General features: G+C 46.3%; 1 protein-coding gene across 3 annotated transcripts; it reads right to left on the bottom strand.

Moving 5' to 3' along the window:
• Positions 1-77,476: 77,476 nt before the first annotated feature.
• On the bottom strand, positions 77,477-229,921 carry impg2a (interphotoreceptor matrix proteoglycan 2a). 3 transcript variants are annotated; one of them, XM_086006950.1, is made up of 21 exons: positions 229,108-229,921; positions 228,848-228,945; positions 225,521-225,742; positions 202,063-202,229; positions 185,442-185,473; positions 185,299-185,322; positions 184,929-184,987; positions 183,727-183,785; positions 157,976-158,125; positions 147,147-147,205; positions 146,753-146,773; positions 144,324-144,577; positions 144,154-144,213; positions 126,264-128,344; positions 118,668-118,887; positions 101,028-101,238; positions 92,749-92,937; positions 91,408-91,609; positions 89,858-89,937; positions 84,448-84,518; positions 77,477-79,819 (listed from the first exon to the last, which is right to left on the bottom strand). In XM_086006950.1, exons 2-20 carry the CDS (start codon positions 228,924-228,926, stop codon positions 84,482-84,484), a joined length of 4,206 nt encoding a protein of 1,401 aa, XP_085863076.1. In that variant the 5' UTR covers positions 228,927-228,945; positions 229,108-229,921; the 3' UTR covers positions 77,477-79,819; positions 84,448-84,481. The 3 variants fall into 3 exon arrangements, with proteins under 3 accessions (XP_085863076.1, XP_085863075.1, XP_085863077.1); XM_086006949.1 differs by having other exon boundaries at positions 144,324-144,580; positions 229,108-229,919; XM_086006951.1 differs by lacking the exon at positions 185,299-185,322 and having other exon boundaries at positions 144,324-144,580.
• Positions 229,922-243,060: the final 13,139 nt, after the last annotated feature.

The following is a 243,060-nucleotide window of genomic DNA, read 5'->3' as shown; positions in this document are numbered from 1 at the left end:
CCCACCAGTCGCTCTCTCTCTTCCCCCACCAGTCGTCTCTCTCTCTCCCACCAGTCGCTCTCTCTCTTCCCCCACCAGTCGCTCTCTCTCTTCCCCCACCAGTCGCTCTCTCTCTTCCCCACCAGTCGCTCTCTCTCTTCCCCCACCAGTCGCTCTCTCTCTTCCCCCACCAGTCGCTCTCTCTCTTCCCCCACCAGTCGCTCTCTCTCTTCCCCACCAGTCGCTCTCTCTCTTCCCCCACCAGTCGCTCTCTCTCTTCCCCCACCAGTCGCTCTCTCTCTTCCCCCACCAGTCGCTCTCTCTCTTCCCCCACCAGTCGCTCTCTCTCTTCCCCCACCAGTCGCTCTCTCTCTTCCCCCACCAGTCGCTCTCTCTCTTCCCCCACCAGTCGCTCTCTCTCTTCCCCCACCAGTCGCTCTCTCTCTTCCCCCACCAGTCGCTCTCTCTCTTCCCCCACCAGTCGCTCTCTCTCTTCCCCACCAGTCGCTCTCTCTCTTCCCCCACCAGTCGCTCTCTCTCTTCCCCCACCAGTCGCTCTCTCTCTTCCCCACCAGTCGCTCTCTCTCTTCCCCCACCAGTCGCTCTCTCTCTTCCCCCACCAGTCGCTCTCTCTCTTCCCCCACCAGTCGCTCTCTCTCTTCCCCCACCAGTCGCTCTCTCTCTTCCCCCACCAGTCGCTCTCTCTCTTCCCCCACCAGTCGCTCTCTCTCTTCCCCCACCAGTCGCTCTCTCTCTTCCCCCACCAGTCGCTCTCTCTCTTCCCCCACCAGTCGCTCTCTCTCTTCCCCCACCAGTCGCTCTCTCTCTTCCCCACCAGTCGCTCTCTCTCTTCCCCCACCAGTCGCTCTCTCTCTTCCCCACCAGTCGCTCTCTCTCTTCCCCCACCAGTCGCTCTCTCTCTTCCCCCACCAGTCGCTCTCTCTCTTCCCCCACCAGTCGCTCTCTCTCTTCCCCACCAGTCGCTCTCTCTCTTCCCCCACCAGTCGCTCTCTCTCTTCCCCCACCAGTCGCTCTCTCTCTTCCCCCACCAGTCGCTCTCTCTCTTCCCCCACCAGTCGCTCTCTCTCTTCCCCCACCAGTCGCTCTCTCTCTTCCCCCACCAGTCGCTCTCTCTCTTCCCCACCAGTCGCTCTCTCTCTTCCCCCACCAGTCGCTCTCTCTCTTCCCCCACCAGTCGCTCTCTCTCTTCCCCCACCAGTCGCTCTCTCTCTTCCCCCACCAGTCGCTCTCTCTCTTCCCCCACCAGTCGCTCTCTCTCTTCCCCCACCAGTCGCTCTCTCTCTTCCCCCACCAGTCGCTCTCTCTCTTCCCCCACCAGTCGCTCTCTCTCTTCCCCCACCAGTCGCTCTCTCTCTTCCCCCACCAGTCGCTCTCTCTCTTCCCCCCACCAGTCGCTCTCTCTCTTCCCCCACCAGTCGCTCTCTCTCTTCCCCCACCAGTCGCTCTCTCTCTTCCCCCACCAGTCGCTCTCTCACTTCCCCCACCAGTCGCTCTCTCTCTTCCCCCACCAGTCGCTCTCTCTCTTCCCCCACCAGTCGCTCTCTCTCTTCCCCCACCAGTCGCTCTCTCTCTTCCCCCACCAGTCGCTCTCTCTCTTCCCCCACCAGTCGCTCTCTCTCTTCCCCCACCAGTCGCTCTCTCTCTTCCCCCACCAGTCGCTCTCTCTCTTCCCCCACCAGTCGCTCTCTCTCTTCCCCCACCAGTCGCTCTCTCTCTTCCCCCACCAGTCGCTCTCTCTCTTCCCCCACCAGTCGCTCTCTCTCTTCCCCCACCAGTCGCTCTCTCTCTTCCCCCACCAGTCGCTCTCTCTCTTCCCCCACCAGTCGCTCTCTCTCTTCCCCCACCAGTCGCTCTCTCACTTCCCCCACCAGTCGCTCTCTCTCTTCCCCCACCAGTCGCTCTCTCTCTTCCCCCACCAGTCGCTCTCTCTCTTCCCCCCACCAGTCGCTCTCTCTCTTCCCCCACCAGTCGCTCTCTCTCTTCCCCCACCAGTCGCTCTCTCTTCCCCCACCAGTCGCTCTCTCTCTTCCCCCACCAGTCGCTCTCTCTCTTCCCCCACCAGTCGCTCTCTCTCTTCCCCCACCAGTCGCTCTCTCTCTTCCCCCACCAGTCGCTCTCTCTCTTCCCCCACCAGTCGCTCTCTCTCTTCCCCCACCAGTCGCGCTCTCTCTTCCCCCACCAGTCGCGCTCTCTCTTCCCCCACCAGTCATTCTCTCTCTTCCCCCCAGTCGCTCTCTCTCTTCCCCCCTCCCCAGTCGCTCTCTCTCTTCACCCCCCCACTCGCTCGCTCTCTCCTCCCCCCCCAACTCGCTCGCTCTCTCCTCCCCCCCGCAACTCGCTCGCTCTCTTCCCCCCAACAACAACATGCCCTCGAAAAAGTCTCGGCATCGCCGGGCACTCCAGCTAGCATATATACAGACTAGCTGGAGTGCCCGGCGGTGCCGAGGCTTTTTCGAGGGCATGTTGTTGTTGGAAGAGAGCGAGCGACCGGGGGTGGGGAAGAGAGCGAGCGACGGGGGGGAAGAGAGCGAGCGACTGGGGGGAGAAGAGAGCGAGCGACTGGGGGGGGGGAAGAGAGCGAGCGACTGGGGGGGGGGGGAAGAGAGCGAGCGACTGGGGGGGGAAGAGAGCGAGCGACTGGGGGGGGGAAGAGAGCGAGCGACTGGGGGGGGAAGAGAGCGAGCGACTGGGGGGGGGGAAGAGAGCGAGCGACTGGGGGGGGAAGAGAGCGAGCGACTGGGGGGGGAAGAGAGCGAGCGACTGGGGGGGGAAGAGAGCGAGCGACTGGGGGGGGAAGAGAGCGAGCGACTGGGGGGGGAAGAGAGCGAGCGACTGGGGGGGGAAGAGAGCGAGCGACTGGGGGGGGAAGAGAGCGAGCGACTGGGGGGGGAAGAGAGCGAGCGACTGGGGGGGGAAGAGAGCGAGCGACTGGGGGGGGAAGAGAGCGAGCGACTGGGGGGGGAAGAGAGCGAGCGACTGGGGGGGAAGAGAGCGAGCGACTGGGGGGGGAAGTGAGCGAGCGACTGGGGGGGGAAGAGAGCGAGCGACTGGGGGGGAAGAGAGCGAGCGACTCGGGGGGAAGAGAGCGAGCGACTGGGGGGGGAAGAGAGCGAGCGACTGGGGGGGAAGAGAGCGAGCGACTGGGGGGGAAGAGAGCGAGCGACTGGGGGGGGAAGAGAGCGAGCGACTGGGGGGGAAGAGAGCGAGCGACTGGGGGGGGGAAGAGAGCGAGCGACTGGGGGGGAAGAGAGCGAGCGACTGGGGGGGAAGAGAGCGAGCGACTGGGGGGGAAGAGAGCGAGCGACTGGGGGGGAAGAGAGCGAGCGACTGGGGGGGAAGAGAGCGAGCGACTGGGGGGGAAGAGAGCGAGCGACTGGGGGGGAAGAGAGCGAGCGACTGGGGGGGAAGAGAGCGAGCGACTGGGGGGGAAGAGAGCGAGCGACTGGGGGGGAAGAGAGCGAGCGACTGGGGGGGAAGAGAGCGAGCGACTGGGGGGGGAAGAGAGCGAGCGACTGGGGGGGAAGAGAGCGAGCGACTGGGGGGGAAGAGAGCGAGCGACTGGGGGGGAAGAGAGCGAGCGACTGGGGGGGAAGAGAGCGAGCGACTGGGGGGGAAGAGAGCGAGCGACTGGGGGGGAAGAGAGCGAGCGACTGGGGGGGAAGAGAGCGAGCGACTGGGGGGGAAGAGAGCGAGCGACTGGGGGGGAAGAGAGCGAGCGACTGGGGGGGAAGAGAGCGAGCGACTGGGGGGGAAGAGAGCGAGCGACTGGGGGGGAAGAGAGCGAGCGACTGGGGGGGAAGAGAGCGAGCGACTGGGGGGGAAGAGAGCGAGCGACTGGGGGGGAAGAGAGCGAGCGACTGGGGGGGAAGAGAGCGAGCGACTGGGGGGGAAGAGAGCGAGCGACTGGGGGGGAAGAGAGCGAGCGACTGGGGGGGAAGAGAGCGAGCGACTGGGGGGGAAGAGAGCGAGCGACTGGGGGGAAGAGAGCGAGCGACTGGGGGGGAAAGAGAGCGAGCGACTGGGGGGGAAGAGAGCGAGCGACTGGGGGGGAAGAGAGCGAGCGACTGGGGGGGAAGAGAGCGAGCGACTGGGGGGGAAGAGAGGGAGCGACTGGGGGGGAAGAGAGGGAGCGACTGGAGGGGAAGAGAGGGAGCGACTGGGGGGGAAGAGAGGGAGCGACTGGGGGGGAAGAGAGGGAGCGACTGGGGGGGAAGAGAGGGAGCGACTGGGGGGGAAGAGAGGGAGCGACTGGGGGGGAAGAGAGGGAGCGACTGGGGGGGAAGAGAGGGAGCGACTGGGGGGGAAGAGAGGGAGCGACTGGGGGGGAAGAGAGGGAGCGACTGGGGGGGGAAGAGAGGGAGCGACTGGGGGGGGAAGAGAGGGAGCGACTGGGGGGGAAGAGAGCGAGCGACTGGGGGGGAAGAGAGCGAGCGACTGGGGGGGAAGAGAGCGAGCGACTGGGGGGGAAGAGAGCGAGCGACTGGGGGGGAAGAGAGCGAGCGACTGGGGGGGAAGAGAGCGAGCGACTGGGGGGGAAGAGAGCGAGCGACTGGGGGGGAAGAGAGCGAGAGACTGGGGGGGAAGAGAGCGAGAGACTGGGGGGGAAGAGAGCGAGCGACTGGGGGGAAGAGAGCGAGCGACTGGGGGGGAAGAGAGCGAGCGACTGGGGGGGAAGAGAGCGAGTGACTGGGGGGGAAGAGAGCGAGCGACTGGGGGGGGGAAGAGAGCGAGCGACTGGGGGGGGAAGAGAGCAAGCGACTGGGGGGAAGGGGGGGTGGGGAGGGCGGGAAGGGGGAGAGAAGGGGTGGGGAAGGGGGTGGGGGGAGGGGAAGGAGGGGTGTGGGGGGGGTGGAGGGTGGAAAGGGAGGGGGGGGGAGATAAACTTAAAATACAGGAAACTTTGTGCTATCCGGCGCCCACCGGACCGAGCTGCTGCCTTGCCTCAAAACTGCCGTACTCTCCAGAGTTAATGTTGAGAGATACGGAGATTCTTATCTCCGTATTTGACAACAAACACTGTTGCTTAGCAACAGCTTCTAAACACTCAGGTGTGGCCTGCAAGATCTGTAGCTAAAGCTGTTGCTATAGCTACAGACCTTGCACAGCTTGACTGTTCAAACAAAGCAACAAAAAAAAACCAAGAAGAATAAGAAACGGCTGCTGATTTTTGCCGGTGGCTCCAGATTGTCGGATAGCTCACCTCCGGATAGCACAAAGTTTCCTGTACTTATAAAACATTTTTGGTAAATCTTTCTATAACATACACTTTACAACCTCACCAATCTTTTTATTAAAAAAGGGGTCCTCACCTCTGTGTGTTGTATCACAAACAATGGCCGCCGCTTGCTTTTCAGTTGGAAAGATTAGGCCCCGCCCACACAGTCGATTGTCTGTCTCGGTCACCAGGACCCGATTTGGAGCACAGAAGCCCCACCCACTCTATGTTCCTGTACTAAGATGGCCGCGCATGCACTCTGTTACACACTGAATCAAAATGGCGTCGCACTGAAACTTTTCGCCCTCCTTGACAAAGATGGCTGCTGTTAACCTGGGGCTGTCAGCAGAAGAAATTTCCTCAGCTGCAAACACAGGATCTTCAGATTATTATTCGGGGCTTGCGACCTACCCCAGTTGCTTATGAAGCCTCCCCACCTATTGACCCCGGGAATGGAGCTGAGGCAGCACACCCTCTCCCCTCTGCCAGTGTTTGTCTCTGTCTAGGCCGGGAGCCTGGGTCTAGAGTTGCACTGCTGGCAGTTGGAGAAGCCTAGGCCCCGGGCCTGGAAAAACGGTGAAAGGTAGGAGAATTATAGAGGTTAGAGAAAATATTTACAAATTAATTAACTTTTTTTAAAAACAATTTGTGTTTTAAAAGCAACTTTTTTTTTGCTGGAAATGTAGATTTGAAAAGAAACACGCAGAAAGCGGGAAAAAGAAATGAAAAGTTTGGAATCAAGATGGCGGCGACTCACCTCGGTTCAGAACGATAAGGCCTGCCCACACACGCACCGATTGGTCGACCGTCAGGTCACTGAAGCGTAGGATTAGTCAATCGTCCCGTCACTCGACTGCAGGAGGGCCCGCCCGCATGCGCCAGGAACCCGGCGTACTATTGGTCGACCTCGAGGTCACTCTATTGCTAATGAGCGGATAATGAGATGCTAATGAGCGGAATTTTGAAAGTTTTTTGGATACCGCGGGTGCAATTTTGTCCGGCCGAAACGTAAATACGCTTACGACCGTTTTGGAATGGTAAGCTTTCTTTTAATGTAACGCATGTGTAGGTACGCTCTATAACTTTCGAGTGTACAGCCGGACAGACGCACACCGAAGGACAGACAGACAGATGTATCCATTTATATATATAGATTTAGCTGTTTAAGTTACACAGTACCAAGTACCAATGAATTGTCAGGGTTTGTCTGCAAACTGGACATTTCCATTCCACTCAGCAGAGGATGTTTAGTTTCCCATCATTTTCGATGAAATGAAAGGTGCAGTCCCTTGCCATCTTTCACTTAGTTATTTATACTTTTTAGATTTTCTTCAAGTTATGACAAGTTTACGGCATCTTAGAGCTGCAGCATCCCTTTATCTTCTGGGGATTCCTCAGCTTCCTAATTTTCAAACAAGCCAGGGAGCTCCCTTCCCAGGCCAAAAGCAAATCAAGGGCCATTAAACCCATCACAGCAATGACATTTAAAAGCACAGGACCAGCAGATTGCTGGAGAGGTGTTGGTTGGGAGTGTAGTGTATGTACCTTTAAGAGAGAACTACTTTTACAGCTCCTGTATACTGTCGTACCGGCAGTGACCACACCTGTATATAAGCCTTGAGCATGCCTCTGTACCCCAGTCTTGAGACTACCCTACTCCAGTAAATACCTGTTAATTGTTAAGTTACAGCATCCGTGTGGTTATTGAAAAACATCATACTCTCAGAATCACGGATCGAACAATGGCGACGAGTGTCGATTCGAATCTACCTGCAACTCTGCATTTCCCTTCGAGGATTCGCTCTGGGAGGGCGGTGGAAGAAAGTCGAGGCCAAAAGCACGGGCGTCGACCACGAGCAACCGCCCAGTCGTCCGGCAGAGAGTGAACATCGCAGGGGAGGCTGTAGAGAGCCAGGCTTGGTTCCCCAGCCACGACGATCAGCAATAGACTGACGACAGGTACAGCGCAGACCCTTCCCAGACAGTGGCGGCTGGAGCCGACCGACGGCGGAGAGAAAGCCGAGCAGCGTCGACGGGGTAAGACAGAGGGTGAAGCGCACAGGGCTCAGCCGGGGGTTGAAAACTGAGCGGCGTCGAGGAAAAACAAAACGGAGAGAGAGGGTAAAGCAGCAGCCGGGCTCAGGAACCGAGCGGCGGAAACGGGAAAGGCGCACAAACAAAAAAAGAACGCGCAGAGCACACCCAGGGCTCAAGGGCTGAACAGTGTCCACGGGGAGAAGGGAGAGCGCGGGAGACGCCATTGAGCCGCGGAGAAGAAGGAAGCGTGCGGGAGACGCCATTTTTAGAAGCCGCAGCGGAGAAGAAGGGCGAGCGCGGGAAGGAAGGAAAGCGCGGGAGACGCTATTTTGTGCCAGCGGAGAAGGGGAAGCGCGGGAGACGCCATTTTTGACAGTTAAATCACACCCAGGGATGCCGAAGAGTGGCAGTATCTCTACGTTCGACAATGAAGTCGAAGATTGGGCGACATATGTGGAATGTATTGAGGTGTACTGCAGGGCGAATAAAGTGCCAGATGCTAGGAAAGCACTGGTTTTGTTAAATTCCATGGGTGCAAAAACTTATGGGTTACTGCGAAACCGAATAACCCCAGAGACGCCTGTGAACAAGAATTTCGAAAGCATAGTAGAAATCCTACAGGACCACTTAAACCCCACACCGCTGCTGATAGCAGAACGATTTAAGTTCCATAAAAGGAACCAACACAAAGACGAAAGCAATGCTGAGTACCTAACGGAACTGCGCAAGCTATCGAAACACTGCCAGTTTGGAGCGGGACTAGCAGATACGTTAAGGGACAAGTTTGTGTGTGGGCTGCAAAGTGAAGGAACCCAGAAACGGCTTCTATCAGAAAAGGATCTTACGCTGGACATGGCTTTCAGTATGGCAGTATCACACGAAGCAGCCGCAAGGGGCGCTGCAGAGATACAACGGAGACCGCAAGAATATGGCAGCAATGAAATGTCCTATGGGACAGGGAAGTGCTATCGCTGCGGCAGAACAACACATGACCAGAAGGATTGTTGGTTCAAGGACCAAGTGTGCAGACAGTTTGGAAAAGCAAAACTTTATTATGGTTATGTTATGTTAATATACTACAAGCCAAATGTATGTTGAATGGTTAAATGTCTTAATCCAAATGTACACTCTCGGGAGCCGCAAGCCTACATTTCATTGTACTGCACTTGTGCACTAACAATGACAATAAAAGTTGATTTGATTTGATTGATTTGATTTGATTTGATTTGACATAGCAAGAGTCTGCAGGTCTGGGAAGAAAACCAACAGTAAGAAATCTCCACAGGAGAAGTACAAAAAGGTACACAAGGTGATGGACAGTAGTTCAGACGAACAGAAAAGTGACACAGACTCCGGAAGCAAGGAGCTGGGTTGTCTGAAACTACATAAGGTAACCAAAATGGAGGATCACCAGACTATCTGGGTTACACTCAAGATAGACGGAGTCCAAGTGAAAATGGAATTGGACACAGGATCAGCCCTAACAGTCATAAACCAAAGGGACTACAAGCGGCTATTTTCACATATACCCTTGAAAGCTACAGAGATTGTCTTGAAGACGTACACGGGGCAAAAAGTCTACCCCAAAGGAAAAATAAGGGTGAAAGTGATATATAAAGGCCAGGAAATACCTAAAATGGACATATATGTATTGCTAGATGGAGGACCACCACTACTAGGACGTGAATGGATCCGGAAGATACAATTAGATTGGCATTCCATACAGGCACTGAAGGTTGAGGCCAAAAAGGATGACGACATCACACCTGGACGACTGTCAAAAATGCTAACTGACGCAAAAGAAGTGTTCCAGGAGGGAGTCGGAACACTAAAAGGCATAACAGCAACGATTAAAATAGAGGAAAATGCAAGTCCAAAGTTTCTGAAGGCCAGACCAGTGCCTTATGTGATCAGACCAGCTGTCAAAGCAGAGCTGGAAGGGTTGGAACGTTCAGGAGTACTGTCCAAAGTAGACTGGAGCGAGTGGGCTACACCCATCATTCCTGTAATGAAGAGGTCGTTGAGTAATACGCCTGGGGAACCAAAGAAGGTCCGCATCTGTGGGGATTTTAAGGTGACAGTGAACCCAATCCTTCACACGGTACAATATCCGCTTCCACGAATTGAGGATATTTTCGCCTCGCTATCTGGAGGTAAACGCTTCACCAAAATTGATCTAGCCCAGGCGTACTTGCAAATGGAGGTAGAAGAAGCCTCGAAACAATACCTTATGATTAACACTCATAAAGGTCTCTATCAATACAACGGGCTGGTGTTCGGGGTAGCATCGGCTCCGGCTATTTGGCAAAGGGCGATGGATCAAGTCCTGCAAGGGATTCCAGGGACCCAGTGTTATTTGGACGACATCCTGGTCACAGGCGAAAATGACAGTGATCACCTCGCCAACTTGGAGAAGGTGCTCACCAGATTAAAGGAATATGGGCTACAAGCTAATCGCCACAAGTGCGAGTTTTTCCAGAAGCAGATCTCGTATTGTGGCCACGTCATCGATGAAGAGGGGTTACACAAGTCCCCTGAAAAGATTGAGGCAGTAGTCAAGGCTCCAGCACCGGAAAATGTGTCACAACTGAGGTCGTTCCTCGGGCTGGTAAACTACTACCATAAGTTCTTACCAAATTTGTCCACGGTATTACACCCACTGAACACCCTACTGCAAACAGGGGTACCATGGAAGTGGAATGACGAACGTAGACGAGCTTTCCAGAAGTGTAAAGAATTGATCACATCTAAAGAGGTGTTGGCCCATTTCAACCCAGCACTACCAATTCGTTTGGCATGTGATGCATCACCCTATGGTATTGGAGCGGTGCTGTCGCACAAATTCCCAGACGGGTTGGAGAGGCCAGTAGCCTTTGCGTCTCGGTCACTAGCCTCAGCCGAGCGCAACTACACCCAGATTGACAGGGAGGCCCTCAGCCTAGTATGGGGAGTAAAAAAATTCAACCACTATCTGCATGGGCAGAAGTTCACCTTGCTGACTGACCACCAACCACTTGTCTCCATCTTTAATCCTAAGAAGGGCGTTCCAGTGATGACTGCACAACGGTTACAAAGATGGTCCCTGTTTCTAGGGGCGAATCAATATGAAATAGAATATAAAGGCACGAAACAGCATGGAAACACTGATGGGCTATCGCGCCTGCCACTGCCTACGGTGGAGGAAACACCAGCAGTGGACCCTATCGAGATATTTTATTCGTCAATAATTGAACGATTGCCAGTAACGAACGCGGATATAGAGAAGGAGACCAGCAATGATCCTACGCTGTCTCGGGTATATGATTTGACGGTGAGGGGATGGCCAACACATGGCGACTCACTGTTGCCAGCATTCTCATCCAGAAGAGAACAGCTGTCAGTATGCCAGGGGACAGTGATGTGTGGATCCAGAGTGGTGATTCCACCCAAGTTAAGGGAGAGAGTGCTCAATGAGCTACATGAAGGTCATCTGGGGGGAGTGAAAATGAAAAGCCTTGCTAGGGCTTATGTGTGGTGGCCGGGGATCGATCAACAAATCGAAGACCTAACCAAGAGCTGCTCAGGATGCCAGAAGGTCCAAAATGCACCACCACATGCCCCTCTACACCCATGGGAGTGGCCCTCCTCTCCATGGCAACGGGTGCATATTGATTTCGCTGGTCCATTCATGGACTCAATGTTCTTAATAGCAGTGGATGCTCATTCGAAGTGGCCTGAGGTGATAAAAATGTCCTCCACCACTACAGAGAAAACGATTGCAGTCCTACGGACCATATTTGCCAGGAACGGCTTGCCAGAGCAGATTTGCTCTGATAATGGACCACAGTTTGTGTCCGAAGAGTTTCGAAAATTTATGAGAAGGAATGGGGTAAGGCATTACACATCTGCCCCGTATCATCCAGCCACAAATGGATTGGCTGAGAGGTTCGTACAAACCTTTAAGAAGGCGATAAAGGCCATGTGCGACGATGAAATTCCACTACAGCATAAGGTGGACAATTTCTTATTAGCCTACCGAAACGCGACACATGCAGTTACTAACCAGACTCCGGCCATGATGTTCTTTAACCGAAGGTTGAGATCTCGTCTGGACTTGCTCAGACCAAATGTGCGAAGAAATGTTGAGGATAAACAATTCCAGCACATCAATGAGAAGCCGACAAGTAGCTTCAACGTAGGACAACCAGTCTTGGCCCGTGACTACCGAACAGAGAAATGGCAACCCGGAACGATATGCACAAGGCAGGGGCCATTAATGTACACAGTGGATGTCGGGGAGAACATTGTGAGACGCCACGTTGATCAGATCTTAGCGTCACAGGAACGAGTCAACCCCATGTCTTGTGTACCTGGGGATGAACCCGACATACCGGTAGCATCTACCTCCGAACCAGTAGCAGTGGAACCCGATGAACTAACCGATGAAAAGGGGCCAGAATCGCCTCCGCACCAAGAACAAGAACCTAAGGAAAGGCGCTATCCCGAAAGGATCAGGAAGCCGCCCCAAAGACTGAATCTATAAATGGACTATTGTTGTTTAATGTACATGTTAAAGTGTTAATTGTTATTTGAATATTATGGGTACTACTAATCTAAAAGGGGAGGAATTGTAGTGTATGTACCTTTAAGAGAGAACTACTTTTACAGCTCCTGTGTACTGTAGTACCGGCAGTGACCACACCGGTATATAAGCCTTGAGCATGCCTCTGTACCCCAGTCTTGAGACTACCCTACTCCAGTAAATACCTGTTAATTGTTAAGTTACAGCATCCGTGTGGTTATTGAAAAACATCATACTCTCAGAATCACGGATCTAACAGGGAGGACCCTGGATTTCCCCAAACTGCAGCCCAACAGTGCATCCCACTAAGGCAGCAGTCCCCATTCATCAACATGGGTTGAGATGCTGTGACAAGTAACCCAGTCTGAAAATAGTCATCAGACTGGTGGCAGCAGGAGATATTCTCCACAATGCGATTCCCATTCTAGACCTAACGCCAATGGCTAGGTGGCACGCCAACAACATTCCCTCGTTCGCCCCGGGCACCATGTACAAACCCATATTCAATGTAAATAACCGCGCATGCGCAAAAAATTGAATGGGCCACGCAGTTAATTAAAGGGCCCACGCAACAACAAAAATTACAGGGAACATTGCTGCTCATTGGAACCAGCATCCAATGCTGCCCATAAGCTGTTACATAAGGCTCACTCCCTGCCAGATTACCATTTACACCATATACGATGAAAACAATGTATGACATGTTGTAACTGAAGAAGGTTGCAGTAAATGTGAAAATTTAAAAGCCACAGGCTGCAAAACTATCAATTTTACAAATAATATGTTTTAGGAGCACTCAGCTTTGGCATCCCTTGAATAAAATAACAATCCTGAAGGCACCAAAATTAACATTTGCACTCAAAAAACACTCGTCCATACAACACTGCTCCCTATCAAGTGTCCAGTAAGTAATTGACTGAAAAATTAAGAACAATTTGTGCTAAAAAGTTTGTCATTTCCAAAATTCCTGGAATTCAGTATTCCTGCCTTAAACTATTTGCAGAGGTTGTTAATGCTGTGGTCAGAATTAACATAAACATTCCCAGTCAAAACATTTCACGTCCTTGAGACTACTTGCAAAATATTTTTACAACTGATATTTTCACAGTTTTACAATATTTTACCAGACTGGTGGAAAGTTAAATCACTTGATGTTTTTGTACTTATTCTCCTTATTTTTCATCGTTTGTTGTCCTATGATCGAGCACTCCACTTGAGCTGTGCGGTGGTGGGACAGTGCACGCCATGGTCAATGCCACTCTGTCGTAGGTATGATTCAAACAGGGTGAGTTTTTCCCTTCCATGCGGTAACACTCCATGTACACCCCTGCTGAGATCTAAAAAAAATATACCCAAGTATTACATAGAATTTACAGCGCAGAACCAGGCCATTTGGCCCAACTGCTCCATGCCGATGTTTATGCTCCACATGAGTCTCCTCCCAACCTGTTTCAGCTAACCCTGTCAGCATATACTTTTCGATTAATTGAATTCAGTTGCAGTTTCAGTGATCCGCAGTTCTGGGACTCAAACCTATAACTTGTTTCTATGTCAAAAACATAATTCATTCACCTGCCAGGTCTCTGGTATCGTTTAATTCTTTTTCTAATGTTTTTCCAATAGCTGTAATATGAGAGAGTTAAACAAGCCAATTACAAATCAAAGCTTGAATCCTGATGGGCAATGCTGCTCTAGCGCAAAAACTAACATACGACACACAGGCCAAATCAGGCCTACTCAATCATCTCATCTGGCCCTTGATGCTCTTTCCAATTATTGAGGAAAGCCAGCCCCGAGGCCAAGATACAGAAGTAAAGTTCTACCAGATGCGACCCACAGCAAACTGACGTGGCAAGTGCTCACTATCAGAAAACTGCTCAGGGTACCATGTTTAGGAAGTTACTATTTAGGGCTATTATGAGAAGCACCCCACCCAGCACCCTGAGGTATTGCTGCTTTAGAGGGTGAGTTTCACAGTATTTTATTGGGTAATTTAGTAATGACAGAAAATTTGACCAGGCTGAGGAAATGCACTGCTTAGCTACAGATTCTGGTTGGTCCACCAAGCAAAGACATCAACAGTTTTTGTGAGCTGGATCATCCCAGCTTCCAGGAGAAGAATGAAGAGCAAATGCAGAAAATGAGGAAAAATCTGGATATCGCCTCCTAAATTTTATTACCTCGCTTTATTTAATTCCTACATTTTTTCCCCTCACTGCCTTTCCTATGAACATTTTCCACAGTGTTTTAACATCCAAACAATATGCAAAATAAATACATGAAAACGAAATAAAGAAATAACAACTTGCATTTATATAGTTTCTTTAACACAGTAAAACATCCCAAGGTGCTTAGCAGGAACGTAATCAGACAAAAATTAACAGAGCCAAAGAAGGAGAGATTAGGACAGACGATCAAAAGCTTGGTCAAAGAGGGAGGTTTTAAGGAGCGTCTTAAAGGAGGAGAGAGAGGTGTGCCGAGGCGGAGCGATTCAGGGAGGGAATTCCAGAGCTTAAGGGCTAGATGGCTGCAGGCACACCCGCCAAAGGAGGGTTGAAGGAAGTGAGGGATGGACAAGAGGCTAGAATTGAAGGAACGAAGAGTTCTTGGAGGGTTGTGGGCAACATCCCCCGTAAGCCGCACTGCCTCCTGCGTGGCCTGCCTCCCCCACTGCGCGGCCCAGTCAAATTTTTGCGCATACGCGGTATCTGCAATGTGAAAGATGGCGAGCGGCCTGTGCGGGACCTTGCAGATGACTGCGCGGTCACGCGGCTTAACGGGAATATTGGTTGTGGGGCTGGTAGAGGTTACAGAGATAGGGAAGAGCGAGGCCATGGAGGGATTTGAGCATGAGGATAAGAATTTTAAAATTGAGGCATTGGTCAACTGGGAGCTAACGTAAGTGAGGCAGCACAGGCGTGATTGGCGAACAGGACGGTGCGAGTTAGGATACCGGCAGCAGAGTTTGGATGAGCTTAAGTTTACGGAGGGTGGAAGATGGGAGACCGGCCAGGAGAGTATTGGATTAATCAAGTCTGGAGGTAACAAAAGCCTGAATGAGGGTTTCAGCAGCAGATGGGCTGATGCGGGGCGGAGATGAGTGATATTACAGAGGTGGACATACGTGGTGTTGGTAATGGAGTGGATAGAAACATAGAAACATAGAAGATAGGAGCAGGAGTAGGCCATTCGGCCCTTCGAGCCTGCTCCGCCATTCAACGAGATCATGGCTGATCATCCAAACCCTAGCACCCGGTCCCTACACCGACAGCCATCCCACCCAAGCCCTATCCCCGTAACCCCACGTATTTAATCCCCCCTAACACTAAGGGCCAATTTTTTTATCATAGCCAATCAACCTACCCCGCACATCTTTGGATTGTGGGAGGAAACCGGAGCACCCGGAGGAAACCCACGCAAACACGGGGATATGGGATCAGAAGCTCAGTTCAGGGTCAAATAGGAAGCAGAGGATGCGAACAGTCTTTGAGGAGAGGGATGGAATTGGTGACAAGGAATAGAGTTTGTGGCGGGGGCCGAAGACAATGGTCTTCCCAATGTTTAATTGGAGGAAATTTCAGGTCATCCAGGACTTGATGTCGATCAAGCAGTCTGACAACACAGAGACAGTGGAGGGGTCAAGAGAGGTGGTGGTGAGGTAGAGCTGGGTATCGTCAGCGCACATGTGGAACCTGACATTGTGTCAGCCGGGGCTCAGTTAGTAGCACTCCCGCCTGAGTCAGAAGATTATGGGTTCAAGTCCCACTCCAGGGAGCGCAAAAATCTAGGCTGACACTCCAGTGCAGTACTGAGCGAGTCCTGCACTGTCGGAGGTGCCGTCTTTCGGATGAGACGTTAAAACGAGGTCCCATCTGCCGTAAAAGATCCCATGCCACTATTTCGAAGAAGAGCAGGGGAGTTCTCCCCGGTGTCCTGGCCAATATTTATCCCTCAATCAACATCACAAAAACAGATTATCTGGTCATTATCACATTGCTGTTTGTGGGAGCTTGCTGTGCGGAAATTGGCTACCGCATTACCTGCATTACAACAGTGACTACACTTCGAAAAGTACTCCATTGGCTGTAAAGTGCTTTGGGACATCCTGAGGTCATGAAAGGCAATATATAAATGCAAGTCTTTCTTTCTTTCAGATGATGTCGAGGAGCAGCATGTAAATGAGGAATAGGAGGGGGCCAAGGATTGATCCTTGGGGGTCTCCATAGATAACAGTATGGGGGTGGGAAGAGAAGGCATGGCAGGAGATTTTCTGCCTACAACTGGATAAGAGTGGAACCAGGCGAGTGTAGCCTCACTCAGCTGGACAATGAAGGAAAGTCTTTGGAGGAGGATGGTGCCGTCACCATGTTAAAAACTGCAGACAGGTCGAGAAGGATGAGGAGGGATAGTGAACCACAGTCACAGTGGATATCATATGTGACTTTAATTGGGGCCGTTTCAGTGATGGTGGCAGGTGTGGAGACCTGTGGAGAGATTCAAACATGGAGTTGCGGGAAAGATGGGCACAGATTTGGGAGATGACAACATGTTTAAGGACTTTGGAGAGAAAAGGGAGGTTGGAGATGGGGTGGTAGTTTGCAAGGACAGAGGGATAAAGGGTGTGTTTTTTGAGGAGAGGGGTGTAACGATGGCAGATTTGAAAGGGAGGGGGACCTGAGGAGAAGGAACTATTTACAATATCAGCTAGCATGGGGGACAGGAAGGGAAGTTGGGTGGTCAGCAGTTTAGTGGGAATAGGATCGAGAGACTAGGAGGTGGGTCTCAGGGAGGGCATGAGGTGAGGTAAGAGAGAAACTAGAGAAAGATGCAAGTTCAGGGCTAGGGCAGAAGGGAACCTTAGGGAAAGTTTGGCCTGGTGTGCTAGGGGATGGGAGGGTTGCTGCAGAGGCAGCTGAACGGATGGTCTCAATCTTAGTGACAAAGAAGTCAAGGAGCTTCTCGCACTTGCTGTCGGAGGTGAGGGTGGAGGTGGCAGGGTAGAGGAGTTTAAGCAAATGGTTTGTAGTGGAGAAAATAAGCCTGGGGTTAGCTTTGCATTCCAGGATGATCCTGGAGTAGTGAGCAGTCTTGGCAAAGGAGAGCAGGGCCCGATAGTGCTTGATGTGGTTCAGCCAGATCTGGGAACGAATGACTAAACCAGTTGTGCACCATAAATGTTCAAATCTGCATCCCTTGGACCTAAGGAAGTGAAGACGGGGGTCGTACCAAAGGGAGCAACCAGGGTGGGAGAGAGTAATTGTTTTACTGGGGAATTGTGCACACTAAACAACTTGTAATCCATGGAATCTAATCAACTAATTTCTCTCTCACCTTTTTGCTAATTATGACCATTCATTCTGAATTGGATTTACATTTTTAGCTTGTCTGCATAGCAGTTTTTAAAAATAATATCTCAGTTAACAACTGTTAATAGCCTAGAAAATACAGATCAACATAGCTACAACATGACTAACCGCACACTTAAAAACTATTGGCTGCTCAAGGATAGAGTTCAGGGATTAAGAGAAAATATGAGACATAACAATCAGTGGCGCATCTAAATTTGGGTTAATCCCATTTAAGAACACTGAACCGGTGCTATTATCTATTGCTCAGTCTATAGCCACTTTCAACAGATTCAACACAATACAACAGAACAGCAAAGCCCATCAGAATTAAAGACTATTAACCTTGTCCCTCTTCGAATGTCTCCATTATGTTACAATAGTCCCTTCAAATTTATCCCTATAGCTACAATAGCTAGATTAGGCATGAAGATTGTGGCAAAATCTCAAACATTGGGTCTGCAACTATCCAACCAAGCGAATAGTCTAATAATCGAGTAAAACTACATCGGCTCCAGTTTAAGAACACAATGGGCCAGAATCCAGTGCACATCAAATTATATTAAAAACATGTGATTGTGTAACACAGTAGGTTCGAATGGGTTTGGTGCGTGAAATAGCCTTTTCTCGTTCCCCTGCTTATTGTGTTCTCAAGTCCATTCACTCTTGGATCCGATGTTTCAATCCTTTCCCTAATAGCAATCAACAGTTCTAAAAGAAATGAGTTTGGACAAATCCAATTCAGAGTTGATTAAATTCAAGTCCATGATACAAAATGATCCATAATTCAGCATGAGTTGAAATGTTTCATTCAGTGAGCCCAACAAGTGCACGGAGCAGGTAGAGAGAGATTGCACTGGAGAAGCAGGAAGATATTTTCTGCAGCAAGGGTCAAGGCACATTTTTAAAGCATTTTAGAGAAGCTAGCCATTACAAGCACAACAAAGAACAACTTGATTCTGATTTTGAATTAGAGAGGGAGAAAAAATACTGTATTGCACGTTGTTCACATCCCTTAGGTTCAGGGGTACAGAAATTCACCAAAATAGTTTAAGCGGGAATGAAGGAAAAAGAGAGAACAGGTTTTAATTTAAAAGAATTTATTCTTTACTACCGGGTCTTTTGACGTCTGTTGTTAATTAGAGGTGACTGTTTTATTATTTAGAGCATTAGTAGATCAACAAGATGATTGACAGCCTGGCTTTTAGTCATTTATGTCTGAGGGACATCTGCCAATCATTTAAGACCACTTGCTACTGAAACAGATGAGCCTTTTATCACTTCTGAGCCTCCAGATGGAGTACCCAACTATGGTGGTATTGTAGGAATGGTCAAATTCCTATCTAGAGATTGAGTTCGACGCAGGCAATCAATCAAAAAGGTTTTTAATGTCAAACTAACGAGTTTAAACAGATGGATGCAAGAGAACTATGAATACAGGTCTTAACAGGTCGGAGGCTCCACGAGGACTGCCAGGGCGGTCCCGTGGATGGCGTCATGATGTCATCACGTTTTTTCCGCGTTTGGGTGATCACGTGATTAGCAGCATGACGTCATCGCATTTGCCCGCGCTCTGTACATGCAAACAGTATATACAATGGTACAGATTTAGTCTGCAGCTAACACCTCGTTAAAGGGAATCATGTACAGTTGTTCAGAGTCCCTCAGTGGCTCTGCCACATGCGCCCCCCCAGAATTGTCTTTAACGGAAAAAGTCAAACGGTGAGGGGGGTCTGACAAGCCTGTCAGAACGACTCCTGTATTCCCGAAGCGGAAGCTGTTGGACGGCGGGTGGCCTGACAGGTGGTTGCACTTGTTCTGGCGTGACGACGGTGGGTGGCCGACCTCGTCTCAGTGGCTGTGCGGTCTCGACGGGACGGTCAAGGTCCAGGTGTGCCGGCTTCAAACGGTCGACCGAAATGTGGTCCGGTTTACCACCGACATCCACCTTGAAGGTTTTGTCTCCTGCCTCTAACACGTGGAAAGGACCAGTGTATGGGGCCTTGAGCGGATCCCGGTGAGCATCATGGCGGATAAACACGTAGTCAGCTTGTTTCAGCTCTGCCGGAACATGAGAGCCCTGAAACACGTGATGCGATGTGGGAACCGGCGCGAAACATCTGGCTGCTTCCTGGTGGCTGCTAAGCTGGCATGAGGTGGACCATGGCTCCGTTGGTGTTGGCAGGAAATCCCCTGGCACTCGCAGCGGCTGACCATAAACGAGCTCTGCCGCGGAAGAGTGAAGATCTTCCTTGGGGGCCGTGTGAAGGCCCAACATGACCCACGGCAGCTTGTCTGCCCATCCAGCGTCTTGGAGGCTGGCCCTCAGTGCAGCCTTAAGCGATCTGTGAAAACGTTCATACAGACCGTTCGCTTGTGGGTGGTAGGCTGTGATGCGGTGTAATTTGACACCGAGTCCTTGAGCCACCGCATTCCAGAGCTCGGAGGAAAACTGCGGTCCCCGGTCCGAAGAGATGTCAGCAGGCACTCCAAAACGGGTGACCCATGAAGAGATGAACGCCCTGGCCACATCCGCCGAAGTAGTAGATGACAGGGGAACCGCCTCTGGCCATCTGGTGGTGCGATCTACTATGGACAGGATGTGCGTAAAACCATGGGAAGGTGGAAGTGGTCCTACCAGGTCCACATTAACGTGGTCAGACCGATGCTCAGGAACTGCAAAGGTGGCCAATGGAGCCTTGATGTGGCGCTGTACCTTGGCCTTTTGGCAGACCACGCAGTCGCGGACATCTTTATGCATGCTCCACCAAACGAACTTAGATGACATTAGCTTCTGAGAAGCCTTCATTCCTGGGTGTGACAACCCATGTATGGCGTCAAACGCCTTGCGGCGCCAGGCGACCGGCACAATAGGGCGAGGGTCCCGAACGGAGACGTCACACAGCAACGTGGTACCAGCGGAATCGAACCTGACGTCGGCCAACTGGAGGCTAGTGGTGTTGGTGCGGTAAGTCTGCACTTCTGGGTCTGAGACTTGGTCTGCTGCCATGAAGGCGTAGTCGATGCCCAGCTGGACCGCATGCACGGTCGCGCGGGAGAGGCAATCTGCCACCAGGTTGTCTTTACCGGCCACATGCTGAATATCTGTGGTAAATTCGGAGATGTATGTCAGCTGACGTTGTTGTCGAGATGACCACGGTTTGGCGGTCTTGGCCATGGCAAAGGTCAGTGGCTTATGGTCGACGAAGGCGGTGAAAGGACGTCCTTCCAACAAGAACCGGAAATGGCAGATAGCCAGAAAAAGTGCTAGTAACTCCCTGTCGAAAGTACTATACGCCCGCTCGTTATGCCGCAGTTGACGGTTGAAGAATGCCAACGGCTGCCATGTCCCGTTTACCCACTGCTCTTGAACGGCACCGATTGCGTAATCTGACGTGTCGGTGGTGAGGGCGATGGTGGCTCCTGGTAGCGGGTGCGTCAGCATGGTCGCGTTGGCTAAGGCGCTCGGTGTCGGTGAATGCCTGGTCCATGTCAACCGTCCAGCCTACCGGATCTTTGCCAGACTTCCTTGAGGGCCTTGTACAGGGGCTGCATGAGCAGTGCTGCCTTAGGCACGAAACGGTGGTAAAAATTTACCATGCCAAGGAACTCCTGCAGGGCCTTTATGTTCTGCGGGCGTGGAAAGGCTGTCACCGCCTCTACCTTCGCTTGCAAAGGAACCGCTCCCTCCGAGGTAATGCGATGTCCCAGGAAATCAATTTGGTGCAGACCAAATTGACACTTGGCTGGGTTGATAATCAGGCCGTATTGGCTGAGGCGTCGAAAGAGGGTGCGTAGGTGAGAGATGTGTTCCTCCTTATTAGGACTGGCGATGAGGATATCGTCTAAGTAGACGAAAAGGAACTTGAGGTCCCGCAGCACGGAGACCATGAGGCGCTGGAAAGCCTGGGCGGCGTTCTTCAACCCAAACGGCATCCTTAAAAATTTGAAGAGACCGAAAGGGGTGATGACTGCGGTCTTCGGGACGTCTTGCGGGTGCACCGGGACCTGGTGGTAGCCTCGGACAAGGTCAACCTTGGAAAAAACGGTGTTTCCTGCCAAATGGGCAGAGAAATCCTGGATGTGGGGGATCGGGTATCGGTCAGGAGTGGTGGCGTCGTTTAGGCGCCGCTAGTCGCCGCAGGGCCGCCATCCGCCGCCAGGTTTCGGTACGATGTGAAGAGGCGAAGACCAGGGACTATTTGACCTGCGAATAATCCCTAAGCGTTCCATTGTTGCGAACTCCGCCTTCGCGACCGCTAGCTTGCCAGGTTCGAGGCGCCGGGCCCGTGCATGGACCGGGGGGCCGGTGGTGGTGATGTGGTGTTCCACACCATGTTTCGTGGCCATGGAGGAGAACGTGGGCCTGGTCAGGTCTGGAAATTCGCCTAGCAGGTGAGCAAACTCATTCGGAGTTGGGAAAGCGCAGGAGACAGTGCGAGACATGGTGTTACTATGGTGGCAAGGGATAGAGTGAAACGTGGCCGTGTTGATCAGCTGCCGGTTCCTTACATCGACCAGGAGGCCGTTGGCGCACAGGAAATCTGCACCAAGAATGGCTTGCGAAACCTTGGCCTTAACGAATTCCCAGAAAAACCGCTGGCCGCCGAAGCACACCTGGACCTGCCGTCTGCCGAAGGTCCGAAAAGCTCCACCATTAGCTGCTTTGAGGGGGAGGCCGTGCCTCCCAGCCTGTACATCAAGAGCTGACGCGGGTAGAATGCTGCACTGCGCTCCGGTGTCACACAGGAACAGATGACTAGGGAGGGTATCTGTGATGAAGAGCAACTTGCCTGCATTGCCGATTGCCATCGCGGCCGTGGGGCACCCGTTAGACCTGTTCTTCATTGGACGGAGTTGTTGTTTTTAATTTTTTTTGAGAGAAGCTGCAGGGAGGGCGGCAACATCTCGCCTTCGCGCCAAACCGCGCGTGGTAGAAGCACAGCCCCGCGGGCTGAGGAGCTGGGGCGGCGTCTGTGGGGGATGGGCGCCTCGTGACAGCGCAGTACTGTTGCGTAACTGCGAATATTTTGTCTGCCTCGGCAGCGAGCGCTGCGCAGTCTTCGACCTCGGATCTCGCCAAGGCCGCTTGCACTTGCTCCGGTAATTGGCTGAGGAATAACTCTCTGAAGAGAAAGCATTCCGGTTCGGAGCCGAGGAGTGTGAGCATTTGGCTCATCAGCTCGGAAGGTTTGGAGTCCCCGATCCCGGGCATAGTGAGCAGCCGACGGGCGCGCTCCGATTTCATGAGCCCGAAAACCTGTAGCGACCGCGACTTGAGAGTCTCATACTTGCGGTCCGATGGGGGGTTCTCGAGAAGACTGACGATCTGCGAGGCAGTAGAGCCGTCGAGTGCGGAGACCACGTATAAATATCGGGTCTGATCCTCAACGATGCCTCTCAGGGCGAACTGGGCTTCAACTTGGATGAACCACGAGGTCGCTTGTTGCTCCCAGAACTGCGGCAGCTTCAACGAAATGGCGTTTGCTTCCATGCTGTGTTCCTTTTGCGAAATCCGTTCACAAAAGTCGGGGTCACCAATGTAGGAATGGTCAAATTCCTATCTAGAGATTGAGTTCGACGCAGGCAATCAATCAAAAAGGTTTTTAATGTCAAACTAATGAGTTTAAACAGATGGATGCAAAAGAACTATGAATACAGGTCTTAACAGGTCGGAGGCTCCACGAGGACTGCCAGGGCGGTCCCGTGGATGGCGTCATGATGTCATCACGTTTTTCCCGCGTTTGGGTGATCACGTGATTAGCAGCATGACGTCATCGCATTTGCCCGCGCTCTTAAAGGGACCGCGCACTGTACATGCAAACAGTATATACAATGGTACAGATTTAGTCTGCAGCTAACACCTCGTTAAAGGGAATTATGTACAGTTGTTCAGAGTCCCCCAGTGGCTCTGCCACAGTATTTTACATAATAATCTTTCACCTCCTGTGACTGATCTGCACTGATTGGAATTGACAGCAGTTGAACTTTATGACCTGACGCAACATCTTAGCTTCCCGGAAACAGGTTTTGTGTTGGTGAATACCTGCTGCCAGGAAATAATGTGTTACACAAAAAAAGAAATTGTTTTCTTTTCAGCAAGGACAATTCAGAATGCCAAATTAAAACAACTAAGAGAACCTTTTATTCCATTCTTATTTGATCCTATTAAAATAAAGATTGCCCCATTTTTGAGGGTGTCTCTGCACTGACAAAGATCCACAAGTCCTATATTCAGCTGTCACACCACTTCTACCTGGAGAGAAGACCTAACACAAAAGAAATTCCTTTTGTTTTCACTGCAAAAATATTTCCCCATCCTTTAAACCAGAGAGCACAGTAGGCAGACTCTTGTATAAAAACATTCGTTCTAGTAATTTCCCAGCACCAAACTGCCACCCATGATGAGGAACAAATTCGAACAAACACTATAAATCCACCTTTACAACAGTGACTGCACTTCAAAAGTACTTCATTAGCTGTAAAGCGCTTTGGGATGTCCTGAGGTCGTGAAAGGCGCTATATAAATGCAAGTCTTTCTTCTCTCAATCTCTTGTCCGTTTTAAAGTTCCTTCTCAAGCTATGTTCTGTCAGTAAGCTTCTAGTTGCGATATTTTCTTTGTACTGTAGCTCGACAACACTATGCACTTACACACTAAGTGATAGCTGTGGGTACCTTCGATACAGTAATGATTGGTTTCATTTAGCAGTGGACTATTCGCACTGTAAAGGGTAAATTATACACCAAGTCAAAATTGCTTTGACTTCAATTTAGTTGTCCCCCAGTTGGTATTAGGTTAATGACACTGAGCTTTCTTATTCTCGCAGTTACTATATAAAGTCAGATGTAAGTAGACAAGTTCTGAATCCAAAATCCCTTATTACCAATACATTTATGTTGTAAAAATGTTATGCACATTGTACAAAAAAATGAATCATTAATTTTGAAACTGCACCACCTATTTTTCTCATGTAATTTTCCTCACTATATTAAAACAATAACTAAAGAAAGAAAAAAGTACGTTCAATTTGCAAATTGATTTTATATATGAGTTTAAAATATAAAATTCTTATTATACTGCATGATATCCAAAACATCCCAATAATAAATTAACTCAACTTTATCTTTCAGTAAGTCAGAATAAAAGACACTTTAAATATTATTTTCTTTGATTTTCTTCTGCTCCTGGTGAACACTGATCATCATTAACTTTCACCCCCCACCAGTGGCAAAGCCTTTACTGTTCAGACACAATCTGTGAATAATTCATCGCGGACTGTTTTACAACCTACCCTGCGTGAAAACAGTTCTGATTTTATAACAGTCCTTGAGTCACCCACTAGAGATTTACTGGAAAGTCTGGACGGAATAAGTCAGTGGAAACATTTTGGGAACGAGTCAGACACTATTATTTTGTGTGTGATTTTACTATGATTAAAACCCTAGCCATGTAAGCAAGCATTATCTGTATTGCAAATTGCTTTTAATTATGGTTTGTTAAAGCACATACTAAAGAGTATTTTGCTTCTTTATGATGCCGTCTGATGTCGGAGATGACACTGTTGGCAAAATTTTGAATGTGCTCTTGGCAGTAACATCAATGGAAATGCATAGTGACAGCTAGAATACTGTCTATACTATATTCAACTATATTTGACAGTGGTTAACACAGGCAAATAAATATTTACGGGGAAAAATTCATTTGGTTAGCGCCTCCCTTTAGAAACTTAGCGCCCGAGCGCGGTGATTTTAGCGCCGCTCGCAAAATTGAACAGTCGTTTTGCGGCGGCGCTAAACACTACCGCCACGATCTCCTGCGCCTGCAGATCGTGACATCAGTCAAGCGTGCAACGCCCCGGTAGCGCCCCATACCGGGTATTGAGTCGCACCCCCTGCCTTAGCACCTGCCGCTAGGAACGACAGGTAGAGGGGAACGTCTTCAAGTCAGGAAAGGGCTGGGGGAGTGCTATTTAAAGGTGGGCGCTTCCTGCCATTTCTTGTCGGCAAAATTTTTGGTTTTAACGCTGTCCTAAGGAGTTTTGGCCCTCAGCACCACTTTTGAGGTTCCTAAGCGCCGAGCTCTTTCCCTGGGCCTATCCATTAGTGCTTCCAACACAATTGCTTTAGAGGTCTCTCCAGACTGAGATTCAAGGCTGCAATGAGCAGGGAGTGGCAGGCCAGCAAGATGGCCCCTCCCTTTTAAGAACTAGATGGCACCAGTCTGTCTGGCTTCTGAGGTAGTGCCTCGCTCCTCGACGTTTGCGCCTTAAGCGAGGTGTGTAGCGCCTGATTTAGCGCTCAAATCACCTCCAGGGGTGATAGAGGTGAATTATGCAGTCGGAGACAATAATTAGCGCCGGGCTCTAAACTTTGCACCCGGACGATATTAGCGCCCCAAAATGGGCAATACCGAATTTTTCCCCCTTATAGTCTCATTCCAATATCTTCTTTAATGTGCTTTTGGAGTGCACCTAATACTGCAGATGGGGCTGTCTTTTCTCCGTATGTTAGTTGGCTTGACAACTATGTGCACAATTTTCATACAGGCAAATGTCTCATGAATTTGAGTCTGGTGATTGCTGGAAGCACAGAATGAACTGGAGAAGTGGCCAACAGATTTCACATTCTCCTGATGTATGCTCCAGAAACCCTGATTCAGCAAGTGGCAGCGAATGCTGCATGTAACCAGCCACAAACTAAACCTTTTCCAATGATCAAAGTGGCTGCCCTCACCCCACCCCCACCAGCTGCATCATACAGAACAAAGGTAATTGTAAATTACTTTTGAAGTATAGTCACTGTTGTTATCCAGGCAAAGGTGGCTGCTAATTTGCTCACAGCAAGATTTCACAAACAGAAAATTAGGTGAATGATCACTTAATCCATTTTTGGTACTATTGGTTGAGGGAGGACTGTTGGCCAGGAGACCAGAAAGAAATCTAGCCTCTTCTCCGAAGAGTCATGGGATCTTTTATAGCTAACGGAACAGACAGACAGGGCTTGGTTTAACATCTCACCTGAAAGGTGCCACCTCCAACAATGCAGCAATCCCTCAGATCTGGTGCTCCCCGCAATTGAATAGTCTACCAAGGCACACGGTTTGAACTCACACATGAATGGCCTACTCCTGCTCCTATTTCTTATGAGGAATGGCCATTTGGATGATGTATCAGAGGACTGTGGCACTCAGCATAAATCAGTGGCTCCAGGAGAGGAGAGATAAGGGGATAGAATTGGCGTGAAAAATCTATAGTTCTGCAATTGCTTTTTAACAGACCATGTCAAATCTACACTATTTTGCTCATCCCTTCAAAACAACCAATATCCTTCAGGAAAGTAGGAAGAGCACTTTTCCTTGGTAATCTGTATAGGTATGACTTTGTTACTGTAATACTGTAAATGTTAAATATGACACCAACTGTTGTTAAGGAGATAAAGCTAAAGGAGGTGCATGAAAGAACCCTGCTGAAACATGCAGAGTCAGTGGGTGCGAGTACAGATGTAGTTGGAAGTATGAGGTGCGTGCAGTGGGGTGTCAGGCATTTGCAGCAGCATGGATGGAAAGATTCTTAAAGTAGTTGGAAGCAAAACCTGGTATTGTGATCGAGACTGGTGCAGAGAGTGTGTCAGCATGGATTGCTACCGATCACTTGAGAAAGAGTTGAAGACTAGTGAGAAAGAAAGATTTTAAGAGAAGGGAGCACCATCCGTGGCTAACTAAGGAAGTAAAGGATGGTATCAAATTGAAAACAAAGGCATACAATGTTGCCAAGATTGGTGGGAGGCCAGAGGATTGGGAAATTTTTAAGAACCAGCAAAGGATGACTAAAAAATTGATAGAGAGAGATGAATTATGAGAGTAAACTGGCAAGAAACATTAAAACAGATAGTAAGAGCTTCTACAGGTATATAAAAAGGAAGAGAGTAGCTAAAGTAAATGTTGGTCCCTTAGAGGATGAGACTGGGGAATTAATAATGGGGAACAGGGAAATGGCAGAGACGCTCAACAAATATTTTGTATCTGTCTTCACAGTAGAAGACACTAACAACATCCCAATAATGGATAATCGAGAGGCCACAGGGAGGGGGGGAACTAAAGACAATCACTATCACTAAGAAAAAAGTACTTGGTAAAATAATGGGACTAAAAGACGACAAGTCTCCTGGACCAGATGGCCTGCATCCCAGGGTCTTAAAAGAAGTGGCTGCAGAGATAGTGGATGCATTGGTTGCAATATACCAAAATTCCCTGGACTCTGGAGAGGTCCCAGCGGACTGGAAAACCACAAATGTAACACCCCCTATTTAAGAAAGGAGGGAGACAGAAAGCAGGAAACTATAGATCAGTTAGCCTAACATCTGTCATTGGGAAAATGCTGGAGTCCTTCATTAAGGAAGCAGTAACAGGGCATTTGGAAAATCATAATGCAGTCAAGCATGGTTTTATGAAAGGGAAATCATGTTTGACAAATTTGCTGGAGTTCTTTGAGAATGTAACGAGCAGGGTGGACAAAGGTGAGCCAGTGGATGTGGTGTATTTGGATTTCCAGAAGGCATTCGATAAGGTGCCACATAAAAGGTTACTGCATAAGATAAGAGCTCACAGATTTGGGGGTAATATATTAACATGGATAGAGAATTGGCTAACTAACAGAAAGCAAAGAGTCGGGATAAATGGGTAATTTTCCAGTTGGCAAATGGTAACTAGTGGGGTGCCACAGGGATCGGTGCTGGGGCCTCAACTATTTACAATCTACATTAATGACTCAGATGCAGGGACCAAGTGTAATTTAACCAAGTTTGCAGATGATACAAAGATGGGTGGGAAAGCAAGTTGTGCAGAGGACTCAAAGAATCTGCAAAGGGATGTAGACAGGCTAACATTTGGCAGATGGTGTATAATGTGGGAAAGTGCGAGGGCAAACATTTGGCAGATGGTGTATAATGTGGGAAAGTGCGAGGTTATCCACTTTGGCAGGAAAAATAAAAAAGCAAATTATTATTTAAATAGAGAGAGATTACAAAATGCTACAGTTCAGAGGGACCTGGGCGTCCTTGTGCATGAAACACAAAAGGTTAGCATGCAGGTACAGCAAGTAATCAAAAAGGCAAATGGATTATTGGCCTTTATTGCAAGGTGGTTGGAGTATAAAAGCAGGGAAGTCCTGCTACAACTGTACAGGGTATTGGTGAGACCACACCTCGAGTACTGGGTACAGTTTTGGTCTCCTTATTTAAGGAAGGATATACTTGCATTGGAGGCAGTTCAGAGACGATTCACTAGGTTAATTCCAGAGATGAGGGTGTTGACTTATGAGGAAAGGTTGAGCAGGTTGGGCCTACACATTGGAATTTAGAAGAATGAGAGGTGATCTTATTGAAACATATAAGATACTGAGGGGGCTCGACAAGGTAGATGCAGAGAGGATGTTTCCCCTCATGGGGGAATCTAGAGCTCAGGGGCATAGTTTCAGAATAAAGGGCCGCCCTTTTAGAACTGAGATGAGGAGGAATTTCTTCTCTCAGAGGGTCGTAAAACTGTGGAATTCTCTTCCTGAGAGAGCTTTGGAGGCTGTGTCATTAATTACATTTAAGGTGGAGATAGATAGATTTTTGCAAGATAAGGGAGTGAAGGGTTATGGGGAGCTGGCAGGGAAGTGGCTTTGAGTCCAAGATCAGCCATGATCTTATTGAAAGACGGAGCAGGCTCGAGGGGCCAAGTGGCCTATTCCTGCTCCTATTTCTTATGTTTTTATGTTCTTATGACTGTGTAGGGGCTAGTGGGATGGATGCTGACTACCACAACTTCCCTAGTAATGTGTAATATGTAACTGAAGTACTACCGCAAGTAAATAATTCCATTTTAACCTATGACTTGTGAACCCACCGACAATTCAGATCCATATCCTCTACTGATAAGGAACTAGGGGGCTAAATTCGGTTGATTGGCGCTAACGGGGCGCATATCAACTAGCGCCTGGGCGCGGCTAACACCTCCCGCGAAAATCAGCGGGAGGTTAGCGGCGGCGCTAACCATTAGCGCCGCTGGTGATGACGTCATCACCGTGCGCAGCACTCCGCTCGCACCCCGGCTGTAATATTGGGTGCCGCCCCCCGACTTGCCGTTGTACGCTACGTCCGCCGGGGTCAGGGGGGACTACCTGCGGCCGGGGCAGTGCTAGTTAAAGGGGAGGTGGCAGGCGACCATTTTTGTTGCTGGCCGCCTGCCAGCACCTGCCCCCCATTGCTGGTGCTGGCTGCTCTCCATGAGCCCAGCACTCCTCTCGAGTGCCGGGCTCGTATGCCGACACTCCCGATCCCTGGTGGCCCAGCTGGGTGCCGGGACGCGCTACGCCAGGCCCCTCCCCTTTAATAAGGGGAGGAAGGCCTGCAGTACCGCGGCACATAGCGCCGCAATGTTCTCTCACAGCGCCCCTCCTCCCTCTCAGGGCGCTACCTGGGAAAATCAGCCGCCGGGGTGCTAACTTTTTCGGGGCGCTACCCAATTTTTACCCCCCAGAGATTTATTTTCTCCTTTTTGAGTCGTTAGGATTTATTTACTCATATTCTCTTGGATTACCTGTGTACACTTCTATTATCTCTCAGCAACTACTGTTGGATCATCTGGTGTGCATTCTTGTCACCGTTCCCTTGCTATTGACTGTGGTATGTTACTGCTGCCAGTAAAGTGCCACTACCGCTCATAATTTAAAAAAAAATCAGCCAACAGATCATAAAAGAGCAGCATGTGCTAGGACACCATGGAAACCGAAAGTTATGCAACTGGAGGGGGAATCATCATTTACGGTTCTCAATTTTATTCTTTTAATATGAAATAGAACTGCCAAAATACATTGAAGGTATGGTTGCCAGCAGAAGGCATGAAAATATATTTTACAAATCTTCAAATAAAAGGGAAAATAATTACTTCTTAAATGAAATTTCTTTGGTTTTTTTTTGTCTAGTCTGTCTGTTGTGACTTTCGAGCCTAGGTTGTGACTGTCAACTCTGTATCTCAATTTGTTTTTTCTCATTAGTCAAGTGTTTAACAGTGTCATCTTGGCTCAGCTGGTAGCCCCCTCACGTCTGAGTTAAACAGTAACGTGTTCAAGCCCCACTCCAGGACTTGACTGCACAAGTGATCTCAATTGAACTACCATCAGGATTGTGCTCTCGTGGGGCTTTCTGCAGCAAGGGTGGCAGCTACTTCAATGAAGGCAGCTAATGAAAATAATTGGAATAAACTCTCTGGCCTAGAAATTGAGTTTTGGCGCAGCCAGGGCTTTAGCGCCGGAAGTTAGTGCCGGAGCTAAGTCGCGCTGGTCGGGCCCAAAATTCAATAGTTCTGCGCCCAAACGGCTGCCAGCGCTGCTGAGAGGTGTTTGCGCCTGAAAACTGGCGCTACGTGCTGAATATCGGCGCTATTCCGGCGCTGCGGTGCCCGCTGCGGTGCGGCAGGTTCGGGAAGTGCAGGCCTCCTCCTTCCCTTAAGGAGGAGCTGCCTGCACCCGGCCGCGGCCCGCGAAAATCGTTCTAAAAATGAGCCCGGCACCTCGGACAAGTGCCGGGCTTGCTTCTGTTCCGGGGGGGGGGGGGGGGGGGGGGGGGAAGTCCGGGGAGGGAGCTGCGGCCAGCGGGAAAGCGGCCGGCCGCCGCGGGGCCTTTAATGCGCCGGCGCAAAGTCAGGTAAGACTCTGTTGCCAGAGTCTTAGTTGCGGCTGCCACGGGTGAGGCGGCCGCAACTGAATTTCGGCGCTGGGGCCCGTCGCCATGGCAACCGGGACGCTGCGCACACCGATGACGTCATCGGTGCCGGCGCAGCGCTACCGGTCTAGCGCGGCGGAAGGGCCCCAGGCAATTTCGGCGCCGGCGCCAATTGCAGCGCTGGGCCCTCTAGCGCCGCAAAAGCGGCGCTAAGGCAACTCAATTTCTAGGCCTCTGTGTTTCTGAAAAATTATATGATTGGTGGGGGAACAAGATACCTGGAGAACACTTAAAGGGCTGATCCTCCAACTTCACGCAAGCCTGATTTTTGACTGCTGCAAGGCCAGCAAATGGAAAGTGGGCAAGGAAACGTGGGCAGAACTGTTCCCTTTAGTAATACAGGCTGAAGAGGTACAGCGGAAGAGGGTAGCCATTTTGGGGGCTCTCCTATGCCCCAACGTGCAGCAGTGCAGCAAACATGGCAGGAGGTGGCAGATTGAGTCAACGGTGTCTCCCACATCCATAGGTAGTAGGAGCAGATGACAAAAAGTTCTCTGAACTGAGGACAAGTTGAAAGGTAAGGTTAGCCAGAATTTCCATCTCTAATTAAGTATATGGCCACAACAATGATGCCCCAAACACTGTACTCCTAACTGGTAAAGAGTCAGTAAAGGAACATGATAAGCACTGGCCCAAACATTCACTTCTTTCACACCTGCACTGTCAGTGTCCATCTTGATGCAGCGTTAACTTTGTGGCTGGCACTCAAGAAAGCTTCTAAATGTCTCATTAACTTTAGCACGTTGTGGCCAGACAAAGTAATTAAGGAAGGAAATACCCAACCCGTGAACTGAGATAGCTGATAGCTCTTGCCACTGATGGAGTGAAGCAAGGGTAGATGCATATTTATACACTCAGGGATATACCTGTTTATACACTGTATGAATAGAACTGCGTTTATGTGCTAAACCATAAATGTATTTTGATGCTTTGGCAACATAAGATGTAACTTATCATGCCAATAAAGCGATTTGAATTGTGAATTGTGAATTGCATAATTGGCCAGAGTTAGAAAGGCAGACGTATTGGGCTGGAATGTAGGGTTTTTGTATGGCTGAGCACATTTTGGGCCTTCAGTGAAACCAATGTTCTGAAGAAGGGTTTCGACCCGAAACGTTAACTCTATTTCTCTCTCCACGGATGTTGCCTGGCCTGCTGAGTTTTTCCAGCGTTTTCTGTTGTTATTTGAGATGAAGACTTATAGATAGAAATACATAGGGGGAAAAATTCAGTATCGCCCCTTTTGGGGCGCCATTATCGGCCGGGCGCAAAGTTTAGCGCCTGGCGCTAATTATCGCCTCCGACGGCAAATTTGGCTTTTATCGCCCCCGGAGGTGATTGGAGTGCTAAATCAGGCGCTTCACACCTGTCTTAAGGCGCAAAGGCCGAGGAGCGAGGCGCTACCTTAGAGCGCTGGCAAAGCAAGGAAGGGCAAATCAAAATGAACCTGCAAAGTGCTGCTCAGTACCCAAAACTCCCTCACACAGCGTTGAATCTCTCCAGAAGTCTCTCTCTCTCTCTCTCTCTCAGAATGCGTGGTGCAAAGATGTCACCAACAAAAAAAGGCAGGAAGCGGTCACCTTTAAATAGCGCTCCCCCAGTCCCTTTCTGACTGAAAAACGCTCCCCTCAACCTGCCGTTGCTAGCGGCAGGTGGCGCCACTCAATATCCGGTCCGGGGTGCTACCGGGGCGTTGCGCACTCAACTGACGTCACAATCTGCTGGCGCAGGAGATCGTGGTGGTAGTGTTTAGCGCCGCCGCAAAATGTCTAGTTAATTTTGCGAGCACCCTCTTAAGGCGTAACGGGAGGCGCAAACAACTGAATTTTTCCCCCATAGAATGTACAGGACAGAAACAGACCAGTCGGCCCAACTGGTCCATGCCAGTGTTTATGATCCACACAAGCCTCCTCCCACCCCTCTTCATCTAACCCTAACATAATAACCTTCTATTCCTTTCTCCCTCATGTGCTTAGATAGCTTTCCTTTACCTAGTGCCATCCTCTAAATAGGGTAACTGAAATAAGACTTCATTGAGTCAGAAAATACTCCAGATTCTCTAATCCAGAGATTGTGATGCTTTCCCCGTGCCTTCAGCTGTGAACACTTCAAAACCACAGTATAATTTACAAAGGGATTGCAGTTTGAGTCTGACTATGCTGTAGCAACACTCAACTGTAAAAGAGAATAAAAGAAAGACTTGCATTTATATAGTGTCTTTCACAATCTCAGGATGTCCCAAAGCACATTACAGCCAATGAAATACGTTAGATGTGTAGTCACTGTTGTAATGTAGGAAACTAATGAACCTTTTAAAAGTTTAATTAGATCGTAGTTGTAATGTCCATGTGTAATTGAGACACAGACTGCAGAAGTTGGTTATAACAGGTGTTTACTGAACGGAGACAAAACTGGAACTACTATGCAAGGTTACTACACAGGCTTATATACAGGGGTGGTCACTACTGGTACTGCAGTATACAGGGGCTGCAGAATATAGTTCCTTCTTCAGGTTACATACACTACAATTCCTCCCCTTTTAGCTAAACAGTACATAACATTCAATTAATAATTAAATAACATATTTACAATTACAGTTGCTATATACATTAGCTGAAGTTAATCAATTATAAATTCAGTCTTTGAGGAGGCTTCCTGATTCTGTCCGGATAACGCCTCTTTGGGGTATCAGGTTCTTCTGGCAAAGTTGATTCGGGATCAACATCGTTGTTTGGTTCGTCTGCTTCCAATATCACCGATTCTGAGGTAGATGCAATTGGTACTTCGGTTTCATCACCAGGTGTATAGGATCGCAGTGTAGATTTGACGTTTTCCAGTGACTCTAGAATCTGGTCAGCATGGCGTCTTACAATGCTCTCTCCAACGTCCACGTTATACATTAGAGGTCCTTGCCGTGTGCAGATCGTTCCTGGCTGCCATTTCTCTGTGCGGTAGTCCCGGGCCAAAACTGGTTGACCTATCTTGAAACTCCTGGTTGGCCTTTCATTCATATTCTGAAACAGTCTGTTCTCCACATCTCTTCTGATGTTTGGCTTAACCAAATCCAATCGGCATCTTAGTCTTCGATTGAAGAGCATCATGGCTGGAGTTTGGTTGGTAACCGCATGTGTCGCATTCCGGTAGGCAAACAAGAAGTTATCCACCTTGTGTTGTAGGGGTATGTCTTCATTACACATTGCCTTGATAGCCTTCTTGAATGTTTGAACGAACCTCTCAGCCAATCCATTGGTGGCTGGATGATATGGGGCGGATGTGTAATGCTTAACACCATTGTTCTTTAAAAACCTCCGGAACTCTTCAGACACAAACTGTGGCCCATTGTCAGAGCAAATCTGTTCAGGCAGCCCATTTCTGGCGAATATGGTTCGTAAGACTGTGATAGTTTTTTCTGTCATGGTTGAGGACATTTTTATTACCTCTGGCCACTTTGAATGTGCATCCATCGCAATTAAAAACATCGAGTCCATAAATGGACCAGCAAAATCAATGTGCACCCTTTGCCATGGAGATGAGTGCCACTCCCATGGGTGTAGAGGGGCTTGTGGTGGGGCGTTTTGGACCTTCTGGCATCCTGTACAGCTCTTGGTCATCTCTTCGATTTCTCTATCGATTCCCGGCCACCACACAAATGCTCTGGCTAAGTTCTTCATTTTTACCCCGCCCAGATGACCCTCATGAAGCTCATTGAGCACTCTATCCTTCAATTTGGGTGGAATTACTACTCTGGATCCACACATCAAGGTTCCTCGGCACACTGACAGCTGTTCTCTTCTCGCCGAGAATGCTGGCAACAGTGGTTCGCCATGTGCTGGCCATCCCTTCATCGTTAAATCATAGACCCTGGAGAGTGTCGGGTCATTTCGTGTTTCCTTTTCTATGTTTGCATTTGTCACAGGTAGACATTCGACTATGATCGAGTGGAATATCTCCACAGGATCCACTGCAGGTGCTTCTTCTACCGTCGGCAACGGTAGGCGCGACAATCCATCAGCATTCCCACGCTGTTTAGTTCCTTTGTACTCGGTGTCATATTGGTGTGCCCCTAGGAAAAGGGACCACCTCTGTAGCCGTTGTGCCGTCATTATCGGTACGCCCTTCTGAGGGTTGAAAATGGAGACAAGAAGTTGATGATCAGTTAGTAGAGTGATGGGCCTTCAATAACCACAAAACTAGAAGTTATTGACTTAAACAAGTTGGCTTTTAATCACTAAGATCAGAGCTAACATCTCAACATGCCGACTGGTTCACAGGAATGAGTCATACAGATCCTGGGATCTTTATGTAAGAGAAGTCAGGGGCGGAGCCAGAGCCAAGACCTGGAACCTCCCAGGTTAGTCGGGAAAGAGGAAGTGAAACTATACACAGTGGGGGAGGGTAATATACATGAGTGCAAAACGAATACAGGATCAAGACAAACCGATTTCATTACATTCACCCCTTCTATAGATTTAGTCCATCGGGGTGATGTTTCTTAAAAGTTGGTATAAGTGAGTCTGTCAGGAGGTTTTGCAGTTCTCAGTGATCGGCGCAAAGCCGGTTGGGGTGCCTCTAGGGGAGTGGATTCTGGTTCCTCCGCTGTCCGGGCCTCCGCAGTGTCTTCCAGGTTATCTGCAGTGTCCTCCAGGTTAAAGTTGGGTATTGATACCTCTGGGCGTCCTGTCTCTTTGTAGTGTAGGTCTTCATCGGGTAGTCTCCCATCGTTCTCTCCGCTCCCCGAGGGAGCGACGTCTTTTATGGAAACAGTGTCCTCTCGCCCGTCAGAGTATTCGATATAGGCGTACTGATGGTTTGCATGGAGGAGCTGTATCTTTTCCACAAGGGGGTCCGTTTTATGGCCTCTCACATGCTTCCGCAATAGTACTGTCCCCGGAGACGTCAGCCACGCGGGTAGAGATATGCCCGAGGTGGATTTCCGGGGGGAAACGAACATCTTTTCATGAGGGGTAGCGTTAGTGGCAGTACATAACAGAGACCTTATGGAGTGGAGCACGTCTGGGAGGACTTCCTGCCAGCGGGAGGTCAGAAGGCATTTTGACTTTAAGGCTAACGTGACAGCCTTCCAAACAGTAGTATTCTCCCTTTCCACTTGCCCATTACCCCGGGGGTTGTAGCTAGTGGTTCTGCTAGTGGCTATCCCCTTCCAGAGCAAGAACTGCCGCAGCTCGTCACTCATGAATGACGTCCCCCTATCGCTGTGTATGTAGTTTGGCATGCCAAACATGCAGAATAGATTACAGAGACACTTGATGACCGTGGCACTGGTCAAGTCTGGGCAGGGAATGGCGAAGGGGAAGCGGGAATATTCATCAATGATATTGAGGAAGTATACGTTACGGTCGGCAGAGGGAAGGGGTCCCTTGAAGTCCAGACTTAGGCGCTCGAATGGCCGTGTGGCTTTGATAAGGTGTGCACGGTCAGGCCTGTAGAAACGAGGCTTGCATTCCGCACAGATGCGGCAGGCTCTGGTCATTGCCCTGACCTCCTCGATGGAGTGGGGCAAATTGCGGGGCTTTATAAAATGGTATAGTCGGGTGACCCCTGGGTGACAGAGGTCGTTGTGGAGACCCTGTAATTTGTCCGTATGAATGCTGGCACACATTCCCCGCGATAGGGCATCTGGGGGTTCATTAAGGGCTCCCGGCCTGTACATAATATCATAGTCAAACGTGGATAGTTCGATCCTCCACCTGAGTATTTTGTCATTCTTGATTTTCCCCCTTTGTTTGTTATTACACATGAAAGCCACCGACCGCTGGTCGGTGAGCAGGGTGAAACGTTTGCCGGCTAGGTAGTGTCTCCAGTGCCGCACTGCCTCCACTATAGCCTGTGCCTCCTTCTCGACAGAAGAGTGCCTGATTTCAGGTCCCTGAAGGGTTCGGGAGAAGAAGGCCACAGGTCTCCCAGCCTGATTGAGGGTCGCAGCTAAGGCAAAGTCTGACGCATCGCTTTCGACTTGAAAGGGAATGCATTCATCCACTGCACACACTGCAGCCCTTTCAATGTCCTGTTTAATACTGGTGAAAGCCTCCCGAGCTTCAGCTGATAGTGGGAAGGTCGTCGATTTAATGAGGGGTCGGGCCTTATCAGAGTAATTGGGCACCCATTGGGCATAATACGAAAAAAATCCCAGGCACCTTTTTAAAGCTTTGGGATTGTGTGGCAGGGGCAGTTCCTTTAGGGGGCGTAATCGGTCAGGGTCCGGTCCAATTACCCCATCTTCCACCACACAGCCGAGGATACAGAGACGGGTTGTGTTGAAGACACATTTGTCTTCGTTGTAGGTTAGATTCAGCTTTAGGGCAGTTTTTAAAAATCTCGCAAGATTTAGATCGTGGTCTTGCTGGTTGTGCCCGCAGATAGTGACATTGTCCAGATAGGGGTAGGTAGCTTGTAGTTTATTCTAGTCAACCATGCGGTCCATCTCACGTTGGAAGACCGAGACCCCATTTGTTACCCCGAAGGGCACTCTGAGAAAATGGTAGAGGCGTCCGTTCGCCTCAAAGGCGGTGTATGGGCGGTCCTCCATTCTAATGGGGAGCTGGTGATACGCGGATTTGAGGTCGATAGTCGAGAAGACTCGGTATTGCGCAATCTGGTTGACCATTTCTGATATGCGGGGTAAAGGGTAGGCGTCCAACTGGGTATAAATATTAACAGGCTGGCTGTAGTCAATTACCATCCGTTTCTTTTCGCTATTTTTAACTATGACTACTTGGGCACGCCACGGGTTGGTACTGCATTCAATAATGCCTTCCCACAGGAGTCTGTCCACTTCCGCCTTGATAAAGTGTCTGTCTTCCAGACTGTACCATCTACTTTTGGTCGCTATGGGCCTACAGTTCGGAGCGAGATTAGCGAATAAAGAGGGCGGGCTGATTTTTAAGGTTGATAGGCCACAGACTGTGAGTGGCGGCTGGGACCCGCCATATGCTAGCGTGACACTTTCGTGGTGGCACTGGAAGTCCAGGCCCAAGATTACATTAACACAGAGTTCTGGCATCACGAGGAGTTTAAAATCCTTGTAGTCCGATGCCTTTTACAGTCAGTGTTACCACACAGTAGCCCAAAATGTCCGAAGTGTGGGGCTTAGCAGCCATAGCAAATCTGCTCCGTGTAGGGGTTACCGTTAATGAGTGCCGCCGTACCAGGCTAGGGTGGATAAAACTCTCGGTACTCCCACAGTCAATTAAACATTTCGTTAAATTCCCGTTTACCTGTACGTCCATCATGGATTTTGTCAACGGGTGTGGCCTGGATTGATCCACCGTGATCGAAGCCACTGTTGAGCCCTGGGCGGCCGTTGAGTGGGGAAAAGATGACCGATCCCAAGATGGCGGCCCGCACGGCACGCACGAGGCGGTGACGGAGTTGGAAATCGGATTCCCCCTGCAGACTTTGCTAAAATGCCCCTTTTTCTTACATTTGAAGCATGTAGCGTCCTTCGCTGGGCATCGTTGTCTGGGGTGCTTGGCCTGGCCGCAGAAGTAGCATTTCGGGCCTCGAGACATTGCCGCTGTAGTAGGACTCCTGGGTGAACTTCTGTGTGGGGACTCCGGCGGCGTAGAGCTGGTCTGAGACCTGGATGGGGAAGATGGCTGATTCCAAGATGGCTGCCCCCTCAGCACGCACAAGGCGGTGAGGGCCACATGGCCGGAAGAATAAGAGTCAGAGTTTTTCTGGGCCATGTCCAGCGATCGCGCAGTGGCCACTGCCTTTTTTAAGTCCAGGACCTTCTTCTCCAGCAGTCTCTGCCAGATATAATTCGATTTGAGGCCCGTGATGAAGGAATCGCGGACCAATTCATCAGAGTACGCGTTGGCCGTCACTGCCTTGCAGTTACAGTCCCGGACCAGGTCCTTTAGGCCCTGTAAGAAATCGTCCATTGATTCCTCTGGTCGCTGCCTGCGTGTAGCCAGCAGATGTCTGACGTACACTTCATTTACCGGCCTCTGATATTGGGCCTTCAGGATAGTGATGGCCTCCGTGTAAGAGGTGGCATCCCGGATGAACGAATAAATCCGATGACTTACGCGAGTAGTCAGTAGACTCAGTTTATCTACCTCGCTAGCGGATGAGGCCCCCGCGAAGAGTTCGAAGCATTTGAGCCAGTGTCCAAATTGATTTGATGCTTCAGCAGAATGTGGATCCAAGTCCAGACGCTCTGGTTTTAGGAGTCGATCCATCCTAGTATTCTTTAGTGATTAAAATTGATGGGCCTTCAATAACCACAAAACTAGAAGTTATAGACTTAAACAAGTTGGCTTTTAATCACTAAGATCAGTGCTAACATCTCAACACGCCGACTGGTTCACAGGAATGAGTCATACAGATCCAGGGATCTTTATGTAAGAGAAGTCAGGGGCGGAGCCAAGAGCAAAGACCTGGAACCTCCCAGGTTAGTCGGGAAAGAGGAAGTGAAACTATACACAGTGGGGGAGGGTAATATACATGAGTGCAATACGAATACAGGATCAAGACAAACAGATTTCATTACATAGAGTAAATTTCTGTCCGTGCAGGTAGTGATTGAACTTCTTCACCCCCCACACCAGGCTGAGGGCCTCTGTCAATCTGGGCGTAGTTACGCTCGGCTGAAGTTAACGAGCGTGACGCAAAAGCTATCGGCCTCTCTGAACCATCAAGGAATTTATGTGACAGTACTGCTCCAATGCCGTAGGGAGGCGCATCACACGCCAGTCTTATCGGCAGTGATGGGTTGTAGTGAGCCAATACTTCTCTTGAAGTGATCAGGTCTTTACACTTCTGAAAGGCCCGCTTACATTCATCGCTCCATTTCCATGCTACTCCAGTTTGTAGTAGGGCGTTCAGTGGGTGCAGAATTGTGGACAAATTCGGCAAAAACTTATGGTAGTAATTCACCAATCCGAGGAATGACCTCAGGTGCGACACATTTTCAGGCGCTGGAGCCTTAACTACCGCTTCAATTTTGTCAGGGGACTTATGTAACCCCTCTTCATCAATCACGTGGCCACAATACAATATCTGTTTCTTAAAAAACTCGCACTTGGGGTGATTGGCTCGTAGCCCAAGTTCTCTTAGTCTAGTGAGCACCTGCTCTAGGTTGGCAAGGTGTTCACTGTCATTTTCACCTGTCACTAGGATGTCGTCCAAGTAACACTGAGTCCACGGAATCCCTTGCAGGACTTGTTCCATCGCCATATCGCCGGAGCTGATGCTACTCCGAATACCAGTCGATTATACTGGTAAAGACCTTTGTGAGTGTTTATCGTGAGATATTTCCTAGAGGATTCTTCAACCTCCATCTGTAAATATGCTTGTGCTAGGTCAATTTTTGTAAAACGCTTCCCTCCAGATAGTGAGGCGAAAATATCTCCTATCCTCGGAAGAGGATACTGTACTGTGTGAAGGACTGGGTTCACAGTCACCTTGAAGTCCCCACAGATGCGAACCTTCCTTGGCTCCTCAGACTTATTGTTTAACGTTTTCTTCATGATGGGAACGATGGGTGTCGCCCACTCGCTCCAGTCTACCTTAGATAACACGCCTGCATTCTCCAGATTCTCCAGCTCTGCCTCGACGGCTGGGCGAATTGCATACGGTACCGGTCTTGCTTTGAAAAACTTGGGAATTGCATTCTCTTCTATTTTTATCGAGGCGGTTACGCCTTTAAAAGTTCCCAGTCCTTGTTGAAATACCTCTTTAGTGTTAGCTAAGATTTTTGACAATCGTCCAGGTGTGACGTCGTCATCCTTTTTACCAGCCACAGTCAGTGCCTGAAAGGAGTGCCAGTCTAAACTTATCTTTCTGATCCATTCACGTCCCAATAACGGTGGTCCATCATTTTGCAGTATGTACAGATACAATTTCTGTATTTCCTTGCCGTTGTATTCGACAGGCACTCTTATTTTCCCTCTGGGGTATACTTTCTGCCCCGTATACATCTTCAAGACAATGGATGTGTCTTTCAAGGGTATGTGTGAGAATAGCCGCTCGTAGTCTCGTCGATTCATGATGGTCAGGGCTGATCCTGTATCCAATTCCATTTTGACTTGGGACCCTGCTATTGTGAGGGTGACCCAAATGGTTCGGTGATCCTCTTTTGCGATTACGTTGTGTAGTTTGAGACAACTTAGTCTCTTGTTCCCGGATTCACTATCGCTCTTCTGGTCTTCGGAACTACTGTCCATCATCTTTTGTACTTTCCTGTACTGTTCCTTAGTAGCCTTTTTGTTGTCATTAGTCTTCTTCCCAGACCTGCAAACTCGTGCAATGTGTCCCATCTTTCTGCATTGCCTGCATGTTTTGTCCTTGGACCAGCAGTCCTTCTGGTCATGGGTTGTTCTGCCGCAGCGATAACATTTTTCAAATCCCGTGTCATTTCATGGGTGCCGTATTCCTGTGGCTTTTGCTGTATTTCCGCAGCTCCCCTTGCTGCTGCTTTGTACGATACTGCCACGCTGAAAGCCTTATCTAGCGTCAGCTCTTTCTCGAAGAGTAACCTCTTCTGGGTTCCATCACTCAGGAGTCCACAGACAAATTTGTCCCGTAGGGTATCTGCCAGTCCTGCTCTGAGCTGGCAGTGCTTCGATAGCCCGCGTAGTTCCGTAAGGTAATCAGCATTGCTCTCATCTTTATGCTGATTTCTCTTGTGGAATTTAAATCTTTCTGCTATCAGCAGCGGTGTAGGATTTAGGTGTTCCTGTAGTGTTGTATCCGTGTGTTAATGGAGACACAGAATGCAGGAGTTGGTTTCACAGGTGTTTACTGAACAAAGTCTGGAGGTGAACTAACAGATACAAGACACTATACAGGCTTATATAGCCCGAGTGGCCATCACCGGCATTACAGTACACAGGGGGCTCTTAAAGGCACATACACCACAATTCCTCCCCTTTTAGAGAACCAGTACATAACATTTTAAGTAATCATTAATTAACATGTTACAAGAACAATAATCTACACATTTGCTGCAGTTAATCAATTATAAGTCAGTCTCTCTGGAGGCTTCCTGACTCGGTCCGGATAACGCCTCGGTGGTGTAGTAGTTTTTGGTGGTGTAGTAGGTTCTTTTGGCAAGGTCGATTCGACTTGAATGCCAGTGTCGGGTTCATCTGGTTCCAGTATCACCGGATCGGAGGTAGATACTATGGGTATCTCTGCTTCCTCATTAGGCGTATAGAGTTGTGGTGTAGGTTGTCCCTTTTTGGATGACTCTATGATCTGGTCAGCATGGCGCCTTATTATGCTTTCTCCAATGTCCACGGTATACATCAGCGGTCCTAGTCGTGTGCAAATAGTTCCAGGCTGCCATTTCTCGGTACGGTAGTCCCGGGCCAAAACTTGTTGACCTATCTGGAAGGTTCTAGTTGGCCTTTCATTCATGCCTTGAAATTGCCGGTTCTCCACGTCCCTTCTGATGTTTGGCTTGATCAAATCCAGCCGGCATCTTAGGCTTCTATTGAAGAAAATCATGGCGGGAGTTTTGTTTGTAACCACGTGTTGCATTCCTGTATGTAAACAAGTAGTTATCTACCTTATGCTGTAGATTTATGTCTTCATTACCCATGGCCTTTATGGCCTTCTTGAAGGTCTGGACAAACCTTTCAGCCAATCCATTGGTGGCAGGATGGTATGGGGCGGACGTGTAGTGCTTAACCCCATTGTTTTTTTAAGAACTTCCTGAATTCTTCGGACACAAATTGCGGTCCATTATCAGAACAGATCTGTTCAGGCAGCCCATTCCTGGCAAATATGGTCCTTAATACTGTGATGGTTTTTTCCGTGGTGGTGGAGGACATCTTTATTACCTCCGGCCACTTGGAGTGTGCATCAACCGCGATTAAGAACATTGAGTCCATAAATGAACCAGCAAAGTCGATGTGTACCCTTTGCCATGGAGATGAGGGCCACTCCCATGGATATAGAGGGGCTTGTGGTGGGGCGTTTTGGACCTTCTGGCATCCTAGGCAGCTCTTGGTCATTTCTTCTATGTCTCCATCGATACCTGGCCACCACACAAATGCTCTGGCTAGGTTCTTCATTTTCACTCCACCCAGATGCCCCTCGTGAAGCTCCTTTAGCACTTTATCCTGGAGTTTGGGTGGAATCACCACTCTGGATCCACACATCAAGGTTCCTCGGCACACTGACAGCTGTTCTCTTCTTTGCGAGAATGCTGGCAACAGTGGTTCGCCATGTGCTGGCCATCCCTTCACTGTTAAATCGTAGACTCGTGAGCGAGTCGAGTCATTTCTCGTTTCCTTTTCAATGGCAGAATTTGTTACTGGTAGATATTCCACTATGGTTGAGTGGAACATCTCCACTGGGTCCACTGTAGGTGCCTCTTCTACCGTTGGCAACGGTAGGCGCGATAAACCGTCAGCATTCCCATGCTGTTTTGATCCTTTGTATTCTATGTCATATTGGTGTGCCCCTAGGAAAAGGGACCACCTCTGTAGCCTTTGCGCTGTCATAATGGGAACGCCCTTTTTAGGGTTGAATATGGAGATGAGGGGTTGATGGTCAGTCAACAAGGTAAATTTTTGTCCGTGTAGGTAATGGTTGAATTTCTTCACTCCCCATACCAGGCTGAGTGCTTCCCTGTCGATTTGGGCATAGTTACGCTCAGCTGAGTTCAATGAGCGTGACGCAAAAGCTATCGGCCGCTCCGAGCCATCAGGGAATCTATGCGATAATACCGCTCCTACGCCGTAAGGGGATGCATCGCATGCCAGTCTGATTGGCAGTGATGGGTTGTAATGAGCCAAAACTTCCTTGGACGTGATCAAGCCTTTGCATTTATGGAAGGCACGTTTACAGTCTTCGCTCCATTTCCAAATTACTCCCGTTTGTAGCAGTTCATTAAGAGGGTGCAGAAGAGTTGACAAGTTCGGTAAAAATTTATGTTAGTAATTTATCAATCCCAGGAATGACCTTAATTGTGAGACATTTGCAGGTGCTGGGGCTTTTATGACCGCTTCAATTTTTTCAGGTGACTTATGCAACCCTTCCTCGTTAATTATGTGGCCACAATATATTTGTTTCTGGAAAAATTCGCACTTGGGGCGATTTGCTCGTAGGCCCCATTCTCTCAGCCTAGTGAGCACCTGCTCCAAATTGGCAAGGTGCTCGTTGTCATTTTCTCCTGTTACAAGGATGTTGTCTAGGTAGCATTGAGTCCCCGGAATCCCTTGGAGGACTTGCTCCATAGCTCTTTGCCAGATAGCTGGAGCTGATGCTACTCCGAAAACCAGTCGATTGTACTGGTACAGGCCTTTGTGTGTGTTTATCGTGAGATACTTTTTAGAGGCCTCTTCAACCTCCATCTGTAGATATGCCTGTGCCAAGTCAATTTTGGTGAAACGTTTCCCTCCGGATAGTGAGGCAAAAATATCTTCTATCCTCGGAAGAGGATACTGTACCGTGTGAAGGACCGGGTTTACAGTCACCTTGAAGTCCCCACAGATGCGAATTTTTCTCTGTTCTTCAGGTTTATCATTATTCAACGTTTTCTTCATGACCAGGATGATGGGTGTTGCCCACTCGCTCCAATCTATCTTGGATAATACGCCTGCCTTTTCCAAATTCTCCAGCTCTGCCTCGACTGCTGGACGAATTGCGTATGGCACCGGCCTTGCCTTAAAAAACTTGGGAATTGCCGCATCTTCCACTTTTATTGAGGTGGTGACGCCTTTCAAGGTTCCTAGTTCCTGTTGAAACACTTCCTTGGCGTTGGCCAAGATGTCTTTTAATCGTTCAGGTATGACGTCATCATCATTTTTTTCCTTACTGGTCACCGTCAGTGTCTGAATGGAGTGCCAGTCTAAATGTATCTTCCTGATCCATTCACGCCCCAACAGCGGTGGACCACCATCTTGCAGAACGTATAAATACAACTTCTGTATTTCCTTGCCGTTGTATACAACAGGCACCCTTATTTTCCCTTTGGGGTATACTTTCTGCCCCGTATATGTCTTCAAGATAATGGATGTGTCTTTCAAAGGTATATGCGGAAATAGCCGCTCGTAATCCTGTCGACTTATGACGGTCAGAGCTGATCCTGTATCTAGCTCCATTTTAACTGGGGACCCCGCTATCGTGAGGGTAACCCAAATGGTCTGGTAATCTTCTTTGGCAATTACATTATGTAATTTGAGACAGCTTAGTCTCTTGTTTCCGGAGTCGCTGTCGCTCTTCTGGTCTTCGGAGCTACTGTCCGTCATCATTTGTACCTTTCTGTGCTTTTCCTTATTGATTTTTTCCTGTCCGTGGATTTTTTGTTTCCAGATCGGCATACATGTGCAATGTGTCCAATCTTTCCGCATTGCCTGCATGCTTTGTCCTTGAACCAGCAGTCCCTCTGGTCATGGGTGGATCTGCCGCAGCGATAACATCTCTCGAAACCCTGTGTCATTTCATGGGTGCCGAAGTCCTGTGGCTTTTGCTGTATCTCTGCAGCTCCTCTTGCGGCTGCTTCATATGATACAGCCACATTGAAAGCCTTGTCCAGTGTCAAATCTTTCTCAGAAAGTAGCCTTTTCTGTGTTCCTTCACTTAGGAGACCGCAGACGAATTTGTCTCGAAGAGAATATGCCAGTCCTGCCCCGAATTGGCAGTGCTTTGACAGCTTCCTTAATTCGGTGAGGTAATCAGTGTTACTTTCATTCTTGTGCTGATTCCTCCTGAAGAATTTCAATCGTTCCGCTATCAGCAGCGGTGTTGGGTTTAAGTGCTCCTCTAGGGTAACAACAATCTCCTTAAAATTCTTGTCCTTCGGTTTGGCTGGATTGATTAAGTTTTGTAACAGCCCGTATGTCATTGTGCCCATTAGATTTAGAAGTACTGATGCCTTATCATCCTCTATTTCATTTGCTGTGCAATATACCTCCATTCTTTCCACATATGTGGTCCAATCCTCTATATCGCTATCGAAAGCAGTAATATTGCCAGTCTTAGGCATCTTGAAAAGAAATGGCGCCTCCCGCGCTTTCCTTTCTTCCCCGCAGAAAAAAAAATGGCGCCTCCCGCGCTTTCCCGCCGCTGCTGTTCTCCGCGGTTTTTATTTACATAGATATTTTTAATAGGTGGAGACTCGTTCCCGCCGGACTCTCTGGGACTTTTCCCTCCCTCTGCTTGGTCCGAACGCCGACCTGCTTTGCAGCGCCGGCCGTCTCCCGAGTGCTCCACCCTCTGTCTCTGTTTGCCTCCGCCTTCGCTGCTCGGCCCCGCTGCAGAGCCAGCCGATGGAGCCCCAGCCCGCCGCCCAGGAAGGATTATTGCAGTACCTGCCACCAGCTCGGCTAGCTGGTGAAACCACAGTTTTTTTTTTTCTTTCTTGTTTTTCTTTGACTTTCGTCTGAGGAATCGATCTCCTTGAGGTGCTGCCGAATTGCAGGTAAGTCCGTTTCCAATTCGTCTCCACTATTGTATTCATGTGTTAATGGAGACACAGAATGCAGGAGTTGGTTTCACAGGTGTTTACTGAACAAAGTCTGGAGGTGAACTAATAGATACAAGACACTATACAGGCTTATATAGCCCGAGTGGCCATCACCGGCATTACAGTACACAGGGGGCTCTTAAAGGCACATACACCACATGTAGGATATCAACAATTTCGTTAAAACTCTTCTCCATCGGTTTGACTGGAGTGATCAGGTTCCGCAATAGGCCGTACGTTCTTGCGCCCATTAAGTTTAGTAGTACCGATGCCTTTTTCTCATCGGCTACTTCATTTGCCTCGCAATATACTTCGACTCTTTCCACATACGTGGTCCAGTCTTCTATTGCATTATCGAAGGCAGTGATATTGCCAGTCTTCGGCATCTTGGAGATTTAAGATGGCGCCTCCCGCACTTTGCCTTCTTCCCCGATTGAACAAAATGCGCCTCCCACGCTTTGCCTTCCCGCTGCTGCTCGCGCTGTTGCTGGCGTTTTTATGCCTTGATGGCGACGCCCTATGGTCTTCGCGCGCTTCCCCCCGCGCTGCTGCCAACGCCGCTCTCCGCGGTCCCCGTGGCAAACTGCAGCTCCTCGCAGCTTTCTGCGCTTCAAATTTCTATTTTAATTACTGTTCCCGTCGTCAGAGCAGACCCTATGGGACACTTCCCTCCCTCTTCTCGGGTCTGTACGCTGCCCGGCTTCGTAGCACCGGCCGCGCCCTGTGTGCTCCACCCTCTCTCTCTCTCTCTCTCTCTCTCCTCTTCCCGACAACGCTGCTCGGCCCCGTTGAAAAGCCACCCGATCGAGCTCTAGCCCGCTGCAGCCCAGAAAGGATCAGTGTACTACCTGCCACCAGCCCGGTTAGCTGGAACACCATAGACTGGATAACCAAGCCCCGCTCTCGACAGCCTCTCCTGCAAATCTTCTAATTCGATGAATCAGAGGGCGGTTGTCCACGGTCGATGCCCGTTTCTGCTGTTTGTTTTTTTTTCTTTTTGGATTTCTTCCTTCTGGCCTCGACCTCCAATAACTTCGCTTCAGGGGTGGATCCCCGTGAGGTGGTGCAGAACTGTAGGTAAGTTCGGATCTGTTCGTCGCCAATGTAATGTCCGTGTGTAATTGAGACACGGACTGCAGAAGTTGGTTATAACAGGTGTTTACTGAACGGAGACAAAACTGGAACTACTATGCAAGGTTACTGCACAGGCTTATATACAGGGGTGGTCACTACTGGTACTGCAGTATACAAGGGCTGCAGAATATAGTTCCTTCTTCAGGTTACATACACTACAGTAGTGACATGAAAATTAGCATGGTGCTTAGTTAATGTGTTATTGTTAAACTGCCAGTAGACTCAGAGTATACATTATATTTAAATATTCTATCTAATGCTGGTATTACTAATGATGCACTGCAGCAACTCGCCAAGGCTTCTTCAGCAGCACCTCCCAAACCCGCGACCTCTTCCACCTAGAAGGACAAGGGCAGCAGGCGCATGGGAACACCACCACCTCCAGGTTCACCTCCAAGTCACACACCATCCTGACTTAGAAGTATATCGCCTATCCTTCATCGTCGCTGGGTCAAAATCCTGGAACTCCCTCCCTAACAGCACTGTGGGAGTAACTTCACCACACGGACTGCAGCAGTTCAAGGCGGCAGCTCACCACCACCTTCTCAAGGGCAACTAGGGATGGGCAATAAATGCTGGCATTGCCAGTGATGCCCACATCGCATAAAAATGTATTTTAAAAAATGGCTTTTCCTGCTATAAGTTACAATGAGAGTGGGAATCATAAGGAGATTTTCTACTGAAATTTCCCAATAAAATTTTAGCAGCTGGGGCTGAAGATGCAGTGGGAAGCTGCTCTGTCATCTCCCAGTGGTCCACTGCCACTTAGGCCATTCCTTACTGGAAGTGATAGCAGTTTAATATGTCTGTCCTAAAATGGGTGAGCGCATTCAAATGCCACGTTAATGACTGGAACACATCATTCAACATATTTCCCATCACCAATCACTGAATTATTCTGTTTCTCTCTCCACAGAAGCTGCCTGACCTGCTGAGTATTTCCAGCATTTTCTCTTCTTATTTATGATCGATTATCTCTCTCTCTGCCTGGGAAATTTAAAAATGTTAATATAGATTTTTCTTCCATTGCCCCAGAGGCACATTCCACTGCTGCAGGCTCCTTAGGTTTGCAGCAGCAAATGTTCTATTTGCTCAGAGGTGGGCTCCCTGATGCAAAACTAAACTTACCATCCTGTAAATTCTTTAAAAATAACAAACCTGTGGGAAAAAAAATTCTACATTGTACTAAAAGCCCACTTACCTGAAAAACTAAATACTTACGTCTTGTTTTTCCACGCGTAAAGACTGGAGGCCTTTACACGCGCGCAACTTTGAAAAAAAAAGGAATTTTACTGCGCATGCGCTGCCTGTGCAGTCGCGCGCGTTCTGCCTCTGAACCCCTTCGTTCAGAGGACAGGAAATGCCGGTTTTCCCCACATGCGCTGTGCATGCTGAAAACCGGCATTTCCTCCGGCCAGACACGTGAGTACCCCGACCGTACTCACGCGTTGGGACAGGAATTACTGGCCCAATAAGACGTAGGAGTAGGAGTAGGTCATTTGGCCCCCCGAGCCTGCTCCACCATTCAATAAGATCATGGCTGATCTGATCTTGGCCTCAACTCCACTTCCCTGCCCGCTCCTCATAACCCTTGACTCCCTTACCGTTCAAAAATCTGTCTATCTCCACCTTAAATATATTCAATGACCCAGCCTCCACAACTCTCTGGGGAAGAGAATTCCAAAGGTACACGACCCTCTGAGAAAAGAAATTCCTCCTCCTTTCTGTTTTAAACTGCTGCCCCCTTATTCTGAAATTATGCCCCCTAGTTCTAGATTTCACCATGAGGGGAAACATCCTCTCTGCATCTACTCTGTCAAGCCCCTTCAGAATCTTATGGGGGAAAAATTCGGTATCGCCCCATTTGGGGCGCCATTATTGGCGGTACACAAAGTTTAGCGCCTGGCGCTAATTATCGCCTCCGACAGCAAACTTAGCTTTTATCGCCCCTGGAGGTGATTGGAGCGCTAAATCAAGCGCTTCACACCTGTCTTAAGGCGTAAAGGGCGAGGAGCGAGGTGCTACCTCAGAGCGCTGGCGAAGAAAGGAAGGGCAAATCAAAATGAACCTGCAAAGTGCTGCTCAGTACTCAAAACTCCTTCACACAGCGTTGAATCTCTCCAGAAGTCTCTCTCTCTCTCTCTCAGAATGCGTGGTGCAAAAATGTCACCGACAAAAAAAGGCAGGAAGCGGCCGCCTTTAGATAGCGCTCCCCTAATCCCTTTCTGACAGCATAACGCTCCCCTCAACCTGTCGTTGCTAGCGGCAGGCGGTAAGGCAGGGGGCGCCACTCAATATCCGGTCCGGGGCGCTAACGGGGCGTTGCGCACTCGACAGACGTCACAATCTGCCGGCGCAGGAGATCATGGCGGTAGTGTTTAGTGCCGCCACAAAATGTCTAGTTAATTTTGCGAGCGGCACAAACATCGCCGTGCCCGGCCTCTAGTTGCTTTGCGCCCCAATTGGTGCCCTCTTAAAGCGCTAACGTTGGGCGCAAACAATTGAATTTTATGTTTCAATAAGGTCCCCTCTCATTCTTCTAAACTCCAATGAGTATGGACCCAACCTGCTCAACCTTTCTTCATAAGACAACCCCTTCATCTCCGGAATCAACATCGTGAACCTTCTCTGAATTGCCTCCAATGCAAGTATATCCTTCAAGTGAGAAGACAATAGAGACTGCCTCACTGACTTTACATCCAGTTTCAGCTAAAGGGAAAATCCTGGCTTCAGAATTCATTTAAATAAGTAAATATCAGTACACCAGATTCTAACAGTAAGAAGGTAGAAACTTCACACTAAAGGGAATGTCATTCAATTTAGTTACACGGTTAAGTAAATTGGGATGTCGGAATTTGTTTTATTTTGAAAGGACTTTCTCTGTGTCTAAATTCAAAATAAGCCTGCACCGTTGGATTTTTTGATTATGATTGACTCACTAGCAATATATTGTTTAGCACAATTATTAAAATTCAGACTGTGCGCTCATTATATGGCTGGGCTTTCTTTTGTGCAAGCAGTAGAATAAGGAATGATGCTGGACTGGATCCCACTGCTGCCTGTCACTTTATCTATTTCCACTCGATGAGCACTATGTCAGTTCTTGGCCAAGCCATTTAACGGAGCTTGGCACAGAATCAAGGTGCTTCACCTAGGGTGGAGAAGAGGGGAAAAAAAAGATAGCTAACCCTATCCAGCATGTGACATAATTTCCCATCTGGAATATTTACCTTCCGTTGTGCCTACTCCAAGCAATCTACTGGCGAATTTAATTGAAGTTATAGCCTAGACGTTGCTCTTGGCGCTATTCGTGGATGAACGTACAGTGCTATATGACATTCCTCTGTCTGCTCTTTTAATGGAGGAGGTAGGCCACTTAAAATAAATGGATAGAGGAATTCCATCTGAACATGCTCAGTGTTTGTCTGCTAATTTTGCCATCGGCAATTTCTAGGCTTATTTTTATTTAATTACTGAATAAATAGGTTAATAGGTACACAAGTTGGAACAGGTATTTTCCATTGGCTAATATATTATAGTGGGCTTTTGGTGTATTTTGAACAACTGGAGTGAAAATATTCTTATCCCACTTGAACTGAACCTTTTAACGGATCATTAAAGAGCAGCGTTAATTACAGATGTGGGGAGGTCACCGGCCTCGCCCTCCCACTTACCACGCTGGAGAAGGATGCATGGGGTGAGCAGCATGTACAGAGACAAAAGGGAAAAGAAAAAGCAATTGCTTTCATCAGCCTATTAAATTTATAATGTTCCAACACATCCTCAAATTGGTTGGAAGATTATCAAAGATTTTCACTTTTATAGGAACTGGGTGCTATCTCACACTGAGCTATTTGCAGACATTCCTTCCTGTCCTGCTTTGGTGACATCATCTGGATCACATATATTTATCACTTGTAAATCTGCCAATCTTTTAAACTGGCTTGGCCTTGGAAAGAGGAACTCTGTCAAAGCTTAACACTACAGTAATCAGGTTTCTTTGTTCTTGTTCTAAATCAACCTCTATTTGAAAATGGGTGTCCTTTCTGTTATTCATATGAGATCATTTTAGCCATTACATGTCTCTTTGGCAGATTTGCAGAAGCTATTTTCTTATTGAGATAGATGCATATGGTTCCTCCTTGGGCTGGATTTTAAGGAGGAGGGGGGGGGGGGTCGGAAAACCCGGGAGGCCAGGTTTCCTGCAGGCCCTGCCAACTTTAAAGGCAGGGCCTGATTTGCATACGAGGCCTCGGTTTCCTGTCTGCAGCCAGTCAGATTGAGAAGCTGGCTGGCTACAGGCGGGTAGGCCTGTGGCACTAGGCCGCACAGAGGGGGGAGGGGTCAGGCCGGGCCGTTAACAGGATCGGGGGGGGGGGGGGAAAAGAGAGTCGAGCCAGGGATTGGACTGTGCCATTAAAATGATTGGGGGGGGGTGGGAGTCGAGCAAGATGATCAGGGTTGGGAGGGGGGAATCGGGGCAAGATGATCGGGGTGGCGAAGGGAAGATCGTGGCTGGCAACCGGAGGATCGTGGCCGGCCTCAGCATCATGGGGGGGGGGGGGTTATCGGAGGCCTCGTGAGGGGGGTCTCCGATCGCGGGGGGGGGGGGGGCTGGGTAAGGCCAGGACCCTGCATCCAGGAGGTAGGTATAAAGGCACTCAATACAATACTCAATACAATACAATACAATACAATACAAATCGCTTTATTGGCATGATAAGGTACATCTTATGTTGCCAAAGCATCAAAATACATTTATGGTTGAACACATAAACGCGGTTCCATTCATACAGTGTATAAACAGGTATATCCCTGAGTTTATAAATATATTTTCGCCTTGTTTATATATACTCTTGTCTTAGTTTACCCTCCTGGATCCAGCAGTCCCCATCTTGCTGTAACTGCCGGGTTTTACGAATTGTGCAAAACCCGTCCACATGCAGTTAAAAACAAAATGGAGGTTAAAAAAGAGGCTTCCAGCCTCATTATAATATTTAAATTGGCATCCCGCCTCCTGGGAATGGGTTGACTGCCCACCTCCGTTAAAATCGGATGTGGAGGCGTGTTCAGGTCGGGAATCCCAGATCCAATTTAACTACCCCAATGCACCCGTTTTTTTAGGTTAAAATTCCCCCCAAGATTTAGATTGTTGTAACTATACCCAAATTGGCACATTTCAAACTGATTCCAAGCTATCTGATTTAGAGTTCATCCTTACTAACTAAGATCCTTAAGTCCATTGTTATGACAGGATGATGACTGAAACAAGCAATGACTCAGTGGTAGCAGGTAGAATATATATATATATATATATATATACAGTAATATATATTTCAAATTGACAGCCAGCATGAGATACAAATTATGATAAGTGACATAAGAGGGTACGCCATGAATGTGTAGGTATAAGATGCATTATGACTTGGATTGCCCCATTAAGAAGCAAACTATCACTCTGCTATTTTAGCAGAGTGTTTATTTTGAACTCGTTAACACCTTTGCTAAAAATAGCTGAGAGCAGACAGATGCTAGTATTGAACAGTATAATTTCAAGGTCAATGTGTTTGAAATGTTACATTCTTATTTAAAATGTTTAAGTATTTTAATCATAAGTGATTAATAGTAATAAACCTGCTCCTGATATCTGAGTTGGTAGTTTAGTATGATATTAATCTTTCAGCAAGTAACTCAAAACAGCCAATTACTGGATACAAGATTACAGTCCATTAATGGTCATTGAAGTGAACGTAAGTTAACTACCAGTTTATGTAAGTCTCCCTTGAAGGGCAATGTGAAATCCCACTGCTAATCTACTTTACTTAATCACCTGTCTGCAGTTCTTACACATCCAGTCCAATATTGTACTGCTGCTGAAATTTCATAGATAAAAGAATTATTTAATTTATAATCTGCTGGAATAAAATGTACCATATTTTATGGAAACAATCCACATTTGAATGTAACCTGCACCATAACTACTCATTTATTGAGCTTTATTATTTAAGATCTACAGCATAATTTCTACTTTGAATCAGTCCCAATGTAAACAGTACCACCCTCAGGGACTAGTTTTAGATGCATGCCAGTGTTCGCCAAAATGTCTCTGGGCTGAATCATCCTCATTACTCCTCTTGACGTCTCCTCGCTGTGCCCAATGCCAACCATCCTCATATTGCAAACCACCTCTTGCTCATTGCACCTGCCTTTACCTACTGCCCTGATTATTTAAGGGGAAAAAAAGTTTACCTCTATGGATAGTACAATTGGGATTATAGTACTAGGTCACCATACAAGCATAGCTTTAGCTCAGAGTGTACCCTCTCTCTGTACCACTGCTATCACCTCTAGCTATGGAGAATCAAAGAGACTTACATCAGGCTGGTATAAATAGCTTAATACAAATCTCCTGTCATTTCCCACTGCAAAGAAAAGACAAGTGCATGCGTCAAAGGCCAATAGTTTAATACCACTGAGCACATTAACTAAATTGAAGTGAAGCCTAACATAAACACACAGCAAAAGCACATTTAGTGCCAATCTTTCTGGTCAGAATCCTGAACTAAATATAATCTGATAACGTAAACAAGGCTCAAGAGCCTGAGGTTTGGCTGCTTCACCAAAAGCCAGGCCCAAGCAGACAGCTATCTCCCGTTCATTATAATTGGGAAAGGTTTCTAAGCGCGGAAATTTTTGTATTCGCACTAATCCGTGGTTTTGGAGTGAATGATCACCTGCCAATTAACTGCTGATATTACTGTTCTTTCCATCATGAGTAAACTGTGCGAACTCCAGCACACAGTGGGATGGACAGTGCAAATTCTGTATCTGCAGCGCAGCAACTTTTAAATGGGTTGGCCAGCCAATTAAATCATTGCATTTAAATGAGGCGGGCAAGCATTCCAAAATTCTTGGAAAATGAAGGCAACTGAAGCACGAACCATTTGCTTCGACAACGCAGCACTAAAACTCCTGACACGGAAGTGTCAGAAAGGAGGGCTGTAGGATTCGCAAAATTGGACTTTGTATTAATAAGGGTCAAATGGCAGAAGAGGCCATGATTTTAAAGACTGTTTTTAAAAAGCCCAGAAAAAGGGGCATACAAAATGGCCACCATACCATGTGACTGGCTTATTGGGACACTTTAAAATGGTTCCTGTGAATCCTCAGACAGCTTTGTGGATTCAACCCACAGCAAGTTCTGGAAGCCGTTTCTGAGAGAACGAAACCAGACCCACACATATACATATGGATTAGATGCAGATCCAGTCAAGATCGGCCTGGAGACAGAGGCCATCTAAATGTTGACCCAGACAAAAGGGGACAATTTCATATTCACGAGAACAGCACCAAGGACTAGATAATGAGATCAGCAGGACATTAAAAACAATGAAGGTCATTCCAGACCAGAGATGGGCCTTTACCGGCCGTTTAAAATATTTTAAAATATAATAACTACCCCGCTGTGCTGCCAGCCCACCAAAAGTTAAACAAAGACTAACCTGATTTTGGGCGGGAAGTGGAAGCTTCTGGGGGAAAAGTATAACTGGAGGAGTTGGAGTTGTACAGACACTCAGGCAGACACTGGGGAAACTCTGAAGGAGCCACCGGAGTTGTAGTTGGAGACAGCAGTGGGTGAAGAGGAGTCGCTTCGGGAGAAGATCAGCAAACTCCTCTCCACCACCGGAGGAGAAGAATTAAGCCAACACCAAGAAGGCCATTCGAGGCCGGCGTCCCGCCCCGGGGAAACACATCGGGAGATCATCGACCATCCCGGCCCATTGCCGAAAGGAGAGGCCATCGACCCAACTTGGGAGAAGAAACAAAAAAATTAAAAACCCCAAGAGAAGAAACCTTCTAGCCACTCCGGCTCGAAAAGAGACATTAACGAACTAAGGAAATCTATGGGAGCCAGCCCAAGGCTCCTCTGACCAGGGTCGAGCCGACGATCCTCGACCCCGCCGACATCCAGGCCCGCCGATGTCCAGCCGCCCCAACCCCCACCTCAGGAGAGAGGTGTGGCGCAGCTCGCAGGGGTTCCACGATCCATGAGGAGACGGAGCGCCCGAAGGGATCAAAACACAGACTTGATTTCAAAACCTTGCACTTCCTAGTGGGATTGGTGAGCATGTTTCTGGCCCTTCACAATCAGATCTAGATAGGTTTAATAAGGGGGTGGATTTAAGGGTACAATTAACATGAGTTGTTGTCCCTCGATGTTCCGTGCGTTTCCTTATTTCATGATGATCTTTGTAGAGTATAAGATGCCTGTATTTGCCTTAGTTAGTACTGTGTCGTTATGATTTGTTTGTGTTTTTCCCTCCCATGTACTCTCTTGTCTGCTTGCATTTGATTTGATATTTTTCCTTATGCAATAAAATTTCATTTTGTTTCATCAAACTTGGTCTACAAGAGTTTTCTCTACATTGTAGTTCCTGCCCCAAACTCCAGAGTATAGAATCTAAGGGGCGAGTGGGTCGAACCACTCAAGGTTTTACTGTGCAAGAGAGGCCTCGAGAGAGAGAAACCTCAGGGACATCTCTCAAGGAAAACCCCTTACAGAAAATGGTGACCGCGGCAGGACTCTGGCAGCAGGATTGCAATGTAGTAGATCCAAGTTTGAATGGTCGAAATGCAATGGATGAGAGGATAGCGGATTATGTCTTTGGCAAGGTAAATCTCACTAAACAGTGGATTTCCGATCTCTTGCTGGATGGGCGTCCGGTGGACGCAGCCATCAGGTAGACAGAGAGCAAAGAGCATAAGAAGTCAGTCGAGAAGGCAGTGTGGCTGATGTGTTACAAGAAGCAGGTCCAGATCTTGGACCGAGTCGTTGCAGCACAGGCAGCCAGGATCACAACCCATGCAGCAGAGAGAGAGGAAAAGGCCATGGGTGGGGAATAACTCATCACAGCGCTTCACGCGCTGAATCAGGAATGCCAAGTGATAGCTAGTCAACATCAGGCTAGGATAGAGTACCTGGAGTGCCAGGTTACTGAGGCAAAGATTAATGAAACGAGGATACGGGAGAAAAACGCCCGCCTCGCACAACAGCTAAGAGCGCAGGAGGAGAGAGTAGTGGAGGTTAAGGCAGCTTACAAGCTGGCCCTCGAGCACGGGTTTGAGAGCACAGACCACGGCCCCTGCCAGAAGACCATAGAGGACCTAAGAACGGCCCTGGTAAAGGCAAAAGGCATGGTGTGTCTCGTCAGCCCGAAAGCCAGTCACATGGACTTTTTAAAGGAATCAAAACAGCCGATTCCAGCTGAGGTAATTGTGGTACCAGCCACCGAGCCCTCAGCACCGCCGAGCTATAGTGAGACTTGGCCGGAAAAGGAGGGGGTAGTGAAAGTGGAGGTAGCCGAGGTGGAGTGTGAGGAAGAACCACTGGTCGCAAAGCCAGGACCGGCACCAATGTATTTCGATCCATTGCATTTCGACCATTCAAACTTGGATCTACTACATTGCAATCCTGCTGCCAGAGTCCTGCCGCGGTCACCATTTTCTGTAAGGGGTTTTCCTTGAGCGATGTCCCTGAGGTTTCTCTCTCTAGAGGCCTCTCTCTTGCACAGTAAAACCTTGAGTGGTTCGACCCACTCGGCGCCAGAGGTTCGGTCCCAACGCTGCCGATGGCAGTATCGGACCCCACCAGAACCAGCTCATGGTGTCCTACGCTGGCCCACAATTAAGGTCCATGGTGAGCCACCTCGCACGACTCACAGTAAAGGGAGATCCCTCGCTTCATTTCAGGGAGATAGAGGAAACAGCAGCCATTAATGACTGTGATGATCAGGAACAGGTGAAACTGTTGCTTTTCTCCCTGGATTGCACAATCCTTCAGTGCCTCTCAGAGGATAGTAAGAGGGGACGGAAAGGGTATGCGGATCTCAGGGAGGAAGTTTTAGAAGTAATGGGAGTGGACGACGGTAGTCCGTTCGACCGCGTGGAAGGGACCGTGCAGCTATCTGGAGAACCCCCACGGGTTTTCGCAGAAAGACTGTGGCCAGTGTATCGACGCAGCTGTCCGGGCATGCCTGAACGGGCTGTAATGAGCGACGAACAGCGGGTTCATTGGCTCCGTTGCTTGGTTACCAACAGCTTGCCAGAGATACGGGCCCTAGCCAGATCTTGGTTTGATCCCCAAGGTCCCGGTGTCATGGAGGAGATGGTGCTCCGTCAGCTCAATGTGGCGTACAAGAATTATAATGGTCAGGAAACACCTCCCCAGAAGGGAAAGGTGCATGAGGCAAAACCCACAGCCCCAAGCAAGAAGGAGTGGCGTCAAGAGGGGAATCGCCCTGTCCAAGCCAAGCTCAATTGCTACGGGTGTGGGAAGGATGGACATTGGCGCAAGGACTGTAGAAATCCGTGGAAGGATAATAAAGGGAAATTTCCCGCAGCCCAAGCCCAGACCGCCGCCCCAGCACCAGCCCAAACTTAAGCCGTAGCTCCTGCCCCAGCACAAGGAGCTGGTGCAGTTATGGATCCTGCTGCGATTGAATCGATCATAGAGACAATGCGGTCTCTGATGATTTCACAGGGGAAGATAGCTGTCACCACCGGTCTTGTCGCTCCCGAAACCCCGACCGCTGTGCCCAAATGACTAGAGCCGGCGCAGCCCGTTTACTTGTGTGCGCTGCGATATGATATATGGAGGCAACCCCTTGTGGAGATGGAAGTGCAGGAGGTAAAAGGGACCTATTTGTTGGATACGGGAGGCATCGTGCACTGTGATCCACACAGATAACCCCACCGCCTTGCCTCTGTCCCCCGGGGTTCCATATATTCTGTCGGGCTTCACAGGCAAGGAACAGGCTGGCACACATTCCATTCCCCTCTCTATTCATTTAGGACCACTCCGCACCAAGTGGAGGTGTATACTGATGAAGTGGGAGGTGGAGAATGGGAAAGGGATCCTCGGGTCCGATTTCTTGGTCAAACACGGGATCCTCGTGGACCTAAGAAACCATTGTCTTTGGGGAGCGGGTAAGGGTGAGCCGGGCAAGGTAGTCATCATCCCAGGGGAAGGAGAAAGAGGGACCCTGTGTACCGTGAAGCCAAAAGAGGGCTATGACCTCGAGCTCATGGTCGCGGGCGTCCCACAAGATTTGCAGGCATTCGTGTGCGACCACCTGATGATGTTTGCCACTCACAAGCACGATTGCGGGAGGGTCACCGGGTTCGAGGTCAGCATAGACGGGGACCCCATGGCCTGACCCCAAAAACAGTACAACTTCCCCCAGGAAGCGGAGCCCGACATGGAGACAACAATATCTTCACTGGTGCAGCAGGGCGTGTTGAGACCGATAGTCACCCATGTGAACTCTCCGTTATGGCCGGTGAGGAAGCCGGACGATTCCTGGAGAGCCACGGTGGACTAGAGTCCTCAATAGCAACATCCCAGCCTGCGCGCCGACAGTAGCAGCAGTTGCCGACCTGATAGGAAGTATTCCAGCCTTCGCGACCACGTTCACGGTGCTGCATATTTCTAATGGGTTTTGGTGCATCCCTTTAAGAAGGGAGGATCAGTACGAGTTTGCCTTTACATTTAAAGGTCAACAGTACACCTGGAACTGCTTGCCCCAGGGTTTCCACAACAGTCCCAGCATTTTCCATCAATGCATGGCAGGGAGTTTAAAAGAGTTCAGCCAGCCCAATCAGCTGGTGCAGTATGTGGACGACCTGCTCCTGTTCACAGACGAGAGAGAGGAGCATGGCCCATTATTGGCCGAGTTATTGGAGCTGTTAGGTAGGAAGGGTTTCAAAGTAAACCCAAAGAAGGCACGGATCGGTCAGCAGGAAGTGAAATTCCTGGGTCTGACCATCCGCGCCGGTGAGAGAGCCATAGATAAGGCCAGACGGGAATCGGTACAAGATCTATCGATCCCCACCACCGGAGCCCAGGAGTGGGAAGTAGGAGATAAGGTCATGGTAGGAGACTCTGCCCGAGTGGGGAGTTCAGAACCACTGTACAGGGGACCCTACAAGATTGTAGGCAAGGCCAGCCCCATGGTATATGCAGTGAAGTTGCCCCGGCGCACTAAATGGTTTCACATCAATCAGTGCAAACTGTTTAAACTGGGTGCAAGAGCATCAGCAACCGAAGCCAGGTCTGAGGGTAAAGATCCTCAGCCTGAGGCGCGCGATGAGTCACAGACCACACAAGCTGGCGTTGTAGCCTGCTTGGAAGGAGAAGAGGTCCCGCCCACCTGGGGGGAGCTTTCCCCGATGGCCAGGGACTCGGACGAGGAGGGGCCCGAACAACAAGGTCCCGCCCTCGACACGATTCTGGAGGAGGTGGAGTCGGAGGACGGAGATCCCGCCCTCGACTCGAGCGTGGGGGAGGTAGAAATTGGGGGCAGAGATTCTCCAATTGTAGGGACAGGTGAGGAGGAGCCGTCTGCCACAGGCCTAAATCCCGAAGGGGCGGAGCCTGAGGGGAGGGAGCCGAAGCCCACAGTCGTGGAAGAGCCACGGGCTGTGAGAGCTAAAGTCCCACCCGAAGGTCCACTCGCCAAGGGAGCCTGCCCGAATCCCAAAGGGACGGAGCCTGAGGGAAGGGAGCCGAAGCCCACAGTTGTGGAAGAGCCACGGGCTGTGAGATCTAAGGTCCCACCCGAAGGTCCACTCGCTAAGGGAGCCACGCCCGAAGTACCTTTTCGCAGGTCGACTCGTACGCCTCAGCCAGTAAAACCTTAACCCGAGTCCCCCGTTCTCAGTAAACGCCGACTTCAGAAATCCATGAAAAAACACAGTCCCCGATTAACAGCAAAAGGCTGCGGGGAACCCGAGCCACAGGTCACTGCAGCCCCGCCACAGGGAGCGGCGAGCTGCAGTCCAATCAGGGATTAGGCAAGCTGCCCGGGGATGGGCAGCGCTGTACATAAGTTAGGTTTAAGTTTAAGCTCTGTAAATATTATGGGGATTAGAATTTAAGTAGTTTTAAATCTGCCCAGTATGTGTGTGTTTTTGGATCGAGGTCGAAAGACCCAATCATGCCGTCACCTAAGCCAGAATCTCTCGGGAGCCTGGCTATATTATGTGATTTGTTGCAGGAACCAGGAGAAAGATGAGAGGGATCCTCGTCGCGTTCGTGACGATCGGGTGGAGCTGGGCCTATCGGGGCCGCACTAAGGACTCTACCATCTACGGGTGCTCTGGTAACAGAGGCCCCATCACGACTGATGGAACTGGCTCACGGGACGCTGAAGAGACTGCTGCCTACTTCCATGAAGGAAGATGGCCAGGCTGGCTGGGGTCGAACTCTACTGAATACTCCAGCCAGACGGGGTTTGCGTACAGAGAAACGTCTCTGATGTGCCCCAGGGTGCGGATCATTGCACCCAGGATCAGCGTCACCGTGGGCAAGAAGATTTGCTTGAACTGTCTGGGACATGTACCTTTGGACCGTTGGTGGAGGCTGCGCAAGTTGAGCAGCACCATGAAGAACTCCACTGTGGAGTGGGAGAGACTGGGTAATAACACCCATCGAACAATTACGGGAACTCACGGGGGGGTTGAGTGTCTGTTGGGACAAATGGTGGGAACCAGATGAGGGGATCTACATCTGTATGTGGGGTTCCGAACGCACTTGCCCCACAGGCGTCTCCATCTTTTTCCAAAGACAGTGGCAGGATGCTGGACAAGGAATGAGGTGGGACGTCAGCACATGGGCGTGCGGAGTCCCACACTCTCAGATCCCAGTAAATGCCACTGAGCTCATCACCCGACCCCGCAAGCCCCTGCCCACAATTCCAGTAGCTAAAGCCCTCAAGGAAGGGTGCCCCACCACGACAAAGGGACCCGGGAACGGATTGGTATTGGTACCCACAGGTCAGGTACTGTACCAAGGGGTCCACTACGCGGTGGCTTCGGTGATTTTAAACTCACCGAGGTAAGATTGCCAGCGTGGTGCCCCAAGGAAACGGAGCAATTATACCAGGTCCTGTTAGCAAACATGTTTAAACAGTTTTACGAATTCGACTTTGCCGATGTCGACAGAGCCGAATTGTACACCACACCACACGAGGTCTTGGACAGAATAGGGAGGCAAAGAAGGGGTGCAGTAAATGATATTTTCACAGCTTTTAATACAGGAACTTCCGTCATCAACACACTGGATGATATGGAACTGCAAACCCAGATCAATGGTTTAAAAACACAGTTAAGAAAGATACTGACTGATGAGAATAAGGTAGTGGGTTCTGAGTTACACGAGGACCAGGCCATGACACTACACTTAAAAGAAATTATAGCTGAGCTGGAGAAACACGCCAGAACAGTAAATGCTCTCATCAGGGAGGATCGGAATGCGTCCGATCAGGCTGCGCAGAACGAAGCTTGTGTGCTATACGGGGCGTGGTTACTGGGCGAGGGCCGCAGTAATCTGGAGGATTTAAAGCAAGGTTTAGTCCCCTCCTGGATCAGCAACAAGCACCTCGCAGCCCTCCACCCTTTTGAGAATACATTGAGTCTGTGCCAGCTCAGACTAGCTTCAGAGGCCTACCCAGTCCCAGTGGACTGTGGACGGTCTAATCATACCATTATGGGTGTAGTGGTAAGAATGCCGGTGATGGGAAAGACAGCAAAACCCGCCCCGGTATACAGGGTGGAGAACATTGGAGTCATTCAGGGGGGTACGCACATTCGCTACACAGGGGTCCCACCTTACGTCATTCGATGGGCGCATGCAATGATGGGTACCAACCTCTCGGGGTGCCGGAGCTGGGGAGCACTTGAATGCCCATTCAAAACCATAGTGCGGGTTCAGAACTGCTGGCGCGAAGCCTATCAATTGCACCATGGAGGCAATGGCACAAGGCCATGTACCCAGGTGGCATATATAGGTGGGACATACTGTGTCACCACTGCAGCGCCCCACTACCAGCATGGACAGCACGGTTGGTGTCCGGTTAGTGACAGCAGCTTCTGTTTCAAGCCCAAGGCAGAAGTTCAAGTGGCCCAAGAGCAAATTGTCCCCATTCCTGAACCTTCCACTGTTCACATCACTGTGAAAGAGAATTTCACCGATCTGTAGCAATTCGTTACACATTTTGGATATATCATTCCCCCTCTCCCTGAACACCTCACCAAGATATTAAAAGCCGTTGTTGTTTCACAGAAACACTTCTACACACTGGAGCAGAAGACTTTAGAGATAGGGGCAGACATATTGGATATAGTGACCCCACCGTGGTGGGACCTGTTCACTAATATAGAAGTCCCTTCCTGGATTAGGATAGCCTCCCACATTCTTGTAGTGTGCCAGGTTATCATTGTAGTTTATTTACTGTTTGTACACTGTAAAAAGGTCAAACATTCACAAAAGTACGAGAATCGAGGGGAATGGAGGGAGCATTATGTGCGGGTAGAAGAAGACACCTGTTTAGATTTTGCTGCTTTGTATAAAGTTAAAGTTTTCCCTCCTCTATTATTTTTGATATGTATTCATGTGCATTGTGATTTTCGTGTGTATTTTATCTTATCATTGAAGTTTTATTAGATGTGATGTTATTATTAAAAGGGTAATGTGTATGCACTAGGTGATGTAGGGGTATAAGGCCCCCTCCACGCCTGGAAGTAAGTTGTCAGATTTTAACTCCAAGGTATTGCCATCTATAGATGCTTAATGTACACTAGATTTTTCTGAAATGGGAAATGCATGTGTCGTGGGGTCATAGATAGGTAAATACTGGGGATGGTTTGATTGTGGAAAGTCAGAACATTTTGCTCACCCAGAATTATGATACTTCAAGCAAGTTACAGTATCATCAGGGGGGAAGTGTAGGATTCGCAAAATTGGACTTTGTATTAATAAGGTTCAAATGGCAGAAGAGGCCATGATTTTAAAGACTGTTTTTAAAAAAAGCCCAGAAAAAGGGGCATACAAAATGGCCACCATACCATGTGACCGGCTTATTGGGACACTTTAAAATGGTTCCTGCGAATCCTCAGACAGCTTTGTGGATTCAACCTACAGCAAGTTCTGGAAGCTGTTTCTGAGAGAACGAAACCAGACCCACACATATACATATGGATTAGATGCAGATCCAGTCAAGATCGGCCTGGAGACAGAGGCCATCTAAATGTTGACCCAGACAAAAGGGGACAATTTCATATTCATGAGAACAACACCAAGGACTAGATAACGAGATCAGCAGGACATTAAAAACAATGAAGGTCATTCCAGACCAGAGATGGGCCTTTACCAGCCATTTAAAATATTTTAAAATATAATAACTACCCTGCTGTGCTGCCAGCCCGCCAAAAGTTAAACAAAGACTAACCTGATTTTGGGCGGGAAGTGGAAGCTTCTGGGGGAAAAGTATAACTGGAGGAATTGGAGTTGTACAGACACTCATGCAGACACTGGGGAAACTCTGAAGGAGACACCGGAGTTGTAGTTGGAGACAGCAGTGGGTGAAGAGGAGTCGCTTCGGGAGAAGATCAGCAAACTCCTCTCCACCACCGGAGGAGGAAGAAGAATTAAGCCAACACCAAGAAGGCCGTTCGAGGCTGGCGTCCCGCCCCGGGGAAACACATCGGGAGTTGATCGACCATCCCCGGGCCGTTGCCGAAAGGAGAGGCCATCGACCCAACTTGGGAGAGGAAACAAAAAAACAAAAAACCCCAAGAGAAGAAACCTTCCAGCCACTCCGGCTCGAAAAGAGACATTAACGAACTAAGGAAATCTATGGGAGCCAGCCCAAGGCTCCTCTGACTAGGGTCGAGCCGACAATCCTCAACCCCGCCGACATCCAGGCCCGCCGATGTCCAGCCACCCCGACCCCCACCTCAGGAGAGAGGTGTGGCGCAGCTCGCAGGGGTTCCACGATCCATGAGGAGACGGAGCGCCCGAAGGGATCAAAACACAGACTTGATTTCAAAACCTTGCACTTCCTAGTGGGATTGGTGAGCATGTTTCTGGCCCTTCACAATCAGATCTAGATAGGTTTAATAAGGGGGTGGATTTAAGGGTACAATTAACGAGTTGTTGTCCCTCGATGTTCCGTGCGTTTCCTTATTTCATGATGATCTTTGTAGAGTATAAGATGCCTGTATTTGCCTTAGTACTGTGTCGTTATGATTTGTTTTGTGTTTTTCCCTCCCATGTACTCTCTTATCTGCTTGCATTTGATTTGATATTTTTCCTTATGCAATAAAATTTCATTTTGTTTCATCAAACTTGGTCTACAAGAGTTTTCTCTACATTGTAGTTCCTGCCCCAAAGTCCAGAGTATAGAATCTAAGGGGCGAGTGGGTCGAACCACTCAAGGTTTTACTGTGCAAGAGAGGCCTCGAGAGAGAGAAACCTCAGGGACATCTCTCAAGGAAAGCCCCTTACAGGGCATTAGCCTCAAAAGCAGTTGCTATAGCGATTGGTAGGAGGCAGCTGACAAAGACAATGCTATCTTTAAGACCCGGCGGACCTGGATACGGGGTAGAGGGAAGATGGCTGACCTGAAGAAAATGGCTACAAGGAGTATAGGACAGCTTATTATGCCAAGTACCTATCCTAAGTATGCATGCCACAAAGTGCTTCTTCATAATCTGTAACTCATTTTTGCTTCTACATCCTAGGTATTTAGACAAGCCTAATCTTGTGCTATCCCGGCAGGAGAGAGTCAGCCCACTGAATGCTTACTATGATGCATGGCCATACTGCAGCATGGCACAAAAAATAAGCTGGAGCTTAGAAACTATGGCCCAGATTTTCCATAGCCTATGACTGCATGTGCAGTGCATACACGGCCATAAGTGCCTCGCAGGTGCCGGGTTTACGCATGGGCTGCGTATGCGCGAAAACCCGGAACTTGCGATCCGTCAAGGATCTTCTTGACAATCTGCATCCCCAGGAAATGGACACCCGCTGGCGGATTGTTGGGTTATTTGCCCAGCGAATGCCCATGAAACTCTTGCGTCTGGTAAAAGCAGGCGCAAGGCCTTCTTTTACCAATGTAAGGGTGAAAATAAATATTAAAATAAACATTTTTAAATCATTTTAACATTCAAAAATAAGTCTGTTATTTTTGGCTCCTTAAAAAATGTTTACGTTTATTTTTCAAAAAATAAAATTTTTGTTTTAAATGTTTAATGAAATTGTATTTTAATTAATTTTAAACATGTAATGATTTTTTTTATTTCAAGATTGTGTACATGTGTTTTTTGGGTAATTCCTATTAAGCTTAATGGGGATTCCGTACATAAATGGAATTCCCATAAGCATAATAGGAATCCCCTTTCTGAAGGTTAGTCTGGCCCACGTGATCCCAGGGAGGCTTGCGAACCTCGTGTGCCCTGGAATACGTGGGCCTTTACGCAGGTGTACGCCTGCAGGCCCAGAACCTCAAGAGTCGCCGTGGATCCAGGACCATCAGGTAGGTTCGTAGATTTATTGCGGTTCAGAGGCACCGCCCACGGGATGCTTCCGACTGCAAATTCAGGCCCATTGTCAAAGTGCAAAGTGTTTCAAAGCGGTTTGAAAATTACTGACAACCAACCTAGCTGCATATTCAATTTGCACAATTCACACAAGAAGGGCTGTAGGATGGGCACATGTAAATAACTGTACATGTTCCATAAACATGCACTGTTCGGAGCTACAAAAACAGCGGGAGCCCAGGAGAGTGAGAGTTCGGAGTTACAAAAACAGCGGGAGCCCAGGAGAGCGAGAGTTCGGAGTTACAAAAACAGCGGGAGCCCAGGAGAGCGAGAGTTCGGAGTTACAAAAACAGCGGGAGCCCAGGAGAGCGAGAGTTCAGAGCTACAAAAACAGCGGGAGCCCAGGAGAGCGAGAGTTCGGAGCTACAAAAACAGCGGGAGCCCAGGAGAGCGAGAGTTCGGAGCTACAAAAACAGCGGAGCCCAGGAGAGCGCGAGTTCGGAGCTACAAAAACAGCGGGAGCCCAGGAGAGCGAGAGTTCGGAGCTACAAAAACAGCGGGAGCCCAGGAGAGCGAGAGTTCGGAGCTACAAAAACAGCGGGAGCCCAGGAGAGCGAGAGTTCGGAGTTACAAAAACAGCAGGAGCCCAGGAGAGTGAGAGTTCAGAGCTACTAAATCAGCGGGAGCCCAAGAGAGCGAGAGTTCGGAGCTACTAAAACAGCAAGAGCTACAACAGACTGGTGAGTGTAAAAAAGTAAAAAGTTATCGAAGTGTGACATCACCAGAAAGCAGGTAAGTGATTGGTTGGTGAGTATTTCTATATTTCTCGCCTTTTTTTCCCAAACTTGGGCATCTAAATTTAAGTGCCTTGGTGTAAATTAAAAGATATACGTGTTCCAAATTTTAAAACGAATTAATTAATTAATTGAGATGGGAGACCAGGCAATGTGTTGTTGTTGTTGCATGTGGGAGCTGGTGGACACCATTGAGGTCCAAGGCGACCATATCTGCAGCAAATGTTGGCTGCTCGAGGAACTTCGGGTCAGAGTTGATGAGCTGGAGTCCGAGATTCAGACACTGCGACACATCAGGGAGGGGGAGCGGTACCTGGACACTAAGTTCCAGGAGGCAGTCACACCCACTAAAGTAATTACTTCCAATTTGGCCCATGGTCAGGGACAGGAGGGTGTGACTACAAGCGAGGCAGGTATTGGGATCCAGGAGGTAGTGCTGGAGGAGCCTCAGCCCTTGGCCTTGTCAAACAGGTACGAGATTCTTGCTACCTGTGTGGATGAGGGCAGGGACTGCAGGGAGGATGAGCAATCTGATCACAGCACCGTGGTACAGAGAGCCATTCAAGTGGGGGGAGTAAAAAGAAATGGTGATAGGGGATAGTATAGTTAGGGGGATAGACACTGTTCTCTGCAGCCGAGAGCATGAGTCCCGAAGGCTGTGTTGCCTGCCCGGTGCCAGGGTTAAGGACATCTCCTCTGGGCTGGAGAGAAACTTGGAGTGGGAGGGGGAGGATCCAGTTGTCATGGTCCACGTAGGCCCCAATGACATAGGTAGGACAAAGAAAGAGGTTCTGCTAAGAGAGTATGAGCAGCTAGGGGCTAAATTAAAAAGCAGAACCACAAAGGTAATAATCTCTGGATTACTACCTGAGCCATGAGCGAATTTGCATAGGGTAAATAAGATCACAGAAATGAACGAGTGGCTCAAAGACTGGTGTGGGAGAAATGGGTTTCGATTTGTGGGGCACCGGCACCAGTACTGGGATAAGAGGGAGCTGTTCCGTTTGGATGGGCTTCACTTGAACCATGCTGGGGCTAGAGTCCTGGCAAATCGAATAACTGGGGCTGTAGAGAGGGCTTTAAACTAAATAGTAGGGGGGAGGATCCAGGTGAGCGGGAATTCAAAAAGTCAATGAGAAATGAGAAAGCAATAGAGCAGGATAGAGATGGGGGAAATAATAACCAGAGTGTGACAGGAAGGGACAGAAGGTTTAAAAATAAGAGTGCAACAGAAAATGGGGCCAAAACAAGGAGAAATGGTAAAAAGACAAAGTTAAAAGCTCTATATCTGAATGCACGCAGCATTCGTAACAAGATAGATGAGTTGACGGCACAAATAGATACAAATGGGTATGATCTGATCGCCATTACAGAGACGTGGTTGCAAGGTGATCAGGGCTGGGAACTGAATATTCCAGGGTATTTGACAATTCAGAAGGATAGATAGAAAGGCAAGGGAGGTGGGGTGGCTTTGTTGGTAAGGTTCGGATCAGAGCACTGGTGAGAAGTGATATTGGCTCAGAAGGTCAAGATGCAGAATCGGTTTGGGTGGAGATAAAAAAATAATAAAGGGAAAAAGTCTCTGTTGGGCGTAGTCTAAAGGCCTCCGAATAGTAGCAATACTGTTGGACAGAGTATAAATCAACAAATAATGGAGGCCTGTAAAAAAGGTACAGTAATAATCATGGGTGATTTTTATCTCCATATTGATTGGACAAATCAAATTGGCCATGGTAGACTTGAGGAGGAGTTCATCCGGGATGGTTTCCTAGAACAGTATGTAATAGAACCAACCAGGGAGCAGGCTATCTTGGATCTGGTACTATGTAATGAGACAGAATTAATAAATGACCTCATAGTAAAGGATCCTCTAGGAAAGAGTGATCATAGCATGGTTGAATTTCAAATTCAGTTGGAGGGTGAGAAAGTTGTATCTCAAACCAGTGTCCTGATCTTAAACAAAGGCAATTAGAGTGGCATGAGGGCAGAACTGGCTAAAGTGGACTGGAAAAATAAATTAAAGGGTAAGACGGTTGAAATGCAGTGGCAGACATTTAAGGAGATATTTCATAACTCTCAACAAAAATATATTCCAGTGAGAAAGAAAGATTTTAAGAGAAGGGAGCACCATCCGTGGCTAACTAAGGAAGTAAAGGATGGTAACAAATTAAAAACAAAGACATATAATGTTGCCAAGATTGGTGGGAGACCAGAGGATTGGGAAACTTTTAAAAACCAGCAAAGGATTGTAAAGTCTGTAGGTATTATGGCGAATTAATACACAGACTCCTAGAGTAACTTTAACAGGACTTTACTATTCGAAGGTCAGGGCGAATCTGCCCAATAAATCCTGACACAGCACTTATATACCGGTGTGGTCACCGTCGGTATTACAGTATACAGCAGCCAAGATAAAGTAGTGCCACACCTAAAATAGTTCTCTTAAAGGTGGACGGTTACATACAATAGTTCTCTTAAAGGTAGAACAGTTACATACACTACAAGGATGACTAAAAAAATGAGAGAGATGAATTATGAGAGTAAACTGGCAAGAAACATTAAAACAGATAGTAAGAGCTTCTACAGGTATATAAAAAGGAAGAGGGTAGCTAAAGTAAACGTTGGTCCCTTATAGGATGAGACTGGGGAATTAATAATGTGGAACGGGGAAATGGCAGAGACTCTGAACAAATATTTTTTATTGGTCTTCATGGTAGAAGACACTAACAACATCCCAATAATGGATAATCAAGGGGCCACAGGGAGGGGGAACTAAAGACAATCACTATCACTAAGGAAATATTACTTGGTAAAATAATGGGACTAAAAGATGACAAGCCCCTGGACCAGATGGCCTGCAGCCCAGGGTCTTAAAAGAAGTGGCTGCAGAGATAGTGGATGCATTGGTTGCAATATACCAAAATTCCCTGGACTCTGGAGAGGTCCCAGCAGATTGGAAAACTGCAAATGTAACACCCCTATTTAAGAAAGGAGGGAGACAGAAAGCAGGAAACTATAGACCAGTTAGCCGAACATCTGTCGTTGGGAAAATGCAGGAGTCCTTCATTAAGGAAGCAGTAACAGGGCATTTGGAAAATCATAATGCAGTCAAGCAGAGTCAGCATGGTTTTATGAAAGGGAAATCATGTTTAACAAACTTGCTGGAGTTCTTTGAGGAGGTAACGGGCAGGGTGGACAAGGGTGAACCAGTGGATGTGGTGTATTTGGATTTCCAGAAAGCATTCGATAAGGTGCCACATAAAAGGTTACTGCATAAGATAAGAGCTCACGGAATTGGGGGTAATATATTAGCATGGATAGAGAATTGGCTAACTAACAGAAAGCAGAGAGTCGGGATAAATGGGTCATTTTCCGGTTGGCAAACGGTAACTAGTGGGGTGCCACAGGGATCGGTGCTGGGGCCTCAACTATTTACAATCTACATTAATGACTTGAATGAAGGGACCGAGTGTAATGTAGCCAAGTTTGCAGATGATACAAAGATGGGTGGGAAAACAAGTTGTGCAGAGGACTCAAAGAACCTGCAAAGGGATATAGACAGGCTAAGTGAGTGGGCAAACATTTGGCAGATGGAGTATAATGTGGGAAAGTGTGAGGTTATACACATTGGCAGGAAAAATAACAAAGCAAATTATTATTTAAATGGAGAGACATTACAAAATGCTACAGTTCAGAGGGACCTGGGTGTCCTTGTGCATGAAACACAAAAAGTTAGCATGCAGCTACAGAAAGTAATCAAAAAAGGCAAATGGAATGCTGGCCTTTATTTCAAAGGGGTTGGAGTATAAAAGCAGGGAAGTTCTGCTACAACTGTACAGGGTATTGATGAGACCACGCCTTGAGTACTGCATACAGTTTTTGTCTCCTTATTTAAGGATATACTTGCATTGGAGGCAGTTCAGAGACGATTCACTAGGTTAGTTCCAGAGATGAGGGGGTTGACTGATGAGGAAAGGTTGAGCAGGCTGGGCCTATACTCCTTGGAATTTAGAAGAATGTGAGGTGATCTTATTGGAAAATATGAGATACTGAGGGGGCCGACAAAGTAGATGCAGAGAGGGTGTTTCCCCTCATGGAGAAATCTAGAACGCGGGGGCACAGTTTTAGGATAAAAGGTCGCCCTTTTAGAACTGAGATGAGGAGGAAGTTCTTCTCTCAGAGGGTCGTAAATCTGTGGAATTCTCTGCCCCAGCGAGCCGTGGAGGCTGGGTCATTAAATACATTTAAGGTGGAGATAGATACATTTTTGCAAGATAAGGGAGTGAAGGGTTATGGGGAGCGGGTGGGAAGTGGCTTTGAGCCCAAGATCAGCCATGATCTTATTGAATGGCAGAGCAGGCTCGAGGGGCCAAGTGGGCTATTCCTGCTCCTATTTTTTATGTTTAAAATCTAAAGACTACTGCTTGCAGGACACGATGGCTCATATAGAGGAAGCCTGAGGAAATAGAAACCTTCGACTGCATTTGACATCATTAGGAATCCACAAAGTAGGGGAGGATAAGGTAGAGGCCTCCCCCAAGGTCAAAACCAGTACCGTCATAATCTGGTTTTGGTTAGTCCACCTGCTCACTCACACTCAATGACACGTAATATATTGCAATGCAAGCACTCTTTAAAGATGCTTCTGGGAGTCAACATTGACAAATGTTCCTCTTCTGTTTTGTAGGTCCAGAAGAACAGAGCACTGCCAGTATCCCTAAGCTATCCAGAACCTCACAGCATGCAGCATCACTCCCACAAACACTGGCAAGCACCGCACAGCTGCACACACCCCGAAGGATATAGATGATGAGCTTGAGGAGAAACATCGGGTGAGTCACAGTGCACGGGCCAGGAAGAGCAAGTGGTATTGGCAGATGAGGAGCAAACAGATGATGCCTGAAGGTTCCTTCCTTAGTTGCAAGGCCTAGTGATTCTGACCTTATAGAATTTGCTTATAAAAGGTGATTCCTGTCTGAGCAGGATTATCTGCAGGAGTCACTTGAGTCCATGTAAAATACCTTGCAAAGTCGGATTTGGAGAGTGAACAAGTCTGCTAGCAACATCTGTGCATTAGAGGATGAATGGTTGTCTGCACTGCATGCTCTACTATGGAGCACGTTTGGAATGCCAGGGAAATCTGTAGCACAGTGCCCCGTGGCACAGGTCCTGAGCCCAGTTGGAGTATCTCTTATGAATGCCCAGACTGTTGCTATAGAGGCCTTGGGCTCCAATAAAAAAAAAGAGGCTTGCTTGTCCAGCTCCAGCATACTGGGGATCAGATTGAGGTAGGAATTCAGAGAGCTTATTTCTACTTCCATGCAGATCAGTGGACATTCTTGCAGAGTGACCAGCAGCAGGATTATGGCTGGAGTAGGCACAGAAGAGTTTGTGGATTCTGATGCCCATTCAGGATTCCTGTTCTAGTGGCAGTGTCAGTGTCAGAAAGTGGTAAAGACCAGCCAATCCCACAGCAGCAGGGAATGTGGCTGAATCAGTTGCAGGGACATATCTGGAACCAGATAGAGGGCCACCTAAATCCCAACCAGCTCCCTGCAGCCAGCCAGCACACTTACTCAAGAGGAATCATTTAGAAGAATTCACCATTTAGGGATTAAATAATGTGTAAAACACAGCACGAAGGAGAAGCACCTTGGTAAAACTCAATGGTAAGACTCGCAGATAACTCAAAGTAAGGTAATAATTTGGGTGCACCGTACTTGAGCTTAGTCCAGAGAGTTTGTTTCTGATTATGTACAGTGAGATAGCAACACAGCAAACAATGGCCATTGATGGTAGTGCAGGGAATAGAATTGCAAAAGGTGCTTTCAGCCACTTTCTTGAATCCTTGGACAGTAGAGTTCTTTAAAGGAGAAACTCAAACATTTAGCTGAATGGATCTTGGATAAGCATCTGATTCCAGACTACCCTGTTGTTTCTACAACTACACGCACTTGGTCAGTGTTCTGCCCTAGGCTTGATTCTAAATTGGCCTCCTCCTCCATGTTTAGGGTCTTTTTGTACAGCAAAATTCTAGTGCATGCAACAGGCAATGATCTTGGAGACCCTGGGGCACCATAACATAATGCAGGTATATCCATGTTAAAGCCATCGGGCCACATGCAGCCCATGAACCCTGTAAATCCGGCCCTCGAAACCCAGACAACTCAACTGTATTTGCGTTTACAGTTTTTTTATTTTAAGACTGTGGGCCTGGCGGTCTGGAAAGGAATGTATTTAGCATTATTGTTCCCTCAGCTTGTAGATACATTGGGTAGCATATCGGCAGGTGTGGCCCTCTGGTGACATCCCAGGCAATCCTTCCCTGCCTCTACTAAATCAAGTGACAATGGAGCACTGAAAGCAATCCTCAAAGCTGCCTGTCTGCCTGTAAAAACTGACTAGCATTTCTGCACTTAGTTTCTGACTGTTGACTTGCCAAAGCCGGTCTGAATTCGAACACATATTTGATATGTGCAAAATTAGCACATTAAACGTGCGATGCATGAAGACGGCAATTTTGTGGGCACCCTATAATTCCCCAATTTGCCTGTCAGGTAATGCTAAATGAACTGCTTGCTTAAAAGCACTGCAATAATTTTATGACAGATGACCAGTGGGCAGAAAGTGAGTGAACGTCAGAAGCCCTGGAATTGTTAGCCGGTATCTTAGCTTGCCATCGGCGTAATGCTTTATACTGGCAGAAATTTCTAGGTTCTGATCTCTAAATCTTGGTGTATACGTAATTACCAATGAAATAATAATCAAATCTCAGCTACCAAGAAGAATTACACATGTTAGAATAATCTGTTCCATGCTGAAAGGAAAATGAACCGACCCCATTTAGGTTACTGACTTCCAGTAGACATTTCAGTCTAGACTTTCCAGCCAGTGTTATTGTCACCCCAGGATTACCGCCAGTATTAAAGTAACACTAATCGGAACATCCGGCTTTACCTGCTGCAAATAAACTGCACTGTGCATGCAGGAGGTCATGCAGGGGTCTGGACTTGATCACATGAAGTCTGGTTATGTTTATCACATAGGAGTTTGCATCAGTTCAATTAGTTCATACCTGTAACTTACTTGGCTCCAATTTGTGCTGTTACTCAACCTTGAAAGAGTTCTTCCTACTGTAGTAATGCAATTTTCTCATGTCCCACAGCAGCTGTCCAATGTCCCATTAAAGTCAGTACTCCCACCCACTGGGTAACATGTGAAACCTGCCCAGTTCATTTCATGCAAGACCCTTACAGCAGCAGAAAAAGGGAATTTTGATCTTACACAATCGAGTCTGGAATCCAACCCAAAGGGGGTCACTTGAACCTAATCCGCTCGGTGGGAAATTGACAGGATCAGATCAGCTGCCCGCTTTACGCTGAAGTCAATAGGAAGTAAAATTGGGCAGAATATAAAACGGGTGGCCATTTTGATCCCATGAATCTCTCACTGGGCGAGTTAGATTAGAATTACCCAAGCCTTAGAAATGAAAGAACAGTGTATTAACTCACCCTATCATTAACTTCTAGATCAACAATAAAAGATAAAACCTAAAGTTACTTCCTCCAGGAAGATAGACAGTTATATAACCTTAAAAGCAGATGCTGGAAATATGAAATAAAAACAGAAAATGCTGGAAATACTCAGCAGGTAAGGCAGCATCTGTGGAGAGAGAAACAGAGTTAAGGGGCTGGACTTTACCAATCTCGGCAGGTCCGCGGGGGGTGACATCGGTGGCGGGTCCCGGCCTTGCTGCTGGCTCCAGCCCGCTGTGTAGAATGATTTTTCCCTGATTGGACTTGTAAAGCCCGCTCAGCACGTTTCCCGGCCAACTGAAGGAAGCAGGTCTGGTGAGTTGCAGTTAATGGTGAGACATAACGGTACCCCCCGCAATGCTGGTGAGTGTGAAAGGAGGGGCTTGGGCATTGTAGGGATGCTTTACGGTGTTGGTGTGGGGTGATGCCAACCTGTAGCATCATGTGACAGCCAGGGTGTGCAGTGTCAAGTGAAGTTAATCTGGACATGGTGAGTCCATCCCTGGCGTCCCAGGCAGCAATGTGGTTGGGTGTTGATTCCCTCTGTCCTGTGTAGCATCAGTTGATTGCGGAGAAGGTTGGTGTTGTTGTTGGTGCTGCTGGTGTACCTGATACTGCTGGTGTTGGGGCTGATCGTGGTGGGATTCTGAGGACCAAGGTGTGATAGTTTTCAGGGCACTGATGCTGATGGAATAGATGGCAGGTGAAGTAGAGATGACAGAAGCGATCTGTCAATGGTGGGAGAGGTAATGAGGTCAGACTGGATGGAGACTTGTGTAAAGACTTGCAGCATTATTAATCTGTAGTGGGAATGCAGTTTAGAGAAACCAGTGCCTAAGGGAACATGTTGCAATCAGCTGGGACCTTTGACTTGACATTTGAAGCTGTCAACTCATCAGCTGAAACAATGGCAGATGACCTCCTGCCTCAGCTTCATAGACGAGGTCTAGGCACAGTGGGAAACCGGTGGGTGACCTGTCAAAATAAAAAAGCTGGGAAAAAAGCATTGTTAAGTGGCTGTAAACTAGTCACTAATGATTTCAATTGCCTCCCCCGCCGCTGCGTGTCGGGTCTACGCAGCACTAGCAGGCCCAACATTTGGGAAAGGCACGTGGCAGCGGGTTCCAGACCCGCTGTCAAAAAAAAACATTTACCCACTCGACCCGCCACCAATCGCGCCCGCTGACCCCTCGAAAAATTCTGCCCAATGTGTCAGATCGATGATCTTTTGGCAGGACTGGAAAAAGTTAGAGATGTAATAGATTTTAAGCATGTACAGAGGCAGGTAAATGGGAAGGGAGGAAAGAACAAAAGGGAACGCCTGTGATAGGGTGGAAGGTCGGAGAGATTAAATGACAAAAGTAATATAATCTTGTCTATAGAGATATTCTGAGCCACATAGATGTACAGAAGACCTTAAGCAAGCTGCCTTGCAGATAAATTGTAAAAGAATCACTGGTGTTGTAAATCCACATATTTAGAACCCACCCAAAGCATTAACCTATCTTTTCTCTTTACAGATGCTGACTGACCTGCTATGTATTTGTCACATTTTCTATTTTTATCTGTAAACTTGGCTCATAACCCACAAATAATAGTCATGAATCTTACCATTCATGTAGAAATGACTCATGAGGTAACACTGGGCAGCCAGCTGGTGGCGCCGTCCAAGGAAAGTATAAATGCTCGGGCGTGGACCCAGCTTGCTCAGGACGTTTTTGTAACCAGGAACTAGTGATGTAACTAGAACTCATGGTTGTGAAACAGTTGATTAAAGCCTTGTTTTATACTCAAACCATGTGCTTAGTAGTTTTCTTACATCAAATACCAAGATCCTTCATAACTCCGTTTTTTAACTAAAGTGCCCTTGGTCACAATTATCAATGACATAAGACCCTATATCCTAGAAATTAATATTAATCCCAGCAGTAATTGGAAGAAAAGCAGCTGCAAATCTCAGGAGTGCAGTTTAGTGCATATTTCCTGATTGCTAACTGCTACGATTCACCTTGTTAGTAATAATGGGGGTCAGATTCTATGCACTAAAGCGGAGGGGTCCAATTAAGAGCCAGTTAAATCACTGCATATGGGCCGCGATTTTACAAATGGGCGCGGGTTGGGAGTGGGTCAGGTGGTTTCCAGCTTCCAGTCCCGCCCCCAACTGCATCCGGCCCACGGATGCGAGTTTACGTTGATTGACCTTGTTAAACCCACCCTGCGGGCTTGCCGGCCAGTTAAAAGGAAGCCAGTCAGATGACGTCATTTGATGACGCATCATCTGCCAGTTTTCTTAAAGGGACCACGCACAATTGTCAATCAATGAGCCAGCAGCACTAAAAGCAGCCCTTTCCAAGACACCATGACATGCAATTCAAATAGGACAAATCAGCAAGTAATAAATATAAGCAGAAATAGAAATAAAGTTTGGAATAGCTTACCAACAGAGGTTGAAGAAGTAACTTGCATAGATCTGCTCAAGGTCAAATTCTACAAGTATCTTCAAGAGAAAAACATTATTGGTTATAACTGGTAGGACAGCAGGAAGGTAGACTAGATGGACCTACCAGCCTGGATTTTCCACCTTTCCTCTGCCAAATATTTTCAGAACTGGGTCGGGAAACGTGTTGTGGACCCATTTTGTCAGGTCTTCGCTGTTTTTACAGTTATGAAATTTCCCAGCAGAAGTGGCAGGTAACATACAATATATTCACCCATATTCGGGCAGGCATGTTGTAATAGTATGCAAGTAAGGGAAATACATCATCCAATTACTTTTCTGTCATTTGTACCATAACAACGCTGAGTGCAAGAAACACTGGTGGCCAGCATTACTTTAGGAGGCAGAGGGGCTTTTTAAAATTGCGTATGTTTAAGAGTTGGTTTAACAATTTTCATATTTTTTTTCGATCTTCACTTGTCCACACAGAGGCATATTGCAGCCAACCTCTGCGGTGCCCGCCTAAACATTCATAGGACCTGTGGAAAACTGGTCAGGGTTGAGGCAAATCCTTGCAGCAAGTGGAAGTCCTGCCACAAAGGATGCGGCAGCAGAAAATCCAGGCCATGGTTTCTTCTAGCCTTGAGATTTTCTATGGGAGCTTCTATGATTTGCCTGCTCTTTGTGGGCTTAATTGCCAGGGCTCACAGCCTGTACGGGGCTCCTGAATCATGGTTTGAATGATGCAGATAATGTTTGTAGGAAAACCAGAATAGATTTAATTATCCATAACTGAAAATACCAAAGTGTTACGTTGATGAGACAAGAAGCAGGTATTAAGAAGATTTTATTTTAACAAAAATAGATGGCGTGCACCAAATGCACAGTTAAGTAATTCAGTTAAGGACAACAACATATTTCAGTAGAACTGGACCTTATTTGGCTACAGAAATGATTTGTTCAGCATTAATCAGGTCAGACCCATCACATTTTTGCTCTATTTTCAGTTCTAATATATTGCATCACTTTATTTACGTATGTATGGAACACAGTACTGCAATGATCACATTCTGCAAATTATACTGTTGCAGTTTTATTTTACACCCTCTTTTTCTACCTCACAAAGTACTAAAACATGTTTGTGAAAATAATATAATCATTTTACTGTCTCTACAAACAAAAATGTAAAGCCCTCAAAAAGTTTTATTTTGTTTCCTTTCGTGGGGTAGCAAAATCTGATGCAGAAGTTACAATTCTTACAGTAGGTTTTTTTTAAAAGCCCTCTAAGTGTGTAGGTACCTGAGAGTGACCGCTAGGCTATTGCATATAAAGTATATGAACAGAGGGGGTTGACCTATATACAGATGTGAGGTAGAAGCTGTATTTTACAAAGCATTTATTATATTTTGTGGAACAAAAAAAGTTACACTTGAAAAGAAAAAATTTGCATTTATATAGTGCCTTATCAAGTCATCAAAACATCTCAAAGCATTTCACACAATTAATTACTTTTAGAGTGCAGTGACTGATGTCCTGGAGGTGAATGATTGTAATAGATTTATTAGATGCCGAAGTAAAAATTAAAAGTCAATAAATTTTTCTTGGAAAGATATATTACATCTAAATCTTTCCTACTTTTAATCCAATTAACTAAACTTATGACATTCAATATTTTTATTTACAATTCCTAAATTATCCATTGAATTACCAAAATAGGTTTTACCATAAAGCTAGCGCTAATTTATCATTGATACAGAATAATCCTAGTATATTAATGCTTAACTACATTAAACCCATTATTATTTTTCCATCATTTCAGTTTTCTGCTACTTTTCTTTTGTATGCATATTCATTAATATTCTTAATACTCTGAGCAGTTATGTGTATAATTTAAGCACATAAGCAAGTGGTGACAGTTTTAGGCATTGTCAGTTCTCATGGAGGGGAGGAATTATTTGTAAATGCAAGAGGTTACAGTTTAGCTCAAGAGATTCACCCCCTGCTAATATTGTCCATACTGCTTCTCATCTTTATTTAAAATAAGCGAGGCAATAAACTGCATTAATTAGGTATAAGTATTTCAAATATAACTTGTCCATGATGAAGTTTTTTTTTTAGAAAGCAATAAGCCTATTGCATATTCTAGACGTGTGTATGGAATGGATTATAAATGTGGCACAATGCAAGCACTTCATAAACCCCCTATAATAACCATACATATTAAGATGCATTATTAAAATGTATAAAGCATCCTACAGAGGTGTAGTTTAATAAAAATCAGAGCAGTATTTAAACTATAGCAGTGGAAGAAAATTGTATTGCATACTGCATTTTTCTGAAATGATTGGTTGTGCAATATATATTTTTAATTATATATGCATTTTCTAGCTTTCAGATATGGGAAACCATTAGCTTTGTAATTTTGTGAAGTATAAAATCAGTCACCTTGCTTTTGAATACAATCGTAAAAAGGTATCACTAATAGTATAATCACAGTTCATGGCAGGATCTTATATTTAATTATCCCTATAAACCTTAGCTTTAACAGCCGTCAAGCCCAGAAGATCCTAGGTTTGATCTCAATCTAAATTGAGTTGGCTGGTCTCTGACGGGGCAAGATAGCACTACTAAAATTAGCCTCAGCACCTCTGGGTTCGGGAGGGGAAAATCGGCCATGGTTTCCATTTCTGATCACTATCCAACTGAGTAAAACTACAGCTATCATTTTACAGTGCTGCTTAACCATTCAGAATCTTTCTTTAGGCCTACCCAATACCTAACTTAATGTTCTGCAACCTCACCTCGCAACCCCCGCCCCCACCCCCCGCATCCCCAAGAAATTCACAACTCGAATGTCTAAGCCACCATGCACAGAATCTTATTGCCTCTAAATATCTGTAAGAAATTTTCCTTAGACTCAGCCTCCATTTCCCACAAAGCCAATGAAAATATAATACATTCATGCTGCAACTGTCATTGCACCACTTGATCGATGTTAGATTCATTTAGAAAGTTGATAAAATGATACAACTACAGAACAATTTTATTCAAAATTACAGATTTGTTCCTGTTACCACAGTAACAATGATCATGTGAGCACCTGAACTCTCATGTTTCTTCTCTGCCTCTTCTGTCACTGGTAGAAGGTATGATTGATAGAAGATTTGAGCAATCTGTACAAAGACAAGGCGTTCATTTTTCAGCGATGCAGTGCAATTTAATCTTTACTATTCCACACTGTGCAGATAACCAATGCTGTGAACAAATTATTATACCAGTTCTTTTTTGAACAGATCAGATGAAAACTGAATAATTGATACTTTCAAAAATTAAAATGTTATAGTTCGGATTTAGATACCAAAGTGCTGAATTGGCAAAAAATTATAGATTGGAATTTTCCTGGGGGTCAGTGGGCGTGATCGATGGCAGCTCGGGTGGGAAAGTGTTTTTTTTTTCCCACAGCGGGTCAGGACCCCGTTGTGAACCCGCCGCCATGTGCCTTTCCTGATGGCGGGTCTGTCAGCGCTGAACAGACCCAACACACAGTAGCGGGGAACCAAATGCAGGTAATTAGTCATTTGTTTAGAGCCACTTAAAAATGATTTTCAGCTTACTCTTTGCATTTGACAGCTCGCCCACGGGGTCCACGCTGGTTGTGGACCACATCTGTCAAGCTGAGGCGGGAGTTCAGTGGCCATTGAATCAGCTGTTGAGCTGACAGCTTCAAATGTACAGTAAAAGCTCCCACCTTACAGAGATATCTTCCCTCAGCCACAAGCTCTTGCTCACTGCATTTCCACAATAGATTCACCATGCTGCAAGTCTTTACACAAGTCTCCATCCAGTCTGACCTTATTACCACTCTCACCGTTGATAGATCGCTTGTCAGCTCTACTTCACCTGCCATCTATTACATCAGCATGGGTGCCCTTTATACTCTCTCACCTTGGTCCTCAGAATCCCACCACAATCAGCTCCAACATTATCATCAGGCACACCAAAAGCACCAACACCACCACCAACCTTCTCTGCAATCAACTGATGCTGCGCAGGACACAGAGCATCAGCACCCGAGCACATTGCTGCCTGGGAGGCCAGGGATGGCCTCACCATGGCCAGATTTACTTCACTTGATGCTGTACACCCTGGCTACCACATGATACACCAGGTTGGTACCACCCCACACCAACGCCATAAAGCATCCCTACAATGGCCAAGCCATTCCTTTCACACTCATCACCATTGCGGGCAGTACCGTTATGTCTCACCATTCACTGCAACTCACTGAGCCACTTCCAAAGGTGCATACAAATCTGTCCAAGAAAGCAAAGTGTTGAAAATAAAGGTTTCAATGCTTGACACCACATTAACAGAAACTTTACATGAACATTGCTTCAAAAACCCAAGTGCCTACCCTTGTGTGTTGTTAGTTGGCATGATTGCACTAGGATGAGGGTGAGTGTGAGGGGTGGCTAGTGAGATAGGTATGTGATAATATAGATAGAGAGGGATGGGTGGAGGTGCAAGGTAAGTTGGTGTGAGTAAGGATGTGCAGGAGTAGGGTAGGGAAGGCAGAGTGATGGGGATGTGATGAGAGGCGCAGCAGGATGAGGCTGAGTGTGGCTTTGTACTAACGTTTCGTGATCTACTGAGATCATTTAAATGTTTGCGGCACTGCACCCAGGTCCTCCTGACCACATCCCTGCTTGTGTCCTCTTCTGCAATGAGCAACCAGGCTGTGTTGATCTCCTGGGGAGGTCTCTTCCGCCCATGGGAAGGGAAGAGAACCTTCCTGCGTGCTGTGACTCCCTCCATAAGCATACGGAGGGAGTCATGGGAGAGCCTGGGTGTCTATGTGCAGTGCTGGTCAGTGTCTGCAGCACCTCAATGCTGTAGAACACTGACAGCACAAATGTCAAAATAAATTTGGCCATGGTCCCTTTAAGGAAACCGGCTAATGACACGTCATCAAATGACATCACCACACCCGCTTCCTCTAATTGGCCGGGAGACGTGCTAGGCGGGCTTAACAAGCCCTATCAGGGGAATTTCATTTTACAGAGCAGGATGGAGGCAGCCGTGGGGTCGGGACCCGCCACTGACATCGCCTGTCATGGATCCACCGAGGTTAGTAAAATCCCGGCCATAGCTTTTGTGGAACAGGCTAAGAGGTTTCTTTTAATTCTATGCCATTGGTGGCCTATAGGAAAGCACTTCAGACAGGGCCACCATTTTACAGTTTGATTGTGGGGAGCTAAGTCAGGTGGAGTAAGTCTAAAAGAAAGAAAAACTTGCATTTATCTAGCATCTTTCACAACCTCAGGACATCCCAAAGTGCTTTACAGCCATTTAAGTACTTTTGAAGCATAGTCACTATTGCAAAGTACAAAAAATAGTTTACCAACAGTTTTGGTTCCACTCTTACCTATCCAATCGTAGCCAGAGCATCTGTACCAGTGGCTTTGCTGCTCATCCCTATCCATCCTTGGCCTCCTCCTCTTCCTTATCTGCATCCCCTTGGCAACATTTTCCGCAGACATGGACTCTGCTTCCACATGTACACTGACCACACCAGCTCCAGCTCTCCACCACCTGTCTTGACCCCTCTGCTGTCTCTGTGCTGTCAGATTGCATGTCTGACATCCAGTCTTGGATGAGCCGCAATTTACTGCAGTTAAATACTAAGAAGACCAAAGCCATCATTTTCAGCCTCCACCACAAATTTGTACCATTGCAACCAACTCCATCCTCCTCCCTGGTCACTGTCTCAGGCTGGTCAAAACTGTTCGCAACCTCACAGTTCTATTCAAATCCAAGCCGAGCTTCCAAACCGTATCCTCTCCACCGTGAATACCACCTACTTTCACCTTCATAACACTGCCCACCTCCATCTCTACTTCAGCCCATCTGCTGCTGAGACTCACATCCATGCCTTTGTCACCTCCAGGCGCAACTATTTGAATGCCTTCCTGGCCGACATCCCATCCTCTACCCGGCATAAACTATAACTCATCCAAAACTCTGGTATCCATATCCTAAACCACAACACCTTCCGTTGGCTCATGGTCCGCCTATGGTCCTATATTGGCTCCTGGTCCTCAGATTTAAAATCTTATCCTACTTTTAAATTCCTCTGTAGGCTTGCCCCTCCCTCTCTCTGTAACCTCCTTCAGCACTACAGCCCAACCCACAATGTTTCTGTTTCACTGACTGCAGCCTCTTGTGCATCCTCCATCCTTCACCACAACCATTGGTGCCTTCAGCCATCTAGGCCCCATGCTCTGGAATCCCTTCCTAAACTGCTTCACCTCTTCACATCCTTATTCAAGTCATTATTTCCTGCTGCAAAGCAGAGTAAAAAAGGGCAGAGGCAGAAGCTGGGTCTCTACCCCATTTAAATTGCACCAGTATTTCTAGGGGTTCCTCTGAGGGGAAAGCAGAATACTGGTGTGTACAACAGGCTTAAATATTGAAATTAAGCAGGAAAGCAGGAATGAAGTCAAGACACCTCACATTTCATTTTCCTAGGTCACTCTTTGGCCGAAACCCCAACTGAGGTTCACCCACAGAAAGTAGGCATTAAGGTTTTTTCCCAGCCCACTCAGATTGGAGGATGAGAATGGCAGGCAGAAAGCAGATGGAGGCCAAAATTTTGTTTATTTTGTCCTGCACATGTAGCAGAGAGCCTTCTGGCTGGTGTTTCTGGACAACGGCCAAAAAGTCCCAAAGATGGATGTCATTATCTATTAGGCCTACAGCAGCGGTTGACTTTCCTCCCCCGCACCCAGGTGGAAGGGGCTGGCAAGGGACAATTTGGGTATGTTGCGCCTGCTTGCTTCAGATGCGGGGGCAGGGGCAGGAGTGGGAGGAAAGAAAATTAGCCGAATAAATTTTGATGAAGAGTTCCATGTGATATCATAAGCTATAATCTGTTTCAGATGCTGCATAATTTCCAGCATTTTCTGACTTTAAAACTTGAAATAACATAAAAAGAGATACCTTTATACAGTATTATATAGTACTTACAGCACAGAAACAGGCCATTCGGCAAAACTGGTCCATGCTTGTGTTTATGCTCCACACAAACCTTCTCCCACCCTTCTTCATCTTACCCTATCAACACATCCTTCTATTCCTTTCTCCCTCATGTGTTTATCTAGCTTAAATGCCTCTATGCTATTCACTTCAACTACTCCTTGTGGTAGCGAGTTCCACCTTCTAACCACTCTCTGGGTAAAGATGTTTCATCTAAATTCCCCATTGGATTTATTAGTGACTTCCTTATATTTATGGCCCCTAGTTCTGGTCTCGCCCGCAAGTGGAAACATCTTCTCTACCTCGACCCTATCAAACCCTTTCATAATCTTAAAGACCTCTATCAGGTCAGCCCTCTGACTTCTCTTTTCTAGAGAAAAGAGCCCCAGTTTGTTCAATCTTTCCTGATAGTTATAGTTCTGGTAAATCTTCTTTGCACCTTCTCCAGTGCCCCTATACCCTTTTTTATAATATGGAGACCAGAACTGTTCACAGTACTCCAAGTGTGGTATAACCAAGGTTCTATACAAGTTTAACATAATTTCTCTGCTTTTCAATTCTATCCCTCTAGAAATGAACCCCAGTGCTTTGTTTGCTTTTTTTTTATGGCTTTATCAACCAGCGTCACTACTTTTAGTGATTTGTGTATCTGTACCCCCAGATCCCTCTGTTCCCCTATTGCTTTTAAACACTTATTTTCCACGGAGAACATGAGCATAAATATGTTAATAAAATATTCACAAAATATAAAAGCTGGAATTATTACCCCTTCATGGTTTTCTTCTACTTCTTCTGAGAGACTAGCTTGTAGGATTTGTTTTGGTATTATCCATGGCCCTAGTGGAGAAAGAATTTATGCAAAAGTGTCAATAAAACAAGTAACAGCAATGTGGCACTATTGTTTAGCCATGCTGACTATTCATGCAAAAGCTCCACAATAAACCTGAGCTTGTTCTACAGTATTAGTTGTATCTGGACCTATTTGAAAATGAATCTTCTAAGGCGTTTGCTTTAACAACTCAATTATTTTTCTTTAAATTAACATTGGCCCGTAATTTGCGGTCAGCAGCAAAGCAAAGGCGCTCGCCGCTGACCCTGCAGAAAGCTGCCCACAGAGATCTCGCAATCTCTGTGGCGAGAAGTTAGTCTTTTTCGACATTCAATTGATTGCAGCACTCTGTAGTGGGGATTCCTAGTGCGATGCTGCTGTGACCTCAACAAGCTGTCTAAGCAGCCAATCACATTGCAGAATTCTCACAGATAGGAAACCAGGAAGTGAGAAGTTGCTTTTATACAGACATTTAAAAAATGTTACAGAGAGCAAAATAAAGAGGAAAAATTGGGTTGCTTTGCGCCTCCCGTTAGCTCCCCCGGCGATGACGTTATCGACATGTGCATCGCCCTGCTTGCGCCCCCGGCCGCAACATTGGGCTGCTCCCCCTAACCTATTGCTAGACATTGGGCCTGATTTTCTGGATCGTGCGGGAAATGTGCAGGTTCCCCGAATGTGGGGTTCCGACCCAAAAAAAAATGGGTCAGCCAGCTGCACGCAATTTTCCCTCAAGTGGCCAATTAAGTTCCAACGTGTGGGCAGCCTTGCTAATTGTCCATTTCCAGTCAGAAAGCCCCACAGTATGATGTCATCATTCGTGGTGCTTTCAAGGTCCACAGCAAGCATTGCTTCTTCTGTTGGCTTCCAAACGAACCATACAGATGGCAGAGGAGCCTGCAGCAGCTGTGGCCAGTGCCAGACCCCGAGCTGCCTCCAAATTCAACGAGACGTCACTGCAGACCTTGGTGGATGGGGTTAGGGCCCACGGGGAGGTCCTCTACCCTCGCTCAGGGAGGAAGAGGCCTCCCAAAGAGTCCAGGGCTGCCTGGATGGAGGTGGCAGCAGAGGTAAACTCTCTGGGAGTCACCCATCTCACCTGGATGCAGTGCAGGAAGCGCTTCCATGGCCTTCACCGCACAGGGAAAGCAAGTACGAAGTTTCCATCACCCTCAACCTGATCCCCATTGCCTTTCCCCAACAGCACTTGGCTTCAGCAATCTCTCCCTCCACATCCCACTTCACAGTCACATCCATGCACCCTTACCCATTCCGTTTCTCTCTATGCTCACATTCACATAACTATTCCACCATCCAGTCTTGTAAATAGTTTTAATGCCATCATTTTCCTGTACATAAAAAATCTGGTGGCAGCTGCTGCAGTTATGGCGTCTGTCATTTGGCGAATGGGGATATCACATAGAGGCCTTAGGATAACTTGCAGATGTCAGCAAGCTGGTCAAATAGGTAAGAAAGTGTAGGCATGAGCCACTGTCCATGGTCAGTTAAGAAGCAGTGAGGCTGCAGTGTTTGATGTATCAGGCTACGCATATCTGCCCAGGATGAGTGCGTTCCTTGCATTCCGCCCAGCAATGTTCTCGCGCACTGGTGTCACTGGTTGGCGAGCCTCTGCAGGATGCTCGTTTCCGTCCTCCTCCTCCTCAGCATCATCCTCATCCGAGGCGGCTCTGTGAGGAGCCTCTTGGTTCTGCGGAATTGGCAAGCCACGACGCTGTGCCATGTTGTGAAGCACACAGCATACCACGACGATTTTGGAGACCCTGGCTGATGAGTACTGTAGGGCTCCACCTGATCTATCGAGGCATCTGAAGCGCATCTTCAGCAATCCGATGGTTTGCTCGAAAATGCATCTGGTGGTAATGTGGCTGGAGTTGTAGCGCTCCTCAGCTTCGCTGGCTGGTCTCCTCAACGGCGTCATTAGCCAAGAGCGCAGGGGATATCCCTTGTCTCCAAGTAGCCATCCTTGAAGTTCGCTTGGCGGACTGAATAGCGGAGACACAGTAGACTGGCGCAGTATGAAGGAGTCATGGCAGCTGCCAGGGAACCTGGCACAGACATGCAAAATCACCTCCTTGTGGTCACACACCAGCTGAATGTTAAGGGAGTGGAAGCCCTTGCGGTTGACAAAAACTCCTGGATTGCGGTGGGGTGCCCTAAGGGCCACATGTGTGCAGTCAATGACGCCCTGCACCCTTGGAAAGTCTGCCAGCTGACCTAATCCAAGCGCTCGCGCCGTCACACTTGCGCGATCCCTGGTGAAATGGATGTGATTGTGCGCGAGGGCAAAGAGGGCATCTGTTACCTGCGTGATGCAAGTGTGTGCGGCCGCCTGGGAGATGCCGCTGATGTCTGCTGCTGATCCCTGGAAGGAGCCTGAGGCATAAAAGTTGAGTGTGGTGGTGACTTTGATGGCCACTGGTAAGTAGTGTGGACCTGGTGCTCTGGGCTCCAGGTCTTGCTGCAGCATTGCGCAGATGTCAGTCACAACCTCTCGTGAAAGTCGGAGCCGCTTCTGGCACTGCTGCTCAGTCATGTTGAGGTAGCTGACTCTGTGTCTGTAGACCCTGTTTGGGGGGTATCTCCTGTGCCAACGGCCTTCCATGCGCTGGCCCCTTCTGGCCTGTGCTGCCCCAGGTCGCTGAGCCGCAGCCTGCCGCTCCTGCTGGTGCTGCTGTTGCTGGTGATGCTGTTGCTGGAGTTGCTCCAGTCTCCTCTGCTGTTGGAGATCCTCTAATGCCAGGAAGGGAAGGAACAAAAGGCCTCCCATGCTTCTGGCAGATGCCTCCGTTGAGGAGGCGCTGAGTTAGGGTGGTGAGAGGGGCTTCCCAGGAGCTCACACTGGAGAAGTGTGTGAGGCTCCAACCTTCCACAGCTGTGCCTAAGCCTTCAAAAAGTTGCCCCAAGCCTTCAGCAACAAGGTCCTGCAGCCTGCAAATGCTGCCTGTTTAAATCTCTTCAGTCCTGATTGACCTGCAGCTGAAAGCAAGCAAGCCAACTTTGTTCACGCCAGGTTTCATCAGCGGTGTTCCCGCCAGGCGTGTTTTACGTGGAGAAAGCCAGAAAATTGCAAGGGCCCTTGAAAATAGGATTAAACATGCTAATAATTGATCATTAGGCTCCCGCCGATCATTCCTGCCTGCGGCGGACGGGACTGATTCGGGTCCCGCTGAAACATGGGGGCGAAAGTCGGGCGGGGCGGGGAATCGGGCGGGGGGGTCACGACCCCCTATTTCTGCGATTTTCGGCCCCCGCCCGCCTGAAAACCCGCCCGACGGCTGGGAGAAAATTGGGGCCAATATGTCCGACAGGGTCAGGGTGGTGTTTTTGCAGCCGCGGCGGCACTACTTAAAGGACAGTTGTCGGGCGGCCATTTTTTTTTGGCCGACTGCCAGCATCTGCCCCCTTCCCCTTTTTTTGGGGGTGCCGGCTGCGATTGCTCAGGCTGGCACTCCTCTTGAATGCCGAGCTGTTTTCCCGGCACCCCACTCCCCGGTGGTCCAGCAGGGCCCCAGTGCACACAGCACTAGGCCCCTCCCCTTTAATCAGGGGAGGGAGGTCTGCAGTTACGTGGCGCTATGTGCCGACACGCGTGGCGCTGTTGCACATAGCGCCCCAAAGTGGGCGCCACCAAATTTCTCCCCCTGGGACTCTCACATGGGGATAAGGTGGAAGCTGAAATATCAGGAACAAACCTCAAAAAAAGATTTTTTTTTTTTTTTTTAAATTGTAATTTTTATCATAATTGAGAAATTTGACACTCCACAAATATAAAAATTAGTTTTTCAGGGCCTGAACATTTGTTTACCAGTCAATACACTGTTAAAGCCTCAGTCACACCTATTGCAACAAGGCTTAACATTTAATCGGGTATTTAACAGAGATATTACCGCAGAAAAGCCCAAGTTTTTGGCAGTTTCACTGATTATATTGATTGCCGGCTATGGGGGGGGGGGGGGGGGCGGGGGGGGGTCCACAGCGCAGCCAGTGTCAGAACAGTGAATGACTGACCGCAACTTCAGGATTTCCGTGTTTATATGTGCATGCGCTACATCTTGAAGTTGCGGTCAGTTTCACAGGGGTAATGATGGCAAATGCTGCCAGTTCTCCGTCATTACCCACTGCAAATTTCGGGCCACTGTATACGATTTGGTTGTTTTTACTGGCAATCTCAGGACTTTGCTTATCACATAAGATGATACAAATTCAGTAGAAAATTATGATTAGTTGGAAAAACCACTGGGGAATCCAATATCAGGGAGATCCTGGTCACAGAAGTTGTTCTGGATGAGGGGAGATGCTTGGTCTGAAGAAAATGGCTTTGCTATGAAACTGTAATATAAGGGAGGACTGGTATAGAAAGCAATTGGGGAAGTAATGCTTACTGAAGCATTTTGCAAGTTATCTGGATACAAAAGATATGAGGAGAAATTTAATCTAGAAATTCATGGGGAAGATGGCAATCTGATATCTATAATCAGAGGTTGAGTTGACTCTATTGGACTGGAGGGGCTCCTCAAGATCTATAGTGTTGGTCAGGTATGTTGGATTAAGGTTAGGTGCATAGAGTTTAGAATATATATAAGCACTGGAGATTATTCAAATTTAGGTTGTTTTTATTCTAACAGTGTCTCATCTGTTTTGCTCATCACCGGTCCACAACTTACAGTGACCAACCAGTTTGCTTATAGTTGATCTGCTGGTGATATATGGAGGGCATCAGCGCTGCCTATAGCTAGGATTGTGGCAGCTACATCAGTAAATAGGTTGTGGTCTGTGCTGCATAGTCTTTTTGAGGCTTACAGTATCCTAACAAGTAAAATGCCACTAATGGCACTTTGTGAGCAGTTTTTACTTCACTAAAAAACTAGATCCTAGCTAAAGCATTGCTAATAAAAAAAATTCATAGGAATGCAGGAAACAGGAGTAGGCCATTCAGCCCCTCCAGCCTGCTCCACCATTCAATTAGATCTTGGCTGATCTGTACCTCAAATCTATTTACCCGCCTTTGCTCCATATCCCTTGATGCCCTTACCTAACAAAAATCTATCAATCTCAATCTTGAAAGCTTCAATTGTGCCAGCATCCACAGCCTTTTGAGGGAGTGAATTTTAGATTTCTACAACACTTTGTTGTGAAAAAATGCTTTGAGATTTCCCTCCTAAATGGCCTAGCTTTAATTTTAAGATTATGTCTGCTAATTCTTGATTCCTCCACCAGTGTAGAGTTTGGTAAAGTTCAGCCAGGGATCCCTTAACCCTGAGACACATCGAATTTGTAGCATTTGATTGTAAAACTTTTGAAGATGAACACAGTCTACGTGACTTACACGTGATGTTGTCGCACAAACTCTGCAAACTGCCGATCCTTAGTGCATAGATCTATTATCCGTAGTCTGTCTTGAATTTCCTAAAATACCAACAGCAAAGACACAGAGAGGGACTTAATCAATGAGTTGATCTCAGTTCCCAATACATTGCTACAAATGGGCACAAATATGGGAGGAATTTTATGATTGTTGAGCTATATTTATGACTATATGCTCCTGCTGTATTTTAACTTTAATGGTTAAAACTAATTCTGTCAGACTACTTGATTGCAAGGGTACCAAGCATTAAAGTTTAGAGAACGCTCACCTGATAGCCCAACAAGTTTATCCTGTGAATAATTGACCAAGAAAAATATCTGGAGTAAAGTCCCCAAAAATGTAACTCCATTGCAGAAAAATAAAGCTTGACCAGATTTATCTGGCACTCTTTTGTTGTTTTTAGTGAAGAACTTAATTATAGAGAATCATACCTGAATTTTATAACTTGCACTGAGCTTACAATTGTAGAATGACAGCTCCCACAATGGCTGTACTTTGATTTGTAATATAGATTAAAGATTACATTTAAATGATGTATGCTTACAAACAAAAACATGGGATGGGGTGGGATGGGAAGGGAAGAGGAAGGAAGGAAGGAAGGCAGACTTGCATTTATATAGCACCTTTCATGACCACTAGACGTCCCAAAGCGTTTTACAGCCAATGAAGTACTTTTTGAAGTCACTGTTGTAATGTAGGGAATGTGGCAACCAATTTGCGCACAGACCAGATAATCTGTTTTGTTTAGTGATGTTGATTGAGGGATAAATATTGGTCAGGACACCAGGGATAACTCCCCTGCTCTTCTTCGAAATAGTGCCATGGGATCTTTTACGTCCACCTGAGTAAGCACCTCGGTTTAACGTCTCATTCGAAAGACGGCACCTCCGACAGTGCAGCACTCCCTCAGTAATGCACTGGAGTGTCAGCCTAAATTTTTGTACCCCATTGCATGCCTCAGGGTATAACAACAACAACAACTTGTATTTATATAGTGCCTTTCACAGAGTAAAATGTCCCAAGGTGCTTCACAGGAGCGTTATCAACAAAATGTGACACCGAGACACGTAAGGAGATATTAGGGCAGATGCCGAAAAGCTTAGTCAAAGAGGTAGGTTTTAAGGAGCATCTTAAAGAAGGAAAGAGAGGTAGAGAGATTTAGGGAGGGAATTCCAGAGCTTAGGGCCTTGGCAGCTGAAGGCACGGCCACCAATGGTTGAGCGATTAAAATCAGGGATGCTCAAGAGGCCAGAATTGGAGGAGCGCAGATATCTCTCGGAGGGTTATAGGGATGGAGGAGATTACAGAGATGGGGAGGGGCGAGGCCATGGAGGGATTTGGAAACAAGGACGAGAATTTTTAAATCGAGGCGTTGCTTAACCGGGAGCCTATGTAGCAGCTCAAATAAAATGAAGCCCTGGGACTAAAGTCTGCAGTGATTGCAATGTGAAATAAGTAGCTATTACACAACAGACTTTTCTCATTTTTCTACATCCTACTTCAATTCCTACCTTCTTGCTAAGTTCACTATGCTCATAGAGGTGTCGGATTTCATCGCTGCTGAAGTTGGCAGATACCTCTGTACTGCCTGAGCTGTGTGAGGATTTATGCGGGTAACGTCTGTTGTAGTGACTATATCCAGTTGTGGCATCGCTTTCGTACATAGGATTATATGTTGTCCCATTCTCCACTGATTGCAGGCTATCACCATGTCTAGGGGAGGAGTGGGACATGTTTTTGTCAATATTTTAGCACACTAGACTGTAATGACAAACAATGCAAATAATACTTAAGGCTACAAATACATTTTTCTAAAGTGTTTGTGGACCAACTGAATAAGAAGGGCAGCATTAGAGAGTTATATTGTCAATCAAGGGCAAAATGTGAGCATATTATTGAAAGATGATTTGTCTCGTACAGTTAAATCTATTTGTTAGGAAACAAATGAGGACCAAGAGATAATCTTAGGCCATTATTGGAGAAAATACAACAAAATGTTATTTGGAATCTGAATGATAATTGCAGAGATTAAATATTAGCATGTTAGATTTAAAATATAAAGAAATCAGAGCGGTCAAATCCTATCAGGAAAGATTGGACTTGCTGGGGCTCTTTTCTCTAGAAAAGAGGACTGAGGGCTGACCTGATCGAGGTCTTTAAGATTATGAAAGGGTTTGATAGGGTAGACATGGAGAAGATGTTTCCACTTGTGGGCGAGACCAGAACTAAGGGGCATAAATATAAGATAGTCACTAATAAATCCAATAGGGAAATCAGGATAAACTGCTTTACCCAAGAGTGATTAGATGTGGAACTTGCTACCACAAGGAGTAGTTGAGCCGAATAGCATAAATGCATTTAAAGGGAAGTTGGATAAACGTATGAGGGAGAAAAGAATAGAAGGATGTGTTGATTGGATGGTTGGAGAAGGCTTGTGTGGAGCATGGACCAGTTGGCCGAATGGTTTGTTTCTGTGTTGTACATTCTATGTCATTTCAATTGATGTTTACTGTCAGTCTTTCCCCTAGAGGATAAATTAACCAGTCTTAATTGGGTCTTCTGGGGTAAGGAATGAAAACTGCTCAAGGAAACAATGCGGGTGGATTTTAAACTTCCACCCAAATTGGGTCCTCAACAGGTGCTCCACTGGCAGCTCGCCGGTTGTGAGGAATCGTCTGGACCCTGTGCTGAGCCGGCAGGTTGGGCCGGGTGGAGGGGAGGGGGGGGGATGAGGGGGAGCTGATCCTAAAGGGGTCCAGCATGGGTCAACAGTGGGCCGCAGTATTTTTGTGGAGTCAGGAGGAGCATTCCTGCTGCTTATTTTTAATACATTTGTTTATTCTCGTGCTCACTCTGTAGATTGTTGAGTGCCGGTTTTGGCGTAGTGAGCTCGGAGAGTTCTGGCTACAAAGAAAATCACAGCAGAAGCTACCAAAAGGAAACCGGCCACTGAGGCGATGGCAATGCCCACAACAAGAGCTTCAGAGACATACTCCTCGCAGTGCTCTCCTCTGTACCACCAGTTCTCACCCACACGACACCTGCCAGGAGGAAGAATACATAAATATCAACAATTTATTGTTCAGGCAAAGTCTACAGTACATAAGACATTCTGGTGACATAGTCCAAAATTTAGAGCCCCGATCTCAAGACGGGACAGGAGCTGGGAAGGCGGTGGCTGAGGCGGGTGGTGAACCGTCCTGACTTTGGCACCGTGAGGTCCAGGAGATTTAAACTGCTGGCCACATTTCCATGGCCCCAGTCGAAAGCCAGCAGGAAGTGGGAGCAGGTCGCTGGGCGGGAGCGCATTGTGGGAAAGTAGGAGGCCACTGCCGGGAACCGAAGGAATGGTCCCCAACATTCAAGTAAATTGTGAGGAAGGAGTTTCCAGAGGGCCTCTGACCAGGAAGGGGTGAGAGGGGTGTGGCAGTGTGAACCCAGGACTGTAAAGCCTAAACTTTCTTTGTCGGGCTCAGAGGAACACTGCTGCTCCTCCCGACTCCGCAAGGAAAGTAGAAAAATAATACTTTATTGGGCATCTCCTGGCCTTGACTCCTCGTCCTGCTAAATTGACTTGGCAGAAAAGCCACAACGGTTTCCCCGCATGGACCGTAGGTTAAAATAGCAATCGGGCCCCAATGACATTGTCGCTGCTGAGCTTAAAGATGGACTCAGCCGGGGTTCCGTTTGGCCTGCTCAGAAGAGCAGGTTAAAATCATAGCCTGCGGGATGTCAGCGAGTTAATCCCATGGAGCGATTTTAACTGCCCGCCTGCCCGGTTTCGGCCTAGCGGGCCAAGTTAAAATTGCCCTTTATGTGTTTAAAACTGCAGTTCAATATTGGAGAAAATGTACATTTCAGTACCATTTCTATATCTCCTATGTCCGGATAATATTACAGCGATGCCATACAGTATGAAAGTGATACTCTGATGTGAAAGTGATTGCTGTTTGGCTGGGTGTGGCCGACGGTCAGACCACCACTTTTCAGAAGGATAAAAAGATTAAAATCTTTAAATGCTGGAAATTAGAAATAAAAATAGAAACTGCAGAAATACACAGCAGCTCATTCAGCATCTGCAAGGAGAAAAGATAAATTGGTGTTTTGGCATAGGCCCTTTGTCAAAGATGATGAAATCACTGGGTGATTGGCTTCCAAGGTCACCTCCCTGACAATACGAGAGAGCTGACTTAACACAGTTGAATCTAAATCGCCCTGATTTAATGAATTACATTTCTACTGATATTAATTCACTTCTCTCAAATTATCAGACCCAGTAATTAACAATTACAACTTGCATTTATATAGCGCCCTTAATGTAGTAAAACATCCCAAGGTGCTTCACAGGAGAGTGATCAGACAAACTTTGACACCGAGCCACATAAGGAGATATTGGGACAAGTGACCAAAAGCTTGGTCAAAGAAGTAGGTTTTAAGGAGCATCTTAAAAGGAGGAAAGAGAGGCAGAGAGGTTTAGGGAGGGAATTCCACAGCTTAGAGCCTTGGCAACAGAAGGCCCGACCACCAACAAATTTAATCCAGTTGCCCTGATGATGTCATTTGCAGTCAGTGTTTGAACAAAACTCTATATAATTAAATGTCATTCATAATGTCATACTTCAACAGCATGAGGCATCTAGGGCAAAAATCATGATTGACTCAAATAACCACCTCAAGTAAACTTAACAATACAGAATTAGCTCAAATACGTGATTGACTAAATGCAAACCAGTCAAAAATCCGTTTCATTCCCTAGTTAGAACAAGCTACCGATCAATCACCAACAGCCATAAGTAAACCTTTCATCAGCCATTCTGTTTCCACACACACCCTTGTACCTACAAAAATTAAATTTATAGCATAATACATTAAAAATTATGTAATTCTGAATAAACTTATCCATAAAGCTAGCATGCAAGAAATACTTCCAAGAAGTTTTCGTTGCATAGTCCTGCCCCACTCTCTGAGGACTGGGACTTGATATCTGCTCTGTTCTCACAGTTTGATTCTTCAACAAGTCTGAAAGATATAACCCCTGTTGGCAGATTCTTTGTGTAGGAGATAGACGCATTACGGGAGTTGTAGCTTTCATCCTTTTCCTGTGAAACTACAATACTCAGAGCCCACCACTATAACTCATCACATGATAGCCAGGCAGAAAAGGATCCTTCAACTGGCCTGGGGAGTTCCAGGTCCTGCTGACAAATTCCGTGCGTGACACAGAGATGCAGCAGGGAGCACTCTTCTCCTGTGGTACCCAGCATGCACCATAACAGGCCGTATCACATGACAGTCAAGATCACATGACAATCAAGCATTAACTTGATAAATAATCATTGACAAGTTTACAAAAAAAATGTAAATGCCATTATTTTTAAACATTTTATACAGTTTAAAGCAATTAAATAACATTTCAAAGCTAAAGATGTTGATTGGGATGTGTTTTTTTTAAAGACCTTGATATGTATGGTATGGTCAACTGGTCAAATGGCAGTGGCATTTAGCAATACTATGAAGCATTGATCGGGCTGTTATACAGAGAGTTCAGCTGTGGGCATGGGCAGCTAAGATTTTGACTCAGGTACTCCATGAAATTGAAACAAGGGGCTGGATTTTCCTAAGCCCCTGGAGTCGGGTTGGAGGTGTGCGGGCGATAAAAATCGGAGATCCGGGGGTCCCGACCCCATCCCGCCTCCATGTCAATTTCATAGGAGTCGGGTTGCCGACAAGTGCTGGAACCCGACTCCCAGAGGTGGGAAGGGATTAAAGGCAATTAAACTGCCTGTTAACAGGTAGTTAACAGGTAGTTTTTTGCCTATTCACGATTTTTATTGCTGGTTTGTGGGCTTCCCGACAGCTCCAAACCACGAAAAGTTTTCGAGGCGGGACGTGGGTCTGAGCTCTTGGAGGGGTCGAGATGCCCAGTGTTCAGGTGAGTGAGGGGTGCAGGAGTGCAAAGGTAAGTGTTTTGCAAGTGTTTAAATAAGTTTAACTTACCTTTACAGGAGTCCTGCATTCCGGTGTCGGGAGTCGGCTGCAAGAACCACAGAAGCTCCGATTTAAAAAAAAAAATCAGCTTCTTGGTTTCTGCAGCAAAATGATTTTAAAGTTATCCTGAGAAAGGACTGAGGCTGAATTAGCAGTTTTTCAGTGCTTGACAGCTTCAAACAGCTGTTAAACACTGATATTTCATCTGCCAAAAGCTTTTGACAGATGAAATGTCAATCTCTGACGTCACCTGTTGCCGGGTGGCCCTTAATTGGCCTGCTGAGCCCACAGGGCGGGCTCAACAAGGTCAATCAGAGGAAAATCCAGTGGGTTGGCCACATCTCCATGGAGGCGGGACAACAAGCCCGAATGTGGGTTTCCCACCTCCAACCCGCCCCCGTAGCAAAATCCAGCCCAATGACACTAAGACTGAAGCACATTTATGGGCAAGTTTTTTTTTATTGATAAGTCTAAATGAAAAACCAAGATCCATTGTGCAGAACATTACCAAGGTTGAGAAGAGAAGAGAAATCAAGAGGTAGCGGTTAGCTGAAGCCAAACTGAGTTTTAAAAACCTGTGGATTGCAAGAGAAGACTAAGGGCGATAAGTAATTCCACGGTGTTGAGCTGCTGAGAAAGAATGAGTTTAAGTCTGGCACAGACACAATGGGCCGAATGGGCTCCTTCTGTGCTGTAAATTTTTATGATTCTATAATGCAATGAGTCCAGATTTCAACACAGTGAGGATTGAGATAGTAAGAATACACATTGAGGGTTATACAAAACATTGTCATATAACTCATTCGAAATAAACTGCAAAACCAAACAGAAGGTCGTGGGGGCATGATGGAAGAAAAAAGGAGCAAGGCCAGGGTTATAAGTAACTTCTACAAAATCGTCACGAGCCTAACTGTCACGGGTTTGGCTAGTTAGGAAACTAAAACTGTCCTTAACTCAGTTAGTTAAAGCTTGACATCGCATATATTCAGAAAAATTTCACACCTTCAATCTCGACAAGCTACTGAGTGGAAGAGCAATGTAGTAGCTTCATTACTGGACTAGAAAACCAAAGACAATGGCCGGAATTTTAATCTGGAGTGAATTGTTGGCTGTCAGGCGGGTAGGCCTGTGACACTAGGCCAGAGAGAAGGGATGGAAGGATCAGGGGCGGTTGGTTGGGGGCTGAAGGAGGATCAGGGCCGGAGGAGGATGCGGGGGTGGTCGGGGGGACCGGAGGAAGATCAGGGCTGGAGGAGCATTGGGGGGGGTAGTCTGGACTGGAGGAGGATTGGGGCCGGAGGGGGGGAGGCCGGAAAAGCGATTGGGAGCCAGAGGGGGGAGGCCGGGAAGGCGATCGGAGGCCAGAATGGGGAGGTCAGACAGGTGATCGGAGGCCTCGGGAGTGAGGTCAGGGGGTGATTGGAGGCCTCGGGGTGAGATCGCAGACCTCGAGGTGAGATCGCAGACCTCGAGGTGGGAGGTTGGGGGGAGATCGGAAGGGTTGGGAGGGGTGTCTGATCGCACAGGGTGAGTGAGGCAGGGCGCTGGATCCAGCAAGTAAGTGGAAAGGTACTTACCTCCTGGATCCAGCAGTCCTAGCGGGTGGGATCCACTCAGCAAGCCACTCAGTCGTATGAAACCGTCAAGAAGGAGGCGCACCACCATCTTCTCAGCGCAACCATGGATGGGCAATAAATGCCGACCTTGCCCACAATGCGACAATAATTTTTTTTTTTTAATTCTATGCATTTCCAAATAGGCAGTGTCTGCACAGTGTAGATTGTGCCTGCACAATGTGTTTGTTATTGGTAACCAGCTTGTAGCATTTCACTGATTAACATTCTGTACTTGGAAGTGACTTTGAAGTGTCATTCAATGATCTCATGTATTGATTGTTTTTGAGCAACAGAGTAGCTGCAGAGGAAGTGACAAATAGGCAGTGCTAAGAAAATTTTACAGAGATCATCTCCAATTCTAGGTATTATCACAAATATTTATAGCACAGCTAACGTTTCCATTATTTAAAATTCTACTACAGGAAACTTTGTGATATCCGGCACAGACGGGACCGGCATGTTGCCGAGCTATCAAAACTGCCGGACATACAAAGTTAATGTTGAAGCATACGAAGGTTTTCATCTCCGTATCGGACAACAAACACTGTTGCTTAGCAACAGCTTCTAAAGAGTTGGCTGCAGCTGCAAGCGTCTCTAGCTGAAGCTGTTGCTATAGCTACAGACCTTGCAGTGCCTGACAGGGGAAAAAAAAGAACGAGAACTAAAAAAACGGCTCCTGATTTTTGCCGTTAGATCGAGTATTCCGGACATACAACCTCCGGATAAACCAAAGTTTCCTGTATCTGTCTTTGGGGGAAGGAGGTGGATGGAGACAAATATGAGGCAAATGTTACGAGAATCATTTCATCCAGATGTAACCAATCCTGTCAATATTTAATTACTCATCTGTCCTGTTAGTGGCACGCAAATTTCCTCTGAATACATTCAAAAGAGGACAGAATTCTCTTTGCCAGAATGCCACTCGCAGAGCTTGGTCAGGGTAGGTATCATAATACCAAGATGTTTCATTTATCGTACTGTTGTAAATGTGAAACAAACATTCGCTGAAGAAATGAATTTTATCATAATACAAATCTCACGCAGTTAAATCCTACACTTTCTAAGCCTGTTAAAAAATAATGGAGAATGAGTTAGTTATACCAATTTTAGGTCAAATGGCTACCTCCGACCATCGTTTTTTGTTTTTCAGCTGAGAAGACGACATACAGAATACTGGGTTCTTTTCCATGGGCTGCTGCTATTTTTTCTTCATAATCAGTCAAAAGGAGCTCATTTCTGAAAGGAGGAACTGCTCCCAACAGGTTTTTATCATTATACCCCACTCGCCCAACCCCCACCTACAGCACAGGAGGAGGCCATTCAGCCCGTCCCGGCTCTCTGCACTAGCACTTCAGCTAGTCCCACGCCCCCGCCCTTTCCCCGGAGCCCTGCAAGTCTTTTTCCTTCAGCTACTTATCCAATTCCCTTTTGAAAGCCACGATCAAATCTGCCTCCACCACGCTATCAGGCAGTGCGTTCCAGATCTTAACCACTCGCTGCATAAAAAAGCTTTTCCTCATGTCATCTTTGGTTCTTCTGCCAATCACCTTAAATCTGTGTCCTCTGGTTCTCGACCCTTCTGCCAATGGGAACAGTTTCTCTCTATCTACTCTGTCTAGACCCCTCATGATTTTGAGCATCTCTATCAAATCTCCTCTCAACCTTCTCTGCTCGAAGAAGAACACCCCAGATTCTCCAGTCTATCCACGTAACTGAAGTCCCTCATCCCTGGAACCATTCTCGTAAATCTTTTCTGCACCCTCTCTAAGGCCATCATATCCTTCCTAAAGTGCGGTGCCCAGAATTGGACACAAGACTCCAGTTGTGGCCAAACCAGTGTTTTATAAAGGTTCATTGTAACGTCCTTGCTTTTGTACTCTATGGGCAGGATTTTCATTGGGCCGTGGAGTCGGGATTGGAGGCGTGTGGGGGGTTAAAATCCTGAAATCAGGGGTCCCAACCCCATCCCGCACCCAAACCCGCCTCCATGCCAGTTTCAAAGGAGGCGGGCACCCGCCCCGCACTGGGACCCGCCTACCCGAGGCGGGAAGGGATTAGTGCCAATTAACTGCCTGTTGAACCACCCGTGGTGTGCCATGGACTTGGCCCTGGCTGTACTCCCCAGAGGAACCATCGCCCTCACCAGTGTTTAGAACTGAATATCAGTTAGAGAGTGAGAGGCACTTGGGATTCCTGCATTACCTGCAGGTCCACAAAGGGGCAGTCAACCCTCTGCACTGTACTACTAGTGGCAGTGATGGTTTCCAATGCCCCCAGCTTTTATGTCTCAGGGACCTTCCAGTACACGCAGGGACATCTCAGGAAGCAGTCTCTGTTTGGCTTTTGTACAACTGATACGCTATATTCTGTGCAATGAACGAATTTTGAATAACCTGCATGATACGGTAGAAGTAAAACAGCGTTCTAAGTTGTGCAGCACCCTGGTGTATGTGTTTGATGCGTTATGTTGCCATCGATGCCCCTTTTGTGTCATGAACTTACCTGTGTTGATGGTGGAAGTGCTGTGCTACTAAATGCTTCCCTAGTTGCGGGGTAGCCCTGGTGGATGGCTGCATTAATAACTGGCAAGTTGTACAGATACGAAAGGCCTGTATCTGCAACTAACCATGATAGACCCTGTTGCTGTAATTACTGGGCACTCAGGGCTTTCAGAATTAGTGCCCGCTGCCACTTGTGCAGGGCCATATGGTGGCACACTGTCAACCGAAAGCTGCTGCATGGAGGCCACTGATCTGTCTGAATGCAGAACAGTGGGCTTCTATGGGACTTCAGAATCCCTCCATTATGATGGGCTTTTGAAGCCAGCCGAAGCAACAGTGGAAGTATTCAGGCAAAATGCCCCTATTGTGCCTGGGGCCTGCATGGGTGAAGACCCATTTGATGATCCGTGACACAACTCATATGGGAGGTGGATGCACATACAGCTGTTAAAACTCTTTTCACACTACCTAAACTACCATACAATATCATGTGCAACAAGGCAGTGCTCAATGTTGCTGCACTGAGCTCTGTATTCCCATAAACATGCTTTACTCCCATTTCTGATAAAAAGTGGAATGTTGGGCCCTAAATCTTTACCCAATACATTTACTGGGCTGCTAGGAATAATGCAAATTATTTATCTGAGCTCATCTTAACTTAACAGGAGATTAGCAAAAAAAAATACAGATGCAGGAACTCGATAAACTTTTGATTAGATAAACTTTTCTGAAAAAAGCGATTTGCTCAGTAGACATGGCTAGCAAGTCAATGACAATGGTACTTACCAATTTATTCAGACAATTGAAAACTTGAATAATTGAAAACAGGGAATGACCCATGGTAACTTTTTTGGAAGCCATAAAGAGAGAATAGCTGTCGGGCAGTGTGTCCGGGAGATCTTGGATCACAGGACATAAGCTACTTTAATTGTACAGGAGCAGTTAAATATTGTGCTGGCTCAGGTTACCCAAATATGAGATAATAATTGGTAGTTTGCTGTACTGAGTAAATCAACCATAATATACCTGCAGATTGCTCCTTGGCCTGGAATTATATCACATTTGCCATCATTAAGGCAGAACTCTGTGTCTATATCACAAATACTTTGACAGGGCAGGTCATCCACGCTCAGATACCCAGTATTACAGACACATTCGGACTCTCCTGTCAAGTGGTTCACTAGGCATTCAGAATAGTTATTGCAGGCTTGAAACTTGCATGGGTCAGCCCCGTCACCTGAAATCACAAGGCACATGTATGCATTAGCCACTGCCCATGTTAAAAATAGACAGCTCACACTAAACAATGAGATCAACTGAATGCACAATGGGGAACAGTACAAGATACCGCATGTATAATGGGTAACAGTGGGAGAAAGTCACACATGGGTCTTAACAAGGAGAATAAACTCAATGCCCTACACTGTCTTGTGTTGTACATTCTGCTTACACCACAGTTTTGAGTTAATTCCAATTACACTTATTCTAAAGACCATTAAATTGACTTCTGATATCATGATGAAACTGTTATGGAATCATGACATAAACAAAATGTTATTCGGGCGACCAGCGGTTGAATATCTGGCGAGGACCTTGTGCACCCATTTGCCCTCCTGAATCAATTATCAGGCAGGCTGTTAAATTGGCAACCAAAACAGACAGGAGGCTGTTTAAATATGTAAATAGGGGTCCTACACCTGTTGTAGAACCCTGACTGCAACTTTCAAAGAAAAATGGGTGAAGAATGCCAGTCCCACTTTCTCCAGACACTGAGAGGCCTAATCGCTGATAAAGGGACCACTCGAGGCCTCTCCCAAAAGGTAAGTCTTTTGATTTATGTTAAAGATTTTTGGGGGGCCAGAAGGAGCAGGAGTTGCCCACCCCTTCCCCCCTCCTCCCCCACCATGGGCAGGTGATTCCACTCCAACAGGTCTTTCAGCGTTACCTGTCAGCCAGCTGCACACAGTCAGACGATATTACTCCTCACCAGACCCACGACCTGCAGAGGGACACCATTTGGCGCTTGCAACTTACTGAGAAATGCTAATGGGGCCTGCACTTGAAAGTGGTTCAGGCCTCCCGACTGCCATGTTGAACAAGCATGAGCGCGCCACCAATTGCCAATTACCTGAAATCTGTGTCCTCTGGTTACTGACCCTTTCTGCCACTGGAAACAGTTTCTCCTTATTTACTCTATCAAAACCCTTCATGACTTTGCACACCTCTAACAAATCTCACCTTAACCTTCTCTGCTCTATGTAGAACAAACCCTGCTTCTCTAGTCGTTCCACATAACTGAAGTCCCTCATCCACGGTACCATTCTAGTCAATCTCTTCTGCACCCTCTCTAAGGCCTTGACATCCTTCCTAAAGTGTGGTGCTCAGAATTGAACACAATACTCCAGCTGAGACCTAACCAGTGTTTTATAAAGATTTAGCATAACTTCCTTGCTTTTGCACACTATTCCTCTATTAATAAAGCCAAGTGTAATGTATGTACCTTTAAGGGGGGAACTACTTTCTACAGCTCATGCATACTGTAGTACCGGCAGTGACCACACCTGTATATAACGCTGAGCAGTAATCTGTTGTTTCAGTTGCAATTTGAACCACGTTGAGTAAACACCTGTTGTACCGTTCTCTGCAGGCCTTTTCTTATTATTACACGGACGTAACAGTGGCGATGAGCAAGTTCGAACCTACCTGCAACTCTGCATCACCTCCCAGGGATTCGCTCCTGGAGAACAGTGGAAGAAGTTCGAGTCCAGAAGCACGGGCGTCGACCACGGGCAACCGCCCAGTCATCCAGCGGAGATTTGAGCATCGCAGGGGAGACTGTCGAGAGCCAGGCTTGGCTTTCCAGTCACGGTGGTCCAGCGAAACGGGCTGGCAACAGGTACTGCGCAGACCCTTCCCGGACAGCGACGGGCTAGAGCCCGACCGAGCGGCACAGAAAAAGGCCGAGCAGTGTCGACGGGGGAGAGAGAGAGAGAGAGAGGGCAGAGCGCACAGGGCGCAGCCGGTGTTCAGGACCGAGCGGCGTCAACGGGGGAGAGAGCGCAGAGCGCAGCCGGTCAAGGGCCGAGCAGCGTCAATGGGGGAGAGAGGCACGCAGGAAAACGCGAGGCGCTGCCATTGCCACGAGGACCGCAGAGAGCAGCGTTGGCAGCAGCGCAGGAGCAGCACACGAAACCCACAGGGCGTCGCCATTTGCCACGAGGACCGCCGAGAGCGGCGTTGGCAGCAGCGCAGGAGACGCCATTTTAAGCCGCAGCGGGGAAGAAAGGAAAGCGCGGGAGACGCCATTTTAAGCCAGTCTAACCACACCCAAAAATGCCGAAGAGTGACAGTATCACAGCGTTCGACAATGAAGTCGAAGATTGGACGACATATGTCGAACGCATAGAAGTATACTGCAAGGCGAATGAAGTGCCAGATGACAAGAAAGCGCTGGTATTGTTGAATTCAATGGGTGCAAAAACGTATGGCTTACTACGAAACCTAGTAACCCCAGAGAAGCCAGTAGAAAAGGATTTTGAAAACATAGTGGCCTAGAAATTCAGTGCCCTTAGCACCGATTTTGCGGCGCTAGAGGGCCTAGCACTGCAATTGGCGCCGGTTCCTAAATTGCCTGGGGCCCTTCCGCGGCGGTAGACCGGTAGCGCTGCGCCGGCACCGATGACGTCATCGGTGTGCGCAGCGTCCCGGTTGCCGTGGTAACCCGGCCCCAAGCCGAAATTCAGTTGCGCCCGCCTCGCCCGTGGCAGGCGCAACTAAGACTCTGGCAACAGAGTCTTCCCCCAGTGTGCGCCGGCGCATAAAGGTGGAGCGGCGGCCGGCCGCGTTCCCGGCGGCCGCCTGCCCGCACCTCCCTTCCCGGACTCCTGCATTCCCCCCCCGCGGCCCTGATCAGTGTCTCATGCGAGCCCGGCACTTCCCCGAGGTGCCGGGCTCAGATGTCGGGTCAATCCGCCGGACAGTTGTCGGCTGCAGGCAGCTTCTCCTTAACAGGAGGAGGAGGCCTGCAGTTCCCCCGCCTGCCGCACCGCATCGGGTGCCGCAGCGGGGGATTAGCGCCGGGAAACCCAAGTTGACGCCCGTTTTGAGGCGCTAAAGGAGGGTTTTAGCGCCTGCCGCCGTCTGGGCCCGGCGCACCCGAATTTTCGTCGGGCGCTGCCGCATTACCGCTGGCGCAAACTTTCTGGCGCTACAGCCCTGGCAAGACCAGAACCCAATTTCTAGGCCAGTGTCAATCCTACAGGACCACTTAAACCCCACACCGTTGCTGATAGCAGAAAGATTTAAGTTTCACAAAAGGAACCAGCATAAAGATGAAAGTAATGCTGAGTATTTAACGGAACTGCGCAAGCTTTCGAAACACTGCCAGTTTGGAACGGGACTAGCAGATACTTTAAATGACAAGTTTGTGTGTGGGCTTCAAAGTGAAGGAACCCAGAAACGGCTTCTATCAGAAAAGGATCTTACGCTGGACAAGGCTTTCAGCATTGCAGTATCACACAAAGCAGCAGCACGGGGCGCTGCAGAGATACAACGAAGGCCGCAAGAATATGGCACAAATGAAATGTCATACCGAACAGTGAAGTGCTATCGCTGCGGCAGAACAACACACGACCATAATGATTGCTGGTTCAAGGACAAAGTGTGCAGACAGTGTGGAAAAGTAGGACACATAGCAAGAGTCTGCAGGTCGGGAAAGAAAACCAGCAGCAAGAAATCTCCACAGGAGAAGTACAAGAAGGTACATAAGGTGACGGAGAGTAGTGCAGACGAACAGAAGAGTGATACAGACTCTGGAAGCAAGGAGCTGGGTTGTCTGAAACTACATAATGTGATCAAAACGGAGGATCACCAAACTATCTGGGTCACGCTCAAGATAGCAGGAGTCCAAGTGAAAATGGAATTGGACACAGGATCAGCCCTAACAGTCATAAACCGAAGGGACTACAAGCAGCTATTCTCACATATACCCTTGAGAGATACAAAGATTGTCTTGAAGACGTACACGGGGCAAAAAGTCTACCCCAAAGGAAAAATAAGGGTGAACGTTATATATAACGGCAAGGAAACACCAAAAATGGACCTATATGTATTGCCAGATGGAGGACCACCACTACTAGGATGTGAATGGATCCGGAAGATACAGCTAGATTGGCATTCCATACAAGCACTGACTGTAGATGCCAAAACGGATGACGACGTCACAGCTGGACGACTGTCAAAAATGCTAACTGACGCACAAGAAGTGTTCCAGCAGGGACTCGGAACACTAAAAGGCATAACAGTGACGATCAAAATAGAGGAAAATGCAAGCCCAAAGTTTTTTAAGGCCAGACCAGTACCTTATGTGATCCGCCCAGCCATCGAAGCAGAGCTGGAAGGTTTGGAACGTTCAGGAGTACTGTCCAAAGTGAACTGGAGCAAGTGGGTTACACCCATCGTTCCTGTAATGAAGAGGTCGTTGAGTAATACGCCTGGGGAACCAAAGAAGGTTCGCATCTGTGGGGACTTTAAGGTGGCAGTGAACCTGTTGTGTATGTACCTTTAAGAGAAGAACTGATTCTATACTGCAGTACCGGCAGTGACCACCCCTGTATATAAAGCCATAGCAGGCTTCTGTATTTCAGTCTTGAATTACTCTCTGTCCAGTAAATACCTGTTTTATTGTTCTCCTGCAGTCTGAGTATTATTGATCCTCAGACATTACACTGGCGACGGGCAGGTTTGAACTCACCTGCAGTACTGCATCACCTCACGGGGATCTTTTCCCTGAAGAGAAGCTTCTTGGAGGTCGAAGTCAGAACGGCGGGCGTCCACCGCAAGCAACCGCCCAGGGATCCATCGGAGAGTTGCAGGGAGGCTGTGAAGAGCTGGGCCTGGCTCCCCAGTCGAGGTGTTCCAGCAAGTCGTGCTGGTAGCAGGTAGTGCACTGACCCATCCGGACTGCGGCGGGCTCGGGCTCGATCGAGCAGCTCTACAAAGGGGCCATGCAGCGTCGTCGGGAGGAAGAGAGAGAGAGAGAGAGGGTGGAGCGCACAGGGCGCGGTCGGTGCTCAAGAACAGGGCAGTGTTGAGAGGATAGAACACGGGGAAGGAAAAGTGAGACGCGCCGAAGCCGCGGGTCGCCGCCATTACCCTGTAGAACGCTAGGAGCAGCATGGCAGCAAGGGGAAGAAGGAAAAGCGCGGGAGGCGCCATTTTATTCCATTGCGGAAGAAGGAAAAGCGCGGGAGGCGCCATTTTATTACATTGGGGAAGAAGAAAAAGTGCGGGAGGCGCCATTTAAAATCACCCAAGATGCCAAAGAGTGGCAGTATCACTGCTTTCGACAACGAGGTAGAAGACTGGACCACGTATGTGGAAAGAATTGAAGTGTACTGCAATGCCAATGAGGTGGTCAATGGAAAGAAGGCGTCAGTATTATTAAGTTTGATGGGCGCGAGAACGTACGGCCTATTGCGGAATTTAATTACCCCAGCTAAACCAACGGAGAAGAGTTTTGAGGAGATTGTTAATATCTTACAGGAACACCTAAACCCTACACCGCTGCTGATAGCTGAATGATTCAAGTTCCATAAAAGAAACCAGCACAAAGATGAGAGCAATGCTGACTATCTTACGGAACTACGCAAGTTATCGAAGCACTGCCAGTTTGGAGCAGGACTGGCAGACACCTTGCGGGATAAGTTTGTCTGCGGGCTCCAGAGTGAAGGAACCCAGAAACGACTACTTTCGGAAAAGGACCTGACGCGAGAACAGGCTATCAGCGTGGCAGTATCCTACGAAGCAGCAGCACGGGGAGCTGCGGAAATACAACAGAAACCACAAGAATACCGTGCTAACGAAATGGCGTATGGAGCAGAAAAGTGCTATCGCTGCGGCAGAACAACCCATGATCAGAAGGACTGCTGGGTTAAGGACAAAGTATGCAGGCAATGTGGGAAAATGGGACACATAGCAAAAGTCTGCAGGTCGGGAAAGAAAACCAACACTACAAGAACTACTAAGGAAAAGTACAAGAAAGTAAAGAAATTGACAGACAGTAGTTCGGAAGATCAGGAGAGTGATAAGGACTCCGGGAGCAGGAGACTAAGTTGTCTAAAGTTACACAACGTGATCGCAAAGGAGGATCACCGAACCATTTGGGTCACCCTCATGATAGCAGGGTCCCCAGTAAAGATGGAATTGGACACAGGATCAGCCCTAACTGTCATGAATCGACGAGACTATGAGCGGCTATTCTCACACATACCCTTGAAGGACACGTCCATTGTATTGAAGACATACACGGGGCAAAAAGTCTACCCCAGAGGAAAAGTAAGGGTGCCAGTTGAATACAACGGCAAGGAAACACAGAAACTGTATCTATATATACTACCGGATGGAGGACCACCACTATTGGGACGTGAATGGATCCGAAAAATACAATTGGATTGGCATTCCATTCAGGCGCTAACTGTGACTGATAAAAAGGATGATGACGTCACACCTGGACGACTGTCAAAAATTCTAACTGACGCGAAAGAGGTGTTCCAACAAGGACTTGGGACTCTAAAAGGAGTAACGGCAACGATAAAAATCGAAGATAACGCAAACCCAAAATTTTTTAAGGCCAGATCGGTACCTTACGCGATCCGCCCAGCCGTTGAAGCAGAGCTGGAGAGTCTGGAGCGTTCGGGTGTGCTGTCCAAGGTGGACTGGAGCGAGTGGGCCACACCCATCGTTCCTGTAATGAAGAAATCATTGAGCAGCACGCCTGGGGAACCGAAGAAGGTTTGCATCTGTGGGGACTTCAAGGTAACTGTGAACCCAGTCCTGCACACAGTACAATATCCACTTCCAAGGATAGAAGATATTTTCGCCTCACTATCTGGAGGGAAACGCTTTACAAAGATTGATCTGGCCCAAGCGTATCTACAAATGGAGGTGGAAGAAGCATCTAGGAAATACCTCACGATAAACACTCACAAAGGCCTTTACCAGTACAATTGAATGGTATTCGGGGTAGCATCAGCCCCGGCTATTTGGCAGAGGGCGATGGAACAAGTCCTGCAAGGGATCCCGGGGACCCAGTGTTATTTGGACGACATCCTGGTTACGGGCGAAAATGACAGTGAACACCTTGCCAACCTGGAGCAGGTGCTCACGAGATTACAGGAATATGGGCTACGAGCCAACCGCCCCAAATGAGAATTCTTCAGGAGACAAATCTCGTATTGTGGCCACATGATTGATGAGGAAGGGTTGCATAAGTCGCCGGACAAGATTGAGGCTGTAGTCAAGGCTCCAGCACCGGAAAATGTGTCGCAACTCAGGTCGTTCCTCAGGTTGGTGAACTACTAACATAAGTTTTTGCCGAATTTAGCTACAATTCTGCACCCACTGAACGCCATACTGCAAACTGGGGTAATATGGAAATGGGGTGATGAGTGTAAGCATGCCTTTCAGAAATTTAAATGCCTAATCACTTCAAAAGAAGTATTGGCCCACTACAATCCAACACTACCGATTCAGGTAGCATGTGATGCGTCTCCCTACGGCATCGGAGCGGTGCTGTCACACAAATTCCCTGATGGTTCAGAGAGGCCAATAGCCTTTGCATCGCGCTCGTTAACCTCAGCCGAGCGTAACTACACCCAGATTGACAGGGAGGCCCCTCAGCCTTGTGTGGGGGGTGAAGAAGTTCAATCACTATCTGCACGGGCAGAAATTCACCCTACTGACTGATCATCAGCCCCTGGTCTCCATTTTTAACCCAAAGAAGGGCGTTCCGGTGATGACGGCGCAACGGCTGCAAAGATGGTCACTTTTTCTAGGGGCACATCAGTACGACATACAGGACAAGGGTACGAAACAGCATGGAAACGCTGATGAGCTGTTGCGCCTACCGTTGCCTACGGTAGAGGAAGCACCTGCAGTGGACCCTGTTGAGATATTCCATGCGACCATAGTCGAATGTCTACCTTTTACAAACTCAAGTATAGAGAAGGAAACCCGAAATGACCTGACACTCTCTCGCGTCTATGATTTGACGGTGAAGGGATGGCCAGCACATGGCGACTCACTGTTGCCAGCATTCTCGCCAAGGAGAGAACAGCTGTCAGTGTGCCGGGGGACCTTGATGTGTGGATCCCGAGTGGTAATTCCACCCAAGTTGAGAGATAGAGTGCTCAATGAGCTTCACGAAGGTCATCTGGGAGGGGTAAAAATGAAGAGCCTAGCCAGGGTGTTTGTGTGGTGGCCGGGAATCGATAAACAAATCGAGGATATGACCAAGAGATGCACAGGATGCCAGAAGGTCCAAAACACCCCACCACAGGCCCCACTACATCCATGGGAGTGGCCCTCATCTCCATGGCAACGGGTACACATTGATTTTGCTGGTCCATTTATGGACTCAATGTTCCTAATCGCTGTGGACGCCCATTCGAAATGGCCAGAGGTCATCAAAATGTCCTCCACCACCACAGAGAAAACTATTGCAGTCCTACGGACCATCTTCACCAGGAATGGCTTGCCAGAACAGATTTGCTCCGACAATGGGCCACAGTTTGTGTCAGAGGATTTCCGGAGGTTTCTGAGGAATAATGGGGTGAAGCATTACACATCTGCCCCATATCATCCAGCCACAAATGGATTGGCTGAGAGGTTTGTTCAGACCTTAAAAAAAGGCCATAAAGGCAATGCATAATGACGACATACCACTACAACACAAGGTGGATAATTTCTTGTTTGCTTACCGGACTGCGACACATGCAGTCACCAACCAAGCTCCAGCCATAATGTTCTTCAACCGAAGGCTGAGATGTCGCCTGGATTTGCTCAAACCAAACATAAGACGAGATGTTGAGGATAAGCAATTCCAGCACATAAATGAGAAGCCAACCAGGAGCTTCAAGATAGGGCAACCAGTCTTGGCCCGCGACTACCGAACAGAAAAATGGCAGCCAGGAACGATATGCACACAGCAGGGACCACTAATGTACACAGTGGACGTTGGAGAGAGCATCGTGAGACACCATGCTGACCAGATTCTAGAGTCACAGGAACAAGCCAAACCCATACCACGAGCAGGTGCACCTGGTAATCAACCCGAAGTACACATTGCGTCTACCTCAGAAGCAGTGGTATTGGAAGCGGACGAACCAACCAATGACAATGAGCCAGAATCAACTCCGCCGCAAGAACAGGATACTCGAGAAAGGCGCTATCCAGTCAGGATCAGGAAGCCTCCTCAAAGACTGAACTTATAAATGATTATTTCAGTTGATGTGTATAGTACAGAGAAAATTGTAATTGTAATTAGTTATTATTTAGTTGTTAAATGAATGTTATGTACTGTTTATCTAAAAGGGGAGGAATTGTTGTGTATGTACCTTTAAGAGAAGAACTGATTCTATACTGCAGTGCTGGCAGTGACCACCCCTGTATATAAAGCCATAGCAGGCTTCTGTATTTTAGTCTTGAATTACTCTCTGTCCAGTAAATACCTGTTTTATTGTTCTCCTGCAGTCTGAGTATTATTGATCCTCGGACACTACAGAACCCAGTCCTTCACACTGTACAATATCCGCTTCCACGGATTGAAGATATTTTCGCCTCGCTATCTGGAGGGAAACGCTTCACTAAGATTGATCTGGCCCAGGCGTACCTGCAAATGGAGGTAGAAGAAGCCTCGAAACAGTACCTCACGATCAACACCCATAAAGGTCTCTACCAATACAACCGGTTGGTGTTCGGGGTAGCATCAGCTCCGGCTATTTGGCAGAGGGCAATGGAACAAGTCCTGCAAGGGATTCCAGGGACCCAGTGTTATTTGGACGACATCCTGGTCACGGGCGAAAATGACAGTGATCACCTCGCCAACCTGGAGCAGGTGCTCACTAGATTGAAGGAATATGGGCTCCGAGCTAATCGCCACAAATGCGAGTTTTTCCAGAAGCAGATCTCGTATTGTGGCCACATTATTGATAAAGAGGGGATACATAAGTCCCCTGAAAAGATTGAGGCAGTAGTCAAGGCTCCAGCACTGGAAAATGTGTCACAACTGAGGTCGTTCCTCGGGCTGGTGAACTACTACCATAATTTCTTGCCGAATTTGTCTACCGTACGACACCCACTGAACACCCGACTGCAAACGGGGGTACCATGGAAGTGGAGTGACGAATGTAAACGAGCTTTCCAGAAGAGCAAAGCATTGATCACATCAAAAGAGGTGTTGGCTCATTTCAACCCAGCACTACCAATTCGGTTGGCGTGTGATGCATCACCCTATGGCATTGGAGCGGTGCTGTCGCACAAATTCCCGGACGGCTCGGAGAGGCCAGTAGCCTTCGCGTCTCGGTCACTAACCTCAGCCGAGCGTAACTACGCCCAGATTGACAGGGAGGCCCTCAGCCTAGTGTGGGGAGTGAAAAAGTTCAATCACTATCTGCACGGGCAGAAGTTCACCTTGCTGACTGACCACCAACCACTTGTCTCCATCTTTAATCCAAAGAAGGGCGTTCCGGTGATGACTGCGCAACGGCTACAAAGATGGTCCCTTTTTCTAGGGGCGCACCAATATGAAATCGCGTATAAGGGCATGAAACAGCATGGAAACGCTGATGGGCTATCACGCCTGCCACTGCCTACTGCGGAGGAAGCACCAGCAGTGGATCCTGTCAAAATATTTCATTCGACTATAATTGAACGCTTGCCAGTAACTAACGCTGGTATAGAGAAGGAGACCCGAAATGACCCGACACTGTCTCGGGTATATGATTTGACGGTGAAGGGATGGCCAGCCAGCATTCTCATCCAGAAGAGAACAGCTGTCAGTATGCCAGGGGACCTTGATGTGTGGATCCCGAGTGGTAATTCCACCCAAGTTAAGGGAGTGAGTGCTCAATGAGCTTCACGAAGGTCATCTGGGAGGGGTGAAAATGAAAAGCCTTGCTAGGGCTTATGTGTGGTGGCCAGGGATCGATCAGCAAATCGAGGACCTGACAAAGAGCTACTCAGGATGCCAGAAGGTCCAAAATGCACCACCACATGCCCCTCTACACCCATGGGAGTGGCCCTCATCTCCATGGCAACGGGTGCATATTGATTTTGCTGGTCCATTCATGGACTCAATGTTTTTAATAGCCGTGGATGCGCACTCAATGGCCTGAGGTGATCAAAATGTCCTCCACCACCATGGAGAAAACTATTGCAGTCCTACGGACCATTTTTGCCAGGAACAAATTTGCCAGCAGATTTGCTCTGATAATGGACCACAGTTTGTGTCCGAAGAGTTTCGAAGATTTATGAAAAGGAATGGGGTAAGGCATTACACATCCGCCCCGTATCATCCAGCCACAAATGGATTGGCTGAGAGGTTCATACAAACCTTTAAAAAAGCAGTAAAGGCCATGTGTGATGACGACATTCCACTGCAGCATAAGGTGGACAATTTCCTGTTGGCCGACAGAAATGCAACACATGCAGTCACCAACCAGGCCCCGGCCATGATGTTCTTTAACCAAAGGTTGAGATCTCATCTGGATTTGCTCAGACCAAATGTACGAAGAGATGTTGAGAGTAAGCAATTCCAGCACATCAATGAGAAGCCGACAAGGAGCTTCAATGTAGGGCAACCAGTCTTGGCCCGCGACTACCGAACAGAGAAATGGCAACCAGGAACGATATGCACACGGCAGGGGCCACTAATGTACACAGTGGACGTTGGGGAGAGCATCGTGAGACGCCATGCTGACCAGATCCTAGAGTTACAGGAACGAGTCAACCCCATGCCTCGCCCATACGTACCTGGTGATGAACCCGACGTACAGGTAGCATCTACCCCAGAAACAGTAGCATCGGAAGCTGATGAACCAACCGACGACAGGGGGCCAGAATCGCCTCCGCACCAAGAGCAAGACACTCGGGAAAGGCGCTATCCAGAAAGGATCAGGAAGCCTCCCCAAAGACTGAATTTATAAATAGACTATTTTCAGCTAATGTTGCATGTTAAAAGTGTTAATTGTAATTAGTTTGATATTTAATTGTTAAATGAGTGTTATGGTACTGTTAATCTAAAAGGGGAGGAATTGTAATGTATGTACCTTTAAGGGGGGAACTACTTTCTACAGCTCGTGTATACTGTAGTACCGGCAGTGACCACACCTGTATATAACGCTGAGTAGTAATCTGTTGTTTCAGTTGCAGTTTGAACCACGTTGAGTAAACACCTGTAGTACTGTTCTCTGCAGTCCTTTTCTTATTGTTACACGGACGTAACACCAAGGATTCCATATACTTTTTTAAACAGCCTTCTCAACTTGTCCTGCCACCTTCAAAGATTTGTGTACATACAACCAAGGTCTCTCTGTTCCTGCACCCCCTTTAACATTATACCATTTAGTTCATATTGACTCTCCTCATTCTTCCTATCACTTCACACTTCTCTGTGCTAAATTTCATCTGCCATGTATCTGCCCATTTCACCAGTTTGTCTATGTCCTCCTGAAATCTGTTACTATCCTCCGCATTGTTTACTACGTTTCTGAGTTTTATATCATCTGTAAAATTATGCCCTGTATACCCAAGTCCAGGTCATTAATATACATCAAAAAGAGCAGTGGTCCTAACACCAACCCCTGGGGAACACCACTGCCGACGTCCCTCAAGTCTGAAAAACATTCACCACTGCTCTCTGCTTTCTGTCCCTTAGCCAATTTAGTATCTATGCTGCCACTGTCCCTTTAATCCCATGGGCTTTAATTTTGCTAGCAAGTCTATTATGTGGAACTTTGTGGAGCTTTTTGAAAGTCGATATACACATCAACCCGCTTCATTACTTCATCAAAGAACTCAATCAAGTTAGTCAAACACGATTTGCCTTTAATAAATCGGTGCTGACTTTCATTTATTAGCCCATACTTTTCCAAATGCTTATTAATTTTGTCCTGGATTATTGTCTCTAAAAGTTTCCCCACCACCGACGTTAGGCTGGCTGGCCTGTAGTTGCCGAGTTTATCCCTCTCCCCTTTTTTTTTTTTTTTTATAAAACAGGGGTGTAACATTTGCAATCCTCCAGTCCTCTGGCACCACCCCCATATGCAAGGTTGTGGCCAGAGCCTCCGCAATTTTCACCCTTACTTCCCTCAGTAACCTAGGATACATCCCATCTGGACCGGGTGACTTTCCTACTTTGAGGACTGCCAACCTTTTAAGTACCTCACCTTTATCTATTTTTATCCTATCCAATATCACTACTACCTCCTCCTTCACTGCTGCATTAGCATCATCCTCTTCTCTAGTGAAGACAGATGCAAAGTGCTCATTCAGTACCTCAGTCATGCCCTCTGCCTTCACAGGAAGATCTCCTTTTTGGTCCCTAATCAACCCCATCCTTCCTTTGACTACCCTTTTACTATTGGATAATAAATGAGATTTCCTGTTTTAGAGCTGCCCTTCTATATTTCTGGAAAATCAAGCTGCAACCTCTTGAAAAGGTGATTGGAAGAAATATTAAAAGTAATGATTTTAGAAATCTCCTACATAGAATGAAAGTGACTAAATGGATGGAAGGAGCTGGGAGGCTGGGAGATGCAACATCAGCTTTGGGGTCCTGACCAACGCAGTCAGAGTAGCTGATTCTTTACAATAATTGTTCGTAAGTTTGCAGGAACAAACACCGTCTGCTCTTCCTGCATTCCGGCTGGAGTTGTGGTGGGAGGGCACGGAAAAGGCAGAAAATTAGGCTGGTGCCCAAATATGCCCTGACCTTGCTTGGGCAATACCACATGGCCTTAGAAGAGGACTCCCAACATCAAGCGTTCCTGCACCCCCAGCCCTCCGAGGGTCCCAGTGTAGGATTGGTGACAGTACACCTGGTGTCCTCAATCTTTGAAGTAGAGGGCAGATTTTTTGCCAAGATTTTACCCCCCTTACAAAGGAAGGGACCCCCCTCCCAAAATCCAGCACCGCAGTTTTCCTCCTCCAGCGACACGCAAGTGCCCTTGATGTACCCCGTGCTGATTAAAGGACCTCCGTCTGACCTGCAAACTTTGGAAGGGTCGCTGGTGGATGAATAAGTATTTACAGAAGTGTTCACTTTTATAAATGAGCACAAATCATTCACATGCTTTTCATTTGCAACACCTTTTCAAGATATAACAAGGTAGACGCCACCTATGAAGGTGGCATATCAATTCAACCAGTTATATCCCTCTGAATGATTGGTGCATCTGTTATTTGTTCCCACTCCTTTCTTTCCAATCCTAATAAAGGACCTGCTTATCTTTCAGTTCTCAGTTCTGATGAAGGTTATATCTGAAATGTTAGCGTCTTTCTCGTTGCAAACCTATGAAGGTTTCTGTCCCAAGCCATTTGCTTAGCCTACGCATACACCTGGCGCAGGCTAGCCCCTGATAGGGCCTTGCACTGAAATCAGGGGAAGGAGGGGCAGAATCTGGAGTAGGCATTTAGGCCTTCTAGCCACTGCTGCGTGAGGGTCCTGGCACAAGCCCCATTGCCTGGTTTCTTCAGGCTCCCTTCCGCTTGGCGCCCAAGACTGATGAGAAAAGTGAGGTGGGAGGCAGGAAATACACTCTCCCACCTCATTTGAATGCTTACTCCGGACCTGTATCCACTCCTAATACTGCCCATCTGGGACAGAGACCGCATGTAAAGGGTTTCCACCCCACTTCATCTTCACTGTACTTGAGAGTTGTGCATTCCCCGGGTGCAACAAATAGGAAACCTCCCCTAATGACTTTATACAGATATTTTTTTTAATATGGCCATTTTTTATTTACACTCCAAGTCCTGGTGCGCTGTCTCTAAATGCTGTATTTTCATGCTTAGTAAGTTCACAAAAAATAAGTCATAAGAGAACTGTAAACATATTTAGCCAATTCTAAAACCTCTCTTCAATTCTATCTCTGTATAATCCCTGTGAACTCCATAGCATTCTGTTTAATCACCCTACTGTTACGTAACTATTACAAGCACTGATGCCAGGGATGAGCATTCAGAAGAATTTGGATTATTTAAATCCTATTAATGATATAGCAGAGTAGCCAGACACACATGTCCAAAATATCAGCCCCTTAAACAGTTTACATTAAAGCTGCTGTACTCTAAAAGGTTGATGGACCTTGGGATCTAGCTCCTACAGTATTTAGCCCAAACATGGTCCTTCTCTTCAAATTCTAGACAGCCTGTGGCACAAACACACAGTACCAGAGGAGAGAGTGTTTTGCTATTATTGAAAACATTTTTACATCTCAAAATCCCCACTAAATTATCAAACAGAATTGAAAAGCAGTTTACCGGTGACCTTCATGTGGCCACAGAAAGACCAGCATGACCCCTTGCGGCATTTGTTCTTATTGAATGCATAGAAGGGGAAAGAGAAAATATGGCCGCGATTTCGCCAACCGTGGCAACTCCGGTGCAGCGGGAGTAGGTGGTAACCTCAAACCCCGCTCCCATCTTCATCCTGCTTCCTCCAAGTGATTTAGCCCTCATTGGGCTTGTAAAGCCTGCCCTGCAAGGTTCCCGGCCAATTAAAAGGAAGTGGGTCTGATGACATCTTCTGATGACGTGTCATCAGTCAGTTTCCTTAAAGGGGCCATGTCCACATTCATTTTGACAGTTGTTTTGTCAGTGTTCTACAACATTGAGGTGCTGCAAACACTGACCAGCACTGCACAGAGGTGCACAGCTGCACCCAGGCTCTCCCATAACTCCCTCCATATGCTTATGGAGGGAGTCACAGCACGCAGGGAGGTTCTCTTCCCTTCCAATGGGCGGAAGAGACCTCCCCACGACACCAATGCAGCCTGGTTGCACATTGCACAGGAGGGCACAAGCAGGAATGTTGTCAGGAGTACCTGGTTGCAGTGGCGCAAACCTTTCAATGCTCTCAGTGGATCACAAAACATTACTGCAAAGCCACACTCAACTTCATCCTGCTGTGCCATTCATCACATCCCCATCACTCTGCCTTCCCTACCCTACTCCTGCACATCCTTACTCTCACCAACTTACCTTGCACCTCCACCGATCCCTCTCTATCTACTTGTGTGCTTTAGCCAATGTTCATGTAAAGTGTCTGTTAATGTGTTGTAAAGCATTGAAACCTTTATTTTCAACACTTTGCCTTCTTGGACAGAATTGTGCGCATCTTTGGAAGTGTCTTAGTGAGTTCCAGTGAATGGTGAGACATAACTCCCTCCCCTCCCACTCCCCCCCACCCCGAATGGTGATGAGTGTGAAAGAAATGGCTTGGACATTGTAGGGATGCTTTATGGTGCTGGTGTGGGGTAGTGCCAACCTGGCACATCATGCAGCAGCCAGGGTATACAGTGTTAAGTGAAGTCAATCTGGCTATGGTGAGGCCATCCCTGGCATCCCAGGCAGCAATGTGGTCAGGTGCTGATGCCCTGTGTCCAGTGCAGCATCAGGTGATTGCGCAGATGGTTGCTGTTGTTGTTGGTGATGTTGGTGTTAGGACTGATTGTGGAGGGATTCAGAGGACCAAGGTGAGATTTTCTCAAGGGCAATGATGCTGCTGGAATATATGGCAGCTGAAGTTGAGTTGACAGAAGCGATCTGTCAATGGTGAGGGGGGTGCTCCAAGGAGGTGACAATGGATAGACAGTTTACTCCAAACACTACCAAACTGCATACAGCTCAAAAGAGTCTTCCAAATCCTGAAGGCTCCAGCTTCTGACATTGGAAAGTGAATAGCTGTGAAATGGTAGCTTTTAAACCACTTTTGCAGCTGTCACCTATTCACAGCAATGGAGAGTCATAGAGAACCCAACACACTTACCTGACGTGATCCCGAGCGACAGGAACCTCGTGGAAAAGTTGGAAAAATGACTAAAAGGTGGTAAAATGCTGTTCAACTACCTTTAGAGACCCTCTTAACTCTCTCAATTGGCTGACTCACCGCTTAGTGCTGGGTTTGCAAAGTGCAGGCAGACCCCGCACTTGGGAAACTGACGTGGATGCGGGTTAAGAGCGGGATCCCGACCCGCTGTCAATCTTTCAGATTTTGACAGCGGATCCGCCTCTGAACCCGCCCTCTGAGCGCCAGCAAAATTCCAGCCTATGAATCTAAAATCATTCAAGGTGATTATCAAACTGAAGTGTTAAATTTGGATGAATTTTCATTCCCATTTTCAAGTTTGTTGCTTATTCCTAAATCAGTATATATTCGTCTGTATGTCTATTGAAGGATGCTATGCTGATCACATAACTTTCACATGTAATATTACAGACATAGTTATATATCATATGATGATATATGTTATGTCATTATTTGTTTTCCTTATCCAATTTTCAACAATGACAAAATAAAATGGGTGCATTACTTGACTTCTAATAGAATGGACCCCCAATAGTTCATGTCCCATCACTTGAACACGTCACTTGACTGGGTGAGTTACATAAAACTTAGCCAAGCAACTCAACAATGCATTGCACTGGAGCAAGATGGATGAAAACATTGACATTATCACCCAGGTCCATACCTTCTGCTTACTGGTCATACCTTAGAATTGGTCATGGTCACAAAGAAATCATGGTCCAGACCATTCCCATGTATCCAAATGGAGACACAAAAATAAACATTAAGGGAACAAACCTAAAACAGTCGAAACAGTTTACCTGACTCGACATCCAGAGAAAATCTATCAATGGCAAGGTTCATAGTTTGGTATGCTGTGTTGCAGAAATCATCCAGGATTAGGTAAACTGCGTTGGTAACATCCTGTGGAACGGGCTTTGCAAACTTCATGCGGCTGTTCACTATGATGCTACCGTTTCTGAAGTTCAGGATTTCAAGGTGCTTAAAATCAGTCAGGTTAGACTGTAGATAGGGAACAAGCTAGAAAAGAAGCAAGCAAAACTCACTTTAAAACATTTAATTGTATTACGCACTAGATTTCCATTTATTATGCTTCTTGCTTACTGCCACGTTTCTTTCCCCAAAGTCCCACATTTTTCCAAAAGGGACAATTCAACCTGATTGAATCCTTTGCGACGGTAATGGACATGGTAGATGAGGGACATGCAGTGAATGCAATGTACATGGGAGATTATTAAGGGAGATGGAAGGGGGAAGAGAGCAAACTGGATTAAAAATTGGTTAAAGAGAATAAAAAGAAATTAAGAATTATGGGCAGAATTCAGTGATTGGAGGAAGGTAGTGGCACCCCCAAATGATTTGGATATAAGTTTAGAGTGGGTGCTGTCAAAATTTTCAAATGATACCAAAATCGGCAGTATACTTTATTCCTTATGGGACCAAATGCAACTGCAAAGGGATATTGATAAAATGGGGGAATGGGCAAAAAAGTGGCAGATGGAATGGGATGTCAGTAAGTGTGAGGTGATGCATGTTGGTAAAAAACAGAAGTAATTATATGCTGAATGGAAGTAGGCTTGGTGCTTTGGAGAGCAAAGGAATTTTGATAGTTCTTTTCTGTTGGTATTATGATTCTGGTCTAATTGGAATAAATAGAGAAATCCCAATCTTTATTTTATTTGATTTAAGATGATTGATGTAAATTCAATTTTTTTTAATGGATTCAGCCTGTTGCATATCTGGGACAGCTGTGTGAGGAATTCATTGCTCTGTGGTACAGTTGGTATGTCGAGAACATGACAGATAACTGCCTGCATGCAATCAGATGCAGTCATTGTATTCAGTGAGAAACAACTGTCCTAAATTGTCTTCATTGTTTCAAGACATGTTGATCTACACAAAATACTGAAGCCATTAGGGGAGCCATTATAAGGGTAAAACTCTGTCTAGGAATGATATACCAAAAATAGCTATTTTAATACATTGCCACCTCACCTCACAAAATGCAAAATCTGTTAAACTATCAGTCAGTTTGTTTACTTGAAAGGAAACAGCTCAAAAATAAAAGAAGTCGCTTGTCATAAATCACATCTCTTGTTGCCAGGTTTCAGTTCTGGCAGAGCTTAGATTCATGCGATGAACTGGAAATTTTCTTGTCCACATACAATATCTAATTCTGAAGGCCTACCTAGAGACAAACCTAACTATTTAATCCAATAGATCTGTTGCTAGTCCAATTCTGTAAAGATCCCCAGTCTAAAGATGGAATATTAACCTCGTGTGGACTGCTTCTAATTTTGTAGTTTTTTTTTAATGTAACGTCTGTGCATTATTTAACCCGCAAAAAAAACTGACCAAACAGTATTAGCTTATACTCATTAGTGTGTTTTCCATCATTGTAAGGGACTGGAGATACGTGGGCACACCTCATATTCTCCAGTGAGCAATTAGAAACTAGAAGGAGGATCGACTTAATCCCCATTGTTAATTCGAGTATAAGCAGAGGGAGAGGGGGATGGGAGTGTGTTACATTGTTATAGTATCACATCGTTAAATGGAACTACTTTGGTATGGAACTACTTTGGTATGGTGTAGTTATATTGCTATGTGGCACACTGTGCACGGGCAGTGCACAGTGCAGCGTCGGACATCTTGTATCACTCCGCACCATGCGGCAGCACTGAAACAAAGCAAATACAGCTAAGTAAAAAGCACTAACTAAAAATGAACTAAAAGTGTCTGTAATATATATAGTATAAGAACACAAGGAGACACAACATGGTGGCAGCGGTATAAGTGAGTACAAAATTGTGCTATACGAACTACGAATAAGACGAAAAGTGATTTTATGAGCTGATTGAGAGTGAATCGTACGGGAAACTAAAATGACGACTGTGCAAATGCAACCCCTCATGAACTGGGAAGCCAACAATATAGTAGAAGCATTCCGCAAGTTCAAACAGAAATGTGAGCTTACATTCAAAAGCTTCCTGAAGGGTACTACCAACGAGGAAAAGGTTAGTTACATTTTGTTGTGGGCAGGAAAAAAAGGTCTAGATTTGTATAATAGCTGGAGTTTGACTGAAGAGGAAAAGGAAAACCCTGCGACAATTTTTGATAAATTCAGCAACCATCTAGAGCCTAAATCCAATCACCGTATACACAGATACAAATTCCAGAGTCTAAGACAGGAACCCGGTGAAACAGCTGACAATTTCCTGACAAGGCTGAGAAATGAAGCCAGCAAGTGTAAATTTAAGGAAATGGAGGAAAGGCTTGTGGACCAGCTAATATGGGGGTCAGCGCATGTAGAGGTACAAAAAGTCCTGATAGGAAAAGAAAAGCTCGGAATAACAGAGGCTATAGATACTGCGAGAGCTCATGAAGCAGCAAATGAAAACGTTGATTTCTCAAACGGCTGACATGCGGACGGCTTCTGAGACGGACAACAGGGTGGATGCAGTGAGAGAAAAGTACAACACACAAAGACATGTACATGACAACGGGGGAAACATGTGCAGAAATTGTGGAAGACCGCACGATTACACAGACAAGAGGAAATGTCCAGCATATGGAACAAGCTGCAATGCATGTGGCAAACTAAACCACTGGGAAAAGAGGTGTAGAACGAAGAAAGACGGAACATACATCAAAAACAAAGGCGGACAGCAGAACCAGAGAAAGAAACACAATATCCATGCCATGGATGAGCAAGATGATGATGATGATCACAACAATGCACGAAACATCGAAACCATAAAGATACAGCTTCACGAGATGTTCAGAGCGGAAAATACTCCGAGGAGAGAATTGCACACCATCATCCAAATCAAAAAAAAGGTCAAAGGTCGGCCCACAACCATCAACTTAAAGTTGAAGCTGGACACAGGGGCTCAGAGCAACATTCTCCCATTGAGACTGTACCAGCAGATCTTTCCCGAAAACCTGAGAGAAGATGGCTACCCGAAAAATGGTTGTTTAAAGGCAAGTAATGTCACGCTGACAGCATACGGGTGGGGGGGGGTGGGGGGGGGGGGGGGGAGTGAGATTAAACAACTCGGAATAACCTTTATCAAAGGGACACATAAAAGAAAGAACATCAACTACATGTTCTATGTCACCAACACTGAGGGGCCAGAGATCCTGGGATTAAACAACTGCGAGAAGTTGAGATTGATCTCAGTGCATCACGAGCTGACGGAAACGCCACTGAAGATAGACAGCAACACCCCACTGGAGAACCGCCCACAAATCAAGAGTAAAAAAGACTTGATAGACATGTATCCGGAATGTTTTGATGATACAGTGTGATGTTTCGGAGATTTCCAATACCACATCACCATCGATCCAGAGGTAAAGCCCATTATCCATGCTCCACGAAAAGTACCCATCGAGCTGAAGACAAAGCTTGAAAGAGAGCTAAAGGAGATGGAAGAAAAGGGAGTGATCGTAAAGGTCACTGAACCCACAGGCTGGGTAAACTCAATTGTGGTACGAGAAAAGCCAAACGGGCGTCTCAGACTATGTTTGGACCCCAAAGATCTAAACCAGGCGATAAAGAGGGACCACTATCCCACCCCAATGCTAGAGGAGATTACGCCATCACTGGCAGGAGCCAAGGTTTTCTCAAAACTAGATGCCAGAAATGGATATTGGAACGTGAAGTTGGATGAGGAATCAACAACACTGACAACATTCAACACACCATTTGGGCATTACAAATTCCTGCGGCTTCCATTCGGGTTAAAGGTCAGTCAAGATATCTTTCAACAGAAAATAGACGAGACATACAGAGGCTGTGAAGGAGCTATAGGAATAGCTGATGATATTCAGATCTATGGAGCAGATGAAAGAGACCACAACATGCACCTACATGAGGCCATGGAGAGTACCAGGAAGGCTGGCATCAAGTTAAATGCAGATAAGTGCATAGTTAAAGTCAAGGAATGCCAATTCTTCGGTATGATTTATACACCAGAGGGAGTCAAGCCAAATTCAGAGAAGATTGCGGCGATTGCTGAAATGAAACCACCCAAAAACAAGAAAGAGCTGAGGAGTTACCTTGGCTTGGTCCAATACATGAGTTCTTTCATCCCACACATGTCGGAACATACAACAAATCTCAGAGAGCTATTGAAAGAAGACGCCGAATACCAGTGGTCTGAATCACACAAAAGGAATTTCAAACAACTTAAAGAACTGTTGTGCAAAGAAGCAAGTCTGTCATATTATGACAGAAGAAAACCAGTCACTCTGCAAGTAGACGCTTCTACCAGAGGACTAGGGGCAGCTCTGGTGCAGGAAGAAGAGCCGATAGCTTTCGCATCAAAGGCCTTGACGTCAGCCAAGACGAGATACGCCAACATAGAAAGAGAACTATTAGCAGTAGTGTACGGATGCGAGAAATTCCATACATACCTATATGGCAGGCGATTTACAATAGTGACCATCGTCCACTAGAACAGATCTATAAGAAGAATCTGTGCAAAGCGCCTGCAAGACTGCAAAGACTACTTCTAAGGATCCAAAGCTATGACTTCACGCTTAAATATAAGCCAGGAAAGGAAATGGTGCTAGCAGATGCGTTGTCTCGATTGTCACCATATGAGAAACACGAGGTGGAGGGCCTAACAGTAAAAATCCACCACCTAGTGAATGTTACCCCTACAAAGCTTAGTCAAATCAGAGATGAGACTGGCAAAGATGAGGAGTTGCAACTACTCACACAACAAGTAATACAGGGGTGGCCGGAGAGAATCCAGCAGGTACAGGCGACAATTCGTCAATACTGGACGATTAAAGACGATATTGCAGTAGAAGATGGTATTCTCCTTGCTGGATCGAGGATCATCGTGCCAAAGACGATGCAGACACAACTTCTCCATCTCATACATGAAGGCCACATAGGAATGGAGAAATGCAAGCTGAGAGCCAGATCAGCTGTATACTGGATAGGCATGTACAAAAATATCGAACAGATGGTCTCTGCATGTGGTATATGCCAGAAATACAGAAATGCACAACAGAAAGAGGAGATGATACCTAGTGAAATACCGTCAAGACCATGGCACACTGTTGGGGCAGATCTTTTCATGTGCAATCAAGAATGGTATCTCATAGTGGCAGATTACTATTCCAAGTTTCCTTTTATGAGAAGGATGAAAGACTTGAGAGCCACAACTACCACCAGAATTGCAAAGAGCTTGTTTGCTGAATAAGGAATCCCGGAAAAGGTAATCTGTGACAATGGAACCCAGTTCACATCAAGTGAATTCAGAGCTCTGGCAGAAAAGTATGGGTTCAAAATAGTAACCTCATCCCCACGTTTCCCAAGGGGACACAGGTTCATCGAAAGACAGCTCCAGACTGTCAAGAGAACTCTCATCAAAAGTAGTGAGACGGGGGAAGACCAAGACCTTGCCCTCCTATCACTCAGATCAACACCACTGAAAGCAGACATGAAATCACCTGCGGAATTGCTGAATGGGAGGAAGTTTATGACTACACTACCAGCAAAAATACATCCTCCCCAGGACTAGGAGGACTTCAGACAAAAGTTGGCAGAAGCACAAATCGTAGGAAGCAAACATTACGATAAACATGCAAAGACGCTACCAGAATTGCTGACTGGACAATCAGTGCATGTGCAAGACCCGGTGTTGAAAACCTGGAATCCAGCCAAGGTCATTGGAAAAGCTGATACTCCAAGATCCTACTTCGTAGAGACTGAACCTGGTAACCAATACAGACGGAACAGACTCCACATCAGACCTTCACCTGAGCGGGATAAGCAGCAGACAACACCAGCAACATTGACAACACCAGCTACCACAAGCAGTACAACACCAGAAACAAGCGCTACAAATCAAACAACCACGAGCATGCACACTCCAACTCCAAGTGCAACAGCAACAACAACGAGAGTGGAACACACCAAAACACCACAGAGAGGAATGGTCACCACCAAATCCACAAGATGGAGGGACAACATTCAACCACCTGAGCGATATCGTGAATAAAAAGAAAACTCACGATTCTTTGTAGTTGATAATAATAGTTTAGATATAATATTTGTTAATTTAAATTGTTAAATTTCATGTTTTAGTTTTTTGAGAAAAAGGGATGTTACATTGTTATAGTATCACATCGTTAAATGGAACTACTTTGGTATGGAGCTACTTTGGTATGGTGTAGTTATATTGCTATGTGGCACACTGTGCACGGGCAGTGTCGGACATCTTGTATCACTCCGCACCATGCGGCAGCACTGAAACAAAGCAAATACAGCTAAGTAAAAAGCACTAACTAAAAATGAACTAAAAGTGTCTGTAATATATATAGTATAAGAACACAAGGAGACACAACAGAGTGCTTTGTGGGAAGGAAGTGTTGTGGCAAGGTGTGATGCAGAGAAGGAGGCATCACAGGAAGTAATTCTAACCTTGGCCAAAATGGTCAGATCACTAAACTTTCTACGGTGATGCAACCATGTCCTATGAGTGAGGCTCACTGCATTTACTTGCTCAGAGGCTGCTGCAATGTTTGACTCAGGACTCTAGTCCTATTGGATGCCCCCCCGCCACCCTCACATGCTCCATCAAGATCGCCGCAGCAGCGTTTGAAAATCTTGATGCCCTTGTCTGTGCCATGGCAGGCCTTCAGCTTCACCTCCCAATGTGCAAAACAAACCGCAGCATTCTCACTTTAAGAGGTTGCACCTCACTTTAAAAGAAGCACCCTCTCTTTATACTGAGGCTGGGCCCACCTGAAATCCTGCTTTCTTTTGGCAAGTTGCCCGCTTACACTGGAAAACTTGCCTGTCATTGTCTAATAAAACCCAACCATCAAAATGGGTTTAAGCCCCTCACACATTTCACTGGGTGATCGGTCTAATTGCCCCATCGATTCAGCATCTGAAGTGAAAATCCACCCGAATTGGTGTTAGCTAAAGTGCAATGACTGTTGCATACCAAACAGACTGTTTAAAGTTTCAATTTAAATAAATTATCAGAAGGGAATAGTAGTTATTATAAGTACAAGATCAGAAAGATGTAAAGCACTAGAATTGGCTTTTCAGTAATGACACGAAGCAGAAGTGCGTAGTCTGGCCTAAGAGGAGAGAATGTAACAGTAACCAAATTTTATCTTGGGAAAAAAACTTAATTCTGTTCCAAAAAATCAAAACAAATCAATGGTAGGATCACAACAATAATTATGGAGAGTCAAAAGTGCCTTATATGGCTTATCCATTAATAAGGAGAAATTTGCATTTATATAGCACCCCCAAAGCACTCTACATACATTAGATTACTTTTTAAGTGCAGTCACTGCTGTTAATTATAATCAGTAAACTATAATTAACAGATTTAAAGTCATTTTTGAAATGGTGAACTTACTAGTTCCAGGAATCGCTGTTCGAGAGCTTTGTACTCATGTGAGCTTTTGTTGAACAGGTCGTCAGAAAAAATCATATTTGTCACACGCAGGCTGAAAAAGACTATCAGTGCCTGCCGAGACATATGACTATCACTTGATATTGCTCCATTTGTTGGACTAGCAACTGCAAATTCTGTATAGCCACTAGCCATTTCTTCATCATTATCTGATTCTTCATGATGATTGATTATGTCTGAATGATCCAACTCAGTTGCGATATCTTGAACCTCAGACCATATTTCATTATCCTGGGATGGATGTTGAGGAGATTTCATTTCATCGTGCTCTACAATAGTAGAATCATGATGGCCAACGGGAAAATACTCTGCCATCATATCCACTGCAGAAGATGGTTTACTGGCGGGTTGTACTGCTGGAGATATTGTCATGGGATGTGTTGCCCAGATGGCTTCATCAACAGAATAAACACCATCAGCAGATTCACTGATTGCTTGAAGAGTAGTCGAAGATTTGCTAACATTGTGCTCTGAAATAGACATATCAGTAAAGCCCTGCACTGCTATATTTGATTGAGTTGCAGGTTCTATCACAGTGGAAGTACCAGTGTTATGTAGGATGGGGTTGTTCAATTCAGTAACAATAACATTGGATAATAGTGTGTCTGGTGGAGCTAATACTTTGGTAAAAGGTTGCACATCATTCGATAATTCTGTGTTTGGTTGGATCATACTTGAAGACTCCGATATTGATTGGCCTATGGAGAATGTATCTATGATGGGTTGCATCACTATGGTCGATTCCGTGACTGCCCATGGTAAGGTAGAGAAACCTGTAATGGTGGATGATTCCGTGATCAGTTGTTCCATGTTGGTAGATGCTGTGGTCAATTGTTTTATGGAGGCTGACTCTGGGATCAGCTGACCCACGGTGGATGACTCTATTACCACATCTTCTGTGGGGAGAGATTTTATCAATGCACGCTCCATGGTGGCTGATTGTAATATTTCCTGCTCTGCGGTGGCCAATTCAGTTAATATGTGCCCCTGGGCAAATGATCCTGTGGGGAACTGTTCCATAATGAAAGAATTAGTAGCTGGATTTCTTCTGGTAGTTGACTCTGTTCCTAAATGCTCCATGACAAAGGGTTCTGTTATTGCTTGACCTTTGGTGGATAATTCAGTGACTGGCAGCACTGCAATGAAGTACTTTTCAGTTGGCTCAACTGTTGTTGAATGCTCTGTGAAGGGTTGAGCCCTTAAGGTTGAGTCACTGGAATAGTAATTAAAGACTTCTGTTGGTTCAGATGTTTGCATTGTTAATTCTAATAAGTTATCTGGCGTCCATTCAACAGGGGCTTTTTCACTTATCACCTCTGCAACATGAGTTATGATGATTCCAATGCCAATACCGCTGTCTGAAGCTGTTTCAGTTAATGAAGGTACATCTACTTCACTTGAGATAACTGTACCTACATCTGTTTCAGTAGGATCATCAATCAAATCCCCTGCATTTACACTTGACAGATTTGTCAGATAATCTATAGTAACTTCAGCACGAATTTCCACATCTGTGAATTGAACCGAATTGCTGTCCTGTGGCTCGTTTTGTAGCTTGTTGTAAGAATCTGGTTGAAGCGCTGCTGTAGTCCAGGACAACAAAAAGTCTTGCTCAATCCCCGATCCAGAGTCGTAGTCAAAAATAGTAACTTTGTCAAAACTAAGCTGCTTTGTTGTACCATCAGGTGCATTTGATGTAAAGACCTGTGTGGTGGATGAATCAGAGGTCCCTTTTATTTTTTCACCAACATCAATCACTGTGGTCAGATCTGTACTGGATGGTACAAGTATTGCAAATACGGTGCTAGTTGACATTAGTACCTTCTCTTCAGAAACATTTTGCTGTTCCAAAGGTGTGGTATGATCACTTAATGTAACAGGGGTGCTAGATGCTTCTGACATTCTTTCCTCAGTTGTTTGATCAGATAGCAAATCAATAACTGTTGAATGTGACTGTAATGGTACTTCTTTACCCAACAGGGGTAAAGAAGCTTCATCTGCTTCATCCTCTTTGTTTGCAAGACCTAAAAACCAAAAGCATATATTATTTTACTTGTAAATCCATTAGAGACAAAACGTATGCATCAGTTGTCATGGCAGTACTATTAGTGCCTCGCTATTCTGTACCTCAGTGATAGGATATGGGCCATATGTGATCTGCAAGAGGGTGCTGGTGGCTTCATTGAAGTTTGCTGATTACACCAAAATAGCAAGAGTAGTTAAGACAATGGAAGAGGGGAACAAGCTATAGGGGGTCAGACTGTTTCGGGAGGTGGGGGTGACAATTGCCAGATGCAGTTTAATGTAGATAATTATAAAGTCCTGCATTTAGGGATACAAAATAAGCAGATGGTTTATAGGATTAATGGGATGACGAAAGGTCATCGACCTGAACCGTTAACTCTGTTTCTCTCTCCACAGAAGCTGCCTGACCTGCTGAGCATTTCCAGCATTTTCTGTTTTTACTGCATTATCCCACATGATGACCAATGGGCGCGAAGCAGACTCAGCACCTGATAAAACAGAGCACCACCACCTGATTCTTTCACTAACTCTTTATAATGCAGATTCAGCTTTCTCAAGCCTAAAATCACATTCCATCAACTCATCACTTTCCCCCAAATATGTACAGAACTCAACTGGACAACTTCAGTTAAGTAGGTCAGAACTGAGCCACTTCAGAGTTTCTCCTGGTTGTACATTATATTACTATGACTCTGAGTTGATAATTTACCAGAAACAACAGGGGGGGGGGGGGGGTGGGTCAGCTGGCACGTTCGCTGGTGCGTCGGGTGGGAATTTTTTTTATTTGACAGCGGGTCGGGACCCCACTAACGTTTCGTGATCTACTGAGATCATTAGCGTCACTGCACCCAGGTACTCCTGACAACATCCCTGCTTGTGCCCTCCTGTGCAATGTGCAACCAGGCTGCATTGGTGTCGTGGGGAGGTCTATTCCACCCATTGGAAGGGAAGACAACCTCCCTGCGTGCTGTGACTCCCTCCATAAGCATATGGAGGGAGGCTGGGGAGAGCCTGGGTGCAGCCGTGCACCTCTGCGCAGTGCTCGTCAGTGTTTGCAGCACCTCAATGCTATGGAACACTGACAGCACAACTGTCAAAATCAATTTGCGCATGGTCCCTTTAAGGAAACCGGCTGATGACGTGTCATTAAATGACGTCATCAGACCCGCTTCCTTCAATTGGCCAGCAAACACGCTGGGCGGGCTTAACAAGCCCAATCAGGGGAAAATCATTTTGGATAGCGGGCTGGAGACAGCAATGGGATCGGGACTCGCCACTGACATCGCCCGCCCCGGACCCACCGAGGTAGGGGAAATCGCGGCCAACATTTGTGACTGGGCTGTAATGCAACGCTAGCTAGTAAAATGCTGGTGGATTTAGTACTGTTGTTCATTAATTTTCTAGTTAAAAGACAACATCAATAGGTTCAAACACACATTTGGTGATATCCTAATATTAAGATTTCATTGTGGTGTTGCAGTATTTATAACCATTATTTTTTTTTAATCTTCTGTGTAGAAATAAAATAAATTTTCACATCCCTTTATGAACAATAAAAGTGCCCATATATTTATTTATTTATTTCAAATCTTAGAATTCACACTACTGTAAACAAAAATGTACAAAGCTAGTACAAATTTCCACATTAAATGGGAGCAAAGATTCACTTTGGTTTTTTTTTGTTCATTCCTCACACAGTGAGCCTCTTGGATGGTTAGTACATTGCATTGTAAAAAAAAAAATTCTATTGCTACTAATGACCTCCAGGTTAAACTTGCTAATCAAGTATTGTTTACCTACATAACAACAGTCATTACATTTCAAAATGTAAGTTATTGTGAGAAGCACTTTAAGGTATTTCAAAGTGATATGGGGCTATAAAAATACAAGCCTTTCTATTGTGTGCATTGCGGTGAAAAGAGTTAATTGCATTCCGAATGTAATCTTAGCCTTAATGCAGCTTCTTCAACAGGAGAATTATCGGCACATAAAGCTACAGCTTAATTTATTGCATCAAGTATAGGTTTCAGTTATATTTTACTTTTGTCATATTTATTATTTACAAAAATTGTTTGGTTTTTCTTCTATTTTTCTCCTTTTATTATATTGTTATTAAAATTATTATGATCACAGCATAAAATGGGTGTACTGTGTGTGCAGTAGAAAAGTTAGGTTTTCTAGGTTGAGTTATTTTATTAAACCCAATAAAAATGTTACATTAACCATGTTTTCCCTCAGTATTTATTCTTTGATTGTACGCCATGCAGATAATTGCCACGCCCACCGCTGCCGGATGGCTCAGTGATTTATCCAGTGAGTAGCTAAGTCATACAGACCAAGACAGCCCCAAGTTCGATCTCCAGTCTGTACTGAGTTAGCTGATCAGCCAAGGTTCCTGTTCCTGATCTCTATTCAGCAATCTCTGCTGGAAGTATATGTGCGAAGACTGAATCAAGCTTGGCTATCATGCCACCACTCTGCACCCTAAACAGTCTAATGATACTCACCATTAAGGCTCATATATGAATAATGGCCACATGGGCAAGCTACTTGAGAGTGACTGGTACCCGTGGAACTATAAGCCAATAACATATGAACATAACATAAGAACGTAAGAAATAGGAGCAGGAGTAGGCCATTTGGCCCTTCGAGCCTGCTCCGCCATTCAATAAGATCCTGGCTGATCTTCTACCTCAACTCCACTTTCCTGCACTATCCCCAAATCCCTTGATTCCCTTAATATTCAAAAATCTATCGATTTCTGTTTTGAATATACTCAACGACTGAGCCTCCACAGCCCTCTGGGGTAGAGAATTCCAAAGATTCACCACCTTCTGAGTGAAGAAATTTCTCCTCATCTCAGTCCTAAATGGTCGGCCCCTTATTCTGAGACTGAGCGTCCTGGTTCTAGACTCTCCAGTCAGGAGAAACATCCTCTCTGCATCTTCCCTGTCAAGCCTGTAAGAAATTTGTATGTTTCAATGAGATCACCTCTCATTCTTCTAAACTCTAGAGAATATAGGCCTAGTCTACTCAATCTCTCTGTGGCCATCCCCCTCTCAAACAGGTATACCAATTTGGATACTGTTGAGGGGGATGACTTACCAGAGGAAGGCAGCAGCAGCCAACTTCCTGGCACCAGGGGTGCTTCTGCTGCTCAGGAAGGGAGGAAAAAGAGTGGGAGAGCAATAGTGGTAGGGGATTCTATCGTAAGGGGAACAGATAGGTGTTTCTGTGGCCATAGACGTGACTCCAGGATGGTTTGTTGCCTCCCTGGTGCCAGGGTCAAGGACGTCACTGAACGGCTGCAGGGCATTCTGAAGGGGGAGGGTGAACAGTCAGAGGTCGTGGTTCACATTGGGACCAATGACATGGATAGGAAGAGGGATGAGGTCCTGCAGCAAGAATTTAGGGAGCTAGGTAGCAGATTAAAGAGCAGGACCTCAAAGGTAGTAATCTCTGGATTACTCCCAGTGCCACGTGCTAGTGAGTATAGGAATAGGAAGATAGAGCAGATGAATACGTGGCAAAAGAGTTGGTGCAGGAGGGAGGGCTTTAGTTTCCTGGATCACTGGGCCTGCTTCTGGGGAAGGTGGGACTTGTACAAGTCGGATGGGTTGCACCTGAACCAGGGCGGGACAAATATCCTTGCGGGGAGGTTTGCTAGCACTGTTCGGGGGGGTTTAAACTAAAATGGCAGGGGGTTGGGAACCTGAGCAGGGAGACAGAGGAAAGGGAAACAGGGATAAAAGCAAAAGATAGGAAGGAGAAAAACAAAAGTGGCAGTCAGAGAAATCAACGGTTTAAATCAAACGTGGCCACAGTAAATAATAATTCTAATAGGTCTAAGAGCGTTAAAAAAACAAGCCTGAAGGCTTTGTGTCTTAATGCGAGGAGCATTTGTAATAAGGTGAACGAATTGGCTGCGCAAATAGAGGTAAACGAATATGATTTGGTTAGGATTACGGAAACGTGGCTCAAGGATGGCCAAGACTGGGAACTCAACATCCAGAGGTATTCGATATTCAGGAAAGATAGGCAAAAAGGAGAGGTGGGGTAGCATTACTAGTCAAAGAAAGGATTAATACAATTGTAATGAAGGATATTAGCTCTGATGATGTGGAATCTGTATGGGTAGAATTGAGAAATACTAAAGGGGAAAAAAACATTAGTGGAAGTGGTATATAGACCTCCAAACAGTAAGGCGGAGGTTGGGGATGGCATTAAAAGGGAAATTAAAGAAGCGTGCAATAAGGGCACAGCAGTCATCATGGGTGACTTTAATCTACATATAGATTGGGCCAACCAAATTGGTAACAATACTGTGGAGGAGGAATTCCTAGAGTGTTTACGGGATGGTTTCCTGGACCAATATGTCGAGGAACCAACCAGAGATCAGGCCATCTTAGACTGGGTATTATGTAACGAGAAAGGATTAATTAGCAATCTTGTTGTACGAGGCCCCTTGGGTCGGAGCGATCATAATATGATCGAATTCTTCATTAAGATGGAGAATGAAGTAGTTGACTCAGAGACTAGGGTCCTCAATTTAAATAAAGGAAACTACAATGGTCTGAGGAGCGAGTTGGGTAGGATTGATTGGGGAATGGCACTCAAAGGGCTGACGGTGGATAGGCAATGGCAAACATTCGAAGACCGAATGGATGAGCTACAGAATTTGTTCATCCTAGTTTGGCATAAAAGTAAAACAAAAAAGGTGACTCAACCGTGGCTAACAAGGGAAATTAGGGAAAGCATAAGATCCAAGGACAGGACATATAAATTGGCCAGAAAAAGCAATAATCCTGAGGATTGGGAGCAGTTTAGGATTCAACAAAGGAGGACAAAGGGATTAATTAAGAAAGGGAAAATAGAATGAGAGTAAGCTAGCAGGGAACATAAAAACTGACTGTAAAAGCTTTTATAGATATGTGAAGAGAAAAAGATTGGTGAAGTCAAGCGTAGGTCCCTTGCAGTCAGAATCAGGGGAATTTATAATGGGAAACAAAGAAATGGCAGACCAACTAAATACATACTTTGGTTCTGTCTTCACAAAAGAGGACACAAATAACCTCCCAGAGATGCCGGGGAACATAGGGTCTGATGAAAGGGTGGAACTGAAAGAAATCAGTATCTGTAGGGAAATGGTGTTAGGAAAATTGATGGGACTTGTTGTGTATGTACCTTTAAGGGAATAACTGGTCTCAGACTGCAGTACCAGCAGTGACCACCCCTGTATAAAAGGCCCTAGCAGGCTTCTGTAGTTTCCGTTTCCAGGTTGTCTCCATTCAGTAAAGGCTTGTTATAATCAACTCCTGCAGTCCGTGTCTCAATTATACATGGACATAATACTGGCGACGAGTAAGAAACGAACTTACCTGCAACTTGGCAGCACCTCAGACGACGTTATTGAAGGTCGGAGCCAGAAGAAAAAAAAATAATCCAAAGAAACTCGAGAAATGGGCGTCGATCGTGGGCAACCGCCCTCCAAATCATCGAATTGAAAAATTGTAGGAGAGACTGTCGAGAGCCAGGCTTGGTTCTCCAGTCTGTGGTTTCCCAGCTAATCGGGCTGGTGGCAGGTAGTGCACTGATCCTTCCTGGGCTGCGGCGGGCTAGAGCTCGATCGGGTGGCTCTGCAACGGGGCCGGGCAGCGAGTCGGGAAGCAAAGAGAGAGAGAGAGAGAGAGAGAGAGAGGGTGGAGCACACAGGGCGCGGCTGGTGCTTCGAAGCCGGGCAGCGTTCGGACCCAAGAAGAGGGAGGGAAGTGTCCCAGAGGGTCCGCTCCATGACGGGAACGGTTCTTCAATTAACGGAGCAAATATTGAAGCGCGATAGAAAAATAAAAATACCGCGGAGAGCGGCGTTGGTAGCAGCGATCAGGGAGGCGCGAAGACCATAGGGCGTCGCCATTACAGGATAGTAAAATAAATATAATCACCAGCAACAGCGTTGGCAACAGCGGGAAAGCGCAGGAGGCGCCATCTTAACTCGGCGGGGAAGATGGAAAAGCACGGGAGGCGCCATCTTAGATTTTCAAGATGCCAAAGACTGGCGATATCACTGCCTTCGATAATGCAATAGAAGACTGGACCACATATGTGGAGAGAGTCGAGGTATATTGCGAGGCAAATGAAATAGCCGATGAGAAAAAGGCATCGGTATTGCTAAATTTAATGGGCGCAAGAACGAACGGCCTATTGCGGGACCTGATTACTCCAGCCAAACCAAAGGCGAAGAGTTTTAACGAAATTGTTGCTATCCTACAGGAACACCTAAATCCTACACCGCTGCTGATAGCAGAAAGATTTAAATTCCACAGAAGAAATCAGCATAAAAATGAGAGCAATGCTGATTATCTTACGGAACTACGCAAGCTATCAAAGCACAGTCAGTTTGGAGCAGGACTGGCAGATACCTTACGGGACAAATTTGTCTGTGGACTCCTGAGTGAAGGAACCCAGAAGAGGTTACTCTCAGAGAAAGAGCTGACGCTAGATAAGGCTTTCAGCGTGGCAGTATCGTACGAAGCAGCAGCAAGAGGAGCTGCGGAAATACAACAAAAGCCACAAGAATACGGCACCCACGAAATGACACGGGGATTTGCAAAATGTTATCGCTGCGGCAGAACAAACCATGACCAGAAGGACTGCTGGTCCAAGGACAAAATATGCAGGCAATGCGGAAAGATGGGACACATTGCACGAGTTTGCAGGTCTGGGAAGAAGACCAACGACAACAAAAAGGCTACGAAGGAACCGTACAGGAAAGTACAAAAGATGACGGACAGTAGTTCCGAAGACCAGATGAGCGATAGTGAATCCGGGAACAAGAGACTAAGCTGTCTCAAACTTCACAACGTAATCGCAAAAGAGGATCACCGAACCATTTGGGTCACCCTCATGATAGCAGGGTCCCAAGTCAAAATGGAATTGGATACTGGATCAGCTCTAACCGTCATGAATTGACGAGACTACGAGCGGCTATTCTCACACATACCCTTGAGAGAGACATCCATTGTCTTGAGGACGTATACGGGGCAAAAAGTATACCCCAGAGGAAAAATAAGGGTGCCTGTCGAATACAACGGCAAGAAAATACGGAAATTGTATCTCTACATTCTGCAAGATGGTGGACCACCGTTATTGGGACGTGAATCGATCAGAAAGATAAGTTTAGACTGGCACTCCATTCAGGCACTGACGGTGGCTGGCAAAAAGGATGACGTCGTCACTCCTGGACGATTGTCAACAATCTTAGCTAACGCTAAAGAGGTATTTCAACAAGGACTGGGAACTTTTAAAGGCGTAACCGCCTCGATAAAAATAGAGGAGAATGCAATTCCCAAGTTTTTCAAAGCAAGACCGGTACCATATGCAATTCGCCCAGCCATCGAGGCAGAGCTGGAGAATCTGGAGAATGCAGGCGTGTTATCTAAGGTAGACTGGAGCGAGTGGGTGACACCCATCGTTCCTGTCATGAAGAAAACGTTAAACAATAAGTCTGAGGAGCCAAGGAAGGTTCGCATCTGTGGGGACTTCAAGGTGACGGTGAACCCACTCCTTTACACAGTACAATATCCTCTTCCAAGGATAGAAGATATCTTCGCCTTACTGTCTGGAGGGAAGCGTTTTACAAAAATTGACCTAGCACAAGCATATTTGCAGATGGAGGTTGAAGAATCCTCTAGGAAGTATCTCACGATAAACACTCACAAAGGTCTTTACCAGTATAATCGACTGGTATTCGGAGTAGCATCAGCTCCGGCGATATGGCAAAGAGCGACGGAACAAGTCCTGCAAGGGATTCCGGGGACTCAGTGTTACTTGGACGACATCCTAGTGACAGGTGAAGATGACATTGAACACCTGGCCAACCTAGAGCAGGTGCTCACTAGACTATGTGAACATGGGCTACGAGCCAATCGCCCCAAGTGCGAGTTTTTTAAGAAATAGATATCGTATTGTGGCCACGTGATTGATGAAGAGGGGTTGCATAAGTCCCCTGACAAAATTGAAGCGGTAGTTAAGGCTCCAGCGCCTGAAAATGTGTCGCAACTGAGGTCATTCCTCGGATTGGTGAATTACTACCATAAGTTTTTGCCGAATTTGTCCACAATCCTGCATCCACTGAACGCTCTACTACGAACGGGAGTAGCATGGAAATGGAGCGATGAATGCAAGCGGGCCTTTCAGAAGAGTAAGGACCTAATCACTTCAAGAGAAGTATTGGCTCACTACAACCCATCGCTACCGATAAGACTGGTGTGTGATGCGTCTCCCTACGGCATTGGGGCGGTACTGTCACATAAATTCCTTGATGGTTCAGAGAGGCCGATAGCTTTTGCGTCACGCTCGTTAACTTCAGCCGAGCGTAACTACACCCAGATTGACAGAGAGGCCCTCAGCCTGGTGTGGGGGGTGAAGAAGTTCAATCACTACCTGCACGGTCAGAAATTTACTCTACTAACTGATCATCAACCTCTCGTCTCCATTTTCAACCCTCAGAAGGGCGTACCGATAATGACGGCACAACGGCTACAGAGGTAGTCCCTTTTCCTAGGGGCTCACCAATATGACATCGAGTACAAAGGAACTAAACAGCATGGGAATGCTGATGGATTGTCGCGCCTACCGCTGCTGACGGTGGAAGAAGAACTGGCAGTGGATCCAGTGGAGTTATTCCACTTGACTATAGTCGAATGTCTCCCTGTGACGAATGCGAACATAGAAAAGGAAACACGAAATGACCCGACACTCTCCTGGGTCTATGATTTAACGGTGAAGGGATGGCCAGCACATGGCGAACCACTGTTGCCAGCATTCTCGCCGAGAAGAGAACAGCTGTCAGTGTGCAGAGGAACCTTGATGTGTGGATCCAGAGTAGTAATTCCACCCAAATTGAAGGATAGAGTGCTCAATGAGCTTCATGAGGGTCATCTGGGAGGGGTAAAAATGAAGAACTTAGCCAGAGCGTTTGTGTGGTGGCCGGGAATCGATAGAGAAATCGAAGAGATGACCAAGAGCTGTACAGGATGCCAGAAGGTCCAAAATGCCCCACCACAAGCCCCTCTACATCCATGGGAGTGGCCCTCATCTCCATGGCAAAGGGTGCACATTGATTTTGCTGGTCGCTTTATGGACTCGATGTTTTTAATTGCGGTGGATGCACATTCAAAGTGACCAGAGGTAATAAAATGTCCTCAACCACCACAGAAAAAACTATCACAGTCTTACGAACCAAATTCGCCAGGAATGGGCTGCCTGAACAGATTTGCTCTGACAATGGACCACAGTTTGTGTCTGAAGAGTTCCGGAGGTTCTTAAAGAACAATGGTGTTAAGCATTACACATCCGCCCCATATCATCCAGCCACTAATGGATTGGCCGAGAGGTTTGTTCAAACATTCAAGAAGGCTATCAAGGCAATGTGTAATGAAGATATACCCCTACAACACAAGGTGGATAACTTCTTGTTTGCCTACCGGAATGCGACCCATGCGGTTACCAACCAAACTCCAGCCATGATGTTCTTCAATCGAAGACTATGATGCCGCTTGGATTTGGTTAAGCCAAACGTCAGAAGAGATGTGGAGAACAGGCAGTTTCAGAATATGAATGAAAGGCCGACCAGGAGTTTTAAGATAGCTCAACCAGTTTTGGCCCGGGACTACCGCACAGAGAAATGGCAGCCAGGAACGATCTGTACATGGCAAGGACCTCTAATGTATACCGTGGACGTTGGGGAGAGCATTGTAAGATGCCATGCTGACCAGATTCTAGAGTCACTGGAAAACGTCAACTCCACACCACGATCTGATACACCTGACGATGAAACCGAAGTACCAATTGCATCTACCGCAGAATCGGTGATATTGGAAGCAGACGAACCAAACAACGACACTGATCCCGACTCAACTTTGCCAGAAGAACCTGATATCCCAAAGAGGCGTTATCCAGACAGAATCAGGAAGCCTCCTCAAAGACTGAATTTATAATTGCTTAACTTCAACCAATGTATCTAGCAACCGTAATTGTAATTGTAATTAGTTATTATTTAGTTGTTAAATGAATGTTATGCACTGTTTATCTAAAAGGGGAGGAATTGTTGTATGTACCTTTAAGGGAATAACTAGTCTCAGACTGCAGTACCGGCAGTGACCACCCCTGTATAAAAGGCCCTAGCAGGCTTCTGTAGTTTCAGTTTCCAGGTTGTCTCCATTCAGTAAAGACTTGTTATAATCAACTCCTGCAGTCCGTGTCTCAATTATACACGGACATAATGGGACTGAAGGCCGATAAATCCCCAGGGCCTGATAATCTACATCCCAGGGTACTTAAGGAAGTGGCCCTAGAAATAGTAGATGCATTGCTGGTCATCTTCCAGAACTCGATAGACTCTGAAACAGTACCCATGGATTGGAGGGTAGCTAATGTTACCCCACTATTCAAAAAAGGTGGTAGAGAAAAAGCGGGGAATTATAGGCCGGTAAGCCTGCCATCGGTAGTGGGGAAAATGCTAGAGTCTATTATAAAAGATGTAATGGCAGAGCACTTGGAAAGCAGTGACTGGATCGGACAAAGTCAACATGGATTTGCTTGACTAATCTACTGGAATTTTTTGAGGATGTAACTGGTAAAATAGATAAGGGAGAACCAGTGGATGTGGTGTATTTGGGCTTTCAGAAGGCTTTCGATAAAGTCCCACATAAGAGATTAGCGTGAAAAATTAAGGCACATGGGATTGGGGCTAGGTATTGACTTGGATACAGAACTGGTTGGCGGACAGAAAGCAAAGAGTTGGAATAAACGGGTCGTTTTCCGAGTGGCAGGCAGTGACTAGTGGGGTACCGCAAGGATCGGTCCTAGGACCCCAGCTGTTCACAATATATATTAATGACCTGGACGAGGGAATTGGATGTAATGGGCCAGAAATTCAGATCGGGGGCTTGCCGCGCGTGCAAGCCCCTGATATGCACTTACCCGACGCGTTGGCCGTTGACCTCCAGGGACGCCTGGAATTCGATTTTGAAAAAGAAGAATCCCGGGCAGCGTATGACGTCACGCCGCCCAGGAGTGCAGCCAGCGCGAAGCCTGTAGCGCGCTGTGCAACTGAGACACGCCCCTTCAGGTCTCAGTTTAACAGGACACGCCCCCAATGTTTCTGCCAAGCTGCTAAGCATTTTTACATGCAAAGCAGCAGTTTAAATAGGTTTTTGGAAGTTTTTTGAAGATTTTGGTAACTTTTATAAACTTTTAAAAACGTTTACATTATTTTGAAGAATCTGAAGTAGTTTTAAACAGAATTAAAGCAATTTAAAGACTTTTAAAAGCCCTAAAAGAATTTTTTTAATTCCATTTATTTATTTAGCAATGTCGTCGTCATACGTGTCTTCACACTGTTCCCTTTGGGGAACTGTATGAAGTGGTGGAAGGATTTATGGCCATGATTAACGCTCATTCCGTGACCGTAACCATCTTTGAACCAGCCATTAGGGCGGTTAGTCCTATGGCGGGAGGGTTTTACGGGCTCCCACAAGCTATACAAGGAGGGGGGGCCACCCACACCCACGGACGCAAATATCCCACTGGATGTCAACCCAGAATTTAGAGCCGGAGCTCCGACTCCACTTGCCGGGACTGTCTGGAGCGGGGTTCGAAACCCTACCCTGATCTGGCCCAGCGGCGGGGATCCTACCGCTATGCCAAAGGCCCAATCCGATTAGCAAAGTGAAATGGCTGGAATGAGCACAATTCACGGCATTAAAAGAACTCACAATTGAACTGATGGTGACCTCAGCAATCTCCTCAAGGAGGTGGAGGCGCAGCGCCTGCTCATCATTGGTAATGAGAAGTCAAAGGCGCCGCAAAAAGGGCAGATGATAGCTTGGTCTTTCAAGTGGCAGCATAGGGCTCCAGTCACGGGGAGGGAAAAGGCGCAGGAAACGTATGGGTGTCACCTTTTGTGCGGAGTGGGCCTTTTGCGTAGCAGTAAGCATCCCTGCCGCTGGGCCAGAAGGAGTAGGGTTTTGAACCCCACTCCAGACAGTCCCGGCAAGTGGAGTCGGAGCTCCAACTATAAATTCTGGGTGGACATCCAGCGGGATACTTGCGTCCGTGGGTGTGGGTGGCCCCCCCCCTCAGATGGGTTGTGGGAGCCCGTAAAACCCTCACGCCATAGGACTAACCACCCTAATGGCTGGTTCAAAGATGGTTACGGTCACGGAATGAGCGTTAATCACGGCCATAAATCCTTCCACCACTTCATACAGTTCCCGAAAGGGAACAGTGTGAGGATACGTACGACGATGACCTCTTGCGCAATGCACCTCCTTGGACCCTCAGTCGCAGATGCGAGGGGGCAAATCGTGCAATTGTTAAATTTTTCATTTTATTGACATGTAAAATGTTGGCCCAGTAATTCCCTTCCAAATGCGCGAGTACGGTCGGGGTACTTACGCGTCTGGCTGGAGGAAATGCCGGTTTTCAGCATGCACAGTGCATGTGGGGAAAACCGGCATTTCCTGTCCTCTGAACGAAGGGGTTCAGAGGCAGAACGCGTGCGACTGCACAGGCAGCGCGTGCGCAGTAAAATTCGCCGCTTTCATTCATGCTTTCAGTGAGGTCAAGTCCTTACAACTTACACATGAAAAAAGCATGGGTACAGTTGCTCCAGAGGCTGCGGAGGAAGATATTTCTTATCGTGGAGCTTCTGAAAGTATGTATGTCTGTATATATTCCTTTGCGTGTTATGTATATATTCCTTTACTTATGTGTATGAATGTATTATTTAATTATGACTTTCAGAGAAAGTAACTTATTGGAAAATCATAATTAAAAACATACATTCATACACATAAGTAAAGGAATATAAAACATACATACATATATACGTAAAGGAATATATGCAGACATACATACATAATTACTTATTACTGATGAAAAGTTTCTTTCTTAAAAGTGCTGGAAATGTTACATTACTCATTTTAGAACACTCATTTTCACATTCCATTCACACAGCCACAATTGCTCCTTCTACCTACCATTCTGAAAACCAGTTTAAAAAAAAAAATTTAAACTTTAAAACTTACTTAAAATTTCTTAAAATAACTTCCCTCCCTTTCCCAAACAAAAATATTGCCTTTCAGAAGCTCCACGATAAAATATATCTTCCTCCGCAGCCTTGGAACAACTTTACACATGCTTTTTTCAAGTGTAACTTGTAAGGACTTACCCTCACTGAATCCATGAATGAAATCGACGAAGTTCACTGCGCAAGCGCTGCCTGTGCAGTCGCACGCGCTGTGCCTCTGAACCCCTTCGTTCAGAGGACTGGAAATGCCGGCGTTCCCCGCATGCGCTGTGCATGCTGAACGCCGGCATTTCCACCGGCCAGATGTACCCAGACCGTACTCACGCATTTGGACACGAATTTCTGGCCCAATATCTCCAAATTTGCAGACAACACAAAGCTGGGTGGGAGGGTAAGCTGTGAGGAGGATGTCGTGAAACTCCAGTACAATTTGGACAGGTTGGGTGATTGGGCAGAAACATGGCAAATGTGGATAAATGTGAGGTTATCCACTTTGGTGGCAAAAACAGGAAGGCAGATTATTATTTGAATGGCAATAGATTGGGAGAAGGGGAAGTGCAAAGAGACCTGGGTGTTCTTGTGCACCAGTCACTGAAGGTAAGCATGCAGGTGCAACAGGAGGTTAAGAAGGCAAATGGTATGTTGGCATTCGTAGCAAGAGGGTTCGAGTACAGGAACAAGGATGTCTTGCTACAGTTGTACAGGGCCTTGGTGAGACCGCACCTTGAGTATTGTGTGCAGTTTTGGTCGCCTTACCTGAGGAAGGACGTTCTTGCCATGGAAGGAGTGCAGCGAAGATTCACCAGGCTGATACCTGGGATGGCAGGAATGACGTATGAGGAGAGATTGTGTCGATTGGACTTATACTCACTGGAGTTTAGAAGATTGAGAGGGGATCTCATCGAAACCTATAAAATTCTGTCAGGCCTGGACAGACGAGATGCAGGAAGGATGTTTCTGATGGCCGAGGAGTCCAGAACCAGGGGTCATAGTCTAAGGATAAGGGGTAAGCCATTTAGGACTGAAATGAGGAGGAATTTCTTCACCCAGAGAGTGGTGAACCTGTGGAATTCTCTGCCACAGAGGGCGGTGGAGGCCAGTTCATTAAATATATTCAAGAAAGAGTTGGATATATTTCTTAAGGCTAAAGGGATCAAGGGGTATGGGGAGAAAGCAGGTACAGGATACGGAGTTTGGATGATCAGCCATGATCTCATTGAATGGCGGAGCAGGCTCGAAGGGCCGAATGGCCTACTCCTGCTCCTATCTTCTATGTTTCTATGTTTCTATCTCTCAGTAAGGAGAACATTGTTAAGCAGATCTTCTGAAACGATGTCCATGTCATTGTATGTGCCAAATGTAAATGGCCCGGGATTTGCAGTCAGCGGCGAAGCAAAGGTGTTCGCTGCTGGCCCTGAAGTGAGCTTCACAGAAAGACCTCCCGATCTCTATGGCGAGAATTTCGGGTTTTCCAACACGTAATTGGAATCAGTGCAAATTAATGGGGATTCCCAGCGAAGAGCTGCTGTGACGTCAACAAGCTGTCTAAGCAGCCAATCAAAACACAGAATTCTCACAGACAACGAACCAGGAAGTGGGTAAGCTCCTTTGATTCTAACTTTTTAAAATAGTTAGAGACAGCAAAACAAAGGTTGGGGCTCTCTCATGGGGAAAAGGCAAACTTGAAATAAAGATGAACAAACTTTTTTTTTAAGTTTTAAAGTTTAAAAAAAAGTACATTTCTATTAAAATGGATAAATTTGACACGCCACAAAATTAAAATTAGTTTTTCAGATCCTTAACCTTTGTTTAGCTGTCACTATGCTGTTAAATCCCCAGTTACACCTAATCCCTTTGAGTCTAACTTTTAATGGAGTATTTAACAGTGTAATTACCATGAAAGAGACGAAGATTTAGTCAGTTTCCATGATTTGACAGATTATAAGGATTGCCGGCTCTAGGCGGGGAGCGGGAACAGCACAGCCTGTGGAGGAGCAGTGAATGACTGACCCCAACTTCAGGATTTCCGCGTTAGGCTGCACATGCGCTAAATCCTGAAGTTGCCGTCAGTTTGAAAGGCGAAATGGTGGCGAATGCTGCCAGTTCGCCACCATCGTGGGCCGCAAGTTCCGGGAACAATGCATCTTTCAGAATGAAAAAGCTTGCCAAAATATTCCACCACAACTATGTAAAATGCATATTTTATACAGATGGAATTTGTGACGTTTTGTAGCCATAGTCAACAACTATTTCGAATTGAAATCATGGCACGAGGTCTTGGTTGACATCATTAAATTATTCTGTGTGTTGCAGGTCAAAAAATGTTACATCTTCTTGTTGCTGCCCTGTTGTGCCAGGCATGCAGTTTGTAAAAAAAATGTCAGTCTCCTCAATCCCATTCTCAGTGGCCATAAGATTAAAGCACAAACTTCCTGCAACTTCATCGTAGTTGGCACCAATATGGCAATTTCATTCATACAGACCGTGAGGGCTCATTATGAGAGAAATGTAAGTCACTGTGCGGCATTAATGGACATTCTTTTGAGCTTGGGCACTGTCAGGTTAAAGTAGAGGGACTTCAGAATTCCATCTACTCTGTTCAAGCCTATGCCAGGAATACTTAATGCTATCAGTGTAGAATTTTCTCTGTTCCCCAGTACTGTCATCCTGCATCTTGATGAGGGATAAAACGCAAAAAAATGGAAAAGCGGATACCTGTTACTCGATTTTCCAGGTCAAAGTTAATGCCTCCAAGTACAAGACTGGTTGAATGCTCTGTAAAGAAAAACACAACGAAATTAGTTCTTTTTCTCGCCCATTCAGATTTTGAACCCCAGTACTTTTCTCAATTCTGAAGCTTAATCATTACAACTGACATCTTTTACCATTCATAAGCTGAAGAGTCTCTGGATTAAAAGTCAGCGATGCATTTCCGATTAGATTTTCCTTATGCAAGGCCTCAACTATGAAATTCCTAAAATCGGTAATTGAGTATGCGGCTGTAAGCTGATTTTCAGTTTCCAAGGAAAGGTCGTCTTCCACTTTATTGGAGTTTAGGTCGATGAAATTAAGTGTTTCGTTGGATAAAGCTCCAGTGTTTCCATCAAATGTCACAGTGAAGTGAACCGCCACATTACTGCTGCTGCACAGGAAGTAACATTTGTTAACAGAGCATAAAATCACTACAAATAGTGGTTAACAAGATTTGGATACTGATGGAGAAAAATATTTTCTACTACATAGAGAGGCTGCCATGAGTTAATGCAGACCACAAAGCTAGAGTTTATGAGCTATTGAATGTAAGTTAACTGAGTCAGTCCAGGAGCAAAGCAGTTGATTTTCTGAGCTTTACACAACCTCATGGTTGCTGACATTCAAATCCATGCACGTTATTCAGAAGTTTCACAGAGCTGAGAGGAGGCGTGAAATTGGCACAATGCATCTGCCCCATGGACACAGCAAGGCTCTGGCATTAAAGCCACGTAGAAAATCATCCTTCACTCGCTTGCCCTGCCTACTAAAGAATGATAGGTTGAGGTGAAGGCCCACAAAAGAACCAGGAAACTGAAGGAAAATAGACAAGGATTGCGACACAATTAAAAACTAACCTCAAACAAATGAAATTGCAGATTAAAGGACTATTTATCCCTAGCGATTTTATGTTACCATCTAAGTAGGCAATGTTTCTGAACAGTCAATGTTTCTCATTCCAGCAGCTGTCAAGACCACCCAATTTTTCTGATCACTCAGAAGCTCTAATTTTGGTTACCTTCTTTAAATGTATCGATGCAAATGTAACCCTGCACTGTAAAGCTCTTTTTTGTAAAGAATTGTAGCCACAGTTTGGGTTGAGATGGTTGAACATACCAAGCTTTGGTCTTCTCAATAAACACGACACAGTCAACTACACTTGGGAGGAAATCCCAGAGATGAGATTATAACTTTTTTTAATAGTCATTGGATGTGGGCGTCACTGGCAAGACCAGCATTTATTGCCCATTGCTAATTTCCCTTGAGAAGTTGGTGGTGACAACTGAGTGGATTACTAAGCCATTTCAGAGGGCAGCTAAGAATCAACCACATTGCTATGGTATATATGTCACATATAGTAGGCCAGACCAGGCTAAGGACGGCAGATTTCCTTCCTTAAAGGACATTAGTGACCAAGATGCGTTTTCACGACAATCCAGTAGTTGTATGGTCACCATTACTGATACTAGGGGGGAAAAATTCAGTTGTTTACGCCTCCCGTTAGCACCTTAAGAGGGCGCTAATGGGGCGCAAAGCAACTAGCGCCCGGGCGCGGCAATGTTTGCGCCGCTCGCGAAATTAACTAGACATTTTGCGGCGGCGCTAAACACTATCGCCACAATCTCCTGCACTGGCAGATTGTGATGTCAGTCGAGTGCGCAACGCCCCGTTAGCGCCCCGGACCGGATATTGAGTGGCGCCCCCTGCCTTACCGCCTGTCGCTAGCAACGACAGGTTCAGGGGAGCTTTATGCTGTCAGAAAGGGACTGGGGGAGCGCTATTTAAAGGCAACCGCTTCCTGCCTTTTTTTGTTGGTGACATTTTTGCATCACGCATTCTGAGAGAGAGAGAGAGAGAGAGACTTCTGGAGAGATTCAACGCTGTGTGAAGGAGATTTGAGTACTGAGCAGCACTTTGCAGGTTTATTTTGATTGGCCCTTCCTTGCTTCGCCAGCACTCTGAGGTAGCGCCTCGCTCTTCGGCCTTTGCATCTTAAGACAGGTGTGAAATGCCTGATTTAGCACTCCAATCACCTCCAGGGGACCAAAAGAGGATCACCTCCAGGGGCGATAAAAGCCAAATTTGCTGTCGGAAGCGATAATTAGCGCCAGGCGCTAAACTTTGCGCATGGCCGATAATGGTGTCCCAAACAGGGCGATACTGAATTTTTCCCCTTAGCTTTTTATTTCAGATTTATTTAATTAACTGAATTTAAATTTCCCAGCTGCTGTGGTGGGATTTGAATCCACAGTCTCCAGATCATTAGACCAGGCCGTTGGACTACTAGTCCCATAACCACTGTGCTACCGTACCCACTAATGATAGGAGCATTTCAGTTGCAAGAGATAATAGGAATACAAGCTAATTTATAGCCTAATGTTTGGTAACCCACAGGTTTAGAAGCAAAGGAAATCATTAACTATCTTTTTAACATACAAAAAAGTACAAGGATCTTTCAATTGCACTCGTAATACATTTTGCCTAGAGGATAAAGCATGTATATATTTGTTATAAGCCTCGTTAAAGTGAAGTCTTCAAAATGCCTATATTTAGATCATTTTACCTGTCTGGATTTCGATGTTCCCTAAAATAGAAGGCAAGAGAATTTATATTAGATTTCAAAATATTGAAATATATAAAAACTGAAAATCTGATATAATTTACCCATATTGGTATAAAGTTGAAAATCTATTTTTATTTTGGTGTAGATGGTAAGGGAGGTAGTATACTTTTACTTATATGTTTCTCAGATAATAAGTGTATATAAAAAACGAAACAATCATGAAGTTACTACACACCCTGCTATAATATATTTATTCATCTAGCTCCATCACTTACACAAAGAATCCCAATTAAACACTCACTCTATAACATGCTTATTTGTAAGATTTATAAAATCAGCATTACAGGACATCTAATATACAGTATATTAAATTATAAGCATTAAGCTCCCAAACCTGAACTCCAAGACATTAATTGTCTGATATCCTGGGAATTTTCCAAAGACGTTCTCCATCTGGAAGTATATTAAAAATGGATACAATGATAGCTTTATAATATTAGTCATTAAGTTATGAAAAGAACAATTTAAAAGGCAAAGAGAGTAATTAATTCATAGCAATGTTACAGCTAAACCAGACAAATGGACGTAATTAGTGATAAATTTACTATAAATTACTAATATGCTTAAAGGCAAAGGTAAATATAAGGGTGCATTTTTTATTCAAAGCACCCTATGTTTGACTGTCCCAATAGAGCATATAGCCAGACATCCTGGAATGATACCACAGTAAGCACAACTTTGTACTAGCACAAGAGTCGACGCAGAGCTGCAGAACCTGAGGAAACCATGCTGCTGGTTAGGAAGTCTGCATTGGTCTGCTGCAGATGTAATATAGGCCCCCAGTAACAAACACTATGGGGGAAAAATTCAGTTGTTTGCGCCTCCCGTTAGCGCCTTAAGATGGCGCTAATGGGGAGCAAAGCAACTAGCGCCTGGGCACGGTGATGTTTGCGTCACTCGCGAAATTAACTAGACATTTTGCGGCGGCGCTAAACACTACTGCCACGATCTCCTGCGTCGGCAGATCGTGACGTCAGTTGAGTGCGCAACGCCCCGGTAGCACCCCGGACCGGATATTGAGTGGCGCCCCCGCCTTACTGCCTGCCGCTAGCAACGACAGGTTGAGGGGAGTGTTTTGCAGTCAGAAAGGGACTGGGGGAGCGCTATTTAAAGGCAACCGCTTCCTGCCTTTTTTTATTGGTGACATTTTTGCACCACGCATTCTGAGAGAGAGAGAGAGAGAGAGAGAGAGAGAGAGAGAGAGAGAGAGAGAGAGAGAGAGACTCTTCTGGAGAGATTCAACGCTGTGTGAAGGAGTTTTGAGTACTGAGCAGCACTTTGCAGGTTCCTTTTGATTTGCCCTTCCTTGCTTCGCCAGCACTCTGAGGTAGCGCCTTGCTCCTCGGCCTTTGCGCCTTAAGACAGGTGTGAAGCGCCTGATTTAGCGCTCCAATCACCTCCAGGGTCGATAAAAGCCAAGTTTGCCGTCGGAGGCGATAATTCGCGCCAGGCGCTAAACTTTGCGCACGGCCGATAATGGTTCCCCGCCGATAATGGCGCCCCAAACAGGGCGATACTGAATTTTACCCCCATAAGAGTAATTTTTAGTCTGCATTTGGATGATTGGAACTGAATTGCTCTTTTATTATGTTATTTATAATGCCATCAGCCCAGATTCCATTACTGTATTAGCACGAGGCCATATTACCAACCCAGTAAATGCATAGGTTTGTCCTTTGTGCAGAACACAGATTTTCTGATGGCCCATACACACCAACCTGACTCTACGCCAGATTTAAAGCGTTCATGCCATTGCTACATTACATACGCCACTACTGTACTGCCAGCAATTACAAACCTTCAATGTGTGAGCAAGGAGCCGCTGTTATACTTACACCAGTGTGGACGGAGGAAATAGAGGCAAAATGCTGTGCATGTGCACGCAAATGCATTGACAGTGACAATGAACATGCGACTGAATGAGTCAGTAGAAAAAATTATGACACATAGTCCTGGGCTTTGGAAAAGCTTAAAAGAAAAAAAAGACTTGCATTTATATAGCACCTTTCACGACCTCAGGACGTCCCAAAGCGCTTTATAGCCAATGAAGTACTTTTGGCGTGTAGTCACTGTTGTAATGTAGGGAACTCGGCAGCCAATTTGCACAGAGTAGCTCCCACAAACAGCAATGTGATAATGACCAGATAATCTGTTTTTGCGATGTTGTTTGAGGGATAAATATTGGCCAGGACACCAGGGGTGACTCCCCTGCTCTTCTTTGAAATAGTGCCATGGGATCTTTTACATTCACCTGTTTAATATCTCAACCAAAAGACGGCACCTCTGACAGTGCAGCGCTCCCTCAGTACTGCACTGGAGTGTCAGCAGAGATCTTTCTGCGCAAGTCTCTGGAGTGCGACTTGAACCCACAACCTTCTAACTCAGACGCGAGAGTGCTACCAACTAAGACCCGGTTCACACTTATAGAATCATAGAATGGTTACAGCACGGAAGAAGGCCATTCGGCTGTCAAGCCGGCGCCGGCTCTCTGCAAGAGCACTTCAGCTAGTCCCACTCCCCTGCCCTTCCCCCGTTGCCCTGCAAATTTTCTTCTTTCAGGTAAGTATCCAATTCCCTTTTGAAAGCAGTGATTGAATCTGCCTCCACCACCCTTCCAGGCAGTGCATTCCAGATCATAACCACTTGCTGTGTAAAAAAGTTTTTTTTATGTCGCCTTTGGTTCTTCTGCCAATCACCTTAAATCTGTGTCCTCTGGTTCTCGACCCTTCTGCCAATGGGAACAATTTCTCTCTCTCTCTATCTGTTCAGATCCCTCATGATTTTGAACACCTCTATCAAGTCTCCTCTTAATCTTCTCTGCTCTAAGGAGAACAACCCCAGCTTCTCCAGTCTATCCACGTTAACTGAAGTCCCTCATCCCTGGAATCATTCTCATAAATCTTTTCTGCACCCTCTAAGGCCTTAACATCCTTCCTAAAGTGCTGCCCAGAATTGGACACAATATTCCAGTTGAGGTCGAACCAGTGTTTTATAAAGGTTCATCATAATTTCCACGCTTTTGTACTCTATGCCTCTATTCATGAAGCCCAGGATCCCATAAGCTTTTTTAACTGCTTTCTCAACCTGCCCTGCCACCTTCAACGATTTGTGCACATATACCCCCAGGTCTCTCTGTTCATGCACCCCCTTTAGAATTGTACCCTTTAGTTTATATTGCCTCTCCTCATTCTTTCTACCAAAATGTATCACTTCACACTTTTCTGTATTAAATTTCATCTGCCACGTGTCCGCCCATTCCACGTCTCCTCACTGTTCACTATACTTCCAAGTTTTGTGTCATCTGCAAATTTTGAAATTGTGCCCTGTATACCGACATCCAATAATATATATCAAAAAAGGCACTGGTCCTAAAACCAACTCCTGGGGAACACCACTGTATACCTTCCTCCAGACCGAAAAACAACCGTTCACCACTACTCTCTGTTTCCTGTCACTTAGCCAATTCCGTATCCAGGCTGCCACTGTTCCTTTTATTCCATGGGCTTCAACTTTGCTGACAAGCCTATTATGTGGCACTTTGTCGAACGCCTTTTGGGAATCCACGTACACCACGTCAACCGCATTGCCCTCATCAACCCTCTCTGTTACCTCATCAAAAAACTCGATCAAGTTGGTTAAACACGATTTGCCTTCAACAAATCCGTGCTGGCTTTCCTTAATTAATCTACACTTGTCCAAGTTACTGTTAATTTTGTCCCCGGTTATTGTTTCTCAAAGCTTCCCCACTCCCGAGGTCAAACTGACTAGCCTGTAGTTGCTGGGTTTATCTTTACACCCTTTACACCACTTAAAAGAAAGGAAGTAAAAAGCAAGCCTCGCACTACCACTGCAAAATGAAAATGATGCAAGGCCATCTCTAACTCTTCTTAGTGGACTCAAGTACCTGTCAATAAGGTGATGCTACATTTCTGCACTAATATGATGAAAATCTCTGCACAGCGCTGGTGCCAGAGCCGACTGAGGATGAAATCCGATGAAGCCACATTTCAATTTAGATCAATTTTGTAAAAAAAAATTACATTTATAAAGAATATCCGTCAGGAACTTTAGTTTTAAGCTGCAGTTCCACTACTGGCAACTGTTCAAAACCAGTGACTGCTCAGAGCAGACCCAGTCTCTCTCTCTCTCTCATTCATATACACACACACACACACACACACACACACAACCAGTGTCTAAATCCATGTTAATGTTTTAATATTAGCAAAGAGTCAACGACATTTTCAGCTCTGTCCGAGGTTAAAAGGGTTAAAATAACTTGCTGCAAACTTTTCAAAGTTCACCTCACACCAGTTGCAATTACCAAGTAACTGATGTGAAGTTGACAACTGCGACTCACACTGTGCCCCTAAATTTGATTTGGGCATCTTCAAACCATTTCACAGTGATCCAAAATATATAGTATAATTATTCAATTATTATACACCCTGCATAGTTTAGGTTGTTTTTCTGTGCCAAAGGTCATTGCTAATTATTTTACAATGTGGAGAAAAAAAACAAAGTTAATCAAATTCATGTTTGCTGACCAGGCACTCAAGCCACAAATATATTTATGTTGGCTGCCAGCTGAAATGGAGAAGAAAGGACATGAAAGCAGTCATTGAAGTCAACAGTGCACATGTCTGTGCGATTGTTCCATATTCTGTGAATCCCACAGAGAGTAAACAACATTCTTCACTGCTAATCTCCTTGGTACTGGAACAGTCAGATAATTGGTCAATCCTTTCATTGTGTCCTTAACTGATTCGTCTAAAAAAAGAAATCAGGGTAACTGAAAGAATCAGTAATGAAACGGAGTTGATCAGAGGAAGGAAGGCCAAACCTTTTTATTGTCAAAGTGAGCCAGCACTGATTTGGTGGCTGGTTTGCTTCTCTCAATAACATTTAAAATCCAGGGGTTACTGGGACCAATTTTGCATAAACTGAGAGCTGAAGCACAATAATGTGCTGATGGATACAACTTCTCCGCTCAAAAAATTTACAAATCACCAGGTTCATTATTGTTTTGCTATAGTTTACATGAAAGAATGTGTTTGAGATTAGGGGCACAGTAGCATAGTTGTTATGTTACTAGACTAGTAATCCAGAGGACTGGACTAATGATCCAGAAACATGAGATCAAATCCCATCACGGCAGCTGGGGAATTTAAATTCAGTTAATTAAATAAATCCGGAATTAAAAGCTAGTATCAGTAATAGTGACCATGAAACTACTGGATTGTCGTAAAAACCCATCTGGTTAACTAATGTCCTTTAGGGAAGGAAATCTGCTGTCCTTACCTGGTCTGGCCTATATGTGACTCCAGATCCACAGCAATGTGGATGACTCTTAACTGCCCTCTGAAATGGCCTAGCAAGCCATTCAGTTGTATAAGGCGCCTCACCACCATCTTCTCAAGGGCAATTAGGGATGGGCAATTAGGGATTGCCAGCGATGCCCATATCCCGTGAATGAATTAAAAAAAATTAATGTACCATCATTGAGACCCCTACTTGGAGAGCATCCTCATTAAAAGAGTGGTGCTCTTTCGCTACCTCTTGGTGTTTCTCCAAAGATTAAAAACTCTACGGGGGAAAAATTCGGTGGCGCACCCTAATTTTAGCACCCCAAAAAAGTTAGCACCTCTGTAGTGTATGTGCCTTTAAGTCAGAACTACTTTTACAGCTCCTGTATACTGTAGTACCGGCAGTGACCACACCGGTATATAAGCTTTGCACATGCCTCTGTACCCCCAGTCTTGAGACTACCCTCCTCCAGTAAAGACCTGTTTATTGTTAATGTACAGCATCCGTGTGATTATTTTATAACAGCATATCCTCTGAATCACGGATCCAACAGTGGCGACGAGTGTCGATTCGAATCTACCTGCAACATTAAAAAAAAGTCGAAGCCAGGAACACGGGCGTCGACCACGAGCAACCGCCCAGCCGTCAGGCAGAGACTGAACTTCGCAGGGGAGGCTGAACTTCGCAGGGGAGGCTGTGGAGAGCTGGGCTTGGTTCCCCAGCCACGACGAGCAGCAAGAGACTGATGACAGGTCCAGCGCAGACCCTTCCCGAGCAGCGGCGGCTGGAGCCGACCGACGGCGGAGAGAAAGCCGAGCAGCGTCGACGGGGTAAGACAGAGGGTGAAGAGCGCAGGGCGCAGCGGGGGGTTGAACGCCGAGCGGCATCGAGAAAAAGAAAACAAACCGGAGAGAGAGAGGGTAAAGAAACATTCATGTTCTAGACTGAGCGGCAACGAAAAATATAAAAAGAACGCGCAGAGCACAGCCAGGGCTCACGGGCTGAACAGGGTCCGCGGGGCGAAGAAAGGGGAGCGCAGGAGACACCATTGAGCCGCGGAGAAGAAGGAAGAGCGCGGGAGACACCATTTTTAGAAGCCGCAGCAGAGAAGGGCGAGCGCGGGAGACGCCATTGAGCCGTGGAGAAGGAAGAGCGCGGGAGACGCCATTTTTAGAAGCCGCAGTGGAGAAGAAGGGCGAGCGCGTGAAGGAAGGAAAGCGCGGGAGACGCCATTTTGTGTCAGCGGAGAAGAAGGGGAAGCGCGGGAGGCGCCATTTTTGACAGTTAACTCACACCCAAGGATGCCGAAGAGTGGCAGTATCTCTACGTTCGACAATGAAGTCGAAGATTGGGCGACATATGTGGAACGTATTGAGGTGTACTGCAGGGCGAATGAAGTGCCAGATGCTAATAAAGCACTGGTTCTGTTAAATTCCATGGGTGCAAAAACTTATGGGTTACTGCAAAATCTAATAACCCCAGAGAAGCCGGTAAACAAGAATTTTGAAAGCATAGTAGAAATCCTACAGGACCACTTAAACCCCACACCGCTGCTGATAGCAGAACGATTTAAGTTCCATAAAAGGAACCAACACAAAGGCGAAAGCAATGCTGAGTACCTAACGGAACTGCGCAAGCTATCGAAACACTGCCAGTTTGGAGCGGGACTAGCAGATACGTTAAGGGACAAGTTTGTGTGTGGGCTACAAAATGAAGTTAACCCAGAAACGGCTTCTATCAGAAAAGGATCTTATGCTGGACAAAGCTTTCAGTATGGCAGTATCACACGAAGCAGCCGCAAGGGGCGCTGCAGAGATACAACGGAGACCGCAAGAATATGGCACCAATGAAATGTCCTATGGAACAGGGAAGTGCTATCGCTGCGGCAGAACAACACATGACCAGAAAGATTGTTGGTTCAAGGACCAAGTGTGCAGACAGTGTGGGAAAGCAGGACACATAGCAAGAGTCTGCAGGTCTGGGAAGAAAACCAACAGTAAGAACTCTCCACAGGAGAAGTACAAAAAGGTACACCGGGTGATGGACAGTGGTTCAGACGAACAGAAAAGTGAGACAGACTCCGGAAGCAAGGAGCTGGGTTGTCTGAAACTACATAAGGTAACCGAAATGGAGGATCACCAGACTATCTGGGTTACACTCAAGATAGACGGAGTCCAAGTGAAAATGGAATTGGACACAGGGTCAGCTCTAACAGTCATAAATCAAAGAGACTACAAGCGGCTATTTTCACACATACCCTTGAAAGCTACAGAGATCGTCTTGAAGACGTACACGGGGCAAAAAGTCTACCCCAAAGGAAAAATAAGGGTGAAAGTGACATATCAAGGCCAGGAAATACCTAAAATGGATATATATGTATTGCCAGATGGAGGACCACCACTGCTAGGACGTGAATGGATCCGGAAGATACAATTAGATTGGCATTCCATACAGGCAGGGGCCATTAATGTACACAGTGGATGTCGGGGAGAACATTGTGAGACGCCATGTCGATCAGATCTTAGCATCACAGGAACACGTCAACCCCATGTCTCAAGTACCTGGGGATGAACCCGACATACCGGTAGCATCTACTTCAGACCCAGTAGCAGTGGAACCCGATGAACTACCTGATGAAAAGGGGTCAGATCGCCTCTGCACCAAGAACAAGAACCTCCGGAAAGGCGCTATCCCAAAAGGGTCAGGAAGCCGCCCCAAAGACTGAATCGATAAATGGACTTTTGTTGTTTAATGTACATGTTGAAATGTTAATTGTTATTTGAATATTAGGGGTATTACTAATCTAAAAGGGGAGGAATTGTAATGTATGTGCCTTTAAGTCAGAACTACTTTTACAGCTCCTGTATACTGTAGTACCGGCAGTGACCACATCGGTATATAAGCTTTGCGCATGCCTCTGTACCCCCAGTCTTGAGACTACCCTCCTCCAGTAAAGACCTGTTTATTGTTAATGTACAGCATCTGTGTGATTATTTAATAACAGCATATCCTCTGAATCACGGATCCAACAGCCTCTGTCATAAATTCAGTAGTAGCGCCCCAAGCAGGAGGCGGGGCGCTACTGGAAGTGCTTCCCCTCCTTCTTGGGACGCTACCAGTGAATTTCGTGGCACTACGTGCAACAGCAACACACGCGTCGGCACATAGCGCCACGGTATTACAGGCCTCCTCCCCTGATTAAAGGGGAGGGGCCTAGTGCAGTGCGCACCGGGGCCCTGCTGGACCACCGGGGAGCTGGGTGCTGTGAACACAGCCCGGGACTCAAGAGGAGTGCCGGGCTGAGCAATCCTGGCCGGCACCCCAAAGAAAAACAGGGAAGGTGCTAGCAGTCGGCCCAAAAAAAATGTCCACCCGACATCTGCCCTTTAAGTAGCGCCACCGCGGCTGCAAAAACATCACCCTGACCCTGTCGGACATATCGTCTGGCAATAGGTCAGGGGGTGCAACCGAAGTTTGCGGCCGGGATGCTGCGCACGGCGATGGCATCATCGCCTGTGGCGCCGCGCCATTGCGCTAGGGGATTTGCGCCTCATTTGTGCCCCCCAGGGGCACTAACGAGGGCCACAAATCAACCCAATTTTTCCCCTATAGCATTTACCACTTTAATGTTTGTCAAAATTAGCTAGTTACATCAAATGGCATTTTTCATTCATTGTCTTTTGTTTAATGAACATACTACTACTGTCTAATAATATGTCCAAGATAGTCATAGCAGGGCTGGATCTCTGCCCATAATGTGCACCACAAAAATAGGCAGGAGCTTCATTTAAATGTAATGGCACAAACAATTTCCAGTGTTTCCCACTGAAACTGTGATGTACTTTCATCACACTAATATAAAATGGGCATTCAACTCTAGGTTCTTTTCTGAAAGCAGTGAAGATTTAAATTAGTAGTGATATTTTTGCCTTTATAGCTTTTGTGCATGCAATACAAGTTTATTTTTCGTTGGGGATGTTGCTTTTTTTGAGCACTACTTTGTTAGGTTATATTTTATGTCAAGGGTTTTGGTCGTGGTATTTTTCAGTGCCATTTAAACTGCCAGCAGAGGTTTCCCAATAGAAGTCCTTTTGTATTAATGTTATTTTGAGGAAGAGGAGAAAGAACAAAGGAGGGATGCCAGCAGATGAAGTTGTACAATATCAATCTAACTGAACCCACCGTTACCTTCCAACTCACATCTATCGACAGAAACGCATTTACCAGGAATTGTTGGAGAACTGTGTCTCCGTAGCCTGCGCTACGCAAGACAGGCTGTGAACAAATTGTGCTGTATGTTGCCACTGACCTCCATCCAAATGCCACCGCAGACACGGGACCGGTGGCTGGCAAGATCACTGTTGGTTGGGAGGGTCTAAATTGTTCCCATCAAGACAAACAGCACCTTCATCCATGTCACTTCTAGCCATGTCACTGTTGATGGGCACTACCTCATTATGCCCATCAATCTGCATGACTGCAGCCCAATGGCACCAATGAGATCTATAAAGGCGGGATTAACTATTCTCTAAACATGGTCCCCAAGTATATGAAAGCCGGAAGAGAAAGAAAGTTCCATATTGGAACCCAAGACTGCCATAGCAGCAATCGTAAGCATCATGACTGGCCTGATGGCCTCTGCCTGTTTGGGATCCACTGCAGATGCCAATGGAGTTGGCTGATGTTGCTTGCAGTGCTATGAGTCCATCTGACATCACTGCACAGAGCGAGGAGTGGAGTGCTCGACATTAGCTTTCAACCATTCCAGCTCCCACTGAATCAAAAAGTTTCTGGGCTCGGAAAGCACCTCCTTTTAAAAGCAGACCTCAAGAGGTCTGCATCCCTGGGTGCTGCAACCGAGGATGGATGCAAGCTGACTCTTCAAACAATAGGTTCCCGGGTCGTTACCCGTGCATTTCTTGGTGTTGCTCCTCCACCTTACTAACTAAATCTCCTGGGGGAGATTACCTGAGCTGGTACTTGTGCTGGAAGGACCAGCGGAGTCAGCATTCAACCAATGCAGTGACTGTAAAACCTGTGCATCCAGACTGGAAAATGCACCCCACTATGTCCAGGAAATGCCATTGTAACTTTTGCATCTTTGATATAAACTTGTCCCTGAATTCACCTTTTTGTTAATTCTGAGTCGAAGGGGCTTGATCACCATCACGGAATGGAACAAAATATATGTGGCAGAAATTGCATAAAACAGTCCTATTTAGTGTGGAAAGGATTTATAAAGTCTCACTGCTTAAAAGCACAGCTCAAATCTAAACAGTTCATTTATTCCCAATGACAACAAGGAATCCCACTTCTGATAAAATAAAAAAGGCAATCATTCCCAATTCAATGAGAAATTTTCCTCACCAACGGAAGGTACCTTCGAATTTATTTCAGGAGTCACACTTATAAAAGGTAAACACAAAATAGAGAGAGCAAGTCTGACCTCGAATTGTCCTGAGGATCTGCCCAAGAGCAATTAGTTCAATTGCACCAGAATAGCACAGAGATTGCTTTAAAGGGACATGCTAAGTTACACACAGCTGCACTTGTGTACTATAAAGGTGTAGCCCTCCTGTCCCTTTAAAACACACAGCCTCCTGCCTATCATCAGCAGTGCCATAGGAGATCTGTCAGTTTTAACAGCTGTTTCTGTGCAACACATAACATTTATTCTCATTTCAGACTGATATATAATTAATTAGCCATGTATTCTGTTGTTGATCATATCTAACTGCAGCTCATAAATTCTAGTGATTAGATTTACTTGCACACGGCTGATGTTTTTCTAAGTTCTCTAATCCTGGTCACAAAATTCCACTTTTTTTTAAATCTTCTAGGAAGCCTCAATCTTACCTTGGCATGGACATAATCAGACAGCTTCTGATAATCCACTGTAGCTGGGTCAGAGAGTTCCTCAGTGTAGTTGTCCCCAGCAAGCTGGATGAAGAATTCCATAACTTGATTTGATAGCTTCTTTGTAACTTGTTCAATGTCACTAGGAGTCTGTGAGGATTCAGGAATAAATTACTAAAATGCTCAAAAACAATTCATTTTGACCTGGCTCAATTTAGTTCAACTCAATCCATTAGTCTATTAATTTCTGATATTAATAACATTACAAAGGGGATAGTGTAATGGAGGAAAATGAGATATAACCATTTCTACAGTAGGGCTAGCCTGATGACATGCAAGACCCTAGGGGGAACTGGATAAGAGAGACAGTTAACACTCTGTATTTTGTTCTCTGGAACCTGGATTTAGTCCAAGACAAGATTAAGGAATGAAAGTCCTCTCTTTCTGGTGGCTCTTAGGGTACCAATGTGAAATAACTTTGGAGCAAACTTAAGCCAATTCCTAGTGGGTATAGGTCCCACAGCACAAATGTGCCTTTTAATCTGGTAGTAATACTGAGACACAGTGTCAAGGTCAGTGGAAAGTAAATTCTTTTTGCTCTTGCCAATATACTACAATATAGCTACCCTGAAGGACTAATTATGATTCAAATGGAATATTTAATTAATATTGTTTTTAACCAGTTTCCTCGCTGAGTTGATGAAGGCCATTTGTTTTGTGGCTTCAACTCCGATTTATTCCACTCTGGGAGATTTTTGAATAAAATACACCACATAAGTGATACAAATTAGCATCACTTCGAACAGTTTAAAATAAGCCCGCTACATCCATTCAATTGAAATTCAGCTGATGGTAAAAGTCCCAACACTGTAAATTCCAACTCCCATTCCTATCATGCAGCATATTAAATACCTTTAGTGCTGTCAGAATATTGCTAACAATTGCTGTACTTTTTATCCATCGATCAAAATGGGATTATTCTTGTTGCTATATAGCACAATGTGTGGCAGAGATGAAGAGATTCAAACTAGATCAATGTCAAACAAAACGGAATCCAAAAATTGGGATGTAAACCAGGTAAGCCAGAGATGGCCTACAGCTAACCAATGCCCTTGACTAGCATTAGATTCCTGAGATTACCAGTTTAGCCACTCAGCCATTACAAACTTTCACATGTATCAATTAAGACAGAGTGCAGGAAAAATATATTCTGCTAAAAGGAAAGAACTAAACAATAATGAGACTCCATCAATGAATAAAGCCATAAGGGAACAACTGAGGGTAAGGAAAGAAACATACATTAAGTACATAGACAGCAGGGGAGTGCATGATAAGAGAGAATTCAAAAAGATTAAGAGAGAAGTCAAAAAAAATTAGGGAGGCAAAGAGGAACTAAGAAATTAAATTATCAAGGAACATAAAACAAAATAGTAAAATATTTTATAGGCACATCAATAAAAAAAGGAAAGTTGGGATGGGAATAGGGCCATTAAGGGATAGTCAGGATAATACCATAATGATAGAGATATGGCAGAAATATTAAATAATTACTTTGCTTCAGTATTTACCAGCAAGATAGAATAGGTGGACATGACATTGGATGATGAGATTAGTAATGAGATAAGTGCATTTAAAATTTAAAAAGGGGATATATTAAATAAACTAATCAAACTCAGAGGATAATATCCCTTGTCCAGATGGATTGCATCCACGCATTTTAAAAGAGTCTAGGGAAGAGATAGCAGAGACATTACTACACATATTTAATCATTTAAAAAGGTGTAGTGCCAGAGGACTGGCGGATAGCTAACGTAATACCGATATTTAAGAAAAGGGATAGAACATGTCCAGGGAATTATAGACCAGTCAGCTTAACATCAATGGTAGGAAAAATAATGGAATCCCTACTAAAAAGGAGAAAATAGAACATCTAGAAACCGAAAATATAATAATAAATAGTCAGCATGGATTTCAAAAGGGAAAGTCTTGCTTGACCAACCTTATTGAATTTTTTGAAGAGGTAACAGAGAGAGTAGACAATGGTAATGCAGTAGATGTAATTTATCTGGATTTTCAAAAGGCCTTCGATAAGGTACCCCATAATAGACTGATGAACAAGGTCAGAGAATGTGGAGTCAGGGGACAAGTAGCAGAATGGATTGCTGGCTGCCTTCAGGGCAGAAAGCAGAGAGTAAGGGTAAAGGGTAGCTATTCACAGTGGCAGAAGGTGGGTAGTGGTGTTCCACAAGGATCAGTGCTGGGACCACTGCTGTTCACAATTTACATTAATGATTTAGACTTAGGAATCAAAAACACAATTTCTGTGGATTACACCAAATTGGGTGGGGGGGGGGGGGGGGGGGAGGAAGTCAATACAGAGGAGGACTACGACAAGTTACAGGAGGACATTAATAAACTTGCAGAATGGGCATATAATTGGCAAATGAAGTTCAATACAGATAAATGTGAGGTATTACATTTTGGTAGGAAGAATAGGGAGGTCACTTATCACTTGGAGGGTGCGAGTCTAGGTGGGTAGAGGAACAAAGGGATCTCAAATACACAAATCACTAAAAGTTGCAACACAGGTTAGCAAGGACATAAAAAAAGCAAACCAAGCACTAGGGTTTATTTCTGGAGGGATAGAATTGAAAAGTAGGGAAGTTATGCTAAACCTGTATCAAACCTTGGTTAGACCACACTTAGAGTACTGCGTGCAGTTCTGGTCGCCATATTATAAAAAAGGATATAGAGGCATTGGAGAGGGTGCAGAGAAGATTTACAAGAATGATACCAGAAATGCGACCATATACATATCAGGAAAGGATGAACAGGCCGGGTCTTTTTTCTCTTGAAAAAAGGCTGAGGGGTGACCTAATAGAGGTCTTAAAATTATGAAAGATTTTGGTAGAGTGGATAGAGAGAGAAATGTTACCACTTGTGGGGAAGAGCATAACTAGAGGCCATCAATATAAGATAGTCACCAAGAAATCAAATAGGGAATTCAGAAGAAACTCCTTTACCCAAAGAATGGTGAGAATGTGGAACTCGCTACCACAGGGAGTGGTTGAATTGAATAGTATAGATGCATTTAAAAGTAGGCTAGACAAGCATATGAGGGAAAAGGGAAGAGAGGTTTATGCTGATAGATTTAGATGAGGAAAGACAGGAGGAGGCTCGTATGGAGAATAAACTCATGGACTGGTTGTGCCGAATGACCTGTTTCTGTGCCGTATATCCTATGCAAGCAATAATGGACATACATGTGTATAATGGACATACTGTACATGTGTATTTTTCTGCTCAGCCAAAGATAGGCTGGACTCGAGAACAAAGAGGAATTCTGGAGCCCATATAAAATCCTTGGCTTTATGTGCATTGTCTCATTTCAGCCGACTTTGAATACTTTTATTTAAATAATGAATGTTATTGATATTGGGCAGCTGGCTTTAAAAGTATTTTCTGTGCCTGACAATGTCAAAAAGCCCTGCCATCCTCCCACACTAAGCTAATGACTAATTGCTGATGTTAATTCAACTCCCTCACACTGTCAACACTCTATCAATCATGGTCATGTGTACCCACTAATTAAATAAAGATATTCAAAAATTGAAAAAATGGACTGAGCTATACAAAAGGATGCTAATGGTATTTTTGTAACTGCATATTTTGAAATGTATTCAAACATTGCGCCGCCTGTCAACATTATGAAGAAAAAGCTTTAAATAGTGACTCGGGAACTTTAGCTGCATTGCATTGCCTTAAATACTGAGGAACTGAGGAATAGCTGCAACTGAGATTTGCGCTTAGGATGGCCTGTTACAGGAAAGCTTGGCCCCTGAGCAGGCTCTAAGGCAATGCACCTCACAGTAGTGGAGGCTCCATTTCAATATTTAAAGTCAAACCATTATATCATCCTTAATGGAGGAGGAAAGGTTAATGAGGATATCATAGACGTGGATTAAAAAATTGTTAACAGGGAAGAGTTTACATTATTTCTATCAGAATGGTTAATTAAAAAGGGACCTTAAGGATCTGTGCGAACGCTTCCATCATATATCTTTTGTCAGAAATGTAACTATCTTCAAGTCCAATTAAAAATTCATCCACGTCTTATACAATTCTTAATGCTTGCCACTGAATCTCAAGAACGACAAAACACAAAATACAGAATATTATCTAATTTTGATCACAAGTTCTTGGAAAGAAGGACTGGCCAGGAATCCTGACTACAGAATCATAAGGAAGTTATTAGCACTGGAAATATTAAAATTGAATTATAAAAGTATAGAAATGGAAAAAAGAGAGCAAAAACATATGGAATCCTGAGTTGATAACATTATTCTTTTCCAGTAAAATGTTTGATGTTAAGAAAACAATTCAAAACTGCAGAAGTCTACTGGTGTTTAAATTAAAACTATTGGAGTCTAAATTCAATAGCCCCCGAAAACGGGCTCGGGGAGCGCGATGCGCAATTAACTCGCGCCCGTTGCTTCCGATGCAGACAGCACACTAACTTCGAGCTGCCTGCTAATTTACATGATTGCTGCGTGCAGCCAGTGCTAAACGCGCTTTTGAGTGGCTGCACGCCTCAGCAGGGGCCCAAGATTGTGCGAGGCCAGCACCACTTAAAGCTAGCCTGCAGTACTTAAAGGGGAGGAGCACTGTGGTTGGGGCAGTTGCTGGAAGTGGCTGTGGAAGACCTTCTGACCTGAAAGAAGACATACTAATGGCACAGCAGGGGAGAGCTCGGGCTCCAAGGCTTTCCGACGCTACACTGGAGGTCTTGGTGGAGAGGAGGAGATGTGATCTATTCACATGGGGCCAGGAGGCCCTCCAGACAAACTTTGCAAAGGCAGAGGGATAAGATAGCTATGGAGATCAATCCCAGGAGTCGAGCCGTGAGGACCTGGATGCAGTGTCACAAAAAGTTCAATGACCTCACACGAGTGGTCAAGGTCAGTGAATGTATCTTCAAATGCCATATCCCACCAACCTCACACACTGCTCAGTGCATCACATCCCCATCACTCACCTACCAACAATCTTTATCAATCAGGAGTCACACCCAACATTCATAGCTTCACCTCACCCTCACACAATTAGCACTGCTGCAAGCCTCACACCCACATCTCACAGCTTGCACACACTGCCAGCTATTCAACCATGACTGTCACATCACTCAAACAGAATGCACCACATTCACTGACACACTTCTCTCTCTCTTGCAGGACAAGGTGGCTCATAGCCGGAGGTAGCAGGAGCTAACCAGCAGGGGACAGGCACGGCTGCATGTGGAGGAGTATCCCCGTGGAGGAGACGGTGCTCACTATCATTGGAGCGGCCATTGCTGAGGCCGTGGCCAGCGACGGGGCTGAAACGACAGAAGATGATGGTATCCTCAAATCAAATCCTCCTTCTCACAACCCACTTCCCCATGATCCCACATTCTCTTCTGATTTACAAGCTAAAGATGATGTAAGCATGCACTTCTTATTCCCTCCCCCCCCCCCCCCCACCACACTGCAACCCGACCCTTGTGCCTTTCTCCTTTCAGATACCCTAGAACGGCAACCTGGCCAGGCAGTGGCGGAAGAGCAACAGGTGGAAGAGGAAGACGACAGTGATGAGGAAGAAACACCGTTATTCGATTTAACACTCGCAGCCACCAGCTCAGATACTGACACTGCGTGTAATTTAGAGGATAGCATAGAGGCGGGATCTGCACGTGGTGAGACACCGGGCACGAGTGACCTGCAGCAAGGGCAGGGGGTAAGGGCAGCGCAGGTGCCAGCTCGCCAGAGGACGAGGTTGCACGAGTTCTGCTGCAGAGGACTCAGATGAGGACTTCGATGGGGCAGGCTACAGAAGAAGGCTGATGGGTACGCACAACAAAATGCTTGGTGCATTGGCAGGCCTGCCAGAAGGCCTGCGTGCAATGTCAAGGAGCATGGAGGAGTCCAGCAGCAACTTGGCACAGAGCTTTGTTACAGAGCTTGGAGTCCATCCTTTTCAGCGTGGAAGTGGTGGCCAACTCCATCAACACACTAATACAAAAGCAAAAAGCTGGAAATCTGAAATAAAAACAGAAAATACTAGAAATACTCAGCAGGTCAGGCAGCATCTGTGGAGAGAGAAACAGAGTTAACGTTTCAGGTCGATGACCTTTCGGCAGAACTGGAAAAAAGCTGGAGATGGAACAGGTTTTTAAGCAAGTGTAGGGGCAGGGAAAGGGGGGAGGGGAGGAAAGAACAAAAGGGAAGGTCTGTGATAGGATGGAAGGCAGGAGAGATTAAGAGACATTGAGAGAGATTAAGAGATGGTCACCTGGAAACAGCGATTTACTTGTACTTCTTACAATTTAGTATACTATATTCACTGCTCACGATGCGGTCTCCTCTACATTGGGGAGACCAAATGCAGATTGGGTGACCGCTTTGCGGAACACCTCCGTTCAGTCTGTAAGGGTGACCCTGAGCTTCCGGTCGCCTGTCACTTTAATTCTCCGCTCCACTCCCACTCTGACCTCACCATCCTCTGCCTCTTACATTGTTCCACTGAAGCTCAGCGTAAGCTCAAGGGACAACACCTCATCTTTCGATTAGGCACTTTACAGCCTTCTGGACTCAACATAGAGTTCAACAATTTCAGACCATAACCTACCTCTGCCCCTATCCTTTTTTTTCCATTTATTTTATATAATTTTTTTCTCTCTCCCACATGGCAGCTGTCTTTCATTCTGCCAGTGCCATTTACACTTCATCTAGAGCCATCTTTTGTTTCTTAACTTGTCCCATTACCATCTCCTTTTGCCTTGCACCATCTCTTAATCTCTCTTAATGTCTCTTAATCTCTCCTGCCTTCCATCCTATCACAGACCTTCCCTTTTGTTCTTTCCTCCCCTCCCCCCTTTCCCTGCCCCTGCACGTGCTTAAAAACCTGTTCCATCTCCAGCTTTTTTCCAGTTCTGACGAAGGGTCATCGACCTGAAACTTTAACTCTGTTTCTCTCTCCACAGATGCTGCCTGACCTGCTGAGTATTTCCAGCATTTTCTGTTTTTATTCCATCAACACACTTGTGGACCCAATCATGATGCAGCGTCTGATGACCAATGTCTCATGTCCATTGCAGCACAAGCGAAGTCACCCAGTGTCTGAGTGCTGCCATGCAAGCTCAGACTGCTCTCATGCAAGCACAGCTTGCTTCCATGCAAGCACAGACTGCTGCCATCATGGCTGGGTTTACTAGTGTTCCAAGGGGCTTGCAGGATGTCACAGCTGTCCTCCAACAGATTACTAGGATTGCTGAGGCACCGTCCCGGGGGAATGGCAGTGGCTCCGTGGAGCACAAACCTGCTGTCCTCTCAGGATGACAGCATTCATCCTCCCACCACTGCCACTCCGCCAGTGCCCTTGCTGTTGCCTGTCAGCCAGCCAGCCCAGACTTATGCCGCCCGTGCTGAGATGGTGTAGTCCGAACCTGGCCTTCTAGTCCCAAAGCTGCTCGAGGTCATCCTCCAAGGCCATGTGCACACTCCTCCACTGAAAGTCAGCAGCCTTCTACCAGCCATGCTGCAGCCACTGGGGTAGCACTGCGTAGGAGCACTAGGACAGGCAAAGGCACATGGAAGACAGGAACTAAGGGAATGCACAAGGGTGATTAGTAGGCATTTGTATGCAATTTGGTGTGGTTTGATTTATAAATTTATAAGCAAATGCTGTGAAGGTCAGTAACAGAGAGAAGGTAAGGTGTGGGACTGCTGGTGAATGGGGAAGTGGGGTTGTATTTACTGGTATCGCAGTCAGATGAGTCGATCACGGACAGCCCGGCCAAAAAGGGACTGTCTAGGTTTTTCTTCCTCCCCCATCCTCCTCCTCCTTTGCCATCCCCCCCGACCATCCACCCCCTCCTCAGCTGTTCACCATATAGCTGGTGGCAAAGGCTGTGCCCTCATGATAGTGAGGTTGTGCAGCATGCAGTGGACTGGATGAATCTATGAGACCCGCTCTGCCAAGTACTGCAGGGCTCCTCCAGAGTGGTCCAGGCAGCAGAAGCATTCGTTCAGTAGACTAATGATGTGTTCTATGACATTTTGTGTGGCAGCATGGCTTTCGTTGTATGCATGCTGCCCACATGTGCATGGGTTGCGCACCGGAGTCATGAGCCATGTCGTCAACGGATAGCCCTTGTCACACAGTAGCCACCCTTTGGTTTGTTGTGGTGGCTCAAATGCAGATGGCACAGCGGAATGCTGCAGAATGAATGCATCATGACTGCCGTCAGGATACCGGGCATTGACCTGCATGATTCGCTGAGTATGGTCACGCACTAGCTGAACGTTGAGGGAGTGGAATCCCTTTCGGTTGCGGTACATGGCAGAGTTGACAATGAAGTGCCTGCAAAGCAACGTGAATACAATCAATGGCACCCTGCACCATGGGAAGCCTGCAATCCTCGCGAAGCCGCTTTCTCGCTCCGCCTGCTGGTCTCTGGCAAGGGAGAATGAAATGTAGTCAGCTAACTTGAAATACAGAACCTCAGTGACCTGCCTTACGCAACAGTGGAAGATAAACTGGGAGATGTTGCAAATATCTCCAGCTCCAGCCTGGAAGGAACCCAACGCATAAAAGTTCATGGACACGGTCACCTTCACACCACGGCCATGTGGTCCTTGCTCTGCTCTGAGGTTGCAGTTGTGGCTGCAGCAGGTGGCAGATTTCAGTGAGGACGTCCTTACTGAAGGCCAGATGTCTCACACAATGTTCCTCGCTGAGGTTCAGGTACATGAATTGATTCCTGAACACTCCGGGCGGATATGTCCTCCTGCTGAAAGCCCTTCTCCCATTCCCTCTGCTAGCAGCTTGCCCTGCTCTGCCTGCCCTCTGTTCATTCTGCAGGTCATGCTGTATTCGATGGGGAACTCCTACTAGTGCATCCATGTCTGGGAGCAACTGGTTTGTGCAGAAGCCTTGAAGTCAGGACAAAGACCTTCAGTACCTCCCACACCACACCCTGTAGAGTTTAGCAACTTGAAAGAACTCTAGAAAGCACCAAACACTTGTACAGTTGTAGCAACAGCCAGTAGAAATTGTAATGTATTATCACATGGTTTGTCACATGGTTTAGTATGAGCATGCTCATTTCACTCTGGCCTAATAAACAAGCACATGGACTAGCAACTCATCCTGTCCCTGTCCTTCATTTGTTCTCCCCACATACATTAAATTTTTGGTGACGAGAATGGGATCCCAAAGCCATCTGTAGGGGTCTTGGAAGGACACAGTGTTCAACCTTCGAATGGAAAAGTTTAAGGTACACAGGTAGCGTGCCGAGTCACTATTCAACGGGATCGGGACAATCATGGCCGCGCCTACGGGATTCATCGGAAGCCTCGGCCTGTATGACCAAGCTCGCGAACCATTCAGTTCTTACATTGAGCATATGGAGATGTTTTTAGAGCCAATAACATTATTGAGACCGAAGGTGCAGATAAGAATGTTCAAGCTCAAAATAAAGTCATTCGTGAACATAAAAAAGCAATTTTTCTAATGGAAATCGGGCCAGATGCCTACGGAACGTTGACAAAGCTACTCGCGCCAGGGAAAGCGAAGGATGTGACGCTTGAAGACATTGTCGAGGAACTCGAGGACCATTTCAACCCAAAGTCATTAGAAATAACAGAGAGTTACATAAGTTTGGTACCAGAAACCAAAAACAAAGTGAAACCGTCAGTGAGTACATTGTAGCTCTTAAAAACCTGTCTTTGCATTGTAACTTTGGCACATTTTTGGATCATGCGTTGTGAGATAAGTTTGTGTGTGGACTGGTGGATGAGCGCACACAGTCCAAGTTACTGAACATTCCGAACCTAACGTTTGACATAGCATGCAAAATTGCCCTGTCTATGGAGATGGCGTTTAAGAATGTTAGGGAGCTCCGTCCAAATCAAGTGACTAGTGCAGCTGAGGTCTACAGTCACAAAGCCACCGCCAGACTTAAAGCTGTGAGACTGGGTCAATAGTATGTCGGTGAGAGCAGTTCAGTGAATTGTTATCGCTGCAATGAAAATCACTCACCACAGTCCTGCCAATACAGAAATGTGAAGTGTTTTCGCTGCCAGAAGCAAGGCCATATTTCAACAGCTTACAGAGCTAGATCGAAAGCAACAGGTAAGAACCATTCTAGTGGCGATGCAAAGCACCGACAACAAAAGGGAGCAATTCACAATATTGAAGTGAACACAGCTGATGTTGAAGAACTAGGCACCTACAGTATCTATGCCACTAGCGGCAATGCTAGCAGTCTTGAAAAAGACTTGCATACAAAACTTTTGATCAATGAGCAATATATTGATATGTGTATCGACATGGCAGCGGACTGCTCTATCATGAGTAAGACACATATGAGAGCATGTTTGTAAAGTCTGTGAGTTGTTTAGTTAATTAATACACAGACTACCAGAGTAACTTAAAACAGGACTTTACTATTCGAAGGTCAGGGCGAATCTGCCAAATAAATCCTGACACAGCACTTATATACCGGTGTGGTCACCGTCGGTATTACAGTATACAGAAGCCAACAAAGTAGTGCCACACCTAAAATAGTTCTCTTAAAGGTGAACGGTTACATACAATGGTTTTCTTAAAGGTAGATGGATACATACACTACAATCCTCCCTTTTTAGCTTACAACATACTTAGTCCCCCATTAAACATAACATATATTCAACTTCATGTAAAACAATTCACAGGTATAATCTATGCGGGAAACAGTTTACAGATTCAGTCTCTGCGGGAACAGTTCACAGATTCAGTCTCTGGTCTTGACTCGGTCCGAACAACATCTCTGTGGTGTAGCCGGTTCACATTGCTAGCGTGACTCATCCAATAGTCTTTCCCTTGACTTAACAGCTTGAACTTCCGTCCTGCTGAACCAGCAGTGCTGACTTTTACAAACAGCTGGACTGCCTTGGTAATTTTTCCTACTTGCCAACTGATTTGGCTCCCTTTGTAGGGCCCACGTACATGATCTGGTAGAAGTGATAATGATTTAGATGGTTATCACCTTCTGCTTCGTCTTTTTCTTTTCTGCTTCTTGGAGACTCTCGGGGCTCCCTTATCAGCTGCCAGCTGTAGCGCCACCATCTCCCTATGTTCCTTAGACTTTAAGTGCTTCATCCTGATTTCTGCACTTTGGGAGTTTTCATCACAAGCTGGGCAGACCAAGTCCTCGTAATATTCCGTGTCACTCAACAGGTCATGGTAATATTCGGTGTCGTCCTGAACTAGTCTAGCGAGGGGGCCTGCTACTTCTTCCTTACCCAACTGGACGTTAGCCGACTGTTGTTCCCTCCCTAGACATCTTTCCTGAAGAGACTTCTTCATGTGTTCATATTCATCCCGCTCTTCCTGGGTTTCCTGCAAATCCTTCACTAATTACCTCATTTGTGATTTCAATACTTCCCCTTCCATCGGGGATTGATTGATCGGGCTATTCAATCCTTCTACTGGAGCAGCTGTTTCAACATTCTGTTGTTCACATAGACGTGATTCAGCGTACTTTTGGCATCCCAATAAAATCTGTGTTGCAACCTCAGCTATTTCCATAACTTTTGAGAGCTCCGAACTCCTTCCCTTTGAAGATTGAAGCTCGTGTTCAGATTGTTCCCATTGCAGAGTCTTGTCCCTCAGCATATGAAGAAGTTGGCTGACCGTTAACTCTTCCATGGGAACACTGTGGATCAGAGTCTTCGCCATTTCATCCACCTTTTCCTCCAATGCTTTCACCTTCTTTTCCTCTTGTACTTTGGCTTTCAGCGCTCGGAGAAGTTGCGCCTTGATGCTCTCTAGCTCATGTTCAGGGGCCATTCTTACAGTCTCTGTGTTTCTTACAGTTTCCTTTTCTTCCACTGAAAGGATTCCCAGTTGAATCTGTTCTTCAAATTGTTGAACCTCGGTCATTGCCGCCTCATATTTGTCTTGGGTTTCCTTCAATATTTTTATGAGTTCTTGGACATCTTGTCTTTCATGTTCTGCCATGTCTTTCACCTCTAATTTCTCATCTATGGATGGAACTTCTACCGATGAGTCTGTCTTGGCCTTGAGCTCATCAAGAATTTCCTGCAGCCTTTGGACTTCTTGCTCATGTTCAACCTTTAGTTGCTCATATGCTTCTACTGAAACTAGCTTTTCGGAGGTTGCCGAGTTAATCCCCTCCAGGATTGTAGCCTGGGCCTGTTCATACTGTTCCTTCAACTTCTCAAACTCTGCTTGTAATGAGTCGTAGAGAAGAACGGGAATAAAATCCTGGCTTCCTGAAGATTCCTCTTCATTTGCTCCTTCCTGCAAATATTCTAACTCCTGAACAGCATAAGGGAGATGTGATCTGTAATTGGTCACAATGGCTCTATGGTCGCTCTCTGCTTGAGCTAGCTGCTTCTGTTGTCTTTCCAGATTCTCCCATTCGGTGTCATAGAACTTTTTCATTGTTTTCATCTCTTGTTCGAGACGGTAACTCACTTGTTCTACTTGCTGTCGTAATTTGAAATAAAGTTGAGTCCGAGCTCAGTGTTCGTCAGTCATGGATATGTCCGTAAACTGAACAGACTCAGAATTCTCTGTCAAACTATATTGTCGTTGTTCGGTGGAGTTCTGTTCTGAAACTTTGTTCTTCTCTGGAGCATAAGCCTTTATGCATGCCTTCGTTCTTCCAACCTTAGTCGGCAAGTCCATTTTAGCCTTGTCTTTCATATTTGGGTTGGTCTTATCGTCATCCGTTTCAGAATCTGAGCTGATTGTCTGCACCGAGTCCTCACTCGTTATGGCTTTTAGATAGTGCCATTCCATGTCTATTTTCTTGATCCACTCCCGTCCCAGAAGTGGTGGTCCTCCCTCAGGTAGTACGTATAAGTTCATTCTTGGGTGTTCTTTACCCCCATCTCTCACCTTGACTCTTATCTTCCCCATGGGGTATACTTTATGCCCCGTGTACGTCTGCAATACGAACTTGGTATCTCTTAAGGGTATATGTGAGAATAGCCGGTGGTAATCCCTTCGATTTATGACTGATAGAGCTGATCCAGTGTCCAACTCCATTTTCACTTGGACTCCAGCTATTTTTAGCATGACCCAGATAGTTTGTAGGTCAGCTTCCTTACTCACATTGTGAATTCTCAGACTGCCCAGCTCCTGGCCGTTTGGGTCTGAGTCCGAATTCTGTTCGTCTGAACTCTTCTCAGCCACCTTGTGTACCTTGTTGTACTTTTCCTGTGATGGCTTCCTTTGGTTGTTGGTCTTCTTCCCTGACCGGCATACCTTAGCTATGTGACCCAGTTTGCCACATTTCCTACATTCCTGGTTCTTAAACCAGCATTGGTTCTGGTCGTGTGTTGTCTTCCCACAACGATAGCATTTTGTTGTACTCGAGGTAATTTGATCCACACTGAGTGCCGCTGCCTTTAGCTGCATTTCCGCAGTTCCCTTCGCTGCGGCTTCATGCGATGCTGCAATAAGGACAGCCCTGTCAAGTGTAAGGTCGTTCTCTTCGAGTAGTCGCTTTTGCGTTCCTTCCTTTGACAACCCGCACACGAACTTGTCTCGCAATGCCTCTGTCAGATTCCCTCCAAACTGGCAGTGTTTCGCTAGTCTACGCAGTTCGACCAAGTATTCTGTGTTGCTTTCGTCTTTCCTTTGCGTTCTCGCATAGAATTTGAATCGTTCCGCCAACATCAACGGTGTGGGGTTCAAGTGATCCTTCAGAACAGTCACAATATCATCGAAAGTCTGATCCGCCGGTTTAGCTGGTGCTCGTAGATGCTTCAAGAGCCCGTATGTCTTCGCGCCCATCGAGTTTAGCAAGGTTATAGCTTTGTCATCTTCTTCTATTTTATTGGCCTCACAATAGATCTCAATGCGTTCCACATACGTGGCCCAGTCTTCTACCTCGGAATTAAAATCGTTGATGTTACCATGCTTAGGCATCTTCCTCTCTTCCTGATAACACCACGAATTATTTCTTTAAATTTTCTTTTATTTTTTTTTTCCAAGATGGCGGTTCCCACGAAAATGGCGGTTTCCCGCGCTTATCTTCTCTCCCCGCCCACTTCAATGGCGGTTTCCCGCTTCTGTCTTCTTCCCCGCCTAATGGCGGCTTCCCGCGTTTCTTCCCTAGCGGGAGGGGTACACTTTCCCCACGGGCGACAGCCGCTGGCTTTCAGGTTCACAGCCTGCGCGTCGGCTTCAGGGCTTTCCCTTTTCTCGGCAGGGCAACCGGCGCTGGGTACACCCCGTTGACGGCGAACAGTTTCAGCCGCTGGGCTGGCTCTCGCTCGGTTCCCCTTGCTCGGGCTCTGTCTCTCTCCCGCTCGCTCGGCTCTACCGGCGCTGGGTACACCCCGTTGACGGAGAACAGTTTCAGCCGCTGGACTGGCTCTCGCTCAGTTCCCCCTTGGTCGGCTCTGCCTCTCCCACTCACTCGGCTCCCAATCGCGCCTCCCAGCCCTCTTGCAGTCCGGTGCTTCCCTCCCCGGCTGCGGCTGAGTTTATCTCTTCCCGCGCCTACGCTCCCGGTCACAGCGCTTCGTGGCTTCGGTCGCTGCCCGGCCTTTTTCGCCGGTCGCGGTCTAGCTGTCTCACGACGCCGTTGCGTCCCCCAGCCTGTCTGTACCGCGGCTTCCTTGCTCCACGCTGCCCCAGTCTCAGCGCCTCTGGACCCGACTTCTGTCCGGCTCCTTTCCCCCTCGACCGTGGTCGAGTGCACCGCCCTTATCCTCCGGTTATTCTTTTTACTTTCCCTTACTCACAGTCACCGTGGCCGCCTTGCTTCTCGTGCTGATCGGCTCACTCCTCACCGTGGCAGAAGGGACAGTCAGTGCCTGTTGCTGATGGAAGTCTTTGTCTTTAACTTCTTCTTCCTTTCTAGTTCTGCAGCCTCGAGTTTTCTCCCAGCAGAACGACGAGGGCGGTTGCCTCTTCTCGACGCTCGTTAACTGCTTCAGAAGTATTGTTGCCGCAGGGTACGATCGAGCTCGTCGCCACTGTAAAGTCTGTGAGTTGTTTAGTTAATTAATACACAGACTACCAGAGTAACTTAAAACAGGACTTTACTATTCGAAGGTCAGGGCGAATCTGCCAAATAAATCCTGACACAGCACTTATATACCGGTGTGGTCACCGTCGGTATTACAGTATACAGAAGCCAACAAAGTAGTGCCACACCTAAAATAGTTCTCTTAAAGGTGAACGGGTACGTACAATGGTTTTCTTAAAGGTAGACGGATACATACACTACAATGTTTAATCAAATACCACTTACAAAGAGTATCGTAGAGTTAAAAACCTACTCCGGAGAAATTCTAGAGACATGTGGACAAATGGAATGTACAGTTCAAAACAATGGCCAGTCAGTAAAGCGACCTATTATTGTAGCGAGCTACAACAACAGGCCAATCCTCACGGGCAAAGACTGTTTGAGAAAGTTAAAACTAGATTGGAAAAATGTCTTCAGTGCAGATGCTTCAAAGAAGCGACTCGACACAATGCTGAACAAATATAAAAGCATGTTCACAGACAGTTATGAGGGTATCACTTGGTATGACGTGCCTACCCGCATCAAGTCCAACTTGAAGCCTGTCTATTGTAAGGCAAGGCCGGTCCCCTATGCATTGAAAAGTCAGGTGGAGGAAGAGCTAGAGAAACTGAGAGAGAACGGAGTGCTAGTAAAAACTGACAAAAGTGAATGGGCTACCCCGATTGTGGTAGTGCCCAAAGCAGACAAAACTGTACACTTGTGCGGTGACTACAAAGTTACTATCAACCAAGCAGTTGACGTTGAGCAGTACCCGTTACCTACATCACAAGATTTGTATGGGTCAAAGGTTTTCTCCAAGCTTGACCTGTCGCACACTTACGCTCAGCTGAATGTTGACAATGAGAGTCAACAGTGTCTCACTATCAACACACACAAGCGACTGTACTCATACACCAAGCTGCTGTAAGGTGTAAAGTCCTCCCCCAAAATCTTCCAGGCTACAATGGATAAGATTTTGCAAGGAATTCCAAATTGTTTATGCAATCAAGACGATGTGCTGATCGCAACAAGCAGCAGGGAAGAGAATCTAGAAGTGTTAGATTTAGTGCTTCAAAGGTTGAATGACCACAATGTCAAATTGAAAAGGGGCAAATGTGCTTTTGTGCAGCCCGAGGTTGTGTACCTTGGTCTAAAAATAGATGTAAAATGGATTGTAACCAGTTAAGGAAAAGGTTGATGCTGTCATCAATGCTCCAAAGCCACAGAACATGTCTGAGTTAAGATCTTTCCTTGGAATGGTCCAGTACTACGCACGTTTCTTATCTGAGTTAGCGACCATGTTAGCTCCATTGCACGAGCTCCTCAAGAAGGATGTCCAGTGGAAGTGGACAAAAGTGTAACAGGATGCTTGTAAGAGAAGTCTCTCTAGCGATGCTCTCCTTGTGCACTACGACACAGAGCGTGAGATTAAGTTAGCGTGTGATGCTTCCAGCTATGGTGTGGGAGCTGTCATAAGCCATATAATGGATAACAGCCAAGAGAAACAATTGCGTTTGCATCATGAACCCTCACAAAGAGCGAAAGAAACTACTTGCTAATTGAAAAGGAAGCACTCATCATAGTGCTTGGAATCAAGAAATTCCAACAGTTCCTGTTTGGCAGAAAGTTTACCCTGATAACCGATCACAAACCGCTCCTAGCAATATTGGGGCCCAAATCTGCCATCCTTGCAATGGCTGCATCAAGAATGCAACATTGGGCAGTGTTGTTGTCACAATATGACTACACGATTGACGATCACACTTCAAAACAAAACGCAATCACAGCTGCCTTGTCCGGGTTGCCACATGAGGACTCCTGTTGGGAATCTGGGTGAGATTTTCACGCTAGGTGCAGTTGACAAAGACTTTCCTGTGAATGCAACTGAGATTGCAGATAAGACTTAAAAGGACTCGGTACTGAAAAGAGTGTATGAAAACAACTTGAATGGATGGACTGATCAGTGTATGGACACAATTGAAACCATTCCATAACCGTCGTACTGAATTGTCTTGTGAGCAAGGTTGTATCAAGTGGGGAAACAGAGTGCTGGTACCTACTTCTTTGAGTTCAGAGTCAGAACAAAACAGCCCGAAAATTGGTTCGACACTAAAACCTTTTGTAAGGAGATCAGGAAGGCTCTGCAAACCTGTTATTAAACTGGATTTATAGTTCATTTGTAGCATTTGTAGTTGATTTTAAAGAAAAAAAGCCAGGAGTTGTTGTTATGTGGTACATGTAATGCTGGGAAAGGTGGGACCAGAGTTTTGTTGTATTTGAGAAGGGAATATGTACATTTTTTTAAGGGGAAAGCAGTGTAATGTATTATCACATGGTTTGTCACATGGTTTAGGATGAACATGCTCAGCTCGCTCTGGCCTAGTAAACAAGCACATGGACTAGCAACTCATCCTGCCCTTGTCCTTCATTTGTTCTACCCACATATATTACATTTTTGGCGACGAGGATGGGATCTCAAAGCCATCTGTAGGGGTTTTGGAAGGACACAGTGTTCAACCTTCGAATGGAAAAGTTTAAGGTACACAGGTAGCGTGCTGAGTCACTATTCAACGGGATCGGGACAATCATGGCCGCGCCTATGGGATTCATCGGAAGCCTCGACATGTATGACCAAGCTCACGAACCATTCAGTTCACATGGTTTGGTATGAGCATGCTCAGTTCACTCTGGCCTAATAAACAAGCACATGGACTAGCAACTCATCCTGTCTCTGTCCTTCATTTGTTCTACCCACATATATTACAGAAATCGATCAGCAACTAATCTGTAAGTCGTTGATGATCCTTTTAAATAGCACTGGTGGGGGTCCTTCCTGCTGCCTAATGTGTGTCCAGCTGTGCGAGCTTAAGAGGTGTTAGCTGGAGCGGTGAGCTCCAAAATGGCAGCGCTGACGTCAAATCAGCATTACGTACTGATTGAAGTCATGATCTGCCTGCTCTGCATACTTCCGGCGGATGCTCACTGCGCGCAACACTAATGCCTTCACCAATATGGCGTTCGGCGCGACTTGCACCAGAAGACTGCGCGCGCTGCAGATGCCATTTTGGAGCCAAAATGGCATTCATAGCGCCGAAACAGCGGGTGCTAAGAAGATGAATTTTGCAGCCATCGTCTTTGGTTCTTGTAATTTTACAGATTTTAATTATTATTCTATTAGGCGTCACTATAAACACAAAACCGGGACTGTTGTGTATGTAACCGTTTACCTTTAAGGGAACTATAGAATGTAACCGTTCACCTTTAAGAGCACTACTTTAGGGTGGCACTATCTATTGGCTCATGTATACTGTAATACCGATAGTGACCACACCAGTATATAAGGGTTGTGATACGTTAACTAGGGCAGAATCGCCCGAGCCGCTGAATAGTAAAGACGTGTTTTATTCTGTTAACAGTGGAGTCTGTGATTATTTATAATACAACCCACAGACTTAACATTGGCGACGAGTCAGGATTCGAACCCTGCGGCAGTTGTTCCACGGCGGCTTCGTCCGAAGACAGGACGTTGAAGAGAGGTTTCAATCCCCACCAGTCTGGAACCGACAGGCTGGAAGCGACAGGCATTAGGACCCTGAAGCCTCCATAACCTCGTGGGTAAGCCGCAGCGTTGGCTGCAAAGACAGGGCGATCGCAATCCCTGATAAGAGCCGCGGTGAAACGCGCGAGCGGGTGAGCCAGAGGCCGGGGGCCGCTTTCAAGTGCGAGGGCAGCCGGGCCATCGATCGCATCCGCTGATAAGGCCCGCACTCGGCCTGAAAGTCAGCGTCGGGGAACGGGTGATAACCGCCATTGAAGTGGGCGGAGAGCGCCGAGAAGCGCGGGAAAACCGCCATCGAAGTGGGCGGGGAGAGCGAGAAGCGCGGGAAAGCCGCCATTTTTCATGGGGAAACCGCTGAAGAAGAAGGAAGAAGCGGGAAACCGCCATCTTGGAAATTATTAAGAATTTCAGGAAAGTAATAAGATTTTTCAGAAAGGCTGGTGTGTTCTCAAGAAGAGAGGGAAAATAAGTATAAGTACAGCAATACTTGTGGTGTTCTCAAGAAGAGAGAAGAAAATTAATTAGAATTTTCAGAAACAAGAAATAAGTAAAGCAATACTTGTGGTGTTCTCAAGAAGAGAGAAGAAAATTAATTAGAATTTTCAGAAACAAGAAATAAGTAAAGCAATACTTGTGGTGTTCTCAAGAAGAGAGAAGAAAATTAATTAGAATTTTCAGAAACAAGAAATAAGTAAAGCAATACTGGTGGTGTTCTCAAGAAGAGAAGAAAATTAATAATAAGTAAAGAAATACTTGTGCTGTTCTCGGAAAGAGAAGAAGATGCCTAAGCGAGGAAATATTAATGATTTTAATGCTGAAATAGAAGACAGGGCCACGTATGGGGAACGCATAGGAATATATTGCGTAGCCATATACGCCAAGGCAATAACTTTGTTAAATTCGATGGGAGCAAAAACATACGGGCTCTTGAAACATCTAATAGCACCAGTTAAACCAGTGGACCAGACCTTCGAAGAGAGCGTAGCAGTGCTGAAGGATCACTTGAACCCCACACCGTTGATACTGGCTGAACGATTTAAATTTTACGCCAGAACCCAGAGGCAAGATGAAAGCAATGCGGAATACTTAGTCGAACTGCGTAAGCTAGCGAAATACTGCCAGTTTGGAGGGAATTTGACAGAGGCGCTGCGGGACAAGTTCGTATGCGGCTTGGCCAAAGAAGGAACGCAGAAGCGACTTCTGGAAGAAAACGACCTCACACTGGACAGGGCTGTCCTCATAGCTTCATCGCACGAAGCCGCAGCGAAAGGGACGGCGGAAATGCAGCTAAAGGTGGCGGCACTCGGGGTGGACCAAATGACTGCAAGCATTTCCAAATGCTACCGTTGTGGAAAGACAACGCACGACCAGAATCAGTGCTGGTTTAAGAATCAAGAGTGCAGGAAATGTGGCAAACTGGGTCACATCGCGAAGGTATGCAGGTCCAGAAAGAAGACCAACAAACAAAGGAAGCCACCACCACAAGAAAAGTACAACAAGGTGCATCAGGTGGCTGAAAAGAGTTCAGACGAACAAAATTCAGACTCAGACCCAAACAGCCAGGAGTTGGATAGTCTGAGAATCCACAATGTGGGTAAAGTAACTGATCTACAGACGATCTGGGTCACACTAAAAATAGCTGGAGTCCAAGTACGAATGGAGCTGGACACGGGATCAGCTGTATCAGTCATCAACCAAAAGGACTACCACCGACTATTCTCTCACATACCCTTAAGAAATACCAAGTTCGTATTACAGACATACACGGGGCATCGCGTATACCCCATGGGGAAGATAAGAGTCAAGGTGAGAGATAGGGGTAAAGTACACCCAAGAATGAATTTGTACGTACTACCTGAGGGAGGACCACCACTTCTAGGACGGGAGTGGATCAAGAAAATAGACATGGAATGGCACTACCGACAAGCAATGACGAGTGAGGACTCGGTGCAGACAAGCAGCTCAGACTCTGAGCCGGAAGACGATAAGTCCAGCTTATGTATGAAAAACAAGGTTAACATTAACTCACGGACTAAGGTTGGAAAATCGATGGCGTGCATAAAGACAGAGAATTCTGAGTCTGTTCAAGCTACAGACATATGCATTACGGAGGAACACCGGGCTCGAACTCAACGCTATTTCAAAGTACAACAACAATTAGAACAATTAAGTTACCGCCTCGTACAAGAGATGAAAACAATGAAAAAGTTCTATGACACCGAATGGGAGAGTCTGGAAAGACAACAGAACCTACTGGCTCAAGCAGAGAGCGACCATAGAGCCATCGTGACCAATTACCGATCACATCTCCCTGATGATGTTCAGGGGTTAGAATATTTGCATGATCTAGAGATACAGCAGAAGGGCAAATCACGCTGCACTGAGGATTTTGTTCTGCAATTAGAGACGGAGCTAGTGCAGGCAAAGTTAAGAGAAGTTGAATCACAGGGTGCTCTTAAGGAGATGCAGAAACAAATCTTGGACATGGAAAAGAGAAACGCTTCTTTACCTGATGAGAATAATGTGGCCATGTTGCAAGAGGAGCTTATAGGGGCGAAACTGAAAGAAGCTAAGCAAAGGATGTTGGAACTTGAAACGCAGAACCAAATCAGCGGTAATCAGCTATGTCAAGCAGAGAAGGAGTGCAAGGGTCTACATGAGAAGGTGCAATATCTCTCAGCCCAAAATAAGGGACTACTCACTCAGTTAAATGAAAGTAAATGGGAAATGGCTGAGATGGACTGCAAGAATAAAGAAGAGTTGATGGCAGTGAGACTTCGAGAGGCAGATAGCATAGCAGCCTTGGCTGAACTCCAACAGGAAATTGCGAAAGAAACAAATGAAGAGGAATCTTCAGGAAGCCAGGATTTTATTCCAGTTCTTCTCTACGACTCCTTACAAGCAGAGTGCGAGAAGTTGAAAAAACAGTATGAACAGGCCCAGACTACAATTCTGGAGGGGGTTAACTCAGCAACCTCCGAAAAGCTAGTTTCGTTGGAAGTATATGAGCAACTAAAGGTTGAACATGAGCAAGAAGTCCAAAGGCTGCAGGAAATTCTTGAGGAGCTCAGGGCCAAGACAGACTCATCGGTAGAAGTTCCATACATAGATGAGGATGTAGAGGTGAAAGACATGGCAGAACTCATAAAAATATGGAAGGAAGCCCAAGACAAATATGAGGCGGCAATTACCGAGGTTGACCGACTTGAAGAACAGTTTCAACTGGGAATGGGCCCTGAACATGAGCTAGAGAGCATCGAGGCGCAACTTCTCCAAGCACTGGAAGCCAAAGTACAAGAGGAAGAGAAGATGAAAGCATTGGAGAAAATGATGGATGAAATGGAGGAGTACGCTGAATTACGTCCAGGGGAACAGGAGAATGGGGAAACAGCTACTTCAGTAGAAGGATTAAATAGCCTGATAACGAAATCCCTGAAGGAAGGGAAAGGATTGAACGCACAAATGAGGCCAGGAGGGAAGGAAGGGCAGACATCCGAGGAAGAGCAGGATGAATATGATTGCTTGAAGAAGGGTTTTGACCTGTTGAGTGACACCGAATGTTATGAGGATGTGGTCTGCCCAAATTGTGATGGGAACTCCCAAAGTGCTGAAATCCTGAGGAAGCACTTAAGGTCTAAGGAACATAGAGAGTTGGTGGCGCTACAGATGGCAGCCGGGAAAAGAGCTCGGAGAGTTTCAAAAAGGCAGAAAAGAAAAAGAAGAAGCAGAAAATAATAACTGTTTAAAATATTATTACTTCTACTACCTCAGTCCGAACACTACGAAAGGTGCTAAATTTGTAAAAAAAATCCAGGGACATTATCAAGACAGCCAGTGGGTTGTATAAGTCCGCACTGCTGGTTCAACAGGACGAAAGTACAAGCTGTTAAAAAAAAAAAAAAGCTATGGAGGATGCTGTCTGGAACGAATTAATACCAGAGACTGAATTTATGAACTGTTCCCACAGAGACTGAACCTGTAAACTGATTCCACTGAGAGTATGTTTGTAAACTGTTATATGACGTTGACTCCATTGAGAGTATATTTGTAAATTGTTATATGACGTTGACTCCATCGAGAGTATATCTGCAAACTGTTTATATAAAGTTGAAGATTGTATGTTTAACGGGATTCTGTAAGTAATAAGCTAGGAAGGGAGGAGTGTTGTGTATGTAACCGTTTACCTTTAAGGGAACTATAGAATGTAACCGTTCACCTTTAAGAGCACTACTTTAGGGTGGCACTATCTATTGGCTCATGTATACTGTAATACCGATAGTGACCACACCAGTATATAAGGGTTGTGATACGTTAACTAGGGCAGAATCGCCCGAGCCGCTGAATAGTAAAGACGTGTTTTATTCTGTTAACAGTGGAGTCTGTGATTATTTATAATACAACCCACAGACTTAACAGGGACAGTTTCAAGGCTTTGAATAAACATTGTCTCAATGATAATGTATTGGTGGTGATGCTTGAAATATCACTTATACAAAATTACATAGGTGACAAAATTCTAATCGTGTCATACTAGGCTATGATCAATTCCTAGTAAAGTGCCCACTGTGTTTCCCAAGGGTTTCTTAAATGAGTAGTTTACATTCTATAACAGCCAGAAGAGAAAATACTTAAGATTAACCTAGTCTTTCCAAAGGTTGTATAGGTGTGTTTCACAATGAATTCTTGCCTCATCATTCTAATACATTTCAATAAGAAGTATGGATTGGTTAGACTAAAGCTGTCCTGATAGGTACCACAATTACTTTCAGCTGCCTACATCATATTGAGCAAGCTAGTATCATCATACTATGTAGCAGTACAATTCCCATTCCTCCCACTATTAACAAATCCTTAAAACCTAATCTTGGCATTGCCTAACCACTTCTTGATCTACTTATTTCCATCATAAGAATTAGGAGCAGGAGTAGGCCATACGGCCCCTCGAGCCTGCTCCGCCATTCAATAAGATCATGGTTGATCTTTGACCTCAACTCCACTTTCCTGCCCGATCCCTTGATTCCTCTGGAGTCCAAAAATCTCTCTCAGTCTTGAATATACTCAATGACTGAGCCTCCACAACCCTTTGAGGCAGAGAATTCCAAAGAGTCACAACCCTCTGAGTGAAGAAATTCCTCCTCATCTCAGTCTTAAAAGGCCAACACCTTATCCTGAGATTATGCCCCCCTAGTTCTAGACACTCCAGCCAGGGGAAACAATCTCTCAGCATCTACCCTGTCAATCCTCCGCAGAATCTTATATGTTTCAATGAGATCACTTCTCATTCTTCTAAACATCAGGGAGTATAGGCCCATCATATTCTTTTCAACCATTGTGTGACCAGAATGAAGCATTCTGGTCTGTGATGTATCGTCTTACAGGCTTCTTTCTTTCTATCTTGGTATGTACAGGGCTAAAAACCCAGGTGCATTCAGTGAAAATTATCTAGCATGTTTTGATACACAACAGCCCCCACACAACAGATGTTTTGTTTGCACTAGATATCCAAGGCAGGGGCCAAGCCTTCAATTGAAATACAAGCGTCCTATCAGTTTTGTTTGAATAAACATTTGATCAGCAGGTCCAACTGACTTTACGAGATAGATATTCAAATTTTAAAAAGTATATCTATATCTCCTGTTCCAATTGAGTAATATGTCTGAAGTCATTAGGGAGATATAGATAGGCCATCGTGACAATGAATGGTCAGCAGTGAACCACCACATAAGGTTAACATTCAGGGACTTTTAGCATAGAACACACAGCTGTGTGTTTTGTTTTTCTTCTGACAAGTTCCATTGACTTCAATGAAGCTGAATATCGGGTATGCAGTATAACGGGCAACAAACGTGATTCCGCCTGTTTTGCGTCCCCTCCCTTGTCCAATTTCACTTCCAGTGTGTCTTTCTACTGTTCAGTTATACATTTGCTGCTTGATAAATCTGTTTGTCTGTTTATATCCTAAACCATTGTCTAATGCAATATTTATTCTACTGCCCTCGAAAGTCAAAGATAAATCACCTGAGGGCATGTGCTATATAACCAGTAAATATGGTGATCAGGGTTTGCTGTTCAACCTCAGACTTGCTACAAATGATACAGATGGCAGAAAAAGTTTGTAGGGAGCGAGCACTTGCCTATAGGACTCATTTGAGATGCTGACCTGGAGAAAGATAAAAAGCAAGAACAGCATAAATGGTAGTGATATCCATTATGGGTCTTGCCATTTTATCTGTTTCTCTTTTTAAAAAATTACCATGGCAAATGTAACTCTTTCAAACTTAAAGAAAGAGAAGTGCAGAGTTGTAGTTCACAAGGCTCTAATTCACCCTCTCCCATTCATAATGCATGATGACAGATATTCTTCCTGTGATTTGTTGGGTGCTTATTTCACAAAAGATGAGTCAATGGGGTTAATAAGAACCTCCTTATAGAGCCAGAAACTGTATTTGTATTAGTCATTCTGGTTTACTATAATGCTTCACAAAATACTTCCAAGAATTGTTCTTTGGTGAATGCCCTGAAGGTTCAGATACTTAAACATTTGACTCCCAGCTAAGCAATAAGGCAATGGCTTCATACTATTCAAAATTTCAGAACATGTTTACATATAATTACATAGAATATACAGCACAGAAACAGGTCATTCGGCCCAACTTGTCTGTATTGGTTGGGGGAGTCGAGTCAATTTTCAGCCAAGCCTCTGAACAGAGCACCGGGTGAAAGCTTCATTGCGAGGAAGAGGAAAAATTTACTCAGTAATTCATTCCTCTTAAATCACACCTTCTATGGGCCAGTTGTGGAGCAGCACTGATGTCATTCATTGAGAAATCTATGTTAATAATAGAGTAATGTTATAACAGCAGTCTGAAGAACTGTATTGACACCAATCTTTATAATGTATTCTATTTTTAAAATTTCTCCAGTATTTTAAATCAACAAGCCATAATCCAAGAAGTTCTATCATAAGTAGGAGAAAAGAATACCAAAATGGAAGTTAGTCGCCCCAACTCACATCCATCAAGGATTTGATCATGTCTACTTAAGCTGAATTCTAATATTAATCAAAGGCAACATACAAATTTACAATATAAAATGTAAAAGAAAATCTTCAAAAACGGGACTTACAGTGTTCTCATTTTCTTCAGCTGTGATGTTAGTGCTATCAACTGAAACTCCTTCAGCTTCTGGCAATGAAATACAAGGTATATTATTAAATACTTGGAGCCTTCAAGGCCTTTATTTAGACTTCCCTGGCTCCCTGCCTCAGTTTCATTATTCCGCATGGCTACTATCATTGGTTGAGAAAAGAAATACAAGGTAAAGACAAACAATGCCAATTTTTCTCGAAGATGAGTTGTGGTGCAATGTGAGGCCTTTCACCTAACAATAGATCGTACAATCATAGAATGATACGCACAGAATGAGACCATTCAGCCCATTGTGCCTGTGCTATCCAATTAGTCCCACTCCCCTGCTCTTTCCCCATAGCCCTCTAAATGTTTTCCCTTCATGTATTTATCCAATTCCCTGTTGAAAGTTACTATTGAATCTGCTTCAAGCAGCGCATTCCAGATCACAACAACTCGCTGCGTAAAACAAAATGTCCTCAAGTCAGCTCTGGTTCTTTTGCCAATCACCTTAAATCTGTCTCGGCTGGAAATGAGTCATCAATTATGTCATCAGACCTGCACCATTTAATAGGGCCGGGAAACGCGCAGGCCTGCCTTAATAGGCGCCATTAAGGGAAAGTCGCTCTGAGGAGCGGGGTGAAAAGAACAATGCGGTCCTGACCTGTCATGCTGACCGCCTGCCCCCAACCCGCCCAGGTAAAGAAAATTCCGGCCATTATGTTGGTTGTTCCTGCATCTTCAGCCCTCAGAGAATCCTGGAGGGACCAGGATACCATGTTGGCAGCTGACAAAAGAGGAGTCCACCTAAGGGTCCAGAATTGTGGCGTGGCACCCGGAAAAAAACTATTTTCTTAAATGTGGTTCCCTTACAAAGGAGGCACTGTAAAATACTTTCTGGGGGGAGGGGACACAGCCACCAACCCTGGAACTAGCAACCTCTTCTGGGGGGACTTTAACTTCTCTCCACCATGGCAGGTGGCACAGGTGTCTACCATTCTCATGTAAATCAAGAGACCTCTCCCTGACTCCACAAACTTTAGCGAGGTCAGCGCCAAAGGTTCTGGGTGGGTAAATCTTGGCACATACGTCAGGATGCGCCTCTTTCCACGGATTTCAGCCCCATTGAAATTTATTTTGACTGTTATAGGTCTCACTGCTTGAGCAAATAAAAAACAATTGAATAATTAGTGGACAGACCTTTTCGTGTGGAGTTGTTTTCAGTTGAATTTGCATTTGTGGTTGTGGTTGATTCTAGACTAGAAAGGGAATTATATATTGTTTAACAGTTTACACAAACACACGGGGGTGAATCATGTAGTGCAATATATTTTGACAAAGGCAATAGCCCATTTCATTTTACATGAGTTAGTGCCTTTGTTAAAATAGTGGGGTGAAGAATTTCATACAAGTACATTTATTACCAGATATTGCACAGTGCAATTTCAACTCCATATTTACAAGCTTTAAATTTCAAAACATTTTTTTATTTTTTTTATTTAAGAAAAACACCTAATTTCTACAAAGCACTTCTGCATGTTCTAAGCACTGGTATGAAATATGAACTTACCTGCACAAGCCTTCAGTACTTGAACTTGCAAAAAAAAATTATGTGGTTAATTTTTCTAACTGTGATAACTGATCCTTAATTTGAATATTAGAATTTAATGTACGACTAACAATAGAAAATTTGTTTTATATAAATCTACTTACCTACTCACAGTTTCCATCTGTTGAGATGATTTCTGGGAAGGGAATAAAGTTCTCATTGGTATGAGTGGAAAAACAATACAAACCCGAAATGATTGAACCATTCAATAAATGGTATTGTGTTTCAACAAACCAAATGGAATTTTAATTTAAACCTAATTTTGCAATTGGAAAATTCAAATGAATTAAACTACAGTCTACATCACATAGCTACAATGCATAAACTTCATTTTATGTTGCTTAGAAAGATAGATAGGTGGAACAGAAAGTAGCATTGGGGGTGAGATAGGGTGGGTAATGTTGCAGAGGTGGAAGTAAGCAGTCTTAGTGATAGATAGGGTGAGGGGTTTGAAGCTCAGTTCTAGGCTGGTGGCCCTTGTTATGTATTGTGTGTTCTCCTCCCACCTGTGGTGGCGCTGTCACAGGTTGGTTGGGTGTTCTCGGTTAAGTTTAGCTCTCTTTGTTCGGAACTTTCCAGAACTTCCTTTCCTTCCAATAAAGCACTTCATGTTTGAATCTCTGGGTTCTGAGTCCTAAATTGTGTCTAGGTAGAAAGGTACCGACACAACAAGTGGCAACGAGGATCGGATGAATCTGTGTTGTGGGAACTTTCTTGTTTTCGACTACAAAACACTCGGAACAGAGATTGCAGCATCACATTAACGTTACGGCAGTGAGTAAACAGAAATTTTAATTTGAAACGTGAGATGGCTACTATATTAGGAAACATCGGTGATTTTGATGAAAATGTGGAGCAATGGAGCGCATATACGGAATGTTTTGACTATTTTGTATTGGCGAATGCGGTGGCAAATGAAAAGGTCGTGCCTACCTTTTTGAGTGTAATTGGGCCGAAGACATTCAATTTACTTCGCAGCCTCGTGCAGCCAGATACTAAAACATATAAGCAACTAGTGGAAATTCTTGGAGCACATTTTTCACCAAAACCTCTGGTTATTGCTGAGAGATTTAGATTTCACAAACGGAATCAAGAGGAGGGGGAATCAGTGACAATGTTTATTGCTGCTTTACAAAAGGTTGTCAGAACACTGCGAGTTCAAGGAGGTGCTGAAGGACACCATAAGAGACAGACTCGTGTGTGGTCTGCAAAATGCAGCCACACAGAAGCACCTTCTTACTGAGGACAACCTTACTCTTGAAAAGGCCATTGAAGTTAGTGTCTCCATGGAGATGGCGGAAAAGGAGGCTCACCAGTTGAGTTCAACAGGGAGAGTTCACAAGGTGTCGTCTGAGCCTAAAGGTGCGCGGAACGGCACATGTTACCGTTGTGGGAAAACAGGCCATCACGCTAATGACTGCTGGTGTACGGAGTTGGAATGCCGAAATTGTGGTAAAAAGGGTCACATTGAACGCGCCTGTAGAGGTAAAAAAAAGAACAGACAGAGCTGGGAAGCATGGAAGCAAAATGTCTGTATTTGGACAAGAGAGGAAAAAGAGTGTTCATTCAGTGCAGTATGATGGAACAAGCAAAACAGAGGGGAGCGACACCTCTGAGGAGGAAGAGGTGCACATACTGACGGTTGCAGGTGATTCAAATGGCTACTGGGTGTCACCACTGGTGGAGGGACAATCAGTGCGGATGGAGGTGGACACAGGCGCAGCTGTGTCCCTTGTTTCAGACACTGTCTACAACAAAATGCTAAAGCATCTTACCCTTCAGCCAACAAACATTGTGCTAAAGATGTATATCGGCGAACCTGTGGCCATGAGAGGCGTCATTGAGGTGACAGTTAAATTGAACGGACAGACTGCAAAACTGCCACTATATGTGGTAAAGGGAAATTACCCATCGCTACTGGGACGTGCGTGGCTAGAGAAAATCACGCTGGACTGGCCTGCAGTCCGCATGATGTCAAAAGGGGAGTTAGGTCTGACTGCAGTGTTAAACAAACATGCAGAACTCTTCAATGGGGAACTTGGGAGCATGAAAAAGATCAGCGTGAGACTGGACATTAAACCTGACAGCAAGTCGAAGTTTCACAAAGCCCGATCTGTACCCTATGCAATTAGGCCAAAAGTTGAGGCTAACTTGGAAGCCTTAGTCGAGAATGGAGTCCTGGAGCCTGTGAGCGTGAGCAAATGGGCCACACCCATTGTTCCTGTCCTGAAAAAGGATGGATCTGTTCGAATCTGCGGGGATTTTAAAGTGACTATTAACCCGGTGCTGTCTGCGGAACAGTACCCTCTTCCCCTCATTGATGATCTTTTTACGGGCCTGGCCGGAGGGCAAAAGTTCAGCAAAATAGACTTATGCCAGGCTTATCTACAAATGCATGTCGATGACAAATCAAAGGAGCTGCTGACAATTGTGACACACAAGGGGCTATACAGGTACTGCCGCCTTCAGTTTGGAATTACGTCGGCCCCTACTCTATTCCAAAGGGCAATGGATCAGATTTTGAGTGGACTGCCAGGAGTCCAGTGCTACCTGGACGACATCCTTGTCACTGGGACAAATGAGGATCATCTTCTGAACTTGGATGCGACACTACAACGACTGAAAGAGTACGGACTCAGAGTTCGTAAAGACAAATGTGAATTCTTTCAGTCTTCAGTTGAGTACCTGGGGCATGTGATTGACGCTACTGGCCTGCATAAGGCGCCGTCAAAGATCAAGGCGATCGTGGAGGCCCCAGCACCCCAGAATGTGAGCCAGTTACGTTCATTTCTGGGGCAACTTAACTACTATGGGAAGTTTACTCCAGACTTAGCAACATTGCTGAAGCCGTTACATCAGTTGCTATGTCAAGGCAAAATATGGAAATGGACTGAACTGTGCAACGAAGCTTTCGCCCAAGCAAAGAAAGCATTGCTGAAATCGGAGGTCTTGACACATTTCGACCCAAAGCTACCCGTGCAGCTAGCATGTGATGCATCACCATATGGTGTGGGAGCAGTCATATCCCACATCATGCCTTCGGGTGAAGAGAAACCTATCGCCTTCGCATCACGCACCTTGAACAAGGCCGAAAGTAACTATGCGCAGATCGAGCGCGAGGCCTTGGGAATCGTTTTTGGAATTCGAAAATTTCATCAGTACCTGTTTGGGAGAAGGTTCACACTCCTGACGGACCACCGTCCATTGATTTCAATCTTCGGGCCCCACACCGGAATTCCGTCTCTCACTGCAAGCAGGATGCAAAGGTGGGCTTTACTGTTGTCAGGACACACATACGACATCAAATATCGCAAATCAGACTTGCACGGCAACGCAGACGGTCTCTCGAGGCTACCCTTGCCTGTTACTCCCTCAGAGCCTTGTCAGGTAGACATCTTCTAATTTAGACAAGTGGAGGGAGCACCTGTCACTGCAGTTCAGGTGCGAAGGTACACCCGCAACGATCCAGTCCTGTCGGAGGTAATGGACGGTGTCATTCGAGGGAGAGCTATAGGAGATTCTCCTAGTTTGAAACCTTACGTTTCAAAAAGAAATGAGCTCTCCGTCCAGGCAGGTTGTCTTCTTTGGGGACGCCGTGTCATCATTCCGCCACCTCTGAGGGAACCTATACTGCAACAACTTCATACAGGCCACAGTGGGATGGTTCGGATGAAGGAAATGGCAAGAATCTACTTCTGGTGGCCAGGTCTCGATGAGAATATTGAAGAGAAAGCCAAAACATGTTCCCCATGTCAAAGGGTCCGGAATATTCCACAGCTGGCAACCCTACACCCCTGGGATTGGCCTGCAGAAGTGTGGCAGCAAGTACATGTGGACTTCGCTGGTCCTTTCGAAGAGAAGATGTTTATGGTGGTTGTAGACGCTTGTAGTAAGTGGCCGGAGGTCGCTGTGATGAGGTCTACCACGGCAGAGAAAACAATTGAGAAACTTGGTGAGATGTTCAGCCGCTAAGGCTCACTGGAACAACTCGTAAATGACAACGGTCCACAATTTGTATCACAGGAGTTTGCAACCTTCCTGCATGTGAATGGTGTCCAACACATCAGGTCTGCGCCCTATCATCCCTCTACTAACGGCCAGGCAGAAAGGTTCATGCAAACTTTGAAGCACGCCTTGAAGGCATCGCAAGGTCAGGGCTCAATCCACCAACGTCTGAACAGCTTCCTGTTGTCCTACAGAAACGAGCTGCATGCCACAACCAAAACTTCCCCCGCTTCGCTCATGATGAAGAGGCAGTTGCGGACAAGCTTTGACTTACTCAAACCTCCAAGGGCAGAGCAGGTTGTCCATCATCAACAACAAGCTCAAGTTGAAAAGAGAGAGAAAAGAGCCAAGGAGAGACGGTTTCATCCGGGAGAGCACGTCCTAGCTCGAAACTACAACACTGGACCGAAATGGGTTCCTGCTACGGTGATCGCGCAGACGGGCCCTGTGTCTTACACGGTTGAGACTGCTGAGGACGTTGTCTGGAGAAGGCACACAGATCAACTGTTGCTAGGAGCAGAGACAGCCACAGAGGCTCCAACGGCTGGTTGGCCTGAACTGTTTCCGGATGATACCGCAAACCAGCATCCTTTGCCACAGTGCTCTTCTCCAACACAGGAAGTCAAAGAGACTGTTCCACCTGTGCAAACTCCTGACTTTCAACTGACACAGGCACCTTCTCCATCCAGGCCTGTGTCAATGCCTACTGCTGTGGAAGCCAGCGATGACCGCCGGTATCCTGTCAGAGAGCGGCGGCCTCCAAGACACTTGGATCTGTAGGCTTAGTGACTTACCCTCAAGACTGGGGCAGAATAAACCCCAGGGTAAAGTCAGGGGTTGAGGCAGTCTACCTCTACCCTAGGTTCGTTGAGTGCATTGAAAGTAACTTACCCGTTGAGGAATAATGTGGACCTTCCATTTAAGAGGGGAGGAAATGTTATGTATTGTGTGTTCTCCTCCCACCTGTGGTGGCGCTGTCACAGGAGATAAATGGTTGGGTGTTCTCGGTTAAGTTTAGCTCTCTTTGTTCGGAACTTTCCAGAACTTCCTTTCCTTCCAATAAAGCACTTCATGTTTGAATCTCTGGGTTCTGAGTCCTAAATTGTGTCTAGGTAGAAAGGTACCGACACAACAGCCCTACATTATATAATTCCGTTAATACACTATTACTTAACTAGGCTAAATACACTGGGCAGGATTTTCATCGGGCCGTGGAGGCGGGATTGGAGGCGTGTGGGGGGTTAAATTTGAGAAATCGGGGGGCACGAACCCATCCCGCCCCCATGCCAGTTTCAAAGGAGGCGGATACCCGACCTGTGCTGGGAGCCGCCTCCCCGAGGCGGGAAGGGGATTAGTGCCAATTAACTGCCTGTTAACAGGTAGTTAACAGGCAGTTTTTAGCCTAATCCCTATTTTTATTGCTGAAGTGTGGGATTCCCGATGGCTCCAAACCACGGCAAGTTAGCAAGGCGGACCGTTGGGCTGAAGGACTTGGAGGGTTCGAGGTGTCCGGTGTTCAGGTGAGCGATGGGTGCATGAGTGCAGAGGTAAGTGCGTTTGGTGTGTTTAAAGAAGTTTTACTTACCTTTACTTACTTTTACAGCCTTCCTTCCTTCAGATCTCAGGAGTCCCTCATCTCACCGGCACAGAAAGCAGAATGGCCACGAGCTGTCAAAAGTTGCAGCATTCAGCTTTCTGTTCTGGAGAGATCTCTAAATCAGCCTGAGAGGAAGGAATTAACTTAGTGTTAAGATTGTCAGTGTTTGACAGCTTCAAAGAGCTGTCAAATGCTGATATTTAATCTGTCAAAAGCTCAAAAGTTGTAGTCCCGCCTCCTACATGCCTCCAGTATCAAAATCCAGCCCATTCTTACACACAGTAATTCTTTTTTACCTTGAGTTTTCCTCCTCTCCTAATACATGCTGTGATGCAGTTCCACTACGTCACCAAAGTGGTCATTCTGCACACAAGCCTAGGCAGTGACTGGCAGCAAGCTATTTTATCATAGGAGCCATCACAGACCACCCTGAGCCGGACCTCAACCAATGCTCACATAGATACAATTTCCAACAGAAGTCACTGGACAGTGATTAGTAGTGGGAACCTTGACTGATTCCCCCCTCCTCCAGGCCAATTGTCCATTGTCCTGGCTGAGATGAGCTAACTCAACACTAATTGGTAATTCATGTTCTTAGTTATAGTATTAACTATCTAAACGGTGATCTCATTTTGTATTCAGATGTTTAGCTTGAATTTACTGCCATTTTTCACTCTGCATACCTCCTCCATGTAAGGAAACTAGAGGTAATCGAGTACCTGATTTAGTTGTTAGTGGTGACCCTGATGCAGTATCAGACCTCCATGTGGGGGAACATCTGAGCAACAGTGACCACAATACTATTAGATTCAACTTGATCACCAAACTGTTGTGTATGTACCTTTAAGAGAAGAACTGATTCTATACTGCAGTACCGGCAGTGACCACCCCTGTATATAAAGCCATAGCAGGCTTCTGTATTTCAGTCTTGAGTTCCCCTCTGTTCAGTAAATACCTGTTTTAGTGTTCTTCTGCAGTCCGAGTATTATTGATACCCGGACACTACACTGGCGATGGGCAGGTTCGAACTCACCTGCAGTACTGCATCACCTCACGGGGATCTTTTCCCTGAAGAGAAGCTTCTTGGAGGTCGAAGTCAGAACGGCGGGCGTCGACCACGGGCAACCGCCCAGGGATCCATCGGAGAGTTGCAGGGGAGGCTGTGGAGAGCTGGGCCTGGCTCCCCAGTCGAGGTGTTCCAGCAAGTCGTGCTGACCCTTCCGGACTGCGGCGGGCTCGGGCTCGATCGAGCGGCTCTGCAAAGGGGCCGTGCAGCGTCGTCGGGAGGAAGAGAGGGTGAAGCGCACAGGGCGCGGTCGGTGCGCAAGAACCGGGCAGCGTGGCGAGAATAGAACGAGGGGATGGAAAAGTGATACGCGCCGAAGCCGCGGGTCACCGTCATTACCCTGTAGAACGCTAGGAGCAGCGTGGCAGCAAGGGGAAGAAGGAAAAGCACGGGAGGCGCCATTTTATTCCATTGGGGATGAAGGAAAAGCGCGGGAGGCACCATTTTAAATCACTCAAGATGCCGAAGAGTGGCAGTATCACTGCTTTCGACAACGAGGTAGAAGACTGGACCACGTATGTGGAAAGAATTGAAGTGTACTGCGAGGCAAATGAGGTGGCCGATGGAAAGAAGGCGTCGGTATTATTAAATTTGATGGGCGCGAGAACGTACGGCCTATTGCGGAATTTAATTACCACAGCTAAACCAATGGAGAAAAGTTTTGAAGAGATTGTTAATATCTTACAGGAACACCTAAACCCTACACCGCTGCTGATAGCAGAAAGATTCAAGTTCCATAAAAGAAACCAGCACAAAGATGAGAGCAATGCTGACTATCTTACGGAACTACGCAAGTTATCGAAGCACTGCCAGTTCGGAGCAGGACTGGCAGACACCTTGCGGGATAAGTTTGTCTGCGGGCTCCAGAGTGAAGGAACCCAGAAACGACTACGTTCGGAAAAGGACCTGATGCTAGAACAGGCTTTCAGCGTGGCAGTATCCTACGAAGCAGCAGCACGGGGAGCTGCGGAAATACAACAGAAACCACAGGAATACAGCGCTAACGAAATGGCGTATGGAGCAGAAAAGTGCTATCGCTGCGGCAGAACAATCCATGATCAGAAGGACTGCTGGTTTAAGGACAAAGTATGCAGGCAATGTGGGAAAATGGGACACATAGCAAAAGTCTGCAGGTCGGGAAAGAAAACCAACACTACAAGAACTACTAAGGAAAAGTACAAGAAAGTAAAGAAATTGACAGACAGTAGTTCGGAAGATCAGGAGAGTGATAAGGACTCCGGGAGCAGGAGACTAAGTTGTCTAAAGTTACACAACGTGATCGCAAAGGAGGATCACCGAACCATTTAGGTCACCCTCATAATAGCAGGGTCCCCAGTAAAGATGGAATTGGACACAGGATCAGCCCTAACTGTCATGAATCGACGAGACTATGAGCAGCTATTCTCACACATACCCTTGAAGGACACGTCCATTGTATTGAAGACATACACGGGGCAAAAAGTCTACCCCAGAGGAAAAATAAGGGTGCCAGTTGAATACAACGGCAAGGAAACACAGAAACTGTATCTATATATACTACCAGATGGAGGACCACCATTATTGGGACGTGAATGGATCCGAAAAATACAATTGGATTGGCATTCCATTCAGGCGCTAACTGTGACTGATAAAAAGGATGATGACGTCACACCTGGCCGACTGTCAAAAATTCTAACTGACGCAAAAGAGATGTTCCAACAAGGACTTGGGACTCTAAAAGGAGTAACGGGAACGATAAAAATCAAAGATAACGCAAACCCAAATTTTTTTAAGGCCAGACCGGTACCTTACGCGATCCGCCCAGCCGTTGAAGCAGAGCTGGAGAGTCTGGAGCATTCAGGTGTGCTGTCCAAGGTGGACTGGAGCGAGTGGGCCACACCCATCATTCCTGTAATGAAGAAATCATTGAGCAGCACGCCTGGGGAACCGAAGAAGGTTCGCATCTGTGGGGACTTCAAGGTAACTGTGAACCCAGTCCTGCACACAGTACAAGATCCACTTCCAAGGATAGAAGATATTTTTGCCTCACTATCTGGAGGGAAACGCTTTACAAAGATTGATCTGGCCCAAGCGTATCTACAAATGGAGGTGGAAGAAGCATCTAGGAAATACCTCACGATAAACACGCACAAAGGCCTTTACCAGTACAATCGACTGGTATTCGGGGTAGTATCAGCACCGGCTATTTGGCAGAGGGCGATGGAACAAGTCCTGCCAGGGATCCCGGGGACCCAGTGTTATTTGGACGACATCCTGGTTACGGGCGAAAATGGCAGTGAACACCTTGCCAACCTAGAGCAGGTGCTCACGAGATTACAGGAATATGGGCTACGAGCCAACTGCCCCAAATGCGAGTTCTTCAGGAGACAAATCTCGTATTGTGGCCACTTGATTAATGAGGAAGGGTTGCATAAGTCGCCGGACAAGATTGAGGCTGTAGTCAAGGCTCCAGCACCGGAAAATGTGTCGCAACTGAAGTCGTTCCTCGGGTTGGTGAACTACTACCATAAGTTCTTGCCGAATTTATCTACAATTCTGCACCCACTGAACGCCCTGCTGCAAACTGGAGTAACATGGAAATGGAGTGATGAGTGTAAGCGTGCCTTTCAGAAATGTAAATGCCTAATCACTTCAAAAGAAGTATTGGCCCACTACAATCCAACACTACCGATTCGGTTAGCATGTGATGCGTCTCCCTACGGCATCGGAGTGGTGCTGTCACACAAATTCCTTGACGGTTCCGAGAGGCCAATAGCCTTTGTGTCGCGCTCGTTAACCTCAGCCGAGCGTAACTACGCCCAGATTGACAGGGAGGCCCTCAGCCTGGTGTGGGGGGTGAAGAAGTTCAATCACTATCTGCACGGGCAGAAATTCACCCAACTGACTAATCATCAGCCCCTGGTCTCCATTTTTAACCCAAAGAAGGGCGTTCCGGTGATGACGGCGCAACGGCTGCAAAGATGGTCACTTTTTCTAGGGGCACATCAGCACAACATAGAGTACAAAGGTACGAAACAGCATGGAAACGCTGATGGGCTGTCGCGCCTACCGTTGCCTACGGTAGAGGAAGCACCTGCAGTGGACCCTGTTGAGATATTCCATGCGACCATAGTCGAATGTCTACCTGTTACAAACTCAAGTATAGAGAAGGAAACCCAAAATGACCCGACACTCTCTCGGGTCTATGATTTGACGGTGAAGGGATGGCCAGCACATGGCGACTCACTGTTGCCAGCATTCTCGCCAAGGAGAGAACAGCTGTCAGTGTGCCAGGGGACCTTGATGTGTGGATCCCGAGTGGTAATTCCACCCAAGTTGAGAGATAGAGTGCTCAATGAGCTTCATGAGGGTCATCTGGGAGGGGTAAAAATGAAGAGCCTAGCCAGGGCGTTTGTGTGGTGTCTGGGAATCGATAAAGAAATCGAGGATATGACCAACAGATGCACAGGATGCCAGAAGGTCCAAAACGCTCCACCACAGGCCCCGCTACATCCATGGGAGTGGCCCTCATCTCCATGGCAACGGGTACATATTGATTTTGCTGGTCCATTTATGGACTCAATGTTCCTAATCGCTGTGGACACCCATTCGAAATGGCCAGAGGTCATCAAAATGTCCTCCACCACCACGGAGAAAACTATTGCAGTCCTACGGACCATCTTCGCCAGGAATGGCTTGCCAGAACAGATTTGCTCCGGCAATGGGCCACAGTTTGTGTCCGAGGATTTCCGGATGTTTCTGAGGAATAATGGGGTGAAACATTACACATCTGCCCCATATCATCCAGCCACAAATGGATTGGCTGAGAGGTTTGTTCAGACCTTTAAAAAGGCAATAAAGGCAATGTATAATGACGACATACCACTACAACACAAGGTGGATCATTTCTTGTTTGCTTACCGGAATGCAACACATGCAGTCACCAACCAAGCTCCAGCCATAATGTTCTTCAACCGAAGGCTAAGATGTCGCCTGGATTTGCTCAAACCAAACATAAGACGAGATGTTGAGGATAAGCAATTCCAGCACATAAATGAGAAGCCAACCAGGAGCTTCAAGATAGGGCAACCAGTCTTGACCCGTGACTACCGAACAGAAAAATGGCAGCCAGGAACGATATGCACACAGCAGGGACCACTAATGTACACAGTGGACGTTGGAGAGAGCATCGTGAGATGCCATGCTGACCAGATTCTAGAGTCACAGGAACAAGCCAAACCCATACCACGAGCAGGTGCACCTGGTAATCAACCCGAAGTACAGATTGCGTCTACCTCAGAAGCAGTGGTATTGGAAGCTGACAAACCAGCCAATGACAATGAGCCAGAATCAACTCCGCCGCAAGAACAGGATACTTGAGAAAGGCGCTATCCAGTCAGGATCAGGAAGCCTCCTCAAAGACTGAACTTATAAATGATTATTTCAGTTGATGTATATAGTACAGAGAAAATTTAATTGTAATTAGTTATTATTTAATTGTTAAATGAATGTTATGTACTGTTTATCTAAAAGGGGAGGAATTGTTGTATATGTACCTTTAAGAGAAGAACTGATTCTATACTGCAGTACCGGCAGTGACCACCCCTGTATATAAAGCCATAGCAGGCTTCTGTATTTCAGTCTTGAATTACTCTCTGTCCAGTAAATACCTGTTTTATTGTTCTCCTGCAGTCTGAGTATTATTGATACCCGGACACTACACAAACCAGGTTTGCTGAAAATGTAATGCTTGTTCCAGATTTCAAGAGGCAAAAACAACGATGGCAGGGGCCTTGAATTGGGTCAGTAGGCGAACACGACAAACACTGAATAAAAATAGAATACCTTTAAAACTATCCTAATCCTACGCTACGACCCCAAAGTTAAAATAAGGGCACATGGTAAAATAAAGTGGGAAGCAGGTCATGTGTAAGGACAAGTCAGCAAAAACACTCCTACAGACTTAAAGAAAATAGTTCTCAAGTGAAGTAGGATCGGCACTGAGCTCAGCTTACGGCAGCACACATTGCTATCAGCAGCCAAAAGGACGATGGAGAAGGTAATGGATAACCTGACCTTCCACTCTCTGACCCTGAACGATCAGTCCTCAGCAAAGGCCTGAGCTTCATCCCCTTACGCCCCCACCTCAATGAATTTTGAGCTCGGCACGATGTTGAGCTCTTTTTCCGCCGCCTTCGTCTCCGTGCCCACTTCTCTAGCCAGGAGTTTTCCCCCTGCACAACTGACCCTTTCTCCTGCTTGCAGAATTCCTGTTCTACCTGGACTGCTCCCCCTGGCCTCTTACCCTCTCTAGATCTTTTCATCGCTAACTGCCGCCGTGACATCGGCCGTCTCCGTTTCTCTGCTCCCCTCACTCACTCCAACCTACCTCCCTCTGAACTTGCAGCACTCCATTCCCTTAGATCCAACCCTGACATTGTCATTAAACCCGCTGACAAGGGTGGTGCTATTGTTGTTTGGCACACTGACCTCTACCTAGCGGAAGCTGAACGCCAACTCTCCGACACCTCCTCCTACCTCCCCCTGGACCATGACCCCACTACCGAACATCAAACCACCGTTTCCAAGACTGTCACTGACCTCATCTCCTCTGGAGATCTTCCCCCCGCTGCCACCAACCTCATAGTTCCCCAACCCCGCACAGCCCGCTTCTACCTCCTTCCCAAGATCCACCAACAGGACTGCCCTGGTAGACCCATCGTTTCAGCCTGTTCTTGCCCCACGGAACTTATCTCTTCCTATCTTGACTCCATCTTTTCTCCCCTTGTCCAGTCTCTTCCCACCTACATCCGCGACTCTTCGGACGCCCTCCGCCACTTTAACAGTTTCCAGTTTCCTGGCCCCAACCGCTTCCTTTTCACCATGGACGTACAATCCCTCTACACCTCCATCCCCCACCCGGATGGCCTGAGGGCGCTCCGCTTCTTCCTTGAACAGAGGCCCGACCAGTCCCCATCCACCACCACCCTCCTCCGCCTGGCTGACCTTGTTCTCACATTGAACAACTTCTCCTTTAACTCCACTCATTTTCTCCAAATCAAAGGTGTTGCCATGGGTACCCGCATGGGTCCTAGCTATGCCTGCCTTTTCGTGGGCTATGTGGAACAATCTTTGTTCCAGTCCTACTCGGGTCCCCTCCCTCACCTCTTTTTCCGATACATTGATGACTGTATCGGTGCCGTTTCCTGCTCTCGTCCCGAACTTGACAATTTCATTCACTTTGCCTCCAATTTCCACCCTTCCCTCACCTTCACATGGTCCATCTCTGACTCTTCCCTTCCCTTCCTCGACTTCTCCGTCTCCGTCTCTGGGGATAGGTTATCGACCAATATTCACTACAAGCCCACTGACTCCCACAGCTACCTGGACTACACTTCCTCCCACCCCGCTTCCTGTAAGGACTCTATTCCATTCTCCCAGTTTCTCCGTCTCCGCCGTATCTGCTCCGACGATGCCACCTTCCACACCAGTGCTTCAGACATGTCTTCCTTTTTCCGCAACCGAGGATTCCCCTCTACCGTGATTGACACTGCCCTCGACCGTGTCAGTTCTATCTCCCGCACCTCTGCCCTCACCCCTGCCCCTCCCTCCCGGAACCACGATAGGGTTCCCCTTGTCCTCACCTTTCACCCCACCAGCCTCCACATTCAACGGATCATCCTCCGGCATTTCTGCTACCTCCAACGTGATCCCACCACCAAACGTATCTTCCCCTCCCCTCCCCTTTCAGCATTCCGCAGGGACCGCTCCCTCCGAGACACCCTAGTCCACTCCTCTATCACCCCAAACAGCCCTTCCCCTTCGCCTGGCACCTTCCCGTGCAAGCGGAGGAGATGTAACACCTGCCCCTATACCTCCCCCCTTCCCACTGTCCAGGGCCCCAAACACCCCTTCCAGGTGAAACAGCGATTTACTTGTACTTCTCGCAATCTAGTATACTGTATTCGCTGCTCACGATGCGGTCTCCTCTACATTGGGGAGACCAAACGCAGATTGGGTGACCGCTTTGCGGAACACCTCCGTTCAGTCCGTAAGGGTGACCCCGAGCTTCCGGTCGCCTGTCATTTTAATTCAACGCTCCATTCCCACTCGGACCTCACCGTCCTTGGCCTCTTGTATTGTTCCACGGAAGCTCAACGTAAACTCGAGGAACAGCACCTCATCTTCCGATTAGGCACTCTGCAGCCTTCCGGACTCAATATCGAGTTCAACAATTTCAGATCATAACCTCGGCCCCTATTTAATTTTTTCTTGTAATTTTTCCACTCCTTTCCCCCCCCCCCCCGCCCCATTCCTTTTGTTTCGCTCTCACACCTGGCAGCTATCCCTTGCCCTGCCAGTACACTTTACACCCAATCTCAGCCTATTACCATCTCGTCTAGCTTCCAACACCTTTTATTGTCTCTTTTTTACTTCTTTTGTTTCATTTATTCTTTTGTCCGATCGCAGCCCTGCCTTCGATCTATTTTCTTTTCTTTCCAGTTTTGAAGAAGGGTTCGACCCGAAACGTCAACTCAAATTTCTGTCCACGGATGTTGCCTGACCTGCTGAGTTTTTCCAGCATTTTCTGTTGTTATTTCGGATTTCCAACATCCGCAGTATTTTGCTATCGTACTAGTGTTTGGTTCACAGCAAAATCTTCAATTTTTTTAAGCTCAGTTAGGAGTCAGAGGGCCATTGAGAACTGCATAGGGCCATTGAAGAATTCCCCAGGGCAGGTTCAGGTGGACACCCAGGGGGTTTTAAATGGTCACTTTGCATTAGTCGTCACTATGGAAGACAACATTCAGTTGCCATTAATGCAGTGTACAGTTGACTTTGAAGGTATAAGTGTCAAAATGGATGCAGATATACTCCTGGATAGAATAAGGTACAGGGATAATTTTGTTTCCAACAAAATAATTTTAATGAGATTATTACAAGAACAGAGAACATTTTAATTGTCCCCATAATCATGTGAGATGCTGAATGCTGGCTCTTTTTAAAAAGGCTATTAGCATGGAAGAAGTGTTAAATTCGGGGGATTATTTAGGGCCAAGAAAACTACTTTTATGAGTCACAAGGTTACTATGAATAAGCAGCTCAATGACTCCATACAAGGCAAATACTTCACTATGTTGCCAAACTCACTGTGTGCCCCTTTAGAAATAGAATGCTCTTGACATCTAAACTCCATAAAGCATACCACAAGGATGGTGTAACATCTTTTTAGCAGAATTATAAAAACATCTGTCGTGCAAAGCCTATTTAAGAATATTGGCAGTAAAATATCTCCTTTTTGATGGTGTTTAATGGAAGAATAATCCTTTTACAGTGGAAGCTGCTTATATTATACATTTTGAAATTCTCATCACTTTCGTAGAGCCCTCATTGTTGGTCTAAAGAGAACCTAATTACAAAACTGTCCTGATCTGGCCAGTTCCTGCATTATATTCCAGAAAAACCTTTGGCCGTGTTGGTCACAATCAGAGCAGGTACAGAGAGAGAAAGAAACAGAGACAGACAAACACATATTCAAAGTCCCTTGCAGGTATGTAGGGAACAATGATGAATCCCTTCGAACTCATTCACATGACATGCTACTAGTGCCATTTTACTTGTAATTTTCTGCTTGTACTCTGTATACCTATAAGAAGGCGGCCATCTGACATCTTAAGACCAGGGACTATAGTGGACATCATGCCAGCTGGCCTCTTTCAGCAAATGAGTCAAAGATTCCTATAAAATCCAGACTCTCTTGAGAAGTGTATATCACTTTTTTATACAGATTAAAACAGAATATGTGTATAAACATATTGTCACATTTAAAGTACAGTTTATAGATTAAAAGGCTCCATGGATAAGCACAACAATGAGCTATAAAGACCAGAAAAAAAGTCAGGTTGGATTCCTGCCTGTGTTGAGTTGCTTGGTCTCTGCTGGGGTAGTGGTGAGAGCATTACATTTTACATCAGCGTCTTTCAGCTGGGGAGGAGAAAAGCCAGCCAAAGCTACCCACTATTGTTTGTCTTCCAGTGTCCCCTGCTGGAAGCATGGAACTATGACCCCCACAATCACTGGCCAGGCTCACACTTGAAGAGTGACCAATTGGACAAGGAACTAGTGGGTGACTGCTGCCAGTGGAACTGCATCTTAGCAGGAACCACTGTCTTTAGAACATAAAGATAGAGAAAAATCAAAGGAAAAATTGAAGGAGATAAATTGGACAAAAAATTGAAGGAGGAATTGTAAATGAAAGTAAAGAGAGTTTTATGACAGGTGTAGGATAGAGTGTATCTGTAGGATTTAGTAAACATTATTAAGATTCTGTAACCATTATTATATAACTATAATATGTGAAATTGTATGTTAAAAGCTGAAAAAGCCTGTATAAAATGGCAAATGGCTGAGATCAAAGCAGGATGGGAATTATGCCAACCTGACTGGACTCTGTTAGAAATTGATGTAATTCTGTAAAATGGTCTTTAAGTAAACAAGGAGATAGTGGTCAACAAGAAATTCAGCAACATTGCAAAAGAAGATAGGGGGCTGGAGACAGTCACCACTCCCTGTCTTCTCAAAAATGCAGAACCGGCCAAACAATGAGCTAATTAAAAAGCAAAAAGACATCTGTGAGAATTTAGTGTGAAGGTTATTCTCAGATAAGGATGGCTTGCTTACTAACTGCCATGTAGGCAAAATGGAGGAAAAGAAGGTATAAACGAACAGCTATTGAACACCAAAAGCAGCGCGAAACCAGAGGATGAGAAGCTTCAGTCAACAGAACACAGCAAGAGAATAAAGAAACTGTGCCACAGTCACTTGGAAGGAACGCCGGGGCTCGAACGAACAGACTGTGACTATCTTCTCGTCAAGTATTACTTCTTTGTACTGGATGTTTAATGCTTAATAAACCTGTTTTACTGATACACAATATACCTGGACCCAGAGTGGTTTGTGTAGTCACGGACAAATTATTCTAAAGAGCTTTTAAAAGCTACACAGGAGCACAATCCTATTAAATATGATTTAAAAAGAGAGGCATTGTAATGTTACACTTTAATAATATCAGAATTACCTCCTTGATTAGTGTTTGGTGTTCCTCTGATAGGCTGAAGTTTACACCAATGTCAAAAATACCGATGATTCCTTGATCACACACTTTCATCCAGGCTTGATGCTCGTGTCGCTCAGGTAGTCGATCCCAGAAGGTTTTGAATGCTTCCCATACTGCCTCTTGGCACACTAAGAAACACAGGCATTTAGTAAGACATCCGATGACTTATACAAACTTTTCTATAAATTCTTTTTTTAAAAGTGTCCAATCCTGAGTAACTATATGAGAAGCAAATTCAGTTTCAATAGTAAAGCGCATTAGTGATTGCACTAGAATGTGGTTTTTTTAGATTGGCTAGGTGTCTGACACTTGCAGAAACCTCTCCCCACACTTAAAAGTCTGCAAACTAAACCATTGAGAAATCCACAGATTATTTGCTCAATACAGAGTACACACTCTCTCCCTAAACCCAGAATACTTAGGCACAAGTTGGCAACAACTAGGGCTAAAGAACCCCCAAGTGTGCACCAGCTAAACCTGTATAGCCTACCAGCACAGGTAAGCTCCCCACTGCTTGGATCACCCCATATATGACTCAGCTATCAAAATACCACTTCTACCATGGAGGGTTGCCTTTATTTTAATCTTCTGAGGCTAAATTGATCACAAAAGACCCCACCTATCTCCCCAAAAGAAGATAATTACTCGTTACCTATTAGACAACTGACAAATGCAAGTTTTGAACCCTCGCTAGGTGGAGAACAGGTACCAGGACCTCCTTCACAAGTGGCATGGTGAGGTATAAAATGTATCGGTGCATAGCTACAATCCTCTTGACCACAGCATGGACACACACCATACGCTATTGACCAGTGGTTCAACCAGTTGGTGGTGTAGAGTTTCAATAGAAAATGTTAGGTTCCTTGAAATCCACTCATGTTAGACATCAAACCTTTGATATATGGGTCTTGTACTCAGCATCTAATAATGCCCTCCAGCAGTTCTTGAGCCAAGCCTCCAAGTTTCCTCATCAGCAATATGATTGGAAGCTCAGCATCATTAAAGGATCTGTGCAGGACAGCTTGCTAAGTGCCAGTCACTTTGATGTTGTAGACCCATATGTTACGTTTACTCTTCTCTAACTGCTTAATCCTCATGTCAGGATCTTTAGCAAAGAGATTTGCGCGCCATGAGGCTGACACTCCCTTCAGGGTGCTGAGTGACAGGTTATACTAGGCCAGAGATCTTCCATCTGCAATCATTTTCCCTTTTTGAATGTGTTATGAGCCATACATTCAAACATAGCTTATCTTGGGGATAAGGACTTGGCACAGCTCCTTTCAGCTGACAGAATCACCACATCCTGTCAGTTAAGCACATAATGGCCAAGGTATGAGCCCACTGGCAGCTGTTGACCAAGCAAGAAATACTGAAGCAAAAGGAAAATGATAAATGTTTATTGGGATTACAAATGAAATTCTGTGCTGTTTTGGAGTGTTGCCACCAACAAGGATTGCATATAATAGGTTTGCTGGCATGTCACCACTCAGCACTCTGCGCCAATATTCAAAAAACAGGACAGATTTCATGTTAACATCATAAATCTGTATCATTGGATCTGACAGCAAGGTTCAGGGCTTCCTTTTAGAGGAGACTTACTTGTGGCTGTCTAAGCAGTTACATAAGTGCAGTCTTGAATAAGTGCTTCGGCAAATATAGCAATTGAATGCTCTACAAATATTTGTATGGAAGACTGAAGGAGCTATGAAATTCCACTGTTATTTTATAGATAATAGCAGTAATTTCTCACTATTGAATTGGCATTAATAAATAAGGTGGTTTACATATGTCCTGGGGAATGAGGATTACCAAGCCAGGGATTTACTGTATTCCATTCACTAATCTGCAATGCAAAATTAACTACTATTTAAAACAAGAATGTTTTTAATACAGGCATATGAACCTCTAGCTACCCGCTCCCCTGCTCCTCTGGCCCCTGATCATTGGCAACACTGCCCCACCCCCCTCCCCGGCCAAACCCTCCAGCTCCCACGCGATCCCTCCCTCCCTCCTCTCTGCAGCCTAGGTCAAAAAAAAGGTGGGTTTGAGTCAGGTGGGAAGTTAAAGTGTTAAAAGTCTGAATCCTGACCTGAACCCGCCTCCAACCCGCCCACTTCCTGTTTTAATGGAGGTGGGATGGGGCGGGCAGCCAACCCTCTCCCAGGAGGTGGGTTGCCCATTTAAATATTATAATGAGGCTGCCGTGCCTCAGATTTAACCTCCATTTTAAATTTAACTCTGGCTAGTCGGGTTTTGCAGGCCTCGTGAAACCCACCAGCTAAAGTAAGAGGGGGACTGCTGGATCCAGGGGGTAAGTGCCTTTACACTTAACCTCCTGGATCCAGGGTCCCTGCCTAACCCACCCCCCACAATCAGAAACCCCCCCCAACAAGGCCTCCCCATCCCACCCCCCACACCCCCATACTGCTCCTGGACCCCCAGTCTGCTACTCCTGGCCCCCCATACTGCTCCCAGTCCGCCGATGCTCACCTTACCACACCCTCCATCCTCCCGCCCTGCTCCTCTGGACCCCAGCGGTCAGCGGTGAAGTGACGGCGCTCACTACTGACCTCGAAGAAAACTGCCACTAAAGATCTAGCGATCTCTGTGGCGTCGATTTCATCTTTCCTGATGTTAGTTTGATTCTGGCACCAACTCTAGGGGATCTCCAGCGTCAAGCAACAGTGATGTCATAAAGCAGGCTAAGCAGTCAATCATATTGAAGAATTCTCACAGACAGCAAACCAGGAGATAAAATGTTCTGATTACGTGGGATATACAGCACAGAAACAGGTCATTCGGCCCAACCAGTCCATGCTGGCAATTATGCTCCACTCGAGCCTCATAGAGTCATAACGGCACAGAATGAGGCCATTGAGCCTGTTACATAGTTATGTTGGGACTACATTGTACAAGTGTACTAACACTCAAATCAAGTGTAGCAGCACTACTTTCCCAGCATCGACAAAACATTGTGGCAGCGGTATAAGTGAGTAAAACTTACGCAAATAAAAACGATATCAGATTAAGAAAGAAATTTAAGAGTAAACTCTGCAGCGTTGTAACCACGAATCGTACGGGCAGCTAAAATGGCGGCGTCCAATGCACTGACCGCGAATATGCTCCCCATCATGAACTGGGAAGCCGACGATATCGTGGAAGCTTTCCGGAAATTTAAGCAAAAATGCGAGCTTACATTTAAAAGTTTCCTGAAAGGCTCCTCCGACGAGGAAAAAGTCAGCTACATTCTACTGTGGGCGGGAGAAAAAGGCTTAGATCTCTATAACAGCTGGAGTTTATCCGAAGAGGATAAAACGAACCCTACGGAGATTTATGAAAAGTTCAGTAACCATCTCGAGCCTAAATCAAACCATTGCATACACAGGTATAAATTCCAAAGCTTAAGACAGGAACCTGGTGAAACGGCTGACAATTTCCTGACGAGATTAAAAAACGAAGCCAGCAAATGCAAGTTTACGGAACTAGAAGAAAGGCTGGTAGACCAATTAATATGGGGATCAGCACATACAGAAGTGCAAAAAGAACTAATAGGAAAAGAAAAGCTTGGAATATCAGAAGCCATAGATACAGCGAGGGCTCACGAAGCCACAAAACAACAGATGAAAACGTTGAATACTCATACAGCTGACAACTCCCGAACCGGATCACAGAGTAGATGCAGTGCGCGAAAAGCACAGCACACAAAAACAAGTATATGACAGCGGGAAGAATACGTGTAGAAACTGCAGAAGAAAACACGACTACACAGACAGAAGAAAATGCCCAGCGTATGGAACAAGCTGCAACACGTGGTAAAGCAAACCACTGGCAAAAGATGTGCAGAGCTAAAAGAGAGGGGCTACACACCAAAAGCAGAGGTGGGCAGCAGAACCAACAAAAGGAAAACAAAATCCATACCAAGGGTGAGCAAGATGATGAAGACTGCGGGTACGACAAAGCTCTGAACATTGAAACCATAAAGGTTCTCTTACACGAAACATCCAGAGCGGAAAGCACCCCAAAGAAAGAATGGCACACTATCATCCAGATTAAAAAGAGGATCGAAGGACAGCCCACAACCGTCAATCTAAAAGTAAAGTTGGACACAGGAGCTCAGAGCAACATCCTTCCACTGAGGCTATACCAGAGGATCTTCCCCGAAAACTTGGGCGAAGATAGATACCCGAAAAGAGGATGTTTAAAAGCAAACAACGTCACGCTGACAGCGTATGGGGGGAGCAAGATCAGGCAACTCGGAACAACCTATATAAAAGGAACACACAAAAGCAGAAAAATCAACTGCATGTTCTATGTGACCGACTCCGAGGGATCAGCGATCCTGGGGTTAAACAGCTGCGAGAAGCTGGGGTTAATCTCAGTAAACCACGAACGAACAAAAACATCACTGAAAGTCGACAGCAACACCCCACTGGAGAATCGTCCACAAATCATGGACACGAAGCATTTGATGGACATGTATCCAGAATGTTTTGATGACACTGTAGGATGCTTCGGGGAGTTCAAGTACCATATAACAATAGATCCAGAGGTAAAACCCATTATCCATGCTCCAAGAAAAATACCCATCGAGCTAAAAGAAAAATTATACACCGAACTAAAAGAAATGGAAGAGAAAGAAATAATCGCAAAGGTCACTGAACCCACAGATTGGGTAAGCTCGATTGTGGTACGGGAAAAGCCGAATGGGCGGCTCAGAATCTGTCTGGACCCCAAAGACTTAAACCAGGCAATAAAGCGGGACCACTACCCCACACCAACATTAGAAGAAATCACACCAGCACTGGCAGGAGCCAAAGTCTTCTCCAAACTGGATGCCAGAAACAGCTACTGGAACGTAAAACTGGATGAAGAATCAACTAACCTGACGACTTTTAATACACCATTGGGGCGTTATAAATTCCTGCGGCTGCCATTCGGGTTGAAAGTCAGCCAAGACATCTTCCAACAAAAGATCGATGAAACATACAAAGGCTGTGAAGGAGCCATTGGAATCGCTGATGACATCCAAGTTTACGGATCAAATGAAAGAGACCACGACGTGCACTTGCACGAGGCCATGGAGTGCACCAGAACAGCTGGCATCAAGCTGAACGCCGAGAAGTGCATCTTTAAAAGTACGAAATGCAAATTTTTTGGCATGATCTACACACCGGAGGGTGTCAAGCCTAATCCCGAAAAGTCGAGGTGATAGCAGAGATGAAACCTCCAAACGACAAGAAGGAGCTGAGAAGCTACCTCGGCTTGGTCCAGTATATGAGCTCTTTCATCCCGAACATGTCAGACTACACAGCGAACCTACGGGAATTACTAAAAGAAGACACTGAATACCAATGGTCAGAATCCCATGAGAGGAGCTTCAAACACCTAAAGGAATTATTATGTAAAGAAACCAGCCTGTCTTATTACGATAGAAAAAAACCTGTCACCCTACAGGTAGATGCCTCTACCAGGGGGCTAGGGGCAGCCCTCATGCAGGAAGGAAAACCAATAGCTTTCGTATCGAAGGCATTGACATCAGCAGAGACAAGATACGCAAACATCGAAAGAGAGCTATTGGCAGTAGTATACGGATGCGAAAAGTTTCACACCTACTTATACGGAAGAAAATTCGAGGTAGAGAGTGACCATCGTCCACTCGAACAAATTTACAAGAAAAACCTAAGCAAGGCCCCAGCAAGACTGCAAAGGTTACTGTTAAGACTCCAAAGTTACGACTTCGAATTAAAATACCGGCCAGGGAAAGAAATGGCACTGGCAGATGCATTGTCTCGATTGTCACCACACGAAAAACACGAGATGAAGGGCCTGACAATAAAAATACACCACCTCATTGTTGTGTATGTACCTTTAAGGGAATAACTGGTCTTAGACTGCAGTACCGGCAGTCACCACCCCTGTATAAAAGGCCCTCGCAGGCTTCTGTAGTTTCAGTTTCAAGCTGCCTCCTGTTCAGTAAAGTACCTGTTAAACTGTTCTCCCGAAGTCCATGTATTATTGAGGAGCGGACTTTACAGTGGCGACGAGTAAGTTCGAACTCACCTGCAGTGTGGCATCATCTCACGGGGATCTCGCCTGAAAGGAAGGTCCTGGAAGGTCGTAGTCTGAGCAACGGGCGTCGACCGAGGGCAACTGCCCAAAGAATCCATCGGTGTTTGGAGAATTGCGGGAGAGACTGTGGTTCCAGCGAATCGTGCTGGTAGCAGGTAGCGCGCTGACCCTTCCGGACTGCGGCGGGCTCAAGCTCGATCGAGCGGCTCTACAAATCGGGCCGCGCAGCGTCGCCGAGAAAAGAAAACAAGAGAGAGAGGGTGGAACGCACAGGGCGGTCGGTGCTCGAGAACAGGACAGCGCAGAGAAACTAAATGGGGGGGGGGAAGGAAAGCGAGATGCGCCGAAGCTGCGGGTCCCCGCCATTACCCCGTAGAACGCTAGGAGCAGCGTGGCAGTAAGGGGAAGAAGCAAAAGCGCAGGAGGCGCCATTTTATCCCATTGGGGAAGAAGCAAAAGCACGGGGGGCGCCATTTTATTCCATTGGGGAAGAAGCAAAAGCGCAGGAGGCGCCATTTTAAATCGCCCAAGATGCCGAAAAGTGGCAGTATCACTGCTTTCGACAACGAGGTAGAAGACTGGACCACGTATGTAGAAAGAATCGAAGTGTACTGCAAGGCAAATGAGGTGGCCGATGGAAAGAGGGCGTCGGTATTATTAAATCTGATGGGTGCGAATACGTACGGCCTATTGCGGAATTTAATTACCCCAGCTAAACCAATGGAGAAAAGTTTTGAGGAGATTGTTCATATCTTACAGGAATACCCAAGCCCTACACCACTGCTGATAGCAGAAAGATTCAAGTTCCATAAAAGAAACCAGCACAAAGATGAGAGCAATGCTGACTATCTTACGGAACTACGCAAGTTATCGAAGCACTGCCAGTTCGGAGCAGGACTGGCAGACACCTTACGGGATAAGTTTGTCTGCGGGCTCCAGAGTGAAGGAACCCAGAAACGACTACTTTCAAAAAAGGACCTGACGCTAGAACAGGCTTTCAGCGTGGCAGTATCCTAGGAAGCAGCAGCACGGGGAGCTGCGGAAATACAACAGAAACCACAAGAATACAGCACTAACGAAATGGCGTATGGAGCCGAAAAGTGCTATCGCTGCGGCAGAACAACCCATGAGCAGAAGGACTGCTGGTTTAAAGACAAAATATGCAGGCAATGCGGGAAGATGGGACATATAGCAAGAGTCTGCAGGTCGGGAAAGAAGACCAACACGACAAGAACTACTAAGGAAAAGTACAGGAAAGTAAAGAAACTGACAGATAGTAGTTCAGAAGATCAGGAGAGTGATAAGGACTCCGGGAGCAGGCGACTAAGTTGTTTAAAGTTGCACAACGTGATCGCAAAAGAAGCTCACCGAACCATTTGGGTCACCCTCATGATAGCAGGGTCCCCAGTGATATACCTATCAATTCAGTCCATGAAAAGCGACGAGTTAAGATAGTAACTATAGGTTTTTATTGGCTAAATAACAGAGCCCACCCTCGTGGGCGATCGGTTCCAACAAGGGAGAATACTAGCCAAGCGGTCACCTTTATACCTGGGCAAGCAGGCGGAGCCATGGGCGGAGTCAGCTGAGTTAAGCCCAGGTATAGCAGTGCGCATGGCAAGAGGTAACCTTGTGTATCGATAACAACAGTGTAAACAGTGATAACAACAGTGTAACAATAGTGAACGGTTGTGAACGGTAACAGTGGTTTACCACATTCACCCCTTGTTTAAAATTGAGTCCGGCGGGGTAAAGTGTACTACCAGTTCGTGTATGTCAGTCTCTCAGGAGGCCTCGTAAGCCTTTCTGATCGGCGCAGCAGCGGCGGCGGTGGTGCAGTGTCCGATGGTAATGCTGGTGTCTGCGTGGTCGACGAAGGCTCCTGGGGTTCCGGCATGTCGTCTACAGGAGCTGGATTTGGGGGAGTGGTGGGGGGTAACGGTGGTATCTCGGGGGTGCCCGAGGGTGCGAGGTCTCGCAAGGAGACAGTGTCCTCCCGCCCGTCTGGGTATGCCACATAGGCGTACTGGGGGTTGGCGTGCAGGAGGTCCACCCTCTCGACCAGGGGGTCCATTTTATGGGCCCTCACATGCTTCCGCAGCAAGACGGGCCCCGGAGAAGTCAGCCATGTTGGTAGCGAGGTTCCCGTAGTCGACTTCCTGGGGAAAACAAACATTCGTTCATGGGGGGTGGCGTTAATGGCAGTGCAAAGCAGTGACCGGATGGAATGGAGTGCTGCCGGGAGGACTTCCTGCCAGCGAGAGGTTGGGAGGCCCTTAGACTTTAGGGCTAAGAGGACGGCCTTCCAAACTGTCGCGTTTTCTCTTTCCACCTGGCCGTTCCCTCGGGGGTTGTAGCTGGTGGTCCTGCTTGCAGCAATACCTCTCGCGAGCAGGAACTGGCGAAGTTCCTCGCTCATGAAGGATGAGCCCCGGTCGCTATGTATACAGTTCGGGAACCCGAACAAGGCGAAGAGGTCGTTCAGGCATTTGATGACCGTGGTACTGATCATGTCTGGGCAGGGGAAGGCAAAGGGGAAACGGGAGTACTCGTCAATAATGTTGAGGAAGTACACATTACGGTCAGAGGACGGGAGGGGCCCCTTAAAATCGATGCTCAAGCGCTCGAAGGGGCGGGTGGCCTTGATCAGGCTTGCTCTGTCCGGCCTATAGAAATGCGGTTTGCATTCGGCACAGGTTTGGCAGTTCCTGGTCATGGTCCTGACCTCCTCGATGGAGTAGGGCAGGTTGCGGGCCTAAATGAAGTGGTAAAGTCTGGTGACCCCGGGGTGGCAGAGGTCGTTGTGGAGGGTCTGCAGTCTATCAACTTGCGCGTTGGCGCATGTACTTCGTGATAGAGCATCTGGGGGTTCGTTCAGTTTACCAGGCCGGTACAAGATATCGTAATCGTAGGTGGAGAGCTCAATTCTCCACCTCAAGATCTTGTCGTTCTTGATTTTGCCCCTCAGCTTGTTATTAAACATAAAAGCGACCAAACGCTGGTCGGTGAGGAGGGTAAATCGTTTGCCTGCCAGGTAATGCCTCCAGCGTCGTACTGCCTCCACGATCGCCTGGGCCTCCTTCTCGACAGAAGAGTGTCGGATCTCAGGGCCCTGAAGGGTCCTCGAGAAGAAGGCCACAGGTCTCCCCGCCTGGTTAAGGGTTGCAGCTAGGGCGAAGTCGGATGCATCGCTCTCCACTTGGAAAGGGATAGACTCATCCACCGCGTGCATTGTGGCCTTAGCAATGTCTCCTTTTATGAGGGAGAAGGCTGCGCATGCTTCTGCTGTCAGGGGGAAGGAGGTGGACTTCATGAGGGGCCTGGCTTTGTCCACATAATTGGGCACCCATTGGGCATAGTAAGCGAAGAGCCCCAGGGTTCTCTTCAGTGCCTTTTGACAGAGGGGAAGGGGAAGCTCCATGAGGGGGCGCATTCTTTCGGGGTCGGGGCCGATGACTTCGTTCTCTACTACGCAGCCGAGGATGGCAAGGCGTGAGGTGTTAAACACACATTTCTCCTTATTGTAGGTGAGGTTCAGCCGTTGGGCCGTACGGAGGAATTTCTCCAGATTAACATCATGGTCCTGCTGGTCGCGGCCGCAGATGGTGACGTTATCTAGATAAGGGAACGTGGCATGCAGCGCGTTCTGGTCAACCATCCGGTCCATCTCCCTTTGGAAGACCGAAACCCCGTTGGTGACGCCAAAGGGAACCCTAAGGAAGTGGTAGAGGCGGCCATTCGCCTCGAAGGCGGTATACTGGCGGTCCTCAGGGCGGATAGGGAGTTGGTGATAGGCAGACTTAAGGTCGATGGTAGAGAATACCCGGTACTGTGCAATCTGATTGACCATATCAGATATGCGGGGAAGGGGGTATGCGTCCAGCTGGGTGTACCGGTTTATGGTTTGGCTGTAGTCGATGACTAGGCAGTGTTTATCGCCGGTCTTAACGACTACGACCTGGGCACGCCAGGGGCTGTTGCTCCTCTCGATGATGCCCTCCTTCAGGAGTCGCTGCACCTCGGAGCTAATAAAAGCTCTGTCCCCGGCGCTGTACCGCCTGCTCTTGGTAGCGACGGGTTTACAGTCGCGGGTGAGGTTAGCGAACAAGGAGGGGGGCGGGACTTTGAGAGTGGAGAGGCCGCAGGTGGTATGCGGCGGGCGGTTTAAAACCTGCTGGTTGTAGACTGTGAGTGGGGGGGAGGGGTCCACCGTATGCCAGGGTGACACTTTGGAGGTGGCATTGGAAATCCAGCCCTAGTAGGACGGCAGCGCAGAGCTGGGGCAGGACAAGAAGTTTAAAGTTTTTATATTCCGTGCCCCTAACCGACAGGGTCACCACACAGTAGCCACTGGCGTCAGTTGAATGTGACTTCGACGCCATCGAGATCCGCTGGCGCGTTGGCCGGACAGTGAGGGAGTAGTAGCTCACCGTGTCTGGGTGAATAAAACTCTGTGCTTCCGCTGTCGAACAGGCAGGTCGTGGCGTGGCCGTTTACTCCGATGTCCATCATAGACTTGGACAGATGATGCGGGAGGGCTTGGTCAAGCGTGACGGAGGCCAGTGTATGGCTGAGCGAGCTGCTGTAGTCTGCAGGCGGGGCGGTGGTCGGGTCTGGAGACAAGGTGGCGGTCGAGTGCGGTGAACAAAATGTCGGCGCCCACGAAGTTGAACAAAATGGCGGAGAAGATGGCCGCCCCCACAACTCACATGAGGCACTGCTGGCGTCGGTGGCCTTGATCAAAGATGGCCGCCCCCACGACGCACACGAGGCGATGCTGGCATCTGTTGCCTTGATTAAAGATGGCCGCCCCCACAACTCGCATGAGGCACTGCTGGCGTCAGTGGCTTTCCCCCTGCAGGCCTTCGCGAAGTGGCCTTTCTTTTGGCAGTCAGAGCAGGTCGCGTTCCTTGCAGGGCAGCGCGCCCTTGGGTGTTTCGCCTGGCCACAGAAGCAGCAGCAGGTGGCCCGATCGCGGGGCTCCGCTGCCGCAGCCGGTCCCGGGGGTGGCGGTCCCGATCGATTCCGGGACACCGACGCTGTGGTAGGTCCCAGGGGCGGCGGTGCGAGGGGTATTGCGGCCGGAGTTGGGCCCGAGTCCCAGGGTCGCGCAGCACTGTACCTGGAGTACGCCTCGAGGTCCCGATGGGCCACTTCCAAGGAGCGAGCGAGGATAGCAGCTGTTTTCAGGTCGAGGTCCTTTGATTCCAGCAGTCTTTGCCGTGAGTAGTCTGACCGAAGGCCTTTCACGAAGGCATCGCGGATATTTCCATCAGTATGTTCTGCAGCTGTTACGGCTTTAAAGTCACAGTCCCTGCCGAGTATTTGTAGCGCCCGTAAGAAATCATCAACCGACTCTCCTGGCTGTTGCGAGCGGGATCTTAGGAGATGCCTGGCGTACATTGAGTTTACTGGGCTCCGGTACTGCTCTTTCAGCAGGTCGAGGGCGTCCTCGTATGTAGCACGGTCCCGGATGAATGCAAATACTTTAGGGCTCACCTGGGCGGTCAGAACTCTTAGTTTGGATCCCAGAGGCACGCCGGATTCTCCCAGGTAGGATTCGAAACAGCTCAGCCAGTGTTCGAAGTCGAGGGCTGAGTTCGCTGCCTGTGGGTTTAGATCCAGGTACGGCGGTCGGAGGGCTCGCAGCCAGGCCGGCTGCTGTGGCTGTTGTAGCTGGCCGTTTGGCTGGTCGTTTGGCTGCTCCGATCCACTCATTTCAAAATTTAGCCAATAAAATTGATATACCTATCAATTCAGTTCATGAAAAGCGACGAGTTAAGATAGTAACTATAGGTTTTTATTGGCTAAATAACAGAGCCCACCCTCGTGGGCGATCGGTTCCAACAAGGGAGAATACTAGCCAAGCGGTCACCTTTATACCTGGGCAAGCAGGCGGAGCCATGGGCGGAGTCAGCTGAGGTAAGCCCAGGTATAGCAGTGTGCATGGCAAGAGGTAACCTTGTGTATCGATAACAACAGTGTAAACAGTGATAACAACAGTGTAACAATAGTGAACGGTTGTGAACGGTAACAGTGGTTTACCACACCCAGTGAAGATGGAATTGGACACAGGATCAGCCCTAACTGTCATGAATCGACGAGACTATGAGCGGCTATTCTCACACATACCCTTGAAGGACACGTCCATTGTATTGAAGACATACACGGGGCAAAAGGTCTACCCCAGAGGAGAAATAAGGGTGCCAGTTGAATATAACGGAAAGGAAACACAGAAACTATACATGTATATACTACGAGATGGAGGACCACCATTATTGGGACGTGAATGGATCCGAAAACTACAATTGGATTGGCATTCCATTCTGGCACTAACTGTGACTGACAAAAAAGATGATGACGTCGCACCTGGACGTCTGTCACAAATTCTATCTGACGCGGAAGAGGTGTTCCAACAAGGACTTGTGACTCTAAAAGGAGTAAAGGCAACCATAAAGATTGAGGATAACGCAACCCCAAAATTTTTCAAGGCCAGACCGGTGCCATACGCGATACGCCCAGCTGTGGAAGCTGAACTGGAGAGTCTGGAGCGTTCGGGGGTGCTGTCTAAGGTGGACTGGAGCGAGTGGGCCACACCCATCGTTCCTGTAATGAAGAAATCATTGAGCAGCACGCCTGGGGAGCCATGGAAGGTTTGCATCTGTGGGGACTTCAAGGTGACTGTGAACCCAGTCCTGCACACAGTACAGTATCCGCTTCCGCGGATAGAAGATATTTTCGCCTCACTATCTGGAGGCAAGCCTTTTACAAAGATTGACCTGGCTCAAGCATACCTACAAATGGAGGTGGAAGAAGCATCTAGGAAATACCTCACGATAAACACTCACAAAGGCCTTTACCAGTACAATCGACCGGTATTTGGGGTAGCATCGGCCCCGGCTATGTGGCAGAGGGCAATGGAACAAGTCCTGCAAGGGATCCCGGGGACCCAGTGTTATTTGGACGACATCCTGGTTACGGGCGAAAATGGCAGTGAACACCTTGCCAACCTGGAACAGGTGCTCACGAGATTGCAGGAATTTGGGCTACGAGCCAACCGTCCCAAATGCGAGTTCTTCAGGAGACAAATCTCGTATTGTGGCCACATGATTGATGAGGAAGGGTTGCATAAGTCGCCGGACAAGATTGAGGCTGTAGTCAAGGCTCCAGCACCAGAAAATGTGTCACAACTGAGGTCGTTCCTCGGGTTGGTGAACTACTACCATAAGTTCTTGCCGAATTTATCTACAATTCTGCACCCACTGAACGCCCTCCTTCAAACTGGTGTAACATGGAAATGGAGTGATGAGTGTAAGCGTGCCTTTCAGGAATGTAAATGCCAAATCACTTCAAAAGAAGTATTGGCCCACTACAACCCAACACTACCGATTCGGTTGGCATGTGATGCGTCACCTTACGGCATTGGAGCGGTGCTGTCACACAAATTCCGTGACGGTTCAGAGAGGCCAATAGCCTTTGCATCGTGCTCGCTAACCTCAGCCGAGCGTAACTACGCCCAGATTGACAGGGAGGCCCTCAGCCTGGTGTGGGGGGTGAAGAAGTTCAATCACTATCTGCACGGGCAGAAATTCACCCTACTGACTGATCATCAACCCCTGGTCTCAATTTTTAACCCAAAGGGTGTTCCGGTGATGACGGCACAATGGCTGCAAAGATGGTCACTTTTTCTAGGGGCACATCAGTACGACAGAGTACAAAGGTACAAAACAACATGGAAACGCTGATGGGCTGTCGCGCCTACCGTTGCCTACGGCAGAAGAAGCACCTGCAGTGGACCCTGTGGAGATATTCCATGCGACCATAGTCGAATGTTTGCCTGTTACAAACGCAAGTATTGAGAAGGAAACCCGAAATGACCCGACACTCTCTCGGGTCTATGATTTGACGGCGAAGGGATGGCCAGCACATGGCGACTCACTGTTGCCAGCATTCTCGCCAAGGAGGGAACAGCTGTCAGTGTGCCGGGGAACCTTGATGTGTGGGTCCCGAGTGGTAATTCCACCCAAGTTGAGAGATAGAGTGCTCAATGAGCTTCACGAGGGTCATCTGGGAGGGGTAAAAATGAAGAGCCTAGCCAGGGCGTTTGTGTGGTGGCCGGGAATCGATAAAGAAATCGAGGATATGACCAAGAGATGCACAGGATGCCAGAAGGTCCAAAACGCTCCACCATAGGCCCCGCTACATCCATGGGAGTGGCCCTCATCTCCATGGCAACGGGTACACATTGATTTCGCTGGTCCATTTATGGACTCAATGTTTCTAATCGCTGTGGACGCCCATTCGAAATGGCCATAGGTCATTAAAATGTCCTCCACCACCACGGAGAAAACTATTGCAGTCCTAAGGACCATCTTCGCCAGGAATGGGTTGCCAGAACAGATCTGATCCGACAATGGCCCACAGTTTGTGTCTGAGGATTTCCGGAGGTTTCTGAGGAATAATGGGGTGAAACATTACACATCTGCCCCATATCATCCAGCCACAAATGGATTGGCTGAGAGGTTTGTTCAGACCTTTAAAAAGGCCATAAAGGCAATGTATAATGACGACATACCACTGCAACACAAGGTGGATAACTTCCTGTTTGCTTACCGGAATGCGACACATGCAGTAACCAACCAAACTCCAGCCGTACTATTTTTCAACCGGAGACTAAGATGTCGCTTGGATTTGCTCAAACCAAACATAAGACGAGATGTTGAGGATAAGCAGTTCCAGCACATAAATGAGAAGCCAACCAGGAGCTTCAAGATAGGGCAACCAGTCTTGGCCCGCGACTACCGAACAGAGAAATGGCAGCCAGGCACGATATGCACACAGCAGGGACCACTAATGTACACAGTGGACGTTGGAGAGAGCATCGTGAGACGCCATGCTGACCAGATTCTAGAGTCACAGGAACAAGCCAAACCTGTACCACAAGCATGTGCACCTGGTAATGAGCCCGAAGTACAGATTGAGTCTACCTCAGAAGCAGGGGTATTGGAAGCTGACGAACCAACCAATGACAATGAGCCAGAATTGACTCCACCGCCAGAACAGGATACTCGAGAAAGGCGCTATCCAGTCCGGATCAGGAAGCCTCCTCAAAGACTGAACTTATAAATGACTATTTCAGTTGATGTATATATTACTGAGAAAATTGTAATTGTAATTAGTTATTATTTAGTTGTTAAATGAATGTTATGTACTGTTTATCTAAAAGGGGAGGAATTGTTGTGTATGTACCTTTAAGGGAATAACTGGTCTTAGACTGCAGTACCGGCAGTCACCACCCCTGTATAAAAGGCCGTAGCAGGCTTCTGTAGTTTCAGTTTCAAGCTGCCTCCTGTTCAGTAAAGTACCTGTTAAACTGTTCTCCCGAAGTCCGTGTATTATTGAGGCGCGGACTTTACACTCATAAATGTTACTCCCACAAAGCTTAGCCAAATTCAAGAGGAGACTGGTAAAGAAGAGGAGTTGCTACTACTCATGCAACAGGTAATACAAGGGTGGCCGGAGAAGATCCAGCAGGTCGAAAACCAAATCCGACAGTACTGGACAATCAGAGACGACATCTCGGTGGAGGACGGTGTTCTCCTTGCTGGCTCAAGAATCATAATACCAAAAACGATGCAAATGAAACTTCTCCGCTTAATACACCAAGGCCATATGGGGATGGAGAAATGTAAACTAAGAGCCAGATCAGCTGTGTACTGGATAGGCATGTACAAAAGCACAGAACAAATGGTCTCCATATGCTGCATATGCCAGAAATACTGAAACACACAGCAGAAGGAGGAGATGATTCAAATGGAAGTACCCCCGAGACCATGGCACACGGTCGGAACAGATCTGTTCCTGTGCAATCAGGAGTGGTACATCATAGTAGCAGACTACTACTCAAAATTTCCTTTTGTCAGAAGGATAAACGACATGAGAGCCACAACAATCACAAAAATTGCGAAAAACTTATTCGCAGAACAGGGCATCCCAGAGAAGGACATCTGCGACAATGGGACACAATTCGCCTCCAGCGAATTCAGAGCACTGGCTGGAAAATATGGATTTAAAATAGTTACCTCATCCCCACATTACCCAAGGGGACACGGATTTATTGAAAGACAGATCCAAACAGTCAAAAGAGCTCTCATTAAAAGCAAGGAGATGGGAGAAGACCAAGACCTCGCCCTTTTGGCAATCAGATCGACACCTTTGAGAGCAGACTCGAAATCACCAGCAGAACTACTAAACGGTAGAAAATACAAAACAACTCTACCAGCAAAGGTATATCCTCCCCAGGACCAAGAGGACATTCAGCAGAAGCTGATGGAAACACAAGCTACGGGGAGCACACACTATAACAAGCATGCAAAACCACTACCGGAGCTGCTAAATGGGCAATCAGTGCATATACAAGATCCGTTGTCGAGAACATGGAGTCCAGCCAAGGTTATTGGAAAAGCTGATACTCCAAGATCTTACTTGGTAGAGACAGAACCTGGAAACCAATACAGGCGAAACAGGATCCATATCAGACCCTCACCTGAAACTGTCAAACAGCGGACAACATTAACAGCAGTTAGGGTACCAGACACGGAAAACAATATAACGCCAGAAACAAACACCTCAAATACAACAACTGCAAACATGCACTCTCCAGAGCCAAACACGACAGCACCGGCAACAAGAACACACCAAAACACCACAGAAAGGAATAGTTACAGCCAAGTCCACAAGATGGAGGAGTAACATACAACCACCTGAGCGGTATCGCGAATAATTATAAAGACAATTATAATTCGCACAGAGCAGTAAAACAACATGGACAAATATCTGTATATAAATTGAGCAAAGAACGCTCATGTTCTGTATTTTGTTAATGTTATTCAACTGGAAACATTGTAAAATAGAAAATTGATGTAATTAGTTTTGTTGGAAAGAGGGATGTTACAGTTATGTTGGGACTACATTGTACAAGTGTACTAACACTCAAATCAAGTGTAGCAGCACTACGATGCTGGGAAAGTAGTGCGCAGGCGCCGCACAGGTTTTTGAAAATATCACCCCGCACCATGCGGCAGGCAAGCATTACAACACAAATAAAACAGTAGTTATAATTACAAACTACCGAGTCCAGAGTCATCTTTACAAAGCACTACGAGCGCTAGAAGACATAACAGAGTCCATCGAGTCCGTGCCAGCTCTCTGCAGAGCAATCCAGTCAGTCCCATTCCCCCGCTCTATCCCCGAAGCCCTGCAAGTTTATTTCCCTCAAGTGCCTATCCAGTCTCCCCTTGAAAACATTGAGTGTGTCCGCTTCCACCAATTCCATTGGCAGCGAGTTCCAGGTCCTCACCACTCGCTGCGTAAAAAAGTTTTTCCTCACATCTCCCCTGTATCTCTTGCCCAAAACCTTAAATCTGTGGCCCCTAGTCCTAGTACCATCAACTAGTGGGAAAAGCCTTCCCCCGTCTAGCCTATTCAAACCAGTCATAATCTTGTACACCTCCATCAAATCACCCCTCAACCTCCTTTGCTCTAATGAAAACAAATCCATCTTCTCCAACCTGTCCTTGTAGCTAAGATCCCCCATCCCCGGAACCATTCTGGTAAATCTCCTCTGCACCCTCTCAATGGCTTTCACATCCTTCCTAAAGTGTAATGACCAGAACTGGAAGCAATACTCCAGTTGTTGCCTAACCAGTGGTTTAGAAAGGTTCAGCATAACTTCTCTACTTTTGTACTCAATACCTCTATTTATGAAACCCAAGATTCCATATGCTTTGCTAACCACACTCTCAATATGTCCTGCCACCTTCAGGGACCAATGCACATTAACTCCCAGGCCCCTCTGTCCCTGCACACTCTTTAAAACTGTGCCATTAAGTGTATATTGCCTCTCCCTGTTCCTTCTGCCAAAATGCATCACCTCACACTTCTCTATTAAATTCCATCTACCACTTGTCTGCCCATTCTGCTAGCCTTTCTATGTCCTGTTGCAGTCGATTGATGTCATCATCGCTGTTTGCCACAGCCCCAGATTTGGTGTCATCAGCAAATTTAGAAACTCTACTTTGTATTCCAATATCCAGGTCATTTATATATATCAAAAAAAGCAGTGGCCCCAGCACTGACATTGGGGAACACCACTGTCTACCATCCTCCAGTCTGAAAAACAGCCATTTACCACAACTTGCTGTTTTCTGTCCTTAAGCCAATTCCTTATCCAAGCTGCCACTGACCCACCTATTCCATGAGCCTCAATTTTGTTAACCAGCCTTCTATGTCATATTTTGTCAAATGCCTTCCAAATATCCATGTAGACAACATCCATTACATTCCCTTCATCAATCCTCTCTGTTACTTCATCAAAAAATTCAATTAGATTAGTCAAACACGATTTGCCTTTTTACAAATCCATGTTGGCTCTCCTTAATTAGCTTAAACCTCTCCAAATGCCCGTTAATTTTTTCCTTGATTATTCTTTCTAAAACTTTACCCACCATTGATGTTAAACTGACTGGCCTGTAGTTACTAGGATTGTCCTTATACTCTTTCTTGAACAATGGTGTCACATTTGCCACTTTCCAATCCTCAGGCACCTCCCCCGCATCTAGGGAAGATTGGAAAATTATGGCAAGCGCTTCTGCTATCTCTTCCCCCAATTTTCTTAGCAATCTGGGATGCAAGTCATCTGGACCAGGTGACTTATCCACTCTAAGCATACCCAGCCTTTCTAGTACATCCTGTCTATCAATTTTCACCCCTTCCATTGCTTCTAACTTTTCCACTGCTACCGATATTTTGTCAGCATCCACCTCCTTAGTAAACACTGATACAAAGTACTCATTGAGTATTCTAGCCTTGCCCTGCACCTCTAAGCATATATCACCTTCTTTGTCCCTAATAGGCCCCACCCCGCCTCTTACTAACCGCTTACTGTTAACATGCCGGTAGAAGATTTTTGGGTTCCCTTTTATGTTAACTGCCATTCTACTTTCATATTCTCTCTTTGCCAATCTTATTTTCATCTTCACTTCCCCTCTCAACTTATTGTATTTGGTCTGGTTCTCCCTTGAAGAATTCACCTGACATGCATCATACACCCTCTTTTTTTGTTTCATCATCTTCTCTATCTTCCTCGTTATCCAAGGAGCCCTTGCTTTGGTTCCCTTACCCTTCCCTCTTGTTGGAATGTACCTAGCCTGTACTTGGAACATCTCCTCCTTAAAGATCACCCAATGTTCCATTACAGTTTTTCCTGTCAGTCTTTGGTTCCATTTTACCCTGGCTAGATCCTTTTACATCCCATTGAAGTTAGCCCTATTCCAGTTTAGAAGTTTCACTCTAGATTGTTCCTTGTTCCTCGCCAATGGTAATCTAAATCTTATGATACGATGATCACTCGTACCCAATTGTTTTCCCAGACACACTTGGTCGACCTGGCCCACCTCATTCCCCAGCACCACATCTAGCAATGCCTCCTTCCTAGTTGGGCCAAGAACATACTGGTCAAGGAAATTCTCCTGAACACATTTCAGAAATTCCTCCCTCTCCTTTCCCTTTACCCTAGCATTATCCCAATCGATATTTGGGTAATTAAAGTTCCCCAATATCACTACTCTATAGCTCTTGCATATCTCTGCGATTTCCCTGCAGATTTGCTCCTCTACCTCCCTCTCACTATTTGGAGGCCTATAGCCCAATAGCGTGATCATACCCTTTTTGCTCCGCAACTCTAACCAAATGGATTCTGCCCTTGTCCCCTCAAGAACATCCTCCCTTTCCAACACTACAATGTCTTCCTTAATCAGCACTGCCACCCTACCTCCCTTTTTTCCTTCCCTATCTTTTCTGAACACCTTGTACCCTTGAATATAAAGTGCCCAGTCTCACCATTTTTAAGCCACGTTTCCATTATTACCACAACATCATATTGCCACACGGCTAATTGTGCTTGTAGCTCACTGACCTTATTCACCACACTTTGTGTGTTTACGTTCATGCATTCTAAACCCATTTTTGCATTTTTTGTAGTCTTTCTTAGTCTGCCCCTACCTAATATAGTACTACTTCCGCCTCTAGTACTACTTCCTTCTCTAGTAATATCCAACACACTCACTCTTTCATGCACCTTATTCCCCTTTTCTACTCCTATATGCTGGTGCCCACCCCCCTGCCAAACTAGTTTAAACCTTCTCCCATCTTTCTAATCTAACTCTATCAGCATAACCCTCCATTCCCTTCTCCATCATATGCTTATCTAACTGCCCCTTCTAACTGCCCCTTAAACGCATCTATACTATTCGTTTCAACCACTTCCTGTGGTAGCGAGATCCACATTCTCACCACTCTCTGGGTAAAGAAGTTTCTTCTGAATTCCCTATTTGATTTCTTGGTGACTATCTTATATTGATGGCCTCTAGTTTTGCTCTTCCCCCACAAATGGAAACACTCGCTCTGTGTCTACTCTATTAAAACCTTTCATAATTTTAAAGACCTCTATTAGGTCACCCCTCAGCCTTCTTTTTTCAAGAGAAAAGAGACCCAGTCTGTTCATCCTTTCCTGATATGTATACCCTCGCATTTCTGGTATTATCCTTGTAAATCTTTTTTGCACTCTCTCCAGTGCCTTTATACCCTTTTTATAATATGGCGACCAGAATTGTACACAATACTCCAAGTGTGGTCTAACCAAGGTTCGATACAAGTTTATCCTTCACTTTTTATAAATTTTATAGAGAGCAAAATAAAGATTGGGACATACACATGGGATTAAGGTAGAAGCTGAAATATCATTAACAAAGTTTTTAAAAATTATATTAAAAACCTAAGGATTTTTAAAATCATAATTTAAAAATTTCACATTCCACAAATATAAAATTCGTTTTTCAGGGCCAGGGAGGTTTTTCACCAGTAGCTATAAGGTTTAACTTTCTCAGGGGGTTTTAACAGTGATATTACATCGTAAAAGGGGAAGATCACGTCAGTTCAAGTGATTTCTAAAGATTGCCGTCTGCAGGGACTGCAACAGCGCACCCTGTGAAGGAGCAGGGAATCTATGACATGTGCGGATGCCAGGAGTTGCTGTCAGTTTCACAGAGTAATGACAGTGAGCGCTGACAGTTTCGCGTCATTACAACCACAAAATCTGGACCAAAATAATTATACTATAGTGTCATATAATACTACAGAGTAACCTGGGGGATATAACAATAAGTCTCCCTTGTGAACTGAACTGGATATCATGTCTTTCACACATGCCCCTCTCCAATTGTCCTGAAGGTGGACTGAAACACTTAGTGAGACCAGGCTAGATAGGAAATGTTAAGCTCTTTTATTTTACAGATAAGTGACCACACAGAATAATAGAGGTAATCAAATCTCACCTTAATTCAATGAACTTTATAACCCTCCTTGCAACAAGATTAAAAAAAGACGTCACATTGTCACTACTAGTGGGATTGTTTAACTTCTTCCTCGTTAGACTTCTGATTCTGTCCGGCTTTGGGCTTGAGATGAGCAAGTATGCCCATACTGAGCCAGGCTTTCTCCGCAGCCTAGCTGGCTGGCCATGTGTCTCTGTGTCCTTTTCTCTATATACCCAACTCAGTGAGAGGACTGTCTTTCTGACTCCTTCCCAATCAGTAATTCACCATTAGGCTGTTGATAAAGCCATCTACCTCTTCCCCTCATAGGGTGCAAGTTTAAAGAATGATGAGAGGGCTGTCCTATAGGGAGAGATTGAGCAGAATGGGCCTATATTCTCTGGAGTTTAGAAGAATGAGAGGTGATCTCATTGAAATGTATAAAAATTCTTAGAGGGCTTGACAGGGTAGATGCTGAGAGGATGTTTCCCCTGGCTGGAGAGTCTAGAACCAGGGGTCACAGTCTCAAGGTAAGGGGGCCGGCCATTTAAGATTGAGATGAGGAGAACTTTCTTCACTCAGAGGGTGGTGAATCTTCGGAATTCTCTACCCCAGAGGGCTGTGGATGCTCAGTCGATGGGCTGGATTTTCATTGGGCTGTGGAGTCGGGATTGGAGGCGTGTGGGGGTTTAAAATCCCGAAATCAGGGGTCCCGACCCCATCCCGCCTCCATGCCAGTTTCAAAGGAGGCGGGCACCCGCCCCGCACTGGGACCCGCCTCCCCGAGGCAGGAAGGGGATTAGTGCCAATTAACTGCCTGTTAACAGGTAGTTAACGGGCAGTTTTTAAGCTTAATCCCTATTTTCATTGTTGAAATGTGGGATTCCCGACAGCTACAAACCACGCAAGTTAGCGAGGCGGGCCGTCGGGATGAAGGGCTTGGAGGGTTCGAGATGTCCGGTGTTCAGGTGAGTGATGCGTGCATGAGTGCAGGGGTAAGTGTGTTTGGTCTGTGTAGTGTTTAAAGAAGTTCTACTACCCTTTACTGCCTTCCTTCCTTCAGGTCTTGGGAGTCCCTCGTCTCACCGGCACAGAAAGCAGAATGGCCGCAATCTGTCAAAATCTGCAGCCTCTGCTTTCTGTTCCTGGGAGATCTCGAAATCATCCTGAGAGGAAGGAATTAACCTGGAGTACAGATTGTCAGTGTTTGACAGCTTCAAACAGCTGTGAAACGCTGATATTTCATCTGTCAAAAGGTCTTGACAGATGAAATTTCAATCTGTGACATCACCTGTTGCCGGGTAGCCCTTAATTGGCCTGCTGAGCCCGCTGGGTGGGCTCAAAAAGGTCAATCAAGTCTAAATCGCGTGGGTTGGCTAGAACTCGATGGAGGCGGGACTACAACCCCAAAAGTTGTAGTCCCGCCTCCTCAATGAAAATCCAGCCCGATGTGTGTAAAAGATCGATAGATTTTTGGGCGCTAAGGGAATCAAGGGATATGGGGATAGGGCAGGAAAGTGGAGTTGATGTAGAAGAATTATTGAATGGCGGAGCAGGCTCGAGGGGCCGAATGGCCTACTCCTGCGCCTATTTCTTATGTTCTTAAAACATCTCTTGCTATTATCAGAATGAATAAGCAATATCCTGGCTTAGTGGGTCTGGGATGAGACAATTGACCCTAAATCAAAGCAGTCTGAAAGAGACAGTGAGCTGCAAACTAGCTCATCTGGCTTTAATATACACCAACGGTGCCTGCAGATTTTTTTTTAAACCAGTACAAATTCATTTTGTTTTAAAATACAAGACTTAAACATAGATCATTCCTAAATTCTTTCTGTGAAGGAATAAATTTTAAAATCTCCCAAAATGTGACAGGTTCACACAGACGGGCAGAGATATCACACAATAGCAATATGTCCTTGGAGGGATCACTGAAGAAGGCATGGAGAAATTTAAATAAGAAACAGAAATTTTCTTACCTCTTAACTTGTAGTACTTGAGGTAGTTGCCAATGGCCTGTGAGATAGTTTCCTCTGGACATAGTTTAATACCACTCGGAAATAAAAAGGATCGTTTGCGTCTGAAAATCAAATCTTTTATCTGTGCACCGCTCCCAGTCACAGGAGATTGCATGTTCCCATGAGAAAGACTTCTGGAGCCTTTGTGCAGTTTACTCTCATCTGAAACACTCTTTAATACAACTGAAACAGACAAATTTTAATGTGCATTACTGTTGACTTGATTTTGACAGCATTGTACTTCAAACAGCAGTATTGCCATTCTAAATATATATTTTACAATTTCTGAACACATTACAAACAAGGCTACTGATTCATAGTTTTCACAAAGAGAGCAAAAATGGATGGAATACCAGAATATGAGCTCCAAAAATCATTAAAAATCTCAAAATTGCATTAAATAAAAATGGAATTTGACTTTTCACTCGCAATAAACCAATGAACCTAGTTATAAATGGATAGAATTAGGAAACGTAATCCCCTCCAAATCTGTAAAAACTGCAGAATCACATGTAATTAAAACAGAATCATAAAATGGTTACAGCACAGAAGGCGGCCATTCGGTCCGGAGAGCCTGTGCCGGCTCTCTGCAAGAGCACTTCAGCTAGTCCCACTCTCCCACCCTTTCCCCGTACTTTCAGGTATATATCCAATTCCCTTTTGAAAGCCACAATTCAATCTGCCTCTACCACCCTTTCAGGCAGTGCATTCCAGATCCTAACCACTCACCGCGTAAAAAAAGTTTTTCTTATGTCGCCTTTGGTTCTTCTGCCAATCACCTTAATTCTGTGTCCTCTGGTTCTTGACCCTTCTGCAAATGGGAACAGTTTCTCTCTATCTGTTCAGATCCCTCATGATTTTGAACACCTCTATCAAATCTCCTCTTAATCTTCTCTGCTCTAAGGAGAACAACCCCAGCTTCTCCAGTCTATCCACGTAACTGAAGTCCCTCATCCCTGGAATCATTCTCGTAAATCTTTTCTGCACCCTCTCTAAGGCCTTCACATCCTTCCTAAATTGCGGTGCCCAGAATTGGACACAATACTCCAGTTGAGGCCGAACCAGTGTTTTATACAGGTTCATCATAATTTCCACGCTTTTGTACTCTATGCCTCTATTCATGAAGCCCAGGATCCCATAAGTTTTTTTAACTGCTTTCTCAACCTGCTCTGCCACCTTCAACAATTTATGCACATATACCCTCAGGTCTCTCTGTTCATGTACCCCCTTTAGAATTGTACCCTTTAGTTTATATTGCCTCTCCTCAATCTTTCTACCAAAATGTATCACTTCACACTTTTCTGCATTAAATTTCATCCGCCATGTGTCCACCCATTCCACCAGCCTGTCTATGGAAGTCTATGATTTAATTTGTCACTGTAGAACACCATCCCTGAATATGACCCAATTGTAAGACTGATAATCAGTAATGAAAAAAAAAGACGTGCATTTATATAGCGCCTTTCACGACCACCGGACGTCTCAAAGCACTTTACAGCCAATGAAGTACTTTTGGAGTATAGTCACTGTTGCAATGTGGGAAATGCAGCAGCCAATTTGCACACAGCAAGGTCCCACAAACAGCAATGTGATAATGACCAGATAATCTGTTTTTGTTATGTTGATTGAGGGATAAATATTGGCCAGGACACCTGGGATAAGTCCCCTGCTCTTCTTCGAAATAGTGCCGTGGGATTTTTTACTTCCACCTCAGGGAGCAGACGGGGCCTCGGTTTAACGTCTCATCCGAAAGATGGCGTCTCCGACAGTGTGGCGCCAGCTCAGCACTGCACTGGAGTGTCAGCCTAGATTTTTGTGCTCAAGTCCCTGGAGTGGGACTTGAACCCACAACCTTCTGACTCAGAGGCGAGTGTGCTACCCACTGAGCCACAGCTGACACACATAATGCCTCAATGTCTCAGAACTGGCCTCATTTTGATAAAAGTACTTCAAATGGTGCCGTCATCTACAACAAAATGTCAATTTTACATTTGCAAGTTATTGAATAAACTATGCAATGCAAATACAATGACTCTAATGTTTAAAACCTTTAACAAATGCTGGGTAAAACACTTTAATGAATCATATTTCTTGTACAGACTATAAATGTGGATTTGTTAAATTTACTCAAAATTTTTTAATGCAGATTCAAGTAAAATCCACAATGTTTTTGAGATAGGTGCAAAAAAGTATAAAAATAACAATTCCTCTCTCAGAGTTTATATTAAACAGGAAAACACACAACCATGTTTTAAACAGTAATTGTAAAATTATGGTAATTTTCAAGTCTTGTATCCTGCAAAAAAAAGCTCATGGTTCCTTCATTTTTATTTTTAGGTTTTAATTTTTCAATTATTTACACTTCATTAAACAGATAAAACTAATCAGCAGCATTATAATTATGATTGCTTTGCATAGAATTAAGGCAAGCAGATTGCATGCATTGTAAGCATGTTAGATAACACGAGAAACTAATTGGCTGGATTATTCTAAATCTTGCATTATTCTGAACTCCAACCTGCAAAGGGTCACTTAATTATCAAATAATCTCAATTTACTTCAATTATTTTTTTTAATGCTCTATTTTGAGAAGTGGCTAAGGTTAACTTGTCCACTACAATCCTCTTCAATGTAAAGTGCACTTTCTTTTGTTTTCATTTTCATGTTTTGACTGATTGAAATTAAATTCCTCAGTAAGTTAAATTCCTCAGTAAGTTTATGTAATGAATAGCAGAATTATACAGAATATAAAGGTCCCAAGTTCAATCCCTGGTCTGTACTGAGCTGCCCAGTCTCAGACAGGGTGGCAACAGTAATACTACAGTTACTCTCAGTGTTCCAGTCTAGGAAAGGAAAGAAGGAAAGTGGCCAGGTTTTCCACTCCTGATCACTATCCAGCATCCCCTTGCCAGAAACCCAGGCATGTGGACATTGGGTCGGGACAACATAGGGCTTGGTTTTGATATCACCCATAGTGGAATAGCCTGTGAACACTCACTGTCAAGGCTCAGACATGAATCATAGCCTTGCAGTGCCAGGCACAAGAGAGGAAAGGGAAGAGAGAACCAAATAGGAAAAGGTTTTTTTTTTTTTTAAAAACACCTTTATCGCAACACAATTTACATTCTATATCATTCTTGAGTAGGTTTGTAGTGACATGAATGCATGTTTGATTAAAAACAGTACAACCATTACAACTTATCTGTTGCTTTGAGAGTGCCAACTTTAAATGTAAGCTCTATGATGGCGCATTATTTTCGCAGATTAACTGATTTGAAAACTCTTTACCTGTATCCGCCAGTAAAACGTAATTGGCTAAAAGGACACATAGGACCACTGAAGACATTTTCCACCAGTAACCAAACATTCTCCTGCTTCAATGCAACCTAGAAAATAAGGAGAGAATCAACAGAAACACAACATATGACGGGGGCGGGGGGATTTGTATAAATCCTACAAGTGTTTCATTGATGCAGATACCTCATTCGTTAGCGGTGAGGATATTTAGCCTAATCCTTGTAAACCCTTTATCGATATTTGTAACTCACCTTCTCAAGATATGTCTGTGATTTTAATGAAAATGAAAGGAGGCTCCAAGGAGACTTGGTCCTGAAGACAGTTGTCCTTTCTGCTGGATGGGACTTCAGTGACAAGGCTGTGGCTCTAATCGGCTTTCCTAAGCTGTTCCCATTATAAACACCGCGTCATGTACAGCAGGTTTGGCGATGAATGATCGAGCACGTCTATAATTTAATCTAATTTTTTTTTAAATCACAATGGTCAAACTTACAAAATTACCATGGCAATCCTACCCAATATGACACTATTCAATATGACAATATTCATATGGAGGCTGGTTAATATTGTAATAATCTTAGATTGTAAGTTTCCTTTCTCGCTAAAGTTATACTTTTCTAGAGTTCTTTATAAATAACAAAACTGAACTTGAGTAATCTTCGTTACATTTTCCACATAGGAATCCAATTGCAAACCTGACAGCATCAAAACGATTGCGATTATTTCGGTCTTCTCGTTTTTCTATTGGAAGTTATTTCCGTGCAATGGCAGCACTGAATGTACATACATAGCATGGACTGCAAAACCTCCAGGTAGTTGGCTGGAACGATACGTTGCCGTGATTGTCGACATTTTGTGCACCAAACGGATTGATCCTAGGTTCAAAGCAGTGGACAGTGCTGGTTCTCTTTTGTTAAAAAGTGAGAAAAACGGTGTTGTTATTCTCAGTTGTGCATTAAATGTTCGTTCCTCTTTTTTTTTTAAATCGCCCGATGATCTCAAACACTTGTGTTTAAATTAAGTTCACCAGCTCTATTTTGAAAATTATACCAATATTCGTCTTGCAGGTAAACAGGCTGGATTTCAGTGGTTTACTGGGCGATTAGTAGCACAGCCATTTACTGGAATACTAGATTAACCCAAAAGAAGCTTCTTTAGGCAAGTGGCCATTTTGCTGGCTACACTTGACAACATACATGGGGCGAACATTTTTCCAGAAGGTGTAGATGGGAGAATTTCAGACTCCAAAGACACTGAGACAAGTTCTGGGGCAGGGGCAAGGGCAAGCCAGTATGGGTTTCACCTACATGCTAATCTTCTTTAATAAGGCAGAAGGAGAGACAAATAGAGCAGAACTGGAAAGATGAAAATAAAGAGTGATGGAGGTACAAGAGATACAGCATCGAAATATTTTAGAAAAGACAACCTGGGAAGTAATGTAGCCTTTCACGTGAAAGAGAACATGATTGTAACATAGATGGGCCGATCTAGTCAAGGTACAGATAAGGTGGAAACTCTATCCATATAAACAAGAGACACAAGAGGAAAGACATGAACTATGGGTGTCTGCTACTGATCACTAGCTAGGGTGGAGACATTGGATCAAGACCTTTGTCGTCAAATAAGGGAAGCATGTAAAAGAACAGCACTTGTTATGGGAATGGGCAGTCACAAGGAACAATTGGTCACAGACTCACAGGATCGAGGGTTCTATTGGACTGGATATTAACCAACAACCAGGAGATGGTAGAACAGGTTAGTCAGCGAACACCTTGGCAACAGTGACTACAACACAGTGGAGTATAAAGTTAGGCTTATAATAGAAAAACAATGAGCACAATAGAAATATTCAACTTCAGAAAGACAGGTTTTGAGGAAATGAGTGGAGAGTCATGGAAATTGGACGAGCCAGCATTGTTGAGGGCAACAGAATAGAAGAAAAGTGGATTGGTTTAAAAATATTATAGAGTATAGAACAGGTACTACTAGGGAACAAATGTTGGGGTGGGGCGGGGGGGTCACACCAATATTAGCAACAATAGACATAATGCAGGGAATAGGGCAAAAAAAGATTTTTCCTAAAATTTGAAGTCATAGGTTACATGGTGGAATGAGACAAGAGAAAAATAACGGTAAAAGAGGTTATAAAATTGGTCAGGAGAGCTAAAACAGAAAATGAGGCTCGTGAATATTAAAAGAAAGACCCATTGAGCATCAAGCAGGTGTAAGAGACAGAGGCAATTGAAAGATCTCAAACATGACAATATCAAGTTACCGGGGGATAACAAACATTTTTAATGTAATTTTCTTGTCTTTGTTCATGAATGACATCACAGGCAGTCGTCCCAGTATGGAGATTTACTTTCTGGAAAGGTGGGATAGAAATTTCAGATAAGGAGATCACTAATAGGCTGAGGAAATGAAAGAGAGACAAGTCACCAGGCCTGAATTGGCTTCATTCAAGGATCCTTACAGAAGGGATTAGCAAAGTTCATCATATCCTTGCCACTATAGTTAGGGAATAATTCAAAATTAGAGTAGTGCACAAGAATTGGAAAATATCTAACATAACACCAATCTTTAAAAAAGAGGGGGCTACAAGAAACACCTAGATAGATATGATATAGTCAAGAGAGTCAGCATGACATTAATTGTCACCATTCCTCACTAAGGACCATTTTTCAGAGAACATCAGGTAGTGCTGCGCTGCTAGAAAACCAGTTTACCAAACCCAAATGGCATAGCAAGGCCAAGAACTTAATCATAAGTAGCAGGATCTCCAGCACCCATTTTGTAATACCAAATGTAAAGTTCATAAGACCTCTGCAGTTCAACGTAATGTCCACTAGAGAGATCAATTCTCAGTAGCTAATGTAAAGAAGATTGTCTGATTATAGCCTATCAGGCAATCTCTTTTGCACTAACTAGTGATAACTGACCATTCTAATGAATTAATTCTGATAATACAAAATCCCTAATAGGAGTGTGTGTTTGTAGTCCTCATCATAACTGATGCCTCCCTCAAAGGCTGAAGAGCTCATTTCCCTACCCCTACTTTTCACTATTACTCAACTTTCCAAATCTCCTGCCGTCATCCCAGGCTCGACTCCCCCTTGGATAAGCCCACAGCTTCCCTCTGTGCATTTCTTGTCATTCTCCAAAGGGACCATTGAGGCAATCGTTGCTGCCTCATTACGAGCAACAATCCCAACTGCCCTATCCTACTCTCTCATCAACCTCCCCACTCAGTATGCCCGCTGAGAGTTAATCTTGCCAACCTCCTTCTCGTCCCACTCACCCCTCCAACTGCTGACCCGGTGGACTCTGCCAGCGGTTAGACTCCATTTAGAGTACTACATTCAGTTCTGGGCACCTCACCTCAAGATGAAATATACTGGCCTTGGAGGGGGATACAGTGCAGATTCACCAGAATGATACCTGGGCTAAAAGGGTTAAATTATGAGCTCAGGTTGCATAGACTAGGCTTTTATTCCCTCGAGTATAGAAGATTAAGGGGTGATAGAGTTGCTGTTTAAGATGATTAAAGGAGTTGATAGGGTAGAGTGAAACCATTCCCTCTGGTGGTGGAGTCCAGAACAAGGGGGCATAACCTTAAAATTAGATCTAGGCCATTCAGGAGTGATGTCAGGAAGCACTTCTTCACATAAAGGGTAGTGGAAATTTGGAACACTCTCCCCAAAAAGCTGTTGAGGCTAGGTCAATTGAAAATGTCAAAACTGAAATGGATAGATTTTTGTTAGGCAAGTGTATCAAGGGTTACAGAACCAAGGTGGATAGTTGGAGTTAAGATACAGATCACCACAATCTAATTTGAATGGCAGAACAGATTCAAGGAGCTGAATGGCCTACTCCTGTTCCCATGTATCAACAAATCAACACTCCTCTTCACATGTCCCTCTTGCTAACAAGACCCTTGCCTTTTAAAACCTTATTGTGGATGATTGCATTGACATCATGGCCTTGATGGAAACTTGGAACATGGATGATGAAGCCTCCCCACCTTACCACCACCTGCCCCTCCCAAACTGCCACGGTGGTGATTTGGCCCTCATCAAATCTCACCTTAGTCTGTCCCCCTACTCCTCTACTACCCACCCAAGCCCCACACCAAGTTTCTCAGAGATACCACCACTACTTTCCTCCCTCAGCTTCTGCACAGATCGACTTCTCATCCTCAGGTGATTTCAACCTCTATCGCAACTCACCTCACCCTCTCTCCTCCGAGTTCACTGTCCTCCCATAACCTCTTCTCCATATAAACTCTCCTACCCATATTCACAGCCACCCCTTGACCTTGCCAACTCACGTGGCCTCTCTAGTCCCATTATCTCAATCACAGACAAGGCAATCTCTGATAACTTCCTTGCAACCCTCACCACTCACATCCGCTATCCAACCCCACTTCCTTCTACATTGACCCTTGAAAATAACTCTCCCTAAAGTCACTTACAACAGCATTTTCAAATTCCCAACTGTCTAGCCTTCTTTGGCCCTCCGTTCGCCACAATATTTCTGCTCAATCACACCCCTCATCTCCAACTTTGATGCCCTTGTTCCAGTAAAACCCTTACTCTCTCTCACCTTGGTCATTCACCTTGGTACGGCCACCATCTTTGCTCGTTGTGTAATATGTTTAAACAGATCCACTCCTCTGCCAAAACTGCTCACCACTCCAGGATCATCCTGGAATGCAAACAAAATCCCCGGCTTCTTTTCTCCACTACTGTCTGCTTGAACCCCTCTCCAGCTGCTTCTGCCGCATCACTCCATTCCCCTTCCCCACCAAGCCAAGTTTCCCCCAAGGTCCCCCCCCGCCCTAACTCTAAACTCTCACCTATTTCTAGATTCTCTCCCATCCCCTCATAGCTCAACTTGTCCACGAGACCTACTTCCTGCTGTTAACCCTATTCACACTAAACTGTTGACCACCCAACTTCTCTTCCTGGTCCCCATGCTAGCTGACATTGTAAACAGTTTCCTCTGCTCAGGTATTGCCCCCCGCCCCCTTTTCAAATCTACTGTCACCACCCACTCCTCAAAAAAAAAAACACCCTTGATCCTCTGTCGTTGCAACCACCTATCTCCAACCTCTTTCCTCTCCAAAGCCCTTGAGCATGTTGTCACCTCCCAAATCGATGCCCTACTTTCCTGCAACTCCATGTTTATAGACACTACCTTCTTGATTTAACTGCAATAAAAGCACAGTTTCACAGAACATTATTTGATCCAAATCCTAATTAGGTTAAGGTTTCTATGATCTGTGGAAAATAACAAATCGAACAAAGGCAGATTACTCACCTTTAGATGTGGTACTCACAGATGGGAGATTACTCAGCAGAAAAGTACATACTGTATTTGCGGGTTAGGTTGATTGGCTATGATAAATTGACCCTTAGTGTTAGGGGGATTAAATACGTGGGGTTACGGGGATAGGGTGGGATATGTGTTGGTATAGGGGTTACGGGGATCGGGTGGGATGTGTGTCGGTGCAGGCTCGATGGGCCGAAATGGCCTCTATCTGCACTGTGGGGTTTCTGTGATTGTGATTCTGTGATTTGCATACAGGAAGCTCTAGGTTTGATTTAGTACCTCCTTAAGTAGAGTGTTAAATGTAACAATGTTTTTTATGTTTAAAACATTTTGGAAGATGTAGCCAGTTTTCAAATGAAGGTTAAAATTCCACATACTGAAACAACATGAATCCCACAGAATTGCCCTACAGACTGATTTGTGGGGTTTCACTAAGTTTTTCTTCAAAAGTTAGATTTCCAACTTTTCCCTAATTTAGCAACATTACACAGTATTACATTGTATTTACAGCACAGAAACAGGCCATTCAGCCCAACAGGTCTATGCTGTTTATGCATGAGCCTCCTCCCACCTTACTTCATCTCACCCAATCAATATATCTTTCTATTCCTTTCTCCCTCGTGTACTTATCTAGCTTCCCTTAAATGCATCTGTGCTATTTACCTCAACTACTCCACATGGTAGCAATTTCCACATTCTAGCCACTCTCTGGGTAAGTAAGTTGCTCCCGAGTTCCCTATTGGATTTATTAGTGACTATCTTATATTTATGGCCCCAGTTCTGGTCTTGCTGCAAGTGGAAATATCTTCTCTATTGATGTGCCTCAATAATCCCGAGACTCGATGTTAGCGAAACAAAACAAGGCTTTTATTAACTTAGAAGATAACACGCAGTGGAGAGAGGTATCTTCCCTGGAGGTCTGCAGTACTGGCTGTGAGGCCAGACTGAGCTGGCTTACATAGAGGCCAGGTATGGGCGGAGCCCTACACACAACACATTCCATACATTCCAATACACAATACAATGGTGAGGAGAAACCTGAAACCAACCACAGTCACAGGCAATACAATGGTAAGGGGGAACCTGAAACCAACCACAGTCACAGGCAGTGATGAATGGAATATTTCATCACATTCACCCCTTCTATAGATTTAGTCTGTTCGGGGGTTTGGTAGTCCTCTGCGACCGACGTGGCTGTTGTGGTGTCGCGGGTGTCGGCTGGGTGTCCCCGGTGGCCTCCTGGGTCTCTGCCGGGGGTGCCGCCAGGGTTGTTGAAGGGGTAGTTGGTGGGGGTGCCGTTGGTCGATGTTCTTCCGGGGGTGATGAAATAGTGGGTGGGTAAGAGTTGCTGTGGTCGTTGTTGCTGCTATTGCCGTGGTTGTTGTCGTTACCGGCTGGGGCGACGTCTTTTATTGACACGGTGTCCTCCCTTCCGTCGGCGTGCCGGACATACGCGTATTGGGGGTTGGCGTGGAGTAGGTGCACTGGCTCCACGAGAGGGTCCGTCTTATGGCCCCTCACATGCCTTCGCACGAATACCGGACCCGGGGTGGAGAGCCATGACGGCATGGATACGCCCGAGGTGGATTTCTGGGGGAAGCTAAACATTCGTTCATGAGGCGTGGCATTAGTGGCAGTACACAATAGCGACCGTATCGAATGGAGCACATCTGAGAGGACTTCCTGCCAGCGGGAGATAGGGAGGCCCTTGGTCCTTAGAGCTAGAGTGACTGCTTTCCATACTGTCCCGTTCTCTCGCTCCACTTGACCGTTACCCCGGGGGTTGTAGCTGGTGGTACGGCTCGTGGCGATACCCCTGGACAGCATGTACTGGCGTAGCTCTTCACTCATGAAGGACGCCCCCCTATCCGTGTGGATGTAGCTCGGCATACCGAACAGGCAGAACAGGCTGTTGAGGCATTTAATGACCATGGCGCTGGTCATGTCTGGGCAGGGGAAGGCGAATGGGAACCGGGAGTATTCGTCCACAATGTTCAGGAAGTAAACATTGCGGTCGACGGACGGGAGGGGGCCCTTGAAATCTAAGCTGAGCCGCTCAAAGGGCCGTGTAGCTTTGATTAAGTGGGCTCTATCAGGGTGGTAGAACCGAGGCTTGCACTCAGCGCAAGTGTGGCAGTTCCTGGTCAGAGACCGAACTTCCTCAATCGAGTAGGGTAAGTTGCGGGACTTTATGAAGTGGAACAGCCGCGTGACCCCTGGGTGGCAGAGGTCATTGTGGAGGGTCTGTAGCTGATCCCCGGTGGCGCTGGCACACATCCCTCGTGAGAGGGCATCTGGGGATTCGTTAAGGGCCCCTGGCCGGTAAATGATGTCATACTCGAAGGTGGAGAGCTCGATCCACCACCTAAGAATCTTATCATTTTTGATCTTCCCCCTCTGTTTATTATTGAACATAAACGCTACCGACCGCTGGTCGGTAAGTAGGGTGAAGCGTTTGCCGGCTAGGTAGTGGCGCCAGTGGTGCACTGCCTCCACGATGGCTTGGGCCTCCTTTTCCACGGAGGAGTGTCTGATCTCGGGCCCTTGGAGGGTCCTCGAGAAGAAAGCTACGGGCCGCCCCGCCTGGTTGAGGGTGGCCGCCAAGGCAAAGTCAGACGCATCACTTTCCACTTGAAATGGAGTGTTCTCGTCCACTGCCTGTAGCGTGGCCCGCTCAATATCCTGCTTAATGCTTTTGAAGGCGGCGTGGGCCTCAGCAGAGAGCGGAAAAGAGGATGCTTTCAAGAGGGGGCGGGCTTTGTCGGAGTAGTTGGGGACCCATTGGGAATAATAAGAAAATAACCCCAGGCACCTTTTCAGGGCTTTGGGAGTGTTGGGCAGGGGCAGCTCCCGTAGGGGGCGCAATCGGTCGGGGTCTGGTCCGATTTCCCCATTCTCCACCACGCTGCCTAGTATGCAGAGGCGCGCGGTGTTGAAAACGCACTTGTGCTCGTTGTAGGTGAGGTTGAGTTTTTGTGCGGTTTTCAGGAACCTCTCGAGGTTCGAGTCGTGATCCTGCTCGTTGTGACCGCAGATGGTGACGTTGTCGAGGTAGGGGAAGGTTGCCTGCAAGTGGTGGTCATCGACCATGCGATCCATCTCCCTCTGGAAGACCGAGACCCCATTCGTCACCCCAAAGGGGACTCTGAGGAATTGGTAGAGGCGCCCGTTCGCCTCGAAGGCGGTGTACGGGCAGTCCTCTGGTCTGATAGGGAGCTGGTGGTACGCTGACTTGAGGTCGATGGTGGAGAACACCCGGTATTGGGCGATTTGGTTCACCATTTCTGATATGCGGGGTAGCGGGTAGGCGTCTAGTTGGGTGTACCTGTTGATCGTTTGGCTATAGTCGATCACCATCCGTTTCTTCTCGCTACCCCTTACCACCACCACTTGGGCGCGCCACGGGCTATTGCTGCATTCAATAATGCGCTCTTTCAGGAGCCTGTCTACCTCGGTTGCGATAAACCGCCTGTCCTCCCAGCTGTACCTCCTGCTTTTGGTCGCTATTGGCCGGCAGTTAGGGGTAAGGTTCGCGAATAGCGAAGGCGGCTTTACCTTCAGGGTAGCTAGGCCGCACACTGAGGGGCGGCTGGCTCCCACCGTACTTGAGCGTGATGCTTTGGTGGTTGCACTGGAAATCCAGGCCCAAGATCACGCTCGCGCATAGGTTCTTCATGATTAATACTTTAAAATTATCGTATACAGTCCCGTTAACGGACAATTGTACCGTGCAGTAACCCAGAATGGTCGATGTCTGGGTTTTATCAGCCATAGAGATGGTACCCCGAGTAGGGACCACCTTTAGGGAGAGTTGTCGTGCCAGTTCCGGGTGGATAAAACTCTCCATGCTTCCACTGTCAATTAAACATTTAACCCCGCACCCGTTTACCTCGATGTCCACCATTGATTTGGATAGCGGGTGGGGCCTGGTCTGGTCCACTGTGACCGATGCCACTGTAGGGCCCTGATCGAGACAAGATGGCGTCCGCGCTGTCTGCTCACAAGATGGCGGACCCCACGAGGTCGGGCAAGATGGCGTCCAAGATGGCCGCTCCCACGGCACACACGCGGCGGTGGCGGGTTTTGGTTTTCCAGCGGGGTTCCCTCTGCACACCTTCCCAAAGTGCCCCTTCTTACCGCACTTAAAGCAGGTGGTGCCTTTCACCGGGCACAGGTTTCTGGTGTGCTTTGGCTGCCCGCAGAAGTAGCAGTTGGGTCCCCGACGCGTCGCGGCTGTCGTAGGGCTTCTGGGGGGAGAGTGGGGCCCCGACGGTGTCGGGCTGCCGGGCGGGGAAGATGCCTTCCAAGATGGCGGCGCCCTTGGTGCACACATGGCGGCGTGGACGGCGCGGGCTGAAGAGTAGGCGTCCGAGTTTCTCTGGGCCACATCCAGGGATCGCGCGGTGTCCGCAGCCTGTTTCAGGTCCAATCCCGTTTTTTCCAGCAGTCTTTGCCGGATGTAAGTGGAGCTGAGGCCTGTGATAAAGGCATCGCGAACAAGCTCGTCGGTGTACACTGCGGCTTTTACATCTCGGCACTTGCAGTCTTTGCCAAGCATTTTCAGGGTGCCTAGGAACTCCTCCACCGATTCCCCAGGTCGCTGTGCGCGAGTGGCGAGCAGATGCCTCGCATACACCTCATTCGTAGGCTGCTGGTAATGCGCCTTTAAGATGTCGCAGGCGGCCAGGTATGTGTCGGCGTCTTGGATGAGGGGGTAAACCCGGTGGCTTACCCAATTCCGCAGAATTCCGAGTTTCATACTCGCAGCGTCTGTAGCGTCTTTGACGGCTGCAGAATTGTCCAGGAAGAATTCCATACACATAAACCAGTGTCCGAAGCGTGCTGATGCGTCCGGAGCATGCTGATCCAAATCCAAACGTTCGGGTTTCAGGAGTTGATCCATTGTGTTGAAAAATAAGTTAATAAAATTGATGTGCCTCAATAATCCCGAGACTCGATGTTAGCGAAACAAAACAAGGCTTTTATTAACTTAGAAGATAACACGCAGTGGAGAGAGGTATCTTCCCTGGAGGTCTGCAGTACTGGCTGTGAGGCCAGACTGAGCTGGCTTACATAGAGGCCAGGTATGGGCGGAGCCCTACACACAACACATTCCAATACACAATACAATGGTGAGGAGAAACCTGAAACCAACCACAATCACAGGCAATACAATGGTAAGGGGGAACCTGAAACCAACCACAGTCACAGGCAGTGATGAATGGAATATTTCATCACATCTATATCGACCATATCAAAGCCTTTCATAATCTTAAAGACCTCCATCAGGTCACCACTCAGTTTCCTCTTTCCTAGAGAAAAGAGCCCCAGCCTGTTCAGCTTTTCCTGACACGTATAACCTCACTTCTTCCAGTGGCACTACATCCTTTTTGTAATATGGAGACCAGAACTGTGAGGTCTAACCAAGGTTCGATACAAGTTTAACATAACTTCTCTGCTTTTCAATTCTATTCCTCTAGAAATGAACCCGTGCTTTGTTTGCATTTTTATGGCTACGTTAACCTGCGTTACTACTTTTAATACAAAAGTAAAATATTGCGGATGCTGGAAATCTGAAATAAAAACCAGAAAATGCTGGAAATACTCAGGTCAGGCAGCATCTGTGGAGAAAGGGTGTTAACATTTCAGGTCTGACGAAGGGTCATCGATCTGAAACATTAACTCTGTTTCTCTCTCCACAGATGCTACCTGACCTGCTGAGTATTTCCAGTATTTTCTGTTTTATTAGTACTTTTAATGATTTGTGAATCTGTACCCCTAGATCACTTTGTTCCTCTACCCCATTTTGACTCTTATTTTCCAAGGAGTAGGTGGCCTCCTTATTCCTCCTACCAAAATGCACCACATCGCACTTAGCTATATTGAAATTAATTTGCCATTTACACAGCCATTCTGCAAGTTCATTAACGACTTGTATTTCCTCAGTATTAACTATACACCCAATTTGGCGTGGTTTGCAAATTTTGATATTGAACTTCCATAGCTTAGTTTTGTGTTTATGTACAAAGCATGTGGTACTTGAATGGCTTGGCTGGTTTTTAATGTTTTCTATATTAGTGTTAATATATTTGTATAGCCTGTCAATAGATTTAGCTTACTCTGCAGTAGGATTATGAACCTCCAGGTTTAATTGACTCTAGTAGGATTATGCACTTCAGGTTTAGTTTATTCCAATAAAATTATGCTCCCAAAGATGTATGATTGAGCTATACAACAATTTTGATAACCACAAGCTAAACTTTAGGGAACAGACCCATAGGTGCTTTTTCTTTTGTATATAAAACATGACTGCAGAACATAATCCAGTTGTAGTAGGCTACATGGCTGTGTCCTGAAAAATCTCAAAAGATCGCTCATATTCTCAAGTTCGATCTTGCTCTTTATCAGTGGATTCCAACCTTTAGTCATAGTATGACGACTACACATAATACAGACTTTTTTGTTCAAACTAGCAGACCTCCTGTGGCACTTTTCCACAGGTAACTAAGTCTAGAGTACAGTTATGCTACATAGAGTAGTATTTAGCCTGACCTGTCCAATTAAGGCCACTGCACAAGTGCTCCCTTGGGCCGGGGGGCGCAAAGGGAAGTGATCCAAATAAGCACACAGAGGTCAATTAAAGGCTACTGCAGAAGGCTATTTCTCTACATTGGCAGTTGCTTGTGCAGCCCTGGCTCATGTTCTCAGGAAGAGGCCTGGTCAGTAAGGTCAAGAAACCCAAGTGGGAATAGCCCGTTTTCCTTTTTAAATACTTTAGAAACTCTTAAGTGTAGTGGATGAGTGTTAGCCACAAGACATTTGATATATGTTATTTAAAAAAGTTTATTACTGACAGGGCAATGGTTTGTTACTAACAGGCTTCAGCTTAGCAGAGATCCTGGGCAGTCATAATATTGCTGGGCACTTGGAATTTTTTTTAAGCCAGCTGCTCAGTGGTCAAGCCTTCTCTTTTTTCTTCTGCCCTGCCCCACTAGATGTGCCAGTTATTGTTTCATGTAGAACATTAGTGAGGCAAGGCTATCCTCACAGGCCGGCCTCAGTGGAAGAGGGTAGAATAGCTTCCAATAGTATTCCCCAAATTTTACTCACTGCAATTGTGCCCTACACCCCAGAGCACCTGTGAACAATGCCACAGAAGATCAAGCTAGTTTGAACAAAAAGTCATGATTAATCTGAATCATGTACAGTGCCATATTAAAAACAATCAGCAGGCAGAAGTGTAACAACTCTGTAGCACATTGGAAACCTGCCAGAGAGATGAGTGGGAAGGGAATAACAGTCATGGCACTCTCACTATTTTTGACCTTGGTTCAACCACATTGCTGCTAATATACCACTTCAGCACTGAGAAAACACCAACAGATTATTGTTTTGAATCCTGGGATCCAATTAGGTTGTTTAAAAACACATTGGCATCCATGTATTATTAATTCAGGAAGCAAGACTGTAAAATGTGCGCAGCACTAGTTTGAAGAATAATTATTCCAAATACAGGAAACTTTTGATTTACCGGCACCTAAATAACCGGAAATCTCAGTTAACCGGCAAAATTCAGGAGTAGGTTCAGGTAAGTTTTACTTCATATTGTACTTGCCTTCCTCCATCTGTTGCTGTGCAAGGGTGTGGCTGCAGCTGTTGCTAAGCTACAGAGACGCTTGGAACTTGTGGCCATTGTTCTGAACCTGTTGCTAAGCAACAGGGTTTGTTGCTTTATACGGAGCTCTCAGCTCTCTGTATCTTTTACTATAGGTTTCGGTTATCCGGAATTTTTGATGAACCGGCACGTCGGTCCCGGATAAAAAAAAGTTTCCTGTAAATGTCTGTTGAGCCATGCAACATCCTTCATATTTTTCTTCTTTTAGTGCTTAATTAAAACACGCATGCCTCATCTTAACATGAAAACAGTTAAATCATGCAAGTTGAATAATCTATTGCAGTATCATTGTGCTATCACAGTTATTTACTCCATTTTCACTGGTAGTTTCCTTTGCAGAGAAACTAATAATTGCAATGTAGAATATGATTTATATATCCCCAGCATTCTAAAATTAATTTTTGCATTTTATTTCTACATTCACACTTTTTTTTAACGTAGCAAGATAAAATCTTTCAAACCTGTACAAGATGGATATAAACCACACATTGAGGCAAAGCTAGGATAAAAGGTTCAGAGTGGAGATTGTCTTCTTATATAATGTATTTATTTATTCTTTCTATCCACCCTGTGCTTTCCTTCCCTGCCAAAATTTCCCCCTCCCCACGCCTTATGGCAAACTTAAAATATACAAGAAAATAAAGGGGTCTTTGAACTGTACAAAACATGATATTGGTCAATATACTTTTGTTTTTGTCCTTTTATTTGATTTTCCTTCTTTAAGTCTCCTTGTAATTATATTATTGCTTAATTCATAATTTAGGTAGTGAGCCTGCTCAAAGCCCCAATGCCTCCCAGACAACACCACACTTTCTTTTTCAACCAGGATAGCTTGGACACAAATTTCACATAATCCATCACTGCTGTTCTGTGATGACTTGAAAGCAGTGCGCTATTCCAGAATATAGTTAGTTCTGAACAGTTCCCCACCCCCCTCCCTGTTCCAATTGACGAACAAGCATTTTAAACTATTGCCGAAGTACATCGTTTAAATTGAGATGGAGATTTATAGGGCTGGATTTTAATACTGGAGGCGCGTAGGAGGCGGGACTACAACTTTCGGGGTTGTAGTCCCGCTTCCATCGAGTTGTGGCCAACCCACGCGATTTTCACTTGATTGACCTTGTTGAGCCCGCCCAGCGGGCTCAGCAGGCCAATTAAGGGCCACCTGGCAACAGATGACGTCACAGATTGACAT

Source organism: Somniosus microcephalus, chromosome 14 (genome assembly GCF_052327205.1).
Source record: "Somniosus microcephalus isolate GS21.2 chromosome 14, FLI_Smic_1.0, whole genome shotgun sequence".
NCBI classification, from domain to species: domain Eukaryota; kingdom Metazoa; phylum Chordata; class Chondrichthyes; order Squaliformes; family Somniosidae; genus Somniosus; species Somniosus microcephalus.
Note: the sequence above shows the minus strand (reverse complement) of the source record. Positions and strands in the feature narration are given on the sequence as shown.

What these genes read in the sequence shown, in the direction of transcription:
- impg2a (XM_086006949.1), bottom strand. Translation starts at nt 228,926, where the DNA reads ATGTTTGGTTACTGGTGGAAAATGTCTTCAGTGGTCCTATGTGTCCTT. An exon ending in CAAGTACTACAAGTTAAGAG is followed by an intron (nt 202,230 to 225,520) that starts GTAAGAAAATTT and finishes TGTGTTTCTTAG; the next exon opens with TGTGCCAAGAGGCAGTATGG. An exon ending in ATAGTGAACTTAGCAAGAAG is followed by an intron (nt 89,938 to 91,407) that starts GTAGGAATTGAA and finishes TTGGTATTTTAG; the next exon opens with GAAATTCAAGACAGACTACG.